This window comes from Pezoporus wallicus, unplaced genomic scaffold (assembly GCF_028554395.1).
Source record: "Pezoporus wallicus isolate ANWC-B61680 ecotype Strahan unplaced genomic scaffold, APGP_CSIRO_Pwel_v1 contig_3486, whole genome shotgun sequence".
NCBI classification, from domain to species: Eukaryota; Metazoa; Chordata; class Aves; order Psittaciformes; family Psittacidae; genus Pezoporus; species Pezoporus wallicus.
In genome coordinates this window covers 6,479,757-6,760,294 of record NW_026642292.1, presented here as the reverse complement: position 1 = coordinate 6,760,294, position 280,538 = coordinate 6,479,757, and the positions used below count along the sequence as shown (strand labels likewise).

General features: G+C 40.2%; 4 protein-coding genes and 2 long non-coding RNA genes across 9 annotated transcripts; 3 read left to right on the top strand and 3 right to left on the bottom strand.

Moving 5' to 3' along the window:
• Positions 1-23,296: 23,296 nt before the first annotated feature.
• Positions 23,297-26,925, bottom strand: NFKBIA (NFKB inhibitor alpha). Its single transcript, XM_057428423.1, has 6 exons — positions 26,554-26,925; positions 26,104-26,212; positions 25,380-25,590; positions 24,813-24,901; positions 24,435-24,695; positions 23,297-23,981 (listed from the first exon to the last, which is right to left on the bottom strand). Exons 1-6 carry the CDS (start codon positions 26,823-26,825, stop codon positions 23,934-23,936), a joined length of 990 nt encoding a protein of 329 aa, XP_057284406.1. The 5' UTR covers positions 26,826-26,925; the 3' UTR covers positions 23,297-23,933.
• A 39,948-nt stretch (positions 26,926-66,873) lies between these two features.
• On the top strand, positions 66,874-69,695 carry INSM2 (INSM transcriptional repressor 2). Its single transcript, XM_057428504.1, has one exon. The coding sequence runs from the start codon at positions 68,056-68,058 to the stop codon at positions 69,436-69,438; it is 1,383 nt and encodes a 460-aa protein (XP_057284487.1). The 5' UTR covers positions 66,874-68,055; the 3' UTR covers positions 69,439-69,695.
• A 2,452-nt stretch (positions 69,696-72,147) lies between these two features.
• RALGAPA1 (Ral GTPase activating protein catalytic subunit alpha 1) lies at positions 72,148-201,695 on the bottom strand. 3 transcript variants are annotated; one of them, XM_057428635.1, is made up of 41 exons: positions 201,491-201,695; positions 190,216-190,326; positions 189,661-189,710; positions 188,139-188,196; positions 187,544-187,587; positions 184,866-185,043; positions 183,115-183,230; positions 182,369-182,507; positions 176,860-177,068; positions 176,234-176,473; positions 173,819-174,010; positions 172,914-173,051; positions 169,504-169,652; positions 168,126-168,255; positions 167,122-167,359; positions 164,686-164,847; positions 160,133-160,273; positions 154,027-154,194; positions 150,587-150,711; positions 149,143-149,359; positions 147,778-147,954; positions 144,216-144,368; positions 142,294-142,487; positions 142,071-142,169; positions 141,803-141,958; positions 140,259-140,387; positions 139,173-139,298; positions 137,936-137,994; positions 134,229-134,337; positions 130,622-130,732; positions 129,588-129,656; positions 127,678-127,812; positions 126,735-126,918; positions 118,783-119,647; positions 117,213-117,284; positions 116,119-116,242; positions 113,691-113,846; positions 106,479-106,637; positions 104,453-104,580; positions 81,325-81,449; positions 72,148-72,840 (listed from the first exon to the last, which is right to left on the bottom strand). In XM_057428635.1, the coding sequence occupies exons 1-41, from the start codon at positions 201,594-201,596 to the stop codon at positions 72,686-72,688; spliced, it is 6,396 nt and encodes a 2,131-aa protein (XP_057284618.1). In that variant the 5' UTR covers positions 201,597-201,695; the 3' UTR covers positions 72,148-72,685. The 3 variants fall into 3 exon arrangements, with proteins under 3 accessions (XP_057284618.1, XP_057284617.1, XP_057284619.1); XM_057428634.1 differs by lacking the exon at positions 160,133-160,273 and adding an exon at positions 74,394-74,508 and having other exon boundaries at positions 152,632-154,194; XM_057428636.1 differs by lacking the exon at positions 160,133-160,273.
• LOC130609560 (uncharacterized) lies at positions 90,849-104,442 on the bottom strand. Its single transcript, XR_008974813.1, has 3 exons — positions 103,811-104,442; positions 92,078-92,160; positions 90,849-91,213 (listed from the first exon to the last, which is right to left on the bottom strand). It is a non-coding gene; the product is annotated as an uncharacterized LOC130609560 (long non-coding RNA).
• A 7,375-nt stretch (positions 201,696-209,070) lies between the features above and the next one.
• BRMS1L (BRMS1 like transcriptional repressor) lies at positions 209,071-233,578 on the top strand. 2 transcript variants are annotated; one of them, XM_057428537.1, is made up of 11 exons: positions 209,071-209,261; positions 215,194-215,284; positions 218,025-218,152; positions 224,028-224,107; positions 226,739-226,835; positions 227,236-227,319; positions 229,586-229,650; positions 230,480-230,519; positions 231,343-231,469; positions 232,611-232,683; positions 233,149-233,275. In XM_057428537.1, the coding sequence occupies exons 1-11, from the start codon at positions 209,126-209,128 to the stop codon at positions 233,167-233,169; spliced, it is 942 nt and encodes a 313-aa protein (XP_057284520.1). In that variant the 5' UTR covers positions 209,071-209,125; the 3' UTR covers positions 233,170-233,275. The 2 variants fall into 2 exon arrangements, with proteins under 2 accessions (XP_057284520.1, XP_057284519.1); XM_057428536.1 differs by lacking the exon at positions 232,611-232,683 and having other exon boundaries at positions 233,149-233,578.
• Positions 233,579-237,316: 3,738 nt separating this feature from the next.
• Positions 237,317-238,746, top strand: LOC130609492 (uncharacterized). Its single transcript, XR_008974792.1, has 2 exons — positions 237,317-237,656; positions 237,763-238,746. It is a non-coding gene; the product is annotated as an uncharacterized LOC130609492 (long non-coding RNA).
• The last annotated feature ends 41,792 nt before the right edge of the window (positions 238,747-280,538 follow it).

The window sequence follows — 280,538 nt, the reverse complement described above, 5'->3', positions numbered from 1 at the left end:
CAGGAATAGGAGTAAGCCTTGTGTATAGACCTAGTTCAGTGTTATCCGTGCTAAACTCGGACTGGCTCTGCACAGCTTTGCAACTGTGTCCACACTGTGTTCCCAGTGCTCTTTATTTGAGGTGTAGAGTGTAAGGATGCAAATGCCACATACGTGCTATCAGCTTAGGTAAATCAGATGGATTATGTGCAAAGCATCTGGATTTCTTCTGAGCAGCCTTGCTCACTCCCTAAGGGGGTCTCAGAAGCAGTAACAGCAGATATTATAGACAGAAATAGCTTAATAGGGAATCTTAACATAAATTGTCTGTGGGTCATCAGGAGCTGTCTGTGTATTCATCCTGGGAACAAAAGATGTTAAGGCAGGCAGTAACGAACTGCCCCAGGATTTCCAGTACTTCTCAAGTGCAACATGTGCTTTGAATCAACTTCATTTGAATTGACGTGTGATGCACAATGGTAGACCCTGTCTTTTTTCACTGTGAAGCCTCCAGTGGTGACAGTCTGAGCAGCACAGAGAGGTAGATGGGGAGTTCAGGTGGAGTATTTGTAGATATATTACAGCAATTTTAATCACATGGAATAATATGCTGCATCTTTCTCTTCCTTCTCTGTCTTATTTCTCATTGAGCCAATGTCCAGGTGTACCTAATAAGAAATATTTTTGTTCAGTGCACATTGTGGTAAGTAAGGTGAAAGAACTAGATTGTGAAAACAACCAACTTTACCATTTTGTCCCTGACACAGATGCAAAACCCGCTGTTTTGAGTTCTTCCTAGCAGCAGCATTGTTGGCTCATGAGATCAAGTTCTTTGAAGTGTTTCCATGACAGTATTCGTGTTTTGTTCTGGGATAATAATGGCGGGGGCATTGCTTTTCATTCTGTAATCAGCGATTTTTTTTTTATTTTTTATTTTTTTTCAGATGGGAAGTTCTTAAATTGTCATAGCTTGTTCCAGCCAGTTCTTGCTAGTAACAGTTTGTTCTGTCCTCTTGTTTTGCCATAACCCAAACTATTTGGAAACAATGCAAGACATCCTGTAGTTCAGGATTTGTTGAAACGGTGAACTTAAACCTCTCATGCCCAGACTTAACCAAGGAGCATCTTATGCTTATGCAAAGCTGATGAAAATAGTGTCTGGATTTTTTGTTTATCATGATTTTCACATTATAAAACAAAAACAAGCCCTCAAAAAAAAAAAAAAGAAAAAAAAAGAAACAACCACCAAAACACTTTACCTTGTCCGTTGTACTATGTCTTTACGGATAAACTTGCATTTCTTAAATGACTGATAAAACCCCCAACTATTAGCAGTATTTACTGCTGTTCACCAGGCTTTTTTTAGCACAATAACTTTTTCTCTAGGAGCAGCCTTACCTGTGTCACCATTCGCTGTGAAAATTCTGTGCTACAGTGTTAGATATGTAAACTGTAATATACTTGACAGTAAGCCTGGTAAATAAACAGACCCAGCAGATCACTGAGTCAATATCCAGCTAACTGCATCTGGTAGAATTGAGTTATATACAAAGAAGTGTGTTTTTCCATTTTGGGGGTTAGTATTTTTCTCCTGGTCCTTTTCTTAGAATCTGACAGCCCTAGCTAAGCTATCAAGTGCAGCAGATGCACTACATGGCTTTGCTGTGCAACTCATAGTGGCTTAGCTGATCCATACATTGAACCACAAGCCTGTGGAATAGTTTTCTGGCTAAGCTTTAGCTAAAGCATGGTGTACAGGACAGATCAGGGGACACAAAGCCAGGCTGTGATTTTTTTACTGGCAAATTTTATGTTTCTGTCCCAGAAACTGCCTCTTGTGACACCCACTGGCAAAGAGACTTGTGAACCTAAGCTGTTTAATCCTTTATGGGATTTCTTAGTCTGGAAAGCAACCCTCTCTCAAGTTAGAGAATAAAACTTTGTAGTTGTGGATAAAAGAACATGGCATGCATTATCAGGACTAAGGATGCCATTCAGTGACATCTGATGTTGCTGTGATGTTTGCAGGTACATCTGCTCTCCCTGTTTTGATACCAGCTATGTCCGCCCTCTTCCTGCAACCAGCACTGCTACTCATTTACATTTGTAATGAGCTGTTCTGTCTACTGAACTGATGGAAAACATTGTTTTGTTTGGTTCAGTTCTCTGTTGGATTAGTGACCTGACTTGGCTCACTGCAGGCTGAAAGTGGCTGTAGTGCTGGTGGAAAGGAGGTAAAAGGGAAATGGGATTGCACTGCCTGTGGCACAGGCTGCGGTGGAAACCGCAGCCAGCATCACCAAAAGAACGGGAGCATGTGTAGCTTGTTATCCCCTTGACTACTCTTTGACTTGAACCGATGTGATGACACCTGGTCCACCAAAGTGGCATTTGCCTGTGTCATCAGGCGGCACAAGCTTATGCTTGAGCAGCAGCAGGACTGCACTCTTCTAGTCTGAAGAAGGTTTCTCTGGGACAGTGCTGTTCCAGCAGCTCCTCCCTGACTCCTCTGCTCTTACACCTGTTGTGTAGCTCAGAAATTCCCAGGGGAACCCGATTTGGAAATAGCTATGTTTAAAGGAAAAAAAAAAAAAAATTAAAATTCCATCCAGAGAAGTATCATTTCCTCAGTTTGGATGCTCCAGTGCTTGTAGAAGGGAGAGGGTAAGATCTTGTGGGAGCAGGGAGGGCATGACCCAGTTCAGTGCAGGCTGATGTTTTACCATCCTGTTGGAGCGCAAAAAGCACACCTCTCTATTTGGCAGTGCCACATACTGCGGGTTGCCACGGTTATGTCATGTTGGTGTTTTAAACTGTTACCTAGCAGAATAAACAGTTGTTCTTGGCCAACTTCACTTGCGTTGCTAGCTCTCAGCACTCTCCCGCAGTAAAAGTACAATCCTTCAGATGGTACTTCAGCCCACACTGCAGGTACCTACTTATTCATAGCCATGCAAAGAGTGTGAAGTGTGAAGCTCTTCATGTGTGTGTGCGCACCTTTCAGCTCTGTGTAAAAGGGGTGCTTGAAAGGGCTGGATTTAAGAGCTGTGGTTACTGCCTGGAATAGTTCCTGTTGGTGAAAAGTTCCTGCTCCCTCCTTCTGGTCTTGACAAATACTGTGGAGCTGCTGCGGCTGTGCTGGCTAGTATGTTGTTTCCTGCTCTTCCATAATGTTCTGCCTCTGATTTTTCTTTGGAAGGTCAGTTGAAAGTAAATAAAGCAATAATCTTAAAGTGCGCCTGTGCTGAAAGAGACATGTTTAACATGACTTGAGTATTTGCAATAACTGTGAGCAAAATCTGGGCACTTGGTTTTGCACATCTGTTGACTTTTAGAGCTGGGAAAGAAATCAGTGTTGTCCTCATGTAGGGTTGTAGGGTCATGTGAGGATAACTGGCCTAGAAAGGAAGCCAGTCCAAACGCTGCTGTGTTCTCGTGATCCTTGTGCCGTGGGCTGCGGGAGCAGGTTCAGAACAGCCATTAAATATAATTGCAGCAGAACCTGCTTGGCTTGTTTCTGCTGGATCTGTTCTTTAACATTTTGATTAAAAATATCCTCGTGTAGTGCCATCTTGCCAACAGTAGCAACAGGGTGGACATGCCTCCACCAGTTCTTTAGCACTGCCTTGCTAACCCTGCAGGGCGCTGTGGTTAGCTCACTCAAGACTGCCACTGCGCTATGCCGCGGCTGGCTCTTGAGGAGCTCTCTGCCACTGTTAACAGATATACTGCCACCCTTCTTGCTTTCCCATTCTTCACCATAAATTATAGTTATTCCAGCCTTCTTTTAACATGTTTAGAGAATTGTCTCATGCAAGCTGACCAACTCTTACGAACTGCTCGTGTTTTCAGGTGTCTAAAACTCTTACACCCAGGTCACAGGCATACTCTGATCTGAGAGAAGGGATCAGGCTTCTCTTTTGGAGACAAAAAAGAGAAGTTCTGCTACAAGTAAGTTATAAAAGAGCAGGATAAGGGTAGTTTGATATTTGTCACATCGGTGTTTGTCCTAGTCCTGACCCCTCCAACTTCCATACACTTAGCAGTTAATTACTCCTCTACTAAACAGAAGCTTTCCAAGGCAAGTTTCCCCACCCCCAGCTGCTCCAAGGCCCACCCTGAAAGGAGCAGGGAGAACCTGGGCTTGTTTTTGTTGGTATCACATCTACAGCACAGGGCTCCACCCGGGAGGGAATTCCCACGCCGGTAGGTAATTGCACTGCAGCAGTACTGCCAAAGCTCAGCAAGCCCAGGGCCCAACCTGGCTGCAGAGCTTGTAAATAAAGCACAAGTCCATGTGAGCGTGCCCAGCCTTTTTAGAGTACTTCCTCCTCTGAAGATTATCTGTGCTAGTGCCTTTGAACATCCTGCAGCAGAGGCAAGCTGTATGTGGTCAGTGCAGAGAGACAGCAAGGTCTTTGCAGCTGGGGTAGTGTGGTTTTGTTTACTTTTTTGACAAACAATGAATAACAGGGTTTATGTGATAACGCTAGAGTGGTCTGGTCTGTGCTTTTCTCTTGTGGTCAGAGAAACAGTGCCATCTTTCCACCTAGGGGCTGTAGGTCAAACCTGTGTTTCAAATACTGCAATGCAGATAATGGCTTCACAGCAAAATCCCTGCTGAGTTAGCTGCTGCAGCCAAGGTGGGTGATTAAACCTGGGGTTTGGTCTCCTCAGCAAGTTTGTTGAAAAGGTCTGCTAGGACCAAATTAAAGGGCAAGTTAGAGTCAGAGGGTGTGAGCAAGGAGGTGTTGCAGGCTCTGTGGGGATGGTGCAACTTATCTGTGCCCAGGCACGTACGCATTTCACCTTGCACTCCTCTCCATGCCATGGAGAGTGACACGCTGCCACCATTCTGCGGGGATGTAGGACATGGGATGTGAGGGGAGGGTTTCCAGCGACCCTACAGCATGGTGGGACACAGGAGGAGCGGGGGAGAGCTGGTGGGTGCGATGCTGGCTGCTGCGGGTGGATGGAGCTCGTGGGTCAGTCCCACCTTCATGATCCAGCCCAGCCCTCCCAGCAGCGTTCTGTAGTGTCAGCAGGTCCACAAGCAAATGAGGCAGGAGGTCAGTTATGTGCTTTGTGTGCACCTTACAGAGCCTGCAAGGTGGTTCTCGTGGGGTGGGGAAACTGCCACAGCTTCAACCAGGATCTGAGAGATACTGGCTCAGCAAGGAGAAGTAAAGGTACCAAAACCCCCTCCTGTGGGGAAATTTGTGCTTCATTCAAAAGTGTCATGTATAAAGACAGTGTTGTAGTTTGGGAACCCCCTGTCTTGCACAGTTTCCTTCCTCTTTTCTTCTTCCTAAAACGCAGTGGCTTTGTCATTATACAACCACACAGTGTTCTCTTAGCAAGGGAAGGAGAGAGCATGCTAAATCCCAGTCAGAGTGAGCACTGTGTGGCTCCATTCATAACAGTCTCTGCAGACCCATCTCCCCAGGAGACCCTTTGGTAGGAGGAGGAGGGAGGGATGCTCCTTTCATCCTCAACCATTTTGACAGGAGAATAGACAGTGCCTCTAGGCACAGGCAGCTTCTAAAAACCACAAACATTCTAACTTTTTTTTTTGGCCAAAATGTGCCTGATTTTAAGCAGATACGAAGCAAGGAAAAACAGACCCAGTGTGCAAACAGAGAAGAGGTGCTTTACAATCAGCACTAACAGAGTATTTAACTTCAGTAGATCTATGTTTTTCTCAAAGAGGAAAATCCCTTCAATCCCTCAAACCTAATTAGTCAGCTACATGGTCTGGAGAATGAGGGGTTCTATGAACACTGCAAGCCTTGGGTTTCCTCCCCCTCCTATCAGCAGGATGGGGACCAGGCATTACCGCGGGCTGTGTGACATAGTTCACCCCAGTCCAGTGCATTTGCTCCTCTTCTGGAGGTTAGGGATTATTTTCTGGCTGCTGAAGGGAAGCTAGTTTAGCCACAATGCCGATTACCTTCCTCTAGAAATCCCCCTGAGGAGATGCTGAGTAAGCCGAACCACAGATGCTGAGGCCAGAGCAATGCTTTCCTCCTAAAGCAGATGTTGGCACATATGACCAAGCAGATGAAAAATAAGAAAAAAGGACAAGCAACCAAACAAAAACACATGGAAAAAAAAGGAAGAGAGGGAAAATGGGTGCAGGGAGATGTTCTGTCACCATGTAGATCTCTTTCTGTGTTCAGCTGCAAGGCAAAGCTGGCTGGAAGAATGGGAGGAATGTGCTTTTTTTTTTTTCACATCAGGACTGCAGTGTGTCCATCCCACAGTTCCTATAGGCTTGGTTTTCATACATCCTTTGGACATATGCGTTTCCACAATCTGCCTTTGGATGTGTGTGTTACCACCCTAGTCCTGCAAGCTTGCTGGAAACATCCTCAAGCGCTTCCTCATCCAGACAAATGATTATCAGAAATGGGGTGACCCCAAGTGACATCTGGATTAGGGCAAGGTGTCCCGGCTCATGGACCAAAACTTCTGCTTCTGCAGTGCTTCAGAGCATCAGAGTGCTACAGGGAGTTAAATGGGACTAGGATGGGGAATACGACTAATTGTCACTGACCTTCGGATCAGCATGTGGCCCTCTGAGTCTGAACACCCAGTGGAAATCAGGCCCTGACAGTGTTCTTCCCTTGAATTGCTATGAAAATGGTTTCTCCCCAACTTGTCTGGGGATACCTCGGTGCAGGGAGCCACAGGAGCATCCCCACCCTGGCCAGTGGCATGGTCCCAGCTTGTACCTGAGGACAGCACAGGACACTGCCCACCTGTGTTAGGGAAGTGAGAAACACTTTAGTAAGACCCATCAGGTGTGTGCCGTGTTTGCTTTGGTCTGGGTGATTCCCCGGAAAACCACAATGCAGGCCAAGCGGGTAGCTCAGCGCCGGTGCTGGCACAGCTCCCCCACCGCAGCCTTCTATGGGATTCACAACCACATCCTCTCCACCAGCTCCTGCAACAGCCAGGCACCCTAAAGGTAGAAAAGAGTGTGAGGACAGAAAGATGATCCTCCTGGCTGCTCCTAAGCACACCAGAAAGCCCTGCCTTCTCCCCAGCATGTCCCATCAGGGACTCTCCCTGGGGGGCATGAAAAAGCATCTTCCTTCCAAACCCAAGAACAGGATTTCATCTTTGCAAGTTACCACAGGACACACTCTGCTTTCTGAGCAAAAACACTGAGAAAAATAGCAACTGTGTGGCACACCCATTTGCACTGAAATCCAGGACGTGCAGCTAGAAATTGCATCAGCTTGATCCAGGGGTCATTTTGCTTACAGGATAGAGGTTTCAGGTACTGTCTTCATCTCTCTCTCTCTGCCTTGACCTGCTTTGGTTGCCTGACAATTGTTTTCCTCCATTGCTTAAAGTGTCTGCAAGTTTTTGTGTTTCTGCCCTCACCCCTGGCCCTCACTGAGTTTTCCTGGGTTCTCACAGATGTTGTGGGTAACATCATATAGTTACCATCCAAACCAGGGTTTGTCTGGCTGCCCCAAGGCAATTCCACACTGGCATCTGCTTATGCTCCTTCAAAGTGTGACCCTCTCTCACTTCACGGTCTGGATCTTTCCTTTCACAGCTCTTCTGCAGCACCCGTGCTCAGTGCAGCACATCATCAGTTACAGTAACTTCCAGGCAAATCCACCCTGCAGCTCTTTGCCTTCTAAGGAAATGGAAGAAGGAAGGACACCACCAGCTCAGCTATGACATAAAGGATCCATGAAGCAAAAAAGAAAGATCAATTCAAACGCATGCCTTGCTAGCTTAGCTTATTTGAGTGGAAGTGGCAAAACCCCCCTTGATGAGCAGCTGCAGGTCACAAGAGCTGAGTCACCAACACACTTCTCTGTCAGCAGGTGATTTGGGAAATATCAGCCATCCCCCAGAGGACCTACATATGTGATGGCATGTGCTGTTCACATTGCAGGTGTTTGAAGGGATCATTTTTAACTGAGCATGTTAACAAGGCAACAGAGGGTGGCTGTCACACCATGGTTAACACAAGAAGTGAAGGGAGTCCTGCATATTGATGCTTTGACTTTCAGCGCTGGTTTTGTTCATACAGCCTGGGTGTGGACAGGAACCCCACCAAAGCAAGTTTGCAAAAGGAACATTTCATTTATGGAAGGAACCTGGAATTTCCCGAGGTGAGAGGAGTGGGTTCAACTGATTGTATTTCCATTGAGCAGCTGGCACCCTTTCCAGTGCCCCACCTCAGCTGCCCCAGCCTCCTTGCAGGCTGAGAAGGGCTCTAGCTCCTTTGGCTGACAGCCAGCCCTGGAGCTCAGCAGCTGTCTACGTGGTGCCAGGCCTGTTTTCAAAGTGAGCCCTCGTATGTGAGCAAAGGCAACACCCACATACTGGGACAGCCTGCCACTCATCTCCTCTCCTCCCTCATGCACAGTGGCCCAGGGGGCTGTGGGAATGGAGGCTGATGCTGCCAGCCACCATGGGGAAGCACTGAGAGCCAGAAAACTCTTCTCCTATTTTTCTCTATTTTCTCTGTTTCAATAAGGTAGTCACTTGGTGGTGCAAGTTGTCATTTTGCCTGGCAATTTCTTACAACAGCCCTATCTCTCAGCACGTCTACCATCCATTTCCCTAGAGTCCTCCTGGCCTTGGCTGCTCCCTTGAGGGTAGTCCTTTCCTACCCCCAACCTGCTCTGTGCTCCCAAGCGTTTGCAGGCAGCCCTGCCAGGTTCTTCTGATCTTTTCCATAATAAGCCTTCAGGGTATTCTCTGTCTTCTTATGCAGAAAGTGCACAAACTTCACCTCTCTGCTCCTCTGGGCTCATCCAAAGCCTCTTTGCCTGCTGCTAGGAAGGGATGCTGCTACCCACCCACTCTGGTAATTTGATGGATTTCTCGGAGGGGTTTCCTGCATGCATTGGGCCACAAGCACTTTTCTTCCTCCAAACCCAACTCTGAAAGAGATTCTCAGTCTCCCTGCTCTCACCTACCCCTCCCTCTGGAGGCTGCTCTCCCTCAGGTGGTGGATGGAGTAATCAGAGTGCAGTTCCCTGTGCTTGCTTCGGGCAAAATTACAGAGGTTAATTTGAGCTCGTCTAAGCCACCCTGGCTGGTTCTGTCAGAACCAAACTAGGGAAAAGCTCATGCAGTCCTCTCTGACAGCTGCAGTCTGTGTACCGCAGTGACCACGCAGACCAGAGATATCGTCTCTTCCACCAGCGAAGCTGGGGCTTAAGCAAGCCTTGTCCTGGTGTTGTGCTTCTCCATGAGGGGCTAAAACCATCAAACCAGCCTCCTCTCCTTCCCTAATGCCAGGGATTCAGGGTGGTGGCATAGGGTAAGGAGCAGAGTGTGTAAGAGTGTGGGATTAGGTTGCTCAGCTGGGAGGGAGGGAAGATCTGGAGTCCTTCCTCCCAGGAGGTTGTATGCAATGTCGATCAAAGGGTCCTTGGGTGAGGCATATGCCCAGGCAGACCCATAGCTGCTCAAGGGACTTCCAGGCCAAGCAGAGAGAGGCCTCTAGTGAGTTGTACACATTGCAGGAGGTAGGGAGCTGCTGAGCACAGGCTTTCCAGATGGTGGGGTTGGATACAGACTTTCACAGCCTACCCACATCCTGATTTAGGGTCTTAGAGCTCTTCTGGGATCTGTGCCCAAGTGCTGATATCCACTATGCTACTGGAGAATAAGTATTTTTTCCTGAAGCTGGTATGTAATAGGTGGTGTGTAAACACTTCTGTAGGCCCTACAGCATCAGCTCCAGCTGGGATTGGATTATACTGTTCTTAATTCTCCTGCTGCTGGGTAGTTAAAATTGTCACCAACATGGGCAGAAGCATCTCCCTGCACAGATCTGCATTACCAGTTGCCTAGGAGCCCAAGAGATGATGAGGTTATACCCCAGCGTTTTCAGCATTAGTCATGGCTGAAGACAACACACAAGACTGGAAAGACCTCTGGGTTGGTGATTGTGGTGGCCTTATTAAGTGTTGAACTCTGCCTGTTGCTCAACGAGCTGTTTTCTTCATGTAACCCAGTGTCTCTGACCCAGCTTGAAATAGCCTGCCTAGCAAATAAACTGCAGTGTGGTGAGCAACGTGAGCAGCTTCCTCAGTGGCTCCAGCATGTGCACAAGGGTGATCATCCCTGGCATAAATTATGGGTTTGCTCAACTCCAAGGATGAGGCCTCTGTTTTGCAGTGTAAATATGAGAAAACATGAGCTCAGATTGCCCCAAGCACAGCTTTGATTCTCACACTGTGCTAGTGCTCAGCAAGTGCATGGAGCTACTGCAGCGCCTGCCAGAGAGATGTGCTGGGGCCAGCGAGGAAGAGTGACTATGTGTCACCATGTCCTGGATGCTGAGGGTGTTGCAAAATTGCCTGCCGGGGGCTTCCCTGTTCATGTATCTCCTGGCACCACCATCCTGCAGAGCTGGCTCTGGTGGCCAACAGAGGTTGCCAGCTTCTGTAGCAAAGCTTCTAGGAATTGACTTGTTTATCCCTTTCAAGCTGCTAAATCTAAGCAAACAAAATACAAGAGTGCAGGGAGCTGAGAAACCTACTTTGCATTGGAGCTTGTGTCAGAAGACAGGACTGGCCACTCCAGGCTGGCAGCTGCAGGGTGGTAATGGGCCCAGAGATAGTGGGAGAGCATTGGGATTGAAGCTGCAAAAGCAAATTCTGGAAGCCGTGTCTCCTTGTAGGTAGGTCTGCAGCCTGGTGGGAGCTTGGATCCAAGCACTGGCATTAAGATGTGGCTCTATGACTAAAGGCATCCTGCCCACAACTGAAACAGGATTGATAGCCAGTGGTTTACAGAGGTGCTTTTATTTGGGTCATAGAAAGGTTTGGGGTGGGGGGATTCCCAGGTTTACATGTCATTTGAGTTTGGATGGCTTCAAACTGGTGGCAACAGAAAAGCAAGCTGTAGCATGATTAATGACAAGCTACTCCATGCACAGCCCTAGCTGCTGAATTGGTGGCAAATTTCTGTCTAAACCAGGGCTCAGGCCAGCCAGGAACGCTTACAGCCTGCCATCACATTTGTGGTTCATATGGAAGAAGCCAACAGGGCAGTGCATAGCTCCATGCTTGAGGAGAGGTCTGCAGGGGAGGATTTCTCTGACATTCTCCCTGGAGGAGATGCCCTGAGCACAGCCCAGTATCTGCAGCCTCCCTGTGCTCTCCCTTGGAAGTGTTGGTGCTGAAGCTGAGGACTTTGGCAGCTGACACCGAGCAACCCCAGCAAAACAGCAGCTGTGACCGGTCACCTGAGTGTGCTTGGCAGTCCTGGACTCCAGACTGCACTAGTGCAGCTGAAGTGCCCTGGCTGTACTGCACAGACCGTTCCCTCTTCTGCTGGAGATCCCTCGCACGCAACCTGCCAAGCTTACCGCAGGCATGGGTAAGCTCAGCACAGGCGCCTTTATTTTAGGCCAGGAAACCCCAAACAGAAATAGGGCAACCCCTGCCTACCCAAGCAGCTTGCTGGGATTTCTCCTCGGCAGTGCACTGGGGTTTTTCGCAGCAAACCATCACCCAGCTTGCAGTGAGTAGCATGCTTTTTCCAGCCTGCTGCCAGGCCCGATCCCAGTCCCTGTGGGACAGCTTGCAGAGGCAGGCCCTGCAGCACGCCTGACTGGCCAGGCAGAGGCAAGGCCTGCAGCTCCCTTTGGCAGGCAGCCACGGCTGAGGCACTGCACTGCCTGCCCCAGAAGGTCATAGCATTTAGCTGCACAGGAGCAGGCTGAAGGGGTGGAGGGAGTGTTAGCGTGAAGTTCAGCTCCTGGCTCTTCAGCCTTGCTCAAAGCATGTCTACTCCTCTCCAGCCCATGGGGATTTGTGGTTACACATTTTCCAGTGGAAAAGAGACAAAATATTCCAGCTGTTTTCCCCCCGCCCTCTTGTTCTATGCAGAGAGGGTTTCTGCTCCAGTACTACAGTGCTTTGGAGCGAGCCTTACTGGGCTGTCCTGCTGCAGGAAAAGGACAGTCTGCAGACCCTAAGCTATCCTGGGGTGTGCTCCTTTCTGCATGCCTCAGATCAGGAGGACAAAAGGAGAGGCCACAGAGAGCTCTTTCCACAGCACAGCTCTGCCGTGACCTCTGATCCTGATTCACTTCCTTCTCCCTGCTGTGCTGGCCAGCCTGATGCTGGAGGTGTACCTCTGGCCTTGGCATTCGCCTTTGTTTGTGTAGGCAGCTCCTTGCCCCCTGTCCTGGGCACTGGATGTACTCTGTGGACTCCAGCGAGCCAGCAGGTGTGTACAAGTGATGTCTTATGCCTTTCCAAGGAGCTGGTCTTTTATCTCCCAGCATCAGATCCCATTGTCCTTCTGTACACACAGAAAAGACCTCTGGAAGGAGGAAAAGGCTTGGAAAATACCCTGCAATTCAGTGTGCCAGATGGTCCCAGAAAACAGCACTGTGTGGCTCTGCACTTGCTGAGGTGTGGTAACCAAATCTCCAAGGAGCACCTTGAAAGAGAGAAGGGCTTTTTCATTAGATACAGCTAAAGTGCAGAGAAGGAGCATGCAGCACCTGAGATAGGAAGGAAACAAGAAGACCTGTCACTGCTTCATGCATTTTACTCTCAGCAGTTGTCTTCTCTATGTCCCTTAAAGAAATAAAAGGCAAAGATGATTCATGTACCATTCCCCAGCTCAGCCTTGAAGCAGTGTCAGTGTGACTAAGGTCCTCGCTGCATCATTTCTTTCTCCATCTGATGCTGAGAAGGTGGTAGCAGGGCAGGCTGTGATTAAGTGGAATTTCTCAATGTTAAAAGACATTTGAGAATGGTCCCGGTGATTAATAAGATGACTTGAGGGGCCCTAGGAAAATCTGATCCTATAGATTTCCTTATGAAGAGCTTAAACCTCTTGAAAGTTACGTGTGTGAAAGCTCAGAGAACAGCATTTGCATAGAGTGCCTCTGCCAGCAGGGCTGAGCAAAGGTGAAACCTGCTGCGCAGCACGGCCCCCACCCAGCGAGAAATCCTCCTGAATTTCCAAGTAGCTCTGCTTACGGGAGTCCACAGCCTTTTACCTTGCCTAACTGCACATCACTGACAGAAGTCTGCTCATTTAGTAGAGTCTAAAGAACCTGAGGGAGGCCTGGTGCACAGGTGACAGCCCAAATCTTGGCTGACCTAACAAACATCGAAGTGAGTACATAAGCAGCTGGAAGCACCAAGTACTTTAACACTGCAGGTGCTGGTTTTACCAGTTCATATACCTTGTGGCTCCACAGAGGAGGGCACTGGAGGCAGCTCTGCAAACACCTATTTAGGAGTCCTTGCCCTAGGGAGCTTAGAACCCAGAGCTGGGGCAGGGATGCTGCTGGCCACAAGGCTGGCATGGGCTGTGACTCCATGTCCTACGGCAGCATTTTGTGTCTGCTGGTTTGCAGCACCCTAAGGTGCGTGTGAAGCCTGCCCAGGTGAGGAGCAGCAGAGCCACATGGGCTGTCTGGGCTTTGCCCCAGTCACACACATGGTGAGCAGCAGAGATGGAGCCGGCCCCAGCCTTTGCCAGGCCGTGCCTCTGCCGTTACCAGAAGGTGCTTTAAAGGAGAGGTGATGTTTAACTTTCTTATTGTACTAGGTGCTGTTAAGGAGCAGGCTGAGCCCTCCTGTGCTGCAGCATAAACCACTTACTATCTGTACCTCAATTTCCCCCATCAGGGACTTACAGCATTTGTACTACAAGTATTTTTGGCCAGGCTCACTGCTGTTATTGCAATTCCTAAATTAATTTGCTGGCTGTTTGCTAGCAAAAGCATTTCCTTCCCTCTCTCTCATTCCTTTGGTATTGATCAGCCTGGCTTCTTGCACAGAGGTTTTCTCCTGGGACATCTGCAGCTTCAGCTGGCAGATATGGAAGCACACATCTCTCACAGAGGCCCCTCCCGGGGAATCTCAGAACCTGCCAGCAGCATATCTGACGTTACAGATGAGATCTGTGTGGTGCTGTGCAGGGACAGATGGCCCAGCAGGTTAGCAGTTAGCAAAAGGGAGATGCTCTGCGTTTATGCAGTCGCAAGTTCACTAGGTATATCTTTACAGCTGCGCAAGAAATAATTTATCTGTCAGTAGGAGAGTGACACCAGTGCAGCTGCTGCAGTACATCAGGGAAGAATCATCCTATCTGCAGCTTAATGCAGCTCATGCTGCATGCACACAGTTCAAATAATTTCCTCTTTTTTCTACATTTCTCGTAATGCCAAAAGCAGCTGTGCATGTTGAGCTCTCACTGTTAAGAGCAGATCTTCAGTACATATTTCAATCAAATCTGAGTAGGAACCAAAAAAAACCCAACTGATGTTGATGGGATAAAGGGACTTATTTCCCAGCCAGGAAAGCAGTCAGTCATTGCAGCAAGATCCCTGTCAATCATAAGTTCAAACCACACAGCTCCCTTATCCTTGTGCTCAGGGACTGCAGAGTTGCTCAGGTTCCCTGCTGAGGCCTTGATGTCTTCCAGATATTTGCATTTACCATCAATGCCTCTTTTTCTCACCAGTGCTTCATAAAAAAGGTAAAATGAAATCCCATGCAAAGCAGCTCAGTCACTCTGCACCAGCTTGCTCTTTCCTTTCTGAAGAGCTCCTGGAGGCTCAGCTCAGAGATGGTAAGCAGATTGAAGGTACATGGTGCCTCTCTGCTTTAACCCTTTAAAGGGTGACATTTGCTGTGTTTAACCTCATTTTGAAGCTTGCTTTCTTCTCATTGTCATGACTGCTTACATCTGCTGTTGGTGATTTATGCCCTGAACTCTGGATTCCCATACACCGACAGATTGATGGGGTTAAGCAGGACCGTGCTCTGCATACTTCACTGTTCTCACACATCTTGGTTTTGACTTCCTCCTGTGGTTTGCTGAAGCAGGTCCCTGACAGCTAACTGGATAGGGCTTGGGGTGCCAGGCACCAGCGTGCTGCAGGGCCGGGGACACCTCCAGGCTCTGACACCAGGAGCACTTGCACGCGATGGCCACCTCTGGACAGGGTTGAGCTGCCACCAGGAGCACTTGCACGCGATGGCCACCTCTGGACAGGGTGGAGCTGCCACCAGGAGCAAACAGCAACCACTTCGTGTGTGTCACAGCACTGCTTTTCAGGCTAAGTGATGATGAAACGTGATAGAAAAGTCTGCCCTACCATGAGGGTACACTCTTTTTGGTTCACTCTTAAAATCCCCTTTTGAGATGGGGCCCAGCAGTGCTGCATCCTCCTCACCTCTGTGCTGGGCCAGGGTTACATCCAACCTGGGACAAAAGCTGTCTCTTTCCCTGCAGCACCAGCAGGCAGACCTGTGGGAAGGGGCACTGAAGGACAGGCCCACTTGTGTTGTGCCAGCCTTCTGCACAGCAGAGCATCTTCACCAATGCAGCATGGTGGGAGGCTTGCCACCACCTGACAGGAAGCTGCTCCCAGAGGATTTCTTTGCTATACATAGAGACAGGACTCAGATGCTCTGGTGACTGAAGATTAAGGTATTTCAGGTGCTATTAAGCAAAATTATTAATAAGGCTACACAGAGCTGTCCTTATCCTATGCTTATAACAAACATGCACTTTTATCGACATCATTCAAGGGCCCAGCTGTAAACTCCGTGAAGTGGAATGGCTGCAGAGATAACATTTTTCCTATGATGATGTTGAGAAGCCATGTGCAGTGGTGTTTCATGACGAATACACTTACAATGCAAGGGACTTGCCTCCAGGAAGAGGACACACCAAGCTGCGTTTGCTTTACTGCTGAATGAAAGCATCTACGTGGGAAACACCTAACACTCCCTGGGTCATGTGCATTGGCTTCATGCCTTGGGTTGAATCAGTCTCCAGACATGGTCTAGGTCATGGGCAAAATCTTCAGCAGCAGGACACTGGTTGGTGTCAGAATCACAGAATAGTTAGGGTTAGAAAGGACCTTAAGATCATCAAGTTTCAACCCCTCTGCCATGAGCAAGGACACCTCACACACCAAAATCATGTCACCCAAGGCTCCATCCAACCTGGCCTTGAACACTGCCAGGGATGAAGCATTCACAACTTCCTTGGGCAACCCATTCCAGTGCCTCAAGAGAAGCCATACATTTGCCATGGATTGATTTGCAGCCCCAAAATTTTCAGCACAAGAATGCTCTCAAGATCAATTTTGAAAATATCATCTCCTGCAAGCTGAATTTATGTGGTGTATTTAGAGCAGTCAAAAGATCAAGTCAATGAGTAGAGGGGACAGGATATATGCATATGAGGAGAGTAGATGCTGGGATGGCGAGAGGCAGCTAAGCAGACCTGATGGAAGACTTCTAGCAGTAAGGCTAAGTGAAGATGTGCCCCTACATAAGCATGAGGAGTTTAATAGCTATTATATAGATGGAAATTGCATGCAAATTTGGGGGTTGGCTTTTTAGAGATGACACGGTAAGCCCCAGGTTGAAGGTATGCGTAGTTCACATGACTCAGGAGAAGACTGGGAGAGGAAATTCTGCTATGTCGCAACTGCAAAAGCTTAGGACTAGAATTTTTTTCAGGTGAGTGAGGAAACAAACATCCAAAGTTTCCAGTGAGTAAGAAAAGACAAAATAAATTCTCTTTCAGCTGGGAAGTTCTCAGTGCGATTTCTGTCATACTATTCTTTTTAAACAATACATTGTTTCTGGCTGAAACAAAGGAAAGCAAAACATTTCCTTTGCAAAATGGAAGCAATTGGTTATTTTGAGTTATTCTATTTGTCCTCAAATTCGAAGCAGAAAATTTGGAGATACTGGCACTCATTCTAAGGATGCTGTGGTCACACCTTTTGCACACGCAAGTCTTTGTGAGAAAAGTCTGGTCCTACTTGCAGCATAGAGCTGCCACATGCTCTACTGAGATGCTCTTCTCTAATTTTGTGCACTGCACAGATGCAGCTCGGTCCTCATGTCTTCTGCCCCTCAGCATGGCTTTTTTTAGGAAGGGGCTTCCCAGAGCATGCCTAGGAAGGCTTTGTCATGCCACCGTGTGCCTGGAACTGCTGATGGAAGGAAGCTCACTGCCAAGTAACCTGCATGGTTTCCCTTTCTCACTTTGCCCAGATGTCTCTGAAACAGGAAATGAAGATTTATCAGTTCCTTACTCAACAAGTCCCTCAGATGCAAAAAGTGGCTTGCAGAGGGAAGTGAGTGACAGGATCACTCTGGGAGTCAGCTGTGTGGAAAACGGAAACTGGCAGAAGGCAGTCCTAGCCAGAAGTCCTGGCCTTTCCTGGACCTGCTCACATCCTTTTCCCTGGGACAGAGCCAGAGGGGAGGATGCTGTGAGGCATTAAGTTTAAGCATTTCTGCATGAAAAATGCTGCTGCTGGATGTGAAGGGGATGAGGCCACCCCAAAAGTTGAGCTGGGGGAGCTGCTGGGCCGTGTCTGCTGCCAGCGGTATCTCACCTAGCTTTCATACCCCGGTGGCACTGCTGATATTTTCCCCTCTGCCTTCTGGCCATTTCACACTTACTGGCCATGCTCTTGTGCTGTTTGATCACCTGTTTAAACTGACAGCAGGCAAAGCCTGCCACCCTCCCACACCACTGCCAGTTAACCCCATTTCCACCTAATCATTTCAGTTTCCACAGGTTTGAACTCTGTCCTGTGAGAGTGATTGGTAAGGCAGGAGACATGACAGTCTGTGAGCTTTCCTTCACCTCAGTGGGATAGTCTAGTTGTTTGGCATCACACATATCAGCCTGCGGCTGCTGGGGTTCAGGACTGCAAAGATGGGAGCATGGAGAGTCTGGGGTGGATGGACAGATGGACGATGTTAGATGTTTTACTACAGCTCAGGAAACTAAATAGGGTGTTTGAGAGGAGGTGGAGGTCAAGTGTGCTTGGGGTGAATGGATAGTATGAATCCCCCTCCTTGGGAGGGTTTTACCCAAGCAATGCTTGGCACAGCCTGAGATAAGGAGTCTCCATGCAGCCTGGGGGAGGGCTTGCTTGTTTGCTTGCTGGGGCAAAATGACTCGGAGAAGTTTCTTCCAGAATTCAGATCTGAGTTTTTAGATGAAATACAGAAATATCAGTCTTGATGCACTCTGGAATGGAAACCCATCCACTTAGGAAAATCTGAAAGAAGAGGGTGGTTTCATTTCTGTGTGCTGCATGGGTTGGGCAGCCACTCTTACTGGCTGACAGCCCTTAGCACACATACAGAGCTTTGACTGGGTCCTTTTCCCATGCGGAGAACCACCACACGGTTCTCCCACGCTGCATGAGGGAGCACCACAGGCTCTCCTTTACCACCGGTCAGTCCTCCTCCAAGGGGCTTCGTCTTGCTTGACCCCTGGGCCCTCCCCAGTGCAAACAAGGAGAGTTGCTGAAGCAGAGCAGCAATGCTTACAGAGATCTTCTGCAAGGCCTTAGGAAACTCCCTCCTCCAAGCTACTGAAATCCAGGGCTAATAATTAACTGGGTTAATTGTCACACTGTAATTGTAGCTGTGTGCCCTTCACTGTGTGTGTGTGTATGTTAAAAATACTTGTGTTTTAAGGCTCTTTCTTGCAACACTTTGCACACATTTGCTCTTGTTTTGCTTTCAGCTAGAGGGATGGAGAGCTTCCCTTGAAAGGTAGGCAGGAAAATGAATCTGAACTAGCTAAAACTGGGAATAAGAAAAGCATTGAAATTAAAAGGGTGCAGGCCTCTTCCTTCAGAGCAGGGAAGCCTTGGGGCTGGTGGTGGGCAGGAAAGAGGCTGCACTCCCACTGCTGGAGAGGCAATGGAGCCTAGTGCCATAGCTTGTGGCTGCTGTAAAGGGGTAAAGTTCCAGAAAGGAGTGAACAGGGAAAACCCCAGCTCTCTTCTGACAGGGACTGGAAAGTCCTGTTTGGAAAATTGGACAGGGAGACTATTCTGGGAAAATCTGAACACTGGAGCAAGCGGAGGGAGGAAGGGCAGGAAAACCTCCAGGGTGTTCAGGGAGGCTTCAACCCCTCCAGACTTTGGCTTCTTACATCGTGCCCTGATAAATGTGTCAGCGTTTAAAGGGAGCCTTTTGGCCCTGATGCTAGTATTTCAGAGAGCTGCCTGAAGGATCGTAGAGGTGTGAGGTGCCAGAGCTGTGACAGGCTGGAGACAGGGAGAGGCTGTGTAGTGGGGGTCACAGCAGTGTATGCCACCCTGGCTTGTGCAAGGGAACAGGACTTTCCTGCTTCCTCATCCCTTGAGATCCCACATAGCTCTCATTCTCCAGCAAAGCACAGGCACTGGGAGCACAGTAATGCTGGAAAAGCCCTTCCTCCACTCCCCTGAAGTGAGGCCAAGCTTTCTTCAAGGGAAAGGGTCCTCCCTGCTATCCCTGAACTCCATTCTGCAATATTTTTTTCTAGAAACACCAGATGCTTAATTATTTCCACAGCTAAACTCCTGCAGAAAAATGATCTGTGCTGAGCCCCTGCCCAGCCTAAAATCCACCAACATTGAAGATATTTCCATTAAAACAACTCACAAATTATACTTCTCCTTCTCCTCAGAGATCACAATCTTTCCCCAGGTTTTGTTGCTAGTTCCACCTCTTCCTTTCCTCACTCAACCATCTTGCTCATCCAAATATGAACTGAGGCTGTAGGGCAAAGGCAGCAGTAGTGGGCTGCCACTTTTGGGTATAGGTTAAGGGTCCTGATGACCTCGCTGCCTTCTGGTGCATCAAGCCCTGCTGGAGCAGGCAGGTGGATGTTGCCCAGCAGCTGGATGCCAGGCTCATGGTTGGTAAACACTGTCCATTGGCCCCTGTCTGGTCCTACATTTCTTCTTGGTGTGTAAAATATGAAGTAGTCAATAGGAAGCCCCTTTCTAATGTCAGAAGACTGAAGGAGGAGGAGGAGAGCAGGAGTTAAGGCACCCAAGTTAGAACTGTGGCCTCTCATGATCGCCAAGCCTATCAGCAGGCAGGCAGCTCCCCAGGGCCACCCATCCCATGTCTCTCTGCTGAGGGAGCTGAGACACCCACCTATGCATCAAGCGGCTCACACAGCCCAAGCTGCATGCGAGAAGCACACTGTACCATAACCCGAGAGCAGCGGAGTGAGAAGGTGGGCAGAGTGGTGAAAGGTCTTTGCTCATAACTGCAAAGGTCAGGCTGGTGCTGGAGCTAGTGGGAGGACACAGCCTCCCAGTGCAAGTCTCTAGGTGCAGGGCTGCCTTTTGCCCTTGCTTTTAACACTTTCCAAAGCTGCAGTGAATGGAAGAGAAGGGTTCCCAATTTACTGGGGGACAACCAGATCCTGGTCTCTGCTCTCTGCCATTGCTGACCTGACAGCCTGCATTTTATCTATCAATCACCACCATAAGGTTCTTGAGAAGTCCAGGGTTCATGCTGAGTGAGCTGAGGGGCAAGGACTGAAGGTGGCCCCTGGGTTGTGGCTGGGATGAGGGAGCTCTGCAGGGAGCTGTAGTGCAAGGAGGAAGAGGAATGTGTGGGAAGGAATGGGTAGTTCAGCTCTTTGTGTGCAATATAAGGAAGTATGGGAATATCCCTGTGGGATTATCAAAGAGATTTACAAGAATGGGCGGCAGAGAAAGGCTGAAAACAGAAATGTAGCCTCATGCTGTGCATTGTCATGATGGGTGAATGATTTCATGGTGAGCTGGTGTTGCAGGAGAAGAGGGAGGAAAGGTGCTCACCCTGGAAGGGAGAGAAGAGCAGGCAGAGGCGCACACAAGGGCAGTAAAAGCAGAGGACACATGCATGTCAGGAGCTGAGGAAAGGAAGGAGACTAATGGAGAGAAGGTCAAAGGCAGGAAACAAAAACTGAACTTCAGAGGACCTTGATCTGCAGCAGCATGACTACTCTTGGAGCTTGCTGAGCCAGCCAGGGCAGGTGACAAAGGTGCTGGGAGAGAATTTTGAACCCTGTGGGAGCACAGGGAAACACTGGTAGTAAGACAAGTGAGAGCAAGCTACTGTGCTCTGCTAATAGCAGCCATGGCAGCTGAATAAGGAAAAAGTGATGCTGGCAGAATAAACGCATAAGGAGTTCTTGCTCCAAGTCCTGCAAATGGGACCATGCAACATATCTGCCAAAGTGCCAAGAAGGCAGGTTATCACGAAAGCCTAAAGGCAGGCTATCCCCAAAACTACTCTCAGATCTTTCTGAAGACATAGGTGTGGAAAAGCCCAGAGACAGGGTGGACATGCAGCAGTTAAGGGCACGCATTTGAAACTGGGCATGCGGGGGGTGGCCAACAGTGGCTGAGCTCATTATGTCATCAAGTGAACAGGCAAAACTCCCCACTGCATATCCCCATGTTAGCAGTGCACAAATACATGACATGCCCCAACCTATTTTGCTAACAAACACATACTCTCACATTCATCTCTGTCCTACTTGCTTTACCTATGGTTCCTCCACATACCACACTGGGTTACTGTTGCATGAGTGGCGGAGGCAAACAGTGGCATAACCAGCATGTGGTACCTGAGCAATGATTTGTTTAGCTGCAAAACTTCCTTGTACAGTAGAGCGTTTGCTTTACTTATTAAGTCATTATAGCATCCTTGCAAGATTGTAACAGAACCTTCCTGAGATACTGTTTGTCTAAATGTTGCAATTGGCAGCAGGGAACCTTCTGCTGTCTCTGAAACTTGACCAACCTGGTACTAGTGATAGCTGCTCTTTCCTCACTCCCTCTGGCCTTTGAATAAAAAGAATTTGCTTTCAGATGGTATCTATTTAAATATTTGCATAGTATGGCCAGCCATGTACATGAGCACTTCCACAACACTGATACCAATAGCAGGTGAATGCCTCTGCAAAGCCTCGGCAGCATTTCCAGCTTCTGTTTTGCAAAGGGGAAACTAAAGCGTAGCTTGTTAGAGGAACATTGTATGTTTTATTTCCAGCAGTGGCAACACTGTGTTTAGTCAAGAAAGGTTGAAAATCACTCGGGATTCTTTGCAGCAGGTGGTAATCCCACCCCCCTACCCCCCCTCCATTCCCAATCCCAGCTGAGTTTTAATGGCCACTTGGAGGGCAGGGTGAATTCCCAAGAAGAAGAAGAGTTTGGCAGATTCTTACCCAGCCCCAAACCTGGAAAACTTTGCAGGTTTGCAAGGCAGGCATGGTCCTGTCTGTCAGGAGGAAGTTCCAGTGCATAAACCTGGGCTATGCTCATGCAATGAGAGTGGAAGGGAAATAAAAATGACTCAGGCTGACAATTTTATATAATCCTTTCCACAATGGCCTTTGGCTCCCATGCAAATTAGGAAGCACCCAGCCGGCTGCGGTGCTCTTCCTCATACCAGAGACCCTTCCTTAGAGCAGGTCATGTGTCAGGAACACCTCGGGAGAGCAGAGCAGAAAAGGGAATGGGTGTCCCTGTGTAATTTGGAACTCTGGCCTTCTCCAGTGGCCTGAGCTGGGCTGGGTGCCAGCAGCACACAAGTCCTCTGGCCAACACTCTTGGCAGAGCTCAGTCCTGCATCAGCAGCTCTGCCATGCTCCATCCCCATCCAGGGGGTTACAGCACAGAAGGAATGGAGTATGGTCACCCTTTATGCAACCCACCCTCTGCATAGTCACACAATGGGTTAAAATCTGTGGCTACAATTAGTCCTGTGTTGCCAACAGATAATTAGGTGCAGGTGAGGATTTGAGCAAAGTGATTCCATCAGCTAGAATGCTGGAGGGAAACAAGCAGGAGTAACTGAAGTGGGTTAAAACCGCATCCTCCACTGCTCTGCATTGGAGAAGGAAGAGCTGTAACTTCTGCAGCAGGAAGGGTAGGGAGGCCCCATGCCTGAATTTCAGGGGTGGAAGGCCCCAGCACGTGTTCTTGGGTGTGTGCTCCCTCTTCCTGCGGAAATCCCCTTTGGAAAATCCAAAGGTGTCCAAGTTCAAACCAGAGCTGGGCCAGGTGATAAACAAGAGGGCAAGCAATGTTGCAAACTCCAGCCTCCACCAGCAAGTCCCAGCAGGAGCTGCTGAGTACTGGAGGTGGAACAAAAGGTGCCATGAAGGCGGGTAGATGCTGCTACAGAGCCCCTCTGTAGAAGCAGCGACCTGGTGCTTGGGTGTCAGAGAGGGAACCCCAGCCCCACAACCCACCTGCCGACACAGGCACAGGAAACGCCACCCACATCTTCCAAAATTAGCTGCAGCAGAAGAGCTGGGAGCTGCACGCTCTTAGATGTGTTCCTGCTGCTGAAACCACCTCAAACCCCTGAGCCTGTGACCCCATCGGTCTACAAGGTGTTGAACGTTTCTTGAAAAGTAAAGCAGGTGGGTTCCCCGGTATCTCAGGACAATGAGGTGGGCAATGAACCATTTCACAAACCAGGTAATCTTTTTTTAATAAATACATATCTCACAGGTACCAAAATAATTATAAACAAAAATGTACACTATTTACACAATATACAATTGCTAAAAAGTGTAGCTATTATGACACACATTGTGTGAAACATACTGTTTCCAATGCCCACAGTTAACATTACTGCTGTTTTTCGTAACAGCCAGGAGGTCACCAGTCCCCTGGCTTGACTCCTCTGCCTGGGACACAACACTGGGAGCAGCTAAGGTTGGTCGGTAAGTCCAGGCAGTGCCACCAGCCCAACACAAGTTAACACAGTCTCTGAGAAGATGGGGTGCTGGTACATGCCTGCCTTGTCATGAGAGGATACTCATTCCTTGTGGTACTTGATGCCACAAGAGAGCTTGCTGATAGCAGGTTAGATGTGTAGTCAGCTACCTTCACAGGGTTGAGAAGACTGGCTGTGTGGCTCTTTATCAGATGGTGTGCATAATCACAGATCCCTACTGGTGCTACATATTCCACTCCTGTATTTAAACACAGGCCAGAATCTGGAACCGTCCTGTCACAATTATGTGCTCCTTGCTGGGCAGTGTAGTATCCCCCTCCTGATTCTTCCCTCTGCATTGTGACTTTCTTTTTAAATGAAAAGTCAGTTCTTTTTCTATACATATGTGCACAGTCACTTCTTTTCACAGAAGGCTCTGCCTTAAAATGTCAGCTGTCGTCCTCCAATAAGGCAGTCATCATACATAAGCTGCAAGAAAAAAACAAAAGGCTGTTAATGCAAAACTCTGACTGGGAGTATCGTATCCACTCTGGGCTAACTGCCAAATTCTGCATGCCCTGACTTCAGCAGTGTGGAAAATTTCTACACTGAAATGGTTACATTTGCCATTTAACAGCACTAAGAACGTTAGAAAAACAAATGCTAGGGAGGAGTAAACCGTCCATTAACTTGAATTTTATTTCACAGATTCTGTAGATATCAGCAAACAGAATGGTGTTGCATGAAGCAACATTCCCTCAGGTTATTTTTTACCTTTTATTCTTTTTCTATTTATATGCTTGATGGTTGATAGTGCAATCTTACTTTATGGGCAATTTATACCCATCTGTTACATAGATAAGAGATCATTGGAGCACCACAAGAAAACCTACAAAGGGCAGGATTTGCCCTTCTCCTGAAAAGGCGTAAATAGCTACTTACTTCATCCTCTGTTGATTCGGGCTCCGATTCACTGCTCTCCTCATCCTCACTTTCTGGCAACATCTGCAGGTCGGCCATGGTCAGCTGCTTCAGCTGTTCCTGTATGCTGGAATTCTCTCTTCCCCATGTGAGCTGATACGGGGAGTATCCTTGGTAGGTCACTTTGTTCACGTCTGCCCCATGTTTCACTAGAAGTGACACCAGGTCTGAATTCTGCAGGTCGACAGCCAAATGTAGTGCAGTTCTCCCATTGCATGGCTCCTGCATGAAAATAGCGCAAGGTTTGGCATGTTAGGAAAACCAGAGTCTGTGACAGACCTGTTGATTCTAACAATTACACAGCCCAGCTCAGTTAAATTCACTGTATACATTACATACCTGAGCATTTACATCTGCTCCCAAAGACAGCAAGTATTCAACAACAGCAAGGTATCCTTGAATAGATGCCAAATGGAGACAAGTATGTCCTGCAAAACACAAATTAAGGGAAAATTTGAGTAAGTTTAACCTCATGTCCTAGTATTCAGTTAAAATCAAGATAATAGGATGGGATGCGATTCATCCATGGCAAAAGGGTGTTTTCCATAAGAGCCTTCCAGCTTCCAGTAAGTATGAATAACAGGGTTGGATTTTGGAAAGATTTCTTAGAGGCTTCATTCCAGTGTTTGAGTGCAACTTATTGCAACCCAAGAAAAAAGGAGTTCTGCAGACCTACTTGCTAAAAATGCAAAATTCAAAGCCATCAGAGCCAATAATCAACAGTGAGGAGGCCTCTAAGTGACATTTTGAAGAACTCAAGGCACTTCTGTGCGCTTTGGGCTTCTCAACTCTCAGTCAAGCGTAATGATCCTCCTCCACCTCTCCAGAGGTCTTTGGGCTCTATGGAACACCAACCCTAACCTCAGCACAGCACCCCGACATCGATGTACAGCAGCGTGCCCATACCGTTGTAGTTGGTTGCCTGTAAGACAGCGAGGAGGTGGTGTGGCTGGCAGTACTGAGTGAGGACACTGACACTCCTGAGGGACCCCTGCTGGCAAGCGATGTGCAGAGGGGTGTTTCCTCGGAAGTCCCTGATTTCCAGGTTGCATCCAGCCTTCAGAAGATGCTCAGCAATTTCAGGCTGGTCAGTGATCACTGCCAGGTGAAGAGGAGTCTGCAGGCAAAAGAGAAAAAGCAGACCTGTAAGCTATGCCACAAACCTGGCAGCAACATCTGGCTGGACAGACCCCTCAACCGCTTGGTGGTTTGTGCCCCCAGTTAAAATCACACCCCATGAACTCAGCTCTTTATGCTTCCCAACATATTGTAGAGTTGACCTTTAGTCTGGAAGTGATGAACTTAGGGTTCTCCGGATACCCAACAGTCAATCTATATGAAAGGTATCATTAACATCCCAGTAAAGAGGGATGCAACCCATCGCATCACATTTGAAAAATGCGGGTGTTAAGTGCCACTCTGGGGGTAGAGGAAGTGTTGTAGTAACGCTGGCTGGAGCCAGCTGGCGACTTGCCTGAATGCAGGCTTTGATTCAAGCAGGCTATGATTTAATTGATTCCATTGATTAACAAATAAAAGAGAAGTTGGGGGTGGGGGGGACAGTTCCCCAGAGAGCCTTTGTGGGGTGGCAGGGGATGATGTGTATCTGGGGCTGCGGAGGTGCAAGTACCTGGCTGAGGTTGTTCTGGAAGTTCAGGAAAGCACGGTCCCCGGCCGTCTGCCGGATCACCTCCAGGCTCAGGGCTTTCTCCTCGTGAATAATCGCCAAGTGGAGAAAACTGCAGGGGAGGAAATAATAAAACCTGAACATCCCACGTCAAACCTCTCAAACCCCACGTTAAACCCCCCAGTGCGGAGGCGGGGCCGGCGAGGGGTCATGCGCGTGTGTCGCAAGCAGGGGCTTTCGGCGGCCGGGGCTTTCCGCGCCGCGGAGCCGCCTCTCCCTGGCGCCCCTCCAGGGACTTTCCGGCCTCCTCCTCCTCCTCCTCCCTTCCCTTCCCTCCCCACCGCCGCCAGGCCGGCGCCTCCCCGCCAGCAGCACATCCTGTCCCGTTCCCACCGTGCCATGTCCCCGCCACGTCCATGCTCATCGACCCCACCTTCCCAAACCCCCACTTACGTGTCCCCGTCCTCCGTCAGCTGCTGTGCCCAGGCGGGCGGTTCGCGGGGCTGCAAGCGTATGTCTTCCAGCTCCTTCACCAGCTGCCCGTAATCCTCCTCCTTCATGGAACCCAAGCCGCTGTCGTGGCGATCGTCGAGCGGGAGCCCGCCCTGACGGTCTTTCTTTGGCTGCTCGTAGCCCTCCATAACCGGCGGCTCGGCGAAACGGCTGGCACTGATCATGGCGGCGGCTTGCTGTGAGTGAGCGGCGGCGGCGGCGGCGCTTCGCATATACACCGCGGACAGGGGATTTCTGCAGGGGAGGAGCCACCGAGGACGGGAATTTCCAGCCACTCAAAGCCTGACCGACGGGTCTGGTCCTGCTTGGTGCCCCTGGGAGGGAGGGAGAGAGGGCGGGAGGGCGGATCGGCTCGGGCCAGCCCCTCCCGAGCCGACCCCTCCCCTCCCCTCCCCTCCGCCGCGGGAGGGGAGTTGGCGTTTATCCACGTCAGGGGGAAGTACTCGTCTGCCTGGCGTGCCCGTCGGTACTTCCCTGCAGCGCCCCAAGCAGCTGCCCCTTGCCGGCTTTCCCGGGGGGCTTTCCCTGCCCTGCCAGGTCGTGGTGCTCCCGGTGCACCCTCCTCACCGGGGCTGCTGGTGTGCGCACTGCTGCTGGGCCCCTTGCTCGCTGCAGGGGTCCTTGCTCCCTGGGCCCCACCATGCAGGGCACCCTGCATCCCCCCCGAATTTCCACCAGTTGCTGTTTGCTAGGAGGGGCTGTGGGATGTCTCAGGCCAGAAGGCCAGTGTGCAAGCATACAAAGCAGTGGTGATCGCACTCGTAGAAGCTCCACCACCCATGAGGTGCAGTGCAGTGCAACAGCTCTCCTCCACTGCCCTCATCTGCACGAGAGCAGATCCCTGACCCTTGGAGGATCGTTCTGAGGGCTGGTGAGAGGGACTCCCTTAGGAGTTTGATGAGCAAGAACAGGCTTTGTAGCTAGCCCAGGGTAGCTAGGTCATGCAAGAAGTTAGGGGAACCAAAACTACCCAGGTCAATGCCGAGGCTGCAACTGCATCAGCATGCTGCAAGTCTGCTCTGCTGTTGCTTGGGGGTGCATGGCTTTTTGGAGAGATTTAAGTAATACTGCACATTGCTGGTGTTACACTGTCACAAGACCTGCAAGTATGCAGGTGTTGCCTCAGCGTTCAGAGGATTTCTCGTCTCTGCTACGGAAGTGTTTTCTCTTTCAGTACAGTGGGATCTGGAATGAGCAGGAGAATTCTGAGCCAGTCCTGTACATCCAGGCCTGGCACAGGACTAAACAGGCCTCTTTCAAAAGCTGTATTTCTATAACAGAACAAACCTTTTTAAGAAAAAAATTACACCTTCTGCTGTTATTCTTACTTTCTCTGGCCGTTGTTAATGATTCTTTGCTGTTGTGCCATCTGTGGGTAATGAAAACTGGATAACTGCAGGCTCCCACATGGATAAAAGGCATTGTCTGTGGGGCTGAAAGCACTGTATTTTTCCCTGGTGAATTTCTGCTTCTACTTCTCAGATGTGGGGGATTCCCATGAAGAATTTTTCTTCTCTTGCAACTATTGCTGGCTTATCTGAGTAAGTGTCTGTGTTTTTTTCTTGTCATTTTCCCATGGGATGGCATCCCTTTGAACACGAACTTATGAGAAAATCCAAAGATGAAAGGGGGAGCCAGAGGAGACTGCGAACGCCTGACTTTCTGTGAGCAGATGTTCCTGATTTTCAGCCCAGCTGTGCCATTCCTGAACTTTTTTTTGCTGTTAGTCACTTGGGCTGGGACAACCCAATGGTGCTTTTGGGCAGGTTTAGAAAAAAGCCGTACAACTCTTTCTTTAATAGGTTAAGGGTTATGAAACTTTTGTGAGCTTCTTGCAACAATTTCTCCTTTGTAATGTAAATTGGCAGGGGAAATTTAATTAACAAATGAATCTCCTCCTACCTGCTTCCCTGCAAAAAAAAAAGAGGATGGGAGCTGGAAAGCAAGCTCCTGCTCTGACTAGCAGGGGAATCAAGCCCAACCATGCTGCCTCTAGTTGGGGTTTTGCTAGAACCACACAGAAATTAAACTTTAAAACTTCCCGTCCTCGCTGTGATGGCTGGAAACCGAGTTGAGCAAAGTGAGTTCTTTGCCTCTTCTATAAGTGACCTCCAGTTGCTCTCACAGGCAAGGACAGGGCTATTTTTAGGAAGCATTTGCCAGCAGAAACCTCTTTTTGGAGGCACGCGAGGTGCTTTTGTTTTGGGTGTGTTTTGGTGTTTTTGGTACTGCAGCCACTCGTAGGTGGTGGAAAGGAGATGGAAAATGTTTTCTGGATGGAAAGTCACACCAAGGCCAGCCCACTTCCTGCCCCACGGAGATGCTGCTGCCCCACAGCTGCTCTTCAGCCTGGTCCCATGCATCAAGGGGGCACCCCAGACATGGGCCAGCAGCCCTGGGTATCAGGCAGCCAAAAGCACGGACAGAGAAGGGGTTCAGCCCTACACCCTGATCTACATGTAAAGTATCAGCCAGCATGGATACAGTGGTGGATGGAACCTTTGTTGACATTAAAACAAAGCTGCTGTCTTATCTGTAACTCCTCACAGCTAACGAGTTTGTTGTAAAATGTTTGTCTAAAGGGATGCATATAGAAATTGGTATAAAGCAAAGGTTTTGCAGCAGCGATAAGGTCATTGAGCCTGCTTTTGTGCTACTGAGGTACTGTCTTTTTTTTTAAAAAAAAAAGTAACACATTCTAGCAGTTCTGTACAATTTTCTACATGGTCCACAAGAGAAAAAGAATAGGAAAAACCAAGCTCAACTTTTGGATAAATGGTTTTTGGCTGTAGAGTGGAGCCTGTCACAACTCTTGATTTCCCACATAGCCTCTCACCCGCTTGTTGCAGTTCCAGGAGGCTTAGATATGGCTCAGGGAATGGAGGATAGGGGGGACAGGGGTTAGCTCTGCCAAAACAGGATCACAGCTTTATGAATGCTGCACTCATCTATGCCAAACTTAACCTTTATTTTCTTCTGTGTATTCTGGTTTAATACCTCTGCTATGTCTCAGTAATTTCACAGGAGTGTTTTTTATGCGTATCAGTTTGAGAGAAGATTAAAGTTCTCTGCACTTTTTAATTGGGGATTATGTTAGCAGTCTCCACTGCCTGGTCCAGAAGGCTGTTCAAGACCAAGGGACTACCTAGTCACCATAACAGTGTAAAAGGCTGTAAACACAAGAGGTAGTTTTGCACCTGATACCTAAGGGATAGATTTTGCAAAAGCCTCCTCCACTCTGAGTGCTCCGGGCACTCAATTGTCAGGGCTGTGGGGCTGTAGCAGGAGGTGTTTGTTCTTGTTCTACCTGCAGAAAGCAGCTGGCCAGGTGCTGAGAAGCTGCCTTGCGTGCCTGAATGCTGAAAAGGGGCAGTAGGGTTTTAATCAGTCTTTAAAGTACATGAAGGATTCTCGTGCTGCTTCCTCCAGCAAACACATTAAACTGTAATTTTCTGATTGCCACACTAATCATGAGAGCCGTCTAGTGCTGTCGCTGTGGTGCTGTTGATTTACCAGAGTTGGTCCCTTAACTTCATCCTTTTGTGACTGCTGCTGCAGATACCTATTAACTGTTTCCTCTCATTTAATCTTGAGGACTACGCATGGCTCACAGCAAATGTACCAGGAAAGATAGCACAACATCCAGCAGGATCTTGGCCCAGGCTGTTAAAACCGAAAGCAAACCTGCTGTCTGCATGTGTATGTACATATGCAGATACCCCTTTGGAATAGGACTCCAGTTTGTTGCTCCAAGTCTACATACTTTGCTAGCGTGTTGGAAGCCAGGGAACACTTAACACTGTCATTCTGGTAACGTTTTGCAATTAAAATCCACATATCTCAGGCTCCCATTTGCAGCTGCTGTAGAGATAAGAAACAGGCAGCTCTGAACAATTAGTCCGGTGGTAAACAAGGAAAACGTGTTTCCCTCCTGCTCTCTAATAATAGCATGACTGCTACTAATTTGAAAGCTTTGAAAAAAAATGACCAAATGAGAAGTATCCCTACCTCCTCAGACTTTTTCATTGGAGACTATTATGGGATAGTCAGACACTCCAAATAGCAGTGTGGTAGATGCAGTAGGAAGCATTTCTCCACCTTATTTGAGCTAATATAATATCCAAGCAAACAGTGTGAGGAGTCATTTTGGCATGTAAAACCAAGGTCCAAATTAGGTCATTTAAGATCCTACCCATGTCCCACAGATACAGAAATGGAGTCTAATGGGCCTGCATTTCTGGCTGGCTACATTAGTCTCTGTTTTTACTTTTAGACTGAAGCTTATTTTTGGCATCTCTTAAACTGGTGTTCTGTGTCCCTGGAAGATCTACATTTCTCTGCTTGAAGGATGAGCTGTTTATATATCCTCGCATTTCTGGGGATCCTTAGGGATGAGATGTACTCTACCAGCTTAAACTGTTTTTATTGTTATGCCTTAAGAGTAAATACAGGTCAAGTAATTTGAAATCGGTTCCCACTTGGAAGGTTTTCTCTGGTGTCATTCCCATTCTCATGTGGAAGTTTTGTTAAAGCATGCTACTTGCAAAACTTAAAGCTGATGTTCACTGCCTGATGCAGCAAAGCTTGCTGCCACATGTGTTTCATGTAAGAAAGAAGAGACTTGGGCTGGGGGCAAAAAGAAGCAAAGGCACTTTTCCTAAGCTTGTACAACTTTCCCTTCAGCAATATGAGTAACACTGGTCCCCATCAGTACAGCCACCTCTGTGGCTGCAGGCAGAATGGAAGCATCTGATGTGGAAAACATGAACTGGGAACATGCAAGTAATTAATAAAGGGACTTTCCCACTGCGGGCAGCCGTGACATTTGGGAATGTTATAGCCTCCAGTTCTTCCCAGGAAGTAGGAATCTTGCAAAGGTGGAGAGAGTGGCATGGTGGGACAGTGCAGAAAACTGACCAGGTGAGACTGAAGGAGGGAGAGCTCTGCCTGGCAGAGGGTGAGTGTGGGCAGCCAGCAGAGCCATGCCAAAGAGGGGGAGCTTCTTTCCACTTGGATTATGTATCCAGAAGGTCAAAACTGGATCTGGATACAATTTTCCTGTGATGCTAGGTGATATTTTGAGCAAATGAAAGACCTGAACTGAGTTATGCTGGGCTGCTTGAGCAGGAGGTTGCATACAGGTAGAGCAAGCCATCTGTTTCAGCAGTTTGCTCCAAGCCCTCTTGTGCTCTGTGCAACCCTTGTGCCTAAAGCTGGTGGGTGCAAATCATCCTGGATAAACATAAAGAAGCCAGTATGCTGCTTCTGTGAGCAACGGAGCCTGCTGCAGCAGACAGCACACGGCAAGCCTTAATTAGAAGCTGAACTGCATGTGGGCCCAGGGATTTCCCTGGGGACGGATGTGGCAAATGCAGGGGTTAATGCACTGAGTGCTATAGCTGTGTGTCTGCACTAGCAGGGGAGCTGCCAGAGGAGGAAGCAGGAAATACTAGACAATACTGAGAGCATAACTCAGAGATAAAAAAAAAAAGCCAACAAGCAACAGAAGATGAACTTTGGGCTGGGTGCTTCCTGAAAAAGCCCTGGGACTGCCAGCCGAGGGACTGTCTCAAGGTAAGTTCCTCCTGTGCACACCCCCTTTGGAGGAGGGCTGGCTCTCTGCTCCATCTCCTAGTGAAAGTCCTTTGAAACCCTGAAGCCCAGCAGACCACATGGCTCTAGAGGGGGTAACCCCAATCTGCCACCCACAAATTGCCTGAGGCTGGCAGCAGGTGTCAGCAGCAGCTGCTGCTGAGGTAGTGCTAAGAGGCACTTCAAGTATGTCAGTGCAGAATGCCCATCTGGGTGCTCTGCGGCTTTGCTTGGGAAGTTCCTTGGGTTTTAACCTCCTTTTTTTCTCAGGCAGTTGTGAGCCATGCTCAGACCTGGAGCATTGGCTGTGCCAGCACATAGTGTGCACAGCCTTGCCAAGGACGGGATGTGTTTCTGGTGCCATGTCCTGCTGGTCCAGCCCGTCCTTCTTCTACCTATGCAAATGGCTGTTGCCGAGAGTGGGGCTGCAGCACCTGGGGTAGCCCAGTTATTCTCTACAGGAGAGCAAGCTGGAAGAAGAGCACCAAAGGACAGCATTTATAGGGGTGCTAGATGAGCTCTGATTTACAGACTGAGAGAGTCAGGCTCACGGGGGGTTAAATGCAGATTTTTCCGAACTTATAAAATCATAGAATGCTTCGGGTTGGAAGGGACCTTATAGATCATCTAGTTCAAATCTTTCCGTCGTGGGCAGGGACAGTAGATCAAGTTGCTAAAAGCCCCATCCAACTTTGAACACTTCCAGGCATGGGATATCCACAACTTCTCTAGGTAACCTGCTCCAGTGCCTCACCACCCTCACAGTGAAGAATTATTTCCTAATGTCTAATCCAAATCTACCCTCTTTTAGCTTAAAGCCATTACCCCTTGTCCTACCACTACATGCCCTTGTAAAAAGTCCCTCTCCAGATTTATTGTAGGCTCCCTTTAGGTCCTGGAAGGCTAAGCTCTCTCTGAGCATTCTTTTCTCTAGGCTGAACAACCCCAGCTCTCTCAGCCTGTTTTCACAGGAGAGGTGCTTCAGCCCTCTGACCATCTTCATGGCCCTTCTCTGGACTTACTCAAACAAGTCCACATCCTTCTTATGCTGGGGGCCCCAGAGCTGACCGCAGTACTCCAGGTGGGGTCTCATGAGAGCAGAGTAGAGGGTGAGAGTGGAACAAAGGGGGAAGAGTGGAGTAGAGGGAGAACTCCAAATATGCCATGCCCTGCACTTTCAGGTTCTCTAGATCAGGTTATAATAAAATCTTGATTTTCCTCATACAGCTCTTGCTCCATTATATTAGTTTGTTTTCATGCAGCCAACTACTTACTCGGACCATGACCTCTCCTGGGGCAAGTGATGGCTGGCAGTGGGTTCAGGGCCACCAGCACTTGTGGGAGCCAGGGGATGAGCAGTGCCACACTGTGGGGCTGTTTCACCTCTGCCACCCAGGCTGGTGGTTGGAGGCTGGCCATTCCTGAACTGCATGTAAGAAAGGGGAACTGGAAGCAGCAGTGTGTCTTTCAGAGTGTGCCAGTGGCAGTGATTCATTAGTGGAGCCACACTGGAGAGGAGCGGAGCAGATGGAGATGGCATGCAGATTTTCCAGCCTGGATGGAGTCTAAATTTATCTCTCTCCAAGGCTGCATCCGTTCCTGGGATGATTTCCCATTTAGCATATGCCTTGTAGGGCTCTGATTTCTTCCAATTTCATGGGCATTGTTTCCTAACTTACGTCTCTGGTGTTTCCCAGACAGAAATTTCCTGTCCAGGATAAGCTCCTGCCTTTCTAGGACAGACAGTTTGTACACAGTTCTGTGAACTCCCTGTGCTGTGTGTGTGCCGTGGTGACGCCTGGAGGGCCTACACACGGCATAGTCCCAAGGGCATACAGTGCTGGACTTCCTAGATGTCCAGGAATCCTGGACAAATGGGGCAAAGGTAATTTTCAAGTTCTTTGCAGACTGACTCTCTAAGCACGGGAAACATAACTTGCTTGGGAAAACCCTGACCTCTGTCGACACAGACTTAGCGCCACGGGTTTGGTTTTATGCTGGAGACAAAAAGATTCATGGAGGCTCTGAAACATGTTTGTAGGAAAGCCAGTGAGGGAAGTGAGATGGGAGGGGGTGATTATCCCCAGAGCACTGCAGAGAAGCCATGTTGGTCCCGCTTTGAAACAAGTGTTTGATGGTCATACTTTTTAATTCTTCTTCTGCCTTCATCCACAGACCCAGACCCTTTTACTGGCTGCATCCCCTGCCTCCCAAAGCAATGTCTCATCCTCTATGTGTATACAGGAACACCCTGTCATAGAATCATAGAATAGTTACAGTTGGAAAGGACCTTAAGATCATCTAGTTCCATCCCCCCTGCCACGGGCAGGGACACCTCACACTAAACCATCTTACCCAAGGCTCTGTCCAACCCAGACTTGAACGCCGCCAGGGATGGAGCATTCACAAGTTCCCTGGGCAACCTGTTCCAGTGCCTCACCACCCTAACAGGAAAGAATTTACTCCTTATATCCAATCTAAACTAGCGAGTAATGGACAGCAAAAGGTGTGCATGAGATACCCTCTCCCACCCTTCTTAGTGAGCAACATCAAGTCCCTGTCAGCTTGAGGTCACTCAGGTTGAATGACTATGGAGAATGCTGAGCCCTCCTGTGTGGGATGGAATAACTTTGCTCTCTGGGCTGGGGGTGCAGTCCCCCTGTTTCCCTTGGTTATGAACAACCTGCAGGTCTCTGTGGCCCTTCCATGCGTTTGGCTTAGCTGATTTCAAATTACAATATATTGTAGAATGAAAATCAAGCCAGATCACCCCATTTCAGGCACAGCATAACTGTGAGAGTTAGTTACAGTCCTGTATCCCTTAATACCCTCCCTCAGGTGCCTCATCTAGAGGTCTCTGGGGATCCTGGGGAGTAAAACAGTGTTCTAGGGAGACCTCGTACCTTGTGGAAGCTGTTGATCACAGGGAAGCAGGCATGGGTACACTCTTGCTGCTGTAGCAGGTGTCTGCTCTTTTGGGCTTTTCCAGACAGCTCCAGGTGGGAAAACTAACATCAGCTCTGAGCTCTCTACATTGGCATGATGCTGCACAGGCAGAACCTTACTTGTGTCCCTCTGCATGTGGTGAGGGACACCTGTGGAGAGATGCCCACAAGCCCTCCTATGTAGGCAGGCACTACTATGGGGCTGGTGCTCAGCCTGAATCTGGGAGAGTGGTGCAGTGAGGCTGAGTCCCTCTGTGAAGGAGGGGGCAGGAGGGCAGCACAAGGGTTGTCTTTGCTCATGGAGGTGAGTGTGGGGTGGAGGAGGAAATACCTCAGCTTATGCAGGCTGTTGCACTGGTGCCTGCTCAGGTGGTGCCCACTCAAGCAGTTCGGAAAACCCCCACTTCAGCCCAGTTTAGCTCACTTTTTCTTAACCCTGTTGGGGTAAGCTGCTGTGAGACATCATCCCACATGTGATCAGGCGTACATGGGAGGAGGCAGGAACAGTTCCCAAATGGTTCCATTCCTAAGGACCATCCAGAGCGACCTGAATGCACTGAAGGATGGAACTGCTGGGAGGTGGACTGGGCAGATAAAAGGCTGTCTTTGGGATCCCAGCTATGCACTGATTTCAGCTGCATCATCAAAGTGAATCATTCAATAAAAGCAATTAGGTGAAGAAATATCACTGAACAGTAATAATTATCCAAATATCCTAGCATTGACCATTTAGATGACTAAATCCACACAATCAATTGTGTTAGCAAATGCTAATTCAAATCTAATAACCTTCTGGTTTATTTGATTATATATAAAGAATTCACCTGCAGCATAGTGACAGGATGGGGCTAGAGAGCAGCAGGATGCTTGGGCACCTGCCTGCCCTGTGGTCTCTGTGCATGCGTTGTCCCTGGGCTGCCAACAGCACACATAGTGTCCACGAGTCAGGCTGGGGAGCAGAAGGAGAGCAGTGAGATGATGTCTAAGGGCCTTTCAGCTGGGCAGGAGCAGCTTTCATGGGCTTCAGAGGGACTTGTGCCCGTGCAGAAATGTAGAGTGGCCTCTGAGGAGAGGCTGTGTTCTCCTTGCCTGGAGGGTCTCATGCGGGTTTGAATCTCCCAACTGCACAACTGGGCAAAATCACACAAACGCCAGAAATCCAGATCATCTGCCTGAGAATAAAGGGGTGTGGAGGGAACTCATGCTTAAAAAAGAGGATTACCATTTCAGTCAAGAACTAATCACACTTTGTAACTCATGCTGGAAATGGAGCTTCTGGTGCAGGTTTTCACTCTTTCCTCATGTCCTTGCCACTGTGGTACCTGGGCTCTGGAGGCACACAGGTCTTCCATGAAGTGTTTCATGCTCTGGATGGGCTGTGATACATGGTCATTTTGTTATGAATGGACATAGTTTTTTTGTGTCTGGACATTGGCATCATGCTTGACACTGCAGTACGTGGATGTCTAGAATAGTGGACATTATACGTCAAGTGGGATTCATGTTGGTGCTGGAATTACCCTCAGTCTTCCTGCAAAGGTGCAGTGAGCTCCTCCATCCTCAGTGCCAACAGACCCTCTCTTCTTAGCCACTGTCTGTGGGTGTTCAGAAAAGGCAAGTTCAGGAAACCTTGTTCTTTATCAGTATTTCAAGAAAGGAATCAGCAAAGGTACCAAGAAAGCGGCCTGCCCTGAGAACTGATGTCTGCTGTGGTATTTGCACATGTCTGTAGAAATCATCATGTTTTGCTGTCCTCATGCTCTGCAGATGAAGGAAGGAGTGAGCATCTGGCATAGGGACTGGTGACACACTTCAGCAACACGGGGTGCCAGGGATGGCGAAAACCGACGCCTCTGAGGTCAGTGGCCATCAGTCTGTGTTCATATCTCGTGTCATGCCCTATCCATTGAACCGCATTGTTCCCTTCAGGTGGAAAACAGCGCAGGCATCAAGGTGATTTTATCCTGCTGTCTGTTCTCACTATGACATTGCAGGGTTTTCTAAATGGTGTTAATACACAGTGAATCCCCACAATGTGTTGCAGCAGGTCTGGCTTGGTCCCACTTGCACTAGGCATCCACGGCAGGACCAGCAGCTGGGAACATTTGTCATCAGCTGAGAGAGCCTGCCCATGCTGTTGGTTCACATGGGAGCAGCCCTTGTACTGCAAGGACAGGGCTCCTCTGCCTGTCTGCTAGTATTAACATTCATTTGCTCTCTGAGCCAGGCTGACTTTATTTGGTTTTTAGGTCATTCTGTGTAACATAATCATATTGGAGTAAAATTCTTCTACCTAATCAAATGAAACTTCATGTAGTTAGTTTGTCATTAGCATTTACTAATGAATGTGATTGTGAGGATTTAGTTTCTCACATGGTTAATAGGAAGGCATTTAGATAATTACAGCTGTCTAGTGTCTTTCCACTGCTAATCGCTTTTACTGCCTGGTTCATTTCCAGACCAGCAAGTGAAACTCTGGCACACAGTCGTGCAGGAAACTGTCCCTGTGGTTATGCATTGCTGTATTCCTGATATGATGCTTTGTAGGTGTGAAGTCAGTTCCTAGTTCTAACCTAAGTTCATATGAACTTCAGAAAATCACAGCCTTCCTGTGATCCAGCTTTCCCACTAGGCTATACCATGCCAGGTCACATTGTCCAGCACTCTCAGACACTGGCCAACTGAAGACATCTAGGGAAGAAAAACATATAAGCAGATAAATATGTAATTTTTCTGCTTGTGGACTGCACATCTGGCTTTCAGAGCTTTAGGAGCTTCCCATGCACCTGTGTTTAGCAGCTACCCATGGATTTAGCTGCAGTGAACTTCTTTAATCCTTTGGTGGGCTTCTCCAGATCTTTGGTCTCCACAATATCCTGCAACAATGAGATTTAATTATACATGTGCCGAAAAGAAAACTCTACCAAAACTTCCTGGTGTTTGTTTTAAAACTACTAGATGGTATTTAAAAAAACCTACTAGATGGTATTTTAATTTAGAATAAGGAATACTTCTGTTGTGTGAAACAGGGAGTGAGATCTGTTCTTCTCCTTTTTAGGCCACCTGTGACTGAGCTGTCACCACCCTCTGCTGTCTTGTTTCCAAGTTTCGCCTAGTCCTGCTAACCTGGTTAGTTTTTTCTCATATGGGAGCCTTTCCATACCTGGTCACTTTTTACTGAACCTATTTTTTTCTGGCTCTTTGATACAGAGCTCAAACTGTATTTAAGAAGGATTTACCTTAAGAAGGAAGGTGAAATAATGTTTTCTGCTTTTTTCTCTTTTTATTCCTGTTCATTCCTATTAATTTTGACCACCATGGAGCCCTGATCTCAAGATGGCTCAGAGATTTTTTTTCCTAGTAAAAACAGTTAATTTAATGACTGTGGCATATATAAATAGAGTTTTCCCCTCAGATGCTACACAGTGCATTTGTTGATGTGAAATTTAATGAAAATCTGACTTCTTACTGCTCTGCTACATCACATTATGAAATATTTCTCCACTTCTCAGCTGTAGTTTAATCTTTTCTGACTCATTCCATATCAGCTGCAGCCTTTGCTACTATGCTGTTCATTCCCTTTACTACATCATTTATGGATATGGTAAAGAACTGGAAATAGTTTTCTTTAAAGAGAAAATCTGGGGGAGGAAACCTGTATTCTACAAGCTAAGTGCAGCATGTTACAATGATGATGGTAATGATAATTCTAATAGTGTCATTGTTCTGCCCTTTGGTAGTTGTCTTCGTAGTAACAAACAATTCAGTAGTTTTTCAGAGCAGCGCTGTCTTTTTAGGAGCTAAATGGGTCAAGGGTTTCCTGCCAGCAGGGTTGATTTCCGTACTGCTAAGGTAAAGCGAACCAGGAGGAAGCTGTTTCTGGGTAACAGTTACATTAAAGTAAAGAGCTGTGCCCACTGGTCTGAGAGAGGCGAGCACCCACGCACCTTCAGAAACTTTAGCATCTCTCCCAGCTGCTCATCGGTTTATTAGGAATTTTAATTTTTTCTTCTTTGTCGTTGTCTCCTCTTTCTTCTGCTCCTTCTCCTTCCCCTTCCTTCCTCTTTCTGCTTCTCCGTCTATTTTATCATGACTCCCCCCTTGTCCATTCCCGTTTGCGCTCGGTGCGGCACCCCCTCTGCCGCTCCCCCGTGTTGGGGTGCGGATGCCTCGCGGGGCTGCCCGGCCCCGGCCGCTCGCCGGTTTCCTCCGCCCGCCCGCTCTCGGGCTCTCCGCGCCGCGTCGGGAAGGGCGGAGGTGGAGCGGTGTTTCCCTCTAGTGGTGCCTGAGCACTTGGCAGAAAAGCCGAGAGTCCCCGCCGGGGGGCGGGCGCTGTTTTGCGGGACCGGCTGGCTTCCAGAGCTCGCAAAACTCAAGGGCTCCTCCCGAAAGATGGGTCCCCCTCGGCTTGTAAAGCCACTGCTGGCCGCACGGAGACATGCTGCCGTCTCCACGGCGTTACAGCAAAAATATAGCCAGGCTTCCTTCATCAGGCTCCCAAGGTATGGCTTGTACACATGAAATTCAGTGTTCGTCGTTGCATCCTGGTTCAGTAGCAGCACTGTTCATTGCAGCCCCACTCCACCGGCATTTGGCACAGCACTTGTGGCACAGCTGAAAAGCCTGTTTCCAGAAATCCATATTTGGATAAGTTAGGATGCTGAAGTATCAAGGTTGTTCTTGGTCACCTGGTATGTATTTGGGGAAGTCCATGTCAGGGTGCATGACTCTTTCGCTAATTTGTTGTTACTCAGTATTACAGGCAACAGGCAGAAACTTGAAGAGTTCCTCTTTCAAGAGAAACAGGAGAATTGGTGAAAATGAGCATACCGGACTCTGTATCTCCAGGGGGAACAGCATTAAACATATCAGACTGAGGCCTTGTACGGGCAAAATAGCTTGTATGGAAAGGAAGCTCTTCACAAATAACAACCTGAGGCGTTCTCTAACCACAGCAGAAACCAGCTAGTAAGCTCCTTCTCTGCAGCTACTGGCAGGACCTTCAAACTTTCTAGAGATGTTCTAGGTCAGGAGATTTTCACACCCTTTGAAATAATCCCATGTCTCAAGGCACTTGGAAATGGGTAGCTAAGTTCTCCAGCTCCTCTTAGATCTGATGTAAATGCCATCAATGTGTGCTTTGCAGAGATCCTTAGTGACAAGGGCTTGGTGTGATATGGAGCACGCTGGCTTGAGCCCAAAAGTGGGGGAGTCCTGACTGCAGGGTGTCTTGCCTTAGAATGAGGTGCCCGGGCCCTTTGGAGTTACTCTGGGCAAGCACCATTAGGTGTCTGCTTCTTGCTGCCTATTGACTGTGAGTGCTAGGAAAGCCCGGTGCAGCTGTTTGTAACCTGTCCTGTGCATCATAAGCCAAATCAAAGACTTGGGAGGAGCAAGGTGCAGGACTTGCAGACCCTAGCCTCTGGGTCTGTTTGCATTCCATTGCCTTGTGCGATTGTGTCACTCCTTCAGAGGAAATGTCTTCCCTTCCTCAGTCTGACTGCATGGTCTCTCCTGAGACAAGCAAGACTGTGGGCAGAGTTTGAGGCAATGCCACTGCTGCTGATCCACATTTGATCATCTTGGGACCCTCATGCTGGCAATGTCACTTGAATTCTCCATCATTGACCTTGTCCTCGCTTCCTCTATGTACTTCCTTGCTAACCTGCCATCTCCCTCTCTTGGTACCTTTGTCAGCAGCTCCTAGCAGCCATTGAGTGGCTGCACTCTTCTCACCGGTATCTTGGTGCAGCTCCAGCTCCTTAGCCCACAGGCTGCACTGGCTGCTGAATTGCAAATCCTCTTTTTGATTTTCACGTGTATGTGCCATCATGAAAATGACATTTTGCAAGGATTGTTGAAACCTCTCCTGGTAAAACTACACAAGCATAGAGCGTCCTCCTTCGTATCCGGTTTTCTTCTTCCCCTTCAGAAAGACCTCAGACTTGGGGCAGTATACGGCATACTTCATTGATTTGGGCAGACAATACGAAAAAAGGAAATGTTTTGTTCCTTGACGTCTGGTAGGGGAGCAGGTGATTCTCCTGATTATTGCTCTTTAATTAAAAAACTATTATGGGTACTTTAAATTGTTGTTAGTGTGTTGAAGGAGTAATGTTAATAGTTAAATAATATTGATTAATTTGCGTTCATTAATATTATATATAGTAAATATTATTGTTATTATATTAAGCCTTGTAGGAGCAGCTTTAAAGGTTCTTAATTAGCAATTACTAAGGCAAAGCACCAGTATGAGGAGTGGCAGAGCAATGATTGGCAGATGATCCAGCTCCAGGAGGGATGTGATCACAGGACTTGGGCAGAACTTAGACGCTTCTGTTCAAAGCTGTGCTGTGGGTCTCCTGTGCCTTACCTCTGACACGGTGCTGCTTCCTGTAGACTCTTCAAAATTTTTTCTGTTGCAGAAAAAAAAAGAGCAACTGGGACAACATTTACACAGAAGAGGCTATGCCAGCTCCACCCCCTGCTCACAGCTACCCCATGGCTACTTCATGGGAAAGACAAGCTCTCGCTGGAGCATGGCCTGAAGCCCTGGACACCCCTGTCCCCAGGGGAGCACTCCCTTTCCTCATTGTCTTTCACAGTCTCCTGAGGATGCTGAATGTTTACAAGAGGTCAAAAGTGAATGGATGGAAAAGCCAATCTATTAAATCTATTAAATATAAAGACACCACTCAGGAATTGCCTGAGCCAAAGATTACTGGCTGTTGAGAAGATATTTGGAGGTAATTCCACTTTGTGCTTTCCTGTTGCTGTGCTTTCTCCCAAGCACTTGCTTTTGGCCACTGCAGGAGACAAAGTGCTAGGCTAGATGGGCTTTCAGCAATATATCTATAAAATATAAAATATATTTATAAAGCTACACAGGCTTTTTTGTGCTGCATTCTTGGTAGTGTGTCGCAAAATCCCAAGTTTTTTGTAAATGTCTTTGGCAGTGATTCTGATTGATTGTATCAGAAAGCTAAAGATAAACCAGATAATAAAGTAATGAAAATGAGAATAATAGCATTAAATTTGCAAAGTTAAGCACTCAGAGGGAAGAAAATGTCAAAATAAGGGAGCTTGTATTCTTAGGATTGTAACATGTTGGAAATTCCAAATCAGATGTCCTCCTGTGTGTGCTAGGAGATAGAATTGCATTACACAGTAATACTCTTATTTTTAATGTAGGCTTCCTCCCTTGTTCAGATCACAGAGTGGAAGGCGTCAAGGATCGAGTGAGGAGAACAGGGTGAAGGAGAGGGCTGCCTGCAGAGTCCTCCTCCTCCTGCCTGTGGGAGTTCATGGTCAGGAGAGAAGCTGCTGGTGAACTCTGAGGGTGGCTGCCTGGTGCTGTGAGCCCTGCCCCTGGAGTGTACTGCTGTGATGCTGGATGTCTTGAGTGAAACCACATTTTTCAGAAAGGGCATAGACAGTTCCTCATTTCCCAGTGCTCACTGAGGGCACCTGGTGCTTAGTTATAGAATGGTTTGTCCCCACCGCACCCGAAGTCAGCTAAAGCTGTACATGGATGACAGCTCCCTCATAATCTAGTGAAATTTCTACTTCAGATCCCAATTCTATATTTATTTTACACAGGAAACAGGATTAACTTGCAGAATTTGGAAGTACATGTTTTGAAGTATGTATCTTTGTTTATAGCTTTATCCATGCAGTCATTTATAGGTACCACAATATAAAAATAACATGAAAACAAGTATTTTGGTTGTGACGGTACTGATAGCTGGAATGTTGTCTAATGCTTTGCATACAAGTACATGTAAAAGTAGTTCTTGCAAAATTGAATGTTTTGGTATAATCAGATTCTGTTGTGGTCATTTATGTGTGTATAAATAGCTTGTCATGTTACCAGCCTGATAAATCTGAGCAAACAGTGACTAAAATGAAGATGGTCTGTCCTCTTGACAGATGAGCACTATTTGCAGTGTCTAATGCTGCAAAGTTAAGCAGCAATGAGTAGTCCGTCTGCCCAGGACCTCCCCAGCCTGCTGGGTAGATGTCCTGGCAGCCTTTGGCATCTGAAAGTGGATTCTGCTCTCTTGATCCCCACATCTTCATGAGCCAACAAAGGTTCTTTGTTTCTGCCATCTCACATTATAAATATCTTCAGTTCTTTCTTTGAGTTTGGTAATGCTTCCACTTACCTTAATAGTTGCCTTCTCACCTCAAATGTAATATTTATTTTTTGTTATCTTCCAGGGTCCCATTTGTCACCTTTCCCTTATCTCCATCTCTTCTGCTTGAAGTCTTTGCTCATGATGGCACTGCTGGTCTCTGAGTTGAGGTTAGGGTTCAGGTGTGGGTTACAAATGCCAAATGGTGCTTGTGCCTGTACAGGCTTCTCGATCTGCAGTGAAACTAAGGGGAGTTTCCTACGATGTGGAACAAAACATGCACATTAAAGGTGTCTAGGTGCCTAGACTGGGTTGCTTGTGGTCCCAATTGGGCCATGGAGAGATCAAAAAGGCTGTCCAAAAGGTCTGGTTTGGGCTATGGTGAGTTGCTGCTGAAGGTGTCTGTCTCTCCACTGAGCATGGAAGGCATTTAGCCAACTAATTTAGCTTAGACACCTGTTTTCTAAGTGGCTAACATTTCGTGACATGAGGAGGGACATCTTGACCTTATCTTCCTAGAGTCAGTTATAATCACATGAAAGGTGATAATAACTTCTTATTTAAAAAAAACTCCGGGCAACAAAACCATAGCCAGTTTCATTTGCTCTTAAAGGATGCCTGAGAGTTAAAGAAAAAGAGTGTATTTTTCTAATACACTGCTGTAGTTGTGCCTTGCCTGAAAAACACAGTCACCATGAAAAAACACACCTGCAACTAGACCTGAAAATTGCCTCCCAACAGTTAATGAAGATATTACTTCCCTCTGTGATGAAGTTAAAATATAATTAGGTTATGTTGCTTTGGAAAAGTTCATTGTTGATGTGCTGGAAATTAGCATGAGGTGTTATGCACTCACAGCATTCTTTTGCATGTCCTGGCTGTTTGTCATGAGAGTGTCTATTGAAAGAGGTGATGCTTTGACTGTGATAGGCAGTGGGAAAGCATGCGATAAACAGGGAGGCTGGTGCGATGGGGAATTTTCTAGAGTATTGGGTCTAAACTTAGTGTAAGCAGATTATTATAAGGGAGCAAGTGTGTGTAAATAACTATTGGCATCATTTATCTGTGTGGAAACATGAGAGAACTTCCGCTTGAAGTGAGAAGAGAAACTTCTAGAATAAAAACTTCTAAAAGATTACCTACTCAGATTTTGTTAGTTCCCAGCATTTCTAGTAGTTACAGTGGAGACTGCAGCAAAGACAGTGAAGTTTTTACTGTCCATTCTTACAATTAAAATATCTGGAAACTCATTTAGCAGCAAATTTAAAATAAAAAGAACAAAACTTGCACAAAGTCCTCAAACAAAACAAAAAAACCCAATAGGTGTTGACACATCCTATCATCAGACTTAGAAGGTAAGTACAAGAAAAACGATTGTTATCAGGTGTGAATTAACATATAGTGAGTTTGCTTGCAACTGAAGAAGGTGACAGATATAACATATGCATTAATAAAACTCCAAATGAAAGGTATGGCCATCATTATGCATGGTACTTGGACAAATGCTATTGATTCCAGAAATTTAATTTAATTTGATGGCTTTTACTGTAATTAACGCAATGGTTTGTACCAGCATAGATCTCTTAACATTATTAGCTAAGGTGACAAATTATGAAATTAAATGTTCATTTAAGATGTAATTCAAATATTCTAAAGGTTTTCTCGAGTCAATGGGTCTCAGTAAATTTCCTTAGAGCTAAGAGACTTGATTTATTTTTTATCCTGCCAGTTTTCTGCCAATGAAGATACTCCTGATATACATCAATACTGCAATGAAGGAAACATGCACAAAGGAAACATTCACAGGTTCTGATGAGTTCTTGACAGTCCCTATTACAATTATTTTGCAAGCTTGAAAGGTATTTTCTTTGTAGCATTAGATTTTAATGGTACTGAATGGAACGTGCACATATAATAACAATAATTCATTTTCCTTGTGTTTGCCCATTTCCCTTGTTATATATCTACTAGATGCAGGGTCTGGTTCTCTTCTCTTTTACACCTCTTTTACACGAGGGCTGTTTATTTTGATGGAGTTACTCCTGATTTAGACCTGTGTATATGAATCTGTTATCTGAGAGAGGTAAATTAATGCTTTTAATCAAGAACACTCTTCTGCCTACCCATCAACATCAAAGCCTAGACATGCTATTAGTTATTGAGAAAGGAAGCATAGTGCGAGTAAGCAGCCCTCAGCTATCTCTGGCTTCCCATTACCAGAATTTTAGCACCATTACCTCAAACCCGTGAATACTTTTATCCTCACAGTCACTTGGAAAGGCTATATATCCCCATTTTACAGACCAAAGCCACAAAAGGATACAGAAGTTAGGCAGAAAGGGGGACCTAAATCCAAATATAATCCTCAAGACTACTTTGCACAGCTGCTTCCCAAACTCTTTGAAGGTGCCTGTGTTGTGGACATTAAAGTCTCACATACCAGCAGATTTCTTTCTGGCCATGAAGGACCTCAGTCTTGTCAGGGGATAGCAGCTGCACACCTAAGCTTTCCCCTGTCAGAGCCTGTGGCCTTAGCAGGACTCTCGACTGGAGGATGAATCTGCCACCATGTACTCAGAATGTGCTGAAATCCTCAAACCAGATTTCACATTTAGCACTAGTGGAATCATTTTCTTTTTTTTTTTTTTTTTATTTTTTTATTCCCCTCTCCCTGATACAAAGAGCTCTGGCATCCTTATCACTGGTCTTGTATCTGGTAGCTGAATTAATAGATCAGTCATGCAGGATGTATGTGAGATGATAGCAGCAAACCCTCTGGAAGGATTCAGAACAGCCTGTGCATGCTTCCAGTTAACTGCCTAAGCCAAGGGCTAAAAAGTAGGACTTCCCAGTTTACTGAGATCCACTAATCTCACTGAAACCTGGTGTCTTTGCATGCAATCTCCTCAGGCAGAACCAGGACACTGTGCTGAACTTGTTTCCTCAGAGATGGGTAAAACATGGGATTTTGTGCTAGATTCCATGTGGACTGGGCAAAATATTCTTGTAGGCAGCCCTGTTATAAGGTACTATATAGAACAACTGTTGGATGAAGAAGGAGCCACTCTTGGAGCAGGGACAGATGACTAGATTTTCCTCTGGTTGTTCTAGCCACCAAGCAACAAAGTTGATCTCCTACTTCTCCCCTTCTTCATGAGTATTTAAATAATTCAAGAATAGTGACCTCATTTCTGCTGAAGGAGTGGAGAGAGCCCCAATGCAACTAACTGTCATCAGATGCTGGGGGACACTCTCTTATACAGGGGAAGGGTGGACTCTCCTTGACTAGACAAAAACATTGAGTCTGGTTTCTTGAGTCTTGGGTTAATGTGCTGAGGGTGTAAACCATGGTGTAATACATTACAGAAACCCATTATCCCTTCTTTGGTTTTCCAAACACACAGTTAACATGCCTACCTTAAGAAGAGGCTCCAGGTCTCTGAATCCCAAGTGAGCAGAAGCACTTATGTGCAACGCTGAGTACCTGTGTGGGCTGGGTGCTGCAGCAATGAGCTGGCACCGAGATAACAAGATCTTTTCCTGGGCGCGGTGGGATTAGGAAGCAGACGCAAAGGCCATTCAGGCACTTGGAAACAAGAGCAGAGACCGGCAGCCGAGCCGGGACCTCGCCGGCGGAGCTGTTCCGCCCCGTGGTGCTGAAACGCCGCGATGGTGCCTAATGCGGGACCGACGCCCGTCCGAACACCTGCGCGCTCCAGCAGAGACCTGTGAGTGCTCGGGACGTGGAGAGCAAGGGCCAGTTAATGTTGTAAAATACACGGCCCCACGTGTAGACGACAGTCCTTCTTTATTTGTCGACTGATTACAGCTGTAATTGCTTTGCTATTTATCCGTGGAGTAGCTTCCTCCATATTGAGGATAACAGCATTAGGAGGCCTGGTGAAGAATAATAATTACTTAAACCCAGAACTTTAAATTTTGGGTCTTAAAGGCAAAAGGAGGAATTAATTAAAAAGGAGATTCAAGCCAGGGTAGGTGGCTAAAAGCATTGAGACAATATATGTGCTAGGCTGCTGACCTGAACAATATTCCTCACCAACGGCAACAGCAGAAAAGAAAATGGGGGAACAAATCGATAAGCAGTTCAACTATAGAATTATTTTAAGGAGACAGTTAGAAAAGCGCATATTTATCAAAACAGACATTGTTTGTTCCAATACTGTTGCAATGTGAATTGATGAAAAATTAGTAACAATTACTCCCAGAAGAGAAAGAATTCTTTAAGCATAAAAACTAAAAGTTAAACTCTAGTTTTACTTCTGCACATGTAATTTGCCAGAGAGAAATAATGAATAAAATTATAATTAATAATAATAGTAAAGATAATACCAAGTTTCTATTCATGCCTATAAACGCATCTTTGTTAATCACATAATGACTGATAGAAACAATCAGAAAGTAGTTAAGAGAGATTTTTTAAAAAACAAATGGCTAAGAAATATAATCCTACTGTACCTCAGTAATTGTTAAGGAAGGGCCCATTATCTTAATTATGTTTCTGGAGCAAACATTATTTCAATGTGATAAAAGATGACATGACACTAAAGGTAAAGCTACAGCAGCTGTTACATGAGTAACAAGCCAATATGCCCACATTCTGGTAATTTCTGCCCCCCTAGACATGTTCTCATTAATCTGTGATTAATAGGATTTGAGTATAGTAAATGATGTTGATCTATTGTCTGTCTTTGTCCCACACCATAGAGAGAGCAATTTGTCAGCTCAGCTTTTGTGTGACTATTTAATAGCAAAGAGGGGGAGAGAAAAGACGCTAATCTTCTAATTGGCATCTACAGAGAAAGGTCTAAGAATACTGCCTGCCTGGAAATAGCTTGTGTGCAATTCCTATGCCTGGGAGGCTGAGGCATGCAGACAGCTGTACAACCCTGGGTGCTCACCAAAGAGGAACTGTATGTATCTATCACAGAATCGCACACTGTCCAAAGGGAGGCTGGAGAGCAAGGCACAATGTGGAACAAGGTGCAGTTGCTAACTCTTCAAAGTCTGTTATGTTTCAGCTTGTTAGATGTCACAGAAGTACTTCTTGACTGGTGTGACTTTATTAAAGACAGAAAGCTTTCTCCTTCTCAGAGCAGAAAGAAGAACAAGTTGGGAGAAGAACAGGGGGCAGTGATGGAGACCTCAACAGTCCTCTCACATGGAAATGGAGAGAACATGAAGTGCCCAAATGACTTTCCAGAGATGTCAGGTGAACAATGGCTTTGTGCTAAGATGGTGCCACTTGCAATGTAACTGTCCTCCTTAGGTGCTAAGGTTACCTAAAAAAATTATTGTCGTTCCCATAGGACGAAATGCAAATAATTTCAAAATTAAGTCACTAGTCTCAATTCAGCAAAGCATACAAACTGCTGCTTAACAATAGGCATGAGGGCAAGTGCTTTGCTTTTCCCCCATCCCTGTGTGTCTATTTGATGCCTTCTAAAAGGTCAGAATTGAGACATGGTGTTTGGGAGCAGTTAAGAAATAGATCCCGCTGGCACATCTACACCTCAAAAAAAAAAAAAGCAGGTTTGCTTCATGTAATGATTTCTTGAATGGTGGACGTAGCTGAAAAGTTCTTCATTCAGTTTAAACATGGGAGCCATTCTGACAATACAGCTATTTTAAGTCAGTGAAGTAACCTTCTAAAAAGACTTTATTGAGGACAGTTTTGAGGTAATCTTTTTACTGGGGCAATTTAGGGCACATTTTTTAAAGTAGCTTTACTAAACCAGTGGGTGGAACCAGGATATTGCATCAAAGAAGCGCGGAACTATCTTAAACCGGCTTTGCCATTTGGAAACTTTACTGTGGACCTAAGCATAAAGTTGTTTCTACCTATGTAACTCTTCAGTGAATATAACATAGAAAATCTCTATTGTTTCTGTTTAACGCTAATGCACGTGAACAGGATTTAATGGAAACTGATGAAGGATAAAGATTGAATAAAGAGATATTTCACTAGGGGAAGAATAAAACCACTGACAGGATTGAATCTGAATTAAAAAGGAGAAGAATGTAAGGAAAGAAGCTGGTAGTCCTGAGGTTAAAAAAAGGCACTCAATAGTGTGTATTTCAGTTTACAGTATTTACTGTCACATTTCAGAAACAATCACATCCCTGTTTGAAGCCACTAGAATCCACTGCTCAGGTGTATGAACCAGTGTTTCAGCATGTACAGCAGTTGTTGTGGTGTCTGGGCTCTGCAGTGAGAATGCTGTCAGGGTATGGAAAGCAGATGTGAGTCTGGGCAGGGACAAAGCAAGTGGGAAAGTGGGGCAAATTGTACTATCTTGTATATGAATTTACAAAAATAAAGTGTTTCCCTGCTGCTTTGTGATGTTGCTTGTGGGCATACTGAGCATAATTATCACTAACCACAGAGTGTAGCCCTTTTTCTGTTTTGGGGGGCAAGCACTGACCTTTGTCCCCATTTCATGGGGGCATGGCAGAGAGAACACATCCAAGCTTTCCCCGTGGAAAGAGCTCCCTAAGCAGAGATGCTGGAGTATTTGTGTCTCTATCATCCCCACACTGGGGAATGCAGTGCTAAAATCCCTGCCTGAGCTGGGGCCATGTGAATGAGCTGAAACGTCGTAGTACACCCATCCATGTTGGCATGTCTCTGTGCTCTAGTTAGCATGTCTTTCAGAGGGAGGAAAATGTCCATCTTGCTTCTGAACAGGAGCTCATGAAGCATAATGCCAGGCCATCAAGCAATGTAGATTTGTGGTCAGGAAGCCTGGAGCTTTCTGCTTTGTGATCTGGTGTGATGAACTCTAGTGGGACACTTGCTCTTCTGGACTGCTGTGATGAACTCTAGTGGGACACTTGCTCTTCTGGACTGCTGTGATGAGGCAAGGGAGGATTTCATCATCCAAACCCAGGACCAGGGTACATGTCAGCTTTTGAAAACTGCAGGGTATCCAGGACTATGTGGTTGCCTCCACCAGGCTCCTTAATTCGCTTTGTAGAGGCGAGATGAGTTCTGCAGCCTGGCTAGAGTGTACTTAACCAGCCTGTTTACACAGAAGTTATCATAGATCTTCCTGTAGTGGTCACTGGGAGAAGAGGGGCAGAACATACACCCTTAACTCCAGCATTATGCCACCATTTGAAGGTCTTCTTGGTGCCAGGATCTAGTGCCACAGAGATAAAACTCTCCAAGACAGCACCCATCTGTCTCTATGCAGGCGCTTTGTGAGGGAAGGGGAACCACAGGTTGCCACAACAATAGCCAGTAGTCATACATTCCCTTTTATAGGTTAGGGTGCTTTAACCTGTCCAAGATACAGTGAAAAATACTCCAGTTCACAGGGGGTTTCAGTCTAAATGCATACACTTCGGGTAAGCTCAAATCTGATGCAATACTTCCACCCAAATACACATTGTGGTCAGGTTCAGATATGCAAGTTCTAGCTGTTTTTTTAAAAATTAGGTTAGCTTTTATTTTTAAAATGCTCAGAGCTATGAGAATGGGGAGGTTTGTTAATCCTATAAGCAAGCAACTAAGCAAAATGCCCCAAATGTTTGCTCTGAATAGACCAGGAGGTGCTGTGAGCCTGTGGGTGGCTGGCTGTGACCTGAACTTCATCTGACAAAGTTCTCTGCATCAGGACATGAATTTATTGCATCTGTCCATCAACACAGCTCATTACATGGAACTTGAACTTAAGCTGTCACATATTTTCCGACAGATTAATCTGTATCTAGCATGCGAAGTTGTTGCGAACGCTATTTGTTATGTGATATTTCATGCTCTCAGCCTGTTCAAAAAGCTGCCAAGTGAAGGAAGATCAAAATGCAGAGTGACATTTCTCTTTAAAAAGGCATTATTACAGAAAGACTCCAGGACTGTTAAAACTTGAGAACACAGTGATGGCAGTGAGTGTTGTAAAACTTATTCTAAAACGTGACCTGTTTTCTGCCTGTCCCTTAATATCACTGAGCTTAGAGAGGAAAGGAGGCTGTTTTTGAAGCAGTTATCTCCCAGGCAGGCAATAGCATCTGGTGATATTAAAATGTCATCAGATGAAAATACATGCAACAGCATCAACCTCATTTGAATATGAAATGCAAAGACAATCCAACCAGACAAATGCTTGTTTAGAGTGATATCTGAATCCAAAGGCTGGATCATCAATAATAGATTAAGGTTTTTCTGCTTGCTGTAAATTAGAGATCGGATGGGTATTGTTGTTTTGGTTTTTAATTATTTATCACATTAGCAAGGCTGGCTGTTACAAAACACCAGCCAGAATAAAAACATGAAGTATGAAGTGGGAAGAATTAATTTTAAAATCTGACACTAGAATAAAGCTTCAAAACCCTGTATCAACTACACTGAAAATTAGATAGTAACATTCTGGTACTTCTGTCAAAGTCAAATACAGAAGCAATTGTTAAGTGTTGATAGGCAGTGGATAGAAGGTGTAATCCACTGGGAAGGTTTTGATCTAAAATGAAACAGTTTTCTACCCCTGCTAGTCAGGCAGAAATCTAATTACTCTCTTTTGATCTCTATGGAGAGGTAAACCGAAGAGTTATAGGTTATGGACAGTATTATTGATTTTTATCTCAGAAATCAACAAGTGCAGGCTTTACACTTTACACATACTTGCCTAGCTGGTGTTAGGATCAAATATTTCAAACTGGCTTTCCCTGCTACCAAGTCAATAAGCATTTTAGTTGTTTTGCTCAAGTTGTACTGTTGATGTTAATATTACAGAACTTTTTTGCACTTATAAGCTTTGGAGGAAAAGCATAGCCAGGTTTTTACTTGGGCGTTTTAAAGCAGAAGTCTAAACATTTGTTTTTCCATCCACTTGTTTTTCTCTTGCAAGACTTCATTGTTACATTATGGCTATAACTGGACAAGTGACTGCATTTTTACTCCAGCGTGTAAGAAAAAATATCTTCATTGTAAAGAGAGCAGAACCAAGAACCTGAACAGGAAGGGTCTGACAGTTTCTGGACATTTAGCATCCCTTCCACTGACATGATAGAGAAGGATAACTGTGGTTCAGCTGGTAACAACACCCAAAACCATGTCTGGAGTGCTTCCAAGGCATTTCTATGTTAGTCCTGGAGTGCAAGGGAGAAGAAAGGTTTCTGCTTCTTGAGTTTGCAGTGCACCTTTGAGACAAACCAGATGCAAACTTCTCTGGTCATATTCCAGCACTGAAATGCACCTTGTCCTTTGTCCCAACTCTGTGGGTACAGACATTTCCACAAATACCCACTCTCATCAGCTGCAGCTTATGGAAATATTTAATCTTAACACCCCCACAATCCATCTTCACCAAGCTACTTAACCATAAATCCTTTGTAATTTTGCAGGGTGAGCTCAGATGTAGGCCAAAATGATGAACAGAGAGTCCCAGCTTTTCATGGAGACCCTCTATATGCATTTTTTACGAAGTTTAAATATATGGGAAAGAATTCACTGCTAGTCTTAAAACCTTGGCACTTAGTCATGTCCACAGTTCAGCAAACAGGAGCTGTGCAGTCAAGCTAAAAGATGTCAAGATTTCATGCCAGCTTTTTAAAGGTATAATTACTTGGGGTCTGTTGTTCTACTAATTACACATTTTCATGCAATCTAATTGGTCTTCAAGAATGTGCATCAAGTCAGGGTCTGCTTGCTCATGCACACAAAAAAGCTGGTCATTCACATCTAACTATGCTGTCAGAGGCATAGGCACAGACACGGAGCCGGGATGAGTGTAGCTTCAAGATTATTTTGATAGCTTCTCTTCTCTGTGTCCTGGGAGATAAGGCTGTTTCTCCCACAGCTGCATTTTTTCCTGAATGACTGACAACCCCTTTAGAGGAGATCAACCCCTTTTTGTGCCCTTTCACTCACTCGGAGGTTATCAGCTAAAACTGCACTCAGCATTCAATCACATCTTTCCCCTGTGGCTGTAACTCCTGTTAACACAATTAACCTTCTGATGGGAACATAAAATGAATCTAGGGAGGGAAAAAGAACAGAAATGCATTCCCATGTTAAGGATTAAATGGCCATAGAGCTTATAGCAGTGTTTTTTCACCTCTTTCTCTTCCACTACATTGTATGTAAGGGGCTATTAGCAGGAAGTCACCTGTCACAGAATTCTTCCTAGCAATCCCAGCATCTCTTATTTTATTGGCAATTCTTTGAATTTAAGGCTGCTGGAAAGTATTACGGAACATAAAATCAGATCACCAAAAAAGAAAATTTGCATTTGTCTGTGTTTTGGTTTGCTGACCCTTCTCAAAAAAAAAACCCCACCCTAAATGTGAAAGATATTGATTGACAGCCAACATTTCCCTTTTGGTTATTTTTTGGGGGGGTGGTGGTGACGGGGACAAATAATATCTGTCTTTTGGGGGGTTTCTTTTTCTGTGACAGTATTTTGAAATTATAAACAGACCCATTGTATGTTCATCTTTGTTTTCATTTACTGTCCATGTTTGTGTCCTGAACTCTGCATGTCTGTGTGTGTCTCCCTGGCTGTGCCCTACTGTGTGTCTACTCTAAGAATGTCTTATTCATCGTACTTTTCAGGAGTCTGATTACACCCCAAATCTCCTGAAGCCAAGATACGAATATTCATTCAAATTTTTCCATGTACAAGTTGCAGGCTGTGATACCAAGGGTGCTGCGCAGGTCTGGTGCTGGCTCCCACACTGGTTATCTACCTTAAGCAAGTTAATGCTCTGCCCTGATTTCCTCTACAAAGATACACGTGGAGGATTTCCCCTCAATTTTAAGTGCACCAAAGTCCTTGAGCAAAGAACTAGGTGTGTATTTGAGCTGCAGAGGTAAAGCACTTGGAGGACACCCCTTGGTTGCATTGACTCCCAGCGGTGAGGCCAAAGGTGGAATGGGGGTGCAAGGCAATTGTTCTCTGACTGACTGAATCTATACCCCTGCTGTGGTCAGGAGAGGGGCCTGGGGATGCTGGGACTTTTGACCTTCTCTGATCTTGCCTATTCTGAAGTGTTGTACAGCAGCAGATACTTGGCCTGTGAATGGTTTCAGTACCCCAGGAGTTTGCAGAACTCCGTGGTGAAATTTATGACTGGACAAGGGATAGAAAGTAATTACCACTTCTGTAGCATAGGCACGTCTCCGAGTACAGAAGGTGGCACAACTGAGGCAGCAGTTAAGTGAGATGAGGACATTCTGTGTTTTCCTGTAAGATTACAATAATGCTGATTTTGATTCTACCCCATTTACCAGGTTTGCATAAAATCAGTAAGTGCCCAGGTCTAGCTGCTAAGGGTGCACCTGCACTCTTTTTCTGATGGTTGAACTGGCTTTCTCCAATGCCTCTGGTGACAGATTGAGGGAACTTTGATCATTTTAGCATCAGGTATTTAGCTCGCAAATGCCAAATTTGTGTTTTTAGCATCCTTCACAGAAGCAGACCTAACTGCTTAAACAGTAATTGAAGCAGGCAGCGGAAGAAAAGAAGTTGCTTTTTAGTATCTGTAAGTTTTTACAGGTTTTTGTATGGTGTGATGTAAAGAACAAGATTATAATGCACATTGTAAGAACAAATGGGCAAGGCAAAATAAATACATTTTTGGGACAGACTTTAATGATATCCAGCTCAATTTGTCTGTCATTACATTTCCAAGTTTCTTCCTCTCTTTCTTATTACAGCCCCGCTCTCCCAAGTAGGGGTTAAGGGGTGATCCGAACAGTGTGTGGATTTTCCAGTGTTGCTATTGTAGATTTAGAAAAGTGCTGCAAGGTTAAAACCTATGTTGAAAACCCCACAGTTAATAATGCTGGAATGTGTCCCTGCAAAATTAAAGAAAGTCTCTGCAGCTAGAGAAAAGTGCCTTGTGCTGCTGAAGAAGAGCCAAGAGAGCTCGCTGTATCTGCCAGTTTGTAGATGGAGCAGCTGTTGAGCATGCAAGAAAAGAATGAGGAAACGCAGTTGATGGAAACAGGAAGATGCAGGGATATCAACTGACAGCCAAAGGCTGGGCTACTTTTTTTCTCTATTTCATACCTCTTTTCTCTTTTCAGTTCAGATGTGTTAATTGTTTGCCTATCCTTGCCCTGAGAATTGATTGTTGCATCCAAGGAAGATTGCTGACATGAAGAAAACACTTACAAGTAATTAAAGTGAGGAAAGCTGATGTCAGGCTTGCTTGTCGCTCTCAAAGGAACTAAGAACTTCACCAGAAAGCAATTTTGTTTCAAAACAAACTTCATTTCGGTGGATGCAGTATCCATATTGAGCCAATTGAAATACAGCTTACTGTAGCTCTGCGGCAATGGAGCACAACTGTGGAGCTCTGCAGTGATCACCCTTAAGGTAATTATACAGCAGAAGAATTGCACGTAAAAAGGCCAGCTAGGCAAGGTTAAATAAGATTGTGCCCTTGGCTCACACCAGGATCCCTTGGCTGGCTTTTCACAAGAGGTACCAGTAGGCCATTGCCTTTTCCCACGCAACCGCCTCCAATTCAAGCATCCTCTTATATGTTCCCACTGCGGTATCTTTAGAGGACACAAAATCCATGTGCATTTGGTGGGGTCACAGGGAGGTGGCCATGAGCAGATGCAGTATGTGTCAGGCTAAGGGTCACACCCAGGACACAGGGTGCACAAGTGCTTTCTGCTGAGCTGAGCCTGCTGTGAAGCTTGTAACTCAGCATGCTGGTAGGCTGAGGGCAGCGTTGGTAACTCGGGCTTTCCCACTGGGGAGAGAGGCATGAATATAAACCAAATGGTTGTAAAAATGTGAATTCAGGACCTATTAAGCACTCTTATCCTCCTGAAAGACATGTGAGCTGGGGTGTTGTGTAAATCCTGAAAGGATACAGCTCCCAGCTCATCCCATTGTTGAAAGGGATTAAACTTCTGTGATCACTGGGTGCCCAGGGATTACGGCTCAGCATCCAGAGGGGGATGCACCAGAGGTGATTTATGGTGTTTAAGGACTTTATACCTTCACTCAACACCTACAGCTGTTAGGATCTCTTTTAATTGTTTTCTGCAGATGGCAGGATACAAACTCTTAGTTTTTCCAGGTGCTGTTGAAATGCAGAATATCATGGACTCTTTTCCTGGATCCACACACAGATGTGCTCCTGAAAGCAGTATTTGAGACATGGCATCAGGTATTTTCTACTAAACCAGGCCACTTTTACTCAGAGCAGCTACCACGTGTGTCCTCCTCCACTGCCCAAGACCCACAGCTGGTGGATCCGTCACCAATCGTCTCCCAGAAAAGCCTCCCTATATTTTACAGTCCATGGCACTTTGGATTACTTCTTCATGTAAAAGTTCAGTGTTACGGTCCAGCCCCTGGGAATTACAGCGTCTGAGCTGGCTCTGCAGTACTGGCGTGATGTGGTTATTAATCCTTCTGATAGGGCTGGAGCAGTCACTGTCTGGTGCAAGGGCTTGTGCATTACTACATAATACATCAAACCTCTGGTGCGGCAGCTTCTTCCGAAGAGCAGATAAATTTTCCACTGCCCTGTGTGCCTCTGTGCAGGGCTCTGCCATCCTGCGGACCAGGGGTTTGCTTACCCGCATCAAGGGACTCAACCAAGAGAGGGGCAGGTTAAGTCTGATTATGCTGAAAAACGTGACCTGCTTAAGATGCCACTTAAAGAACTGTGGGGTTTTGTACAGATCTTGGAGGAAAGCAAAAGAAGCTTAACTGGGAAATAAACAATTTGTAATACAAATTATTCACTATTGCTCATCTTTTTCTGGTGGAGGTGGTGAGACAATGTCCTGCACCAGCATCTGTGGGAAAGCCAGACCTTCACCCCATCTTTTTATTTCTTTTTCTTTCCTTGAGATGCACTCCTTTTGTTACAACTCAAGGCTGTATAGGTCTAGGCTGTCCACTGCTGGCTTGCCCTCTGCATTAACTAGTTTTGCTATCTGAAGCTGAAGCTCAGAAAACAAAAAAGAACACAAGATGCTAACAGGGTTGGATCTGCTGTTTCAAAACGTCTCCTATTTTCCGTTTTTCTGGGCTGTGCTTCCCACACCTTTCGTTCCAGCAAGCATCTCTTAACAAAAGAGAAGTAAAATCCATTGGTCTGCATTTCAGAAAGTGGTCTTTAAACTTTCAAACACAGCAGACATTTTCACCTGTATTTTCCATGCACAAAAACTGGATGTGGAACAATATCAGAGCAAAATTGGCAGTGTGTGCCTGAAGGTCCCTTTGACAGAATGGATCCATTCAAAACTGTGTTTCACCCTCAGTCCTAAATAACTGATTTATGTTCTAGGTGAATTTGTACAGCAATTTACAGTTCTTCTACTTTTTCAATTATCCATTTTTCCCCTATTGAGATCTTACTCATTTTCATTTGCTTCTGCAAAATCTTTTTTCCTGCTCACAGTACCATTATGCCTTCCCCACCTATTTCTCTGGCATTAAGTGCTTGGCTCTTTATCTTTTCATCATTAATTACCAATGTCTTTTTGACCTCTGCTTTGTAAGCTACCATGTCATATTTCTATTTCCTATCTTTTAGACTCAGCTTAGATTTTTTTTTTTCCTTTAACAACCTGCTCTGAATAGGTTTGTTCTTGTTTTTCAGTCAGTTCCTAGAATGGCCACAGAGCTGAACCTCTGCCCTCCTCTCTTGTTTTTCATCTTATCTCTATTATATCAATGGCCTAGTTAAAAATGCATTTTACAGCTCCCTGAGGCCAAGCTGCTCTCCTTTTTTATAATTATCCTGATTATAATCTATATAAGTATCTCAATAACCTTTTGCAGTAACTGAGGGCCAGTTAGGATGTCTCCTCTGAGGGCCACACGTAGTTGGCGCGAACAGAAGTGGGTGCCCCTGTAGGACTCAGGGTTTGGTTTTGGAGATAGGAATTACATGAACAGAAGCCACCCCGTGAATGTTGCATCAGTGAAATGCTAGTTGAAAGGGCCGAGTATTTTAACTGTGAAAAAGAGTGACCTTTTTTGGCAAGCTCATCAGTGAGATGGGTGGCACTTTGGTAGTTCAGAAAGTTTCAAACCTGTCCTTTTGTATCCAAATCATTTCCTGGGCTGGTTGCACATGTGTCATTTCACCATGCCTTACAGTGACATTTTCATTTGCTTCTTTCTTTGTAATCATTCCCAAAGTTTTTTATTTTGTAATTGAAAAAAATCAAAGAGTTCATAAATTATTTTCCTTTCTTCGCCAAATCTCCCATTAGAGCCAGCGGAGTCTCATTTAGCAAGCAAGGCTGGACTCTTACATTGCCTTTAAGTATTCGTTTCTTGGGGGTGATGGCAGGGAAGGAAGGCCAGCAGGTTTTTTCAGAACTCTGAGAATGGCTGGGCCTTCTATCTGAAATGTATTTTATAAATGTGTAAAGGAGACATGATAAATGCTGGCATTTGCTGTCATTTTGTTCTTTTAAATAAATAACTGACTATAATGAGTCTCAGCCACAGAATGAACATAATGAACCTCCAAAAAAGATGCTGTCTGAGAGCAATATTTACCACTGAGGAAGGGATTGTTACAGAAACAAAAACTGTTTAGACGTTAGTGGGTGAGGTAAGAATCTATTAAAGGAATTAAAAGCGAAGATGATTCATCACACATTTCTGCTTATTTGTAAGAGATACATGAAAGGCAGGGATTTCAAAACATTTGTATTAGAAAAACATCAATAACAAAGCCCCTGATTTAATTTTTCAGTCTCTCGGGCTTCAAAAGAAGATGTGACTTTTCCACATTTGCCGTGAAAAACACACAGCGCTGGAAGCAAGCAAAGGCTCTGCTTGCTTTGCTGCATTTTATTTTTAGGTAGGTCACCTATGCATGATATTTACACTGTTTTTTCCTATGTGAAAATCTAGGAACTGTTTCTGTTGCATTGCAAGTCAGGTTTCTGATATATTTCAAAGGGGAAAAGTGTTTCTCTTGATGCTGCTGCTGAGGCTGCTGCAGCACGCTGAGGAGAGCCTGTGTCACCTCCTGCTCACCCCTTGCTCCCACGTACCCTCCCCTACCCCAGTCACCCCACTGCTCTCCCTGCTAAGAAAATCCCTCTGTAATGCAGATCAAGGTAGTCAATCAACGAGACTGTTGCAATGGGTCAAGGTAAAGATTTAGGTATGATAGGGTCAGACTTCTATGAGGCTATATAGATGCTGGAACAAGGTCTCGTACCACAACTGTAGCAGAAAATTTGTCTTAAAGTGTTTTTCAAAGCAGAATACAGACAATATAGATTAATATTATAATAACAATTAATAATAATACTACAGGATTTTTGTGGGTATGTTTGCTATATGGGGATATATGGGGACAGTAGAGAACAAACACATCAACAAAAGTAACAGAGAAAGAAGTGAAACCAAAGGAGAACGTGTACATAAACAAGCAAGATGTTAGCCAGCACTGGGACTCTGTTGGAAGAAAACAGGAGTTACAGTTTAGCAAATCTCAATTCCTTTTGTTGAACAGCTCGAGTTTTGCTGAACAGTATTCTTTGACGTCTCCTGTGAGTCCAGCATCTATTAAACAGCCTTTGAAAAGGAACTGGCTTGTACCAGCTCCTGCTAATTTGGAATGGGGGCAGTCAGCAAAATCCTGATGTGGTGGAAAGCATCAATGATTTCCCCAGTGCGGGAGTGGTATGTCAAGGACCAAACACACTCTTAAGGCTGAGCACCAGCTGGGAAAGACAGGAGAGGAGAAGGAAGAGCATGCTTTGGCTGTTCCTGCGTGAGGAGTGCCCTGGGGAGCCAGAGCTGCCTGCCCGAGCATCTCTGGGAAGAGCTGCAATGCTGCTGCAGTGCTGCGGCTCTGCTCCTGTCTTCAGCCTCTGACTCAGCAGAGCCCAGTGTTGTAGATGTAGGCACATCTACATCAGGTACAGCCCTACAGCTCCCTGGCTTTGAGGAATTGTGCAGGGGTCAAGGCCATAGGGTCAGGGTCATTTGCCTGTCAGGATTCTCCAGCCTGCATCCATGGGCTCATTCCCAAGCAAGAGAAAGGCATTGGTGGGTACAGGGGATGAAAGGGACAAGGAGGCACTGAGATCTCACATGGTCCTTTGAAAGGCACTCTCACATCTAGGAAGGTGAGTGGAAAGTTAAGGGAGCTCCGCCTGTGTGTGGAGGCATCCTCCCCATTCCCTGAAACACCACCATCTCCTGCATGGTGGAGTACAGCAGGTGCTGAAACCCAAACTGGCTTCTGGGAGCTTTGCTTTTTAGGAAAAAAGTGATTCCTTCCTTAAGTGAAACTTTATGAAAAAAAAAAACAAACAGAAAAAAAATATAATTGTGGAATTAAAAACCCCTTTTTATAAGGATTGTTTGTTTTAATGGCAATTTTTCTCTTTCCCCCATACCATTTAAAAATGCTGAAGTGCATTTTTGCTCCCACTTAAAGGTGTGATGAGCCTTGTAAACATAAACCAGGCACAGGACATTTCAACCCAAGAGCTGACAGTTTTGCAGCCTTTATGCTAAGAAATACCATGCAGCCATAGGAATCTCTGCCTTGTTTGCTATACAATTCCCAATGCTTATTTTAAGTCCTAACTCTGCCATTCTTTATTGCTATTTTCATTTCTGATACAGTTCTGCTCGTGTATCTTCCAACTGAACATACTGTGCTTCTGTTTAACTGTCTATTTATAGTCATAAGAGAAATAAACATATAAAATAAATGCATCTTGATGCATAGCTGTGCAGGAGTACAGATGTTTTATTAATGAAAATGAATCCAGCTTTTTGTAAGTCATGGCAGCAATATAACATATCATTGTTTGCTTCTCCGCTAGATAGTCCCTGCTGTTTTTACATAGAAATTCCTGTAATACTTAATGGACATCTGGAAGAATTCAGCCAATTAATCGAATTCACGCAGGAGCTAGGCTAATGGCTGTCTGAAAGGCAGATTACATTAAATCAAACTTGCAATATGAATGAAAGTACTTAATCATACATGCAACATTCATTAGACGCGGCACAGCAAGTGTTTTGATTACTTTAATGAAAGATCAGGTAAAGTGCATCAACTGAACAGATTGAAGAGACAGCATGCTTACAAATGTTTGATTATGTTGACTATCAACAGAAACAGTGCCAATAATTTATAGCAAAACATATTTGGAGGAGGAGGATGGAGCCGGTGAACTTGGGAGGGGAAGTGAAATTTTGGCCTTGCCTCTAAGCACTTTAATTAATAGTCAGGATAGAGAGAGTTTAATCAAATGTCATGAAAGAAGCAAAACAGATGTATTTGGAGAATCCTGTATGGCAACGGCTAGGGATCACTTACGTTTGCAGAGTTTAAGAGCCTGATGCTGGTTTTGAGTCCCCTGTGTTTTGTCTGACTTCAGAGTAAACAGAGCTAAGAGTCCTAACCAGAAAAAGTGTTCCAAAACAATGAGATTTAGGCTTGATTTTCTTGGTCTGCAAAAGGTACCGACTTCAGCTTGGGGCTGCTCTGCCCCGTGGGCTCTGCTGGAGACCCCCTCCAGCCACCACTGCCCTGGCCCTCTGCGGCAAGCACTGATTCCAGGCAGGAGAGCGCAGATGAAGAGGAGATTCCAGTGCGGATCATCCTGAGGTCCTGCTGCATTTCCCCTTTTCTGGCCTCATCAGCCAGCAGAGTGCTTTGTCACTGCCCCCCGGGGTTGACCCACCGAAGATGGGCCAGTCTCCAGCCTGAGGCACCTGCCGAGAGCCAGCGCTGCATTCTCACCTTCCGAAGCTTTGCTCATAATGGGCACTTGCCAGGTCTCGTTTGAGGAGGAGCAGGGTGGCTGACCTGAGAGGCCAAGGGCGCACTTTCAGAAAAGAGCAGCAGGTTTCCAGCTCAGTACTGCCTTTCTTTTGCCTTTCTCCTTCCCATTCCCTGCATGGAGTCGAACTGCCTTTTCCTTTTTCCTTTTGGGAGCAGTCACCCTCCTTGTTGCTTTTGTGAGATGCAGGCACCCAGCTCAGATATGTTTTATTTCCTTGTAATGCAGTTCTCCTGCTTATTTCTTTAGGGTGCTACACTGCCCAGTTGTTCCTAGCCAGCTTTCTGTGTTGGTTTGCTCTCCTCCCATTCCCTGCCACTGTTTTTCCTTATCGCAGTCTCCCATGCTCCATCTGCCCCTTTTCAACTGTTGCTGGCAATGAGGGCTCCTACACTGCCATCTGCTTTGCAGTGTCCAGGATGTACCTGCACCTTGTTCCTCAGTAATTCCTGTATTTCCTTTGCATAGGCAAGCAAAGCTACAATAACATCCTTCTGAAAGGGGCTTGCAGCTCTGGCAGGGGAGGGAACCTGAAGAAAACAGAAGTAGACAGGGTACCATGGAGTGGGGATATGAGAAAACTCTAGGACAACAGCTCTGGGGAATTGTCTGTTGCCCCTCCAAGCCAGAGGAATTTTGTGGAGGAAGCTGGCCTTGTCACAGGGGCATGAAAAGATTCGGGTGGGGAAAGAAAAAGAAGGGAAGAAAAAGGTAAATATTTTCCTGAGGGCTCATCTCCCTGCACCAGCACAAGAGCAGAACAAAGTGTGGCCAAAATGAAGTACCTGTGGCTGTGATTCACCTGTTCCTGTTCTCCGCTCTCCAAAAGCCTCCCAGATTGAGCCTTTTGGGGAAATATAGAAAACCACAGGCTTGCTGAAGGCAGGCACAGAGCTTCCCAGCCCAGCACGCGGCACTGCCATCACTCAGGAGCTACATTTCTCCCATCCTACTGCTGTCTTGTCATGTCTTGTCAGTTGTTGCTGTCTGTGCGTGCAGAACTGTCCACCTATCTGCAAGCACATCTGGAAGCAGCGCAGCTGGGACTCTGCTTCGCTGAAAGCCACTACTGCTATTCATATAATTAATAACCATGACCTTTCTGTACAAGGAGTATCTTTTTCAGTGAATTACAATATATAATGATGCTTGCAGGAAACAGACTGCTGAGTATCTCATGCCCAAGGAAGCCAAAGCTTCCTATTTATGACACGGCAAGATCAATAAATAACTCCATTACAGGAAAATTTGTCATGGCAAATGGCTTCAGCCTGTGGGGTACAAGCTGAAACGCAGCTGGAATCCATAATGAAATAACAAAAGTTATAATGGTCCCATTGAAGCTCTCGGGTGACTTGTATGAGTTTGGGAATGTCCGGTTGCTCCCTGGAGAGGACCCGGTGCCCCCACAGTACGCTAATACAGATGGAGATGGGGAAGAACCAATATGTGGGAGCACTCTTGGGCATTATGTTGCTGCTCGCTCATAGAGCAAGGACGGGAGCCACAGCATCAGTGTCCTCAAAATATCGGCTTAGTGAAGGCTGTGTGGTGACATCAACAGCACCCCTTCATTTATGAAAAAATAAGGTTGAACGTTTTCATAGTGTCTTAACACCCCTTCAAATCCCTCTAGCCTGAGTACTTTCACAGAACAGTGTTTCCTACCTTATATTACAGACAGCTTTTTGTTAATATTTGAGCAATGAAGAAAGCACAGCAGCTGTTAGCATAATTTTTCCCTTGAGGCAGATTGTCCTCAGGTAAAACAAAACACAATTAAGGTACCAGCAAGGTCAGCTACATTAGACAATTCATATCCTCATAATGCAGATATTGCCTTCAATGTCTGTCACCAGCATCGAATCCCCAACCACAGCAAGATAATTGGCAGCCTCCTTCTAGGGGGAAGATGAAACTGGTTGTGCTGCCACCAAAACCAGCCTGGATTTTGTTTGTGTAAATGCTGGAGCCTGGGGGTGGTATCGTTCATCTAGCTATATTGCTGGAGAGTCATGTATCAAGGACAGGCTTCTGAGGCGGCTTCTGTCTCCCTCCCGTTTACTGCTCCTTTAATTACAAACCAGATGTTGGGGAAAGATTTAAAAGTCAACTTTATTTGAAATTCTGAAATATAAAAAACCTGACCACAACAATTTTTTGTGTGGTGGGGAGGGGAAACATGAAGGAGAGAAATGTTCTTTAATCCTTTGCTTATAGCTCTTTTCTACTTTATTTTTAACTCTTATTTTTTAAAGCTGTGGTTGCTTTTTTCTTTTATTAAGTGGCCAAAGGCATTCCTCTTCTTCTTTCTGCCCCCTCAAGCCCCCAGAAGAGTTTTTAGGATTTTCTCTGGGAACAAGACCTCACCCGAGACCTTCTCCCTCCCAGCCAGGACTGCTGTCATACATTCCTCTGCTGTTTATGCCCCAAGAGTGCTCAGAAACATCAAATGCAGCTGCCCACTTGCTTGACTATGTTTCATTTGGGGAATGTGTCGCACCTCCTCTCCAGCACCCGTGCAGGCTCCCAAGTGTCTGGAAAGGAGCCAGTGCTAACCTCAAGACCCGCATGGCTGGAGCAGTGGGATTCCTTCCTTGCAGCTGGAGATGCTGGTCCCTAGGTGGTGTGTGGGTACCGGGATGCAGAAGGACCTGGGTGTTGAGCTGCTGGTGCCATATTCCAGAACACTGCAGTCAATTAGATGGAGAATCCTCCAGAATCATAGAACTGTTTAGGTTGGAAAAGACCTTTAAGATCGAGTCTAAGCATTAACGAAGCACTGCCAAGTCCACCGCTAAGCCATGTCCCTAAAAGAAGGCATCAGAAGCTCTCTGATCCAACAGGGGAAAGTATCTAGAGGAACCTGAAGTCTACCATCGTCACTTTGGAAGGTCCTCAAGAGGTTGACCTAGCCATCACTGAACCTGACTGCTGAATCTCAGCAAGGATTAAATGGGTGTCATAGGCTTATTTTAGCAGCAAAGTTATGTACAAAGGTAAAAGTCCCTTCATACAAAATGGAAAGCTTCTGCTAAAAGAGAGGCAAAGCAATGCCGTACCACTCTTGTTTCTGTTCTAACACACCAGCACTCAGCCCCAACTAGAAAGGAGAGAATGGTCTGAGGAGGCAAAGGATGTAAGAGGAGGAACTGCTTCCTCTTGTTCTCACCTGCCAGCTCCCCTCAGCTACTACATTTTTCGCTCAAAGTTTCATTACCTATTTACTGTGGTATTAACCCTTTGGTTAATCTAAGGTCACCTAAGGGTGACTCTCATAGGGAAGCACCCAGTACATTTGATCAAGTCCAACCTGTTTTTATCAGACTGTAGAGAATGTAGTGTAAGGTCAGGAGCAGTTATATCGTTCAGTTCCTTGCTGAAGAAAGCCTTGACCTTAAATAAGGTTCCCCTTTTGTATGATGTTAAGGCAGGTGAAGTGCTCCGCTCACAGCTACATGATGGGACTAATAGAATGTAATGTCAGTGGAAAAAAACCCAGCAGATTTCCACAGAATTTGTGTGTGTGAGCACACAAATTGTTCAATATCCTTATAAATTATCTAAATTTTCTAATTACAAATATCTGGAAGGAGTGAAAGCTGAGGGCAAGAAGACAAACCCATGTAACAGTTTGGAAAGCTGTGAGAGCCAGGTGTAATGCCAGCCACAGGGTTAAACTCACTTATGGATGCGGGGAGGGAGGAGAAATAATCTGTAATCATGCAACAATGACTCTTTGAGGGGCTGGGAGCCAGCACTGGAGCAGGGGCAGCCAGGGGAAAATGGTGTGTTTATTGAGACAAGCAAGTCACAAGATGGCTGCAACAACTCGTATCTTAAAGCAATTTAGTTGGTGCTTTCGTTGAAGATGCGTGGGTGCAGGCATGTGCTGCAGCAAGACCAATGATGGGGTGAGGGGTTCTGTGGTTTGGGGTCCCACCTCAGAACTTGGTAATAAACTGGAGGCAGATGGAAGAGGCTGCAAGCAGGCTGCACTGTGAGGGCACTGAGGAGCATGGGGGGGTGGGTGGGGGTGGGTTCAGGCTCTCACTAAGTTACAGGGAAGAGCTGAGGCGTGCAGCAGCAGGGGCAGCGGAGCAGTGATTCCACCCCTGCAACTCCGGGAGGGGAGACCCTAAGCTACCCCCAGTCTCCCCATGACCTCTGGGCCATATCAGATCATGACCCTCGAGGCCTGAAGAAACTCCATGGCACAACTCCAGCCTACAGCTTCTACCAGAGAAAATGTCTGGGTCCCAGTAAATGCACTCAGTGCACCTGCTTTCCAACTGGCACTTCATCTCCCTCCTGTGTAGGAAAAGGCATCACCAGGCTCCTCACCCCCTGCAACAGAAGCTGAGCTGGACATTCCTAACACAAACTGTTCTTGCAATATGACAAAAGGAAGCAAAACATTAATGGCAACATTGCTTACAAGGGGAAACTGGAAGAACTATTTACATGTCACTTGAAGGAACAGTATAAAGCAGTGGATCTGTAACCAGAGACCCAATTATTCAGTGAGAAATGTAGATGGGAAGTCCCGATTACAAAGGTCAACCCAAATACTAGACAAAAATCGTGCAGTCAGTCAGTTAGTGGAGCAACCTAACTGCGCTGCAGCGTGGCTCATTGGTCCCAATTACAGCGGTTTGCACTAACAAAGGGTGATCTCTAGGCTGTAAAGCCTATAATCTAATCTAAAATTCAGTGCGACCATGAAAATGGAGGAAAATGGAGAGGAGAGTAATGTAAAATATGATTAAGTCTTTGCTAAGAGAATACAATCAGCGCACTTACAGACAAGTGGTTGAGCGTTGTGAGCAGGTGGGGCTAGTTCTGGTCTCGCATGGAGGCTTCAAATCTTTCTTGCCACTTGTGGAAAGCCCCTCGATGTAGAGATGCTGGTTCTCCCTATCTCTCCTGCCGCTTTCCAATTTCTCGGGTCAGGGGATGCTCCCAGCACGGCGAGTCCGACGGTCCCGCCGTGCCAAGCCCTGGAGAGGCTCTGGCGCGCTCCTTGCCAGTCACACGCCATCTTGTGTGTACCAGGAGCAGCAGGTCTCCGGGAAGGACGGTACCGTCCCGCCTCCGAAACCGGGCTCGGGTAAACGAGCGATCGGACAGGAGATGCTGGTAAGGGGCCCGGGGAGGCTGCGGACAGCCCGCTCCAAGTGCACTTCGCTCCCCAGTGAAACCCAGACTTTCTAAAAGGCGATTCGTGGTTTAGCAAACACAACCGCCTCCTTGCTCCAGGAACGCACAAGCTGCCACTGGGCTCAGGGCATCCACAGACGGGTCGAGCGGCATCGGGGCGGGGTGTGGGCTGAGGGTTGGGCACTTCGGCAGTTCGTTGCACCACTTTGTCGCTCAGTCTTGCCTCACCCGTGCTCGGAGGCTGCCCATGAGTGAAGCTGCCCGGGGACCACAACCGTTACCCAGGTCGGCGATTTAGCATTGCAAGCGGCAGTGGCAAGTCTGCTGTTGCATCGGGAGCTCTCCTTGACACTACATCTGTCTGGCTACTCGTGGGAAAATTCTGTCTGTGGCGGGCTCCCAGCTCCCGCTCCCCTCAGGACACTCGCGCAGGGCGGGCCGCCCCGGCGGCGGATGGAGGCTCTTGGCACATACACCCGCGACAGATGCTCCTGCCGGAACCGTGCCCGGCCCCTCGCAGTCTCTCCCGTCCCGGACCCAGGCTCCCGGCCCCGCACCTCCCTCAGCCCCGCAGAACGCCGCTTCCCTCGGCTCCGCGCTGCGGGCTGTGCTCCCCGGGACACTCCGCCCGGCCCCGCAACCCGAGCGCGCCCGCCCCGGCAGCGGGAAGCCCCGGCGCGGCCCGGTAGCCGCCGCCACCTCCCCCCGCTGCCAGCGCCGTCCCCAACTCCTCATTGGCCGCCGCCGCCGGAGGAAGGATGACGCCCGGTCGGGAGCGGGCGCCGGGGGTATAAATGCGGTGCGGGCAGCCGGCGCCGCGCTCCCGCCGCCCCGCCCAGCCATGCCGCGAGGGTTCCTCGTCAAGCGCAGCCGGCGCCCCGGCGGCTCCTACCGGGCGCGCCCGCGGGAGCGGGACCCAGACCGGGAGCCGCCACCTGCCCCGCCGCCCCCTCTGCCGCCCACCGCCGGGGGCAGCCCCGCCGCCAGGCCTGGGGCGGAGGAGCAGGAGGAGGGCGAGGAGGAGGAAGGCGCTACCGCCGCCGCGTACCCCGCTACGTGGCCCCCCGGCGGTGGCGGCAGCCCTGGTCTGGCCCCGCCAGAGGGACCGGCTGCCTGGGGCACGGCGGGGCCCTGCAGCGCCGCAGGGCCGCGGGCAGCTCTCTTCGAGCGGTGCCTCAGCTCCCCCGCCTCCGCCGAGTCCTTCCCCCTGGCCGCCTCCTTCCCGTCTGCCGAGAAGCTGCTGCTGCAGCCCCGCACGCCTCTGCCCGTCCCGCCGCCGCCGCCGGTGCCCGCGATGAAGCGGCCGTCTAGGGCCAAGGCGCCGGCCAAGAAGGCCAAGGCCACGCGAAAGCTGAGCTTCGCCGACGAGGTGACCACTTCGCCCGTGCTGGGGCTGCGCATCAAGGAGGAGGGTCCCGAGGGCAGGCCGGGGCCGCCGACGGGGCGCACGCCGCTGGGCGAGTTCATCTGCCAGCTGTGCAAGGAGCAGTACGCGGACCCGCTGGCGCTGGCCCAGCACCGCTGCTCCCGCATCGTGCGCGTCGAGTACCGCTGCCCCGAGTGCCACAAGATCTTCAGCTGTCCCGCCAACCTGGCCTCGCACCGCCGCTGGCACAAGCCGCGGCCCGGCCCCAGCTCCGACGGCCCCTCCGCCTCCGCCGCCCCGCCGGGCAAGGAGAACAGCCCCGAGCGACGGTCCCGCGGCCCCGCCGCGCCCTCGCCACAGCCGCCGCCGCCGCCGCCCCGTCAGCACCGCGGCGGCGCGGACAGCGCCAGCGGCGCCCAGGTTCCCCCCGGCCCCGCTTCCGGCCCCGTCGGGGAGGTGTTCGCCTGCCCCTGCTGCCAGAAGCGGTTCCGGCGCCAGGCCTACCTCCGCAAGCACCTGGGCACCCACGGGCCGTCGCGGCCCGCAGCCTACGGCCCGCCGGGGCGCGGCCAGGTCGCCTTCGCTTGCCACCTCTGCGGCGCCCGCTTCCCTTCGGCGGATATCAGGGACAAGCACCGGCTATGGCACGCCGTCCGGGAGGAGCTGCTGCTGCCGCCGCCGCCGGCAGGGCCCCCCGAGGGCGGCGCGGTGGGCGGTGAGCGACAGGGCTTCCCCTGCAAGCACTGCCCCGCCACCTTCTTCAGCGCGCCCGGGCTGGCGCGACACGCGAGCAAGTGCCACCCGCCGGAGAGCAGGCAGGTCCTGCTGCTCCAGGTGCCCGTCCGTCCGGGCTGCTAGGAATGGGGCTGCTCCGGGAGCCCGGGCGGGCCGAGCGAGTCCTGTCCACGCTGTAATTCCTATGGAAAGTCACGGCTACGCCGGCCGAGGGGCCACCCAAGGGCTCCTCTCTGCCCTCCCCGGTTGGCGGGTACCGGAGTTCGGCCCCGCGGCAGGAGGCTGATCCGACAGGCGGCACTGCCGGGGCGGGCGGCAGCGCCCGTGCCGAGCCGCACAGAGGTGGTGGGAGCGCAGCGGGGTCCGTGGGACGCCGGGCAGCCGCAGGGTGGGGGACTGGCGGTGTGGGCACGAACCAGGGCTGGCGGCAGCACGCAAGGGAGCCTGGCCCTGGGAGGCCGGCCATGCGGGGAGCCAGGTGTCAACTCACTGCGAGTACATCTTACGTAGCTACCCCTCTGATAGAAGTTCAGCTGTATATATGGTATTTAAAGAGAGGAATTATTTTTCGTGAGAAAAGGAGCCTAATCTAGTGACCTTGTTTTAATAGCCTTAGCCCCTGAGCTTCAGCATTTAAGTTACTGTGAGGTGTTCTGTTTGCTGTACTCTGTACTAAGATAGTTGAGAAGGTAAATGTTCATATTAAGTCAATGTCAATGTCAAGTCATACAATAGCTAGCAAAACGTATGGAAAATGAATTGTGCTGTCTGCTTAATTAAAGTACGAGGCGTCAATTTCTATAGCTAAGTGCACATCTCCCGCTTGCTCTGTGTTCCTGTGCTCTAGCTAGCGACCGTGTGGTAGGCAAATGCACATCGCCGGTAGCTGCCTATTTCAAAACCCGCTGTCGGTGGCTTGTCAGTGCGACACTGACAATGGCACAAGGCACAGTTGGGTCTCACCAGGCCCTGCGGCGTGGCAGGCAGAAGGGCCCTGTCTGCAGCTGGCCTTTTTGGGCAACCTCCGACCCCTCTTCCCCGTGAGCTGCTGAAGTGTGGGTGGTGGGCTGCTGTCCGTCTCTCTAACGAGACCTACCTTTAGCAAAGCAACCCGAGGCACGTATTCCCTGGCTTTGACAGTGCTCTGGCCACATGCTTTGAAATACTGTCAGATTTACCAGCTTTGACATTTCAGCCGGCATTTATTTATTTACTTATTATTTATTTTTCCACGCAGGAGTGCCTGTTTCTAAATGTGATAGCAAGTGAGGCCAAAAGGGCGGGCAAGCAAAATTCAACAAAGGATTTAAAACAAAGCTCACCTTTTTCTTGAATTCAGCAGGGCAAAGTGGGTCAGCTGGTGATTTCTGAAGAATCAAACTGATCCCAGCCATAGTCTTTGTTCTATCACTCTGAAATGAGCATGCAAAATATGTCAATCTCTTGATTAGCATCCTCTAAAGCAGCCATTGCTGTAGTTTTATATTTTGTTACACACGACAAAAGAATCGTGTATTTAAACCCAGATGCTGAAGCAAGTGCTAAGTGCTTCATTTGAAATGTGCTTCATGGACTTTCCTGGTTTAGTTCCAGGACCTGGACAAATGAATACAATATAACCTAAAGCAGTCAAATTTGCCTTCTGATGGAGGAGGCTGAACTAGCAGCTTGCTCTTCTCATATGCCAGAAATAAAGCATGTTATTTTAAGTTGTGCATTTACCCATCATTTGGTAGTTAACGGAGACTTAGCTAGAAATGCCTGTTTCTGCAGTTAGACGAGCTCTCCCCTGGAGAAGGTTGCTGTGTTGAGTCATAGCTCTCCTTTCTCCACTTGTGCAGTCAAAGATGAAGGGCTCTGGACCACAGAAACCTGATTACTAACTGCTCCTACAATCGGCACTGGAACAGCCAGCCCTGTTGTTGCAGGAGGGAAAGTCCTGTGCTTTCCATTACGTGTGGAGCCGTGTGCATTCTATTTACTAGATCCAGGGAGAAGCTTGTTGGCAGTACGGCGTACAGTATGTGGGTTGGGAAGGAGCCCCCAAGAACTTGTGTGTACTTTTTACTACAAGTGAAAACTAAACCATGTATCACACTTAACTGCTCCACATGTAATACTCTGTTCTTCAATCAGTTGTCAACTGGAGTAAGAATCTAATCACTGTGGTGAATGACCAGTTTCCAAAAAGGTGGTAAGAATAATTTTATTGTCTTATTAAATAGCATGTCTTCTCTTCAACCATTACAAATCTGTAGATACTACATGAATGACAATACATTAATTTATCTTTTTATTGTTGCCCATAAGATATATTTACACATGCAGTTAGTACCGATGTCATGCTACATTTTGTTAACAGCATTTTGTTGTTTGCCAGACTCAAAATGTGAGCATTTCATCTTCTGCAGGAAAGCACCTCTGGGAGGGTGGAACGTGTGTACTAATCTGCACTCACAGGGTTGGACTTGTCAGCATTTCAGCCAGGCTCCTGGAGGATGTTCCCTTTTCTCCCCTAGCACACATCATCAGAGCACGAATTTCTATCAGGAAAGTTGTTTTGTTTTGTTGTGTTTTTTTTTTAATATAAGAAACAAGAATTTACCTCTAGACCCAGCAGCCTGGTGATAAAAGGCTTTAAACCCCGTGGAACTCGATGGCATTTACTATTGATACCAGCTGGACCAGGCATAAGTAAAATTTCAGCACAGTGATTTTTTTGTTTTTTTCTGGCACAGATTGTGGCATCACCTGCAGAGTTATGAAATAATACGCTGCTTTGTGAAGAAAGATTTGGTGCTATGCTCAAGTTATTCCGCTTGGACTCTGCAATGCTTGAAAGGCCGTTGAACTATTTTATTCTTAACATAAATAACCTGTACACATCCTGTGCATTAACATTGTGACATCTGACAAAGACTTTACAAATGCAACTTCAATTTAAAATTGTACATTCATTTTCAAATTGTACATACTTCTTTGTTACAGAGAAAATTGCAGTGGGGCACAATAAATATAATGTATTCAAAATACAGTTTCCAATTTCATATATGACTCAGGATCAGCCAGAGTTAAAAGTAACTACTTTTAAGATATTGTAATCATCCAGGAAGGTAAAAGGTGCAGAGGACAAACTGCACTGCAAGGAAAAAAAAAAAGAAAAGAAAAAAAGGCAGCCTGAAGTTTGATAAAAACCCAAAAGCTGAAACTTTAAAGTAAAATTCCAGTGTCACTGTTGAAAATAAAACATACAGAAAAGGGGAATGCAGGAGACAGGCACACGCATTATTCTAATGGGAAGCAGTGAGTCACTGTGGGAAGGAAGGGTGGCCGATCGCTGTTCACTAGAAAGCTGCAGGCATCTCGCCACTCAGGACTTGTTGGCTGAGCCAGAGGAGCGGCGCAGTTTCATGGACATGCGGCTCTTGCTAGTCCGAGGAGACATTGGAGAGGCTAAGTCTGTTCCATCCACCTGTGCTGTTGCTGCTGCTGGAGTTTCTCCCGGCTGAGTCTCGGGGCAGAAGCCTGCAGAGGACAGCAAGAACCAGATAGGTCAGTGCTGCCTTCTGCACTCGCAGCTCAGGATCTATTCACAGGGGGCAAAGAGGAATTTCAGTGCTGCTGTCACTCCCACAGCATCTCCTAGCCCTTTACCAGCTGTGGGTGATGGTACTGCACGTACCTCAACAGCCACAAATCTACCTCTAGAGAAAAGAGGATGACAGACACCACTGAGCTATGGGACTGCAGAACCCCCTTGCTCTCAGGAATTGAGGCAGCACTGAAGTGGGTGGTGGTCTCTTGCTAACAGAGAGAACACCTCCAGTTCCCTCGCAGGGATAGGGAGTTGTTATTCAAACCACAACCCAGAAGAATCCAGTCTTTAATGAGAACATGAAGGTTAACAGCTTGTTGCGCATGAAGGGAGCTCTAGGAATGCAGCTGAAGAGGTGGAGTGAATCAGGGGCAAACTGGGAGAGCAAAACATCTCCCATCCCAACTTTAGTAAGTGCTTCAAAAGGCAAATTCCTACAGGGTCCACAAGGCAGAAGCTTGAACAGAACATATTAACTGGATGTACTAATTGTTAACGTTTCTTTGTAAAAGGAACAAGATGAATTTGAGACAACAAGAAATAGTTCATTAGCCCAGCACCTGGAGCTATGCTCCAATGGGCCCTGAGTCCTCACTGCCAAGAGGACAAGGCTCTTCCTCACAAACAGCCCATCTCCAAATCTTCTTCCATAAAGATACCAAAGGAAAGGAGAAAATACAAAACCAAAATTACATTCTCCTTTCCATGGTACAGAAAATGAAAACTGTGAACTCATATCCACAAAACAAAACTGGATTTCAATTAGGCTGACAGCCTGATTGAACTCATCTACCTGTCACCACTGTGGTCGCATCTGACCTATATAAATTATGGACAGAAGCTTAGTCCTGCAGAAGTCAATAGGGAAACCCCTACTGACTTCAGTAAGCCAGAGATCACTCGCTATTTCTTCCACATCATGCCATTACTGGTAAGTTTTTTTAAAACAATAATAATGCCATGCTCAGAACTGAAGATCTCCCTCCCTCAGTATACACTTCATGTATAAGGGGTGCAAAACCCATTCAAAAGTGAGCATGATTTATTTTGAAAGACTCCTCTAAAATCAAAGGTCATCAGGTAAGAAGAGTACATTTCAAACATACTGCATAAAGTCCTGTGATTTAGTGACCTGGCTGGCCTCCTCACCTGGTCCATCACCTCCCTGCTCCAGAGGGACAGCACCATACTTTCTATCTTTTTCAAGATGACCCATCAAAGTGACAGGGAGGAGAAAGGGCTGTTATTTGTCCCTAGCTGGTGACAGTAATTCTGTTCATGAACTAGGTACTTCATTGCCAAACAACCTGGAAAAGCATGATAATGCCTGACTCACTGTGCCTTATAGAAAAAGGCAGGCAGGGAAACATGCACTCTCATTTTCTGAAATTCTATCTTGTTCTAATTTTACAAGGAATTAAAGCATTTCAAGTGGTGCAAGTTAGAGAACAGAAAATAACCGTCGTTGTTTTGCACAGCATACCATTCACAGCTAGCGTGAAAGACCTTCCGTTTCAAGCCTTTGCCCTTTACCTTGATGTGGCCAATGCTTTCTAGTGGAGGTTTTGGAAGGAGAAGAAATATCACAGCATTTCTTTCTTTGTTGAGAATGAAGAAGTGATGAGGAAGGAGGAGTGGAAAGAAGTGAGGAAGGGGAAGGAGAAAAGATAAAAGATAACAGGCGTGAGACATGAGACACGAACAGCAGAGATTGAAGGGTATTAACAGATGAGCACAGAAAACGGAATTTCGAATTTCATTATGCAATTTCTGCTCATGCTACAGGTTAAAGAGAGTGATGAGTTAGTTATGTGCAATGAAGCAACAGCTCTGAAATCCGGCGTCATACTTACCAACTAAGCATTAAAAGAGAAAAAAAAAGGAAGAGAAAGAGAAAGAAAAGAATTCTATAACATTATCCAGATCCAGCAACCTTATTCATAGCAACTGAGATACATCCTAAACATTGTCTGAAATGCTTACTTAAAGTCTGAAAACAGTTACATACTCACACACATACACACAATCAAGAAGGAAAAACAAATGGCAACTTGATGTATGGCTTCTGCTCCCCAGCTATTCCATAATATTAAGTATGCTGTAATTTTAGCCAGTCTCAACATGAGACTCCTGAAATCACATAAAGAAGAAAACCCAGAGTATTTAAGCGAGTGAGTTTGTGTCAAAGGGTCAAACCCTAATATGAAATTTGATAATGGTTGGATAAAGAAAATATTAACCCCCCCCCGTTACTTTAATTTTTCTGGTCATAACTTAAAATTTTGTTTCTAATTCCTGCAGACTGAAGCATAGATTCAGATGTAATCCCATTTTTTAAGAATCTGACATACAGCTACTGAAGAACAGAAGTCATGTAAAGTGATTTTCACATCCAAACATACCACACCAGAAGAGTGAAGAATAACAGCACTTAAAACATATTTGAAGTCTGACAGCATTCAACAGACTTATTAGTAACTAAATGTCTTTGGATTTTAGACACGCATATATATCTCTATATACATACATACACACATAAACACATGTGGGTATTAAATGTGGTATATAGAAATTTTGCAGGTTTTGTTTCCCCTTCAGAGTTTTACAATTGTCAGTGTAAAATGTTATTATCTTTATCTCTCTATGCAACGAAATATTTAGTTATCCAAAATACTAAAATAAGGACTTGAGAACTGACCTAGAACCAGAATGTTCGATAAAATAAACAAAATAGACATGTTAGGATTTTTAAGAGGTTGAAAAATGTCAGGAAGTGATCCTTATTTTTCATCTCTTAGGTTTTACAAGTGACAAATATCATAGCCTGATGAGCTATAATATTTGGGGCTAAAGCCGTTTCAATTGCTTCTGAACAAGGCGATGGATCAACAAAGTTGAAATGCGACATTTTCCACACTCCACTTGAAAATTTTAGGATTTTCTAATACTAGTATGTTGGTTATCTGAATCGGAAATTAACTATTTAAATGTCAAATGGCATTCTAACTATGCTCAGACTGAGTTAGAAGTGAGGTGAGGTGGAGGAATCTGGAGGGATCATTAACATGCATACATTGCCATGACTCATGTCACTGATCAGTTCCGACTTTCAAAGAGGTGAAAAATTCACTGAGCAGAAGCCTGACAAGGTGCTGCCATGGCAAGGCTACTCTCGGTGCCTCTGGCTTTATCCTCACACTGTTGTCTGGATCAACAGTTTCCTAAGTACCATCTCTGAGAATGACCGCAGAGGAAAATACCACTTATGCATGTTGGTATATTTTGATGGTCTTTTAAGATCCTTGAGTGCCCCTCACCTGACCTCCAGGGAAGCGGGCAATCATTTTTGTACAGCTTGTGCCCTCTGCCACTCCTAGAAATTCCAGTCCAAATCCAGCCGAATTGTCTGTCATACTAAGCAGAGCCTTGCTAGAGTCAAGTCAATTAAGTCTCTCGCTAATTATGAGAAATGAGGAAAGGAAGCAAGAAGTGGATGCAGACAGAAAAACTGCAAAAGCTGCTGCAAAGCAAGATGCGAAGGTGAGGAAGAGATGGTCTAAAGATGTGGGACACTGGAACTGGATAGGAGAGAGAGAGCCAAGAGCACAGCAAAAACGATTAAGTTTATGGTGAAAGAGCAGCAGAGCCCATGTCCAGTGCTCTTCAGAACCTGGCTGGACGTATCAGTGTTGGGTAAACCGGTCTTCTCTGTCAACTAGTATCTGTGAAACACAGTGGCAAAACTCCCAGTCTTTCCACTAGAGGAGATTCAAGCAGCAGTAAGACAGCTTACCATTACCACCAGTTACTGCCCTATCTCAGTCTGCAGGAGGTGGTGGAAGATCCAGAGCTTGCACTTTTGCTTATGAATCATAAGGCTGTTAATTAGTGTCACAGAATTGCTTTTGCTGTATGTGTTAAAACAAAAGTGGAGGGAATTACACAAGGAAAACGTCATCCCAAGACAATAAATTCATAAAGTGAAACATTCAAAACCTAGGAAACATCAAGATTAAAATTTATTGTTCTCCCCTTGTGCGTATGCATGGGATGCTTTGTAATTGGACAATCATACTCTATTTTTTCCAGTGGACCCATTTAATTTAATGTAGAAAGTTGATCTGTTTGGGATTCCAGCAGTTCACACCAAATCTACTGCCTCAAAGTGCTGAGGATGCTCAGCTTACTATCACCCAGGTGGTTGACTTAAGGACAATAGTTCAGAAATGTGCAAGGTTTCAGCCTCAGTTATTCCAATATGAAACTTCAGTGAGTACTGAGGTTTCCTCTGATTTGGAACGAAAAAGATTTTTCCTAAGTTTGGACTGAAGAAGGGATAGTGAGAAACTCTTCCCTGCCCTGCCAGACATGCAGCCCTTGTTTCAATTTCACATCCAGTCCCCAAATTCAAGCACCAACATCAACAGGTGTTGCTTAGACCCTTCTACAGAGAAAAGCACCATTATTCTCACCTGTGTTGGGGTAATACAAGGCCAAAAAGATTCTCAGTTCAGAGTTACACAGCAAGTAAGCAGCAGGAGATATTAAGATGCAGGCTATTGAATTTGGATTTTTCTTGTGCAAGGCTGAAGTACCGTTATCTCTACACTCCCCTCCTTCGCTTCTTATACAATGACGTTCCCACTTACTTTGGGAGTGGGAAGCAGAATTGTTCTGAACAGACTTGAAAATATAGGAATGGTTGTTGGGATCAAAAAGTCTGATGCTTTTAACACAAGGAAAAACTATGACTAATGTAGAGAAGCCCCTTCTTTATGATATTTACTATACTGAGTTACTATTTTTATTAAGAAGAGAGGGAACAAAAGAGGATTGAGAAAAAACAAACCCAAGACGCTAGTACATTGTAAAGCTCAGAATCTTAGCATCATGGAGTCAATAAACCCTTCAATATCATTGAGCTTACCATTAACAATTCCCTTGACCTGTTCTGGTGTCAGAAATCTGGTTTACTCAATAGCTGCACAGGAGGAGTTACTCCAATTAAGAGTATTTGCAGCTACTCTGTTTAACAGAGTCAGCACAAAGTAAAAAATAGAGGCAAATGAATTATATTCTGTGCATAAGTGCAGGTATATCTCATTTTTTTTTAAATGTACACATCAACTGCACTAGTCAGGTTCCCAAACATGGGAAGGTGGACTTGTCAGATATTTTGATAGGCCAAACTCAGCACCTAGATAGAACAGCAGCAGCCACAATCACACTGTATTGAAGGGCAACCACTGTAAGGAAGGAAGCAGCTTTTGCTGAGGGCTGAGCATTTGATAAAATATGTCAGTCTGAGGAAACAGAGTTTGTTACCAAATAGCATGTTCTCTATTTGTGCTGATTACCACAGCTCAAGTGAAAAAAAATGGCATGCTGAACCTGGACAATGGGATCACAACAACAACAGAATTACAACACCTGGATGGGGTGTAGCACCTTCACAGTTTCTATAGCTCTTTCTTAGAAGAAATTGCATGTATTTTATAAAAATTAAACATATTCAGCAATTGTAATCTTGGAGGTCATGATCCAATTAAAGAATCAAGTCTATAGTATCTAAAATGTGGGAATTTTTTCTAGTCTCTCCTGGTCAATTATTTTTCATTCAGAAACCCAGACGTAAATGAAATATTTTGTATCTTGAAAAATAATTGTGATGTATTTTTAGAATCTGGTCACATTTTCAGATGACACGGTCAGGTCTAGCAGGGAGCCTGCATGGTTTTGTTTGAGTCATCCTGAGGGTGATGGATGTGCGTGGATTCCCAGACAGGACTCCAGTGCCCCTCTTATGTGCAGTCCTGGCACAATTCAGAGCTCTGTACCTATCTTTCAAGAATCTGCCTGTTGTAGGGACCCTGGAAACTTAGGGGTATCTGCTTTTTTAATAGCACATCTGGTGGACTCTTTCTTGGAATCACAGTCCATCACAGTTCTAGATCATCTGTAGCCACCTTGCTCACAAGTCTGCCTTCGCTAGAACTGGAAACCAGTGGTTTCCAGGCTAACCCCAACCCCTGGGGTAACCTTTTTGGCAGATGACTACAGTGTTCATTTATACCTGCCTCAGGCTTTAGACCTTATGCCCTCCAGAGTCAGCCTGAAGGTATATAGTCTGGTGATACTCCAGGCACTCTATTCTAGAAATGAGTATCAAGAGTTTCAGGAGTCCCAGATCAAATGGGAGTCAGCCTCCAGGCTGCAAGCAGGACTGCCCGAGTACCCCCAACTTCCCTGGGCTGAAATGAAAGCTCAGTTAGGTAGGTGTGGGGACAGGTTGTTTGACTTCGACATTTGGTCACACTATGCTGAATGTCTGTCCAAAGAAGCTTCTGGCTGCTCCCGACACGTGTTGGTCAGTTTCACTGTTCATCACAAGGTCCAGAAGAATGTGTCCCTCAGGACTGGACTGCATGTTTCATGGTATGTAAACACACACATGTACATGCAGATGTGAAATAATTGCAAGGTTCTATTAATGAGATTCCTGCAGATAACCTTTCTAGTAACTGTAATAATTAAGTCTAAAATCAAGTTTCGGAAAATCTTATTTTTCCAGATGTTTGAGAACACAAAGCATGACTAGGACAATTTTTAGAGGAATACAAGAATAGGCACTGTAGAGCAGTGTTCTCCAGTGCACCAAAATAATACAGAAAAACAGCTTTACTTCGTCCCAAAGAATGAACTAGAGGAAGATGGCGGAAGGATTTAGCCTGGAAGATTTCCAAAGGTGAATAGGCAGAACTGATACAAATGCACTAGAATACAGAATATATACTAGCCACACAAAAGTGTCTGGCGTTGAATACTTACTGAGGAAATGTGCAAGGACGGGGATCTCTGGTTATTGTTTGTAATGTTTCTGGTTACAGATTTTTTCTATTCAAATGTTTTTATACATTAAATTATGTTACTATTTTTTTATACTGATTTAGTTTTAAATTGCTTTTAATTTTGTTTCTCTTTGGTCTTGATTATTTGCTCTAGCATAACTATACCAGTTATTATACTTGAAAACCACATCTTATTTCTACTTAAGTTTTATACTTCCAAGTGAACAAGTTCCTTTATAATAAGTGAACAAGTCTCTTTATAATGCTTTTTTAATGTTTTAACATCTCTCAGTATTTCTGTAGTCCTATCACAACTCTTCTATAATTTAGAATTTATTTCTGCGTATTTTTGCAATTGAGAAACAAATTTTGAGATAACTTGCCAAATTATTCTTACAAAATTTATTTTATTCAGATTTACACCTTTTCCACAGAAGTATTTTGATTTATGCATCATTAAAGGTTTCTAACAATGAATTTCAAGTGTTACACACTCTTCTTCTCTCCTATGTTATCACTGCAGAATGTCTTACAACATCAATGAAAGACAGTACAGGGTACAGAACACACCACTGCCATCCAGTACTACTTTTTCATGCTGAGAAACAGAGGTCAACACAATAAAGTGTTACTCATTCAACAACTGTCTCTATCATTAGTTACCTTAATCCCAGAACCAGTGTTAGTGCTTCATGCAGACCTGAGGTTAGTAGAAGACTAGAACTTTTAAGAAGATGTAGTGGTCATTTCTCAATCAGTGTGAAATTCTTTTTAGTGTGAACAAGGGCAACAAGGAAAGTTTGCAAACAATTTGGTTACAAGCTTAGTGCTCTAGTAAAAGTAAGAGGAACAAAGGGATTTTTTGGACACTTTGTCTTACCTTCAGATAAACAGAACTGATATTTAATGATCTAAAAAGAGGGGAAATAAAATAATGAAACAATCATAAGGAGTTCAAGAAATGTCAGAACAGGAAGGCCTTGAGTTACTCATTTTCTTTTACAGATTTTCTCATTAGTAACTGAAAATGCAGTATCCTTTTATAAAACGGGTATTTTATGGCAAAGTAAAAATGACCTTAAAACCAACTTTGCAGCTAATAACCTGGACACAAAACTCATGATTGCAAGGCTCTCAGATTGCCAATTTAAAACTTTAAACTCTAAAAATGTAGTGAGCCTTAAAACTTTCCTACAATGAAGGTGTACTTGGATTAAAGAATATATCTACCACAACTAGTCTAGATGAAGGAGTACCAACGCTTCCATGCAGACTCTATACAGGGTGGGGAAAGTGATAAAATTCACTGTAAAATGCAGGGGCTGGGTGCTGTATTAAAGCTGGTTGCCAAATCTTAATGCCAGTCATTGGCTCATGAAGCTAGGAAACAGAATACTAAGATTTAGAGGCAACTTTCCCCGGGCTCTCAAATATGTACACATAGTCTCTCTGACTAACGGTAATTCTTAATGATGCACAAAAGGTCTGAATTTTTAGTCTTCATAGGTAAGGATACTGCATTTCAAGTAAGATTGTATAAAAGCAGTTCTTGACTCTACTTCTTACCTGTCTCTGAGGGCAAATGGTGGTAAGGTGCTGGACAGAAAACCTGAGCAGCAAAATCCTCAAATGTTGTAGGCTCTAGATGATGTTGAACAATTGTCTGCAGGTATCGTGCTCTCTCCTCATAACTGGTTTAGCCAAGAATTAAGGATGAATTTATATCATGTACTGTAACTGCTAAATAACAGTGCCTAGTAATTCAGAATTCTTTTTATTACACTTATATCATGTATTTCAGTGACTGTATGCACTTTTAATTCTTTACATATGATATAATCTGATTCACTGAATTAATATTGACTCTAAGATAAAATGATTAACAAAAATCTTATTGTTCAACCATCTTTTTTCATGTCTGATGCAAAGCTTTTTGAATTTTATTATTTTTTCAAAACAACAGCAACTTAAATACTCTCTTTTAAGTAACTGATTTGCCTGTTCTATGAGCACAATTAAATATAAAAACATTAACATTTTTAGCATGAAAAGTAATCTCAGCATTAACAAAATGAATGATTTTGCACTCCTCCATAACAAACTGCTTCCATAATCGCTAAACACAGATACACACAGCTAAGATAAATACAAAGTGAAAATTGAGTATTAGGAAAAACATCTCTTCAATTATGCCATTAAAACAAGCAAGAATATTTGTAAAGAATCTGCAGGACCCTTAAATACTGGCTAACAGGGTGTCGGCAGGGCACTGACAGCAAAACAGTGTACTACTTCCTTTTCTCTGTGTTCTCTCCTCTCTAATATTATTGACAAGAGACCAGTATCTTGAAGTGTTGCTTTTGAAGAACCCTCTCCAGGCTTCTTGTTCCAGCAGGCCTGATTGTGCTGTTAGCACAGAGCGAGCGAGAAAAAGAGAGAATATTTCTGCTGTTCATGAAAGCAACTATGGAAATGGCTGTCAAAATGTAAAGCAGCAGGCAGCAACATACAATTATCAAGAAAAACTACCATGCTGACTTCATGTCGTACAGTTCCCGAACTGAGAAATCAGTTAACCTTTTCTCTCACAACTTTCAAAGTCCTCCAGCTGGACTCAATACACTGACTGAGGGAGAACTTCTCCAGTTATCTCAGAGAACTGTAAAATGATCAGAAATTTTCCCTGGCATTTATGTTTGTGCACATTTGTTCTTCCTAATTTATATGTACATAGATCATTTTCTCCTCGCACAGCTCTATTTTCCTAGGAAAAAACCCCAACCAACCAACAAATAAATGAGGATGCTGTGGAGGAATGCACTCAGAATCAGTTTCTTGATTTTTTTCTTTGCTGCTCTTTTTTTGCAGAAGAGGGACAGTGAGGAAATGACCTTTCTGACTCAATTTCACCACCTGTGAAATGGGGATAATACTCATTTTGCACACATTTTTTCAGCAATCCCAACATAAAAAACGCATGACAAGTGAAAAGTGTTTTTAATAACAAGTGCTAACATTTAAAATAAATAAAAATACTATTTTCATTTATAAGCGATAATATTCTCAGGTCCAAATTAAAGCTGGAAACAATACCCTTAATCTTAGCTTATAAAACTATACTTCAACATGCACAAAACTTATCCTACAAAAAAACCTTTTTGTAGTTTTTTGTACCGTATCTATAGTAGGTTTTGCAGTATATCTGAATATGAAAAAACATACAGAGAATATATTATCTGAAAACAACTTCTAGTGAATAAAATGATCTTCATTTTCCTTAGACCACAGCTTGGTAACATAACTACAAAACTGGGAAACCACTTTTCCTCCAAAATCTCTGTTCCAAATTCTTCCTGGATCCTCAGACAGCCGAACCTCAGCAGAAGTCTCAGTCTGGAGAAGCTATAACAGAAGCACTGGGACAATAAAAAATATAAAAATCTCCCATTGTAATGGTTCTTAGGTGGGGGATAAACACAGTATTGAGCCTGAACAGAGGAGAGTAATATAGCACAGTTTTTAAGAGGCTGTGTGTAAGTGGTAGAGGATGAAACTGATGGTTCAAGTCTAAGTAACACTACGTATCGCACAACTTGTTGAAAAGCACTTTTTTCATTGGGGGAGATTCACAGCTGCTGAATTTTCTGCAGTTAATAGAGTCCTTTGATTCACAGCAGTGCCCCTTGCACAAAAAATACTGGCCTTTGTGTATTACCAGAAACTAATTTTCTATTTGGCTGAAAAGGGAAAAATGGGGTTATTGCTTCTCCCTCCTACAGAGCTTTTCATTATGCCTGATGCACTCAACTTCTAAGCTCTTCTGAGAAAAAAAATAACTGAAGAGGCAAGAGGTAGAAAAATGAGCTTGTTAGCACATTAGAAGTGAAGTATCTTGGTGGGCCCTAGAAATTCCCAGTGGTGTGTTAACTTATCACTCTATGCATGCTGGCACTGATAGTCTCCCAATTGATCACTCTCTTTTCGCACCAAAGGTGCTGCCAGGAAGCAAAGGCTGAAGGCCCACAGGAGAACAGGTTGCTATCAAAACAAGCTGTTTTTAAAAGTCTGCTTGAATGGGGAAAATGTTTCATGAAAAAGTAGGGTGGAGACACCTACTTGCTTTTAAAATGCACTACTCTCAGAGGTCTCTAAAGGAAACCTTTTAGTTTATCCTGTTGTATCCAAAGCTTATACACAAATAAGGCAAAAATTAAGGAAAGTTACTGTTTTGAACATGACAAGGACATTCCTGTTCTTCAGCCGAGGTACCTATCCCCTAACCAAGTAAGTCTTGACACAGATGCTGACTGAGGATAATGATATTTTCATTACACAGTGGAGAGGACATGCTTAGAAGTCTAATTCAAATGCGCACTGAGTATACCCAAACAAAAGTAATTCAGCTAGCCAGGTTGCCGCCTGTCCTAACACTCCACAAAACCATCTGCAGCTTGTTAAAAACAGAAGCTTGCTTAAAAACAAAACTCTGATGTGAATGCCAAGTCCAAAGCTTGCTGTATTCTGCACTAAGAAATGAAACACTCTCCACAGAACTCCTTTTGTGTATTAGACTGACTAGCTGAGATTGGGATACTTTTATCTTCCATTCGATTTGAGAACATTCCAGTATTTTAAAACTCCAAATCTGTATGCTTTTGTGGCCAAGATAATCTAGTTCCATGCTGTATTTGAATGCAACTATCTGCAACAGTGACCATAAACCCATGGTAGTTAATTTCCACATTACTTCTAATAGGCTAGACATTTATTTCTTTAAAACACCTCTCTCTAGGGAAGAGTTATGAGCACCTACAAATTGAGTGGCACATACAAACTCAATGGTTAGTAATAATAGGGCAATGCAAACTGTATTCTTACTGTGTGGATGTTGCCACTGGCATCTGCAATTAAGATGGAATGGGAAGGATGCAGGGACAAACCAATGGAGAGAGACTCTTGCACAAAGTGACTAAACACTTAAAACAACAGTGTCCTGAGCTTTCTGCTTCTGAAGAAGGTGTTAACTGGAACAAAATAGAATGGATAAAATGGTAATTAGGCACTCTCCCAAATCTCTCAGCTAAAAACTTGAAGATACATAATCTGCAAAAAAAGGGTAACAAAAAAAAAAAATCTAATGACTTCATTATACCTTTTCAGAAGATACTGTTCTGAAAAATACAATCAGTACAAGAAAAAAATCAGGAATCGTACCTTTATAGGTCACTTAGGTGGCAGTCACTGCAACTAAAACTTCATTTGCAGTAAAATCCATTTTACTTATTCTCTGAATCTTCAACTACTGCTATAAATACTGAAAATACTGTACTTCCCCCGTTATGCCTGTAAACAAGCAATTTTTTTGGACCTGTTGATTTGCACTTGGGAACAGGCACCAAAGTACTAGCTACTTACTTACGCTCAATCTGTCTGAAAAACACCTCATGTCTTCACCTAATAGCTCTATTCAGATTCCTGTGGCACAGTACAACTACATCCTGGAGAGTCTTTTTACATATTCTAAGATAAATTATCTAGGCTCACTCTTCCCATCTGAGTTACTGCCATTCATACATACCTGGTCTAGTGAAAAGAGGTGTCTGGGGGAGCTTGGAACTAGATCTTTAAGGTGCCTTCCAAACCAAACCACTATGTTTCTGTGATATCCTTTTCTCTGACCTCAACAAATGAATTTTTATCCTTCTTTTATCTGCTCAGAGCATTGCAGAGCCCACTTTCTGAACACACTGCTTAGGTGTAGCATATACTACACCCCTTAGCACAAATGCAGGCTACTTATTTTAACTCCGTAGTCCATACCAATTTGATCAATTTTATCTAAACTGCTCTTGCCTCCAGTCAGTTGAAGCAGTCACTCTCACTTGACATTTTTTTGACAGGCACTTTGGTACTTTTTTTCCACGTGGCTTATGCGTAGAATCAGGTCTCCATAAGCATCCAGAAAACAATCCCCCTGCAAATCCCCCATCCTCTTTGCTATGATGCTTCTAAAAAAAGAAACAAGAAAAAAACCTTGGAAGACAAAAATGTGAAACAATTCTCTTGCATTGCCTTTTTTTTTTTTTTAATTTTATTCATGGCTTTGTCATTCTTCAGTTTGGTGAGGAAATGTGTTTGCTACATATTTCCACATCTCTAGCTCTTTAGTCTTTATTTTTCCTTTCCCGTAATTTTAACCATGTAATATCCACAAAATCCTGTATTTCCCATTGTTCTGCCTCTTCTGCTGCCTCCATCTTTCAAGTCCTTCTGCTGAATTCATCTCTTCAGAGTAATTTCCAGAGACTTATTTTGTCATTCTGATTATGCTTTCTTTCCATTCTTCTTATTCGCACCTCTCAGTTTTTAGAACTGAATAAAATGCATTACAATAAATCTATTTAGTATTTTGCAGTTGGATACTAGATGCATAATTACTATGTTACAGTTATCCAGGAAATACCAGCACAAAATGTCACTAACCTGCGGCTGAAAAAAAAAATGAAGGCAGTTTCAACATGGAGTAAAATTTCCAAGACTTTAATTAAGGATATGACATTTCACAATGCTGTAGTCTAATATCAGAGTACCTAAGTGCTAGATTCACAAAAGGGCTGGAGAAGAAATTCTAGTGCCTGCTCCAAAAAACATTTGATAACAAATGCTTCTTAAGCAGGGACTGGAATCCAGAGACTCTCTTCTCCCAGGAAAGTACCATAACCATTAGGCTATAGAGATGAGCGTGTACTTTCCCTGTGATTCAGAGATCTTATTTTATGAAACGAAAAGCAATTTCAGCAGTGAACAGAGTGTGCCTAATTATAAAATGTCCTTGGTCCCAGTGGTTAGAACAGATTTGTAAGAGGCAGAAGATGTGGCCTCAAAATTGGAAACTGCTCTCTCATTTCCTGGCTGACTGATATAACTAGGGGGTTACCTCCTGTTGTGTTTGTGTGGGCTCTAATCCAGTGAGTGTACCTTCAAAACTCTTAGCTTTGCTGCCTTGCAGGTCAGATGGGCAAAGAAATACCTACCTACCATTGGATAAAGAGAGGCATGAACCAGGCATTTGGCTATTCAGGATACATCAAGGACTTAGCTACTAGTGTATTCTTAAGTGGGCAGATCTCCAGGGAAGGTTGGCAGTGAAAGCTTTAGATACCTGTGAACACCAGGGGCACTCAAGACTAGTGAGGAACTTGTGTCAGGTCAACAGAGTGGTTACATTCCTAAATGCTCTTAAGACTTTTGGAAAAAAATGCAGAAAATGTTTCAGCAAGACAGATTTCTTCAGCAGCTTCTGGAGGGAAGTACTATGCTGGGGAACCTACTCAATGACAGAAACTTAAAAAAGGGCTGACGAGATACACAGTTCATCACCACACTAAAACTGTGATGGAATTATTTGTAATGGCAGATTAATAATTCATTTGTTCAACAAAATTTAAAAGGAATGTGTTTGTGAAGTACCTAAAGTCATCAATGGCAGAAACTCTGTATTTTTCAAAAAGTCAAAAGAAAGTATTTGTCACTTCAGATACCCACAATAAAATGTTATGCCTTGGCTTCTGTTTCAGTAGATGACTTCAAGATGATGTCTGGATGATTTAAAATGCATCAAGATCACGACAGTTCAGGAAATATCCTGGAATTATAAAGTTTCGAGTTGTACGCTCAACAACGCTGCAGACGTTCCTACATGCCTAATGATAGGCAGGTCAAGTCCAGTAAACTGGTACTGTGCCTTTTTTTGTGTTGTTGATTTTTAGGAAAAAAACCCAAGCAGAGTTGTAACAAAAGAGTCACTTTCTGAAAGGGAGTAAAAATGTGGGCTCTTCGCTTGATGTTTTTCCATCACTGTGTCTCTCATTCAGAACAAAAACTGAGACACTTCCATAGAGTTTTTGTTCATAAATCTTCCCTCCTGAACCTTATGCATTTTTATATAGATATACATGTATATATGCATGCGTGTTTAGTATATCACAATATAACTGTATATTGGAATATGATCACAATAATGATAGGATGCAGCACCTGAGATTCTTGGATTCTGGTGCTAGGAAAAAAAAGGAGGTTTTGATGATTGCTTGGAAATACCTCTTAGAAAAAAGCCAGAGAAAGCACTTCTAAATAGCAAGATGGACTTCTTCAGGTTAAATTACAAGCTACTGTCAGAAATACATGTACAGCTGCATCCCTGGCAGTTCCAACTGTTAGCAAAATCATCTAAGAAGTCAATATATATTGATATGATTGTGGAGAGTGTGACTTTGTCAGCCAGGTATTTGGAAAATAATTTAGACAAGCAGAAACCAACGCACTGTTCCATCTTTAACTGGAAAATGAAAATCCTCCACCGAGAGATACCTGTTTGCAGGATCAATGGACACCTGCAAGAGTTTTTATAATTGCATGTATACACTATTTGTATAAAATAGATTAACAGTATTTTAAGGAAAAATGCATACAATGGCACCTTCTTGCTTACTACATTTGCCCCCTCAGCAAATTCAGAAGCCCACCTCTTCTTTTCTAGAAAAAAATAAATGTGTAGTACTGTCAACATACAGAAATGCTCTCAGGATACTGGAGACCAAAGGAAATGAAGAAACAGTAGGGCACAATGAACAGAATTTGCTGGCAGGAGATTTCTTGCTCTCTGGCTTGAAAAGGAGTTCAAGCCCTGCAGAATTAATTGCTACAGTTTGAGGTGCTTAAAATTATGAAAGCATCAATTTTATTTGGCCATTTTTTCCTAGTAAATTACAATTCCTGACATCAGAATGTGAAAGGAGGATTGCCTCTCGTAAAAAGATAAAGCACGCAGGTTAGGACCAAGGTTTTATAGAAGCTGAAAGGAAAAATTAGCCATTGCAGAATTTGACTTCTAAAAGAAGACAGGACAAAACCCACACATCACAGAAATGGAAGTTTTTTTTCTGGGAAATCTACTCTGAAAGAAGAGATTGTGCAGTGGTTGTCAAACCACCTGAACTCATACTGAGTCACAGCAATTTGTACTCTTTGTTGGCTCTTAGAGTTAAGGATGTAAGTCAGGCTGCTATTGATCCAGTGTTGGAAGCCCAGCAACTAGCTGCGTTTTGTATGTAGGTGGGTGATGAGTATCAACTGTCCACACTGACAGGAATAGTTAAAGTTCTCTAATATTCTGAAAAGTGACTTTGTAGAAGTGGCATCATGGTGTTCCCTATTTATTGCATTTCAGCGATTTCCACATCTAGTTTGCACAGTATACAAATAGAGATATTTTTTTTTCCAGCTGCAACTTCTGTTTACTGAAGTCAACTTGATATCTCAAAGTCAGCCTGGGTTCTTTTCTGGTTTTTAAATACTGCCAATACTGAAAATGCCATATAAATATTTTGCTCTGTGCATCTGTTTACACAGCTATGCTGTAAATGAAAGCAGCTTCTGCATATGCAATTGGAACTTAGCCACAACACTGATGATTCGTAAAGCAGAATTCAGATCATTCTATTCATATCTGATGCAAGCTCTTTAGATGAAAGAGAAGGAAAAAAAAATTACTATGTTTGACACTACTAATGAGGTGAAAGAATAAAAAATTTATATTTTTCTAAGGTGATTTTTTTCCTCTACCGAAACCATATTTTCAAGACTAGCAGCAGCACTTTTGGAATAAAATGCAACAGCATATTTTCGTATTCATATAACCAGAACATAAACTCAAAGGAATCAGTTATATTTGAAAACTAAACTTTATGTTGCATTTCATGAAAACATTTTAAAACTGCAGAAGGGACTCAGTGTTAATTACCCAAAATCACTAATTTTAGGAACTAATGTATATGACAATCTACTAATTAATGTAGTTATCTCATTAAAAATAAAAATAAGTATAAAAACAAGTAACAAACTCACTGTAGAATTTAAACAAACAAAATGTAATAGCTAACATCTTTAATAAATCTGTTTTTCAACACAAGTTGTAACTGCAAAAGGGCTTTCTGAGGTATATATATTTTTGAGGTATACTTCTTCATGAAGAAATTACACTGACAAATCCATATAAATTAATTCCATCATTCCAGATCTTGCAATTTGTTTCAAATGCACAAGTTGTATCATTCTTTACATTAATATAATTAAAATTACTTTTCATTTTTTACACTACAAAAAAGTTCAATAAATCTGTGATAAATTAAAAGTTATTGGGCAAATGATAACACATACTTTTGCCATTTAGAAGCTTTTTTTTCTTTAAGAGTACTAATCTTGCAGCTAAAGGAGACTACTTCCAGTATATCTAATCTATGGTTAAATGTCCTGCAAGGTAAGCATAGGCTAGATAAAGTTGCAGTCACTGGGTGTTTCCAAGTCAATGCTACTGCTTTCTGCTAGTTTACTAACACATTATATATTGAAAAGCACTCACTCCATCCAAGTTTGCATAAAAATCTTCATTTTTACAGTGGTAAGCACTTTCAAAATTGCTAAATTACAGCAAGAAACTCTAATTGCTGCTTACATTTTCAATGAAAAACCCAATGAACATTCTGCAACACTGTTGTTCTAGGAAAATTCTTGATATATTGTTTATTTTTATGTTATTTTTTCAGATCTTACAGCTAACCAAATTCTTCAGTGGTTTGTAACATCATCTCAGAAGGAAAAGCTGTGATTCATCAGCACAGACAAAGCTGGGCTTTAATCCATTCCTATAACCATATTGCCAAGTCTATATTGTTTACATTGCATCTCAATTAAGAGACAGGCAGGACACCTGGTACTTCTTTATCTAAGTCCCACGGGCTGCCAGATGACTCAAAATCCATAACAGGTGCTAAGGCAGTGTGAGTGTAGCACCATTAACACAAGCGGGAATTGGATAAAATTTGGCCTATGCTTAACCACTTAAAACACTCAATTATGAAATGAAAAATGTAACCACTCTGCATCAAGCTCCTTTACAAAAGGCACTTACAAAGATATGTAGAATTAAAGTGCAAGTGTAATGGACTTAACATAAATTTTACATTTTAGTATAAATATTACTAATAAGAATAGCCTATAAACTCCCCAGCTATATTAAAAAAATCGGGTTTTTTAAGATAACCATATAAATGTATGTATTTACTGAACTGAATAAATTCTAATTTCGATCATCTGTTTACGCAGCAAAAATGACAAAACTGATGCTCAGATTTCTAGTAATTTCAAAATTAAGGGGAAAAAAAAATCTGAATTAACAATCCTACTGAATTCTTAAACTCTGTAGAATGCAGATGTTATTTTAAGGACTTTGGCAAATGAAAGCATCTTACAGAAGTATTTAAAGACCAACAAGGTTCAGGTGAAAAACTGTATGATAGATACTCCCTTTGCACTGAAAAAGCCCACTGCAGATCTCTTTTCAGCACTTTTTCAGCTGACTGAACTGAGTATTAAGCTTAGGCACTGACAGAAAACACTGTATGGTAGAAAAAAATGAGTATCAGAAATTTTACAGTGGACAATTACTTAAGAACTATCTGTATCTAAATGTGCAGTAATCCAATTAAGTTTCTATTTAATATTGTAATTATCGAGAACAAAATATAGTGATTTTATTACCAGAGTAAGCAGTAACAAAGTACAGTAAACTGTCATTTAAGACAGTGTCATAGTATCTATGATAAGCAGCATATTGGCTTAAACTAATGCACTATATGCCTCTAGGGAATGACAGGCTCAGAGACTGGGTTTTAACATCAGAATCTACCCATTAATCTTGACTTAAATATAATCTTCTCTGCAGTAAGAGGAAGAATGGGCATTCAATGAATTATCTGTTTGAAATATAGCAGGAGCATATTAATACAAACATATAGTAGCAAATCTCTGTTTTGGTACCATTTATTGTGCATTGTTGATTTTGTGCATTGCTGGTACTGCATTGTGGCATCAAATTAAAAAGGTAAGTAAGGACAAATTACTAGCCTCATCCCAAGGACAAATACCTCAGCACAGTAACAGATTACTCATTAACTTTACTGACTGTGTGGTTAGAAGAAAATTACAGTATTTACAAATACCCCATTCATATTTTAGTAACAGGTTGTGGAGGTGAAAACAAAACAGTGAAGGAAACAGTGCTGAAGCCCTTACACAGGCAGGATTCCTACTCCAATGTCCAGGGAGGCTTTGTCTTACTAATGTATCCAAGACAATCGATGAACATATAAGGTATGTTGTGCTAATTGTTTTGAAGCCCATTACAGCTGCCAGTGCTTCAGGCACTCTTTGAAGCAATGCTCCTGCCAGCAGCCAGCCTCGCTGGCATGCAGCCGCTTACCTGGCTGCGCTGGCTTTGCAGGACGGAGCAGGGGAGGCACAGGCACAGCCAGCGGGCCACCGGACTGAAGTTTATTAAAGATGCTGCAAGGGTGCCAATGACAGATGTTAAGGTGCTGTAGTCATCACTTCTGCCCACAGATAACATGAAATAGTACAGGCTGGGGGAACTGCAGCCCCACATACTAATTCCTGATTTTGGGAAAGGATTTATCCCTACTGTCACTCAGCACTACATCAGTTTTAACTCGAGTAATTAAGGCTGATGAGTGTAAAAACAGAGAAGGAAAACTGGCTCATCACTCCCTGGTTACAGGGAATGAATGTTTAAGCCCACTATTTTCATACATTCAAATATTTGAATTTCTACTTTAAATACCTTCTCTGCATACACAGACATATTAATTGATGAGGAAACAGTAAAGGAAATGCCCTTTATGAAGACATCCCTACAGACTCTAAAACTACACAAGCTTGACAACTACTTTTCTTTTTTTTCTTCTCTCTTTGAAGAGAGTATTTTTGCTTTACCCTGGGTTGCTGCAATTCTGGTATGAGATAATCTACTTATAAGTCATGCCGGAGGGCAGCCAAGTTGATTTTAAAAATTATTTTTAAAACTCAAAGACAGGCTTCTTCTATTTAAATGAAGAAAACAAATATTAACCTTCAGTTACCTCCCTCTTTCTTTATTTTGAAGGGCAATTAGTAAAGCACCCCTTTCGCCCTCCTCCCTAGTGCTGCCAAGCTGTTGAGAGCAGTTTGCAGCACTACAATAGTACTATTGTGAACACAGCCTGGGCTTCCTTCCCACAGAGAGTTAAATGGGCAGTTCCTGCTGCCCATGATTGGTGTCCAGTGAAACAATACTTAAGAGCCAGGTTTTATCAGTTCTGCGCCAAAGAAGTGAAGCCCTGGAACCCAAGCCTTCGTATCATGCTGAACCATATGCCAACCCTGCTGGCCCCAAAGGTTTATCACTAAGAATCAGGATGCATCATGTCCCCTGTGAAATTTCACTTCACATACCTTCTGTGAAATGCATGGCTTTGCTGAAAACTGACCTTTTTCCACAATTGGCAAGAACAGATGGACGGTAACTAGGGTTTGGCAACCAGAAATTAAAAGATTTTCTAACAGCCTGCATTCTTCAGTGTTTGGGAGGAGAAGCATTCAGAAGGAGATAGATACGTTTGTGACCCACAGATCTATTCAGGTGCAGTTAATCAGCAATTAAACTATATTCTCAATGCCCAGAAACTATACTGAGATTAATTTGATTGGCCAGGCCATGATTAGGACTCATGTCCTTCCGACTACCATATGGTAATTCCAATTACTGTAATACTAACTTTTAATCCTTGCTTTATGTTATTTTTTTTCTATTAAGTATATACATACATCCTTTTTGTTAAAATTTCAACCTGTTTAATTAGTGAAGTACATTCCATTTCCTGCTAGATGTTTCCATATACTGAATGGTATTATATATAACTCCTTTTCTCAGTAACTGAAATACAGACCTATAAGAGAACAAAAGACAACCAGTATGCTAGTTTCTATTAATCTCCCCATTTTTTTTGGTACCTATCATCTTCTAATCCCACTGTTGGCACTGGAAAGCATGACCCAACTCTCTTGATTACCATATGCAGAATGATGCAGAAACTGTTTGCCAATATCTTATTCAACTCACTTGAAAACATCACTCTGTCTCACAGATATCACTGTTCGTTAGTTTTGCTTGTTACAAATAATCACCCACATTTCCGACCAATTTAAATACCAGAATCAACCCTACACAATGGTATATACTTGTTTTTTATATATACACATTTTTTAGCATTTTAACATACAAATCTTCCAAGTTGTTTGCAAGTCACTTCTGTTATTAGGGGTGAAATTATGACTAGGAAAGGATTAAACCAATAAACAACGCTGTCTTTTGCAACATAAACATTTAAATTTTTAAATAGTTTAAAAACATTTCTTTGTTTAAATCTTAGGAATGTCAGGAAAAACTGTTTAATCTTCCCTGATTTTATTCACAGACTTCTGACAGCTATCAAAGAAATCTGCATGAATTTTAACACCTTAAGGGGCAAGAGTCTTAACATTTTAACAAAGGGCTTTTGTTACCCAAAATGTTTAATTAATTAAAAAGGTTAAGTAGGTATTAACAACAACCCTGTCATTTTGTGTTATGTACAAGGCAATGAATCTGCAAAAGATTAAACTAGTTTATCTTTTTCATTCCAGTTTAAGGACTCCTAGCTTCTCCCTGCAAATTTTTAAAAAAGAGGGGTGTATCCACATTTAAAACAGATTTGATAATGAAAGAATGATTGCTCTACTAACTTCCAGCTTACAGCATACAAAAATTTCCTATCCTAAAAAGACGCAGTAACAAAGAACACCCCTCCTTCAAGCGATTGGTACTGACAGATTCAGAATTTCCTGAAGGCTGACAAAGTACTTCACTGCCTTTCACAAGTAGCCCACTGACGTCCTTTTATTCTAAACCAGAATGACAGTGGCATAAACCTACGCATATTTTATACAGAAATGAGTAGAACCAATATTCCCCTTCAGATGGGTAAACTCAATTCATGGAAGAATGTAGACGTAAAAGAACCTAGAATATATTAATAGTACAGAAAAATTTGAGCTCCCAGATTTGAGAGACTCAAATCTGTTGCTGAGTTCTCTGTTTACAACATCAACAGAGCACTCAGCCTTTTATAAATGCAATTATTAGCAGAAAATTTTATTGCTAGAGTCAATCAGTTTTGTCTCATTTGGTAATCTGCTTTTTTACCACTTTCAAGAGAGTTTCATTCATTTCATTAGGGAAGAGTAACTAATAAAAAAAGCCATACCTACTAGTTGTAAAATAAATCATCGCTATTTTGTGATGACAACAACATTAATACCTTTTAACCCATGCGCTTACACTATACCTCTTTAACAAGTGCTTCCAGCATCCTCGTTCATAGATAGCCTGTAAGAAGATGTAGACACAGGAGAGCTACATGGGGTAGAGATAGCAGGTTCTGTGGGATTAGAAGCAGAGCAATTACTGAAGAAAATACATTTACCTGAACATGTACAATCCAGAACTGCTGCTAAATCAAAGTATATATGTGTGTTTTGCTAAAAAGCTCAGACTATATATATGAAAATATACATTACAGCACAGCCTTCAAGTTTTGACACTTCAATTTACTCCTCATTAAAAATGCATGAAAACCAATTGAAATTATGTGTATGTATGTCAACATGAAAATGCAGTAAAACGAGTGGCTTGGTACACGTATCTGCAAGTATTTCTCCAGCAGTTACTTAAGTGTCTGTATGATAAGAACTAGGGCAAGAGTTTAAAAAACCATCACAAACGTTGGTTCAATCAATTGTCTCTAGTGGCTAGAATCAAAGGCATTTCAAGTGATGCTTTGGAATTATTTCGTGCAAAACAATCCTGTTCTTTCAACAGGTAACTAATAAATGATGGCTGAGAACAGGCTTGCATTACCTCTGAGGTCCAATTGTTACTCAGAACACTGCCTACTTTTGCTCCCTGGTGTTGCATTTTAACTCTAATTGCATGATCAAGCCAATAAATTTGACTCGAGAGACAAAAAAACCACTACAGAAGTACCTACCCTGACAAAACCACAGGCTGCAAGAAAATGCACTTCAAACAGAAGTGAGACAAGATGAGACAAGTGAAGGAGAGGTATCAAGACTTGAAAGACAGTCATTAATACTGACAGATTACTGTAATTCTGGCTGTCAAGGTGATCGATTTAAGCAGCATATGCCAATCAATACTCTCCTCATTTAGTGAGCAGCATTAAATACATAGTTAGGTAAGATGTTCCTAAGACAGGATTCAAACTATACTTAACAAACATAAACTGCACAATTTATGCTTTGGAATCTTAGTTGTTTTTTCATTTGGCAACTTTAACTGGGCAAACTTCAGTGCGATGTTATCCATACAGAAGTTACTTTAGATGACTCTATTCCACTGCATTGCCATCATGTATACAATTCCTTTATGTTTCAAACTGTAGCAATTTTCTGTATAGTGTATTAACACACAAATATCAAATATAAGCATTCTAAAATGCAGCAGTTATTTAAGCACTGCTCATTTGGGTTTTTTTTTTTTTTTTTGCATTAGTGGTTTGCCATTCTGATGTATGTTACCCATCCATGGTTAAAGAGAAACCAAATCTTTCTCGTAGTTCTCCTGGAATTTTCCTTACAATAGTCTCTTGCTCAAATATACTTGTGACATCAAAGGAAAATACATTAATTGGATATATTAGTTTAGGTGGAAAGTCCTATAAATATAATAGCTATTACTGTCATTGCATACCTACTAGTAGGCACACACTCTCATGCACAAATGCACACAACTCTAAATAAAATTTTTCCCTTATATTTAGGTCTTCTTATAATTGTCGTGGTTTAAACCCAGTCAGGTAAAACCATAGGGAGAGAAACTGTTACACAATTCCTTGAAATGGAAATACCTGAACAGCCCATTAAAATAATCAGATACTTATAACTGCCTTGGAAATCTTCAGTTTTTCATGTTATATCACTGTATGCAGACATTTAATTAATTACATTTTGAATTGTTAAAAGATCAAGAATGCTGAGGAAACTTCGAGGGAAAAAAGAGGCTTATAAAAGGCGGAAGCAAGGATGGGCGGCCTGGGAAGAAGACAGGGATGCTGTCCAGGGAGGTAGGGACCAGGTTAGGAAAGCTAAGGCCCAGTTAGAATTAAACTTGGCTAGGGATGTTAAGAATAATAGGAAGGGATTCTACAGCTACACTGCAAATAAAAGAGACTCGGGACAATGTGGGCTCTCTCTGGAAGCTAACAGGAGAACTGGCTACCCTGGATTTGGAGAAGGCTGAGGTTCTTAAAGACTTCTTTGCCTCAGTCTTCACTGGCAAAGGCTCTGACCACACCACCCAAGTCTTGGAAGGCAGGGACTGTGAGAATGAAGACCTTGGACCCACTGCAGGAGAGGATCTGGTTTGAGACCATCTTAAAAACCTGAATGTGCGCAAGACCATGGGACCTGATGAAATCCATCAGGTCCTGAAGGAGCTGGTGAATGAAGTTGCTAAGCCACTGTCCATCATATTTGAAAAATCATGGCAGTCAGGTGAAGTTCCTGATGACTGGAAAAAGGGAAATATAACCCCCATTTTCAAGAAGGAGAAAACAGATGACCCAGGGAATTACAGACCAGTCAGTCTCACCTCTGTGCCTGGAAAAATCTTGGAGCAGATTCTCCTGGAAGGCATGCTAAGGCACATAAAAAACAACAAGGCACATAGTGACAGACAGCAGGGCTTCACTAAGGGGAAATCCTGCCTGACCCATCTGGTGGCCTTCTATGAGGGGGCTATGGAACTGATGGACAGGGGCAGAGCAGTTGATGTCATCTACCTGGACTTGTGCAAAGAGTTCAACACTGTCCCACACAACATCCTTGTCTCTAAATTGGAGAGACATCAGTTTGATGGATGGACCACTCGGTGGATAAAGAACTGGCTGGATGCCGCACACAGAGAGTTGTGGTCAATGGCTCAATGTCTGGCTGGAGACCAGTAACGAGTGGTTTCCCTCAGGGATCGGTGTTGGGACCGGTCTTGTTTAACATCTTCATCACTGACATGGACAGTGGGATTGAGTGCACCCTCAGCAAGTTTGCCGATGACACCAAGCTGTGTGGTTTGATTGATAATGCTGGAGGGAAGGAATGCCATCCAGAGGGACCTTGACATGCTTGTGAGGTGGGCTGATGCCAACCTCATGAAGTTTAACTGTGCCAAATGTTAGGTCCTACACCAGGGTTGGAGAAATCCCAGGCAAGCTATAGGCTGGGCAGAGAAGAGATTCAGAGCAGCCTTGCAGAGAAGGACTTCAGGGTGTTGGTCAATGACAAAATGAACATGAGCTGGCTTCAGTGTGTGCTCACAGCCCAGAAAGCCAACTGTATCCTGGGCTGCATCAAAAGCAGCATGACCAGCAGGTTGAAGGAGGTGATCCTGCCCCTCTACTCTGCTCTCGTGAGACCTCACTTGCAGTACTGTGTGCAGTTCTGGTGTCCTCAGCATAAAAAGGACATGGAACTGTTGGAACAAGTCCAGAGAAGGGCCACGAGGATGATCAGGGGACTGGAGCACCTCCCAAATGAAGACAGGCTGAGAAAGTTGGGACTGTTCAGCCTGGAGAAGAGAAGGCTGTGTGAAGACCTCATAACAGCCTTCCAGTATCTGAAGGGGTCCTATAGGGATGCTGGGGAGGGACTCTTCACTAGGGACTGTAGCAAAAGGACCAGGGTAACGGGTTCAAACTTAAACAGGGGAAGTTTAGACTGGATATAAGGAAGAAGTTCTTTACTGCAAGGGTGGTGAGGCACTGGAATGGGTTGCCCAAAGATGCCGTGAATGCTCCATCCCTGGTGGTGTTCAAGGCCAGGTTGGACAGAGCCTTGGGTGACATGGTTTAGTGTGAGGTGTCCCTGCCCATGGCAGGGGGGTTGGAACTAGATGATCTTAAGGTCCTTTCCAACCCTAACTATTCTATGATTCTATTCTAAGCAAGTTGTCAGCAGAACTAGGACTTGGGAGAACAGCAAAACAGAGCAAATCAAAGTACATGAAAGACTGAACATCACATTCTCTACCTTATGATTCTTGCTTGAACTTGGAAAACAATTTCTGTTGTGAAACAGTAGATTTTAGAAATAACTCTTATTTTCTTCTGGAAAAAACAGTGGGGATCATATGATGAACTCATCCATGGCTCTCACTTGAACTCAGATAAGGCTACAGTGTTATAATTCAGAGATTGGAAAAATATTCACTGAAATTCTGAAATTTTCAATTATTTGTTGTAAAGCATATAGAATAGTATCTAAAAAGTGTGTAAATCACCATTTTAAATGCTCCTTCTCATTTGCTATGACAGACAAATCAGTAACAGGCAAGTTAAAATATTATTAAAGATCTTGTATCAAAATTGTATTGCCAGAAATATAGCAAAGTTTGCTGAGAATCTTTGCATACAGCAGTTAAAAAAAAAATCTAATCCAGAACATATTAGAAGAGCAACTATAATGCCCTGTATTATTCCTTTCAATATACCAAAATTAATTAGTGGCATGGTAAAAAATGAATTCATGATACACATTTAAGAGGGAGCACCCCCTAAGCCTTTTCCATTTGATAAAAAGTTATCACTAATGTTATCACACATACTGATCGCTTTATTCATTTTTTTCTCAATGCATCTATAAGATAGAAAACTTATTGGACTAAGAGGAAGGGAAATTGGCATTGCCAAAATCAGTGCTTTTCAACTTTTAACTTCTAACTTCCAGTCTTAGTAAGAATCTCCAAAATCTGCACAAATTACAGTTTAAAAATGTAAATCAAAACAAATACTTTTAATTAAATGAAGTAAATGTGGCCAGAGAACCCTAATACTCTTTGCTCACTACATATCATTATTTTTATATATCATTATTATATCAACACTTTATTTTTAAAGATGAGCTTTCCGATGTCTGCAATTCTATCTTGAGGCAGATGATGGGTGAACAGGCACTAACAACAGTGACACTACCAGTTACAACAAAACTCTTTCTTGGGGCAGTTGAGTATCACATCAAGGAAGAAAGGTTCTTCTGATCTATGACTTTTTAATACAGAGTAAACTTTTAACAAACCACTCAAAGAAATTTCATTGATGAAGAAGTTACTGTCTTGTCAGATACCATATGGGGTTAGTATCTTCCTTTTCTCTGGAAGACAACTGACGAAAAAGGTTAGCTACATGAAGTATCAAATGCTTAGACATAGTGCCAAAAATTTTTCAATTTTGATTAAAAAAATATTTTCCAATCATTTATATTTATTTTCTGCAATATAATATTCTTTGGATGGAATTATTAAAACAGCAAGATATTTTTTCTATCTAAGTTCATCTGTTTCATATGACAAAGAAAAAAAAAGCCAAAAAAAGCACCAATTCTTGGCATTAGGTCTTTCTAGAGACTTCATAGATGAATATAAATAAGTGAAAATCATGCTATGACGACTATGGATAAAATAGTCTTCTATATTCCATTAAAAAAAAATCAGATTTAAAAAATGCTAAATTGGATTTTTTACTGTGTGTCTAGCTATATACTATGTACTATCATTTGTGAGGGAAATACTACATGAGGCAGAAACCACGGTGTCTGAACTGCACTATCTGAAGAGCAGATAGCCTGAAATAATTGCCAGCACTCCAAAATTTGTGTACAATGTGCAAAAAGTAACACTAGTTGTTTCACAATTGGAATTTCATTCCCACAGATTTTATAGTATTTTTCCAGTTCTGTTGCAATAACTTTAACAATTTGGATCACTGGAGGTACTAAACCAAGTAAAGAACATTATTTTGGTGTACCTCTTGGCATCTGGCTAGCATCTGTTGTTTATTTAGGAAGTTCACATAAAATTTTATATGAAACCACTCTTTCTATTGTTCAAAATATTTAGTATTGATCCATTTCCCACACATGGTAGACTCTGAATTCAGAGTGTAACAAAGTGCTTGCTCTGAGATGCAAGCCATGAATAAAACTATTCATATCGGGAATCTCAATGCAATCTAGTAAATAAGAGTATTTAATAATTCCCTAAATATTGGCCTCCTGATTCTGCATCATAGTGAAAATGACTGTATTTCGCGTGTCGCTGCAGCATGCACATATGCTGCCTGTTGGTGAGGGAGTACTGGTACAAGAAAGCCAGGCCACCAAACGATAGTGAGGGAGTGCAGAATCCTCGAAGGGGGAACTAAAGCAAATTCCAAACATCAGTGCAGAAACTGTACTCAAAATGGCAATTATTCTGTTCACACAGCTGCAGCAACAAGTATGTCAAGCATCAAGTTAAAGCAGGATACCTGCCATGTTGGTTGATAATTTTAAGAATTTTTTTCGTCTTAAAATACTACAATACAGAAACAGATTATTATAGTATTCTGAACAAAGAATAAAACCACAAAACAGATGAAACCTTTAAATATCATTAACACAATCAAATCCTTGAAGTGTTTTGCTATCTAAGTTTGTCATCAGAGATGTCAATATCAGAAAGAGCATGGTGACTGACAGAATATGTCAATCTCAGAAAGCTGCTTCAGCCTGTACAATACATGCTCAAAGTTGGGGCAGACTAAAAGGGAGATGAGCAGTATTTCTTGTATCCACGCAACCATTATTATACTATTCACACATACTACCCATTGCCACATCATCATTAACAGACTACCGCAATAAGGAAAAAGTTGCAATCAGGTTACATGAAGAGGACTGAATATCCCTGCTGATTACAAATGACAGCTGATTTTTTTCAGTCAGGCCTGCACTTAGAAAATGCACTAACTCAGAAGACAAGTGAACACTCCTTGGAAGCAGGAGGGTCAAACTCAGTGCTATTTTCTTCACATCCCATATGCAAGCAAATCAACACAGTCTAATTAAGTGTTTCCCTTGATCTATCACCACATACCTTCACTATGCCATTGTAAATATTCCTCAAAAATAGATAAGCACATACCTACTGTATCATTAACTTGACACTGAGTTAAAAGGTGCCCACCAGGTATTACACAGCACAGTCAACTGAACCACACACCTGCAGGCACTGAGACATCCATATGCTGATGCTGGCTTTGAAACTAATTCTGTTGGTCTACTACAGGAAAACAAGATCTAACATAGAAGCATAGGGGTTTAAATGTGTTCTGTTTGACAGCAGTCTCAAGTATTCTTGTTTCCTCAAGAACCACATTCAGTTGAATTTCTACTAACCATCATCAAAGTTCCTAATAAAATAATACTGGTATATTAGATACTCATAAGTAAGTAAAAATTAATTTCAAGCAGATCACTTCATAATTCTCTTTCATTGACACCATTATGGTCTTGGACGTGTGGGAAGTCTTGGTTATCAGCTTCACTTACCAGTCTGGGTCTCTGCTTTTGGCATACCTTCCAAAAAAAATAGCTTTTCTGTTCCTTTTATCCTCCCCTCTTTGAACATACTGTTTTCACCATTGTGAGCCCTCTTTTAATTTGCTCCAGCAACACTCAACACAAGGAAAGACCACCTTGGACAATGAGTCCTGTCTTCTGCAAAAGACATTAAGTCTGGCAGGGTCTCAAGAAAAGCTATTTAACCACAGACCATCAAATACTCTTGGCCCCCATGCCTTTCAGTCCACAACAAACTTAAAAGCCAGTAGTGAACTGCTACAGCCATAGCTAAAATATGCCAGAGGAAAAAAGTGGGAGACACTAAAGACAATCCTTGACGTCTTCAATTCCCTGCTATTGCAGGATCATAATTAGATTCAATTTTCAAATATTCCTCGTTAACAGACCATGTCCATGTTACAGGAAACACCCATGAGTCTTCGCTATTCTTGTTTGAGGGAAATTCCTTCCTGACCTCAAATCTGGACATGGGATGAACACCAAGAGCATGTCCATGACGTTTTTAATCAAGACCTTTTTAAACCACTGAGAGTTAGACCAAGCTTTGAAGTATAACATTTTTTTGCTGTTCTCCACTGACAGCTGACTCCACCATAGCCTAATTCAAACCAGGAAAGTTTGTAAATTTTTTTCTAATTTCATGCCAAGCAAACAGCTTTTAAAGTACTGCCCACACCCCCATTCTAGTTTTTAAAGTATTAAACAAAGCACTCCAAGCCAGGTGGAAAAAGAATTCTACACACTACTTAAAGTCATCCTTTAACATCAGTGCCCAATCAACTGGTGCTTCATAAGCTTACTAAGTGATGGTGCAAAACGTACCAACCAAATACTATCTCATCTTAAACACAGGTAACGCTTTCCAGTTATCATGCTAGCCATATTAGGAGACAAATTATCAGTATGCTAACAGAGGCCATTAATTATATAATGAATTACATGCAGTGCTGTGATGCATATAAAACCCCCACAATTTGGAGAACTGAATTAAAAGGGCAATATACAGCTTTTAGGAACCAGCAAATTCCTAGACATTGACTTGGGAAGCTATGTCCAGGGTAGTTATTATAACTTCCATATTCTGTAAAGAAGCTTAAACATACACGTTTGTGGTTTTTTTTGATACTAGAAGTTTGCTATTTCAAAGTAAATTGTTTTCCAACTGCTCACCACTATACATCAATATAATGTTATAAGCCATCACTTTTCATGGTATAATGATGATAATACATCTGAAATTCTTTGATTAAACCACTTGAGTAATGGCAAAAAGATCGGACCTTTCTAAACATAAAAATACAATGAATCAACATGTCATCTAAAGAAATGGCACAAACGTCATTTAATGTGATCACATCAAACACTATCCATCATTCATCTGTAAATCCACTTCATTATATCTAATACAACCTCCAAGTACTAACAATCAACCTTAGAAAAAAAACAGTCTTTTAGCAGCAATCTATCACATGACAAATAAAAGTATCTACAGCTTGGGTGGAAAGTAAGAATTGAATTTCTTTTGGATCAAAATTTAAACTTATTTTCAGTTTGGGAAATTTAAAAACAGTATGTTCTTGATTTAACTAACAGATATATAACAGAACTCATTCTGAAGAAGGGGAGAGGTAGAGGTGACTTGACTTACCTTATGTTTTTTAATTTCTGGTTGGTAAATCTATTCTTCCAAGAGCAGCCCTTTCAGAAAATTACAATTTCAGTTCCCCTCCTCCTAAAAAGTGAGATAACTTCTGACATCTTTACAGACACTGTCACTTATTTTGACAACAATTCTGTATTCTGAGCTGAATAAAAAAACCCTGTATGACGAAAATGTAACAAATATCACATCCTGATGGAAAGCAGCATTCACATCCTTCTTGGAACTAGACAACGAAACTAAGTCATATTAATACTGGATAAATATTTAATACCGTTAAGTAAAGAAAGATTAGTAACACTATGACATTGCTATTTTCGAAAAAACTACTCACAAAATGGTCACTAAAATAATTTTGCTAAGAAAAAGTGATATGTACATGTTATAAAACATTACAAACAGGCAACTTTTCAGCACTGAATCTATTTTTCACTGAATTAAAAAACCTGGCCGTAATCTGAATACTCTTCTATAGGTTTATGTTCCCTAAAGGCACCATCACCAGGAAAAAAATTATAAAATTACCCTATATTAATCCAACAAATACATATGACAGAAAACAAGAAAATCATATCTTTAGAACTGCAGGGAAATGTATATGCCTTGGAAACCATTTGGGTGAAAGGATACAAGTTTTGGTATAATGGTATTAACGATTTCAATGCACGGCTTGCATTTATAGCTGTTGCACGAACCATAATAGGAAGAACTTTTCCATTCACAATAGCACCATCAAAGAGTGGACCAAAAAATGGAACCTGAACAAAAAATTAAGAAATTCAATATAAAGCAAGATCTTAGCTATAACAATTAGCAATCAACATTAACAATAGAGCACTCAAATATATCTTTTTTTCCCCTTCTCATTGCTAGATAATCAGACCAGTTATTGTGCTCCATGACAGACCTTTTCTCTTGTGGAAATATACAGCCATATAACTGGTTGATAACCTTGGTAACAGATAACACAGCATTTGAAGAAAATTAAGCAACCATTTGAATGCTATGTCTCATCAAAGCTAATTTCCAACATTTGCTGCCAAAATCCTAGGAACAGTCATACATACGATGTTTATGAGGTTGAAAGGCTAAATGACAATATTGTAGGTGGTAGTAAGCAAAAGGAATAATTACTCACATTTTTAAGTAATGGCTTTAGATAGAACATGTGCGTAAGGACCAACTCAGTGTGCAACTGCCATACAATTACGGGTGGACATAACCTCACCTTCCATTTTCTTTTATTCTTCTATCTGTTCTTCTTCCTTTCTATGGTATCCATAGAAATGGATTGTAAGCCCTTTACAGGAGAAATCTGTGGTGAAAGTTCAGCCTCTTTGAACCCTAAGTGGAAGGCCTTATTTGTGAGATCAGCAGAAAACCTTGATGTTTATTATAGGTAGCACCCAAACAGTTCACAGAACAGATGGATCTTATGTTTTGGCAATAATTTCTCTCTGATCAAGCATAACTGTCTAGTTAAAAAAAACACAAAAGAAACCAAAACAAACCCCTCTATTAAATATCTTAATTTCCCGTATGTGTGAATAAAGTTCTGCAGTTGCTAGCATAAGGCATGTGAAGAAGAGCAACGTTTGTGTATCAGGTCAGCAAAGGGAGCAGAGTGTACACTAAATATTCTTCCTGATCAGATGAAACCAATGCTGCAAAGGGATTTTAGATCCCGGTATTATTTTCTCCATCAGTCATTTAACATAGTTTTGAGAACACTAAAATCTGATAGAAGTTACATCTTCTTTCATATACAAGGACCTCTTCTTGGACTAACAACAATACCTGCTCTTAGTTTTCTTTTCCTTTTTAACCTGCACATTTCCAATAATAACAACTCTTTATATTTAAAATAGTAAAAGCAATATTAAAACTATACATAACCAGCAATAACAAGACGATGTACTGTGTATCATTTCATGCCTATTGTCAGATAAAGGCCGTCATCCTATAGGGGAACCCTATTTCTGTCATACCTCATTTATTACTATTACTGCTTCTAGAAAGAATATTTGAAGTATAGACATTTATGGCAAGTGGCTTCACACACAGAATGTATGCAGGTCAAACCCTCCTGACTACTTTTACTCAATCAGTATTTGCTACCCTAAACCACTGTTTTAAGAACATGGTCAGTACAGACATTTGAGGAACAGTCATTAGAAAAAGTGCTCATATGCCTAAGAGCTGAATGGCCTTGCTTTGCCTAATTAAACTCCAAATTTTTGTGTGGAGTCAAGGAGAAAGAGAAAACTAGCTTTCAGAAGAAAATATGACAGGGAGATGGATAAACTGGAGCAAACTATTATTTAACCACCACAGTCAGGTATCAAATTTGATAAAAAAGTTTGCCAAGTTTATCTTAATATTTAAATGATTATGCAGAATATTCTAGCTTTGTTTCCAGTTTATGATGTTAGCAGATACGCTTGACAGGATCAGGCCTTTACAATTTCAAGTTACTGGTTTTACTATGAATTGTGCGCTTCCTCTTCCTTCTACCATCACTGCAACTGTCAATGTTAAAGACACATCACCCTGTTGGATCTATGTATTACAGCAAAAACTCAGATTATGAACAAAATTCAGTTGATATTAAATATACAAATGAAATGTGAAAGAAAAAGAACCAAAACCACCTTACCTCAGGCTTTTTCATGATCTGGATACTGAACATATGGTTTTTCATGGGATAGATAACTATAAGAACATCACCAAATTCTGTTGGAATTATTCCTCTTCTGTAATCCCGAGTATGCTCTGACCAGACGATGTGTACTTCATCATTTCCTAAATGTCTTAGCTGGAATAGTAGGGATAAAACCCCATCAGTTTGAATATATTCTATAGCTAAACAGCTATACTAAATGCTTGCACTTCAAAAGAACAAACCCACTAAAAAGAAATGAAGAAAAATGAATAAAATAACCAATTTACACTATAGTTCTCTTACAATTTCCATGACAGTATTAGTTCACAGTATTGGTTTGTGTTACAGATTTTTATACATTGGTGCCAGTGTCTATTTAAATTAACAGGTATGTCAATTATCTGTTTTTCTACTGAATGTTAAAATTTTGTTGATATTATTCTCAAAAATGCAGAGTGATTAATCTTATTTATTAGAATGCTTTCTAGATTGCCATCAGAAACAGGCAGTAAATTACTGAATTATATATGAACTTTTAAAGTATATGAATGAATTTGTTTAAAAGCTGCATATCCAAGCAGTCTTTAACGTCATCATTTTAATTCCAAACTGCCTACTACTACAAAAAAAAAAAAAAAAAGAAAAAAAACCCAACCAACCAACAAAAAACACCCCACTCCTGAAAAATCCCAAATAGTTCTTGACTTGGCTCATAATGGCCAAATGGATTTCTCAAAATGCATGCTGTACCCTCAGTTGTGATCATATAACCAGATTAAGGAGTATCTTGAACTCCTTGGAATTATCTGCACTAAAGCTCCAAAATGCTCCTTCTGCTAAACATTACCATCTGATAAACAAATGTTAACATCATGGAGAGAGGCTTTCCATATACTGATCAAATATATTCAGATTATTAAATGTGAGTTTCTTTCCAGTAAATGCTATTTCTGACAATTCAAGTTGGAATCACATTTTTTTTCCTCCTTGTGCATCACCAGTTATAGCTGACAGTTGTCTTTACCCACAGTTATCACTTTGTTTGCCCAGCTTTAGATAGGTAGAATTTGTTGAACAATTGCCTTGATAGTATTCAAAGGACAGCACTGTGAACAGGTAACATGCAGACACTAACCTGAGCGCTTACAAGAAGTTATTGTATATAAAAAGGCAACAATTTTCTGAACTCATTTACAGAATGTAACTGCACTTTAAATAACAGCAAAACAAACATGCAGTCATGAGAAAAATGTCATTGCAAGTATTCACTTGTTTAGATTATAAAACCTCCTGGAATGCTATCTCTGCCTTATCTGAAAGCTTACACAGGTCGTCCAGCAGCAGACTTAAACAAACAAACAAAAAAACCCAAAAAAGAAACAGGAAAAAAAGAAGCTACCTCTTCTCTGCTAGCTTGAAATTGTATGAGACAGAAAAACAAGGTGTTGGACTGGGCAAAGGATAGATAGCATCAATACCCTAAATCTTGTCTGATGCTTAACAAGTCATTTGTTTTGCCTGGACCAGATAATAGATACATCTAATCTACAATGACTGCAGCTCTTTCAAAGTGAGCTGTTCTTGCCTCTTTTGTAGATGGCTGAATTACTTTGAACAACACTTAGTTAGGGATGATCTTGTGCCAACTGTAAATGCAGCCCACAAAAGAACTGGTTAGAACAACTTTCACTACGCAGAGTTTTATTTGACTGGACTAGAACAAAACCAGGCAGCAACCTGAATGACTGATGTGCAATACACAAACACCAGCTGCAGAAACCTTGGATGACACCCAACAATGACAAACATCATAAAAGACAACCAACTGTGGAATTGTTCTGAGGGCCTGAACCTTTCACACTTTCAGTGGTGAAGTGACAGTCAAACTATCTGTTGAAATGTGACCATGTTGCTGTCTCTCCTTTAGGTTTCAATGAGCAGAGGTGGATGAAGGTAGGACAGCTCTCCTGCAAGCAAAGCAAACATTTGGAGAATCCATTATTTACTGTACTTGTTACACCACAGGAGAGCCAGAGCCTGACCTCTTTTAGCTGGATTCTTCATGTCTTTGTACTGAATTGGAAGCATCCTAGAATTCATGTCCTGAACACAAGTGGGACAAAAATACTGAGCTACAATCACCTCTGCTTAGTAAAACCTAAAAGAGGGACAGCAACGTGGTTTCCCAAGAAGTTGTGTCCTCAATGTTCTCTAGAAGAATCAGATTTAGTGCACACAGAATGAACAAATGCTGAGACTGAAATCTGTATCACTGGCTACTCAAAACTCACCACCAGCTGTGTAAAACTACATCTTCACACTGATTTCCTGACCTTGTCTTCTTAAATTTACAACTTCCTATGTGCCTACAGTAAGCAAAACACAGTGCAAATCCTTATTAGAGGTGTAAAGCACATCAATAATATAAATAATAAAAAGCTCTAAAATAATGTTATACTTTAAGTAACCTGTAATACGCTATAGCTGAAACACCTGGAACTATAGGTTACACACCAGTATTCTAAAATGCTAAATACTGCATAAAATGCAGGTCAAACTGCTCTAGAGAGTTTATTATCTAAGTATAAGGCAAAACACAAAATTGAGAGGGACAAATGCAAAGGAACTGTAAAAAGGCATTAAAGCTTAGAAGAATATCTTTTATGGCAGCACTCTTCAAGAATGAAAGTGTCAAGGCCAGAGAAAGGAAGGTTCAGCAATCAAAACAACAGTTTAGTATATAATGGGTTAATTTTAACTGTGTGTATGGAAAGCCTATGTTGCAAGAAATACTGGGTAGAAAAAAAGAACAGTCTTAAGAACAATGTAAGAATCCTGAAAGTGGGCCAAATTAAAGATGATTTTAGGTTATGGGTACAAGTGACAGGCACAATGGTTGTATTATCCGTGGTGATCCATAAAGGTGGCAATGAGAGAGATTAAGAGCTCTGCTTTAGCCATTTTAAACCTGAGCTGTCGGGAAGACAGCCCTGAGGAGATGTCAGAGACAAACAGATTTTTTTTAGGCTTGCTTTGAAACTCTACTCTGTTAAAACAAATATATAAAAATGACCGACTGTTAGGTTACCTGAAATTTCAAATTTAACTCAAAATACTTTAAAATATTCTTACTGTATAGCCATCACCATGTGTCAGCTCTCCTAATACGTTTATGTTAACTGAATACAAAAGAAATGTGAAATAAATATAACCAGGAGGGATGATCAAATCTAATTTTGATACATTAGTGTCATATGCTGTACATGTTACAATAGCAGCCAGACTTAATACTAAGCTGCAGGCTATACTGAAATTTCCAAATGGCAGATTGTTCTAAGTGATACCAAGTATAATTGAAGTAATAAACGATAGTAAAAGCAAAGCATGCTGTCAGGAAGAATTTAAGTATTTACTTTTTAAAATTAAATGAGTTAGGTTTGGAAAGGCAAGACAAGTGAAATAATGCAGGGCTCAATTTACAGAAAATTCCTTTTATTTATCTGTTACATTAACCCTTGAACTCTTGCCAAAATTACTGTAATTTCTAATACCTACTTACCTAAAGGAGGGAGAAAAAAGGCTATTACGTTTTCTTATGATACAACAGCTAGCCCCAACTTTTTTCTTCAAAATGAAAGTGTTTCTTATAAAAAGAATGGAAGGAGCAGAAACATCTGAAGTAATGGCTTAATGCAGCTACTTTCGCCCATTAAATGTAAGCAGCGCTGCTGTCTACAGCATACATACCCTCTAGTTGAATTTACCACACAACTTTGCGTCTATAACTATGGTGTGTTTGTTCTGGGCTTTTTTTGGGTTGTTTTTTTTTGTTTGTTGGTTATTTTTTTTGGGTGTGGTTGTTTTTTTTTTTTTTTGGTTTGGTTTGTGTGTGTGTGTGTTGTGTTCTGTTTCTGCTTTTGTTTTTTTTAAAGCAATACATTTATGTAATTGTAACTCCAAATAAAGTTGTACTACTAATCTACATCTATAAACCTTCCAGTACCAAATACCTGTTAATACCACAATAAAAAAACAAAAAAGCTATAAATACTGGGAGCTATAAAACTTTCATATGGTTAGGAAAATTATCACACATAACCTAGGATCATGAATTAGTATTCCAATCATTAACCACATTACTACTTTTTATTTACATATCTTGTGTGTAACATTCTCACCTACAACTCTTCCACTGCTTCATCAGGCTAAGGAAGGAAGCGCTAGACAGGTGATAAGCTGTAGAGGCACATACATGAGCTTTCTCACTCTGTGAACTGGGTCTTCACAGTCTCATTTAATCCTGATTATATTCTTTGCAAGTTTATTCTTGTAAGGGTAGTGTAACTACTTCTTACTCTGACATTCAATTCTGAGAAAAACAAAATGGACTGCATTATCAGCATTAAATTTGAATTTACTATTTGCAAATTAAATACCTATTTCATATATGTATTTCAATGCTATGTTCCTTTACACATTCAGAAATTTTTTATCTGTTCTCTGTGAATTCATGGCTTCTCTTGCTCTTGTTCATATCTTCAGAAACAAATGCGTATGAGGTATCCAAGATGCTTAAAAGTTTTATTGACTACTCTGTAAGACTGATGGAAAATAAGTTTAAAATTCGCTTAGCCTCCGAAACAGCAGAGTCTTGATTTTGCAGTGGCTCGACTGGCAGGAAGAAGTTTTGTTTTAATTTAATTTAATTTCCATTTATAAGATGAACCTATCATGCACCTCTAGGCACATTTAAAATATAAAAAGCAGCAGCAGTTCTAAGCCAACTACTGCAATTTTGCTTGGTTTTCTCCTATTGAATGAAACAGACAAAGAAAGCACATGAAAGACCTGTAGAGATGCTCAAAACTCAACTTTCTCTGGAGGTCACAAACAGTGAATGCACTCAGAACAATTCACCTGTAACACACACAGCTCTCAAATGATTTTCAGGTCCCCTATAATGTGTGAGAGCTGGAAAGGATCTCAACACATTCCTTTTGCTCATGTGTTCGATCTAAGCAGCACCAGTAGTTGTACCACTAGTAAAAGAATTAAGCCTGTTTTCCTATTCCTGTCTCCCTGATACCACTTGCTGGTTTCTCCTAAAATGAAAACTTGAGTTCATGCTTTTCTCACATTTGGGATGATTTGCATAGCCTCTCTCTCTGGTGCTGGTTCCTTAATGTCTAATGCTTCTTCTCATGCAGTTTTTACCTGTGGAGTAGGAACACTAAGAATCTCTATGTCCTTTACTTAGCCTATCCTCATAAAACATACATGAAATGAACACCTTGAAACACGTCTCTTACTAAATTTGATTGAAATGGGGCAAAAGGTGTGAGGGAAGGGAGGACAGACATAAAAGCAGACTCTCAAGCCTCCATTCATGGAGAAACCAGGCTTAAAAAGAACAAAAACTAATCACAGAAGAAGAGAAGTAAGGAAAGAAAGTCACACAGAAATAAAGTGGCTTCATTATACAGTCCATCAGGAGCTGAGCTACAGATATAATCCCAATCTTTTGATACACTATGCATCCATATAGTAGATGGACGCAGACCTCAAATATTCCAAATTACTGACAAAGAAGGAGAGAAGCAGGCCTGGGGCAAGCTGGAACAGTTAAAAAGTCCAGCTGATACCATTTTCACAAGCTAAATCAGAGGATGCCTGGACAGCACTGAACCTTGCCTGTCAGGAACAGATATAGATGATGTTCATGGCAGGGGTGTCAGAACTAGATGATCTTAAGGTCCTTTCCAACCCTAACGATTCTATGATTCTATGTAGATCCAAGGTGCTCCCAGAATCAGACATCAGATCTTGCCTGTGTTCTGCTGAAGTGCACAGCATTTTCAAATTATTTATCATTAATTAATTTTCACTGTGACCTATCTTCCCCCTTAACAACACTTCTTAATGCTCGCATTCAAACAGATTATAAACAAATATCGTAAGGATAATTACAAGCCGTGTTTTATAAAAAAAGTTCCTTTTAAAAAATGCAGAAGCCAAAAAACTTAGAAAAAATATATACACACTGTTCTTCTATACTAGAGCAATAGCAACAGTATTGTTTTAAAGTTAGTTATTTTTGCTGTAGAACCAATTTTATAAATCATTCTACAACCTAAGTATTATCCTGACTCTATTTCAGGAAATAAAAAACAGAAAGGGCCCGGTACTACAGACATAGAAAACCACCCGTTTTTTAGAAAACACTCCCCCTCAAATAAACAAACCACTAAACCAAACAACCTAAGATGCAACAGTGAGAAGTCAGAATTCGTAGGCAGTCTATAGTAATAATGATAACTATAATATTTTTTCTTCAAGTTGAAGACAAAGAACAAAAAAGTCATTAATAATTAAAGCTTGCCAGAGGCATGGCTATTTCTCTTTTTACTAACTGTCTATTGTCTAATTTAATTACCAGTATTAAGCTCCATGCTAAGGTCAACCAGCTTCAGTTCCTCCAATATTACACTTCAACCAGTGCTCATTAACGTGTCTACTGAACGGATTAGCACATCTGAAGATGTATGTATGCAGGACAGGGGACAGTCTAATGATAGCCAATTGTTCATTTATAATAGGACACATGTTCGAGACTGTAACTTACTATCACTAATGTGGAATTTATTAAATTCTAAAAAAAAAAAAAAAAATGCCAATACAGCAAACCATTTTTTCTTAATGTGCCTATGAGAGATCATATCACTTCTGAGCATCTGTGCCTGCTCTGAGACAAAACACCCTATCTACAATTAACATTGCTGAATTCTTTATATTTTAAACTTTTTTTAAAAGGTAAAATTATGTTAATAGCCATCATGTGGCTCCTGCCTGAATAAAAAGTCACGTTAGAAAGTACTCACCACATATTTACTAATCGGCATTTAAAGTCTGGAAGTACTAAAAGCATCACTCAGATGTAATGCTTTTTCTTCTGCACAGACCATTACCTCCCTGTAGTTTTCATCACTATACATGTGATCCTGACAATAGTGATCCTGACAACAGTTGCAATGATGGCAAAGATCACCAGTATCGCAAAATTAGAGATTAGCAGGTAAAAGTGTTTTATAACAGTAAATAAATTATAAAATTATATTTTATGATTTTTCAGAAAAAGTTAGTTTTCTTTGACTCTTATTTTCTCTAGGATTATTATAAAAAGAAAACCTGTTATTCAGAATCACCTACCTTTTTTGTTAAAGAGTCATCTGAATCAGAAGGCATTCTTGTTGACACATGGAACATTACTTCTACTGTTGAGGTAGCAAAATATGGAGTGGTCAATCCAGTGCTTTTGTTTTTTTGCAGTCCTCCCATGAAGCCACAATGGTTTGTGAGATTTACCTAGAAATAAAACACAGAAAGCATTAGGGGAAGGGGAAAAGAAAAAAAAAAAAAAAAAATCAGGTGATAAATGCATTCTCTATACTTTAAAATGTGCTTTCAACCATATTTTTTAAAGTGAAGTTACTTTTCACAACAGTACAGTTAGGTTTTTCCAGAAGAGCTCAGACTTGCCAACTAGACCGGACATCTACTGGAGTGCAGTGGCATTCTATATTCCACCGTCACCACAGATGCTGCTGGGAAGATGAGGGTAAAGAAAAGAAAAGGCTGTGTAAATGAGTATTTACTGCATTATTCCCTGACCAGTTGCTTACATGTGCTTTTTTAAATTTTTAAAATTCTCCGTTACTACATCAGCCTTGATCTAAACTCTGAAAAAAATCCTGAGAGGCAAAAATTTTACATCATCTTGTTACCTTCCATATGTTTTTTCTTGAGAAATATTCCTTCTTTGAATATGAAAAAAATTACAGGAAACTAAGTGATAATTCATAACTAAGTTTATAAGTCTTAGTTCTATGGGAAATATTTTGACCCTCAAATAAATAAGCACACTTAATGTGCTATTTCACATTTAAAACTGCCTAAGGAACGTTGAATCTCAGATGTGAATACATTTAATCTCTGCCCATATGGGATATATATCTGCTTTTCTGTTAGTGAAAGATTCAGAATTTAATGCTAAGAGGTTAAAACACTAGATGTTTGTCCTGGTTCCAGCTGAGAGAGAGTTAATTTTCTTCCTAGTAGCTGGTGCAGTGCTGTGTTTTGGCTTCAGTCTGAGAATACTACTGGTAACACACCAGTGTTTCAGTTGTTGCTTAACAGCACTTACCCTGATCAAGGAATTTTCAGTGTCTCATGCTCTGCTCGTAAGGAGGGGAACAGTAGGAAGGACGGACAGGACACCTGACCCAAACTAACTAAAGCGGTATTCCATATCACAGCACGTCATGCCTAGTATATAAACTGGGGGGAGCTGGCCGGGAAAGGGCTGATCGCTGCTCAGGGATGGGCTGGGTATCAGTCAGCAGGTATTGAGCAATTGCATTGTGTATCACTTGTGTTTCTTAGGTTTTATTCCTCTCTCTCTTTTCCCTATTCTTATTATTTATTAACATTATAATTGTTATCTTTATTTCAATTAAACTGTTCTTATCTTGAGCCACAGGTTTTAACCTTTTTCTGATTCTCTTCCCCATTCCATGGCGGGTGAGGGGATGAAGGGAAGAGAGAAGTGAGCAAGTGGCTGTGTGGTATTTAGTTGCCGGCTGGGGTTAGTCCATGGCAATGTCTTATCATGGAATATTAATTCACATTAGTAACACTTTATATTAACACTTTATTAGTAACTATACCTAATAAAGGCTAAGGGAATTAACCCATGAAAGAAGGATATTCAAAGACACTAATACGTTGGGTTTTATTTCTCCTGAAGAATCAGGAATGTGGAAGATAAACATCTATGTTCATGACAGCAGACGTCTAGCACTTTTTCTGTTCCTATGGAAAATTCAGAACCATTATCCACACAGCTAATCTAGTAGTGCTCTTGTACACCTAATGATTAACAAAAAGAAAGAAATAAAAGAATGAGTAAGATGGACACTCATGTGGACACTCCTGATGAACGCCAAGTCACAAGAGGAACAAAAACCCTGCTGTTTCTTATGCAGCCAGCCAGGAGCAGAAGCGATTCCTAAACTTCTGTGGGACTGTGCGAAGCTGAACTTTATAATGGAAGTTAATTCTGTGCAGTCAGAAAGAAAGGATGCTAAAAAAGGAAATCCTCGTAGGTGTATCAAACTAGTGACTAAAGAGCTGCAGGCCCATACAGATGATAGGGTACATAACTGTGTGAACAATTACATGTCTGCAGTAGAAGGCAGGAAAAAGGGAGCATGACAGAAGCTGACTGTCTGTACTTTCTGGATTCCCAAATTTGAGCAAAGCTCAAACTTCACTGGATGTAACACTTAACCAGCTTACAAGGAAATCAAGATGTCTCCTACTCAGTCCATGAAAGCCTAGTACAGGACTGTAGATTAAAGAATCATCTCTGCCTACACAAACTTTCTTAAATTCAAAGAGCTTAAAATTAAATAGCTAGTTTTGCTAATGCAATTAAAACCAGAATTCTTCTCTACATCTTACTTGCAAACCAGTGTATTTCAGTACTTGTGAGTAATGCTAAAGAACCAAAGACTCATCCCTAAAGCGATCTGTAACTTTCTCTGTAAACAAACTTAGGATAAAAATATTTTAATACCTCCCAGCCAAGACCAGCTACAAAATCCTCATAGGCTTGACTTCCCCCAGTATTCGTAAGAATGGAGTGTTTATCTTCTTGTCCCTCAGCAACATAAAACACTGCAATCTTGTGCGTCTCTCGGCTGTAAAACAGAGAACGATTACTGCATGACAGTGCCTTTACTAATATGAAACCAAAATATGCAAACAGTACAAACAGTACACAAAGAGCATGGCTTTTAAAACACCAAAAAATATAGTGGAAGTAAAGTACAACTATATGGCTTCTTTTTTAATACCAAAAAATATAGTGGAAGTAAAGCACAACTATATGGCTTCTTTTTTAATACCTTCTACATTTCCACATTCCCAGCCCAGCCTTTTCTAGAGTCTAAAGTTTCGCTATACATGAACAGCATTTACCTCTTTTATCAGTTCTAAGATGTAGGAAGGTACTGGCAATGCCAATTACCAATGGAATACCTGGGCTTCCGAAATGAGCAAAACCTGTAAAACAGGTAGTATTGACAGTGCACTGTCCATTAACAGTGCCTTGTGTATGCTGGAGCAAATGCATCTTATGCAACTGAACAAAGGATCTATTGGTACTATAGCAATGTCTTTCGTCAAGCTTGCTCTTGGACACTGCAGCAACCAAACGTGGTTTCTCACTTCTAAAACCTCCACTGGATTTTATTTCAACTTTTACAAAAACAATTCAAAGGTTTTAATTCTGTGCTACAATGCCAACTAGAATTCCGTGTCTTCAAACACTAAAAGCATTGGAAAACAGCTAAAGAATTAGCCAAAGCTTAACATGCAGAGACTTCAATTTATCCAAGTTTTAAAACTATTCCAACTTATGCATACAAGTGTTCATAATTTTAAGTTCTTTGAAGTTTGTTCTGTCTCATGATATTTTACTTGTATAGTTTTACTCTACAAATAATACCAATGTAACTTCAATACAATAGCAGTAACTACTACAGTGCAAAATACATGAATAATTTATGAAACTATTTTAAAAATCAGTTCAACTCTTACACCTGTGCAATTAGAGCCATTTAAGTACAAGCAAACTTAAATAAGTAGGCAGCCATTGAAAGAATTTACCATTGTCTTGAGTCCAAATTTCTGAGTTCTCGAAGTAACTTTTCATTTTTCTTCAGGAGATGAAAGCTCCTTCTAAATAGAGAAATTTATAACTATTATATCACCTGTTCACCAATGGATACAGAACAGCACAAGAATGATAAAAGAACATCTCCAGGTCCATTCAAGAACAATTGGCAAATGCTTTTGCCTTTTCAATAGTACTTCCTTATATAAAATATTAAGACATCTTTTAAAAATATATACAAGCAATTTTTTTTTTTTTTTACTCCAGGAAATCTCCATTACAGTCCCAAGTACAACCTTTACTTCTTTCTACTTTCCTCTGTTAACCTATTGGATCTATCTGCAATCAATCCCTTCTCTCAGAACTCCCTCTGACACATATAAGCTGCATGCTTTACTAGGCCATAATATAGATGCTTACTGACAAAAGACACTCCCATAACCTACTGTCCTAGGGAGTTAGTGCATTAAACACAGAGCTTTTGCTATTCTGAATTTCAGAAGAGAACAGAACATAAACTCCCTAGTCACCCATCCAGCTGTAACAATTTAAAGAAAAAAAAAACCAATATGTTAGAGCAAGAAAGGCACTTTTCATTTCTTTTAAACTGTGCTTACGCTGTTTCCCAGAAAACACAGTGGAATGAGTTTAAAAACAGTACTGTTCAAAACCAGACTGCCTTGAGCAATTAAAGACACAAATAAGGGTTATAATACCAGAATTTTGTCCCATTCCAGTGGTATGTCCAGTGACATACATTATTTTTGGTTTACTTCCCTTCATAGTATGAAAATACAAAATTTGACAGCTATGGCCAAAAAAAAAAAAATTTTCAGAAAGACCCTTGAATTCTAGGATGCTAATATTTGTACATACCCTCATGTATATGCAGACATACACCTACCTACACCCCCCCAAAAATAATGTAAGCAGAGACTTTACTTTTGTAACTGAACATGGCTTGTCTCTTGTTGTTCTAAACAATACCTAAACACTGCCAATGTTGAAATAAATAGTAAAAGATGCATCTTTTTCATTAGCTAACACAGATGCAATGCTTTGAGGGGGCACACAAGCATGCTTTTAGCAGGCAAAGCAGCAAGACACTGTCCAGCAACACAACAGCTGAGAATATCACGCTTTTCAGAGTCTCACTCTGGCACAGAAGGGTAATGATTTTTACAGAAACATACATGGGTAGCAAAGAAAGCAAAAAGATGCCTTCTTCACCCATCATAGTAACTCTTAGTACAGTTGGTGAAAGGATAATTAGAAAAGATATTACTCTTTAATTCATCTTCCAACACTGTTCTAAGGAAAGAATGTAAATGGCAATAAAGGCAACAGGTTCCTCCTTTCTGCCTCTCTAAATGACAGGCTGAAATACGGAAGAAAACTGCCATTTTCCCCGATTTCCCTTAGTTGCATATCCCCTCTTCTCTTCTGTTGGCTGGCCTGAAGTATTTTTGGCTTAACCTACTCCATGATCAACTATTACTACACGCTAAGAATAGCGCAATTCCTTAAGAGAATTTTCTTGAATTGAGAGTCTTTTCTTTTTACCTTTTATCCCAAGAATTCATTCCCAGTATACTGAGAAGTAACCTGCAGTAGTAAAATGCTGACTGGGGCTTTTGTGAGGTTGGCTCATCTTGCTCCATAGCCCTCATATTTAAATCATTGAAATGCTTTTCAACAAACTCCCTCTCTTCTGTGTGCTGTTTCAGAATTGCATTAATGACATCATTCTCCTGCTTCTCTGAGATGCAGACTGGTTGAGGAGCAGGAATGTTGAGTGAGACACCAGTTCTCTGTAAGCATTCAGGGCTTGTAACACCTAAATACTGTAGGAGTTCATCAAGGGCATCTTCTTCATCCCTAATTGTATCCCATGTTGGCACAGTGTCTCTAAATTTCCTTTTCACTTGGAGTGTAATTCCATCCCTTGCAGATACATCCTCCACATGCTCAAAAGATGAAAGAGCATCTTCTACTTTATCTTGTTGAGATAATGAAAGTGCAAAAGACGTTGGTTGTGAAGATCCACATAAAGATGATGGTCCATACAGAATGGCTGAATCCCATGAGTATTTGCCAGATAGATCACGTACTATAATTCTAACATTTGAATTAGCAGATGCAAGTCCAGCAGACAGTCCTCCCCCAGGCATGTCATCTTCTGCTTGGATTTGTATGCAGGACACCAGGGATGTATTGTTTAACACAAAGAATTGAAGATTTGGGTTCTCAAAAAGTTCAGGAGAAAGTTCAGGACTTTCACTGTAGGGATTGTCGTTGTTTTCACACACTTGACTAGTTAGCATAGCAGGACCTCCACTCATAGGATAGTGGCCTAAGTGGTTGACTAGATGTGTTATCACAGTACGAGCAGCAACAGAAATTAATCCTTGTTGCATGTGAGTTTTCACTGTGAGAGAAAGAACATAGGTTTTAAAAGGAGAGTTCAGAAAACAACACTGAGATTCACATATTTCTTTTGATTTCCTCTTCTTCGTGAGTTTTAAACAAATGATAAGCACTGCAAGGTTAGTCCAGCTCAGTAACAGAAAATACATATTTTGATCAACACTGGTCTCATATAAATAGCATGAAAAGCCATCAGATAGTTAAAGAAGCATCCTCATTATTTTACAGCCCAGAATACCTCTTCTACCACAGCTTTTTAATCAGCATAGTTCTTCTGAAATATGTGATTTCATAATCTAGTGAAAATAAATCTTAAATTGCTGATGAAGTAGAGAACGTAATTGTGTTGCAAGAAGTCCATTTTCAACTGCAATGGATTTTTATATTTATACACATCATTACATTGAGAAAGACAAAGGAACAAAGATGTACAAAGCCTCTAATCCATCTTAATTTCCCTGGGGAGCCCATAGCTGTAGGTTAGGTTGAGAATAATACTGGATGATTTTGAAGTACCAAATCAAAGAGCAGGCTACCTATACTGAACACAATCTAACAGCAGCTGAATATTCACAAAGCAAATCTCATGCCCCAACTCCATTTTAAGAAGTTTCAGGCTGGAAAACCTTGGAGGGAGAAAGAGAAGTTAATCGTGCCTATCTTACGTGACATTCATCTTGTGAGATGCACTGGTATTTCAATATAGTGTTGCCACCTCCTTCTTTGTTGCGTACTTTCCATGTGCATGCAACATTATCTAAATTCACAGAAGTAATTTCTTAATGTTTATACCACACTCTTGCTAACTCGGTAATTCATTGGTTTTGGATTCTTCTATGAAATCCACTCTACATTACCGATGAAGTAGAGAGGTGGTCAGAGCGACTGTCGGTCAGGCTGCCCTCAACTAGATCAGGATACCCACTGAAGAACTCATACACAAAAGTATTACACTGCAGAATATCACAGGCAGGAAACAAAAGAGGATTAACATGGCAAAGCACACATTTCTGCAGCCTTTCTCTTGTAACAGGACCTGGATGCCCCAAATTTGGGATTAATAAGGGAAAGATAAATCAAGATTGTATTCCTCAGGATTATATCATATATTTTAAATGATATTAAATGTTGCAAACTGCTGCACACACTTCCCACTTTTTTTCTCACTGAAAATCCATCAAACTAGAATGTTCTGAACCATGTTACTTTTTCATTCATTTACTGAGAAAATGTAACCTTTTGGACATGTAAGCATGGTATAACTATCTCATCTCCCTTTATATTGTGTATTTATACACAATAAAAAACCATGCTTCTTCTTTTTGCCACGCAAGGCATCTGAACTGTTTTATCTGGAAAAATAGAGGCAAATTTGTAACACATACTGACTGTCATAATATATCTTTAGTTTTTGAAGCACAGGATGCATTCTGCATCTGCAAACACCAAACCATTTATATTTGCCTTTTTTTTTTCCCCAGACAAGGTTCGGGTAAAGCATGTAGGAGACATTTGGGATTCTGGCTCTTCTCTACCTTTAGGGAGCACTAGATCTGAACTACAAAAAGAGAATAATTTCATCCAGTTAACATTTGGCTAAATCAACTAACTGGCAAAATCAAGTTCATTTTTATACTATTCCAAACTCAGATAAATGCAAATATTTTAATGAAATAAGGTCTTGAAAACTAATAAAAACAAATTCTATATTACATTTTTTATTTATAACCTTCCTGAGATTTAAAATTTACAAACACAAAAACATTCAGTGAAGCTGAATTAAATGTCCAGATGTTGACAGCATACAGGAAATTAAGCTATAGTGCCATCTGCTGAAACGTAAGAAGGAACTGTAAGCAAGTTTATACAAGACAATGACAAACTAAGCTGGATGCCTGAAGAATAATTTATCAGTGCAGTACTAACCACCACCTGCACAACGCAGAGACTGGCTCATCTTTGTCAGGGTATTTATGTTAAGTGTTTAGTGCTTGGCACTGCAACAGGTAAGCAAGGTAATACTCTTCTCAAGCTCCTAGGAGCAAAACCATGTGAGCTTTCCAGCTACCTGAATTCTCACACTGCATAGATTAAATGCCTTCCATTACTTTTCACTGAAAAACCTGAAGAAATGAAAGGGACCTGCTACCATATAAATTATTATTAGTACTGTTTCATAGAATCATAGAATTGTTAGGGTTGGAAAGGACCTTAAGATCATCTAGTTCCAAACCCCCTGTGGACACCTTACGCTAAACCATATCACCCAAGGCCTTGTCCAACCTGGCCTTGAACACTGCCAGGGATGGAGCATTCACAACCTCCCTGGGCAACCTATTCCAGTGCCTCACCACTGGACTTTCGTCGCAAACCCTAAACATCTCAAACCCGACCATGGTTGTATTGTGACTGTGTGCATGACTTTACTCCCTTAGGAGCCTAAGGGACATACAGACGAGAAAGGTAACACAGTGATTCAAAGAGCAGAACATAAAATTTAAATTTCAAAGGTCCACCCCCAGTCCTACCACAGTCTTTCTCTGAAAATTTTGCTCTTGAATTAAAATAGAATGTAAAAGAATCAGGATATAAATCTGTTATTGCCTCTTTTATAAGATGAAAAGAGAGAACTTCTCACTGAGTTTTCTCTCAGAATACAGTATTATGGATCTAAAATTGATACAGTAAACTGTAAAGTATTAAAAGAAGGAGACCGAAAAGTAAACTCTGATGTAAACTGTTATGTTGCAACAAAATTAAGCAATCTTGGGTAATTTTTGCCACACAGCAGGTCAGATTTTGATGGTGTTTTCCTTTAGCAAAAGCCAAAACCAAACTCAACTCAAAAAAGCAAACCCAGTAATGCTTTTAGAAAATACGAGAAATTTAAATTCTCAACTTAAAGGACACATATTAATAATGTGTTCCCAGAAGCACATCTCAATCAGGAACAACTGAACATTCAACATATTAGAACTCTTAAAATGAGTATCGAAACCCTGCTTTTTGTTTCTGAAGGGCAGATCAAAATATGCAATAATGCAAGTCATCACAGCCTTACCACAAACTCTACAAATGAAGTCATAGCATTACACACTGAAGCAGTCCAGCTGGCTGCTTTGCCAACCTCTCTTCCTGAATGAACACATTTCTGCTCTCTTTACAGTGCCACAGTGGTTTGCTTGGCCGATGTATTTTATATGTGTACATGATTACTTAGTAATTTACCAGAAGCCTGTTATATTAGCTATTTTTCTTAGTCCCTGAAATTACCCCTTTTGTGGAAAGGCTGAAGGTCTATCACCACTCATTCGTATCAGTTGCATGAATGGAGGATTCCTGAATTTCCTGAAGATCTGTTGTTAACTCTCTAATTCAACTTTGGCTGAACAGTTTCTGAACTAGTTATGTAGTGGAAGGAAAAAGTAATGACTGAGGGTGGAATTTAACTCTCCTCACCCTTTTAGCTGTCTAAAGAATGATGCACATGTACAGACTGATTCACCTCAGAAGCCCTGGAGAAATGGAATGAATCACTCTGGAAACTCTTTATCTATTACATTTAGAGGGAGCCTAAGAGAGGTCAGTTTAGCTTAGCTACCTGTATTTTACATTAGCTAAAGGAAGTCTCACTCCTTTCTAAGCTTCAGGTAAAGAGAGATGCCGTTTCAGAGAACCCACCTCTACAATGTCCCTCATGAAACACAAACTGTGCTAATCTGGATTCACTGCGTATAAAGCATTTTTTTTTTAAGGATACTTTTTGTCTTCTTTCAGTAAAAACCCTAGTACTTTGCATTTTTACTTTTTTAAATAAAAGCAAAGACTAAACATCAGATGGGAAATACTTTTTCTTCAGAAATGGAAATATGTTAGGAAAATTATCAATCTATACAAAAGAGTTTAATTTATATTTGAGGCAATACGACAAATGGGTGAAAACACATTAAATCAATAACTGATAGACCACTGTATCTATGCAATGTAACTGCTAGCTTTCAATCACAACTATCCCTAATAAATCTGTGATCTATGAAGAACAGGTTTGAAAGCATTTTTGTAATTGCAAAAAAAAAAAAATAACATAAATCCATACAATATTATTTCCTTATGGCTAGACTCTATTCAATAGTTTGATTTTGCTATGTATTAACATTAGAAGATGTATACCACTTTTTGTTTAGTGTTATGTATTTTCATGTAACCAGCTTCTCTGTCAATACAACAGTCACAAAACCCCCTCAAATTTTACTTTTTCCTGAATGTTTGCATTATTCAGTATAAACAACAAAAAAGCTTTGAAGAGAGGTTTCATTGTAATTCTCCCTCATTTATGTTTATGGTCCTGTAATGACAAATGAAAGACCAGAAGCAGGTAAGCAGATCATGGCATAATGCAGTCTAAGTTAGTGTTTGCATATCTAAACTGCACAGCAGTATAATGCTGTACTATCTTTGGAGAAAGTGTATCTGCCACTGTGACACTGAATCCAGGCTAGTTAGGTCTGTGGTTAATTAGCACAGACAGCACTTATATGCCTGTACTGTAGGTAGAGAAGGCTGTTGTCAATACTAGCTAGAAGAAGAGCTCATCACCCTTCATGTAGACATGCCCTGTGATTCTTTAGATGTATAAAAGCACCACAGACTTGTCTTCAAGTTCTGATGATGCAAGAAAAGCTTCCTACTTGTGTCTTTATTATCATCTGCTAAAAGTTCATTCTGGTTTAAACAAAACGCTTTAATATATGTAGCACAATTTCAAAATTAATTTTTGTGTATCTTAGACTGCAACCTACCACTTTACCTTAAACCTACAGAAAGGAGGACAAACACAATTTCACAGGCAATCCTAGCACTTGGAAAGTTACTGAAACAGAGAGGTGAACAGAATTCTCTCCATATCGCCTGTTTCCAGGGGATTTAAGAAATCTTTGCCCTGCTGTTTATTGCAGGGCTTGCTCCAGCCTCTCAATAGATCCTTTCCCCACTACACAGCTGTATCACTGAAAGTCCCATATTTTTGTGGTCTCATACCACATCATACTGTGGGCTAAGTGTCCATAAAACTTGTGATGGATCTGACCTTGAACAATGGAAAGCATAATCGGATATGTCAATCACATATATTAAACTGATCAAAAGCAGCCTGTTTTAAGGATTCTGGCTTCTCAGTACTTTTGGCTTTGCCTGTGACCTGAAGAAAGAATCTAGCAAACCCCAACCTGCCTTTGTAGAACTTCCCTGTTTTCCCTACAACTGCCATCCTGCCCATTTCCATTCCCTAAAAAAAAAAAAAAAAAAAAAAAAGAAAAAAGAAAAAAGTAATGATAAAGAGACTGACCCACTGGCATACTGTTCTGCTGCTAGCTTGTACTAATTGACCCTGTCTTGATTGAGTCCCAGAGTGGTTGTTATCCACTAGCTTTACTCCTCTCACTCCGCAACAACGCCAGGAAGAACAGATGCTCTGCGATCAGTCAAGCACTGCCAGTTTTATTCTCTGCCTGGCAATGTGGACTAGAAGCGCCAAGGTTGCAAGACCATGGTTGCATTATAATGCTTTAGTTTGCCAATTAAATTTCACAATCTGACTTACAATTCCAAAGCCCTGAAACTTTAAAAACATATGGGGTTTCCTTAATTCATCTGGAGAGATAAAAGAACAGCTGAAATTACTTGTATTTAGAAATTTAACAAGAAATCATAAAAGAACAGATCATGTACGGAAATGCAAAATGAAGATATCGATGCTAAGGTTTTTTGCAACTATACTCATTTAAAGAGAAATCTATTCAGGGTTGTCTTTTCAGATTGTCAGATTAAAAAAGCCACACAGCATTTGCTGCTAACCCATAATTACAGATTATTATAGAATACAAAAGATGCCAGGCATAAAAAGCTACTACAATTCACTACACTGTAATAGAACATGCAGTGAAAGTTAATTTTGGCAAATGCTTTAAATATTAGCTTTACATAATATGTATAGGTGAGACTGTAATTAGGACAGAATGAATCCTTCGAAGCCTCTTTCATTCTGACCCAGCAGATGATTACTTTTTACTAATAAGACCACAGCCATTTGACAAAAAGCCAACTATAGTACCTTGCTTCATTCTTCAGTAAATTTAATAATTACAGCTCCTCCTGCCAATAGTTCTCAAATCAGACTTGTTCAATCCAATACTGAGCTTATTAGGGGACAGCTCTATGTTTAGAATTCTTTGGCCAAAAAAGTACTTGAGGATGATGAAGCATGCCTTAGACAAGGGCACAATGATTAGCCATTTTCTCTACATAAAAAACAGCACGTAGTCACTACAGACCACAAAATCACCTGCTGTTAGCACACAGCTGCTACAAAGAGCTGCTGCATTTATCTGGTCCTTAATACCTTTAAGGAAGCCTAAATGGAACAACTTAATATGGAGGGAGAATAGCACTACACAGAGTTTCTGGTATCAGTATTAACCTCATCTTTTTCAATTTTCTTCCCAAAGTAGCCATTTGATATTGACTAGACACATATGCTACTCCTCTGCAGCTTAGAGTCTTTATTTTTATTTTTAAGTTGTGAAGCAAATGTTAATTTCTGTGGCTTTTAAGTTTCTAAGCAGATGAAAGAAATTTATTATTTTTTTTTTTTAGATAACTGTAGTTTTAGTGTAAATAGATCGACAACACATTACGATGGGCTATGACAATGAACAGAAAGCTTTCAATATTACAAGCTCACAAAGGAAAAAGTCCAAAATATTCTTAGAGAAAATTAAGAAAAAATAAATTTATTTACTGAAATTAAAATGACAAGCAACATTTATCCACACTGCAGTACTTAACACTTTTCAGTGACAGACAGAGCACAGAAGAATCCATACCAAATCGATCTTTATGTTGTTCAGAAGAGACTTATTTCAGTTAATCGAACAATAATTGCTCAAAATTATATTAGCTCATTCCATACTAATGGTTCTTACCTACTGTCTAGGTACAATTTAAAACTTATGCTTTATACCAACACTTCAATACTAGAAACCAAGACAAAATTTTTTTGAAAGAAAATGTACTTAGATAATTTGACAAACCTTCAGTGACTGGCTGAAGTTTAGAAGACCTCTCTGAGTCTGGAGAATGCAGTGGTTCTGGCTCCTTCAAGCTTTCTAAATGCATAAAAGGATCGTAATCCACACATGCCAAATCAGAAAGACTTAAAGGAAAATATTTAGGGTTGCTAAAACACTGAGACCCATAGACACATCCGTGCAGAACCTACAACAAAACCAGAATTTCATTACATTAACTACTGAAATTTCTACTTGATAGTTTTATAAGAAATGAATTTTATTTTTATTTAAATTTTTAATTTTTTTTTTAAAAACAGCTAGGCAGGACAATATGGAAAATTTTTGTTGTTTATTGTTTACAAAAACAAACCCTGGTCTGTAAAGAAAATTGTCAAGACAGCATCAACACTGAAATGGAATTTAATAATAAAGAAACAAGAAACAAAAAATACAACAAATCACTAAGCTACCCTTATTTATAGATCTCCTATCTTATTTAATTATATATGCTAGGTCTAAGCTGCTGGAGGTTTTAATCCCCTTCCCTTGTGAAAAAACAAAAAACAAAAACTACAACCTATCTTTGTTCTGTGTCCCTAAAGACAGTAATTATAACTTAGTGCTTTTTATTTTGCTTATTGCTAAATAAAATTCCTTGGTATATAGAAGGTACATCCTCCTGTCTTAAAATGTATAGCTGGTCTACAACACAAGCATCTGCTATTGATGTGTCATGCAAAAATGAACTTGGTTACACATCACAAAATGTAAACCAAAATCAGCAATTCCAAATATACCAAAGATCAAACAGTTACAGTAAAATGTAGAAGAACTAAGACAGCACTCCACATTTCAGTAGTAGAATCGAGGTCAGCTTACAAAAAACTTAGGTCTTCATTTTCATGAAAACAGACACTAAATCCATACACAGAAATCCTCATTTAGCAAGTAAAGAAACATGTACCTTATATATACAGTTAAGAACGGATCTTTCAGTCTTATCATTTTCTGCTCCTGTAGCATGAAGAGGCTGCAGCAAGGTCTTTAATGGCAAGGCCATTATCCAGTCCAATAAGCACAGAAGTAAAGAAACCACCAACTGGAACAAACACTTTCAATTAAAAATCAATTAAACCAGCACCTGCTACTTCACATTTATCACTGCATTTTACTTCTCTATTTTACTTTGTTTTTTTCAATTTGGTAGAGTCACCATTATTCAGTAATGGCAGGTCACACTAGTTTAAAAGCCATTGTATCTTCAAAACCTACAGCACCAGTGAAAATTTAGGCTACTGAGGTTACGTAGCAACAAACATCCAGACAGTTTCTCATCGTGGTGAGTCTGTGAGCAGATACTGTGCTGAGGAGAATATCCATGCTTTAAAAACTGATTTGCAGGGTGCTGTTTTCAGAGCACACAGGTACAAAAAGGCTGATCTACCATTCTGCATGCAAACCTCACTGTAAAGTGAATCAAGGATTATGCAAAATTGAACTATTTCAGCTGCATTTAGTGCTGTATAAAAACTCAGAGTTTTCTTCACAACATGTCAATAATGCTATGCAGCACCAAGTATCATCTGAAAGAAATCAAACTGCTGTCTTGGAGGCTACTCAGTCAGCAAAAGAACCAACTCCCTCTAGGGGACATTTTTGAAGACTGTAGAATAGAATTAGATTGAGAGACATATACACACCAGATTATTAATAACTTACTGGTTTCAAATAATTATTTTTAATTTTTAAAACTTAACTGTGGAAGAAACAATTCAGTGAATAGCTGCAAGATTCTCTAAAGTATTTCCCAAGTTAAATAAAAGTCTTTCAGAAAAAATCCACTTTATTTACTAATAAAAGACATATAAACATCATACTCATTTCCCATAATACAAGTTTGTCTCTCAGAAACACCACATAATAAGCCTAATGATGAAGAGTTCTGAGTATTTTTTACATTAAACCAATTTTTAAGAAACCCATTAGAACTACTTTGTCAAACTAGGTAAGCAAATTTTTTAATGATATTTGACATACAACAATCAGCATTAGCTGATTGGAAATTTCTCCCATTATAGGAAGCATCCTCAAGTGGAAAGCTGACTAGCTTGGCACAGCACAGTAGCCTGCAACAGCCCGTAACTTCTTGCAAACGGATACAAGAGGCAAACCGGAGCTCTGGAGGCCAAAATGAGTAACAGATCAGTGCAAGCTGCTGTGGGAATGTGTAGTCCAGAGCTCTGCCAGCGACAAACTGGACCAAAGTGCTCAAGTTTAAATGATCACTAAGTCCCTCAGTCCTAGAGCAAAGCCAAATAATTCAAGAGACACAGCTCTCAGGAGGCAGAAAGTACTACTGAGAGTATGAGGTAAAGAAAGAGCCCATCTTAGCTAGGGGAGTCAGACCCATTGAAAATACAAAAAGATAGCAATCATTTTGAAGGACTGCAACAATCAAATTCACCTGAACTTTATAGGCTATCTTTCTCAAGAATGTACTTACAATGGAAAGAGCAAAAAATCATGACCTTGTATGTGTTTTGCAATGTACTTGGAGTAGAAAATATATTTTTACTGTAAGACAAGTTTGAAAAGGCTAGATTACTTTGCTTTAAGTTTACAGAGGGTAAGGAAAAAGAAGACTCATTATTAAAAACAATGAATCTCAAGTAATTTTAAATGCGTATTTTCCCACAAATACTCCAGAAATTCACTAGCATAAACAATATAGCTGTAATTCTGGAAAGACTATATTGTATTATACTTAAAAAGCTGAATCCTTGCTTTAAAACACAACTTAGAACTCATAATAAAGTTATGTCATACACCTTTGTAATTAAACTGACACACTAAAAAGAAATAAAAAATATTTACCCTCTTGTCCTGTTCATAAGAGGAAGCTTCCGTACTGGGCAGCAGATGTGTAATAGTTGCTATCAGAATCTGGGGAAAATACAGTGTGGTTTCTTTAAAAATATAATCTAAATATTAAAGTTTAAAATAGATTTTTAAGCAGGTAAATGTGACATAAAACTAGATTCATGGTTAAATTCTGTAAAAATTATTTTGAGGCAAATAACCATATTCCTTGCTGTGTTTTTTTTTTCTCTTTTAATACAACCCTTTTAATTGTGTTTCACAGAAGAAGGAATTCACTGAAGGAATACGTTCTGCTTGTCTGATGTAGGTGCATTAAGAGCAATGAAATTATACAGCTATGACAAATATTCAGGCAGGAAGAAAACTCAATTCAACATATCTATAGCGTGCAGGATGTGGGTTTGTGTATGGGGCTGAGCTCCAATAGTTCTTAGAACTACTAGAATTTGGAAACACCCTGCCTCTTGAGCAACGTGTCTTCAGAGGAGCAGGGAAAGGCTTGCTACACTTCTTAAGAAGCTTCCACACAATTAACTTTCCAGTTACCTGGAAGACCTCTGTAATTTATCTCTGATTCAGACTCACAGAGGCTATACTCTGCTTCCTTGTTATTTAAAGTGTATTCAAAATAACGATTTTTGATTTATACTGAAACTCTTTAATGCACATAAAATACAACTGCAGATCCATATTTTAAGTAATTGCTTTCTCACTAAACTTAAATAAACATATTTGAAGATATTTAATATTGAAAAAAATCTGAACTTTATTGACAACATTCTCACGTAAATAATGACAGTTATACCTGAGAAAAAGTAAGGATGATATATGCATTTTACATTTTAATACTGAAGTCATCAAGTAATGTGATGTGAATCCCTACTGCTAATATTAGGTAAGATTATGTTTATACTAATTTAACATTCTGTGAAACAGACTTGCCAATATTCTCATATTTTAATTTCAGGGAACTACATTCTACTAGAGCATTAAAAATATTAAAAATCTGAAATTTTTGATTTACTTACTTGAATAATTCTTACAGGTGAATCAGCTTGATACACTTGAAGTCTATGTACATAATGTATCAGCATGTTCAGCATACTGCAGGCAACTTGAGCTACTGTTTTATTTGGAAACTAGAAAAGAGAACACAGTAACAATGACTACGTGATTTTGCATAAAAGCACATTAGGTGGTAAGGAATTTCAGTGGCAGTTTTGTACCTATAGCTCCTTATGTTCCAGGAACATAAGGAACACAATAAAAGAGGAAGAGAACTAAAATTTTATAAAATTTGAAAGGAATTATTTTAGACACAAACAATGTCAGCAGCTAGCATCAACAGTTTGGGACAGACCAGCAGTGAGTGGCCCACAATGAGATAAAGGGGAAAGGAGTTTCCTGATTTCAGACCTGTTAGTGCAGTATCATGAAGCCCGGAAATAAAAAATTGAGTTCTCATTACTTTCATAACTATTAACACGTGACTGCAAAAAACCCACAAAACCCCAAGGAACCAATTCTGAAATCAAGAGATCTTTGTTGAGGACCAAGGGAGGTGAACAGCCATGTATCCAAGTATACAGTACTAACAGGGAGACTAACTGTTTTATGCTAGCGACTGGCGTGTACAGCATTTCTCTGAATGGAAATGAATGCACCTTGGCTTCTGTGCTTAATTGCTGTTCTCTGTTATTTTTAAAATGCAGGGGAAAGTTACTGCACTGGAGCCTGCCTTCAACAGCTAGTAAAATGCGTAAGTTACTGCGCTGGTCAAATCAGAAGTGAATGCATTTGTACAACTAGACCCCAGACTTGGAAGTGGACTTACACACTGCCCTACAATTCTAAGTGAGAAGGCAAAGAAAGGAAGAGACAGAAATACACTTTCCTCAATTGTTAATGCACAGGATGTGTAATTGAGGCTTTCCCCTTCATTGCACTTGCTTTGAAACATTAAGCTGTGCACCAAACAGCAAGCACAAAGTGAATTTTACATGTGAATTTTACTCATCTAGGACATGAAAACCTTGCACATCTGAGCTAACTAACAACAAATTTGAGCTTGAGTGAGAACCCAAGAAAAATTAAACTGAAAGCGTAACAACTTCATTGCAGAACATGAGCTCAAATCCAGATTGCTGGAAATATCCTTACAACCTTGCAGGAAAACCCCAGGGTCATTGGAGAGGACAAAAAGTGTGGACAAACCAGAGCAGCTCAACATGGAGTATCCAGATCACTAAATTTAAGACAAAATTACCTGAGAAAAAAAGCCTGGAGACTTTTCAGAGACTTTGAATAATCAGCAGTTCATCACTTAAAAACAGAGAGCATTTTATCCCCCCTCCTTTTTTTTTTTTTTAAAGATAATTGGGCTCCAAAATGAAGAGGAGTGAATGATTTTTAGGGGTGGCTTATGCAAACTAGTTAACCCCTTTCTGTTCTCTGGTTATTTTTTTTTAAGAGAGGGAAAATTCAGTAGAGACACAAATTTCACAGAAAGGCTGAAGAGTATAAAGCAATAAATATAAATCTTGTGCACTCAAGGTTTCTTATTCATGGGAAGAGCACCAGGAAGGAAGTTTTGATCAAGAATACGGGGACTGGCCCAAACAGATCAAACCCTTCATGTGCTTCAGAAACCCAGTATAGTGAATGTATCGCATTTCAAAAGAATGCATGGACACTTTAGAACAGTCATAGAACTGTGTGTCCTGGACATACATTTTCTTGAACTCAAGCAGAACACTGAGTTTATGCTGGATAGCAAAACATTCACCCCTTCCTAGTCTGCTGATTTGTTCTGACTTCTTTTCCAAGAGCCTTCAGAGTCATCACAAAGGTGACTGTGTGATGCTACAAACATTTCACCTGCTGTCCTCTGTCTCTGGAAAATGCTGTATGTATAAAGCATAAGAATTCACTACTTTGATATTTTATATTTAGCAGTGTAACTGTAGACATAATTTTTTAAAAGTTACTTGATGGGAGGTGGGGGAAAAGCAGCTTTCAATGAACTGGCACTCTGCCTTGTACCTAACGCTCAGGGTTCTTCTCAGAAGCGTAGTCTTTCAACACTTCAGCTTTGCAAGGATCCATTGCTTTCTGGATGTTACACTGGTAGTATAACTTTGTTAATACCTGCAGACAACCTATGTTTAGCACTTATTCAACTAAGCCTGAACAAAATTTTGTGATGTATCTGAAGCATTTCTGAGTGGAGCAGTTGTGAGATGCAAGGGTCTGGGTGGCTGGTTAGGATCCCTTGTGCTTAGACTTCAGCAGAGGTTAACACAAATACAGCAGTATTGCCAAACTGCTGGCAGAAGCACCAGTGGCATTCAGAGCAAGCTGGTGGACTACAGTTCTGAATATGCTTCTGTATGTCAGAAATAGGCATATAGCTGCTGCTAACATTTCTATTCAATGTTATTTGCTCAATTGTACTTATGAGTAAGTTGGACTAGGTCTATAGCGCCTTATCCATTCGTTTCTCCTGAAAATAATAATCCACTCTGGGAGTTCAAATCTCCATCTAGTTGGAAGCCAGGAGATTGCTTAGGTAACAAATTAGAGCTAATCTGTTCCTCTCATGATATATTTATGAACTCTTCTTTTCATGATTAAACTTGATTGCGAAAGGATACCACTGCTCCAAATAGCAGAAAAGCCGACATGCTCTGAATGCTCTTGCCAACACAAAGCAAAGCAGAAATACGAAGATCTTTGTCTTCCATTCAAGAAGTAATTTATGTTTAATATAAATGAGACACAAGTAATTGGCTTAATAAATACATCAAAGAAAAACAGGAAAAATCACAATGAATGTCAGGATTAAAAATAGTTCAAACTCTGATAAATTGCAGAAGATAAAACCACCATTTGCCTAATACCAAACTTGCACAGGAACTTGATAAAACACACTAGTTAAGGGATATTAAAGAGCAAGAGAAAAACGCTGGAAGAGAGTGTTAGAGAAGTTGCAAAGGATGAATGTGATTTTGCAAAACAGGAAATTGCAATTTAGAGTCTAATACTAAAAGCCCTGCAGCTACCCATTTTAGACATAGACTCAAATCCTGCTTCACAGGATGTGATCAGCTGATTTGCTAAGATATTTTTCAGATTCCTGTTGCTGAAAAGAAAGAATAGTTAATCCCCAGCATCTGACACAAGCCAATGTACAACAGGTGTACATCCTGATTTTTATCAATGTGTATATACAGAAAGACTTGATTATTCATTTAATTTTGATGTAAACAAAGAGCATGTGGAAAGGTTCTGAAAACAAACTGGAAAATATTTAAAAGTTGAAGATACTGTTCATGAACATGCAAGCTTGAAAAATGCTAGAAAATAAGTATTTTTAATAATATTCTAATTATTACATAAAATATGAATAAATATGACAAAGATTTGCAAAAAAGTAGGAAAACAAAAAAATTAAAGAAGGGTAAAGATCTCCTTAGACACAGTTCAGAAGTCCACCACTTAAACTGAATTCAGTCTTTTGTAAGGATTGAATATGAGACTATGAAGTAAAGATGATAAAATGTGATCATGACTTGGAAAAGGCAAAGCATCTTTACATGTGAAGGCAATATATATTATAAAAGTGTTAAGTCTCACCTTTAAAGAAACACAAATCACATTCAATGCTTCCTTGATCTGAGGATGATGTGATTCATGAACTAGCTCCTCACAGATCCAAATACCAAGGCTGCAAAGAGCAACACACCTGTAAAACAATGAAACAATGTTGGAGAATAAATTATTACGAAACATGCTACAAGAATATGCAATTATTATGATTCCTGATATGTCTTGCTGAAATCTAACAAATATATTTTCAATATTTTAAAAAGAACTCCACAAAAACCTTTATAATGCTGTAACCTATTTAAAAGTTAGCAAGTACCCTGCTGAAGGCATGGAAAAGACAGAGGAAGCACCCTTCTGAGCAACTGAAAAATCCAAGAGAACTCCTGCATCCCTATATGCTTTTTGGATTAAAAATACTACCCGAAATCAATGTATGGGAAATCTGTATATATTTTTCTTAAGACAAGGTAAAAAAATATGGTGGGATGTTCCTCCTCCCCAGCATGAGATTTTGCTTGTATTTGTTTAGAGCTTCTGACAAGAGGGAGGAATGTTATTTGTTAATATATATTTACATTTTTTTAGACTGACAATAAACAAAGATGTATAGAGGAGGGGTAAATGAATGCTAGAGACATTAGACATATTGTGATTATATACTTTACCTTCCACTATTGTGTCTTCATTTAAAATCAGGAAATAGGAGAAAAGTATAAAGGTAAATGGATGAAATTTGTTCAGAAACATTAAGGAGCTAGCTTAAGCAATCTCCAAATGTTCGTAATTATCTTCGAGAACACAGACTGCAAAATATTTCATAAACAACTTCAAAATTCAAAATGCTCTGGATAAAATTGGACAGCAATCCAAAATTAACAAGGTGAAAGCTGGTCATGGGAACTGCAAAGCATTACAGCTGGGAAGGAAAAATCATACACAGAATCAAAACAGAAGTGGCTACAAAGTTTGTGATGTAAAAAAATATTTTAAGGCTACTCAGAATCATGAAACTACTAACAGGTAGCAAAAATACATATTGGAATTAGTGCTACGTGGTAGCGTAAATAAGATTGTCAAGCCATCCTGTTTTGTACATTGTTACTGAAAACTCAATTGCAAAACTGCCTCCGTTACATTTTGATTAATGCAATTTAAGAATAAAGACAAATATAAGTGACTCTAGGAAAAGAGTGACGAAAACAATAAACAACTTTGGTAAATACTGCATGTGGATGAAAAGTTGAAGGGTGCACTAAGTCTAGATCACAATCACGGAAGGACATGATAAGAAATCTTCTGACATGCAGTAAGTCACTGAATAATTTGATTTCCAGTAGAAAAGATTTTTCCTGTATAGTGGTCATAAACTGAACCTGACTGTAAAAATTATGTAAGTATTGGAACAGTCCATCTAAAATTTTTGTAACTCTTCTTTAAGAAAATTTTCAGGACTGTTTAGGCAAGCTGCCTTACTGCCAGGAACATTTTAAACACACTCCAGCCTCAGGGGAGGAGAAACAATCTACACTTCCGTTACTTCCATTATATGCGTTTCAATCTATTTTGAACAAAATAAGAACATAGCATGGATTTCACAATAAATGTAGACAGGTTGTGTAAGCCGTCTCAGAAAATAAACCTTTATGATACAGAAGAATAGACAAATCTAAGTTTGTGTTACTATTTAAATTTTCATCATCTAGTGAGAACCATTCCACATCCGATGACACACTGAGATGCAAAATATCCAGTAGTCTGTAAGGTTTCAACTAAGAACATCAGTTTTGTTATTATTCAGAGTAGTCTCTGAAAAGACAGTGTAATATGGCTACAATGTTGTTATTAAAGAATCACAGACTAACAGCACAAGCAGAAGAGACGAATACCAAGTTAGGCAACCTATCACTTCTTTTTCAGACTGTTAGCAGCAGGAGAGGTATTTGATTAATACAGTTAATTTTTCCAAACAGAGATCCAAGTAGATCATATTTCAGATAACTGATTTCCCTGAAGCCCAGCTGGGTCAAGTATGTAATGAAACGCAAAACATTGAGCCTCTGTGGAAGAGATAAGGAATAAAGATTTATAGCTTGGGTTAACAGTTAACACCACTCAGACTTGCTAGAGATATACAAAGCTATGTACCTCAATTTCAAGAAATCTAAATTCTCTCCCAGGAAACTGCAAAGAGAAATTAAGCCTCTACTAGTGGCTGAGCCAACATGGCAAAAACATGATGCAGATACTAAATATGACCTCTGACAGTAACTGAGGTGAACTCCGTATTGCTGTGAAGCAGATAGTATGACAGAAGTTATTACCAAAAAAGACTGCGGATAAACTGCCAGTGAGCAGTGAGGCAACCAAGCTTCAGGAGCTGTGGGATCATCATTATCTCCACAATGAAGACATAAACCTTCTGTCTCCCAGATGAAGGAGAAGAGCACAGGTAACCCAAAGAGACACTGGGAACCTATTCCTTTTTTTAGTCTTCATTTAATATTATTATTACACACTGCAGTCCAACTTTGCATTTTGGGGCCAGCATATCTCAGAAAGACTGGGCAGGCACATGTGCCTCTGCTCCTGTAAACACACCCCTCACAGCCATACAGGATATGGGGACATGCAGCATGCTCCCTTCCAGCTCACAGCCACACTGCCAGAACTGAAGATGCTAATGCTGTGTGCTTCAGTGCCACAGGATCAGTATATTCTGAACCAACACATTTCAACCACCTTTTTCAAAAGCAAAATGGAGAGTGTAATGCTTTTTAGAATTCAGTTTTGCAAAAGAAAATGAAAAATGAAATTAAAATTATCTCAGAACATTCCTTCTGTCCCCTGTGTTGAGAGATACTACCACCTAAAGCAAGGAACAGATAAGTGAGCCAATGGAAACTGCTCTTGGTTTTTCAGCAAAACATTGTAAGGTTAAGTGAGCTGATCTTTCCAGTAACATTTTTCAGGCATACAGATCTAGTATTTTGCATTTGTCAAGTGACAATAAATTAGTTGAGCATATATAAACACTCTACCCAAATATATAAGGCACACAGGAATGCTTTTCCTTGGTAGGCATTACAGATTCCCGTTTCAATCCTATATGCAGGACTCTGTAACCGAAAGCCTCTGGGCATGGGTAAAGAGGAACAAAATCCTAAACAAATTAAGAAATGCAAAAGAACACTGGTTCTATCCAGTAACTATCCTTTCTAAAGTTCTGTATTAGATGGAGACCCTTAGGTTTAAGCATCAGAGAACTCACTCCCAGTTTAATGCTTAGCTCAGTATTTTCTGCTTCTTTTTCCATACCTTGGATTATTTCTTATGTTCAGATTAAATTGCAGGGTGCATTAAAAAATAACCATACCTCTTTAATAAATAATCTTGTCTTTCATCAAAGTAAAAAATGACTCTCTAGTATGCAAAATCAGGGTAGGCTGAGAAAGCATACAGCTTACACCCTTACCCATATTTACATCCTTTCCCATCAGTCACTATCAGAGAAAGAATACTGGGCTCAACCAGAATTTGTTCTGACACGTGTATGTTCTTTTAATATCTCTATTTACAAAAGAATTTGAATTCACGTGGTAGACCATACTTTTGATAGTGGTGAAGAAAACAATGAATAAAAGACATAAACTTTAAGTTCTCTAATATATCCACTTCAAAATGGTATAATAAAGAAAAGAAGCTACTGATTTAGAAGCTCTGTTTGCATGACATACCGTGCAGGACCAGATGGTTCTTCTCTTGCTGAACTTAACATAGTTTTAATTATAAGTTCCTAAAACAAAGAGGAAAATATGTATTGCTTTACTAAGAACTCCATTACATGAAGCATCTGAAAATTAGAACTTTATGATAGTACACACAGGCATGTTGCTTAGCTGAGTCTCTAGGTTTGTGGTCAGATTGTTTATTTACCGCTACTCCAAGCTTCTAGTCTACCTCAGATGCTCATTATTGTGCTACCCCCAAGAATACCTCACAGGTTATTGTTCTAATTTCTGCTGATGAACCATTTATCCAACTCTTGTCAACGTATTTCCATAAAATATCAAGGGTAAACAAAACCAACAACTCCCTAAGGCTAACTTTGCTAAATAGTGCTGAAGAACAGAATGAATTTATTAGTCTAAGTATTTTTTCAAAATTATGTTGGATTAAAATGTCTTTGGAAGTGGCTGCAGAACAAGTGACTACAGTACCTTAAGAATGATGTCAAGAAGAATTTTGTCTCAACTGTAGTGAAATGTCCCTAAAGCTTAGGTTGCTCTCAATAAAGCTCAAGAAAAAGCCATTATACAATAGAAATGAGAAAGAAGGAATTCAAAATTAGTCTCCAAAAGGGAGCAAAGCATACAGCAGCTTCCAAGCTATCATTTGCCTCTAATCTGATATAGTTTGGAAACTTATGGGGAGAGCCTTTCTTAGACATAGCAATCATACCTGACACACATACAGCAATTAAACACAAAAACTGAGCTCTGCCCAGTTGCAGTACACTGACACACTACTCAGCTCTGTGTTAAGATAGAGAAGATAATGTCTCCATTAATCTTTGTTTTTTGCCTAAGAGAACATCCTGATGTATAGAGGTTTTCTAAACCTGACAAATTTTGCCAATTGTGAATTATCAATGGATTAAATATTTGGACCTCTCCATCTCCTCATCTGAGTTGATCAAATCTGTGAGACCTGCACATCAGTGAGGTAACTCATCCTTTCCTTTTACAATCACACAGAAACACTTTATTATTAAGTTAATAGCAATTACAAAGTATGTTTACTACTATGAAGTTTGACAAGATTTCATGTGATCTTAAGCCTTATAATCTACTTGAAATTATTTCTGGAAAAAAATAGAATCTTAAAATTTTAGTTATTATTTCCTGTAAAAACATCATTATTAAACATATACTCGATAGCTGAATACTAGTCAAATATTCTTAATATTCCTACCTTAACATCTGTAAACTGTGACACAGCAATGTCAGGAATGTTAGGGTGAAGAGCTGGCAGTTCATGATATAAATTGGGAAAACAGACTAGAGATCCCAAAAGAACTTGTGCTTCAACTCTTGGTGCCTAAAAGAAAAAAAAATGGGGAGAAATACATATTCTTACTGCAATCAGGAAGCTGACATATCTAGCTGCCTTAAACAAGAATAATGGCTGAAACTCTACACAGCTATTTCCTTTCTCTTTCTGTAAATTCTTACAGCTGAGGAAACCTAGACCACAGTCCCATGAGACTGCTACTCATGCACACGCCCTGGTCCCATTTGCCAAGATGGACAGAAGGAAACAGAGAAATTGTTAGGACTACAGATAAATGACTGAGCTGCTAACTAGGCTTAGGTCTTACATTCTGCTAATTCATCAGGATGTAGAAAACAGGACATGACACGAGTCTTTGCTGGACATGACGGGTAACAGCCCAAGATGTTGACAAAGGCTTCCAACAGTACTTTGAGGGAGGGTGGATTTTATTTGGTTAAAGTGGGAATTATGTGAGAAACAGTCAAAACTCATAGACAATTAAAGGGGAGTATTAGGGAGCTTTGAGGGTGTATAGTCATGCAAGGCAAACAGCACCCAGGTACTGTATGAGGCTGAAGTTGCCTGGATAGCAATATCAGAAAACTGTTCAAATAGTGCTAACACTAGCAGATTTGAGTTCTCAAACGTGACCAGTCATTGCATAGCAGAGATATGGATTAATAAATACATTTTAAAAATAAAGGTAGAGTCAGATGGACACTAATTTTAAAACATTTTAAAGCACAGATAAATGGCAGTCAATTCTGAAAACTCTGAAGTAAAGACTCTGCTTCAGCAGTAATTTTTGCATTCCTCACATATTTTCTGGAGAGGACTTGCCCATGTAGTGTTCTAGAATAAACCTCTGACAGCATGGGTATTTGCTAACCATTAAATTGAATTCTGGGGTCAAGTTAACATCCTGGTCAAGGAAATATACTGCTAAGTTTTCTCTCAAATCCTTTCCATTCATACACAAATTAGAATTAACTGATAGCTACTTACATTGAGAAAAGAAGAAGCTGCCACTCTTCCTGCTGCTACAATGAAATCCATAATGAGCATGGTGGCACCAGGCAAACCAAGTGAAAAGAACTGAGGAGAGCAGTGCTTGATGATTGTATTGACAATATCCTTGCAGAAGGAAAAGGAAGAAAAGAAAAACAAGAGTATGAACAAGATGAACAATGAATAAAAAAAAGGCAGCTAATTACTAAAGGTAGAAAGTAAAAATGGAAGAAAACAAATGCATTGTGGCAATTAAGACACTCATTACAGAGCAGAGTAGCATAAAAAGATAAATTCCTTAAGTACACTCATATTAATGTAAACAAACTGATATATTAAATAGATCCATCTAAGCTTGGACAGTATTGTACAAGGTCAGTACCAGGACACATTTTATATTCATTTATACTTAGCTTTTAAAGTTCTACGGATGATTAACCATTCATTTAAATATGTACAAAAGAAATGCAGATAGCCAGCTATTAGACCTCCATGTTTAATCCTCTCCAAGTATCATCTGACTGTAACTTTAAAAACTGTATTACACTCTTCCATATATCGCTATGTAACCAAAATACAAAGAAAAAATTACAATTGTTATGTAACACCTCTGCTATATAGTTATACAACGCAGATTATGTTCTTGTAGACTTAGTGAGGAAGCTTTTAAAATTAATATAAAAAATGCAATTTCTTAAGAACTATTAGAAAAAAGTATAAAATGTTTTAATCCTGAAAAAACATCCCAAGTTCAGAGAAAGGCAAAAAAATAACCCTTTTTCTCCTTCAAATAGCAGTGATATTCAATAAAATGGCAGTATGCCATAAGATTTGCAATACAAGAAAAGCAGTGTAAACTGGTTGTTAAGAGGAGAGAAACTGGAGGTCTGTCCTATCCATAGACATCTGTGGAATAATTTTGGACTAGGACTAGTTCTATTTTGCCCAGTTAATGAAAACTTTGATGAATGAATCTTTGATCTCCCTATGCTTCTAACTGCTCCTCAAAGAAAATCACAAAACCAACTGTTTCACACTTCTGATGCAAGCCTTTAAGAGTGTTTAAGCCATACAGTATTTTCAGACTTGGTCATATTAAAACCTATGAAAAAGATCTACTCCCACTGATTAGATACACTCAGTATGCCTCACTTTGCTGGTTCCTGTACTTGCTGTATGAACTACGCCAATGCAGTTAGAACAATTTACTTTCCCACTAGCTAAACTGTTAAATCAAGGAGCAAGTAAGAACTATAGACCTTAAGAATCTGCTTCCTCCTCTTTCTTGCATGCTTCAATCTGTAACATACAATCGGTAAAAAATGAAAGAGCACCTTCTCTGCTCTCATGTTTGTTTAAAATGGACTCAAAAAAAAAATCCCATTTCCGATTACAACCAAAGGCAATTTATCAAAGTTTAGAAAAAGTATCAAGCACATAACTGTTTTCAAATCACTCAGTTGAAAATCCATTCAGCATTTCTGATAAAACCATTTTATTATTAAAGTTTGTATTAACCTGAATTTTGTAATTGAACTTACTTGATCAACATGAAGAAGTCCACAGTGCATTATATTGTAGAAATGAGTTAAAAAATCCCTGTTTGGAGAAACATCTTGTCTTCGTTTCATTGTCTTACAAATGAGTTTATAAGCGTGTAGCTTCCCTTGTTTGTATTTATCGGTCAGCATTGTTGCCTACAGTATTAGAATGATATTTATTATTAATAACTCAAAAAATTAAATAAAAAAACCCTCTCTGCCTACATGAACTTTTATTTCTGTTTCACTATTCAGTGCTCAAATTTACCTTGAACAGCCATGGTGTTAGAATTCTAAGTGGTGGAATTAAAACTGGTGGAGATGGTGAAGTTAGGTTATCAGTTGATATACCAAGATTGTCTCTTATCTGCAATTATTAAAAACACACAAAGACAAATATTTAAGGAACATATATAAAGTGTTGGGTTTTTTTTCTTCTGAAAAATCCTGCCCTATAAGGTCAGGTTGGAGAAGAGGTTCAGTTCTTTTACCTTGGCCAGATTCTGCCATAGTTCACACAGGTAATCAAAAACCTGAGCATGAATCTCTGGATCCATGATGCTGTTGACATCTCCCAAAATTCCTAGCATTCGCCTCCACATCACAGTAGCAACATCTGCATGCCACCCTGTAAGTGTTCCCCCAGCCATCACACTGCAACATTCTGAGGGGAATTCACTAGTTTCTGTAATGGAAGAAAAAAGTATAGTGAGACCTACTTCTCCAGCAAATGTAACAGCTATATCACAACTTTTCTTGCATAGCTTTCTTAAAACCAAAAGAGAGATCCAGCTTTCAGAGTAAGGTATTTCTTACCCATTCAGCCATCTCAACACCAGATTTAACTATACGTCAATTATCAAACTCTGTAGAGGAAGAATTCTCCTGTGTCATATATTCTTTCCATAAATAGCATCTAAGGTCACTGCTGGAGCCCTAATATGGATCTGATGGACCTAATAAGTCCACTCCATTTCTAACTGCTGCCTTACATTCTTTGGAGTCAATGAACATCCAGAACTCCACTTGCCTGCTTCCATGTAAATTTACATTTCAAGTTTACATTTTTCCTAATAAAACAGAAACACAACTTTCCTTAGAATCTATTATAAATGTATTTTATTGCAAATTAAAGAGAAAGGCAAGAATAAACTTGCCTCTGGCTGCTGTTCTTTAAGCAGTAAATTTGGATGATTGGAGAGGCAACATTCAGTAAGATAGCACCACAATCTAACCCTCACCTAGCTCTCTACACATCAGTGTTATACGACTAAATGTTCTTTTTTGTGTGGAAGATGAATAAGTTCATAGAATCATAGAATAGTTAGGGTTGGAAAGGACCTTAAGATCACCTAGTTCCAATCCCCCTGCCATGGGCAGGGACACCTCCCACTAAACCATGTCACCCAAGGCTCTGTCCAACCTGGCCTTGAACACCACCAGGCATGGAGCATTCAGAACTTCCACAGGCAACCCATTCCAGTGCCTCACCACCCTCATAGCAAATCTAGTTGTCCAAATCTAGTTTGTCCATACAAAGAAAACTCTGACAGATAACCATGACTAAAGTCTACTCCACTCACACTTAATTAGCTAAACAGCGACACAAAACTACCTAACAAGCCACAGTTTCAAAGCAGCAAGCATCCCACATCTCCTTTCTGCCCCTCTCAGATTTTCAAAACACCTCAGCATCAGAATTTGCTGAGATTTTCAGAAAATCTCACAGCTCCCACAGGCATACAAAGTCAAAATTAAATCTGCACTCAGCCTAATCACATAGCCTCTTCTTGTGAAGTTCTGGACCACTGTGGTAGAGACACTAATGGTTTCTAGGCTGTAGATATCAAAGTGCAAAGCAAACTGATGATATTTCTGCCCATCAGTAGGCTGCCTCAAGCAAAATAGTCTGAAATATAGATCAGATATTCTTCTTTTTCCATGAGACCAAATATGGGAGAAATGGGAACTTTGCATTTACAAAGTGAACACAGTCTAGAATTCAATAGCTGACATAGTTGAAGTAATTATAAATTTGTTTAAATATGAAAGGGAAATGAACAAAACTTCCAAGAAAAAATCATAACATTACTTTAAAATTATGTCTTATCATTTGTAAATCAATAACAAAACAGGCCATGGCAGGGCCACATACTAAATTAAGCTGCCATGACTCTAAGCATCAAAAAGAACAATTATAAACGTGTGGACTATTAATCCATTGCTAATAATTCCAATGAAATGAAAGATAAAATGCAAAAAGTTTTTGTTTGCTTTTAAAGGAAATTTAAAGAGTGCAGACAAAACAGCCTTGTACAGGATTGTTTACAACTAATGCGATACTAGCTACTTCACTGTATTGCATTCAAAAAGAAAAAAAGAACAGGTTTCTGTTTTCTGTTCCAGATATTGCCTAGGTCATCTGGCGTCTGTAAAACAGAGTGGTGGAGCTTCTCATCCAGCTGCAGATCCTTCTGCTCAATATGATCTGCATGAAGAGTGGCAGGAGAGGGTGTCTGTGATCTGGATCCAAGAGCAGATTGGATTGGAGAAGCGCTTTCAGAGCCTGCAAATGCAATTTTTAACAGTTACCTTAAAAGCCGTTTCTATTTTCTTGAGCTACTGAAATGTTGTCTAAACGTAGCATTAAAACTGAGCTACTTTTATGTATCAAATTGGGCCAAGAAAAGATAGAAAAACTATAAGCAGATCTCCCTGTGAATGGTGCTCTGAAAACAAATTACATGCAGGACAGCTGAGAGATTAACATCAAAATCAGATACGTAAATGGATTAACAGAGCTCTATTTTAGGTGCATATAATTTTAAATGTGTTTGTTCTGCAGCACTTTCAGTGCTCTGTAAAGTCAAAATTCTCTTCACATTCCCTCACCTAAATTACTCTCCAGCAATTTAAGCAGAAATTTTCCTGGAACAACTGTTTTTCCAGATTTATGGATGCATTCAAGTTAATTTATAAATAAAAGCTCAAACCAGTAACTAACAATCTTTGATGCTTATGTACCAATTGGCCTGAGAAAATCCATACAGACTGGAAGTTCTGTATAGTTAGAGGAACGTTATTTCCTCTAAGACAGGAAAATATAGGTGTTTGAATGGCGGTGCTGCAAAGGCATTTTTCCATGACCACCACTGAGCAACCTCTCTAGGCAACTATTTGGTCTCCTTTACTGAGAGACATGCAGAGAGGGAGCAGGTATTTGTATTTTATTTCTGCACTACATTGTTTTCACTTCCTGGATTTGCCTAAAGAGGCATATAAAAAGCTGACTCTGGCCAGAACTGTCACATCACAGAAAAGAAGAGAACAGATATTTAACACATACTTCCCTACACATCAGTGCATGTTAAAATAGAAGAATTCAAACCTATTTATTTTTAGCTTTAGATAATGTAACTGGGACCCAAAAGCATTATATATGAAGCTCAGCATTGGAGAGAAACTGAACTTTAGGAACAGAATGAAAAAATGAGTCTCCTAAAATAGTAATTTTCCCAATCACTGGCTGTGAAGTGCTCTTTCTTGTAAAGAGAACTAATTGTTTAAAGAACTTGACAGAAAATGTCAGTGTTATCAGAACAGAAATTGTAGTAAATAACCTTAATCGCTAAACTGCAAAGGTCTCTATCTGCTTTAAATGGCACAGGCAATGAAACTTTTGCCATCAATTTAAATCAACCCCTCTATGCAGGAGAGATTGCCACTACTGCTTCACACACAAACTACTGTTTCATGCTAGAGGTAATGATACTCTCCTCTTGCTACCGACCACGTGTTTTTCACATGCTTACAAAGATACTGTAAACTACACTTAAAAGATGTCCAAAGAAATTCTTTCCTACTTCTCTTCCATTCTGCTCATTAAGTGGGGATGGATGAAAGTCGATCAAGAGAAAGAGTGAGAAAGACTGATGCAGAGGAGAAAAAGTGAGGAAGACTGGAATACAGAGGGAAAGAAACGGAATGACATGGAAAGAAAGAGTGGGGAGACCTTCATATGATGGAAAAGAATGGACAGAAATACAGAAAATTTGCTGAACTTCTGGAGTCTTGTCAGAAGCACCAAGAGATACTCCAGCATATGTGGATCCAAATTTGACTGAGATTATGTGGGTGCAACTTGTTCTAGGACTAGTAAAAAACAATCAGTAGTAAACTCAATTGTGTGCTAAGAGTATGAATAATGGCTATATACCAAGAAGAAATTTTCCTTCCAAAAACCTTCAAAGCAAAACTATTCAGAAACACATAGATTTCTGAGCAGCCAAACCACTGAAAACTCACTTTTATGAGCATGTTTTGAGGTTGAGTTTCTGCATGGATTTGCTGATGTCTAATACAGTGAATTTAAGTTGCAAGCCTCCCTGCCATGGGGCTCTGCATACATGCAATTTTCACTAGATAGCTGCCTAACTTTTATAAAACTTTGAAGAAAATAATGTCCTTCTGTTTTCTTATACAGGGTTTGTGTGCCTATATCTATATATAGATACATATATAGATATCAGAAATTAGGCAATGGACTCCAACACTGTTGGGAGCATGGAACAGTCAGACAGAGACAGTGTAATTGCACAATTCTTGCTTCTTCAGGAAACCCACCTAAATGCATGTGACACACCAAAGCTGCCTCTCTAAAACAGTAGTCCAAGCAACAAGAACAGATAGCCATAGAATCTCTCAATGGATAATTCAATCATTAACTGCAATCTTATTAATGCAATTATAGTGCAAACTTAGACAAAAACACCAAATAGTAATGAAATTATTAACATATAAAAACAAAAAAAAGAACATATTTTCTGCAAGGACTTTCAACAAGCACAGAACAAAGAGAAAATGAAGAGAACAAAAGTCAAGCTGAACACTGCTGAACAAGCTGAACAGCAATGTACAAGAAAGCTAATACCATGCTGCTTTCAGCAGAAAGGCAATTTTAGAAAGTGAAATTGTGGCCAGGGAAGTAAAGATGTCTTTCAGTATCTCTGAAAATGCAGAATTTCTCACAGAGAAGATGACACTGTATGTAAGTATAAGCTTTCACAGGTAAATAGGTACTTGTTCCCAGGGTTGCAACAGGAATGGTAGCACATACCAGTTATGGAACAAGGAGTATGAAAATGACTATGGACATCTCATTTACAAATTCTGGCAAGAGACCATTCTTCCAAATACTTCTCAGAGAGGAAGATTCGCTCTTTCAGAAAGAAAGGTCATTCAATTGGGGTAAACTGCATCTCCTGGTGGATGTTAACCTAATTGTTATTCCCTCTTTCTTAAGAAACAGTTGGAAAGTAAACTGGTGGGCCCAAGCTCATCAACTGAGACTGTAAAACACTGCTTCCAAACAGGCTTACTTTTTCATGAAATCAACAGGGAAAGTAATTTAAAAAAAAAAAATAAAGAAAGAATTCTTAAGTTACATGAATGGAAACTGATCTTGCATGGCACAATAACTAACATTTTGCATATTAAAAGTTCCTCTCAGTTACACAACAGACAACATATAGACAGGTTAAGACATACATATACAGAAGAATTTCATGACACTTCAGCATGATACACTGATTTAAAAGAGTACTTTCAAAGCCTTCCAAGGAACAAACTCTTGCCAAAATTAGCCATTTGACTACCAGGAATAGGACACTTGTAAGAGACCTGGTAAAAGTTATGTGTTAAGAGTTTTCTCCCTGGTAACTGTATAGATTTGCTCATGAAAAATTTAAAATACATTTAACATCAAGCCAGGGATCATATGGGTAAGTCAGACAAAGGTTTTCCACTTATGTTACTTAATACATTACTTTTCAATAGCAATCAAAAAATAATTTGAATCGAAGAATCATCTTATATAGAATACAGATTCATTGCAGAAGCTGGACTTGCATTCTTCAGGGTAGGTGGAAAATATCTGAAATACATGCTCTTTTAAAAGTTTTTTTTAACTACTTTACCAGTAATAGTTGCAGCTTCAGCAGACAATGGTTGCTGATTGAGACTACTTGTTTCTGAATCTATGTGGAGCGTAGTTAGACTGGCCACTTCTTGCTCCTCAGCACTTTGATGCTGTCCTGAAATTGCATTGACGTCAATGGAAGCTGGTGTCCCTGCCTCAGCACCAAAGCTAAAATCTGTAGGAGGAAAGCACTATATTAACTGACAAGTTAAAAATACCATTAATATAAAACACAAAAGCTCAGGACCTCCAAATTCCTCCATGGAAAACACGTATGCGCATCTCCTATGTTGCTAACACGCTGTTGCAAATTTACATAAAATGTAACCATAGAAAGTAATTTTACTATTATGAATATTCTTGCTTCTGCCACAAAACTGTGACTACTTCTGGAGAAGACATTCCTATTGCATGTTCTGTATTCTGCTTAGTTGCTGTAAGTGCACCTACATCGAATCATAGAATAATTAGGGTTGGAAACATGAGAATAAAGTAAGAATAATGGAAACATACATTAAGGAATTTACTTCCAAAAACTATAAGCTGGAAGAAATATCCAAATTGGTTCGTAAAATGCTAACTTCAAACTAAAAATATAATGGCAAATGATATTCTAACAAATGTTTTTTTCAACACTAAAGAAAAAACGTCATGCTGAAACATCGGTTTAAATCTGATCATCAAGTTGCGTAACATCTACATACCTAAAACTGTAATTTCTTCAATAAATTCTACAACATAAATATTCTTTCTTTCTTACACAACAGAGAAAGTCATAATCCCTGGCAACCATAACGATCCCTTCTGTTGAACAAGGATGTGAATGAATAAATGAAACAAATAAAAAGCATTATGTTATTACGCAAATCATGCTAATTTTACCCTGATATTATCACTTAGTATCTTGATTAATCTATAGTACAGAAAGACTGCTGTAAAAATATTAGAAAACGTTCAAGTTTTACTTAAAATATTTTCAGAAGAATTAAAATAACTTCCAAAATAAGTAACTTTTCATTTTTATATTTTGTGCAGAACAGATGGATACGCCCCAGGAAGAAGACAATATTGCTTTGTAACTTCTGTTCACTGTTGTTCTGCTTTTTGTACAGTAGTATTCCAGTAGTGATTCATATAGTATACTAAAACCACAAAAGCCTCTCTCAAGGACTCTGCTTGCTCCCTTAACTTGTTAATGATTTCAATGGGAAATCAAAATAAGCTCTCTTTACAGAAAACCGCTGCCATACAACTTGACCACAAAAAGAGCAGAAATAAAAAAAAATTAAAAAAATTAATTAATAAAAGGGAAAGCAAACAAGCAATAAGAAATGCTATATTCATTTTGGAAAAATATACTTGCTTTCAAATTTGCGTCCATCATACTGAAAGGCGCTGAAGGAGTCAGAGTGGCTGTCTGAACTGATGAGGTCACTGCTGCCCGCGCTGGCAGGTGATGTCCATTCAGAAGGCACGCCTGGATCGTCTATAGGACGCATTTGGTTCTGTTTGTTCAGTGTATCAGGAAGGTCTTTAGGAACTTCCAGGCTGCCAGGACTGCTTCCTCTTCTTGTCATGTTCTAAACAATAAAATGACATGTTACCTTACGATCTTGAATTTTTTTTTTTTTAATAAAATGGAAAAAGCAATCCCACATTTGCAAAGGTCAGAACATAACACATAGTTTAAAAGTACCTAAACCAGAAATTGTCATCATACTCCATACATAGCCAAGACTTTCCAAAATCCCAGACAGGCAGCAGTAAGTGAAGAACATGTGCAGTCCCAGAATTTCATAAATACAGATTTTATTTGCAGAATGAATTTTTGGACACATACCTTAAAAGGCTAGGGTTCAGACTAGCAAGTGCCATACATGTATTAGGGAAGACTTGAGAGAAAAAAATAGTAAAAAGTATATTACCTCCAGATTATGCCTAAATCACTGAAGAAAATTTGTTAGCTTTGGTTCCAGACACAGGCAGAAAAAAATTGTAAAGGAATTTTGTGATTTCTGGCCTACAGACTACCATGCTATGAGCAAAAACTTTATGTACACCGCAAGCAAATGAATTTACTAATTCATGCATTAATTTTCTTATCTTAAGCCAAAACCTTGGTATTGACTTGGACACCAAAGACATGCATATAGCAGAAATAAGGCACTTAGATTTGTTCCTGTAAAAGTCAGGTGGTGTTTTATTTGGTGTCTCTTTAAGGTATTTTATTTTTTTTTACAGATAGGTTTGGTTCAGACAGAAGAGAGATAAAAGTAGAAAAGACATTTTACGAAAAATAATAATGTCCTTTTACACTGTGCCCAGTTGCTTCTGTATTCTTTTACCACCCTACTACTAATTAGAGATCTACTCAGACTGACAAGCTTTTCATGATACGTTTTAGCATTTAATAGATATACCAACCTAAAATTAATCTTACTAAGTTGGTACTCCGTTTTAAGAAAACATATCTATTTGTGTGCTAGGTTACAAAATCAGTGGCAGTTTAGAAGTATTTATTCAAACTTATCTTGGCTGTTTTTTGTTAAGTTGAATGAGACTATCCACCTGACAGTAAGTTTTGCACTGCTTCCACAATGGAGATTTAACAGATACGAAATTACAAACAGCATAAATTGGCATGAATCCAGGTCAAAGGCAAAGAAAAGCTAAGTGATAGTCTTAATTCCTTCCAATTCATAAAATCCAGAGAAATACATTTTAGTGAACTTATTTATAACATCACCGATGAGTTCACACATATATGTAGGCTTACATACTGAAATGTAGGAAGTTTAGAGGCTTACCAGTGCACTACCACTGCGGAGTCTCTCAGCTATAAATTCATCCATGAGATCAGGAACATTTGTATTGTTACTGCCAATGTCACTATCAACAGGGTGCAGCTTTTGACTCATGTCCTCTCTATTAGCTAAAAGCAAATGAACAACTGTATATAATAAAGAACACATGGAAGCATTTCCAAAACAAAAGGTAACAAATGAAAAAACTGCTAATTAACAGAAATTAAAAAAAAAAAAAAATGGCCAAACATGCATTTTAAGAATTTCCCTATTTTAAAGCAGATTCTACTTTAAGAATTAGTACAGCTTCTTCTTCCCACTAAGCAGGGGTTAGTCAATTTCCAGGACCACCTTTAAGAGCAAGAAGCTTACAGGTAAGCACTACTCAAAGTTGTTAATGCTTGCTTTAAGGATACAGCATATATTCTTCCTCCATATCATAAGTAACAAATCCTAAAAATTTTATTAGATTCCTACAGGCTCCTTCATTGCAGTCCTAATGAAAAAACAACGTGGCCAAAAATGTAAAGTAGGCTGTAGTATGTACTAATGACAAATGTCAATATGGCACTGTATACAGTTAGTATAAATAGTGCAAAGAAAATGTTATATAATTATATAATAAAATCACATGCTAGTTCATGGAATGAAACTTCAAATTCTGGATGGTCAATGGTTATGAACAAGTCATGAAGTTCACTCATTTACCAGTGTTACATTTTCAATATAACTATACAGTTCATATATAACTGTGTCTGTTACACCTGACTTCATGATCTTCACCTTTAAATTCTTGAAGTTATTTCAGCTTATATTTTCTCCGTAAGAATTTTTTCCTCAGTGTCATCTCTCATGAGACCACAGTATAACTTATTCTAATAATGAGGCTCTGTTTAATGTTACAGATTTCAAATAAAAGGTAGTTCTAAAATTAGTGCTTTCTAGATACCTCTTTTTCAGAAGTCTATATTCTGCAGAGAAGCAAATTACTTTTTTGAGACTCATGACAGTCACGTTCTTCTGGAGCTATGCTTATAAAGACTGCCCTCAGGTGGCATTAACATCTTGATGCAGGATGCATTACAGAATCCTTTGTTAATCATGCCAGCATAACAATGGGGAAAAAAAAAAGAAAACCTACATTACTGCTGAAAGTTATTTTATTGTTCATTTAAGGTTTTGTGAACTAAACCAATGGATATTAGAGTGCCAGCCTTCTTTTTTGATCAGTCCACAGAGGTCTCATAGTTAGCAGGAGAAAGACTATTATCATGAGACCTTCATGAACACCCATGATTCCAAGAAAAAAGAAAGCAATGGAAGATGTTGACAAGATGTAACTGCATCAAATTTGAAGAATTAATACAGAAAAGTCTAGAGCATGTTTTGAAAAAGACCCGAACAAAAACCTTATGATTGGACCCAGAGAACTGTCACAATCCAATCATTCCAGTAACAGGAGATTTTTGTTTCAGACTATTTTTGAAAGTTATCTAAACTGACCTCCAAATATAAATTTGAGGGGCTTTTTTGGTTTGGAAGAGGAAAAGGAGGAAGAGGAGGAGGAAGAAGAAAACACACTAAATGATCCAGAAATACAATTAGTTCAACCTAACTGGTTGAGCCAGGTCCTTCTGACAAACTACACTCAGAGTGGAAAAGCACATTTGAATAAAATATGCATTTGCCAATCATTCAGTAGGCTGAATTTTAAGGCTCTGCATGGCAGATGAAAATTAAAAACTCTCACAGCTTAATCCTTTATTAGGTCATTTACTGTCTCTTCCTCTTCCCTAACCTGACAGTATTCAGCAGCAAAGAGGTTCAACTAAATATCTTGAAAAGGAAAATTAGTAATTTAAAGTATGTAAAAGTAACTTTATGCTGGGAGAAAAATCAGCTGGCTGTAGGCGCATGCATAACCAAACAGGGAAAGCAGTGATCATCCCAAAGCCTTTTGATTGCTTATCAGAGCTTGCTTCAGTTGCATTAAGCCAAACTGGTGCTGCCTTTCTCCTTTTGCGCTCTGCACACTTGTTAGTGCTCACCTGCAGCTTTCCTTCCAAAATAGCCCATTACATGACTGTACAGATCCCTCAGTGGAGCCTCTGCTGGCATTCTGTTCTGCCTCTGTGGGGAAACATTTGCCTTCGGCTTCGAAAGAGCATGTACAACAGTTTTATAAACACCACCTAGGGAGCCCTGCTGTTGTGCTGACTCCTGACCTGATGCTCTAAAGGTGCTACGATTATGGAACTGGTTAACTGCAAAACCTTCTTTTTGCAACATGGCTGCTTGAGCTTCTGTAGATTCCTTAATTTGCTTGCTGCCAGCTGAAGCAGCATTGATCACATCTAGAGGTCTGTATATTCCAGGTCTAACCAGCTCCGTGACAGATGATGAGCTAGTGCTTGCACTGGTACTGCTGTTGCTGCTGCTACTACTGCCACTACTGAAGCCACCAAGCTTACGAAGTCTTGCTTTCCAAGCAGCCTCTTTGCTCTCAAGAGGATTGTAAAACTGAATTGATTCTGTAGATGGCCTAAAAGTAACATGAACACTATTTCTTTTTTTAGTTGTTATTTTCATGATTTTGGCCCTATGAGTCACAGTTTCAGATATACTCCTTTTAGTTGGTGATAGTTTGCTTGTGCCTGTGATGTGAGGCATTTGAGGGTTAACTTGTGTTTTAGGAAGAATTTTCTTTGCATGCATGGCACGTGAGTTGGTTACTTTTTCATTAAATTGGGCATTTTTATGCTTTTCAGCTACTGCTGCTTCCACAACTAAATCTACATCAGCTTCAGTGGCTGCTTGCCTGTACAGGTATCTCTTCCCTTCTTTATTGCTAGGACTACTTGGCCCACGATCAAACATGCTTTCACATTGTTTATCAAGATTTAATTGTCTGGCTTTATCGAGCACTTGGTTTCTTGTAAAAATGTCTACTTGAGTAGGTGTGATAGTATTTATAAAACCACTTTGTTTTTGCTCTAAGTGCAGCTCTGTGTTACTGGCTCTTTCTGTAACAGTGACGCTATTCGTGCATTGACCAGTCTGATCTCTATGTTCTAATCCATCCAGTGGTAATCTATCATTCCTATTTATTGATGTATCAACTTCATGAGCAGAAGCCTCACATTTATCTATCTCAAAGTTACCACAAAGTTCTTCTTTAAGATATTCTCTCAGAGAGGAAAGGAGGTCATCTTCACATTCAAGGTCAACATATTGGCTTTGTTCAAAGGCTGTGTTTGCAAATTCTACCGGCCCTATTAAATGACAAAGATGGTCATAAATGCTATCCCCAACTTCCAAGGAGGACTCTCTGCTATTTGTATCAGTGGTATGGCTTTCAGTGGATCTATGCATTGAAGAGGTCTCAGTGGAACTCTGTAAGCTTGGAGCATGATGGGATGAATTGTCAATGACAGGAACTGCACCTTTGGCTCGTTCAACTGTGAACGGTTCCAGGATGTCAGAGGTGCTGCTGCTTCGTGGCAGTGGCTGTTCCTCATTTAAAGCACCAAAAACTTCACTTGGAGCATCCTCACTCTGTGAAAAATGCCTGACTCGAGGTGGACGTGGAAGAATTTGAGCATCATCAATGTCTGTAGGAAAAAAGTATATGTAACATGCACTAAAATTACAGAGACAGTATTTATTTACCACTACATCCTAATTAAGTGACTTTAAAAGCCAGTAAAATCCAGAGCCTTGTTTTCTTAAGTACAACAAAAATACTTTTTCCAGTACTAGAGTGTTAAAACCACACGCACATAATATCCAGAACAGAATGTAATATAAATGAGTTAGACCATCAGAACACGTTTTTAAATGTTAACATGCATGAGAACAAACAGTGAGACCATGGAGCATTTGGAAATACAGTTAAAGCTAGGGCTGTGCCAATAAGTTCAATAATTCAACCAATATTTTTCCAGATAGTTTGTTCAGAAAATGGTTACCTGGAATACAAATTAGCTTAACAGTAGTACCCTGCATGGAATTTACATCTTTAGAAAAATACGCAACTCCAAAGAGAAGTAAGTTTTCTGGAAAATCATTGTCTATTGAAGTAACAAACTATTACTTTTTTAGAATTTGTATGAATATATAAATTACTGAAATATCACAAAGAATATTATCATATTATTATGAATATTATGGCGTATGTAATACAGAATACACCTGAAGTTTGTAAATGACAGTGAAGGGCAGGCCCTGTACAGAACAGATGACTATACATACTGGATAATTTAAATATACACCCTTCTTCCCTAGAAGGATGCTTTGTCTTTCATCTTCAAAATGCAAAACTAAATATTTAATGAAGGCTTACCTACCCCTCTTCTTCCAGTTTTACTCAAGCAAATGTGACATTTACGAGAACTACCAAATTAAGGACTCTGCTACTGAAAAACATCCTGCAGCCTCACAACAGTTAACATTAGAGTAAAACCACTTTTGTTTAGGAAGAGACCAGAACATTTGTTATGACCCTTTAAATTAGTTACTTTGTCTTTGTTGAGACTGCTAATGTACAAACCAGTACAAATAGTTAACTGCAATGAAAACTGCAGTTCCAACATGGACCCCTAGGAATTGTAAAGAGGTATTTTCAGAACTCTTCACATCATCCAGCAAACTAAAGAACCTACCCGCTCTTTTTCAGATCTCCTGGTATGTTCTAGGAACACTACATACTATCAGATCCTCAGTGTAGGCAAGACTAAGTATCTCTCATAGACAATTCAACTAATTGAAAGAACTCATTCTATGCCTTGCAGTCTTTTTATGGGATAGGCACTTGAAGAGTAAGGTAAAAACAGCTTTCTCAATTTTTTGCTGGTTTCTTTTTGATAGAATCCTTTATTGCCCAGATTTGGTTTTTACTACCTACCAGTTAAAAAGTTGTAGATGTGCTTTTAAGGTTGGGAGTAACAATAAAGAGCTTAAGTGACCGCCAACAAGAGTTACTTCTCATAATAACCAGACTTACCTTGTTTTTCTATGGAGAAGGTTTATCTTCAGGACTGCAATTGTGAATTTACTTAAAATAAAATTTAAGCCCCATTCCCTCCCCTAGATCTGTTACTGCCAGAAAAAAAGAAACTATGTTGAATTAATTTAAAACTATTTCACATCATTACTTCACAGATCCCTATATCTATTTCAGTAGTATTTAATAATGATAATCTGAAGTCACCTTAAAAATCTGTTTTAAAGTGCTCAGACTTTTCTGAGAATGTTACAGCTAGAGATGAGTTTCTTAATATTCCTTCTGAGCAAAGAATATAAACTGAAGGCATGAGATATATCTGTACTTGAGTAAATGGATGTGTTGGAAGAAAATAAAAACTGGTATTTCCATGCTCAGTATGTCAGAGAAGTTAAAATTTGAAAATTAAAAGTTTGACCTGATTCTAAGTTTACTGAGCTGTAAAAAGAAGCTGTTAGACAGGAAACAGAGAGGTCCACATTGGAAAAAGAGAGTAGGCATCCAAGCTATTTCAGAAAATAACCATGAACTGAAGCATCACAATATACGGCAATTTATTATCCTCTGCCTCTCCAGCTTTGACAAACAACAAATTTGTCATCATTGTTCTTGTTCAACTTGTAGCTAATTACATGAATTAACATCCCCTGAAATTAAAGGTCTCTCTCTGTAGTTAGAGCTTGAGAACTCTCTATTGACTTAGGCAGAGATTTACACAGGTTATATTTATATAGTCTCAAAGCTATTTCTTACAGCCACAAAGGAAAAGCCACAGGATTCAGCCAAAAATATGCATGATGACGTTACATATGAGATTAATATGTGTAACGATTACTCTGATCTCATTTTGACCCCTCAATATGCATCATTCACACCTTTTATAAATGCAACTTTTCTAAAGCAGCATCCTGAGGATTGCAAACTGTGCACATATGCAGTGATTATGATTTTCTAGGATGTTAAAAATTCCTGGATGCAGAACTTCAAATGCACGCCAAGCAGCTCCACATATTGAAATAAATTCAGCTAGATTTATTTCAATGTTGATCCAGTATTAATTTTAGGTGCTCATGTATGCATGACTAGCACATACAGGTACACAAACATTTTCAAACAAATGTGCAGTGCTTGTGCCAACAGAGATTTTTTTTTGCAGAATGGTGGAAGAAATTAAGGAAATTAAAAATAAACAGCTATTGCAATATTAGCACTGAAAATACAGACAATATTTAAAAACCCAAACAAACAGCTCCTTCATAAGCTCACCCTTGCGCCACGTATACAGCCAAATTGGGACATCATCTGTTCCTCAGGAGTTTTCACTAACTACACTGCAATTGTGCACCAGAAGGCTGTCTATCTGACACACTCTACATGCTCAGGAGAAATGCTGACCTGGTTCATAATATGTTAAGAGTGGGGAAGATACTGAAATTGGTAGTTGTAGCCAGTATCACCCAATCACAACTTTCCCTAAAGCAACTTCACTTTCTCTTTTTCTGCTAGAAGGCAGAAAGAAAAGGCAGCTTTTCAGCATCAATTGGAAGACAAATATGCTAAATCAGAAACTCATGGAAAGACATACTCTGGCAAGACAGCATGAGTACAAGTAGAAGATTCCATATAACATTGGGACTGGATTTTATTCCACCATGGAAAGTAAATTCAGAAAGTGGAGAAAAAAATAACATTGTTTGCTTCCCAGCTTTCATTTTGATTCTTTTGTAAGATGACACTCATTCTATGAGTTTTGGGGATTAAAAGAATAATTACAGCCATACTGATATTGCAATTATGATTTCTTTTATATTTAATCTTAGCGATTACCTAGTGATTAGAAAGCAAGGTTTTAAATGCATAATATACGTACCTTTTTCATGTTAATACTTCTTTTGATACTTTTAGTTCCACTGGATAAGGAAAAAACTCCCACCTGCAATTCACTAGTCTGTCACTGTGGCCCACTGCTTCCAGGAAATTTGCCTGTATCTCACCAGCACTTTTCTTCCACAAGTGGTCTTGTACCTGACATTCCTCAGCAGTTCCAGGAATGAATGTTTACTTTGCTAGTTACCCCACAAATGTGTAAGATTGTACTTCCTATGATTTTAACATGGAAATGCAGCATAATTTGAAAATATGAAGTAATAACAACCTTAGGAAAAGCATCCTCTCTATGGTAAGAGATTACCAGATATCAATATTGAGCTTCTGCAATAACTTTTGTTAACTTACTGACTGATCTTCAAGCAGAAACATTCTGTCTCAATAAATAACAGTGGGGTGCTCTTCCTTACTCTTGAAAATTAATATACTGTACTGAACATAAGGTAAAGGTTTTGGCATAAATGCTTTCGTTTGGACTACCTGTCGATTCCTCAGTGAGTTAATCTTTCAATGAGGAGTTTCATAGCTAAAAGTAGCTAAATACTACAATTTAAGATTAGGGTTTTCTATTCTTTTGAAATATTTGACATATCCTCGCTTTCAAGCTGTGTTGGATCTGAAAGTCAGTTTGGATATCAGGATATTCATATCATCGTGAAATAAAAGTAAGGGCTCTCACAGCTAGCTAAACATTATTCGTTAACCTAAATAGGCTTATAGTAGAGCTTGTTATTTGGGAAGTAAATTGTTTCTACATCTGGACAAAGAAGGCTTTCACAAAAGAATCTATTTATCATAAGAAGAAAAGGCAAGCAAAACAATAAAGCTCCATGTTTTAAAGAGAAAAGAGAGTGCACACAATAAAAACAGCAGAAAATTAGAAGAGCAAAGTGTACCCTGATCGGGCAGATAGATTTTCCTTTACTCTGCTAGTTCCCCATTAACAGCTTCCTTTGCTTCACTAGAGCTGTTTAAGATTATTAGGCACAACATTAGGTGCTGTTTCAACACCAATCTGTTTGAGAAGACACTAAAACCAGGAAGCACCTAGGACTTTTTTTTTTAATGTTGTAAGTGCAAAGGTCTGTAAAATTATTTCACTTTCAAGAATTACAGTGGTTGAGCAGTTTCTTCATTGGATGAGTACCAACAGAAAGGATAACAGCAAGAGAGCCAGCAGGTCTGGGACACATTAGAAGAAAGATGCAAGCCAGGACTTTTCAGAAACATGAATGATAAAATTGACTGCAAAAGCACTTTTGCCTTCTTTAAGACAGGATAAAAAGTATCAGTGCCAATATAACAAAACAATAGGTCACGGTGAAAGCTCATTATCTTCTGCAGGTGCCCCAGAGATTTTCATTCCTATCAAAAACCCCATCTTCTAAACTAATTTATATCTCAGAAGATATACCCTTTGCATTCATATATTTATGAATTCATAATAGAATAATATTTTTAGAATAATATTTCATTATTCTTCATTTCTAGTGTAAAAATTTGCATCCAAATACTTTAAAATTTTTCGCTGTGAAAATCTGGTCTCCCTAGAGTGGGTTCTTCAAACTCTCCTAATTCTCCATTTATGCTTTTGATTGAATATTAAGGCACCAAGTTTCTGTTTCACAACAAGACTTAATTTTGGCACATAACAAAATACATTTATAAAAATACAGTTCTTAGTACTTTTTGTAACAAAGGCAGAAAAATACACCGACCAAAACCACAAAACTATCTTCCATTAAAAAAATCACTGCCATTATGTCCTTACATTTGTACACAGTTTTGACTATATATATATAGTCCTTCCACTATGGTTTTGTTTTTACTCATTGAGACAAAGACATAGTATGATTGTCAGCCTCACATAATACTCATTTACACCTATGTAATAGCTGAAGCACAGGAAAATAATAACTCCAACTGCGAACTTTCATGCATACATTTTTAAAATCTGTGCTAATTCTGACTGTTGAACCTATTTATTTAAAGAAAACTATCCAAAGAAAGCTTTTGGCCCACCATGCTGCTGGACCAAACAATGTTGAGAAAAACAACAACCCTGTGAAAAATGGATCTGTTGAAAAACACCACCAAAACACAGCATTTGAGAATTCCAAACTGTATAGCTTATTAAATGTTTTTATAAATAAAAAGGCATATGGTATCATATAATACACTTTACAGTATACTTCAGACACCCTTTTTTCACGGGTGCTAAAGTACTATCACTATCATGGTTGTCGACACACCTATGACACTGAATGCAAAAATTTTCATAGGAAGATGTAAAAGGCAAGTCAAAGTAAAATTATGTTCTTCCTTTCCCTCCCTCACCACAAATAAAAATTAGTTGTACCTTCTGGTAGAGAGATGCTATATTACTGCTTACCAATTAATTGAAAAAGCAAGAGACTTCTTCAGTTTTCACTTTCATGATAGTAAACATTGGCACAGCACTAACTTCTAACAGTTCCAGAATGAATTGCAAAACAGCATGGTATTTTACATATCAAAATATTCATTCTTAATCTCTTCCCCTCTCCCCCCATCCCCCAAGTATTCTTACTCTGAAAAATTTAATGATTTAGCAGAATTTGAAAGCAGAAGGTTTAAAAAAGTGATAAAGGGGGTGCAGAAATTAGCAGAGGTGGCACTACCTGAAAGCTCATCAGAAAGGGGAGTGAGAACAATATCAGGCAAGAAGGGTTTGGAAGTATGGATCAGAACAGGAGCACTTTTAGCACTGCGTATATAGGCCGATGGCAGAGCACATTCACCAATGGATCGGCTTCTCATGGCTTTAAAAAGGAAAAGAAAGAAGTGGGGAAGGAAAAAAGAAGAGTGACTATAATGAAAGGCCTGTGTCACAGAAAAAGCAGCAACAGAGAAAACAAAGATAAAAAGGAAGAAAATTCAAAAATTAAAACATTTCAGCACGGCAGATATTGGCAGAGCTGTAAGAAAGAAAAAAAAAATCAGTGGACACATAAGACATTTTGAGTTTTTAACTTTTATGTAAAGCAGCAATAATGCCTTTATTATGACAATTACAGAGATTTTGCATTCAAAAATCAAGAAACTAATTAACAAGTTTTTTCCCATTGCATCAGGGGTTGAAAAATCAAGGTGAAAGTCACTCCACACACACTCAGAACTTGGAATTTTTTTTAACAGAAAAAGCAACTTACACTACATCTGCATTTTTTCTAATTTCCTTTTGTTTACTCCTGAAAAGTCATCTCTGAATTTTATACATATCCATATTCTTGAATTCATGATTCTCCAAAAGAGATTCAAAATCATAAGGAGAAAATGACCAGTTCTGTATGGAGAAATTTGCAATACAACTTGTTATAGTTCCAAATTAAAAATGAAGTGACTCAAGTGAAATGGTTTGACAACAAAAAGCATTGTTTCTTATCCAACAGGTCTGGCTTTTAGTTGATATTTTACAAATCTTGCTAAACTGATAATTCACATTTTCATATCTCACATCCTGCTGACAGCCCTACAGAATGGAAAACTTATGTAAGAATCATGGCATCAGGATCAGGGTTATATCTGCAGCTTTTCTAATAAATTTTAAATGAATCTTTATAATATTTATTTTACTTTGTTATAGGAAGACATAGCAAGAACTGATACTGCGCTCAATCTCAAAGTACACTTGAAGTTCTTCGAAAAGCAATATTCATTGCTTCAATCAGCTTTCTTTTCAAACTGTTGCAAATTTGATACCTTGCTTTGAAATAGTAACTGATAAAGTTCTTTTAAGGAAATTTCAGTGCATCTTACCTAAATAATGTCAGTGCAATATTTAATCAGTCTCTTAACTTTTCTATACATACTTTCAAAACAACATGAAATATAGACTTAAAATCTCAGTGCTCCTGGTCTGTATGAGAATCAGAAGAACATGAATGGAGGGCAGTGAAAGTTGAGCACATCACACTTCTAAATCAGGTTAAAAAATTGTCCCTAAGAGCAACATGCAGATAACTTGTGTAGGTCAACGTATACAAGGTAGAAAATACACTTGACAAATGCAGCACAATTTAAATGTAGTCTTAATGTCAGTTTGAAAAAACAATTCAGAAGGACAGATGCTTTTAGACTGAAGCAATTTTTGATTAAACTTAGTTTATAAGACAGAAAACAATTTTTTTTTAAGGCAATTATGTGTATCGCTTTAACATCTCTGTTTAAGAGATACAATAATATAATTCAGGATACAGTGACAGATGCATTACATTCATCATTGTGCCATTGTAAAATGAATTTAGGCAAGAGAAAAAACTAACATGATACACAGTAAATCTTAAGGGTCTTTCACAATCTAAATGATTCTATGATTCTAAATAAAGCAAGTTTCTGAGATTCGATACTGTGCGGATTACAGACCTTAACCTAAAGTGTCCCTTGTAATTTAACTGGATCTTTTCCTACATATTACATTAACAGTAGCAAGGGTGGTAGGGGCAGAGCAACCAATTTACAAATTAGAAGGTGGAAATTTGACAGAAACTTTTGAAGGAAAAATTGCAGTGTATTATTATTATTGAAAGATGATGTAAAAGGAAAGTGTTATCTCAATAACTTATTATTTTAAGTAAGATGCAACACATTCAGTTAAGTAGTTAAGTAGAGGCACACAATACCAGAAGGTGGACTAAATATTTGACAGTTTATAATCTTCCACTGTTGTCTATAGACAAAGGCAGAACAATAGATTAGTAAATTCTTTCTGATCCAGTATTTTTATAGCACCAGAATCTGTTGCCTAAGACACAAGTTCTGTATCTAGCCCTGCAGAAGATTTTTCAACCCATATGCATATCATTTTTAAAGGCCCTTTTCCAAAAATTACTTTACATAAGTTCAGGCTAAAAATGTACACACTGCATATCAGAAAAGCTGTGATTTTTATTTGAGTAACACACACATACACACATATTTGGTGCAGCAATAAATGTGTGCTGGCATGAGGATGGCTCAAAAAATAGAGGTGCACAGATGTACACAGTATGTGTACAATAAAATAGATGAAAAAGAAACCCCAGCTTCTTCTTACCATAAAACATTCAACATGCATATCCCCCCTATTCAGATATAAAAGAATGTATTACTCTTGATCAAAGGAAGTATACTACATATCAGATACCATGCAACGTATCTGAGGTCTAACACCAGAATTAGCTGTGGAGCTAAGGTTAAACTAAAGGAGAAGGTCTGCCTAGCAAAATGTTCTACAGAAAATTTTACTTATTGTGACTATAAACTACTATTTTTATTATGTTACCCTTTGATAACTGGCACAGATCAAGAAGCATCCAAACAGCTTTTAGCATACCTGAGAGACAATAACAAGCGACTATTTGGAGACAGTGAAGAGATATGTTTTTGTAACATATACTTCAGAAACATTTGTAAAAAACGGAGGAGTTTGGGATTCTGATTCTGGCAACTCTTTTCGGGCTTTTCATCTTTTAAAAGTGTCCTACTAATACTGTGATGCTTGTCCACAGATGGTATTCTAAAAATATGAATAGAGCTGAAATTTTAACTAGTTACAGTACTACAAACTTGGCTTATTAATATCAAATATGTAAGATAATTGGAGGAAAGGAACAAAACCATAGAAGCTGAAATACAATGAAACTAAAATCAGGTTAGTTTGCTGCTAGCGAGGTCAATATACAGCTTGATTAGGATAAATTTTAGTCATTTTAGGGCTAACATCATATAAATAGCCATTTTTCAAATAGCAGCAAAACAAAACCACTAATAAATTGACCAAACTACATAACCTTCTGACAGAACGTCTGAAATATTAACAATTTGGGAAGAAGAAATTTTAACATGAGCTTTACCTTGTTAAGGCAATTGAGATTTAAAACAAAAACATCACAACAGTTAATCACAAGACTATCTACAGAGAAACAGAAATTACATTTAAAGTATCTGTGATCCATAAAGAAAACTAGTCAAACAAAGTGGTTTCAGCATGAGATGCAGCAAAAGCTGTGTAGCATCTGAATGCATGAAAAAGACAGGAAATATTTTAGTAGTAACTTTAATTTTCTCACATCTATACTGCTTATAGGATAATTAACTCTCCCACACCAACAAAAGCCTCATGAAAAAACAAATTTTTTAAATGGAGAATGTTGAAGAATATTCAAGTAAAAAACTCTGACATGAAAAAATTAACTGTAAATAAGTTTTGGGAAAAAAAAACCAAACCCAATGTTCATTTCTGAAAAGTTAACATAATTATATATTTAACTGCCAATACGCATCTCCAGTTTTTAAAACTGTGTCAGAATACACCTGCTTCCAAGAAGCATCAGTGAAGCAACAACACACAATGACCGAAGCCACTACAATTACAGAAATAGTAAAAAAACAAGACATATTCCTTAAAAGGTTTTTCTTTTAAATAAAAATAGAAAAATCAGCTTAACTTTCCTTCACATAAGGAACAGCACTGGGATTAGCAAGATGAGACAACAGACTAAAGAAATTTGTAGTCCAGTTCCTGTTAAGATATTCTAAGCAAATCATACGAACATAAACTGAGTCTTGAGCAATTCACCTAAAGCACTGTTTAGCATCACTCATTTCTAATACACCAAAGAGTATCCACAAGTAATGAAGTTGAGAAATAGATGACTTCAGAAATGGACAACTGCATGCATTTCTGTCAATCTTTCATTAATGCTTTTATAAAGATTCAGGTTATAGTAAAAGACAACACATTTAATAAACTACACAGACACATACACATTTCTCACACTTTTCTTTGCACAGCTGAAAAATACGCACCCTATTTTGGTCACAGTTCATGAAAACATGCTCTTAAAAAGCCTTCTATTACCCACCTATCCATATCACTGATCAAACCATTCCAGCTGTTTCTTTTCCATATACATAAAACAGTATTTTTTGTCCAGTCCAGCTTAAGTATTTGATCAAACTCATTAAAAATGAATATATCAACTGTGTTACTTTCATTTGCAGTTACTATAATTCTAGTAACCACAGCTATTCAGCTACCCTAAAAGCAAGTAAGTCTGCCTAAGTTACACATTTAACTCTTAGAGATAATATACTTTTGTGGAAAGAAGTTACCCACTTTGCTACCAAGGTCAGTCATCAATTCCTCACCCTTTCTCAAATGCCACTTATATCAGGTTTTACAGATACATACCAACTGTCTTCTGACGAACTATGCTCCTTGCCTTTTCTGTTCCTGGAGAGCCAGTGGTTGTAGCACTGCGCTGCCTCATTGGTGCTTGTCCAGGTTGATCACGGCTCCAGCCTCTGGAAAAGGACTTATCAACAGAAGATTTTGGGAATTCATGCCCAACTCCTGCCAAAAAAAGATTTGCAAATCTATTCACTTCTATTCTGGCATCATCAGATTTTGTAGTTAAATTCTGAAAAGTTTTAAAGCTGGACAGAATAAATTATATTATCAAAGCAAGTATGATTTCAAATCTATACATCTCATTACTGGTTTTTAAATATATAAACCCACTAGCCAGTATTAACACTGAGAGATAGCCAAACATTTTCGTAAGTGTTGGTGCTATTAAACTATTGTGATTTTCTTTTCTGACCAGTCAAGTGCAAAACCACAAGAAAACTGGGTTTATAAAGGTTGTAGCCTGATAAGACATGTAGCTACAGAAATTTTCCTTTGCTGTACTTGTTAGAAATGACACAGAAAATCATACGTTATAGACCGTCAATATTGTGGTTTTCTTCTAAATGATTTTGTGACATTTGAGGAATATGAAATAAAGATGATAAAATGAAATGCAAAAGCAAAAAAAATGGGATGATGGGCTCAGAGAACAATGTTCTTTGGAAATTCACAAAAAATGCTATACTAAGATCAAGAAAAGATGGAACAAATTCACATTTGACATTTATACTGAAGTAAATAAAGGAAGTATCAAAGAAAAATGTGTGTAAAAAAGAAAGTGAACTAAAGAATATGTGCATTGCATTTCCTTATCCACACAGAACTCATATAATCCAAAATTATTTTTGATAAACAATTACAGTAATTGAAAATGCATATTCTTGGAAAGTTAGCCTGAGTACAACCTGTTCATTATTATTAGCAAACTAACAGGGCCAAAGGAATTTGGCATAATTTGTATTATATTTTTTACTTCCAAAGCTGGATTTAACTCTGCCACTCACATTTAACAACAGAGGCTTTCTCTAGAACTCTGATTACCAAAGACTAACACAAACTTATGTCATGTGGCCCTGTATGAGTGATATGGCAGATTCAAAGTGTTTTTTTAAGCATATATTCAAGTAACTATACACATTCTTATCCAACATCAGACTTTAAAAAAAAAAACAAACAGACAAACCCCCAAAAAAAACAACAAAGAACCTAACAAAAAAAACCCCACCCAAACAAAAAAACACAACCTGTTACTTTTGCAAGAAAAATAATCAAGCTGTATAGTAGGAAAACAAAGATGAATGGTCTGGAACAACCTCTCAGGGTCAACTACAGACAAATGTATTTTTGTCCGGTTGTCACACACCAGAACAACAAAAGTGTGAATAATGCCTCTGCCCAAGATGAACAAAAATAGGAACACCCTCTTTAAGAGAGGGAATCCACATTGATTACTGCTCACTGACAAACCAAATGATACCAATAGGAAGTCTTTTCCCTGTGGTTTAACTGGAGAACTACATCAATCAGAACACAGAAGGATAAACAGTAAACTAAAACTTTTTTCCCCATCTTACTCAGCTTAAATCTAATCCTGCCTCTCACCATTACATCTCAAAGCACTTTTTAAAGGAGACCAGTGTCATTACCCATTATTTACAGAAGTGGAAAAAAAGTAAGAGGTGATTGTCAATGGTCCCTTGCAGAGAGTCAGTCTCTGATCTGGGAAGAGAATCCAGGTTTTGCAACTCTCAATCCAGCCCTCCAGGACCTCCTGTCCTTTACCAATTCCAGAACTGTATCATTATAAGCAAGAAGCCACCTCCTCTCCCCATATCATGTCCTGCAGAGCATTTTCTGCATAGCTTAGGAATCAATTTAAAAACTGGTAGCATTCACATGGATTTTTTTAAGAGTATCCTTTCTCTTAAATAATCCAACAAGGTCACTTAAGCAAAACCCATCTTCACCATGGCTTAGTGATGAACTGGTATCCAAACAAAACTATGCTCACTTTAACACTTCATCTTGGATTTCAGGATCAATATTCCAGTGGTGATTGCAACAGCCACTTGCTAGCTAACTTTTACCAGATGTGTAACCTTTGTTACTTTCAAGAAGCTATGATTGGGACTCAACTATTTAATTGCTCTGATAAAATAAGAAAGGCATAACCTACTACAGTGTAACATTTTAAGTTAAACTCAACAGGTTTTTTTTCTTTTAAAAAACTACATTCCATATGTGGCTACTTGCAGGACTGACTCAACATGAGAATTTTGTGGTGGTTCTAAGAAGCAGCCTTATTATAAGGTAACTGGGTTATTTCAGGTAATGCCTATTTAGGTATACTAAAAACACTAGACCAAAATTATGCTGTAGCCAACATCTTATCACCCCAGCTGAAATTGAACTGATGTGTATACAGTGTTGTCTTACCTTTGCCTTTGTGTTTTTTCTGCTTCTGCTCACTTAATTTATCCAACGGCAGGTCACTGAGGTCCAGGCTGTACAAGTTTCTAGCTAATACTTTAGTTAGTGTCTCCATTGTCAGGGACCACTCAGTGGCCAGCTCTTCCCAATATGTCAGTGATGACATTACAGACAGCAAGTCATCCCAAAGCTCTCGAGAGATGTACACATTTAGATTTGCTTTGATCCAAGCTACTATAAGAGTCTAAAAGAATAAAGTGAGAAAAGTTGGGTTCTGAACATAAGATGCCATCAGTCAACTGTTACTGCTTAAAGCTTCCAACTGCCGTCGAGATTTCTAGGTAAACCTGACATTCGTCTCATCACCAGAACACTCAAACTTTTCATGAATTATCAAATGTTATGTTACAATGGGTTTTTGACTTAGATACAGAAACAATGGACTCATAAAAGATCTTTCAGTGTCTTACAAGTTTTGCCTGAGAGTTTTGAAATACTGTCCTCAATTAGTTCTCATAACATTCATATCTTGTGTATCCTTTTTTTTTTTTGTCCACTGAAGAATATGGATACTTCACAGATTCTGTTTACAGAGAAGCCACCACAACAGCACACTGCACCTATAAACTCTGAAAGTATTTGCTCCAGCACACTGTAAGGAATAACGAAATCAGTTTATCAGGCATGGATGGCACAGAAGATTTTGTGTTGACTTGAGCTAACTTTGCAATGGAAGCATGCTAAAACTACACACATCGACAGTTATCCGAACTCAACTAAAGGACATCAATTTTTTAGTTTCACAGTACCCCAAAAGCTATTGTTGTAGTATCATTACATATAGAACAGAAAGCAATAAATGTGGCTAGCTCTTTAACCCACACCATTCACATTATCTGGGTAACATAATCAATGACTTAAGATCACAAACCAGCCAGCAGTGGTTGTTGCATCTAATCTCTTAGTCAAAATTAAGCTGAATTAATTAGAGTGAATTTATGTCTAATTGCCTGGAAAAGAGGTCCTGCAAGTCTTCCAGCTAAAGTGGAGTTTTTTCTTCCTTGGTACTGCAAGAAAGTTTGGGGTGGTATTTTCAGCACAGATTCAGTAACCCTGAGCAGCACAAGAAGCATCTGTTCCCTACAAAACATTTAAATAAAAAAAATAGAGTTAGCGTTTTGTTACACTTCTGTTTATACCAGTATACTTTTGAAGATAACAACCAAGCTTGATTTGCTCAAATACATTCCAAACAGGACACAGTGATTATAAACAGCCTAACTTGGTTCTTGAAGAAGAAATTACGCCAATCTCTTCACACTTGAGAGAGAGAAATCCCTGTCACCCTCTGACACCTTCTACCAGGTCACTCAAGCGCTATCACCTTCAACAGCCGGAAGTTACACACAAAGTTTTAACTATATTTCCAGTCTGATTTTTTTTTTTTTCCCCTCCCTCCCCCGGTATGAATGACATCTTTTGCCAATATTACATCATCATTAATATGCTTCATCTATTATTTTGTGTGGCACTATCTTTGCCATCATAGTCTAGAGTCACTTCTTTACAGTGATGTGAAACTGGGGAATACTAATCTAGTGGAATCTGTTTTCTATTATTACTCCCAATTTCCTAGTGGTTAGCCTTATTTCTTCACAAGAGGAGACAAGTTCATGTCAAATGTAATTCCAGCTCTATTTACCCAGAGTTCAGGAAACACTAGTTACAGACTGAAAGCAAGTCAAATTAAAATGGAATAAATCAGCCAGTTGAAATCCTCTTGCTACTGCTTCCTTGCAATGGAGAATGGTGGCAATATACTACCTCATTAGAAACAACTATTTAAAGGAGTCAGGAAAATAACAAACAGGAACTTGAAAGTGGTGTCTCTTGTACTTGCTAGGTACCCTAAGCACTGGAAAGGAACAAAACAGTATGCTGACTTCTTTATGCAATTACAGATCAAGAGCAAGTCACATCTGATTATAATACTTATCCATGCTTACCTGACAATTTTTTGTTTACTTTTAACTAAGGCTGTGAAGCTTCACCTGTTTGCATATTTTTAGCACTTTGACACATAAGCAAAATGCCCTGGAAAAAAAGTAATCAGTAGCTCCTTAATAGTAGCTGCATATCCTAGTTTACTTCCTTTTTTCACTGAGTGCTAAGCTGCCTCAAACTAACTAGGTGCTTACTACTGGCTTTGACAGAGCAGATAACCTCTTCCCCTGTATTATGTTCTCTGTGATGTTAAAGTCCATGTATTTAATGATTTAGAGAAACCAGTTCACATAATCAATACCACTCTACTGTGTTTAATACCAAGTAAATTTTCACATTTATCTTGTGACCTAATAATCGAAGATAAAAGCATTAGCATTTTACCATGTCTTCTTGTCCATCGTCACTTGGACTACCATGTGACGGTAGATATTAAGAATGCGTTTACACATATCAGTGTGTTCATCCAGCAGAGCTTTTATTTCATTTGCAGGTTCAAGAAAGAATATATTTGAAGAATTTATTATAAAAACCTGTAAGCAGAAAAGAGCGGATGTTGTGAGCTTGAAATACATTTGTGTTTTCAGCAATTCCATTGCTATTAACTAGGAAGAGAAAATCTATGATTTACAGAAAAGACTGCATATGCAATCAGAAGTAAATATGTAAATCTGTTAGCTTGATATGGTGATAAAGCAACAGTATGATGGATTTTTTCCCCATTTTCTTCTACAAACCATATTCGCGTATTTTTGCTTTCACAGGCAGATGGTACAAACTACTCAATACAATTATTTTAATACGATGGACAAAAATGGCCGAGTAAAGAAGTCCACTGCACAAAAGTTCCACCTGGAAGCCAGAAACTGACTAAAATAACATATACTAAAATACCTGAAATAGTCCTGGCACAAAGCATGTGCTTTAGCATGACAAGGCCTGTATTTTTCTGGGAAACTAAAGCATTCATCCCACTGTGATCAGTAAGGCTTACCAAAAGTAGGAAACAGGATACCTCCCCAAAGTGGCTGACTTCAGTGGACAGTGAATTAAGGCTTTCAGAAAGAAAATGATAAAAACAAAGTAGGCAAGGACACTGCAGGAGTTACAGGAGCTACTACTGAAGTGTTGTTATATTTTTATGTAAGTTTAGGAAGCATTTGAATCACAGTGAGCCCTAGATCTTAAATTATCATATTCGTCTTTCTTAATGCACATCAACAGGATGTGCATGGGTTCAACACTGGTTCTGCAGCTGTAATTTCCCTCTACTGAGAGCTTTGAATTTTAGTAATTAAAACTCAATAGTACACAGTTTCACATTCACTAGCCTCAGCTAATGAACCTACTCTAAGTACCTAAATATGTTGTCTATACAAGAATTAAAAGGGAAGAAAATTCAAGACAAAAGTCTTGGATTTTTGATCACAGAAAAAGTCTAATGTGGTTCCCAGCCAGGAAACCTCTCAAAATCAGATACGGTACTGTCTTAGAATGATGCCTTGACCCCATTTCAGGCTAAAGAAGGTACCTAGTGGTCAAATGAACCTTTGCCTAAAAAAGTTCAACATGGAAAAATCTCTCAGACATTCTCAGATGTGTAAACACTAGTGATACACTGCAAACAGATTAAGATGCTTCTCACTGTTTCTTTTCTCATAAAAACGTCATATTCTTAAATAGTCAATGTATGCAAAGATTATGAAGCTTAAATTATTGTAATATATTTGAACTTATAGGTAATTTCAGTTACAAAGTTTATTTCTATATATAACAATGTACAGCACCATAGGAAACCCTATTCAAGAAATCATTCAAGCTGTGGTAGAAATGAGTTCTAATTAGCATTATCACCCATAGTAAAAGTGCACATGGTAGAGTGGCAAATGCACATGTCTATTTCATTTTGTTTAGAATCAGTTTTCTTCTGGATAAAAGAATATTACAGAGGCTAGTCATATACGCACCTGTATTTATGCGTATACGTGCACATACATAAAATGGCCACATTTTATATCACCTTAAAAGCATTTCAAAGACCCTCAAATTATACACACTTGATTTACTACATCAACTTCAGTGAATTGTTTTGATGAACATTTTAAATTAACACAACTTCTGCCCTGCCAAATTTCCTAGAAACAATTAGAAAACTTCTGTTAAGGAGCTTCTGCAACTCTCCCATCCCTTAAGCGTATCAGCGGAGAGTTGTGGTGTCTGCTCAAATTATTTAAGCACCTGCGCACTCATCCAATCTGTAATTCAGAAAAGATGAGAAAATATCTCTGATCACCTTATCATTCGGATTAGGAGGTTCAGATATTTTGTGTGCAGTGAGTAATAGCTTAAAAGAAAAACATCTTCCTAGCACTCTCATTAAATACTTAATTAGAATAATTGGAAGATGTGGACTGGATGATCAGGTAGTGAGGTGGACTGCGAACTGGCTGAAGGAGAGAAGCCAGAGAGTTGTAGTCTATGGGGCTGAGTCTAGTTGGAGGCCTGTAACTAGTGGAGTGCCTCAAGGGTCAGTACTGGGACTGGTATTATTTAATATATTCATCAATGATTTAGATGAGGGAATTGAGTGTACTATCAGCAAGTTTGCTGATGACACTAAGCTGGGAGGAGTGGCTGACACGCCAGAAGGCTGTGCTGCCATCCAGAGAGACCTGGACAGGCTGGAGAGTTGGGCAGGGAATAACTTGATGAAATATAACAAGGGAAAGTGTAGAGTCCTGCATCTGGGCAGGAACAACCCCAGGTTCCAGTATAGGTTGGGAAACGACCTGTTAGAGAGCAGTGTAGGGGAGAGGGACCTGGGGGTCCTAGTGGACGACAGGATGACCATGAGCCAACACTGTGCCCTTGTGGCCAAGAAGGCCAATGGCATCCTGGGGTGTATTAGAAGGGCGGTGGTTAGTAGGTCGAGAGAGGTCCTCCTTCCCCTCTACTCTGCCCTGGTGAGACCGCATCTGGAATATTGTGTCCAGTTCTGGGCCCCTCAGTTCAAGAAGGACAGGGAGCTGCTGGAGAGCAACAAAGATGATTAAGGGAGTGGAGCATCTCCCTTATGAGGAAAGACTGAGGGAGCTGGGTCTCTATAGTTCGGAGAAGAGGAGACTGAGGGGTGACCTTATAAGGGTCTATAAATATATAAAGGGGGAGTGTCACGAGGATGGAGCCAGGCTCTACTCAGTGGCAAACAATGATAGGACAAGGGGTAATGGGTACAAACTGGAACACAAGAGGTTCCACTTAAACTTGAGAAGAAACTTCTTCTCAGTGAGGGTGACAGAACACTGGAACAGGCTGCCCAGGGAGGTTGTGGAGTCTCCTTCCCTGGAGACATTCAAAACCCGCCTGGACACATTCCTGTGTAACATTATCTAGGTGTTCCTGCTCCGGCAGGGGGATTGGACTAGATGATCTTTCAAGGTCCCTTCCAATCTCTAACATACTGTGATACTGTGATGTGGCACGAGAACTGTTTTTTCTATGATATGATAGGGAGCAGAATGCATGTCCTGATGTAAAATTAAAAGATTTTTTTACTGTGTTATCCAACACTTGTGTATACACTGTCCTACTTAAGGTCAATAAAGATAGAGTGAACAACAGTAATTATTCCAACATTATTTATCATGATTCTTTTATATTTAAGAGGTATTTTTTGAATTCAGAGATGCATTGAAGGAGTATGGGATTGAACTGCATTATATTCTACCCTTTATATGCTGATAACAAGAGCTTTATTATTATTAGGAAAATGAGATATCAAGTCTATTTCATACCTGCAATACAGACTGCACTCCAGCTCGTACATTTTGCTCTTCCATATCAATTTCAGACATTTTATGCAAAGTGTCTTCATAACAGCCATTTCTTGGCCAGTTTGAGTTTCTACCATGATTGGAGTTCATGCCTTTTTCCTGAAAAATATTTTTTTAAAAATCACATAGATTTGTAGAGAGGTATTTTGTTTTTACATGGAAGGAAAAAGGATATAATAGATAAGAAATAATAAACAATGGTAGACAGATGTTTAAGATGCATCTTAAAGACACAACTATATTTTAAGAAGTTTGCGGCAATTATTTTAAAGTATTCAGATGAAATAATTATTTCCCTCATCCTCTTATTTCACTATAACTTACACATAGCTGATGGTTGGCATATCGTATAACCCACATCTTGAGAACAGTTTATAAAACTATATGAAATTTTAAACTGAACTAGCCACACTTTAAATCTACAGACAATGGATCAAAGTGGTATCCCATTCACTGTTTAATTACTATTGATTTTCCCCAATAGATGGTCTGACATCAAATGAAACCACAAAAAGGAAATCTGAAGAGCGACTTTTTACAAAGGCATTTAGTGACAGGACAAGGGGGAATGGCTTTAAACTGAAAGAGGGAAGATTCAGATTATAAAAAAATTCTTCACTAGAGGATGGTGAGACACTGGCACAGATTGCCCAGAGAAACTGAGGATGCCCCATCCCTGGAAGTGTTCAAGGCCAGGTTGGATGGGGCTTTGAGCAACTTGGTCTAGTAGAAGGTGTCCCTGCCCATGGCAAGGGATTAGAATGAGATGATCTTTAAGAACCCTTCCAACCCAAACCATTTTATGATTCTACTCTGTCTACCTGCGTATCAGAAAGATGTACATATATTAACCAACAATATTTTACCTCTTCTCTTTCTTTTGCTTTCTCTGATGAACTGTGGTCAACAACATTTTCATCACAACCTACAGTTGTGCACTGCATTATTTCTTCAGGTTCTTTCATAAATAAAGGCTTATCTTCTTGTTGAATCCATTCCTGATACACTTTTACCACTTTTCTCATTGCAGCTGCTTCACATATTGGCAACAGAAATGCCTGCAAGTACAAAAAGAAACAAATGAAAACCCAATTGCAATACTTGAAATCAAGTTGTGCTCTATAACATACAGTTTCTAAGGGATGGGGAAGGGGGGAAAATACAGCCACTGCAGGATCTTTACAAATAAATGACTCCTAAACCTAAATGTTCGCTCACTTTTTTTTTATCTGTAAGCTGAAAACATGAAATAAAGTTCTACAAAGAAAAGTCAAGAAAGTACTTAAAAAACTTCACTGCCAGAGAAAGAGATATAAGAATCCATATAGGCATATCTAGTCCAACACCTAGACTGCTGAAATTATGATCAAACATTCATCAGAAGTATGCAAAATGAATGAGCAGAAGTTTCTATTGCAACATCTTCTATTCAGACAATTTGGAAGATTGGAGTTAATTTTAAATTAGTAAAAAATTCAAGTGACACACACTATTGGTAGACATCGATCTTATTTTTAGTTAAATGAGGTTTTGCAAAACACTATCCTTAAAACAAATGCCTCCCTGAAAAGACTTCAGAACTCCCGTTTCAAACAATCGTGCATTTGAGTCAGTGTGATGGCTGCTCACTGCCCTCTTCAGGACGCTTTCTGTATCTGCTGTGCTGGTAACAACTAGTCACAGATCAGAAACTTTTGATATTAGTCAGGTTTTAACTAACTTAAAATACATTTACCAAAGACTGAGACGCCCTAATTGTATTTAGAAAAGAACAGATTAAGCTCCACCAACACATAGTTTTATGGAGTCCATGACGTGAATGTCGAAAACTCACTGCCCACGTCTTTTAGGAGTGCTCATTTGACACAAGCAGGGTGCTCTCTCTCTGGAAATACGCATTTCATACCAGTATTGCACTAAAAATTATTGTGTATTACAGAATTCAACTGACAAATTCATCAGTTACACACTATAGCTCATCAAGTCCAACAGTCTTCTGTGAGCTCATATATATTTTTGTACCCTGGAGTCTAAAATGCATAAAACTTTTTTTTTTTTTATGGACAATCTTCTCACCATGCAGTTCAACTTAAACCTTTTCCTAACTGGAATAACTTAGCCTAATGTTTTAGAAAAATTAAAAATATCTGGCACATAAGAAGTGAACTTACACTGAAAACTTCAGGCTAAACAATGACTTAAATGAGACTGCATAACCTCACATGAAATCCAGATAACCTGCATAACTCACAGACTGCCTTGTGAAAAGAATGAAGAATGCTGTCCCTTTCACTGAGGGAATGGGGCTCGGGGACGAAAGTTTCTAAACAGCCCATCAAAAATTTAGATTCTATATTCAATGTCTCAGACTCTGTATACCCTTGAGTGGTAGCTGAACTCGGGTAACTTACCTCCCTCAGTAATGTGTCCAAACTCTTCTATACATTGAATGGATAAGCTACTGAAATTCATTTCCTCATTCAAAAAAATCCCTTTCATCCAGATATACCGGAATTTTAAAATACTTAGGTTTTTGCTGTTTAAAGCAATTAGTGCAATGCATTTCAACCGAAACGTAATACTTTTCTTCTTTACTATTGTTTGGAAAAAATTCTTCATCTTTTGATCTATAGAATGGGCCATAAAGAGAGTCTATCTGTTCTCACACATTTAACTCAAAGTTACGTATTTTCACATCATAAATAAAGGCTACGTATTCTAGCATATGTTCTCAGTTTAAATTTGATTAATAGTTTCCAGTTGAGAAACACTATTTTGAGTACGCCCAGCTAACATTTCTGGTTACAGTAAAGTCAGAAGCAGAAGCTGTTACCTTCTAAAGCTATGTGTCCCACTCTTCTGATGAAAACTATCAAGGAAAGGATATTCAGCTGCTCCCAAAACAACTCTTTAACAGCTGCAGACTCCCACAGAAGGTTTATTTTAATATGCTTGGTTGAGAGTTCTAATAGCTATGGGGCTGATGTATGAAAAGATAGAAAACTCCTGTCTATGGGGAACTATAAAGTCCAAGTTAAATGTTGTCAAACTGCTTATTAAAGAAATAAAAGTAGAAAAATCAGAAACTGTAGATATTCTACACAGAAAACATTTCAGAATTTTAAGTTTTCCATACTTAAAACCTTCAAGGCAAGATGACAGAAAAAACTTGTACATTTTTGTAGCGTTCTGCTTAGCAAATGCTCTTGAAAAAAAAACAATGACATAACGATCATTTATAATATAATAAAGATTACTGCATTTTAAAAATGGTTCTTTACCTGTCGAAAAATCTCAGTTAGAAAATTAACATTGCTTCTTTTAGCAGAAAAGACTTTTCGGACAATTTCAATATCGGTTAAATGCTCTTCATCAATACTGCAGAGGCTGGAAGAACTTGGTTCTCTCTCTGTTAAAGTACTTGTATTAGAATGAGATTGTTCTGGCTCTGCATTTCTATCCTGCTTATCAGTACTGTCATTTTTGCTGTCTTCCCGTGAAGCCATGCTAGCAGCTGCTCTCTGGAAAAAAAAGAATAATATTCTATAGCTCATGTTTAGTGCAACCATTAACTTGTACAAAGTGCACTGTACAAGTTATACAACAGTATAATTTAAAACAGTACAAAGGATTCAGAAAAAAATTAAAAAAAAAAACACAAAACCAAAAGAGGATTCAATGTATTTCAAAGCTTCTTACAGCTATGTGATTAAAATAGCAGAACTTGAAAAACAACAAAAAACAAAAAACTACTAAAAAAACCCATAGTGAGTCTCACTAAAGTGAATTCACAAGCAGAAAATTTGCTTAGAAATTCCTTTGTTTTAATTTTTCAGGACTGCATGCTGCTGACATCATAATTAAGGCAAAAAAACAAACCCAAACTTTTTTATATATTTGGTTTTACCTGAATATTCTTTGGCACATTTTCACCTTCCATTCCAGGAATATGAGGTCCTGTATGAGGTTTTGGCTCAAGCCAGAAAGACACCAACCATCGAATGACAATAACACGAGCCTTAATAAAAGGTTCTTTTGTGCAGTACACTGCCTCATTGGTTTCAGCATCCTTCTTAACCATTACGTAATGTGGCTTTGGTCTCATTTGTGGTATATCTGTAAGGAAACACATCATCTTAAAAACAGCTGCAGAAAGAAAGCTCTACACAAGAAAGAAATCCTAAAATCATAACCAATACACGTGAACATTCAGAGGCACTATTTTTTCTATTCACTGTTGCACAACTCATTCTAAGGTGTGCCAGAACGGACACAGAGAAAATTTCAAGACTAGACTATAAGACTTCATGAGGCTGTAACTGTCTCCTGGAGGGAAACAATACTGTTGGTCCAAGAGACAGAAACTTGTTGTTGCTATGCAAAACCTTTAATTTTTTATCAGAAAGTGATTTCTATAGCCTTACATCTTTGCTTGCACTTTTTTCTTTAAAACAAGTGAACACATTTCTTTTGTTTCCAGCTTATTTTAAGCTACATGCTATACCAAAAATTTAAAGATAAAACTAACAAAGCAAACTCACTACTCCACACGTGCACCTAAAAAACTACAAAGGGGTTCTAAGTACCAAAATAATTGTTAATTGGACTGGAATATGGCCTACAGGAGAAAACTGCCTTCATACAGAATTAAGATAGTCAAATGTCTTCATTTTTAAGATGTGTTTATAGTTGTTTAAGTTACTAAGTAACAATGTACATGAGTGATACCATTTTACAGCCTTTTAAGAGTCCTGTATGTCATATCCCCTACTATCAAACCTACTGGGAAAAGCAGATACAGTTCAGAGGCAAGTGATCACTGCATTTAATAATGCATCCCTAGAAAGATCTCTATGGTGGTCTGCAGCAATTCACAATAAAGCAATATAATTAGCAATAAGGGTCATCAGTTATTAATGATACAGATCCCAACATCTAATTATGGCTATAATGGGAAAGCTTTAATTCCAAACTGTATTTTAACAGTAAATGCAATAAGCACAGTCTCTTCTGGCCCTTCAACAGGTGAAAGATGCAGAAAAAGATGAAAGAACAGCAAAGATGAATAGAAAGATGAAACAGATGAACAGAGATGAATAGATGATTAGAAAGATGAATAGAACAGAAGACGTTCTGCTCCAAAGCCACCACATGAGTCTGGCAGCTTCATCTAGTCCCACATCTGCACTAGCTAATTTTCCTGGAGTTTACTGCCAAAGCAAGGGCACATTGATCTTCCTATGACTTAGCTGAAAGATGATTCTGTGGTCATAACTTCTGTATACGGGCTTGCAGCGAATATCATGAACAATGCCCAGTGGTGTGCCAACTGGCAGGCACTGTGGTTATTTGGGGTCTATAGCCTACAATTCTATCTTCTCATCAGGCATTCTACATGATGGCTCAGGACTGTTTAGTTCTAGTTCTCTACTGTGCTAGTGACAAAGATGCCAACAGTGTCATCAGTATTCCTGAATCTGCTTCAGAAAAAGTAACAGTAATAACTCAACAAGGTTGGAATTTACATGCAAAGTAAACCCATAACAAAGATGGAGCAGAGAGGGCAGGGGGACAGGGCATTTCATATGTGCTGGTTTTTTTAAACATATGGACTGTTTTTTTAAATTGTGCATAATGGACATCGCTGCATAGACAAATATCAACAGCCCAGTTCAATCCAGCCATGTATCAGCCAACTCGACACCGCAAAATGTCATTTCTGCAATACTAATCATCAGTCTGAAGTACTTTCAGATGCGGATGACATTTCTCTGCGAGTAGCATGCCATGTCTATTCCTAGTTCTAGAAGGGCAAGTATGAGATCTGCTCTGATAGAAGAAGTAGATGAAAATCTGTCTGAGAACCAATTTTAACACATGCTGTCAGAACACACCCTGCTGGTGGTGTTTCAGTACCATTACTTTCATCTGGTGACAACAACTTTCTCTCCCCCCCCAAAAACAAGCAAACAAACAAAACAAAAAACAAACAAACAAACAAAACAACCAAAAACCAACCAACCAGCCAAACCAAACCAACCAAACAGAAAATAGAAATAAGGAGGCATGGAAAACGATGATCCTATCCAGATCTGAGTAAGAGATACATTCCATGGTTTTACAGGCCAGAAGGTAGTTAAAAGATACTAATGGTAGGAGTCAAAGAAGATGCAAAGTAGTCATGTTGAAAAATATAAAGTTGTTCCTTGACTATATTTTACTAATGCAAGGTTGAGAGTTGCTTAGTTGTTTTAGGAAATCCAGCATAACTTCTGCCACATTATGGTCTCATACTTCAGGAGAAACACATCTAGATAGCAGCAAAGAAATATTCAGCTACTATCTAGGCAACTGACTTACGATAGCCTTTTTTAGGCATTTGAAGTGAACACTGCCTACCTGCCAAACTGCTGGAAAGGTTTCCTTGTTAACATTACAAATAAACAATACAAAATCCACCACTAGCATTGAGGATATCCAAGCTGGTGTATCTCATTGTCATTTCAACAGCCACATACAAAAGTAGTGAAAAACTCATCATGGTGTTGCTAAACTGAGGAATGTTTCCAGACCAGACTTTAAAGTTATATCCACTATTTTTAATGGAAGCATTATTTTAAGAGGAAAAAACTACATGACTCTTGCATACCATCTACCTAAGTAATAAATCCACAGAATACTTAAAAAAACTCACAAAGACTTTATTTACTACAAATAAAAACCAGTACATTGTTTGCATTCTGTGGAAAGCAGCAAGTTAGTAAGAAAATTAATATATCTTAAACAGAAGCATATAAAACAGCACAATCAGTATAAAAAAGGAAGCAAATGTCTGGTAATGCAGTATTTAAAGATGCAAAAATCAGTTTCCTCTGGTATCTATTAGCATTCATCAGGGCATGAAACCTGCAATACTGGCACTATTTTCAAAAGGACAAGACATCCAGTCGACATGCAGTTAATACATCTTTGCAGCACACTGTCTCCTTCTGTAGTTTCATGATACTCTCGCAGAACATCGTCTTGCTCTAGTTCCTCTCAACTACATTATTTGGTGCAGCTGATTCTCAAATGTATCCTCCTTCAGTCATTTCTTGTATTTTCACATTCCTGTCCATCTTGGAAGTAGCTGTCAAGGCTCCAAATGAGGATGCTGACACAAAACAAAAGCAAATAAGCTCATTAGATTAACTCAAGTAGCACAGGAGGAAATACTCCCTTCCCCTTAACTTTCAATTTTTCCTTTTTTTTTGTTGTTTTGGGTCTTTCCTCATCCCCCACCCCTCCCCTCTAGGAATTTGATGTAAGCTGGTGCCAAAAAAGACAGGAAGCTGTAAGGTGGAAGACATAAGCAGGGTAGAAAATGAAAAGGCTAGCAAGAAGTTACAAAGGTAGATACTTGTAGTTTTGACCATGCTTACTTTGTAAAGTAATAAAGGGTTCAGAAGGAATGAAGTGCTGCAGAGAACTGTGGCACTGCTCACTTTGTTTCTCAGTAAAAGAAGCAGCCCATCTAAATATCTTGGAAATGGCACAAAGGCACATCATTATGATGAAAGAAACAATGCCCTTGCAATCTTATGGTCAGATCTGCAGTTCTTACTAAACAGTTTCTAAAGACTGTCTTACAGATGTTAAAAGACATTCAAAACAAACAAACAAAGCCCCAAACTAATCTCATGGGTTCTTCTAAGCCTGTAATACTCAAGCCAAAATTTGGAGGAAGCACAATACAAGTGTCTTATAATTGGAAAAACTAGCGCTTGTTACTGTAACTAATATACTTATCTAAAAATCTGGCTTCACAGAAAGAAAAGAAAATCTCAATCCAAGAGACTATCTGCAGTAAAGCCCTGTATCAATGCTTGCTTACTAAAACTACTGTTTTGCTTTGTACCTCATGACAACCCCTAACACTACACCAGTAGCACAAGAAGCTGGTTTTAGTAGCAGGCTCAGTGCCCAAATTTGCTCTGTTTTCTGCATAAATGCTGTCAATTTTGTTCAGAACAGGCACAGAATTGTTCACAAGTAGGGTGGGAAGATGCATGCCAGAGAAGAATTTCTTAGAGGAGAAAAGGCTGTTCTACTTACCAGTGTCTTTGTTGTTTTCATTACTGTATTTTTCCCAAAATTTTTGTTGCTGACCTTGCACAGTTATTGATAATAGTTTTGGAGATCTGTACCCATTTCTTCTTTTTGCTTCCCATTGTCCTGTTCTTTACTAAGGCCTTGAAAGCTTCTTGTTTACAGTTCACAGAAAAGAGAGATGACTCCATGAACTATGGAAGACTCAATCAAGATCTTCATAGGAAGAGAAAATATCATTTCCACATTTCTTGTTCAAAGATGTCAAGCAGCAGTAGGTTTGCTCTCTCAGCATCTCAGCATCACTTATCATCCCTCTTGTACTTATTTTATCACTGAACATCTTCAGCAACTTCACACAACTCTTGTTCTCCTGTTGCTTATGGCTAGATTTATATCGTTTCTTCTCCCTAGATGAGACAGTCCACTGCTTGTCTTTCCCAGGAGAACGGGGTTTTTTAAACATCCATCTCTGATGAAAGCCACATCCAAATACATGTACAGCCTGCCAGAATCTAAGACCTTTTCAATAAACTTCCATGACAGCTTGGTTTTAGAATATGAAATTGTGTCTGGACATCACTACTAACCCTTGAGATAACACAAACAGGTAAGAGGTGCAGTGAGGTGTCTATTATTCAAGTAATGAAATGGCAGCTTAAAGCCTATGTATGTGGTACTACTTTGCAAACAAGGGTCTTGAACCCTATTATCTTCCAACCAACATGTGCATGGGTACTTGCAAACCTAAGTTACTAAAAATCAAGATTTGCAGTGTTCTAGTTGAGAATGGGCTAAAAGCTAGGTTCTCTTAGAAAACACCTAAAATTCTGCTCTCTATATGGAAAGGTATATTCTAGCACCATCAGCTTTAAAGATTCTGTTAAACCCTAACTTCCTCTTTCTACTCACTACTTCCTTTCCTCTTCACAAAATACAGTTGACACAAAAAACATAACTAACTTTGCCCTGGCCAAACTATGAGCAAGCACCATATGATCCAAACACTATGACTCTACACAGATAAAACCAACAGCTCCCAAAGAATGGCACACTAACACCTTTTATCTCAGCAGCGGTAGTTTCTCCTCAGAGTACAACTTAAATTGACAATGGAGGTCACGTTAAAGAACTGTTTTACAAGGACATGACTCTGAACAAAGGGTCAGGTGCCTCCACAGAGGACTGAAAACCATGAAGAGGAACCATATTTTCTTTCATTAGAAATACTTTTGGAGAATGTTCTTTATGGGCAAAGCAAAAAAATGCTTTGCTATACAACCTAATAGGGAAAATGTAATGACTTTATCAGCTGTGTTAACACTTACCAAGTATAGGGTTGTACAAGCTGGTCTCCTTACAGATGTTTGGGAAAATAGAAGGTAAGTAGTATTTCTTAAAATTTGAGAATAAAAATGAAAATCCCTTTTCCTGGTTTTCCTTGTTCTTCCATTCTAAACTCTTAACCTTATAAAAAAAAAAACAAACAAAAACAACACTTTAAGAAAGATGAAATAGAAACTAGCTATGAAATTTCAATGAAACAACGATAGTTCTTTTCTAAAATGTTACTTCAAAATGAACTTGAACACATCAAATACCAAAACCAATAGAAATACATCTGCTTTTATGGCCATCTTGCCAAGCCATCTTGCTTTCAGGCAGAAATTACCCCTTAGTTTGAAAAGCAAAATCCCTGACCACCACAAAACCCACAACTGAGCACAGTTTATACTTTCACTGTTGAAGGCAACAAGGGCAGGGACAGGGAGATGAAAAAGGGAAGGGAGCTGAAATTAGCACTGCTGGAAGTGACTGACAATTCTTTTCTCTACATGCTGCAATTTCATGCGAGAATGTGTGGTAAACAAACCTATGAGCCTTCACACAGAAGATAAAGAAAGATATTCTAGGATTTACTTTTTACAAAGGACACTTAAAGGACAGGCAAGGGATAGGAATGTTTATAACATTTTTATACAGATTTGCAGTGCTACTAGTAAACGTTGCCTTGTAATAGACAAACAGGCACTGGTTATTTCATATTTCTTTGCTTAAAAGCTATAGAACATACCTGAATTACTATGTATTTCAAAAGTGCTTCTAAGAAATAGCTTGTTAAATCTTCTTGTCCTTTATCTCCTGATTGTGGAGGAACAAGTGGAGTGATTTCCTCTATAGTCACTTGAGCTATTTAATAATAATAAAAAAAAGAATAAATCTAACATTTAGACCATTTGTTCTCATGCATAAGAATCTACCAAGTTATGAAAGTAGAAATGCACTGGGGTAAGTAGAGACAATTACAGGAAAAACAATCCACCCACAGATTAATGAAAATTATGAAAATTTAGCTAATAAACCACCACAGAAGTGATTTTTACTTATCTAAAACCACAGCCCTATATACCCTTGGAATCTACCTGCCAAGGCATTTTTTCCAGAAGGCATAATCCACTTCTTTTGGAATTATGCAAACAATAGCCTAACATTTGTGTTACACAAATGCCAATTTTTTATTTGCATCTCTCATGATTTTTCTTCATTCAGCAGCTGATCACTTACATTTGTGTTAAGTTTTACTAGCTCTCTCCTTCCTTCACCTCTACAGTGAAGCTACTTCAAAGTTTACTCTTCTCTCACTCCTTTCCCTCAGTAGAGATATATGCAAGATAACTCCAGAACAGGGCTTAAATTATGTAGCAAACTTATCTGCAGAGCTATCCTGACATGGAATTCATCTGCTAGGTTTCAATAAACTGAATTATCAGTCAAGGAGACACTGCTTGCTTCTAAAAGCAATGCTTGTACCATCTCTAAAACACTGGGTGGAGATGGAAAAAAAGTAACAACACTTAATGTTCAGAGGAAAAAGTGGTTAGCTTCTTATTCACATTTATGTGAATGCACAGTTTGCACTTCGGACCCCACACATAACTCATTAATAAATGAGTTTGAAATCCTACTAGCAGGACTAAATGGATTTAGGAGGCAAGAAACTCCCCGAAGTAACCAGTGTCTGATACTTACTGCCAGAATGAATGGTCAAAAGAAAAACTGTCCTAAGAACCATCTTAACAGAAAAATCATCCTCACTCTATTGAATGACCTTCACAATAAAAAAAACCTTAAGATCTAGAAAGTATAAAAAGCTTATTTCAGAATGCTCAAGCCTTTCCACTAATGCAGACTTTTATGACCTCAGGTTTTGCAATTTACAAGGTCTAATTCTTTTGGAAGATTCCAAGCAACCACAAGAATATCACAGCTTTAATTGCCTGGTCATACACAGACACAGCCAGAAGACCAACCATTTGGCTTTACTTACAGCCCTAACAACTTCTTGAAGGTCATACCAGGTAAACTGCTTTGCATAGCTTGCTCCCTAGAGCATGGTCAAAGGCAGTGCGCCATAGCTCAATACAAGCGAAATCTGCCTGTGCAAGTTTGCAGTAGATCTAGCATCTGCTTGTAGCCCTCAAGAAAATTACATAAAATTGCTCATTAACCAATTCAAACACATGCTATGTGTTAAGCTACTATACCATAACTTAAACAAAAAAAAATAAACAAAAACCCAATACAAAAAAAAAAACACAAAGAAAAAAAACCAAACCAACAACCCACCTTCAAAAAGAACCCAACAATAACAACAAAAGACAAAGTTACCCTTGGAAGAAGACCTGATAAACTGACAAGAAACTCATTAAAAACTCCACATAACCTTGCTAAGTACATACATACATCAGTTCTCTGTTACTGCAACTTGACTTTTCTGTGCTAAGAATTACATACAGAACCGAGAAATACAACCAAATTACTTACTTTCTTGAACATTAAGTGGGGGGTTAATGAGATTGTCTAGTGTTCGGGGGCCATATTCAGACTGTGGTGATGAAAATCCAGGAATCAAGCAAGAAAACATCCACAACTGTTCTCTACTACAGTTATTCTGAAGTGCTTGCAGCCACAAAAGAAAGAGACGCACACCCTCTCGACGTATCTTAAAAGAAAAAAAAAAAGGAGTAAATTAACTTGCCCCAGAAAACACAAAAGCATTTCCAGGAAGAGGAAAGAGAAAAAAAACAAACACAAGTCTATAGTCACTTGCTTGACTACAGGACTGCAAGATGCCATGTGAATTTTCCAGAAAATACAAGGACTGTCACAAATTTTCTAAATGCGTTTGTGAATTAGTAAGAGAGTGAAGTTTTTTGCAGCAGAAGTACCCATTCCACCCTCTTCCATTCCTTCTTCAAGGTGATGAAGTCCTAGAGCAGTGCCCTCCTTGCTCTCACACTAGAGAATTTCAGCACCAGCCAAGCCTGCATGCTTACAGGGGAGTGGCATGGTTGTTTGCTGCAGGACCAAAACTGTTTCTGAATGCCTTCTGCTGAGGTTCTTAATGACTTTTTAGCCTCAGTCTTCACTGGCAAAGGCTCTGACCACACCACCCAAGTCTTGGAAGGCAGACGCAGGGACTGTGAGAATGAAGACCGTAGGCACACTGCAGGAGAGGATCTGCTTCGAGACCATCTTAAGAACCTGAACGTACACAAGTCCATGGGACCTGACGAAATCCATCCACGGGTCCTGAAGGAGCTGGTGAATGAAGTTGCTAAGCCACTGGCTATCATATTTCAAAAATCATGGCTGTCAGGTGAAGTTCCCGATGACTGGAAAACGGGAAATATAACCCCCATTTTCAAGAAGGGGAAAATGGATGACCCAGGGAATTACAGACCAGTCAGTCTCACCTCTGTGCTTGGCAAGATCTTGGAGCAGATTCTCCTGGAAGGCATGCTAAGGCACATGAAAAACAACAAGGTGCTTGGTGACATCCAGCATGGCTTCACTAAAGGGAAATCCTGCCTGACCAGTTTGGTGGCCTTCTATGAGGGGGCTACAGAACTGATGGACAGGGATAGAGTATCTGATGTCATCTACCTGGACTTGTGCAAAGCATTCAACACTGTCCCACACAAAATCCTTGTCTCTAAATTGGAGAGACATCAATTTGATGGATGGACCATTCCGTGGATAAAGAACTGGCTGGATGGCCGCACACAAAGAGTTGAGGTCAATGGCTCAATGTCTGGCTGGAGACCAGTAACGAGTGGTGTCCCTCAGGGATTGGTGTTGGGACCAGTCTTGTTCAACATCTTTGTCGCTGACATGGGCAGTGGGATTGAGTGTGCCCTCAGCAAGTTTGCCGATGACACCAAGCTGTGTGGTTCAGTTGATACGCTGGAGGGAAGGAATGCCATCCAGAGGGACCTTGACATGCTTGTGAGGTGGGCAAAGGCCAACCTCATGAAGTCCAACCAAGCCAGGTGCAAGGTCCTACACCTGGGTCAGAGCAATCCCAGGCAAGCTATAGGCTGGGCAGAGAAGAGATTCAGAGCAGCCCTGTGGAGAAGGACTTGGGGGTGTTGGTCAATGACAAAATGCACATGAGCTGGCTTCAGTGTGTGCTCGCAGCCCAGAAAGACAACTGTATCCTGGGCTGCATCAAAAGGAGCGTGACCAGCAGGTCAAAGGAGGTGATCCTGCCCCTCTACTCTGCTCTCGTGAGACCTCACTTGGAGTACTGTGTGCAGTTCTGGTGTCCTCAACATAAAAAGGACATGGAACTGCTGGAACAAGTCCAGAGGAGGGCCACGAGGATGATCAGGGGGGTGGAGCACCTCCTGTATGAAGACAGGCTGAGAAAGTTGGGGCTGTTCAGCCTGGAGAAGGGAAGGCTGCGTGGAGACCTCATAGCAGCCTTCCAGTATCTAAAAGGGAGCTATAGGGATGCTGGAGAGTCCCTGAAGAGGAGGCCCCTCTTCATTAGGGACTGTAGTGATAGGACAAGGGGTAATGGGTTCAAACTTAAACAGGGGAAGTTTAGACTGGATATAAGGAAGAAGTTCTTTACTGTAAAGGTGGTGAGGCACTGGAATGGGCTGCCCAGGGAAGTTGTGAATGCTCCATCCCTGGCAGTGTTCAGGTCTGGGTTGGACAGAGCCTTGTGTGACATGGTTTAGTGTGAGGTGTCCCTGCCCATGGCAGTGGGGTTGCAACTGGATGATCTTAAGGTCCTTTTCAACCCTAAGTATTCTATGATTCTTTATGTTACACTTGGGTGGCTTTTGTATCATGGTCAACCGTTATTACACTACCCACCAAGAGGTCTCTCTGGTGTAGATAATCCTCCACTGCCAAGACAGCCTGAGCCCCAATACCAGTTTCCCTGCCCCAACAATGAATGGCTAAGGCTTACTTCTGTTTTAACACAATATCCTTCAAACCATTTGCACACATTCCTAACTTAGCTACTCTATGTAAAACACATTACTACTGTGAGTAGTCCTACCAATAATCTGAAGTCATTCTTTCATGACACACAAGTCATTATCTGGTTCTCATTCCTTTGCTTTTACCATAAATGTTCACCCTTATGTTCTTATTTTTATTTGCAGGTATCTTTCACAAAGATAGTACAAAACATTTTCCAATACCTTTAATGAATTTCCAGTGTGAAGAAGCTTCTTTAAAATCAACCCTAAAAAGAAGGGGAAGAAAAATAATACATGTATTTGTTTGTTTGGTATTTTTTGTTTATTACCATGTCAGAGTTCTCGGTCAGACTTGATAGCAACTTTTAAACAAGTCCTTGGCAATCTCCAATTTAATCTTGGTGAACTTGATATCCTCAGGCAACTCTCTCAATGCCAGAAGGAAGAAAAAAGATCACCTTTCATAGCCTCCTCGTAACCCATAGCATCTTTCTTTAAGAATTTTTGGGGATGTGTACATTATAAGTAAACGATCCTCAAGTCATTAATATGCATATCATCAGCACTTCCCATTTACAAATACAAACCACATGCCAATTTTGCAATTTATTAGTAGGAGAAGAAAAAAAAAAAATGGTTTTGTTCTCCCCCCCCCCGTTCTCCTAGCTTGCAAGAGTTAAGACCATAATCCTTGTTCTATCACTTAAAAAGTAAAGGACATGAGTAGCACTAACTACTAATGAAAAAATAAGATTTTTTTTTAAAGAGAGGAGGAAAAAGAAGGGGGGGGGGGGGGGGCTGGAAGAAATAAACTTACCAATACTATGGAATTGCCATCTCTGATGAATCCTTTCTGGAAGAAGTTGCAAAATTTTCTACAAAAAACAGAACCCAAGGATCTATGTTGCAGATGTCACTCTTGGAAGACCAAAGAGCACTCTCACAAAGGCCACAGATCAGAAGCTGTGGTTAACTTGGAAGATTTCCATGCTTCTTTCCTAGGAAGCATTACTGCCCTTTCAAGATAACTCATTCCTAAAGCTAAGAAGTCCAAAGCACTGTCTGACAAGTCTTGCATTGAAGACTTCTGATGTTACTGCAGTTTTATCTGGCCCCACTACCTTTCTGATGGATACTGCTGTTTGTAGTAAAGGGAATGGAATGACTATCTGCCTCAGCTGCTCTGGTTCACAACAGGTTGCATTAGGTTGTCCTGTCTTTATAGAGGCTTAAGCTAGCATGCTCAGCTGTCAACTTGCCTCTAGCACACACAGACATTTGCTTCAGCCTTTTCAACAGAGGGGTAATGAGCTACAGCAGAAGAACGAAGAACCAGCACGGGGCTATAAAGATCTAACACCTCTCCAGTTAGACTGGATGATGATCATCTTCAGAGGGTAAGAAACAGAGCTCTGTCAGTGACAGAATCAGTTAAAAATCTATTAGGTAGCACTTCAGTGTTTATGCTACAGGAATTAACAATTTGCAAATAATCTGACTTCCCAAATGAATTTCTGACTGTGGTCCTCCAACAACCTGTGGAACTGCTTCCAAAGCACAGGTCACCTAATTTCCCTTTAGGCAGGAACTAGTGAATAAATAAACTAGCTCTCTTCAGATTCAGCTGAATCTCATCAGATTCAGCTGATGAATGCTTAGCACATGGTTGAATACAAATTCATTTTTGAATTTGTATTCAACCATGTGCTAAGCATTCATCAGCTTTCAATTCTACATATTCTTTAAAAATCACAATCCCTGTTCTATAACTAGAAGCTTCCATCAAAAGAAAAGAAAAATTTTACATTCTAAGCTATTTCTAAATTATGGACTTTGTTCAGAAATGTTTCAATATCATTAGTTTCTAATTAATCTTAATATATGCTTTTGGTAAGGTTATTGTGAAACGTTATTTTCAAATAATCAATCTTTTTAAAATAAAAGGGATCTATAAAACTAATTCTGCAGTAGTAAAATGAGAAAAATCAGTGCTAATATGCATTCAAAAGGTCAAAAAGATCACAACTAATCAGGGATCGCCTTTGTGAGAATTTCAAAGCATATAATACATGGGAAACACCACCAACAAAAAGGAATGCACTATGTGCAGATGCAGAAAACATTTTTTTCCAGTTAAGACATCTTCCTGCAAAACTGAAAGTCAAATTCTTTTTCTTCTCACACAAAGCATATACATTCAATTCAAAGCAAAAGGAAAAGGAATGCAGTTAAATGTAAAGTGTATTTCAAGCAACTGTAGGATAGGTGTATTGTTACTATTTAATAGGACTTCATTCAAAGCAAAAAAACCTCATACGGGAAGAATCAAGTCATCTTACCTCAAAAATAAAAAGAATAGAATCTAATTCTTCTCTTTGAGACTTGTGACCTAGATGCAATAAAAAAAAAATAATCAATAACGATACAATTTAATTACCAAAACATAAAAAGATCTTTAGATATGTAAAACAAAAACATGCATTTCTACAACCACCATTTTGCATTCCTTGCACTCCTTCTGCAAATAAAAAAAATTCATAGTTATGGTTTATAACACTTACAGTTTTGTACCATTTTCCACTATAGCATCAACGGCTGTTAGAGATTGTAACACAACATCTTATGAAACAAAACTTCTGCAGAACTTAAGTGTAACACCTTAAGAATCTTTACTTTGTAAAAAGGAAAAACCAGTCATCAGAAAATCAACACACTCTGCTCACCTCCACGGTACCCACCTTTATTTGCAGAGTTGGTGCTAACACGTATTTCTGCACGGCTAATGTTGCCATTTGTGACCATGGACACACACAGCTTTATTTATAACGCCCTGTTTTGCTTCATAACAAAAACACAAGTATCAAGACAAAAAATGTTCTACTTGAAATACTTACCTTTTTGTTTAAGACCAACTTCAATAGTCACAAAGTTTTCAAAGAACACATAATATATATGTGAGAAATGTAGGTCGAAAAACTGTTTGAGATCAATTGATTCTGCATTCTCTGAAAAACAGAACATACAGTTCATACAGTTGTTTTTATTTCTTTCAAGTATTCAGTCAGCCACTGCATAGCATTATCTTGCAGGAAGATTTGAAGATATTTTAAAAAAATATTATTGGTAAAGAAGTTCTTAAAGTTTTCGTTTTTTTAAACTGAAGCTAATGAAATTCAAGATGATATACCGTAAGTGTCTAGTGAATTTTAAAACAGGAAGCAGCATCTTCTTGCACAGTCACTGTTTGCAAAACCCAGTCATGAACCAAGATTCCATCAGGACTAGCACTGTACAGATGGATGATAACTGCTAATTTAATAGAAATAAAGCTAATGATGCTAGCCAAACTCTCCAACAGAAAGACCATCACTACCCTCAATTGTAATTACTAGGAAGGCAATACACTATTCTTAGGTTCTTCAGGTGACAAACTAAAGGCTTGTCTACATAACCAGCTGAACAGTGATTTGGATTTTACCACATAATTACTGTGTGACTCTTGCATACATACAACTAACTGGCTGTGCGGCAAAGCGTCCTGCCTTTGTCACCTCAGGAAAAACTCAAAGGAGCATTGCTAGGCCTGTACTATTACCCTCAATACCCAATTAACACAAAAAGCATACTTTAACTTCAGAAAACAGCTACAGCTTGGAGAAGAATGACAGTAAAAATTCCTTGACCTTGCAACTTTTCTATCAAATGCATTTCACCCCGATTTCTTTTTAAGATCACACCTGGCAGCATAATCAGAAACAAGTTTTTGGAATTCAAACCAAACAGTTAAGGAAAACTGAATTTGTGCAATAAATTCTATCTCTTCAGATGAAAGAAAATAAAAACATTTTAATGGGAATTTTGTCCTGTCATTACCTGAAAATAACACTTAAAAACTCCAAGAAACAAAAACCAACCAACCAAAAAAAAAAAACAAACAAGAAATCCCACACAAACTATTTCTACTAATACTGAAAAACAGCTTTTCCTCTGAAGGAGGAAAAACACACTTTGGTAGGTTTGCCACATACAGCAAAAAGTAGCATCTGCTCATGACTGAAGGACACCTACAGTGATTCAGGTCCAGAAATTTGGAACCCTGTGTTGGTCAAGAAATTCGGAACCCATTAGGTATACCCTGGACCAAGAATTACGGCAAGAAGGTGGGAAAAAAAAAGCAGACATAGCACAGAAATAACAATGTAGACGTTAGAATAGTTTGATCTGGCAATAAGCTACTCTGGCCACCTGCATACATCATTCCATTTCACAGCTACTGCTATGCTGAATACAAACCACAGGACTAACACATGCATGGAGAGTCTACTGCTCCCATTGATTGATGTCAAAACTTCCAGCTATATGCTGCTGTAACAGCTTTCTTCATTAATGAAAGATCCAATTTTTTTTCCCCAATGAAAACAGTCTCTTAAAACACTCAGTTCACCTTTGTCCTCACAATCAGCTAAAGATACAGCCCTTAAATTCTCATCTTAAACCATTTTCTTTAACATTAAGTCATTGCCTCTTCTCTGTGCTCTCCCAAAGTATCGTGAACATTGCACACAGAGGTAAAAATCATTTCCTGTGCAAGGAGCATATGCATGTCCGTTTCAAACAGCCTTGAACTGGGAATTTGCAGGAGTTGCTCGTCTGTTTTAGCTACGTAATCTTTACTGCCTGTTTAAGAACAGAGAGACATATCCTTGCTTTTACATGAAGTGGGATTACACAGAAACAGGCTTTCCCCCATAACTCAGGGTGCTTTTTTCTTTTTTTAAATTTTAAACAAAAGAACTTTGTATTCTCCTACCACAGATTCATGTAACTAACACAAACTAATGTATCCCTCCTGTTCTTCGTACTTATGCCCAGAATGGGAGGAAGAAAGGATTTCAAAACAGATCAGGCATCATATAAAATAGTTAGAAAGGTTTCTCAGAATGGGTGAGAGAAAAATGGGACATCACTGTACTCCAACAATGAAAAAATAAGGCTTCTACTGTATAAAGCACAGTTCCAGCACATTAAAATTCGTATTTTTTATGTCCTCTGTCAAGGCCAGGTTGGACAGAGCCTTTGCCAACATGGTCTAGTTCGAGGTGTTCCTGTCCATGGCAAGGGGGTGGAACTAGACGGTACTAAGGTCCTTTCCAACCCAAACCATTCTATGATTCTACTATTTCCAGCATCATTTATGGAACCTGTTTGCCAAGAAAAGGCAGTTCTCTTTATGCTTCACAAAAGCAAGAAACATGGATTTTGCTGATTTTTCCTTAATAACTTTTGTACCAGTGTTTGTGTTAAAAATCTGATCTCTGCATTAACTCTGTGTGTTCAGTGGTGTCTTTTGACTTTTTTTCCAAGGAGAAAGTTACATTTAAGCACACAAAAACACTGTATAGCTTCTCTGTCCTTTTCTTGCTACCATACAACTTACCTAAAAGTAGCTTCAGGCTTTTTCCTATGTTCAGGTAAGTTACCTTTTCTGGTAACATTCATCTTATGGATTTCTGTTCTATTCTGATGCACAAAACACACAACCAAACTAAAAATGGAAGACTACTTATTTAAGCTATTTGTATGACCTTCATTTCAAAAGCATTCAAGCACCAAATAACTGGAATTCATATTTCCATTAAACCACTGAAATTTGTAAGTTCCACTATTCCCCACCTTACAGACTGGAACTGCAGCAAAGAAGGACTAAATTAAAAATAAACCCAGCAATCAAATAAAAAAAGCCCTCTACCTCTTTGCCAACTTCTGTGCTTTCACATGACTGCACTTTTGGGAACTTGCTTTCCCACATTTTCAAGTGGCCAACTCTTCTTAGGAACTCTTTGAAGGTTAATTGTTCAAAACGTTCTAAAAGGTTCCATTCTTCTCAAGTGTCTCAGAAAGCAATTAAAAACTTAAGTGCCCACAATAATCATTTTAGGAAGGGAAGATTCTAGGCCAAATTTTTTTTACAGAAAATTTTTTCTGCCACAAAACTCTGGTGACAGTCAACCCAAGCTCTAATGCTTTTACTGTGGTTCAATTAGCAGCACATCACTTTTTAAGCAGGAATAATAAGCATTGACAATAGTATTTCCATAAGCATGTAACCATAGTACGCATTAGAAGGATACTATTTACATACCACATCATAGTTAGAATTACCATGAAAAAGCACCACCTCTGAGAGCTTAAAAAATTGTCAGATGTAAAACATGTACCAGAAAAAGCCACATAGATCATTACCCATAAGGGATCACCTGCGTCAGATTCTGTAAAGCTCACAAGTTTACACATTCAACACCCCAAACCTCTGTAGGAAGAGGATCTCAACTTGTAAGTTACTTACATACAGTTAGTCTTCCCTGTTTTTTTTCTACATATTACCATACAAATTATTATAAACTAATCCACAACACCTGTTACATATTTATAATGAGTTGATTTAGAAAGGGAAATGCATCTATGCTATTTATACGATTACCTGCTGTATGAAATGAAAATATTATAAAGCAGGTATTTGTACTTTCTGCAGAGGACAAAACTTTAAAGGCAAGCAATCAGAATTCTGACATAAAAAAAAAATCCACCCCCCCCCAGCATTAACTTTTCTGGAGAACATTAGCATTCACCAGTTCATGCAAAGCATCACAGAAATTTACCACAGCATTCAACAGAACAGTCAACATCATTACAAATAAAGTTGTAGTTAATTTTACAAATCATTTTAAGCATTTCAGAATTTAATAGCATGTTTATACATAAAATTTTAACAGCACATAGTATAAAAAAAAAGGAAAAAAACCACCAACAAAAAAACATTATCCTGTCTCATTGGAGACTTGCTGGCTTTTATGTCACTTTCCCTCATCCTTTCCCAAAAATAAAACACCAGTGACAACTGCAGCAAACAATGGCCTGGAAGATGGCCAGACTTCTAGGTCTATTTCTGTAAAGCAGGGGCCCACTACGGACTGAAGTGTTCAACATCATTTCCCATAACAAACTGGTGCCATTAGAAAGCAAGAAATTTCTAAGTGTACTCAATTTCAGCTAACACAATCAAAATGGTCAACCGAACTTACTAATCCTTAACTCTCCAAGCTGAAACAAACAAAAAAAACCCCAAAAAACAACAATCAAACCCAACAACAACAAAAAAATATGTCTGCTTTGTAACAAAACAGCACAGAGAAGTTCAGTTACATGCAGACAGCATGCCATTTAGAAAGGTTATGTGGAAAAACTCTGTAACTAACTGGTGGCTTTACCATAGTTAACAGACTGTCAAAATGAGAAAAATCCAATGATAACAAAGCACAACACTTTAATGGTAAGCTACAAATGCAAATCTATTAAACAAGGGCTTCACATTAGCTCTTACTGTTCCAGATCACTAACAGCTATTTAGTAAAAACAATTTTTCTTTTTTAAAAAGGTAATTTTGTCAAAGAAAATATTCTTGAGGGGCTTGGTACTGAAAAGGAAACACACTTCAAGACATCTTTAATGGACTTCTATTTTGCATCAGACAAGTCTGAACTCCCAATCACCACCATCTTTTAGATACAAACATGCAAAGGGGAGAAGGGAAATTCTGAACGAATAAGCAAGTTTACAGCACCAATGAGCATCATCTACACACAATCTGTTACAGATTACCAGCACTCTATAGGAATGAGCAGAAGCAACTAACATCTCTCCAAACTAATTCTTTTAGGTTGCTTGCAGACTCCAGTCTACGCTAGTAAACTTGTAAGAAACACTTCCATAACAGCTCACCCATGCTCCAGAACTTAAGCTTTTTTTCTAAGCAAGTTCAAACAGTCCTGTAGTAACCTACTTATTTTCATCTGGACTGCCATCAGCTAAACGCCTTTCCTTCACATCCAAGCCCTCAAGAGCCTGGGACTTTGATCCAACTCCAGCCCTTACCCTGGCAAGCCAGCAGCACTGGCCGCTGCTGCTCTCTGCAAGTTGAGTGTAACTTCAGCAAAAAATCCAAAAGCAAAGAAATTCTTCCCCTGTGCTCCTGGCTAAAATGGAACAAAATGTGTTCGGGGTTAAGTTAAAACAGAACATCAAGTATAATTTTTTAAACTGCATACAACCCATGGCCAAATCCATGAATTACAGCAGTGACATGTTCTCTGCCATTAGAATTACCAGGAAAAGAAACGAAAAAAATAAAAAACAATGTACAAGTCTTGCCAAAAATAATACAGCTTTACACATCCACAGAAACTTCTGGAATGGTTATCTCCAAAGAAAATTCCAGGCAACTAGCTTTGCTATAGGTTCTCACTCACCTCTCACTTTCATGACCCTAACACATTTTTCATTTATTATAGTATATAAGCAGTACTATAATGAATGATTACTATGGTTTAAGCCCAGCTGGTAACTCAGAACCATGCAGACACTTGCTCACTCCCTCCCCCCACTCCAAGGTGGGATGGGGAAGAGAACTGAAAGAATGTAAACCCCACAGGTTAAGAACAGTCCAGTAATCAAAGTATAATATAAAACTACTAATAATAATGATAAGGGAAATAACAAGGGGAGAGCATATGAAACTAAAAAAGGAACAGGAAAGAAACAATGAACAGAAGTGATGCACACTACAATTGCTCACCACCTGCCAATACCTAGCCCAACCTAAGCAGCAATCAGTCCCTCCCAGCCAACTCCCCCCAGTTTATATACTGGTATGACATGCTGTAGTATGGAATACCCCTTTGGCTAGTTTGGGTCAGGGGTCCTGTCTCTGCTTCCTCCTGGCTTCTTATTCCTCTCCTCATGGCAGAGCATGAGAGAGTAAAAGGTCCCTGATCAGAGTAAGTGCTGCTCAACAACAACTACCAGTCTACCAGCACTGTTCTCAGACTGAAGCCAAACACTGCACCAGCTACTAGGAAGGAGAAAAAATAACTTACAGCTGAAACCAAGACAGTGATGTTGATGATGTGAAACACCAATGAATGCCATCCAGCTGAAGCATTAGGGCTGACTGCCAGTGAAATAGATTTCTTAAATTAAAACCCCTTTATACAAATGCAATCTCCGTTTAAGTACCTTGTTTAATACTAGACAACATATAAGAATGGATGTCCAATGCAGCCTGTTTCATTACGTCCAGAATAGCTCAATTTTCCCTTTCAGAGACTGCTCACACGATCCGTCAAACACTAACCACCCACCAAGATCAACAAAACGAAACAATAATCAAAATAAATCCCACACTTCAAACACTGTCCTCTTAGCATTACATTTTACAAGCATTCTCTCCATGGTTCCAGAGATAAATGTGGTGTATTTTTAAGATAAATAATAAAAGTTTATGAAAAACAATATATTCTTTTTTCCTTTACTCTGCATTAACAGATTACAAGCCTGTAACTCCTACTTTGAAACAAAATGAAGGAAAGAAAAAAAATTCTTAAGAATTCAGCCCTTAAAGTAAATCTTAAGCCAAGTATACTCATTTGAATTGCTTGCACACAGCAAGATCACACAAAGTTATTAAATATTTAAGGAGTTCAGCTTTTTTAATATATATATTTACAAATTCTGACTGAAACTACAGATTCAACAGGTAGCAGCAACATATTTGATATCAAACCTAGAACAAAACAAGAAGTCAATATTATTAATGTACAACATTATAAAAGGGTCACATATCTAGCTGCCTTATTTACAGAGTTCTCAAAGCAACTGCTTTAACACAAGGACAAATCCAGCATGATTTGATACCTGAAGGATTACTAGAACAAACTTTTATAAACTACTATTTTAAAACCATAGAATTTTAGTTTGATGTTGAAGTCTGATTAAACAATGCAACACTGATTATAAGAACAATGGAATATAATTTCCATTTATTTACTCTTAAGAATCCCAAAAAACTGCAATTAGCTGCTAATTCACTGGGAATTGCTAAAACATTCTTCTGGAAAATGACAGGCTTCGTTCAATAGGCAATACCTGATTCCATAAAGTACACTGTGTGCCTCCACTTCCATCTGCTGGAAAAGTCCCACTGACCACACCTGCACTAACTGCAGCCAGCTGCCTTCCTTATAGCACAAGGGCCTTACTTCTGACAACACTGCGCCACTGCCATACAGACTGCAAGGGAATCCCATTCAGGGTTGCTGCTCAAGGTTAACATGCTGTAACCACTGCAGCAGCTCACAGTAAACAAAAACGTTACAGCCTTTCCAGCATGTAGAAAAAAAAGACAGAAGAACATTCCGATTTAAAAACAAACAAACAAACAAACAATCACATACTGACGAAGATAGCATTAGGGAACTGTATGAGACTTCCCAGATCTAAGGGGGGGGGGGGGGGAAGGAGAAAGGTCGATGGGGGGATAGTGAGGGAGGGGAGAATAGAGGGGTGATGCTGTCTGCGGGTGTAAACTCTTCCCTATGGGAAGAAACTAATCCTTCCCTATGGGAAGGATCACAGAATGGTTTGGGTTAGAAGAGACCTTAAAGACCATTTCGTTTGGAGATTACTTTCACCCACAGAGTGCTATGTCCCAGGATATGAGATATCAATCTCTTTCCCATTTTTCTTACAATTTCTTAGCAATAATAATATTTATTACTATTTTGAGGTTTCTTAAAAACAAACTTATGCCTGTGACATGCAGGTCATGTATTATATTTATATTAACAGATAATTTAGTCAATTCATGAATTAGTCACCTGAATTTCACTGAATTTTCCTTCATTCCTGAATTATGAAAAAAGGCTGAATAAAACCATACTGAAGCAGAGAAACAGCCACAGATAGGACACAAATGAAGTGGCAAAGAACAGTTATCTACAAGAGTTTCACCAAAAAAGAGAAAAAAAAAACAAACAAAAAACAAACAAGCAAACAAAACCAAATCCAATAAACAAACAAAACCATAACAAATACATTTCCCCCACTATGTCTACAACTCATTGTCTAGCACTCAGGAGCTTCCCAAGCTAAGAATCTTTTACTGTAACTTCAAATTTGGTGGGCCTTAGCAAATTTTTTCCTAGTTTTTTTTTTTTCATATATGCTTACATATTTTTCCCTATCTGCCCTACAGAAAGGGATTCCAAAGCTCCCAATGTCTTTTCACATTAAAGTTTTTCTTTCACTCAAGTCATTCTCATCTCCAAATCCTCCATACACTGACTACAACAATAAGGTTACTAAAACGGCAGTGGTGTTTGGTGTAATGGTACAGCACTGTTTTATGAAGACCACAAAATTTTCTATATTTCTTATGCAGATTAATTTGCATTTTTTACTAAATTTAAACTGAGTTGTCACCACCACCAAGATACTTTTTCCTGAAGTGATACAACTCACCCCATTCTAAGTTATTTTGCAAAATGCATTTAAATAATTCTATCTAATGTACACTAATTTCTCAAAAATACATGTAACTTACCTTTGTGCTGTCCTTTCACTTACCTCCATACTAGATTCTCTGGAATTGTTAAGTATTTTCTGGTCTTTACTAAAAACCACATTACACTATCTTAAATATTTTTAGATGATGCCTGACCTGCACCATTACCTTTCAGTATCTAACTGTCAGTATTTTACCGTAATGTTTTTTTTTATTTCTCCTGTTTGGTTAATAGGCAATCAGCAGTCTATAATTCACAAGCACTCACCTGTTTTCGTAACTATTTATTATTTTAGCTTACTGGAGAACTGCTGCTTTGGACGCAACTAGAAAATGAACTAGTACTCCCTTTCCTCCCCTAAAGTGTTAATCATGAATCCAAGGCCACACTTCAGTTTATCATTGCTGAGCCAGAGACTAAAAAGTACAGAAAAAAAAAAAAAAGAAAAATCAACTCTGTTCTAATACACCTTGCAAGCCTATTGAAAGGATTTTAAGTTAGAAACAAAAGAAAATTCTTTCCTTCTCTTGCATGTGAAACAGCAGAGAATTCTCTTCTGGATAGTCCTTTAGTCTCCAATATGCAGGGTCTAAGAGCAATAAACAAGACAAACTGGTTTTCATCCAAAAATATGATGAACAGAGCTAAACTGAAATTTCCTCCCTTCTCCCCTCAGTCTGCTGGCAACAGCTATCATGGCTCCCCTGAGCATATGGAAACATGACAATTACTATGCTGGCGGAGTTGTCACTGAAGAAACAAAGATATGCAGCACTATGCTGCTCAAGTTGTAGGATAGTGCCTACATGTGAAGTCACCTGATCACAGAAGACAGATTTCAAGTAATCTGCTATATAAGTTCCTTGAACTACTGTAGGAATACTTAAGAGAAATATCACAGTCCCCCTCTCAAAGACCTTGGTTTTGTACCTCGTGCATTTAAGAATATCTGCACAATGCCAAAGTCTTGTAGATGCATTCAAGACAGACAAGCCGAATCGTACTGTTGCACCCTTCCCTACTTACGGTGTCACACACTGTATTCTCCCAACCTTGGAGAAAGGGTATGTGGGAGCTGTGTTACAACAGGCAAGATGTACGCATGTGCAGGGCGGAAGAGGGAATGACTATCACATGAAAACATGCCCCAGCAGATTTATTCTGTCCTACAGCCAGTCAGCAGAAACCTTAGATTAGGTAAGAACGTCTGCTTGACACAGTGCTCACAGCTTGCATCTTAAAGAATGCACCTAAGTATTAATAAAGATGAAGGAAAATCTTGTAAATAGAAGACCAGCAAGAGGACTATCAAACTTAGAAAAGATTAGATTAAAATCACAGACTGGCTTGCAGACTAAAGCAAAACTAGGAATATTGAACATGCTTTAGCTTGGAAACCTAAATTCAGACAGGTATTTAGTTTCTTTCTAATGCTCTTTCCTCTTAAGTTTCAGCTGTTGATATAGCTAAAAAGAAATGTAAATCCACACAAAGCAAGCCACAACTGGCTCAGTACAGCTAGTTAAGATGACTGGTAACATTCTGAGTGAGGTAAGAAGTTACATCGCACTACTGAAGTGCCTTGAATTGCAAGCTACCCAACTATTCTCCATTTCAAAAGTCTAAGTAATTACTATGTTGCAGAAAATAAGACATGCATCAGCAGATGCTGCCATGCAGAAACACCTGTTCCTTCAAACACGAATACAAAAGTAAAAAAGGGAGCAACAACAGTTTTCCTTTGAAAAGAAAGAATTCAGCTTTGGAAGACAAGGTACTTAAATACCTCCAGACTGCAGGCAGAACCAAAAAGAATCCATTCGGTACTCTGTACTAAATACAGAATGCCTTTGCCTTTGACCAAGCCCTGCTCGTATGTTGATAAAGTTTTAGAAGCAACACATGCACTGACAAAAATGAAGGGCCCAAAAGACACTCCAGAGCAAACTTTTTTCAACACCTTTATGACAATAACTTAGATTTTTACAAGCATTTGCAACTAACAGCTACTGGGGAATTGTTAACTTTGAGGGTTTTGTTTCACACTGCTTTTCCATTAGGCAGTTATTCCATATAATTTCTAATTCACTGGTCAGGTTAAACAGCTGTTCACATGGAACTGCAGCAGTACTTAAGTGTGTATGTTCCCTCCCTGACCAACTGGCAAAACAAAACCGGTCTTAGACTAACTGTATGAAAGCTGTCTACAGCTACTCTAGTGAGCACCTGTTATAGCTCTTACCTTGAAAACATAGACAAACGTAAGCTGTTACTGTAAGCATTTAGAGGAAATTGATTAGGGAGTCACAAACACTATTAACGCTCACCAGCCACTTCTGCTCAAGCATACCGACTTAGCAGTATTTATGTAGGCGAAAAGAATAATTCGCGGGGAAAGCACGCCAGCTTTTCAACTCCATCCACAGCTAGCAGATGAACTCCACCTTCAAATTCAGTGCCAATGTGCGTGTCTCAATGCAACAGCGGGGAGCATCAGAGGCCACCCCCTCTCAGCCCGTCTGCTCCTGCGGCCCCCGGCACACAACTGAAGCCGCGCAAGTGCCACCGCCCCACGATGCCCGGCCGCCGGGCGTGGTCCCTCGCTGGAGCAAAGCCGTGAGCCACCCTCCCTCCCCCCCCCGGCGCCGAGCCGGTCCCTCCAAGTTCCCGGTCTTTCCTGCGGCAGAACTCGGGTCCGGCAGCCGCACGGCCCCAAGGCCGCGGCCCCCTCTGACCCGCTCGATCTGTCCCTCCCTCCCGGCCGTCTCACCGATGAGGACGCGCAGGTGTTTGAGGCGGGTGAGGGGGTCCTTGCGGGTGTCCAGCACCTTCTGCGTGGATTTCCGCACGTCCCCGTGTGGCTTCTTGGAGAACATCCCGCCGGGCCCGGGTCTAGCCCCGGCGCCGCGCTCCAGAGGCAGGCAGTGAGCCTCCGGATCCGCCCGCTCCGGGGCAGCGCCACCTCCTTCTGCCTCCGACTGAAATGCGGCGGGGCGCGGCGCGGAGCCAATTCCCCGCGGGCCCGGGGCGGGGGGAGGCCGGGCCGGGCCGGGCCTGGGCTCCCCCTTCCTCTTTCCCGGCTCTCTTCTCGCTGCTTCACGACAGCCGTCAGGTGCGACCATAGGCGTCCCTATGGCAACCGCACAGTGACGTCACGGCCGCCGCTCCCCTCCGCACCTCCGAGGCGCGGCGGGCGGGGCTCCGCCACTGCCTCCCGCCCGCCCCTGGGGCCCGGCGCCGCTGGAGGCCGCGGTGCCCCTGCCAGGGGCGGGAGCGGGTTGAGAGGCAGGGCGCGCAGGGGGTGGCCGCGGTACTGTCTGCGCAGCTCGGCAACAGCGACTGATGCAGGAACTGCACCTCAGCTGTTACAAGTAAAATGTCAAGTTTTCCCATTATATAGCTACTCCGGGCTATAAAAAGGCACTGAAGTGTGGCGAAGTAAGGGGCGAATCCGTGGGAAATAAGGAAATAAAATCCAGGTGGGACTGTGTCCACCAAGGCAGTGACTCCAAACCTTTACTCAATCCTCAGTTGTGCAACCAGCAATGACGTCTCATAGTCCCTCTTTACACACTGGTCCTCAGAGTGCTGCAACATCTTGCCCTCAGCTCCTGCCCACAGTTGCTTCTTCCCGGCTTTGCTGCCTGTGCTTTTGGATGCAGTGCTGGCATTGAGGCTGAGCCATCAAGTAAGGCTGGGTCTAGCACAACAGTCTGGAGCATCCTCGTTCCTTGTGCATGCCATGGGATGGTCATGTCCATGTTGCTCCTGCAGCAAAGAGAAAAACAGGCTCAAAAGCCCTCATTTGTACAGGTCCCAGACATGACCTTGTCAGCAAGGCCCACAGCAACAGCCAGGGAAATGCACAGGGTCACACATAACCTCTGCAGCTGAGGGGCTGAATTAGTGATATTGAAAAAACCCAAAGTTTATCCTAAAAGCCTGGCATTGGTGTACAATCACTGACTTTATGAACTAGACAATTCTTGGACTTTTCAACAGACATCTGTTGTATCATTTAAGATATATGAATTCCTGTGTCTCTTTGCCTGGATGTTTTCAAACAGTCCCTGGTGCTTGGTTTTGCACTGAGGAAACCCAAATTCCCTAAGCTAAGAGTGTCGTTACAACCGCTGGAGTTTTTAATATTAGCAATATTTAACTATTTGAGATGTTCTAAAATTGTAAGAGTGGTCAACATTTACATGCCTGTTACATAAATAACATAGCCTGAGTATTTAAAGGCATGACCAATAACAGTTAATGTTATAAGCATAAGGGCAGTAGGATTTAGTCAGCAGGGAATGAGTGAGGGAGCCAGCATCATCTGCCTGCCTTTAATTGAAGACAAAGCTTAAAAATAATAGGTTAAGACAGCACCAAAACATTAAATGATAGGAGGTGGTAGTGTTAACCAAGGTAATAATGGCTTCTACAGAGAACCATTTCGTGCAGAGCACACCAGGCAGGAAGGGCACGTTCTGTGCACAGTGAAAGCCGTGATCTTGCAAAGGCTTGACTTCAAAGCATGTGACTCTGATGCCTTTGCTTATGCATGAAGGACAGGGCTAGAAAATAGCAGGATTAGTTAGGGAGGGGTTGGGTTCTGCTGCATTCCAGGTGGCGAGTACTGTACCCAGTTCTTTGCGTTTCCACTTTACAGAAAGAACTTTTCAAACATTTTTGTCCAGCTGTGAGGGGACCGCCACAGGAAAATTTAACTGAACTTTTAAAGGAGTAGTGTAGACAATTAAGCACTGCAGAACTTCTTTCCCCTTCTTTTAAACTCTCTCTACAGGGCCCCATCAGACACTCAAAGTAGCAGGGACAACTGCATCATGTTCGTACTATCAATTAACTTATCACAATTCATCTAGGATTTAAAATTTCTAAAGAATTCAGCTGTTGCCAAGTACTTGAAAAATCATGAGGGGTTTTGGTTTGGTTTGGTTTGGTTTTATTTTTTTGGTCTCTTGAAGAGAGTACAAACTCTTCAGTTCTAGCCTGGTTCAATAGTTCACATTTCAAATGGGCGGATTATGTTTTGGATTTTTGCACCCACTCCCAGAAATACAAGTTTCTGGAGTTTCTGGAACTCCAGGTTTACTAGTATTTACACCACATTATGTACATGAATTAAAAAGAGTTAAAATTACTCAGAATTTCACCGAGTATTTCCCTTCTTTCAGGTAGCTAGCATGCATCTTAAAACTGATCCCTTAGAGGTGCATTGTTATATTCCACAAAGAACTATTTGCATGTAAGTTCCTCCAAGAGAAAATAATACATTTTAAAGAATTTTAAAAAAGCATTCCACTGCTTCTCATCTCTTCCTGTTTAGCTCAACAGCTGATCCCTGTCAGGCTTTTCTCTAAGTACTCCTGTTCCTACTTTTCTATACTAGCCTCCACAGTTTCCTTCCTATGTTGGTTGTCTTGCTTTTGAGAAAGCAGCCTCTCTAAATTGCACCCTGGGCATTAGAATGGTGTGTTGTAATCCTCTGGGTATATGGCTTTTCCTGTTTGGGAATTATTCTGAATAATAAACTTTTAGTTAACTTAATTGGCAAGTATTTAGTTTGAGAGAAAGACCCCCCAAACCTAGATACTTAAGGTTTGAATAGTCAAACCCAGGGTTCTGTACAGTTTAGCACTCTAGTGTAATGTATTGATACTGGAGATGTTTGCTACTTTGACCTAAGCAGTCAAATATCAGCATCCTGTAAGATATTTCTAATATGAGAATAATGGAACAGCTAGCTGTTCTTTGACGAAATCCTGTTCCTGTGCAAAAAAAAGCACAAAATCCCACTTCATTTACACAACCCCATATCTCACAGATGAGATCTGGAATCTATAAGCTTCTGTAATTAAGGGAAAGAACTGTTCATGAGTTTATATTCTCATGAACAATCAATTCTTGGTTTATTGCTTTTTTTTTGTTAAGCAGTGTATCACCATTAATACCTTTGTGTGAACATCTGGTACAAAGTTAGAACACTGCAGTTTTTCCAACCACTAGAGATCCCAAGCTTGAATATTTTTTTCTATGAATTGCAGAATTAATGAAGCCATATTTCCTCTGGATTTGTACTCTAGCCACTGAATGCCATGAGTCACCTCCTTCTACAACCATAAACCTTCTTTGGCTTAGTTCTTCCCTACCTATTTGAGATGAGCAAGACACTGGACTGTAGTTAAGTCTTAACTGTGTCTACAGGTTGGTGAGCTGACTTCTGTCCCTTGGAAAGATAAAAGATAAGTTATACGTTTCGCTCTGTGGGACATTAATAGTGGTTCTTTGTTCCAGATACCATGCAGAAACTCGGTATATTTAACACTTGTGTTGTCATGTAAAATCAGATCTGAATTAGACAATGGATTCAAAAGTAGCAGTGAGAGTGCAAGTGAAAAAAAAAAAAAAAACAACAACCCCCAAACAACAAACCACAAATCCAAACCAGCCCCACAACCACTACCTAAACTTGTTTTCTTAACACACTAGGACTATGTCAGCCATGCTCAAAGAAAAGAAGGGATATATGGCATATCATGATGAGGAACTCTCATACATGAGAAAGTTATTTTCAAATGATGCAACCAATACCAATTCCTATCCAGTGGTGCCAGAGAATTTAGACTTTTGCTGTGCAAAGTCACCTCCAGCTCACAATGTTTGAATTCTAATGTAAGCACTAGCACTCATATCTGATATGAAAGATGCATTGAAATGTGAGTAAATAGCAGCAGTTACAACTTTTTCTTTTTTTCCCCCCCTGAAAGTACTCAGACTCAAGCACTGAGAGGTTTTCTATTTCTTTCCTAACTTATGAAATAGTTTTGTAATATTGACAAACCCATAAAAGAACTCTTAGAAAATCCCAGCAGAAATTCTAAATGTCTGCCAGCCTCTTGGGGAGAGCCAATTTTGCACAGATTATTTCCTTTTCCTATTTCCCTTATCTCTCCCCTTATCTCACCTTCAGGAGTAAGCAGTCTTTTAGAAATAAGTCATAGCACTTTGAGTTGATTTAGATTAGTAGTTTTAAGCTTACTTTACAGCATTTGCACATACCAGATTATCTTGCCTAAATAATACACAAGCTAAGGTAGGAACATGATCCAGTTGCCTTCAAACACAGCTAGTATCTTGCACAACATGACTGCTACTTTAACTTGCTGCTGTCCTTGTTCTGCAGGGAAAATGGTCTTTCTGCCTTCCTGTGACCCACCTCCCAGTGTTTCACTTTGAAGAATACCAAGTAGGTTATTTCTTTTGTGATACTGGATAAAAAATATTTCAAGTGACATAATTTGGTTTGCCAGAATTCACAAACACCCCAGTACTACCACTTCTTTCTTAACCTGTACTACAGGTGAGGCACAAGAACTAACTAAAACCTCTCATGTTGTATCTTCCAGATAATTTTTTCTCATGATTCTTCTTTCATCATTAATAACCCATACTGATAGACCTGGCTAATATGTTGATGTCCTCTTTGAAGGACCTCACCCCCCATAATCAAACTTGTGATGATGAGTCCAAGACAAACTACATCTTCAAACTGAGAAAACCTGGTAATGACAAGATATTTCAAGCTCATTAAGATGTAGAGCATTAAATTGGGTCAAACACAGTAAAAGCTCATTCATCCATGCTTCTCCTTCAAGGTTTCATCTATCCCTGTATCCTATTGATTCACATGAGGTATCTTTGGCCTTTTTAAAATCTTCTTGGCAGAAATATACAGTTACTGTGCAGTTACTCACTGCAACAAAACCTGGCAATCAAGTTGATAATCAGAAAGCTAGTAACTGCTTTTTGGATTCTGGAATGATACGGTTTTCCATTCAGTGTCTCCATTCAACAAAGTAGGTGTCAACAAAGTAGGTGTATAATTACAGCTCTACTTAGCTTTTCCTGAAGATTTCTGGTCTAACAGCCACCATGCCTGTACTAGGTTCCACTTTTCTGTGTGCTTCACACATGTGATTCAATTGTTTTGAGTGCCCAGATTAAGTCCTAGGAAGCTGATGCCTGCATTTCCAAGATGCATTCCTCCCCCTGCCCCCCCCCCCCCCCCCCCCCCAGCTACAAACAGAAGAGAAGCATGTGAAATTGTGTATTACTAAAAAAAAAATCTGGCTCAATTCCCTACCCTGGTTCCTGCTTTCCACCGTGGCATGGGAATTTTTATTTCCTTCTGGGGTTTATTTTTAGCTCCCTTAGAACTATTTCTAACTGTTTGGACAGGAAATTACAATCAGGCCAAGGGTTTCCTGGTTTTCTGCCATTCCTTCCCCTGCAACTGTTTTCCAGTAGTTTTTTTATAATCTTTTTTATCCAGCTTCTCCAAAATGCAACACTTGAATTCAGGATTGTTTTGATATTTTTTAATTTCCATTTCCTAGTCATTAAATCCCTATGAATGTCTTAAGAGGAATTTCAGATCCAGTTTGTGAAATCCATTGGTTTTCTTTGGGGACGTGTCCAGCTTTTGGTTCAGGCCTTCTCCTAACCCCTCTCAGCTGTCTGAGTATCAGTCATCACTACTAACTCTTTTGCCACAGTAGCTCAAATGAATACCGGCTTAAAAATCAGTTCCTTGGTAACCGCCTCGGTGAGTGTTTGAAACGGTATAGAACCAGCACTCAGCCAGATTCCGGGTTCCTGCAAGTTGTTTCTAAGCAGAGAAGAACCTGGGGCCCAGGTCCATTGCCGTTGCTCTGTTAAATAACCGGAGACTAAACAAGCCCGAGCCCGGCTCCCTCGGCAGCGGCACGGAAGGTCCAGGCCCTGCCTGCTCCCGGAGCACCCGCTGCCCCCTGACGGCGGCGGCGCACACGGCCCCACGGCCCTCCCGCCGCTAGCGCGGCCACCTTCCTTGTCTTCCCCCGGCACTGCCGTGCTCCACTGGCAGTGGGAGACCCCGAGCGTAGAGGAGGCGGGAGAAGAGAATGCGTCTTCGGAAACCGCAGCTACCCGCTAGTGCCGGGGTCGCAAAGGAGGCGTTCCTGTGTGCGCTGTGGGTCTCGGAAATTACAGGTGTTACTTAATCATAGGCTTAAAATTATAACAGTTGTGGTGGGTGTGGAGAAAGCATGCCAGGTTCTGCTAGTCCTCAGTTCACTACAAAGCTAGAGACATGAGCAACAGGGATGGAGTTTACCCTGTGAAGGATGGGAGGTTGTTAATTTTGTCTTATATTTCTGTGCTTGGAGAAGAGGTGGGACACCTGTGCACACTCCTTTTGGTGGAGATACAGGGAGATTAGTTGCATTGGGTATACAGAGATGTGGGAGAAAAGAAGTGACTAACATAACAGCGATGATTGTGATGGGTGAGGTGGGCAGCAATTGCCATGGAGGTGGAAGTCTGTGCGGAAGCTCAGAATCATTAACTGCTTCACAACATAACCTGCATAACAAACATCCTTCCAGGTTGTGGAGGATGACTAGATCTGGATCTCTCAATATGAAGGAGAACTGCTACTGCCAGGTAAATACTGCCTTCACTTCACTGGGGCAGCACATCACATCCCACAGTGGGACACAGAGTTTGTCTCTGCAGCTCCTCCACCTGGCCTGGGCTTCAGAAGAGAGCCCATGCTGTACCATCAAGTTCTCTTCAGCCCGAGAAAAACTGCCCACGCTCATCTGCGGGCCACAACTAACCGTGTGTTTCATGAGTCTTGAGGATCCCTGCCAGACATCTCTGTGCCCACAAGCACCTTGAAAGTAAGCATCAGTCCCTTGTAGCAAGGGGGCAGGTGGGACAGCCTTCATGTCCGTTTAGTCTCTCCTTATGTCTACTGTGAGTGGCTGCTGTTAGCTTTAGGAGACCAGGTCTGATTTAATTTAAAGCATATCACCGAAACCGGGAAAAAGCAGGTTCTGGCGGGGAGCTCGCTACCCGCAGGGCCCTCTGGAGCCCAGGGGAAGGCGGATGGGCGGTGGCGGGCAGAAACAGACACCTTGCCAGGATGCAAACCCCCTTGGCAGCAGCATCGGTGCCGGGCTGCAAGGTGGGTCCTACAAGCCCCCTGGGGCCGCCTGTGCGAGACGTGGGCAGGGCTTCTAGCTCTGTCTGATCGTGATGCAGCCACTCAGTGCCGGGCAGCCTCACGAGCGGTAGGGAAGGGGAATTCACAAAGCCTCCACTCCCCGCCCGGCCCCTCACGGGAGCAGCTTTCCTCTGCCCCACCCCGTGTGCCAGTCGACGGACGACAACTCCCAGGATGCCCCGCGCGCCGGCCAACGTAGCCTGTTGGTGGGGCTCTGCCAATGGGAAGGCTCGTAGGCCACGCAGGCGGGGAGAGGCGGGGCAGCAGGGGTTGGCGGCGGCGGCGGCGGCGGAGCGACGGCGGCGGGAAGGGCTGTCCTAGGGATCGGCGGCGGTAGGAACGATGCCGGTCCATTCCCGGGAGAAGAAAGAAAACAACCACGATGAGATGGAGGTGGACTACGGGGAGAACGAGGGCAGCAGCTCGGAAGAGGAGGAGACCGAGAGCTCGTCCGTGTCCGAGGAGGGGGACAGCTCAGGTGCTGCGGCCGCCCTCAGGGGAGAGGGGGGAGCCGCGGCGGTTCCCTCAGCATTCAGTGTGCTGTCCCGGGAGAGATACTTGTCCCGCCCGCACGGGTCCAGTGGCGGCTGGTGCCCACCCCTGCCGTGACCCCGCCCCCTTGCCTCTCTGGCCCGGCCCGGCCCAGCCTCCCCCAGGCTCCGCCGGGTGGAGGGCGGGGAAGTGGAGGGGCGCAAGGCATGGCAGCCCCTCTTTGCCCTAAGCTACCGGCTCTGGAGTCGGCTGGCACCCGGCCTTGGCGGGCCGGGCCGTGGTACTCCGTGTAGGTGCTGTGGGTTGTGCCTTGCTGGGCTTGGGAAGATGGCCTGGGGAGGGCGGGGGGGGCTCGCTAAGGTCTGCGCTAACAGGCTTGGCATATATGCACACATCTGTGTGCGTGCATGTAACAAAATACAGGTGTGTGTATGCATATATGTGTATTTCATCATATGTAAAACTGTGAATTTCGATTAGACGTTTTGAGGCCTGTCTTTGAGGGGGCATTGGAAACCCTGTCAGTACCATTGGCCTCTTCTGCTAAGCATTTCAACCTCTGCTCTGTTAAAGGCCCCTTTCTTCTTCCATAGCTTCTTTGGGACCACAGATTGTGAATTAGTAGGTGAAATCCAGCTTTAAAAGGATTACTTTTTCTATGGGCAGTGTCCACTGTGTTAGAAGGTGGTTATTATCTATTCAAACTTCCCTTGTATTTACAAGGGGTAAATTATAAAGTGGGAAACATGCTGATCATTAGATGAGTACACTGCTGTTCTGGCATCGCTGTGGCTTCATAAGTATGTAAGCTCCATAAGCAGGATAGCAGTCACTGGAAGGGCTAGCTGAGGAACAGTAGCTGTGTTCAGTGCTAGCTGTGGTCCTGGTGTGTTTCTGGCAGCTGAAGTGGTATAGAGTGGTCTTCTCGGATCCCGTCCCATGCCTGTACTAGCACATTGACCTGTGGCATGAGTGTCAGCTTGGCACAGTGAAAGAAAGCGACACCAAGAACTAGACAAATTAGGCAGCTGTGAAATTATATTTTTACATATGTAGGCTTGTGATTGATTTATCTGTTATGTTAGTCTTCGATATACAGTTAAATCTTTTTGTTGTTAAATCCTGTGGCTTTTAGATTCACGCTGATGCAGTTCAGGGAAAGCCCTGGTATAGTTGTTCCATGTGGTCTCATGGAGCTTGCCCTTGTCTGGGCTGTGGATGGACTAACAAGGTGCTGGAGCCCTATAGGTGTGGTAGAAAGAGCCAAGCTGACACTGCAGAAGTAGAGTGAAAACTTTAGTAGTGATGGGAAAGTGAGACTGCTGTGCTGGGAGAGAGTGTAGTCACTCCCTTTGACCTTGATTTAATACTCATTCCTCACGAGTTGATCCCCAGTAGAGGCCTTTGTTAATCTGTAAATCCAAGTGGTCTGCCTATGTTTTGTACAGAGCTTCCCCTGCTCCTCTGCCATCCCCCCATGGCTTGAGCTGGCCAGTATGACTGAGTGAGCCCCATTTTATAAGTTAGGCTGCTGGTCAGTGTCTGTCTCTGCATCAAATTGCCACTGCCACTGTCCTGCCTCTCATCCTTACCCAGCAGTTCTGGTACACTGTGCTTTCCTGTCCCCTTTTTTGCATGGTCTTCAGTGTTTGTTGGGCCTTTGCATGTAAACTGTCTGAACAATAACCCATGAAAAAGGTAGCTAACTTACAAAAGCATGCTTCAGTTCTTTTATTATCAGAATTGTACATGGACTAAAAAGGGAATATTATATTTTGGATAAGAAATTAAGTGACAGCTTTCAAGAAGGTCTGATATACAAAGTTTGTTACATCTTTTGAGGGAAAGCAGAGAGTGTAAATATATGTTTATTTGGCAGTAGGTGGGTGATACACAGGATTATGTGTATGACTCCTTGATGAGGTCCAGGAGCAGCACTGCAGCTATAACCATTACTTATGGAGCCCATTTTAGCCTTCCAGTTTGTACTGTAGGTAGATGCTGTCTGGGAATGCCTTTTCTTAATCTCTTATTCTAGCTAATCTATGTCTAAAAAAAAGAAGTAATTTTCTCCATGAGAAAGGGAGAAAAGGATGTGAACTTTTCTCTAGCTCCCTGGCTCTGGTGGAGAGAATTGTTTCTGCTAGTTCCAGCTTTGAAGTTTGCTCTTTTTTTTCAAAACTTGCCTTTGCTTCTGTTTGCAGTTGTGTTAATTGATATTTTTAATGAAAACTTTGAAGTCTGCATGTCCTCAAAGACGCTTTGGTTGATTTTTATTTTAATTTTTTTTTTTTTTAATTGAAGGCAAATAATTCTGTTGTCTTGCCCTTGTTTTGTTTTCTTCTGGGATTAGGGTCCTGGAAGGAGGAATTGCATTTTAAGTGAGTGTAGTCTGTGAATGTTTCTTTAAAACAATACAAGAAACTCTCCAGATAATTTCTATTGCATTCCACAGATAAATGCTTTTAAGGAGCACTTAAAACACAATGATTACAGGAAATGAGGTGCTTGTCTCAGTGTCTTGACAAATATGAACATGCTCCATGGAAGCAGGTTGCTCCTAAGAATATAAAATGATTAGCATTGCAAGAAATAAGTCCTTGCTAAAATTATAATAACAAAAAAAGATTTTGAAGTATTTTTGTTGTTAAATTTGTCACTTGCTTTGCTTGCATTCAGCTTTTTTTTTTTTTTTTTGCTATTTTGTTTTTCTTCCAGTAGATGTCTGAGAATACAGAAGGTACAGGTTAGAAGAAGCATAACTTGCCCTTGAGAGCTGGCACTATTTCTGTCCTGCTTTTTTATGCTATGTATTTAGTATAAGGTCTTTTTATTGACCAGGATATACAATAGCATATTGGGGATGAATAAAACCCCACAAGTTATGCCCACTATCCCAGATGAGAATTTGACCTTTTTTTCATATAGACCATAACTTATTAAAAAAAATCTGGTTTAAGCACTGTTATATTTTTAAGTACTGTGGGTTGTTTTTTTTTTCCTTTAAACCAGGCTGCCTAGTTACTGAGTTGGACTGCTTGAACATAGTAGGAAAAGAATTACTGTGATTTTTAAGGTTTTTAAAAACACCCTAAATACTTTCAGGATGGGCCTATGAACAAGTGTTTTAGTATATAACGATGTACATTTTTCAACTGGAAAGCCATGATACTCGATCGTAAAACCCTTTACTTGTTCAGTGTTGCATATTACCCAATCTGTATGTCATTTAAAGCCATGAGGAAAGAGTTTCATAAGTGGGAATTAAAGGTATTTTAGGACTCTGAAAATCTCCGTCATTTTATGAATCTTACTGAAGGCAGAATAAGGGTGAAACAGTTGAAGAGTTACTTAGCCTGTGAATCGCCATGCAGTATGAATAATAGGCAGAATGTAGACTTCTAGGCAGAAGACTTTTGAGTATGTATGCAGTTGAGGGGAGGTTGGACAGAGCTACGAGTTACTTTCACTGTCTACAAGAGTCAGCTGTGTCCTTGGATACCAATGCATTATAGTTTCTTTGCAATGCAAGTTTAGAATATAAGATGCAGTCCCCTTCCTTTCCAAAAGTGGGTGTTGTACAGATCCTCAGCCACGGTTACAGTTCTTAGCTGTTTTCTTTGTTTTGTAGTCCCTAAATATCCACAAAAGATAAAATATCTGTTAATTTAAGGAAAAACTTTCAAGTGGATTCTTTACTAAAGCATACTTAGAACCAAAAGCATAGCTGAACTTACCTGAAATGCCTATTTGAGCAGTAGAACTCTTGGTATCCCAGTGCTGCTGCTTCTTTAGCTTTACAGGGAGGTGCCTTCAAATTTTAAAGAAGCTTTATTTTTATAGCACATAAATGCTTTATGCATCTCTTTGAGTAATATGACTACTGCCACATTCCTTAAATCTGTGTGAGTTGAAAGTTGCCCAGTTTTGGCTTCAGTATTGCATCAGATGGCCAAATAAAACTGCTCTTTAATCTGATTTTCAGCCTTATTCTGGGATTCAGGATCTGCCTGACTTTTGAGAACAGAATTTTAAAATAGAATAGTGTCTCTCAACAGCCTGATACTCCCCCCCTGCACCAGTGTGCTAAGCATTCAGCTTTTGAAGGTCTGCCCATAAATTTTCTCTCTCTGCTTTCAAGTAATTCAAGATACTTCATGTTTTAAAACTTTGTACGCATTCCTTTTTTTTTTTGCTTGTACTATCTATAACATGACAAACTGCAGTAGGTCTTTGATTTGGACTTGTAAGTAACATTGTAGTACAGATGAATACTGCTGCACTGCCTGCTAGTTTTCATATTCAGGCAGAGAGGGCTGGTGTAGTTTTTTAGTCTTAAAAGCTTGTGATGATTTCGGGAAGAAGCTGCGTGCAGAAAACTTCATACATTGAGAGGTCTGAATGGAAGATCTGACTTAATCAGATCCTCTGAAGTAGCTATGCTGGCCCTGAAGCTACTCCTTTCACCTTTGCAAATTGCCGTACTCTTTTGCAGAACAGTGAAGATGAAGACTTGCATGCTGCTGTCTGTAGCTGGTGTGAGAGACAAAGGAGTTAAATATGTGCTGTAAAAATGTGGGTGCAGAAGAAGCAAAAGGTTCAGAGTTTTTTATGGTCTAGAAGAGTGAGTCCAGGCTGTGCTTGTTTCAAGGTCCTACTTTGCCGTTCTGTGAGGAATTAGGACTTCATGACAGAATAACTGCTTAGATGGATCCAGGCTCCTTAGGGCAACGCCTTGTCTCAAACAACTAGCCTGTTAGCCCTAGTTCAGCTCCAGTTCCTGGCTGCATCCTGCCTATCCTTTCTTCTGCATGTCTTCTGCTACTGCTTGATAATTGGTCAGTTGTACCATAACTGTTGAGAGCTAATTCCTGGAGATAAGGCTGCTATAAAGCAGTTTCAGGACATATCTAACTTCTGAATGTGGCTTAACAAGGCCTTTTTTTTGTTGTTTGTTTTGTTTTGGTTTTTTTTTTTTGTTATTGTTATTGTTCTGGGAAGGGTGGGAAAGAGTCAGGAATTTTGTAGCTTTTTCTGTTTTCTGGTCTAAGAAAAGGCTGGGAAGGTAATAACTCGTGTTTAATAACATCAAATGACTGGCAAAATTTCTGGCCAAAAAGTGGAGATTTATTATACTTTACAGTTATGTTCACTAGGTAAATTAAGAAAGAAATCAGGAATATAAATTAAAACCTGTGGGAAGAGTTTAATGTCAGTTACTCTTGTTTCATAAAAGCATGTAGAATAAAATTTCTGCAAAATTCTGGGCTTTGCAGGTTAAGAAGTGTTTCATTAGAAATGCAGTAATTTTAAATGGTCATTAAGATGAACTATAGATATTTCTACATTAATATTTTGGCTGAATTGAACAGGATGAAACGTGTTTTCAAAACAAAGTGTTACTTTTTTATTTAATGCATAGTGGTAAAACAAATCCTTGAATTTTATATGACAAATGTAACATTGAACCGTGTGGGCTTTCCAGGGATTGCTTTTGCTCACACTAACTCAGAATACACTTGAATTTTCAGTGACGGCTAATAGCTGTCCGTGCTTAATGGCACCTTTCCTCTGGTGTGACATACAATGTTTAGTTTTTCTGTTTCACGCATTCTTAGGTGCACTTTATATTATCAGTTATGAAATTTACCCTCTTGAAGCCTTACCATGATATTGTTTCCTGTTTTGAGGAAGAAAAATTGCTGCTTATGGAGTTTCTTCTAGAATTAGATACAGATTTCTTCCTTTGTAGTTTATATGGCAAGTGATTTCTCATATTGTGCTATAAGATAATATAATGGATAATCCGTTCATAGCTGAAATTCAGGCTTGCTTCAGATTAACTAGAAACAAAATACTCACTTTATTTGGTTATACATTACATTGTTCAAAACAAATTATCTTTCTTTTATTTGTAGAAATGGATGATGAGGACTGTGAAAGGAGGAGGATGGAGTGTTTAGATGAAATGTCCAATCTTGAAAAGCAATTTACAGACCTTAAAGATCAGTAAGTATTTTAATGTTTTAAGTGCCTCATTTGAGGATCCATTCCTTAAAAATATCGTGTGCAGCTGGTGTTTCTTGTCTTTCATATATGTGGATGCTACTTCTGGAGAAGAACAAGGATTGGGAATTCTGAAATTATTTGCAGGCAGTTGCTCTAGAGTGCTTTTACGTATTGCTGTAAGAGTGGTTTCAGAGTGGTTTTGCTGTGAAGGGCTGGTGTGGGTATATTACATCAAAGTCCTTAGCAGAACCAATGAATTGTAATTTTAAGGAAACTTGTGGTGTTTTTCAATTTATGTATTTATTTACTCAAGATCTCATCCTTTTATATGTGTGGGACAGATGTAAATACTGTCTTTGCTGAATAAGAAATGAAGCTGTTATTTTTTCAGAGTATTGCACCAGTTTTTATAGTTGATAACAATGAAAGTTTCTTGTGTCTACTGGTACCCAGATACCAATAATAAAAAAAAAGAAGAAAATACTGTTAACTTTCTGTCTGTAGTCTGTCTGCCATAATACCTACATCAGCAGTAACGACTTAGTAAGTATTAATAGTAATAATTAATAGTTATTCAAAAGTGAATCTCATTTGTATTAGAGCCAGTGTTTTGTGTGTATTTTAAGTTGTTTGTTGTTTTTTTTTTCCCACATGCCCAGACAAGCTAGATACATCTGTTCTGATTTAAATTGGTGGTAACTTGGCAACTAGCTTAATCGAATACCTGACAAAGTGACACTTTGAGGAGACCTTGTCTGTTCTTTGGCATATATTGAAAATCAAGTCAGTTGTCACTGTTTCAGATGTGTGTTTGTATTGTGAGATCTTTCTGCTGCAGAACTGAGACATACAACTCGCTTTGCCTAACAGGACACTGTGAGGCCCACCTTACTAGGACTGGAAAGAATTGCCCAGCAAGCAGTTTCTTGCTGCAGTGTTTAGGGAATACTGTCTTGCTGTTCTTTCTTGGGCTGAGCAAGAAGCAAGCTGCAAATGGAGCCAGCTGATGAGTTGATACCTACTGGTTTGACATTTGGATATCCTCCAGCTTTTGAGTTCAGCTCTACTCTTCCATCTTTTGGACAGCTTGGATGACTGAAAACAGATTGTGGAAACAAACCTTTAAGGAGTGAATATGAAGAAAGGTGATCTTAGGAGGAAGGAAAAAAGTATTTCAGGGGGGTTAGGGATTGTGAATGGTGTTTGGGAGTTGGTAAGGCTGTGGTATATGAGGAGGAAGGTCTTGTGGAAACACTGGTTAGTGAGATTGGTGTGGTTTTAGGGGCTGGAAAAAGTGTGATGGTGGGATTACTAGGAAAGGAGCATTAGAATGATGGAACAAAGATTATAGGAAGGAGCAGATGTGAGTAGGGGAGTGATAAATTTGGGAAAGAAGAAAAAGATGCATGAACAGTGGGATGTTTAGCCACAACCAGTAGCAGAGATGAAGTGATTGCATGTACCTCCTCTTCCTTTTCAGAGAAACTGAATTTAGATGCTATGAGATAAGTAGGATTTGCAGTGGCTGATAGCAGTTAAGCAAATCAGTGTTTGAAAGTACTGGATAAACAGTTTTAGTCCATCAGCTGCTGCATGGTACCAAAGACTTCTCACTCTGATGTAGCTTGAACTTGGTGATGTGTAATCAAATGTCAGTGACCCACCCAGTCATGTGCTCTGCAGCCACGCTTATGCACTAGCTAAATAATTCTGCTGTAGCTCTCTATGTGTTAGCAGTTGTGTGCTCATCAAGGGTTGAGCCCATCAGGCTGGATTTTGATCAGCTGCAGGCTTTGTCAGTTGACTGCAGGACAGATTGCATGTGTAATACTTGGTTTGCAGGTAAGGAGGGGAGTGATCACTGACAATTGCTAGGTTAGGTACACAGGCTTGAACTATGGAGTTGTCATCAGAGTAAAGTGATGAGCAGTAAGGCAGCATCCCTGTCCCAAAGACATCTGTTTTATCTATGTAAACAGATACAACAAAGATATGTTTATCTGTGTAAACGAGCAACATCTGATGTGCTCTTTAACCTGTGCAACAGAGTTTGTACATGTTTGCCTTAATTTTACAGGTTTTGATTGTTGAGTGCAAGGTTAAAAATGAGAACAGGGGAAGCTGGTTATATTGATGACTCTGCTGTTCAACACTATATTGTTATTACACTGTTTGCAACTGATAACTTACCAGTTACAAAGGTCAGAGTTTTATCGTGATTGAAATACTTGTAATTGATAGTACATTAAATTCTTTAAAATGCAATCAGATTCTTCATTGTTTACCAGTAAATATTTTAAACACACTTCCTTTGGCAGGAATGGAAGATATAAGCTACAAATTATCCTGTGATATTTGTGATAATATGCAATATGTGGATTTTAACACGAGGTGGAATGAGGGTTGCTTCAGTAAGAGCCTACCTCTCTTTTCTCTTGGTTTATGATAGGGTGGGAGCAGATATGTGAACATGAAAGCAAATGGGTGTTTCTGTCCACCAAATGTCTATCTTTCTCTTCCATGATGTAAGCCATATTGTTCTCATGTATTGTAGCACCCTTTCTTGTCCTCTTCCATGTTGATTCACCTCCTACTCCATCTTAATCCTATTAACAGTTGTGTGTTGTTTTTTTTTCCCCTTCTTCCTTAGAGATGGAATATTTCTTCTAGCCTGTGTTTGCTTTTAAATGAAATAAATACTTTTGTTTTGTTTTTTTTTGTTTCTTTGTACTATTTTAAGGCTTTACAAAGAAAGATTAAGCCAAGTGGATGCAAAGCTACAAGAAGTCATAGCTGGAAAAGCACCTGAATATTTAGAACCATTGGCAGCTTTACAAGAAAATATGCAAATCCGAACTAAGGTGGCAGGTAAGGCATGTAAAATGAGTATTGCTGTTTCTACAAGTATAAACTTGCTATGTATTTTGAGGTCAATCTTTTTTCTTTAGAATTGTTAAAGGAGTGTGTTTTAAAATTAGAAATACTGTAGCATAGTTTAAAATGTATCCTGTGTAAAATATTTTTTGATTCAAAATGAATAGATTGCTTACCTCTTTGCACAAGTTGCCTGATAACATCACACTAAAAATGTCTTTTCTTTTTTTTAATGTTTCACTTAATGGCTGTGTTTGTGTAGTAAGCACAAAATTACTGAATTAAAACCACTAATTTTTTGTTAGTCAGAAGATTTGGAATCAAGTCTGCACACTGGCCACTGTTGAAATGAAGAGATACGTAGCTGCTATTTCGTGAAGTTCTTGCCAGATCATCTTGGCTGATAATGTGTTTTCTGCTTTTCTAATCTGTCTCTTCTCTTGTTCCATCTAGGGAGGGAGCAGGACTCTTATCCTTAGCAGCTTTTATCTGAGCTGCATTTTAATTATTAAAACTAATACTTAGGCTTTTATGCTTACAGAAGAAGCAGGCAGGAACTTTCATGTTTTTCTGGGATACAGCCATATTACCATGTGGAATGGTGGTATTGTAGGAAGACTAAGTTCTGTTCTTCCCTACTGTAAATTCTTTTAATGTTACAGCTCAACTTCTTTATGAGTAATTCAGTGGTCTGAGGGTTACCTAACACAGGCTGTCAGAAAGCCAAAAAGCAGATGTTTTGATCTCTTTAGCCAGAGAAACTATGCCAGTGTCTTTTCTAAGAAATTCAGCAAAAATGTGGTGCAGGCAAACTGGAAAATGGCAAGCTTGCTTTCGTTTTTAATAATACTAGTGCTGCTTCAGTGCTATTCAGTTTGTCTTCATTGGTACTTTTGACATCAGGCTATGAAGAGAATTTGAAATCTTTTGACCAATTGCATTTTTCTCCGTCCTGGTGGTCGTCACTTTTCCATACCTGGTGACCCACAATGTCTTGGGCTTTAAGGTCTTAACCCAAATTTACTTGACTCATCCTAAGTAGCCATTTGGGCTTTGTAGAAAGTTTGCAGGTGAACTTGCAGAAGATTTGATGTAAAAGCAACCTTAATCCATGCTTTTGATTTTCAGTTTTAAATGTGGCTGCCTTTCAGTAGGTGGGGATGGATAGGCAGCATATTACAGGTTCTCCTGATTCGTCTTCAGCAGCACTGAAGATCAATGTTCCATTGTAAAAAGAGTCCAGCATAAAAACTACAAACTTGCCTTGAAGTTGAGACTGGAAATCAGGATTTGGCTGGCTTGGTTTTTTTTTTGTTTGTTTGTTTTTTTCTCCCTTCTTTTTTTCCTCAACTGGATGAGATTGATAAAATTATTCCAGGGAAAGCAAGAAAATGCAGAACAGGCTTATTTGCTCTTGCTTGGCAGAAGTGGGTAGGACTTGAGCTTGTGCCGGTAATCCCTGAGTATCTGAGAAAGGGATGGGGGAAAAAAAATGCTGAAGTATGATTAGCTGAACTAGAGATATAGAATCATAGAATCGTTAGGGTTGGAAAGGACCTTAGAGCATTCACAACCTCCCTGGGCAACCTATTCCAGTGCCTCACCACCCTAACAGGAAAGAATTTCCTTCTTATATCCAACCTAAACTTGCCCTGTTTAAGTTTGAACCCATTACCCCTTGTCCTGTCACGACAGTCTCTAATGAAGAGTCCCTCTCCAGCATCCTTATAGGCCCCCTTCAGATACTGGAAGGCTGCTATGAGGTCTCCATGCAGCCTTCTCTTCCCCAGGCTGAACAGTCCCAACTTTCTCAGCCTGTCTTCATACAGGAGGTGCTCCAGTCCCCTGATCATCCTCGTGGCCCTCCTCTGGACTTGTTCCAACAGTTCCATGTCCTTTTTATGTTGAGGACACCAGAACTGCACACAATACTCCAAGCGAGTTCTCACGAGAGCAGAGTAGAGGGGCAGGATCACCTCCTTTGACCTGCTGGTCACCCTCCTTTTGATGCAGCCCAGGATACGGTTGGCTTTCTGGGCTGCGAGCGCACACTGAAGCCGGCTCATGTTCATTTTCTCATCGCCCAGCACCCCCAAGGCCTTCTCTGCAGGGCTGCTCTGAAGCACTTCTCTGCCCAGCCTGTAGCTGTGCCTGGGATTGCTGTGACCCAGGTGTAGGACCTTGCACCTGGCATGGTTAAACCTCATGAGGTTGGCATCAGCCCACCTCACAAGTATGTCAAGGTCCCTCTGGATGGCATTCCTTCCCTCCAGCGTATCAACCGAACCACACAGCTTGGTGTCATCGGCAAACTTGCTGAGGGCACACTCAATCCCACTGTCCATGTCAGTGATGAAGATGTTGAACAAGACCGGTCCCAACACCGACACCTGAGGGACACCACTCGTTACTGGTCTCCAGCCGGACATTGCGCCATTGATCACAACTCTTTGTGTGTGGCCATCCAGCCAGTTCTTTATCCACTGAGTGGTCCATCCATCAAATTGATGTCTCTCCAATTTAGAGACAAGGATGTTGTGTGGGACAGTGTCGAATGCTTTGCACAAGTCTGCGTAGATGACATCAACTGCTCTGCCCCTGTCCATCAGTTCTGTAGCCCAATCATAGCAGGCCACCAAATTGGTCAGGCAGGATTTCCCCTTGGTGAAGCCATTCTGGCTGTCACCAAGCACCTTGTTGTTTTTCATGCGCCTTAGCATGCCTTCCAGGAGAATCTGCTCCAAGATTTTGCCAGGCACAGAGGTGAGACTGACTGGTCTGTAATTCCCTGGCTCATCCATTTTCCCCTTCTTGAAAATGGGGGTTATATTTCCCGTTTTCCAGTCATCGGGAACGTCACCTGACTGGCATGATTTCTCAAATATGATGGCCAGCGGCTTCGCAACGTCATTTGCCAGCTCTTTCAGGACCCACGGATGGATCTCATCAGGACCTATGGACCTGTGCACGTTCAGGTTTTTAAGATGGTCTTGAACCAGTTCCTCTCCTACAGTGGGCCCAAGGTCTTCATTCTGACAGTCCCTGCGTCTGCCTTCCAAGACTTGGGTGGTTTGGTCAGAGCCTTTGGCAGTGAAGACCGAGGCAAAGAAGTCATTCAGAACCTCAGCCTTCTCCAAATCCTGTGTAGCCAGTTCTCCCAAGAGCTTCCTGAGAGGGCCTACATTCTCCCTAGTCTGTTTTTTATTTGCTATGTACTTGTAGAATCCCTTCCTGTTATCTTTAATACCTCTAGCTAAGTTTAATTCTAACTGAGCCTTAGCTTTCCTAACCTGGTCCCTAGCTTCTCGGACAACATCCCTGTACTCTTCCCATGCCACCTGTCCTTGCTTCCACTTATTATAAGCCTCTTTTTTCAACTGACTTTTCCTCAGGAGCTCCTTATCCATCCAAGGAGGTTTCCTGGCCCTCCTGCTGCACTTCCTTCTGGTTGGGATGCAACACTCCTGAGCTTGCAGCAGGTGATACTTGAATATCAACCAACAGTCTTGGGCCCCTCTGCCCTCTAGGGCTGTATCCTATGGAACCTTCCGAAGCAGGTTCCTGAAGAGGCCAAAGTCCGCTCTTTTGAAGTCCAGGGCAGTGAGCTTGCTGCACGCTCTTCTCACTGTCCTGAGGATCTCAAATTCGAGCATCTCATGATCGCTGCATCCAAGGCTGCCCTGGAGCGTCACATTTCCAACAAGCCCTTCCCTGTTGGTGAGCACGAGGTCAAGCATGGCATCTCTCCTTGTTGGCTCCTCTGTTACTTGCAGAAGGAAGTTGTCTTCCACACAATCGAGGAACCTCCTGGATTGCTTGTGCCGGGCTGTACTGTCCTTCCAACAGATGTCAGGGTGGTTGAAGTCACCCATGAGAACAAGGGCCTGCGAGTGTGAGGCTTTTCCTGCCTGTCTATAGGGTGCTTCATCCGCAGGTTCTCCTTGATCAGGCGGTCTGTAACAGATCCCCACAGTAATGTCTCCCATAGCTATATTCCCTTTAACCCTGATCCACAAACTCTCTGTGGACTGCTCACCTGTCCCCAGACAGAGTTCCGTACTCTCCAGCCTATCCCTAACATAAAGGGCAACTCCCCCTCCCTGCCTGCCAGGCCTGTCCTTCCTAAAGAGCCTGTAACCTTCCATTCCAACACTCCAGTCATGGGAGCCATCCCACCATGTTTCTGTGATGCCTATTATATCATACCCCCGTAGACGTGCACACATCTCTAATTCCTCTTGTTTGTTCCCCATGCTATGGGCATTTGTATAGAGGCATCTGAGCCAAGCTCCACCTGAAGCCGGCTCATTGGCTGGATTGGCTGGGATATCTCTACATTGCTCCAAGCATTTATTATAGGTTCTGGCAACTGACTGGGTGTGTTGGGATGGAATGATGCCCCCCTCCCCCAACACATCTAGTTTGAAGCCTTCTTGACCAGTCTGGCAAGCCTCCTACCAAAACTGCTCTTTCCCTTCTTTATCACAGCAGCTCCACCAGCCCCCACTAGACCTGGCCTACAAGCTTGGGTCCCATGTTCAAGACACCCAAACCCCTGACTATGACACCACCCTTTTAACCAGTTATTAACCTGGCTAATCCTCCTAGCTTTTTTTAGGTCCTAAAATAAAAGAATATAATTGCATCTGCGCTGGAAAGGGTACTTGTGTTTGTCTGCTGTCTAAGGCACTGAGCACTATTCACACAAAATGTGGATCCTGACTGTTCCAGGAAGTTGGGAATAGAACTGTTTCTTCTGGAAGTGTTCATATTTATACTGCTTAATTTCTGGGAAATAAGCTGTGATTATAAATGGGTAGACCTAGATACGGCAGTCAGCCATAAATATTAACCCCTTCCCCCAAACAAACAAACCCTAAACAAACCCCCAAAACCCAACCAACCAAACAGCATAACAAAAGAACACTTTGAATTCTAGATCAAAAGTGACTTCACAGCAGAAAAGTGATTGACATAATACTTTGAGGTTTATTTTTCAGACCTGTTGCTGGTAACAGAATTATTCCTCTTGTACTATATTAAATTATAGTCAAATAAATTCTAAGCAAAGTTTTTCTTTGGAGTTCTTCATTTGCTAGACAGCATTAATGTGTGTGCAAACTTAACTCCTCAAGATGGTAATCTGGAACAATTTAAGTATTTTGTGTGAATGCGTTGACTGTATTAAATCAAGTTCTATCTGTACTTGCCAGATACTACATTTCAGATATCTTTCAGATTTTTTTTCAGCTGTCTTTTTAGTAGACACATTTTCAGAAATGTGTAAGAAATGCTCCCAATACTCAGAAGCAGTATCCTTTGTATTGCAAGGTGGCTACTTCAAAGAATAGGACAGTGTCTTGTTAATTGATGTAGTTTATTAAGGTCATGCATTATGAAGTAAGCTTTATTATATTAATTTATAAAAGCTTGTTTTTTTCATTCAGTTTTCTAGCTATTTAAAAACCTCAAAACATTATTTAAAACTCTAATTAGAAATTAGAAGAGGCCATTTGGTACTTTGATTTGAAAATTTGATTTGGTAATGAATTTGAAAACGGAGGATATCCAGGATAATTTGAGCATAAATATGACATTGACCAATTTTGTAAAGTTAGCATGACTGCTGGTGTAATTTGTTGACAAATGGGAAAAGTTAAAATAGCATTTATTTTTCCTCAGATCTTTGGAATTAAAGGATTACTTGTTCTTATGTTTACTCTGTAAAGCAGCCAGCCACTGCAAGTGGCTAATAGATCTGTATTTTCTAGTATGTTCATGTTTTGGGACTTGCAGGCAGTCTTAAAAGAGATTTCTAAAATCATACTAGCTAAAGAAAGTAATATTGCTGTAATTTGTCTGATTACAGGTATCTATAGAGAGCTTTGTCTGGAATCTGTGAAGAACAAGTATGAATGTGAAATTCAAGCCTCTCGACAGCACTGTGAGGTTGTGCCAGCTATTTGACATTGATAGCTAATCTTATCTAACTTTATGGTGTCATGCTTTCCCAGTTCAGTGCATGCTTTGATTATTGCTGTTATTTGCTATTTGAATGCAATTGCCTTGTGAAATTTAAGCCTATGTAAGAGGTTATTCAAAGCATATAAAAATTTGCTTTATATTACTTTGACTTTACATGTAAGTGTAACTAAGTTTTATTTTTCATTAACAAGTTCTTATTAATAGATTACCACATTATTTCTTTTACCTTTGTTGTAAGAAGATTACTAAGAACAGTAACTAAAATATCTGACCTAGTTTTAGCCAAAAGAACCTTACATTTTAATAACAACAATGACAACTAAAATAATAATGATACTATTAATGTCTTTTTTAGATGCCTTAGAGAGCTGGTGGTGAAGTTATCATTTCAAAAGCAGTTACAGGAAAAATATATCTCTCCTTGAATATAAACATTCCTGTTTAAGTATCTAAATATACTGGATACCGTAGTAAAAATACTCATGTCCAATGCTGTAATATAGCTGCTTAGGTAGTGAGGTTTGTGCCATAGCACTCCTCAGCCCTATTGCAGTTGCTTAAAGGTGTTTTCTTTGGCGTGGTTCCTGAAGTCTGTGGCTCCTTCTATACAAATAAGGCACATACTTTAAAAAAATTTAAAAAATCTATATTCCTGGTGCCATGAGAAAGAGCAAGGTATAATAAGAACTACTCATTACTGACTGTCTTTGCTCCTGGGAATACTCAGGAGGTTGGGCAGAATCCTGTAAGACTTACAGGGTTTCTCATCTGTGATTGATTTGCTTTGGCTATATATTATTCCTCTCTAAGGTGGTCTTTCTACCTTGTTTTGCTGTTATGTTTCTACTGAGAAACCTTCAGAATTCAAATACTCATCATGCAGTAAGGTCTTTACAGTCAGCAGTGCTGCTTATTCCGCTGGAAAATGACCATTCAGCAGGAATGCCCCTGATGTCTGTAACAGCTTTTCACACCTTACTTGTCTCCAAGACCTTGAAGCAAAACAGATGTCTAAACACAAACACTATTTCATTTTAAAATGGAATTTTAACATATTCTTGGAACAGATAACACTTGTTTGGCATTTCAGGCATATGTAAGAGGCTTTTGCCTTTTCAGTTCTACTGGGAATTTTTTTTTTTTTTTTTCTTTTTTAATAAGGGATTGAAAAATATTTGAAGGGAGGTCTTTGGAATTTAATATGTTGTAACTTGCAGGGAATAGTAAATGTGACAGCCATTTAGTAGAACAGGGTTCTTTGTCTATTCCTCAGCTACTTTGCTTCACTCCAGCATACTAGCTTGAACATCAGTAAAGGTTAAGTTTCTGTTAGTATGCTATGCTATGGGCAGGAGCAGTTGAGGTGCAGAAATCTGCTGACTTGGCTTTAGGGGCTGCAGCTTCTGGCAGAGACATGGTAGCAAATAGCTAGATGCAGCGACTTGTGCTGTTTAAACTGTTTTGGTTTTTTTGTTGTTTTTTTTTTCAGTGAGCATATCCAAGCCCTCTGTTTTCCAGAGTTGTTAAATACGTTGCTTAGTGATAATGAACTTTAAAATGTAGCAATTAGCTGTATTTCCTAATCATGCTTTAAGAGATGTGCAAGCTGATGAAAGAACAGTAAATTTAGAGGCCTGGAACTCTGCTTAATTCCAAGTTACTGGCTTGGAGAGTGTAGTGTTTCTTGATGCTGCCTTTAAAGGGGGTAAGTGGTCTAAATAGATACTGTGTAATTTTGGTATCCTATTCAATGGACTGTAGAGCAGTTTACTACAAAGTTGATTTTTCTAGTTCAGAAATACTTAAGAGATGGAAGATAGCGTAGACAGCATGAAATGCTGTAGAAGGTTCACATCAGTCTGTGGTTTTGTTTGTGTATAAGAAGTGCTAATGGTACAGCTAACACTGAAGGCATTATGTTAATCTATTTGGATCAGAAATTGCTTTTTAAAAGGATGAACCAGCTAATTTTTCTAAAGCAGTGCTTCAGAAGTGTTTCTCACAGCTTTAGGGTAGATGGTTTTCCTTTCACAACTATAAATATTTTATGTGCTCAAGAAATTCTTCTGTGGGAAAGTATTTTTCAGATCTATGAAAATAGTTAAAAATACATGGTAATAGGTGATAATTCTGTATAAATTACTGCAGGTTTATTAATATTGGGGGCAGCTGAATATAAAGCTTTCCATGAAAAACATTAGCTTTTCTGATTTTATAATGAAGGATGGCATAGAGGTCACTACAGTTATTCATTGTGAATAAATCTTTGCTATCCAAAAGGAAAATGCTGTATTTGTGTCAAAATACAAACAGTTATTCTGACGATCTAGCTGCATGCTTTTATCCACTTAGTTATTCTTGGTATTGATATTTGATAACTATATTTACGCTTATGCTAAGTGAATGCGCCGTCTTTAATGTGGTAGAGTCTCATGCTAAGAAAGTGGATAGGGGGAGATGTCATGCTTTGTGGCTTCTGAAAAATTTTCACCTAAAGCTACTCTTGCCTTCCTTCTGCTGAGGCTTTAAATTGTTGTCATAGCTTTAGATGATAGAACTTAGTAATGTAAAATGTGTAACTTATTTCTCTTTTAGAGTGAAAAGCTTCTGTTGTATGATACCGTACAAAGTGAACTAGAAGAAAAGATTAGAAGACTTGAAGAAGACAGGCATAGCATTGACATTACCTCAGGTGGATAGAAATTCAAAGTTGTTGGGGTGGTTTTTTGTTTGCTTGTTTGGTGTTGCTATTTTTTTTTCTTAATCTTCTGGTGGCTACTGATTAACAGACTGTTCACATAGAATGTCTGGTGAGTTTCCGGTTATCCAGCAGGATGCTATTCGACTGTAAACTTTGGACAGAGGTTGAATTTAAGCTTAAAACAAACTTTGATCTAGTAATTGTCAGTTTTCCATGTGTGTTTTGAGAGTATTAATGTATGAGTATGTAATTACGTAACACTTTCATTTTGTTCAGAAACAGCATTTCCCCAGAAAAAAGTTATTTGTCATTTTTTGACAATTTCTCTGCTGTTAAAAGAGTTAAAATTATAAATGTTTCTGATTTGTAGCATGTTCTTATGTCTTTTCAGAATTATGGAATGATGAACTACAGTCCAGGAAGAAAAGGAAGGATCCATTTAGTCCAGATAAGAAGAAACCTGTTGTTGTATCAGATATCCTTTTACTGAAATCGTTGTTCTTTCTAGTAGTATTTACTGGTTTATAGCTAGTCTTACTATATGTGTCATAAACAAGAAGTTGAAGTGATAATGCATTCTCAAAATTTATTTTTGCACGGCAGCTGTTATTCAGGTTAGGGAAGTCATGTTGACACATCCTATTACAAAAATTGAAATTAAAATTATCTAACTACTAGTTTCACATAGAGAACATTTCTAAAAGGTGATTTTTCTAATTCTTCAAAAAAAAAGATCTGCAAGGCAAACTCATTAAAAAATTAGGCATTATGTTTGCAAAGTATAACTTGACTTGTGTAACTTCTCCTGACTTGTGTAACTTTGCTTCTTATTCTGGTATACCTTTGTCTCAATTTATTACTTCTTAACAATTCCATAGACTACAGAAACTCTTTAATCAAAAGTTTAAAATTCAAAGAATTGAGCTGATTAGAGGGATTGTTTGTGGGCTTGGGGTTCCTGTAGAGAGAGTATAGTATTTAAAAATTGTGCATTGATTACTTCATAGCTGTTGACAAGCAAACTTTTTAAGGTATAACAACTAAGAGACAGTATCATCTTTCTCCACAGAAAGAAGGAGATGCCTTTGCAAACTTGAGTATTCTTTCTTCTCCTACCCCCAGCCCAACATTTTTATAGGGTAGAAATATGGTGGCTTGGAAGTTGCCAGAATTGTGGAGACTTCCTAGAAAAGACAAGGCTGGATGGGGCTTTGAGCAAACCAGTCTCGTGGAAGGTGTCCCTGCTGGCCCATGGCAGGGGGGTTGGAACTAGACGATCTTAAGGTCCTTTCCAAACCATTCTGTGATTCTAAGTAGTGACATTATATAGTATAAAGGCCATTTTTTATTGCTAACCTGCTGCAAAAAATCATGCTACTTTCACAAGCTTTCATGGTATCAGGAGAAGGTGGGAAGGAAGAAGTTTCTGAAAAAAAGCCCCAAAACCCTCCTTGGAGGATGTTCAGTTTACTGGAACATATACGAGATAGATGATTTGTCCTAGTGGTGGCAGTTCTTCCACTAGGATGCATTAGAAATTCAGTTCAGTAGAGGTGATTTTTAGCTAATGCTTAAAAGCCAGCTGGTATTAATCAATGTACCTACAAGTGGCTTCTTTAGTTTCTTAAGTCCTTTTTAGCAATTTGAATGCCATGTTGTGTGAAAGTATATTTTCTTTAGCCCTTAGCCATCCTTGTCTTTGGGTTGTCCATACAAATAACATTCAGATTCTGTGAATTATGAGCTACCTTGCTGTTTTACAATGCATTCCAATCAGAAAATGCTAACATAGTATTAGGTCTAAAACCCCAGCAATTTCAGGCAGTTAATAAAGTTGAAAATCCTTTCAGTTGTGAAGTAAATTAATTTTCTTTTTGCTTATGATTTTAAAATAGTTGTGAACTTGTCACTTTCTACAGATCTGTCTATAATCCTAGGAATTTAACATTTTTTAATTTATACTACTTTAGAGGGAAACAAATTTGAAAATGGCTAAAGATTTGTAAAATTTCAAATGGAACGTGAGTTGAAGCTTCTTTATCCCATTTTAGAATATTTAGTTTTTAAACATTCCTAACACTTTTTCTAAACTTATTTTTGAGAGATGAAATGGGGAGAAATGAAATAAAAACTGAAGACCGTTGTAATGGAATAGCAGTGCTATGTGGAATTTTGTTTTGAAGTTCATGTATCATAATAATACACAGTTTTTACAGTTGATAGTTCAAGGGAGGGGCTTTTCCTTTCTACTTGTGTTCTTTTTCTTTTTTTTTTTTGGTATTGATATTCAGAGATGTGGTGCTGTCTGTGCTTTTCTCTCAAAGCAATACGATGCAGAGTACTGTAAAAATAATTTTATTAAAGCTGATACTAGTGTAGATGCTGATTTTCAGTGGTCTGTTGGAATTGCAGGAAATTTTGACTGTAACTTGTAGAGTTGCAAATGGAATGATTTTTTGAACTGTTGGGGATGAAATGGTTTTATCACAATTGTTATTTTATCCTCTTCTTGAACTCCAGTAGTCTGAATATCTACATACTATTAATTATGTACTGTAACTAAAAATTACAGTTTTTAAAGTGTACTTCTAGCTTGCATAATTCAAAGATGCATTTATTTTTGCTTCACATAGGTATTCTTTGCTTGAAAGATTGGCATAACAGAGCAATTACTATCTTTCTACCAACATTACAGTATTTTTATTATTGCTTTTTAAAAGAGTTTTCCCTAACTTCTCCACGCCCCTATATAGTTTATATGTTACAAGACCTTGATATTCTTGAAGACTGGACAACCATAAGGAAGGTGAGATTAAAGGATGAATACCAAAGGTTTTGTTTGGGTTTTTGTCCAGTTCTTTTGCCTCTTAGAAGTATGTAAAGGTATTTCTTACATGATCAAAATTCTAAATAGATTTTTATTTCTTCAATAGTCAGCTAATCATTCCACTCGTTTTATACTTGTGCATATTTTGTTAACAAGAAGTAAAATGTGATGCCTATGTGAAAAATTGTCTGGCTTTTCATAACATATCAGAAGAATAGACACAAACCAGCTTTTCCTCAGTTTGTTTCCTATAGTGTAGCGTGATTTTTAAATAGGAGTGAATCCTAGAATTTACTGGGGATTTTGCCTTTTCTGGAAATAATTAAAAACAAACGAAAGCAAACAACCCCAGAAAACTTTGAGTGTTTTTTTTAAAACCTACTTTAATACTATGTGATCTACCGTTCGCATGAGAGAACAGAAAATGAGCTTGTATACAGTGTAAATCAGAAGAATAGATTGATCATATAGCATTTTGTTTTTTAGAATGAGTAAATGTCATTTTGTATTTTCTTGACAAAATTACAAAACAGAAATGGAGGTTTTAATTTATAAAACGTCTTGAGTGATTTGAACTCAAAACTTACATAAGAAGGTGATTCTTTTTCTTCCTCAAAATTCTGTTTTATTTAGTTATGGAGTCAGCGCTGAACACATACCTATTTTAGGTTTGTTCCAGTTGTGGTTTTTTGCACGTAAAAGCAAGTATCCTGAGCTACACCACTCATAACTTCAGAGTCAAAGCTGGTGATTTAGCAAAAAAAAGAGTATTCTTGCTAACTAACTTAATTTTCATTTTTGTTTCAAGGCAATGGCTACACTGGGGCCACACAGAGTAAAGCCAGAACGTAAGTAAACATTGATTTCACAAGACAGAATTTGCTGTGTGTAATGCTGTAAACTGCATCTAGGCAGATCATACTTATTTTAGCCCTGGTGTAGTGATGGAGGATGGGGGGTGAAGAAGCTGAAAGATCTGGCTTTTGTCTTTCCCCTCTCTTGGGTGCTGATGCTTGTAGCTTGATTGCTGATGATTGTGTTGATGCCTGAATTCTAGAAAATTAGCAACAAAAATATAGACTTCAAGTGGGTTGTACCAGTTAACGTCAACAGGCTACACCAGTGTTTATGCGTAAGATGAGGCAGGAAACTGAGAGCACCTGGACCTTAGGAATGCATTGTGAAGGATGTTCACATTTGCTGCAAACTACAACCCTGAAAAAGTACAGCTGTGTTGAAGGAGTTGAGAAGCACATGAATGCTAGGTAAAATCAAGTTCTTGGACGTGGTGAGTAAGGAGGAAAAGGGAGAGGAAGCAAATAGATGATGTTTTTCTTTATTGGTGCATTACTACTTGCATTCTGTGGTAATGTGCTGATAAAGAGGTTTCAGGTTCTGCCATTTGAAGTAATCTTTATATTGCATTATTCGATTTGTGAAAATTCGTAGATCTGAAGGTTGTAGGGAAGATAGCTTCTATTTGAAAACGGAAATATAACTTATCTGACTGGAAATAGAAAAGTATCTTGCTTCCAATTTTTGTGCATTCTTGCAGTTACTTTTGATCATGGAAAGCGTGTATTCTGTGTAAATAACTTGATGAAAATATATTTAAATAACTAACTGACTTCTGCCAAGTCAATATTAAATTACTTTTATTGATCATTTTAGCACCTGTCAAATTAGAAAAGCACCTACACAGTGCTAGATCTGAAGAAGGAAGACTGTATTATGATGGAGAGTGGTATGGACGTGGACAGACAATATGCATTGATAAGAAAGATGAATGCCCTACAAGGTAAAGATTACTCAGATTGTGCAGCTCTGTACAATTCATATTAAGCAGTAGATAGGATGATGGCATTGAAGAATAAGGCTAATTAGGAAGTGCTGTCACCTCAGTAACATTTATTCACCTTGAAAGACAAGTATTACCAAAGAAGGTTGTGTGCTGGACTTCTGAGAGGCTAGTAAGGGTTGGAGTTAACTAAAGGTCATGAGATGTTTGTTAAAGTTAGGACCTCGCTAACAATGTAAGCTCCTTCTGGTTTATGAATACCCTTTGAGTAAGTTTTTTGAGTATCTTGGGATTTTGTTGCTTTGAAAATTTGATCTGCTGGCACACCAAAAATATTTGATTATAGAAAATCACTTTATACTATTAAAAATTTTTTTTTTTCAGTTGGTCAATGGTCTGAAAGAAAAAAGTTGGAACTTTGTAAAGAGAAGGAATTCCCATTTAAAAAGATTCTACGAGGGAGCAGTCTAAATATTACAGTGCAAATTTGGCTGAATGTTTTAGATACCTAAATGTATTTTCTCTGCATGGATAATATTTGCAAATTCTAAAATGTGGGTCTATTTAAAACAATATTTAAAATTAAATTTATATCTTACCTTTTACTGAATGAGACAAGTGGAATCTAAGCACAGTGTTGATTAAATATGTACAGCTACCCAGGAACTTAATATAGCAGTAAACTATATATATATATTATATATAGTAAACTACTGTAAAGCTGGCTGTTTCCTTTCTTCCCCCTGTATGGTAAAGGGGAGTGCATTTTGGTGCTTTTGGTGTTTGTTCAGGGTTGAAACATGAAGGTATTTTAATAAACTATGTATTGTTTCTGGAATAAAAAAAAAAAATCTGAATTGGTTTAGCAGAACATAGCAGTTACACTGGGACAAAGAAAGATCTCGGTATCCAGTGTCTGACAAAAGCCAAAACCTGACACGTAACAGGGCAAGCACACAGTGGACCTTTCCCAGACTTTTCAAGATGTCAGCAACTTTTAAGGATTAATTGTTTTCTGGAGGGAGTTTTGTCACACTCATTATTTAATTGATCTTTCTTCCATTAACTGTTTTAATCTCCGGTTTTGAGCCTTTTTTTGTCATCAATTGTAGTTGATTTTTTTTCTTTTTTTTTTCCTTAGGGGTTATGGGGAGGGGGTTGTGTACACTGTTTGTGTGAAGGTTTACCACAAGGGGCATAAAAGCATAGTTCATGTAAGAATGATTCAGTAAATCAGGTTTTGACTTTCTCTTGGTATAATGACTAACAGTTGAATACTTTATCTGCTTTAAATCTTAGGCTTCTATCTGTTTGACTTTTTTTCTGAATACTTTGTATTCAGTGTAAAAACAGATCTCTTTTTTACCATGGGTTATCTATTGTGTTTTCTATCGGTGACTACTGTTCTTTTAAAATATTTGTACATGTTAAGGGTTTAAATAGATGGCTGAAAAATTAACTGCCTTCACTAAAGACACATGCAGTTACCAAAGAATTCTGTTAGAACTATCCTTACAATGGAGACAATATATTTTTGGTCTAGCATTTATAAGTAATGCATATTTTCCTTTTACTGTGTGGAAACACAGCTGCAGTTTTGAGGTTATTTATCAGCTTAGAAGTTTTCTAAATTCTTCTTGTTTTTCTTCCCCTGACCCTTCTTCCTTCATTTTCTGTAGTGCCATAATTACAACAATTAACCATGATGAAGTTTGGTTTAAAAGACCAGATGGAAGCAAGTCCAAGCTGTATATTTCTCAACTACAGAAAGGAAAATACTCAATAAAGCATAACCACAACTGACCATTGGTAATCTATGAAACAAGTGGTATTGCCATGCTTGATGTGCCATGGGGTGAAAGTTGTATTTAACAGTGTTTTGTATTTCTTATAAATTTACAGCAGTATCTGATGTGTATTTGTAGTGCTGTATGTAGACTTCATATGGACAGGCTTCAGAAACCTGAGGATGGTAAATCATGTCAACAAACATTTTACCTCTAAATTGGGTCCAGTGCCTAAGATATGAAGTATGCTCTTCAAGCATAATAGCTCAGAACTTCTCATCTTTGTAAAATAAAAAAATAAAATGCAGATTTAAAAAAAAAAGACTTCCCCCCCCCCCCCGTTGGTGTCCAGTTGGTGTGATTAAAAATAACTGTTATTACCAGCAACTCACTTTTTTTTCAGTGAACATGTCATGCTTCTTTTGTGGATGTAAATTTAGCCTGTTCAGCTGTTGCTTTTGAATAGATTGTAACATGAATAAGCATTCTTTTATCCAAAGCAGACTGATTTATTAAAATTATTGCACTCCACATCTCTGCTAGTACTGTCTGTGTTACATTTTGTAAGGTTTACTGTATTGCTTGTAATGGAACAAAGCCAATATTTGGAGCTACGTTTTTTGAGGAGCACTTTTCTGATTTATGACCCTATTCTATAGTAAATAAATTGTTGGTAATTTTTTTTTTTCTTTCCCAGATTTCCAGCAAAATTTATGTGTGAAGTAGACAGTGTTGCTCCAAACCTGTATTGTATGTAGCCCACAAAGAATGACGTGTAAATACTGTTGCATGCTCTGCTTGTTTGGTCCACAGTTGTATGAAATACTATGAGTCTTTTTTTCAAAAGGAAAGTATTTCCCCAGAAATCATATATGTGGGATAATTTATACTGACTTCGCCACCAACCACCATTTTCCAAATTTCTGTACCCAACTTCATCTTACTGTACACCAGAATTATTTTATGCAGCTTAGAAAGCTGAATTTCTCTTAAATCTTAGTTTTAAGTCACAGTGAAAAGTCCTGAATCCTTGATATTAATGTGATGTGTTTGGAGCATCTAGATTGACAGAGGGATTGCTGAAGAATTATTAATGCTTTGGTTATGTGCACTTTAGTCTCCACTTTTGATGATATTACTTGGAGAAAGAAAGCATCCATTTGCTTTAAATGATCACAGCAAATAAGTATTTTTATTGTAACATATAAATGTTCTATCCCTATATTAATTATCTCTTCTAGTGCAGGGTGGTAACTGCTTTCCAAATGCCAAATCAATTTCTGCTGAGTGATGCTTTTCTACAGTTGTATGACATTATTAATCAAATGTACATAAAGTATTAATTGACATGTTGGCTTTTAACAATATAAACTGTATGTGTACAGTGGTTTGATAAACTTTTTGTAATAAAATATTCTTATTTTTTAACTTGGTATGTAAATAAATAATCTGTGGTAGTGGATATCTCTTACGTTGTTTTGCTTTTTGGTTTTCTAGTTGGAACTGCTGATACACAAAGTACTAAATTTACACTTTCAGAAGGCCTAAATCTTTTTAAAAATCTTTGACTTGCACTTCTTTTGACATTTGAGAGTTTGAATGTATAGATTGTGTGTTTTTACAATTTTTTTCTTCAGTATTTTATGTAAGCACTATTCTGTACTTTTATAAATGTAAGCACTGTTAAAAACCTCATGGCTATTGATGTGCTTGACATCATATGTTTCCATGGTTAACCCCTTTCTTCATTCCTGTATTCTGCACCTCTCTACCTGCAATTGATTGTTTCTAATGCTGTTTCTAATCTGATTTCCTTTGGTGCAGAACTTTGTACAGCCCTGTAGTTTGGTCTGATGCTTGGTGTATGTGTCTTCTTTATTCAGAAAAATATAATTTGTATCAACATGACAGGTAATAAGTGTAGCAGTATGGTTAAGGGAGGAAACAACTGGGATCTACCTGTTCCATTACCAGAAGTCCGAGAAATTGAGCTATGGCTTTCTTTTTTACACTTAATCACTTCTGTGTGTGCGACTGGAAAAGTGAGTTTGGTCTTTCTATTTTGTTTTTGGTTTTGTTTTGTAATGGGTTAATTGTTTCTTGCCTAGAAAAGTTGGTTTTGGTACTTGCTCTGTATCTTTTCAATATTTGAACAGTTAATGGTTTGCTTCCTACATCATAAAATGTAAGAAGTGTCTTTAACACATTTTAGTCCTTTGAAGTACAGATGTTGTTAGCCTGTTGTCTATTGTTTTATCTTTTACATTGCTACCTTAAAGCTTTCCTAGCCTTGGGATTGTCATTTCAACCTATAAGTAGGAATAAGATCTAAAGGGAAAAAGATATTGGGCATACCGTTTATTCCTTGAGATATAATAAGTGAAAAGGGAAGTAAATGAAGAGTGACTGGTACCAAGTGACAAAAAATAACTTTCAGTACATGTATAGAAAAGGCTTCTGTATCAATAGTTATGTTTCAGAGAAGATGCAGTTTGGGGTTTTTTGCAAATCACACAAAGCAAGCTGATCTGTTCATCCTTCCCATAAGGAAGTATCTGGTATATTTAGTTGAAATGCAGTTAATTTAACCTCCAGTACTTGATACATAAATACCATGTGGAATTTAGCATAAGTATCTTGTAGCAAGTAGCTCTTTAAAGTTTCCAAATACACTTTGATTTTAGCATTCTGTCACACTGTGTTTTTATTAAAACCATAAAAGTTGGCTATTTATAGTCCATGGAACATCTTGGTTTATATTTGTAAGCCAAGGCCTGTGTAGCTAGCTCACCACCCCCATCAAGTGGCAAGTGATGATGAAGTGCTAAAATTCTCACTTGTTTTGAAAACCTACCCTGTCTTCCGCAAACAGGTTCAGTTTGTTCTGGGGGGTGTTTTTTGTTTGGTAGTTTGTTGTTTCGTTTTTTTTTTTCGTTGGAGTGGAAATTAAAAAAGTAGATTTTGTCTTTTTAGCCAAGAAAGGGGTGTCCTAGTGCTGCTCCCGGTCTCTTGGAGAAATTCTTTAATTATTACTGTGGAAAAGCTGCTTTTTTTTGCCTGTTTTGAGGACAAGGGTGAGATGTAGGAAGAAAACAAAGCATTGTAGTTATCACATTTAAATATCTAAATATTGAGAGCTTTTATGCATATCAGGTTTGTTGGAGCCTTTTCCTTGTGGTAGCTAAATGGGACATGCTTTCTTGTGTTGCTGCACAACCACAGCAGTAAAAGGGTGTTTGCTGTCCAAGCAAGTGTTCAAGTAAGCTCTGTTTTCAGGCACATGATTGTTCCTAAAGAAGTTCTTTACAAGGCTTTCCTTGGGCAGGGGCATGGTTATGTTGGAATTAAGACTAAGTAGCCTTGGTATTTCACTTGTGGTATCTAAGGTACCGCAGAGGTCTGACAGCTAGGATGCTCTGGATGATGTGTACTTCCAGGTAGCACAGTAGTAGCCCTTCCAGGTAGCGCTTCAGTGTTTCTGCAGGGTATGTGTAGGTCAGCTGCGCAGTACATCTGCAGTAAATCAGCATGGGATTTGCAGTCTACTATTTAATCAAAAGCACAGCATGTGTTTAGTAAGCCTAATATTTCCTGGAAATGCCAGCCTACCTGTAGTTGCATGGCATTGTGTATGCTTTAATTTCTCTGTATGGAAAATCTGGTCTTGATGGAACAGATGTGACTTCTGACATTTTAAGACTCATTTCTGGTTTTTTCTGGAACTGCCAGGCTTCAAAAGTGAAAAGTGATGTGCTGAGTTAATTCCTGTCTCTGTGTGCTGGCTCCCGTAGACCTCATTTCTAGAAATCTAACTTTCCCAGACTTTGTAAAATGAGTTTGAATGATGAAACTGAGCTGAGAGATTCACTAGCAGGCAGAGGAGCTGAGGTTAGGTGTTGAATGCAATGTTAAAAGGGAGAAATTCCTATTCCAGAATGATGAAATGTGCGTCAAACACCAGTTTGTTGGTCATTTGTTTTTTTAAATGGTAAGATGAGTAACATACCCTGGTTACCCCTTGGCACTGACAGGGGCAGTTTCTCATAGGAAAAAATATTATTTTGTAAATAAGGATTGTTTTGCATGGCAGTGGGTTCAAATAAAGGTGGTGTAGGTAAGCTTGGCATTTCCAAGCGTTGAAATTATCAATATTATTCTTTTGGTATGATTTGTGTATGAAAGAATATAAATGTATAGGACTCACACCATTTAGTAAGGTGCTAATCTCCGAATTCTCCTAAAACAGTGTTTTCCGATGCTGTAACTACATACATGGTTTTTACTGAAAGATCTGAGTTGCTAGATTTTTTTGAAGATCTGGGTTATGTTTTTGAAGCTAGTAATTTCTTTGAACCATAATAAAATACAGAAAGCAGCCAGAGTTTAAGAGATGGTTGATGGTTAGCAGGTCTTATCCTTTTTTTTTTTTTTTTTTTTAGTGTATCAGTTCAGCAGAAAGATGCTCGGACATCACCACTCTCTGTGAATAGGAGCAAGCTGGAACAGGCAGCAAATGAAAATAAGCTTCATTGTTTCTTTGAACAGGGCAACATAGTGGATTCTCCTTTTCCTATAAGCAAAATCAATTTGAATCCATTGGCTGGAATAGAATATTAAATCTGCCTTCTCTCCATGCACGTGGGCTGTGAGTGAGGGTACCCTCGCTCCCGTGCCCTGAAGACCCATGTTGCTTAAAGCCTGCAGATGGCACTCAGTTTATGCTTGAAGTTACTTGATTGTAGTTTTAGAATTTTGTCTAGATCCTGTTAGGTTGTTGGGTTTTTTTTCTTGGTTTGTTTTAGTTGTAGGGCAACTACAACTGGTTTTAATCCTAATGCATACTAATTAAAGGATATTTGGAAAGAACAGATAGTACCCGGAGTTCTAAAGAAGGATTATCTTTTGCTACTGTATAGTGAAAGAAAATTGCTAGGTGAAGGCTTAGGAAGAAACAGAAATGGATTAGATGCTTTCTAGTTGCTATAGAAACAAAATACGTAATTAATCAAAATGAAATATGTTACAACTGTTACACTGATGAAAGTACTTAGTAAAGGTTGGACAATGAGTGAGTGTTTTATATTGCAACACCAAAATGAGAAATAAACAGAGGGTTCAGGTTTTATTTTTCTAATGCAATTTTCCCCTACTGCATTTTTTTTGTGCTTGGTTAACCAAAAGCAAAAGTATTTATTTCCTAATATGGAAAAAAAAGGGGTGTTGATAATAATTAGTAATATGGTGAGGATTTGCATTAATACCACCAGAAATTAATAACTATTATGTGATACTAATGATATGATGAAATGAATAAAAACCTTAAGTACATGTTTTTGGGGGAAATAAACACCCACCTGATTTTATTAATATGAACTGTTTAATTACGCTTTAACTTTTAACAGACCACATCAGTGTTTCTTATTCTATAAAAGTATATTAACAGTTTCATACCTTTGCTTCATAGCTAATAAATACAATTTCATTACAAAATATGTGTGTCGAGAAGTTTGTTTAATTGGAGTGTTAAGTGCTGCAGATTTAGGATGCCTTTCAAATGAGCTAGCAGTTAGTGCCAGCTGCCAGGAGAGGGCACTTTGAGATTTCTCAGGAAATGCTATTTATTTCCAAAGTTTAACTCGAGTTCTCAGAATTTTCTTTCTTTCTTGTATCGTAAATTTTCACTGTTTAAAGTTCAGAAATGTAGCAGTGATTGTTACTTCTCTTTGTTAGCTGAACTCTGAAGGTGACCGTATTCTGCTATTTGTGAATTGAGGAGGTGCATTTCCATGGAAGGCTCTCTTATTTAAAGCATATCTCAACGTGTGGCCATGGGAGATTGGATGGAAATTGGTTAGCTTTTGTACTTTACACCACTGCCACCCCCAAAAAATACTTATAACTTTCCAGGCAATTTATAAATATATAAGTTGTAAGATTTCATCAAAAGAGTAAAAGATATGTCAGGGAGTATAACAGTTTGATCTTTTAAAAGGAGCTGTACAGTACTTTTATGTATTCTGAAATACCAAGGAAGACCATAGATTATTACGACATATCCCGTTTCTTTGACTGAAATAAGCTTGGGATGCTCACACTGGCTAATGCTCACGCTGACATCATGAGGCATGGAGAGGTTTGTACCAGTAAATGCAGTGCTAATTATTAATCAAAATGAGACTGTGGCTAGATGTGAGAGACACCAAAGTACATGACCACATGCCCAAAACCTTGGGGGACCAGAGCTGAAGGTCCTGTGCTGTCCCAGGTTATTTCAAGCCTCTTGTGGGCAGGACCCAGAGCAGCAGTTATGCCGCTGGATCTGTTCTTAAGCACATGGGATAATTACAGTGCAGCTGCTGCCTCGCAAAGTTATCTGAATAGTGATGGTGCTCTAGAAACAAGAAATCAAGTGCAAGTCCAATCCTGGAAATGGTGTGGGTTTTGTTTGGGTTTGTTTGTTTATTTGTTTGATTGGTTTTTTTTTGTTCCCTAACCCCAATACTCTTTGTTCCTTACCTCTATTGCCAGCATTTCTGGTAGCTGGAGGCAGCCTGCAGAAAGCATAGGCTGCTGTCTAGCGGAAAATGCATTTGTTTGGTATGCAAAAGGTGTACATGGTAACTGTACTAACGTGTGCCCAATAACTGTTAATGATAACATAAGCAACAACTTCAGTAAGCTGTGAAAGCACCAGTTTCTGAGATACGGTGCTGATGACACTCCCGGCATGTCTGGGATATGCAACTTCACCTCTTCAGTTCCTGTCCAGACACGGATGCCTGTTTGAATCGGGGACTTTGTAGCCACCTGCAGGTGATGACTTTGTGTGCTTGCTCTTGAATCAAAATCTGTCAAGGCATTGCTGCTTGAGCCCTAAATGCCATGAAGAGTTTGGCTTTCCTCTCTGCATATGTCTGTCCCCACATGTAAAATAGCACTTCGCTGGTGGGAAGCTGTGAGGTTAAACGTGTTCGGGACTGATTTGTCAGATCATTTAGTTGTGGGAACCCAAAAACTAACAAAAATACCTAGTTAGGTTACATAGAGGTATTTGGAGCCCAACACAATAGACAACTTATTGTGCATTCAAGACTATGAAGTGGGATCCAGTTTTTAGTCAGACAAGGAATATTATGTTGGAATGATTATTGGATTGAAGTATGTGAGTAACTTGAGTGAGACAAAGTCTGTGCATGCTATATAACCAATAGCTAACCATTATTTTTTATTTTCTTTTATTTTTTACAATTTTAACAGCAGGAATCAAATAACAAATCAGCTTTAGGAGTGTTTCACTTCTGTTTCAAAAACTCGTAACTGAGTTCTTGACTTAAAACTAAAATTCGACCCCCGTGGAAAAAGTTGTAAGATGCTGTGATAAAAGGTACCATTAATTGCAAAACATGATTACTAAATTCTTGTATTTGTCCAGGTTCTTGCATTTTCCAGTTGTGTTGCCTTGCTGCTTGCGTGACCGGACTATTCATTATATCTCTAAATAGAAAGCGAATGAAGGCTTTTTGGGATGAAATGCAGTTTTGATATTTTTTTAATTCTTTGTTCCAGTGTTTCCCTTTAAATAGTTTGAAATGCATATAAATATTCCTAATAACTAGGCAGTAGCCAGCCAATTCCAACTTGCCTACAAATGAACCATTTTTAATCAGGATTCATCTGAATTGGGCTCCTATAAAAATTTCACGCGCAATTTGGAAAAAGTTGTTTCTCATTTTAAGTAATGCTCTTTCTTTGTGGCTTTTTGTTGGTTCGGTTTTGCATGTTTGGTGGGTTTTTTTTGTGCTTTTTCTTGTTTTTTTTTCTTTCCCTTTTTAGGGTATAAATAGTCTGGTATTGTTCAGAATAATACAGAATAAAAATGTTTCCCTGGTCACATAGGATTCAGGATGTGGGTTGCTTTATTATTGTGCTTTATAATACAAGAAAGATTTTTTTGCTACAGAAGCCTAATCATATTCTAATCATATTTTATTTTATTTTATGAAGGAGGCGATCACAGCAAGGGTTATCTCCTGATAACCAGCATCAGGCTAATCTCATTATCTCCTGTTTCAACTTTGGAAACATACCCAACCAGACTGTTGTTACCCATTACATTTGGTGGTGGTAATAATTTGGAAAAAACTTTTCAGCATCATCAGCTTTTGGGATTTGTCATCCCTCCCTTGGAAGGAGCAATTCCAGCATGGGTGGACAGCCGCTTTCCTGGTCCAGTGGTTACAACCCTTTAGCTAGGACGAGGCAACAGGGGCACTTCTGATGCTTTAAAGACAAGAGGTGGAGATTGTGTAGCTGGTGGAAGAGGAGCAAGAATGACCTTAAGCCTCAACCTTCAGGTTTCCCCCTGCCATAGGGAGCAGCAATGTAAACCATTTTCTCCCATCCACAAGATCTCACGCACTGTGTAATAAAGTGCTTTCCCTGAAATCACTTGCTGCCTTGTCAGATGTAATTAAAGCTGATGAAGTCCAGAAGTTGTTAGAGTGAAAGAACTGATAGACAAACAAGTGGTGTAGTTGAATAAGTCTCCTCAGAATTGTGTATTTAATATCAAAAATACTGAGCAGGCAAACTAAAGCTGGTGATAGGGTTTTGTTTCTTCTGCATCTTTGTTCATAACATTTATGATGTTTTATGAGTTAATAGTAAATTTAATCCCATATATTAATACTGCTGCCTGCTGTCCATGTTCGTTTTCTTGGTGTCCTGTGGCCAGAAAGTCCCTTTTCTAAACTGGTAGGAAGTATTTTAGTCTAATTGCACAAAGACTATTATGAACATATTGTAGAGCGTTCTATGCACACCAACGCGTTTAGGAATTTAGTTTTAATGATTGGTGTAGTAAGTTTAAATATGCATAGTAGACATTGGTTTTTTTTTGGTTTTGTTTTTTTTTTACTTTTCAGTGCTCTGAGGAATCCTTCATTAAAGCAGAAAAATAAACAGGATTTAGGATTTTGCAGCTTAGCCAAGTGACAGAGGTCTGCTCTGTACATCAGGAATGCTCTGGTGATCCCAGCCAGGAGTCAGCTGTGCACCCAGGAGTTGGAGAGCCACATCACAGTTAACCTGAGAAGCTGTAGGCCTGTGCTCTACTTACTTAGCAGCTTATATGTTTAGAGCTTTGCTTTTAGGCCTGTGCTGAGCTGCATGTAGGCCTTGTCCACAGGGTAAGTGTTGCCAGAGAACTGTAATAGTGGAGCCTGCAGGCAGCTCCAATTTGGTACCAGTGATTACACCACCCACGTGTCCTTGCCTTCACCTGAAAATGTGGCAATAAATTCTTCTGTGAACATCCATTTTCTTAGACAGTAGAAATGAATAGACTTGTTTTAAGAAAATCCCATAAAGACTTAAAAGGCCAAAACAGGGCAGGGATCCACGCAGCATACTGTGCATCGATTGGAGACTCATCTGGTGCCATGCAGTTCAGGATTCCCAGCATCTGAAGAGATGTAAAATTGTCTGTACTATCCTCTGCTTGTTGATAGTATTAGCTACACTAAATGACATTTTAAGTGATACTTCAGAGAGTCTGAGTGCCTTTCTTATTGGGATCCTAACAAACCAGAACCTCTTGGTGCAGAGCAATGGCATGCTAATTTTGAGGGAGAAATGTAAAACTGAATGATACCAGGCTGCATTGCTGGTACAAACGTGCGGAGGGTAAATGTATGGAGAAGAGTGCTACTCTAGTTGCTCTGAATGCCTGCTATTGCATTCCAGATATTTATCTTAGATTTTTTTTTTTTTTTTTTAATACTGTCATGAATCCACTTGTGTTGCTTTAGCTCTGTAGACATTGGCTGCTCTCAAGATAGGAGGCCTGGTCCTGTATCTGAGAAACCTGCGGATGAACTTCTGCATTCCTGGAAGGCCTTACTAACACGGAATTAGTACTCTAGAGATACAGAATCTGCTTGTGTGGGTGTCCAAGTGCTGGAGGATCAGGCTTCTGGTGTTTAGAGAACAGGACGAATTACCTGCAATCTGTCCAATCTTGTATTTAGAACTTCTGTACCGCTGTAGTGTTAAAGCTACTCTGAATCTGTTAGTGATAATATTCTTTCTGTGCTGGTAGGTACAGGTGTGAGCTATAGTATGAGTCGAAACTGCTGTTCACTTTGCGTAACATATAGCTTGTCTTCTAATGTTTTTCATAAGATACATTTAGGAAAGCTATGGGATTTTTTTTTCTTAGTGGTCTGTAATTTAAAACAAAACTACTTACCAGTTTTACACACGTGAACAGAAAATGGGGAGTGATGTGACCAGCTGTAAAATGTTGCAAGGTTCGCTTTTCTGTGAATTCAGGGCTGGGTATTGGCACCTAGAGTGCAGAGTACTTCTGGCATCACCTTCTCTGTTAAATCAAATCCTCTTCGCAGTTTGGCACTGGGTTGTGGATGCTGGGGTTGGTACATTGAGAGAAATGCAAGTGAGCTCTTCAGTTCTCAGTGCCTGCTTAAATGCTCCTCAGAGGACAGCCTGAGGCATCAGATCTAAGGATTTCAAAGGAAGCCATGAGTGTGCACTTTTAGGAACTGCATAGTAAGTTGGGTTGAATTCCATTGCAAGATCCTTGATTTTCTGGAATGATGGAAGTTTCACAGCAGCTTCTCTTGAATAAACAAAATTGTATTGAAAGTGAAAACACAAATGCAATTGGTACATTAGCATTTGTGTATTTTTCTCTTAAAACAATTTGTCAATCTTAATTTGTGTGCAGTGAATACTTACTTTTAGTAGCTTTTGTTGGCCATTAATTTGTTAATATTCATGTCCTGCAGTCCAAAACCACAAATTTTGTGATTTTGGAATAAATGTGTGTGTGGGCTTCTGGTATTTTGAGTGTAAATGGATGTTTGGTTATTTGGTTAATACAAGATCATCTGGTGCTCTCATTGCAATTTCCTTGCAGCTGCAGACAATACCAAAAAATACTTGACCAGTGAAAGTGTGTGCAATCTTTTTACTGTACTGTTGTTATACATAAGCAATAAATGCTTACTAGCATTTATTAGTAAATCCTTGGATGCTCAGCACAGCATAACAGCCTTATTTTAAAGGCAGCTTCAAGTATAGTGCACTTTGAGTAGGAGGGAATGCTAATAAAGGCATCTGAGTGTAAGATTCACTCCAATACTGTCACCAGATTTTCCTAAAAGAAACTGTGAATTTGTCCTTTGCATATTCATCACAAATATAAAAACCACAAAATATAAAAAACACATTCTGTTTTCAGAACCAAAGCTGGTGGGAAGACCGCCAAAGGGAAGTTTCCTTTGGGTTTTGGTAAAAGTTGGAGATGAGTTCTGATGTGTAATGGACTATGCATATTGTTTTATGGTATAGTTGGCTTTTCTGTTTCCTAACAGCAGAAATTTTTTTGAGTACTAAATTGAAACTAAAACAAAACCAAACAAGCAAAACCAAACACCCCTTTCTCTTCTCCCCTCTGGAAACCAAAACAACACCACCAACACCAGCTTTTTGTAGTGATGTTCCAACATCTTCATCTTTTGGTCTTGGCTCTTCACAGTTGACAGTTTCAGCCTGGCTACCTGGGATATTTACAGAGTGGCTGTAGGTGTCACTTCAAGTACATGTAAGTGTACTTAGAATCATAGAATCATAGAATAGTTAGGGTTGGAAAGGACCTTAAGATCATCTAGTTCCAACGCCCCTGCCATGGGCAGGGATACCTCACACTAAACCATGTCACCCAAGGCTTTGTCCAACCTGGCCTTGAACACCACCAGGGATGGAGCATTCACAACCTCCCTGGGCAACCTATTCCAGTGCCTCACCACCCTTACAGCAAAGAACTTCCTCTTTATATAGAGTCTAAACTTCCCATTTAAGTTTTAACCCGTTACCCCTTGTCCTGTCACTACAGTCTCTAATGAAGAGTCCCTCTCCAGCATCTCTATAGGACCCCTTCAGATACTGGAAGGCTGCTATGAGGTTTCCACGCAGCCTTCTCTTCTCCAGGCTGAACAGCCCCAACTTTCTCAGCCTGTCTTCATACGGGAGGTGCTCCAGTCCCCTGATCATCCTCGTGGCCCTCCTCTGGACTTGTTCCAATAGTTCCATGTCCTTTTTATGTTGAGGACACCAGAACTGCACACAATACTCCAGGTGAGGTCTCACAAGAGCAGAGTAGAGGGGCAGGATCACCTCCTTTGACCTGCTGGTCACGCTCCTTTTGATGCAGCCCAGGATACAGTTGGCTTTCTGGGCTGCGAGCACACACTGAAGCCGGCTCATGTTCATTTTGTCATTGACCAACACCCCCAAGTCCTTCTCTGCAGGGCTGCTCTGAATCTCTTCCCTGCCCAACCTGTAGCTGTGCCTGGGATTGCTCCGACCCAGGTGTAGGACCTTGCACCTGTCATGGTTAAACTTCATAAGGTTGGCATCAGCCCACCTCACAAGCGTGTCGAGGTCCCTCTGGATGGCATTCCTTCCCTCCAGCGTATCAACCGAACCACACAGCTTGGTGTCATTGGCAAACTTGCTGAGGGCACACTCAATCCCACTGTCCATGTCAGCGACGAAGATGTTGAACAAAAATGTACTTGTAGTACACAAAGGTAAAGCATGGAAATAAATTATTGTGGTGTTCCTTCATGTGTATCTCCCTTTCCTTATGCTACTCTTCTTTCTTGAAGAGCATGGAAATAAATTATTGTGGTGCTCCTTCATGTATATCTTCCTTCATGTATATCTCCCTTTCCCTATGCTACTCTTCTTCCTTGAATTGTGTGTCCTAAAACCAGCTGTTGATGTTGCCAGTTAAAGCCAGTTTAAGTGGCACTTTAGCTTATCCATGTGCGTTTGGTTTTGATGGTTGGTTTTGCTTGGGTTTTGTGCACTTTGGTACTCATTTCATGAGACACTGGCACATTGCTTTAGCTGAAATTTTGATAAGTAAACATGTGTAAACAGATGGAATGATGACAATTTTAATGAGCTAATAGGTAGCAGCAGTGTTTCCTTTTTGTTAGATAAGAATTATTCTTACTGAAAATAAAAGGAGTCAGATGTTGCAAATGTGCTTATCATATCCTTTTAAAGTAAACTTGGGCTGTTAGACTGAGCAAAAAACTGTCATGTCTATCTGATCCTCCCCTTGAGCATCAGATTTTGAAGTAATCTGTTTTCTTTGCAGGAAAGTGGACCTTGAAGATGACAGTGTCTGGAAATTCTACTTATTTTCCAGCAATCGAGAAATTGACTGTAGGCTTTACCCTTGCCCAGGGACCAAGTGCTGAGGAGCCCAAGTGCCCAATTGCCTCTTGGAGCCAAAGTATAAAAGCGTAAAAGCTTCCAGGGCTGGAAATGAGACTTCTTCATGAAGGGATGTTTTTTTTTTTTTCTCTGCCATTTGTGTCATGGAAACGTTTTCTATTTGATTTCTGTTTACAAAAAGATACTTCATTGTTAGAGCTGTATCCTCTACAGGTTTGAGCAGAATTATTTACTTGCAGAAAAATCATCCTTGATTGTTACACGAGCTGATGCACTTATTTACAGTTAACATGTCTCTCATCTTGAACTGCTATTAGCTTATGAAAATCAATTAAAACCAATACCATTCTTACATAATAGAGTTCTTGCAATATACTGCACTTAGTATGGTAAGATTTAAGAACCATATTTGAATCAATTAATCCTAGAACTTTGGTAATATTTCAAAGAAACATATGCATCATAAAGCTCTGTATGCGTTGATCTCTTACTCTTGGACACAAGCTTTTCCTTTTTATGCCTGTTTTATTTTAACAGCCAGTGCATGTGCTGTTGCTCAGCTACAAAACACTTGAAAAAGTTGTGTGACACAGGTATTCTGCCAGATGACTTTTGCTGTGATTTGTTTCTTGGATGCTGTGTTTCCATTTAAGTTTTTTCTACAGGTTTTTAATACAGTAGTTGCATTTTTCTATGAAGGGCAACTAATGCACTAATCAGCCAAACCCAGAGCAGTAATTAGTCTGGGAGTGATCAAAGGGTGCTCTTTTAAATCCCAGCAACTTGAGGGGGTGAGCAAAACCAATGGTCTTTCTTTTGCCTTGGTCTCCTATTAATTTTCACTCGTTTGATGCAGAGCAGCTGCTTTCCTGCCAATCCAGTGCCCTGCTTGAAAAAAATCCATTTGGAGGTCACAAATGCAATTTCAGTGGGTTTAACAGAACAACTACTCTTTAACTTAACCTTTCTCTTCTACAAGGGACTCATGGGAAGAAGAAATTCCTTGAGCAATAGTGTCATTAAAACCCGTAAGAACATACCACAGGGGGAAAGGTTATCTGAAGCCAGAGATGAGATTTAGTCTTTCCCAAGTGACAGACACAGAGGTATCATTTGAAAGGGGGTGGGGGAAAAAGAGTGAATGACAGCCAGAAACTGACGAGAAGTTGCAGAGCTGGAGTGGTAGTATTAACAACCCACCATTAGTATTGTCAGCAGATAGACTCCTTCCTTAATGCACCCTGCTGACCTAGATGATCTCTTGAAGTCTATTTCAGACCTGGTGTTTTTATGATTTCATGACAATACCTTAGTATTCTGCTAGTACTCAAAGTCCTGTTCCCTCTTCTTTCTCTGCCCTATATTGTCAAATGGCCAGGGCAAAGAAAAAAAAGAAAGAGATGGCTCATTCAAGTCCCTTGCTCTTAAAAGCTGAGCCTACCACTGCACTCTGCAAGAAAAGAGAAGATAGGAGCATGTTTGTGTTCCTGTCCAGAGTAGATGGAGAGTGAGGTGTCATTAAAGGAGATCCCTATTGAGCAAGAGGGAAAAGGAAACACCACCAACCAGCCACACCTTGCCAAGCACTAGACAAGGAAATGTTGGAGGAAATTTTACACACTGGAGGGGAAGACGGCATAGAAATTGCAGAATGCCTTAAGATGAAGGGGAATAAAAGAAAAACAGCATCATACTGCAAAAAGCATGCCATGGCCATAGAGTTTCCTTCCCTTGACTAGTCACTTGTCTCTTTGCCTGCCTGGTGAATGCTGTTTATATAGTCCCTTGAATGGGAGTAGGAAAAAGGAGGGTGGGAAGGGCTTCCCTAAGGGTTTAGTCAGGGACCTGAGCTACTACATACAGAAGTCTGAATTTTGATCCCTGTGGCTTTCTCTTTGGTTTTATGTGAACAGTTGGTAGATTATAGCAGCAGTGAAAGGCTCTCCCCTTGCCTGGCTGTAAACCAGGATGATGATTTGCCAACTAAGTCAAACTGGCTGTGTTTGCTTTCTTCTAGCACTGGTGGAAGACCTGATACTCACTCTGAGATTTAATTCTTGTGGGACAGAGTAGCTGGAGTCAAATAGTTCTGTCCGCAATAGTTTGCACTGGAACTATATCCCAAATACACTAACAGTTCTCAGTTACCTAAATACATGGAAACCCATGACATCTTTCCCAGAGATTTGCCACCATTTATAAGTGTGTACATTTTCTAATGTATTTTTTGTGAATGCTAGAAATCCGGATACATTTTTTCCTACAAGTTAACCATAGGCATTCATTTGCAAGAGGTTCTTTGTTGTTATTCATGCCTTTGCATTACAGAATGGTCAAAAACGTGCTCGGCCCTGATTTGACTAGAGAGCTGCCCTGGTCTGTGCTGATGGGAGAACAGCATCTTCCTCCAAGTATACAACAAACCTGTATCTCCTGCAGTGCCAGAAACTTCTGCTCTCCAGACACTGTAAAGATGGAGATAACTGATTTATAGTTGGTGTTTTTTTAGTTTTTCTGGTTTTTTTTTCTATTCTTTTTTTCTCTCTCCTCCTCACCCTTCCACTCCTTGAATGCACATGTAGTAAAAACAGATTATTCCATTGTCAATGCCTTTAACAAGTGGGCTAACCGTGAATCCTTATGGCATGCCAGCTGCCTGCAAATAGAACCAAATGGAAATGATCTCTATTACCTCAAATACTCTAACGTAGGTTGTTTTAGTGGGGATAGTAGTTACCATTTTCAACACATGAGCAATCTCTTTGAGTTTAATTTTGAAATTGTCAGACAATTATAAAGATGTTTGAATCAGGTAGCCGTAATTCAACTTTCCTAACATGATATGAAGGCTTTTAAAAACATGTCTCTAAATAAAAAGAAGCCCATTTGCATTAAAGAAAGGGAACATTTTATCTTACTGCTTTTGTTCTGATCTCTTTTGAAGTGACAATGTCTGAGATCTATGTAAAGCTCAAGTGCTGTGTATGATTATAGGAGTGACATGATATTAAGTGGTTGACCTGCCTATTATACAATTTGTAAGGCACAGAACTTTTTATTACACAGTGATAAATATTACACTATGGAGGACTGAAGCTGCTACTTTCTAGTTGAAATGGAGCCATTTTTAAGCTAGCTGTGATATGTTAAACACAGATATTCTGTTTTTTCATTAGAGAGAAATAAATCCTGATCTTTTTTTTTTCCCCATCTGTTTGTGGTACCAACCAGTATTTCAGAAAAGGATCCTGTTCTACATTTGGATATATTAAAAATATATGAAAAAGTATCAGAAAAAATTGTTTTAGCCAAAGACTGCTTTAGTTAAATGCTTTATTCCTCCGAGTGTAAACAGGCATGTCTGTTAAGAATGTTTGTAGGGGTGAGGCCTTACACTGTGACCTTTCAGCTCTTGCTACACATTCTGTTACCAGACAACATCGTCAGAGACCTGGATGAAATAGAAGCAATCAACATTGTAAATCCTAGTGTTTGGAAAGGCAAGTAAAAGCCACTGGTTGTGATTTTTAGGAAGATTTTTTTTTAATAATAATAATTCTAAGTATAAATGTTCTCCTGTAGAATACTTTGGCATATACTTTAAGAGCAAAAGAGCCACTGTGCCAGCTGGGCACTGAAGCCTGCTGCTCGTTCCTCTGGGAGAGGCAGCAGGTTCCTCATTTGCTGGCCAAGTAGGGCAGCAACATGAAAGAGCAACTTTCAGATGTGGAGAATTTGAGACATGGGAAGGAGAGGCCAGCTGTGAAATTACTGCAGTTTGTGTTTTAGTGAACATTTATAAACGCATCGAAGACTAAGTCATACAAAGCAGCAGGAGTTTCTTTCCCCCTTCATGATTTTAAAGTTCCATGGAGATCTGCTGAGCCTTCACAGTCACAGGCATACGGAGTAAAAGAAAGAGGAAATAATGAAAAGCAGGTGATTCTGTGCTAGCTAAAAGCAGTTTTCTTGGGGCAAATTAGTTTGAAAAAGTTTCTCCTGGTGTTATTCTGGTAGAATCTCTTAGGATATGCTTTTGGAATTGTAGAGCAGCATTTGAGGTCAAAGCATGGAAAAAAAAAAGTCTCATTGTTTTTTCTGAATAACAAATCTCTGACAAGTTCTAACTATAGTGAAAGTTATTCCAAAATGTGTAATGAAGATGAACACAACTTAGGGGGTTCCTGAAGTCTGTGGGTTGCACCTTTTAGACGAGATTTCTGTTAAAATTTCTGTAACTTTTGTATTCTGGATGTGAAGTGGAAACAAGTAGTAATGATTAATAAACAATTGGGTACTAGGGAACATACTTATTTTATCAGGATATCCTTTGTGTTTTCTTCCATCTTTGAAAAGTTCAGAGAAAGAAAACAGACATGCATAAAGTTTCATGGAAAGGGTCATGGAAAACCTGATGTAAATGTCTATAAAGGGCTCATTTATTTCTCATAATAATATTTCTGCATTTTTATACAATTTAAAACAAGACCTCTCTTTTCAATGGAGCTGCCCTATTGCTTTTATTAAATAACCTTATATCCCACAGTGAGGTTGATTTAATGATTATTTGAAAATGTTACTACTCTGTATCATAACTTTTTATGTTATCAGCCTGAATTTGGAATATGTTAATTATGTATGAGTGAAGAACCCATTGATAAATAAGGCAAATCATATTCCAACCATTAAACATATAAGTAAACTAAACTGTTCAGTGTCTGTGTTGATGTCACGAATTCTGTATGTAATGGATTTGGACAAAAAGTTACAGCAGCTTGGGAAAAAGATCCACCTTCTGGCACTAAATCTGTGTACCAGTCCACATGATGGCAATGGGTAAAAGAAAACACCCGTATATCATTAATCTTAGCTGTCTTTATCAATTCTTCTATTATAGTGGCTTCCGTTTGCATTGAAGTGGAGGAATGTGAAATCTGTTGCTTTTGCGGGTCTGATTATTGCCTAGTTCATGTTTCTGGCCCCCAGTTTCTCACCTGTCTGTATAAAGTGGAAGGTGTCCCCTGCTGGTAAGCAGGGGATTCAAACAAGAGCCAAAGTCCAAGTAAGAGGGTTTATTTTTCTTCAAGGTTGGACTGATAATGAATTTTCCCTCTTGCCTTTGTAGTGCTGTGCTCAGTTCTCTTCCTAAAATCATCTGGGAATTATATTTAACCCATTCCCTGCAGCATAAAGACCTAAAATATTGGTGTGGTTTATTCTGCTTCTTTGTGCGAATTGGCAGTCATGAGGTTTGATTTCAGGTTAGTTACAGAGTTGGGGAAAGCTTTCTGGTGACCGGTCTGCATCCATGACCTGTAGCCTATAGTTGTGGGAACACTTTTGGAAGGATTCCTATCTCAGCCTCCTTAAATGCTGGAATTTCCCTCTGCAGGGCAATTTTCTTTAGTGGTTTTTGTTTTCTCCCCTTCTATCTCATATGAACAATTTGAAAATGAATACAAGTCTTCAGGCCTAACAGAGAAAGGTGTCTGCCTTGTTCAGATGTAACATATTTTGTGGAGACAGTTACTTCCTTTCCTGCACATTAGCCACCTACTATGAGCACGGCAATGGGAATCCATTGCTAATCCAAGTTATGAGCTGTTAATTAGAGTAGAAACTGTGGCGGTTCTTTGCCTCTGATGTGCTTTGCAAGTTCACTTTGTATAGATGTTGCATCCAGAATTGTTAGGAGCCCTGTTTTTATTGTGCCCTGAGTTTTTTTCCCAAAACATCAGAAGTGAGCATTGTAGTCCAGTGAGAAGAAAAGATGCTAATGTTAATAGTGGATGTGAGTTCAACCATATTTTCATTTAGTTTCCTTTTTGAAATAAATCAAAATAAATTACTGTGACCTCTAAGAATTAATGAAATGGTGTAATAATGTGTCCTGTATTGCTGTGAATGCTGAAAGAGCTTCTTTTCTTGCTCACAAGGTCCATTCATGCAGCTCAGAGAAAGTAAAAGAAATTATTTATGTGTACCTTAAAAACTGAGTTTTCTTCTTCCCACAAAATGAGACTTTAACATTGGCTACAGTTGATGTGAATAGTAAAAGAATAGAGAAACAAAAAAGTCCTTTGGAGCTCGGTTCAAGGGGGTCTGACATACTACAAGAGATCCACATGACATCTGCACATTCTTCTGTAGGTTGGTGCTGGAGAGAGCATAGAATTACCAGGAAATGTTGCCCTGTGATTTCTGTATTGAAGTGGCTGCATCTGTGCCACCTGTTGATGACATGATTGGAGCATTAGTTCTTGTTCTGCCTTAGCACTATTGATAACTCTGCTTAACATCGCCACAGGGGAGGCTTTGTTGGAGGCTGCAGTCACTTTGCCTGAGCAATGGTGTACATTGGCTCTGCCATTCAACCTTTTTTTCTGACATTAGTGCATTTGAATGGGCCACCAGTGAAGCCATTCAGGGAGCCCGTGCAGCGGGGCTCCTGGGTGGGCCAGCTGAGCTGTGGCCTGGTAATGGACCCTGCCCACCGCCCAGGGAGCTCCATCAACTCTGTGACCAAAGGCAAGGGAGATAAGGATGTCCCCTGTGAAACGTGCAGTGCCGGACAAAAGCGGACAGGGACCAAACAAGCCTGTTCAAGGGGCCTGCTGCTCCTCTGCCCCACACTCATCACCTGGGCATGGGGATGCAGACCCCATTACCACTCCAACGTCTTAGCTGAGCTCCAGCTCTATTCACAGCAGGGTTTGCATTCCCTTACAATTGGTACACTTCTACTGCTGCAGACTGCTTACAAGCATGCATGTAACCCTCCTGTATACTATTCACCTATAAACACATCGGTATGTATGTGAAATGTCAGTGGCAGCTGTGTGAATTAAGTACAGAATTGAAGCTCTCTCATCTGACTACTTGTGCCTATTATTTTGATAAAGGTAGCAATCTTTTTCGAATTTTGACCAAAGATTGGTGAATTCACAATAGAAAGTGGCAGATATTGTGTTGTGTCACTCTCCCGAACAGCTAGTATGTTCAACAATAAAATCCCCTTCTGTTGAAAGAGGATTTCATTGCATCTTGCCAGTGATTACAAAATATTTGTTTCGGGTTTTTTCTTTTGCTTCTGACTTACACCTGCTGGAACTAACAGCTGCTGTTTGCCATCATTAAAACTGCTGCTTTAAGTCAGTTGGACTCCAGGTAATGAGAGCTTTTCTCCTTACAGTTAAGCAAGAAAGGCCAGAGGGAGTTGTCAGCTTTGAACTCTTTACTAGGCTACCGTTACGATGCGCTGATTTGGATTGGTGGCTTGAAAGCCATTGGCTGGCTTGGAATATGGATAGTATTCAAGACTACCCCTGTCCTTGATTCTCTCTCTGCTTTCCCTGAAGACCTTTGGGCAAGGTATTATGGTTTTCCATGAAGGTTAGCAGAAGAGCTGCGAGAAACATCCTGAACTCCAAGCAAATGTGAGCTCAGTTATTAAATTTGTTCATTTAATGAACTGAAGGGGAAACACCTTTATTATTTCTTTGTGTGGATCTTTGCTTTCAACCTTGTGAAAATATCCCTCCAAAATTTGTATGGGTGATAAATGTCCCTGCAGCAAGGGGGAACAATGTATGTGTGACTTTGTATTTCCTGCACCTCATTCCTCACTTCAGGAAAATCCCTTGGGACCGAGCTATCTGGTTCCCAGAAAATGTGGGCTTGCTTTGTCATCCATCTCTCACAGAGCTAACCCTGCCTTTTCTAGATCATGTCTCCTGTCTTCAAGACGCATGTGGGTTTTCTGCAGCAAAAGGTAATATGCCAAGCTCTCAGCTTCTTGTAAATAGCAAGTTTCCAGTTTGATCAAAGGTGAAGGGCAGAAAGGAAATGACTAATTTTCTTTCCTTTACATTCTAATACCTCACAGCAAATATCCTGTACCAGGGTTTTTGCTTAGTTTTGTGTTCTTACCAAAATTAAGACAAACTGGACTTAACCTCAGAGACCTCAAAGAGAAAACAAGAGATACGTGGATGTAGAGGTGGGGAGAGGATGCTAAAGCAGTAAGAATTAGCTGAAAAATACTGTGGGCATCTCAGCACTGCACTTTATTAATTTTGAAAGGACCGTGGCTTCAGGATTGTGAAACATACAGTTGAAATCAACAATATGAGCAGAAAATTACATGTAAAGATGTGAAACACAAAGATGTCCTTTGGCAGCGCTCAGTTTGGTTAAAAAGATGAAGGGGAAAAGGAGACCAAAATAAAGAATGAGTGGGAGTGAGGTAAGACAGAGGACCGGACTTGAGACTGATTTGCTTGGAGAAGATTAGAGAGATCTAGAGAAAACCCAAATACATGTAGAGTGGCCTGTTTCTATAATGATAAAACTTTTTCCTACATTACACAACCATTCATGACTTTGGATACATTTAATTGTCGTTAAAGTTGTGATATTTTACTGCTTTTTCAGTAACCAAACTCAGCATCTAGAGAGGCTTGGGAAGAATATGTGGGAAGCCTTCCTCACTTTGGTATATTCTGATGGCTGCTAAGCGGATAAAGTAAAATGCAGTCAAATCTCTCATGCTATTTTCTTAAATGCAAACGTAGAGAAGCTGTACGTGGGGACATGATTCTGTATGAGCAAACAGTATATACCCAGGTTCTTTTTATGACTGCAGATAAACTGGAAACTTCAGATGCAGAATAACCAAAAAGTGTAAAACAGAGCACCTACCTATTGCCTTTAGAATCAGATTTCAGCTGCAGCAGTAAATAAAATCATTAGTTTCCCTCACATGGCTACTAAAGCCTACAACAGCTCAGGCGTAACTCGATCAGAGCTCTCTGGGCTTTGGGCAAAGCAAGAACATGAGTTTTCTTCTAATGCTAAAAAAAAGAGTGTTGAGAGAAGCAACCAACGCAGTCTCTAGGGGGCAGCACATTACCACCTTCTGTGCCTGGCTGTAGCAAACACTTCACACATCACCTTAGAAGAAAAAATGCTTCTACTGTTAAATCTTCAGAAAACTTGGGCTAGATTTCATAAGGCTTCCTACACTACCTACCTTGCATTTATTTCTATACACTGATTATAGCACTATGTTACTTAAAATCTTGTGACTTTGCAAATATTATCAGTTTTGTGCATGCTCAGCAATATCAGTTTAATTCTCCTGTTATGCACTTGTGTTCTGTGGTTACACTCTGGTATAAAATTTCATAATATTACCTTGATAAAAAATGGTTCTCATCATTTTTCCCTCACTTCATGCCAGATTGTTTCCATTACTGTAAAGGGTCCTAGGATGTGGGAAAGCAGTCCTTTAGAAAGGATGCTGTTTTCTTGCTTCTAACCAAGTGGTTTCTGTATTTAATGTTATGGGATCTCTTTTGCACACCTTTCTAGAATCCCAGTGGAGCAGCTTATCTGCTTGACACTCCATACACCTAGTTAGAATCAAATGGGTCTATGGCATTCCCAGTATATATTTGTTCCCATGGTGTTACAAGTAACATAGAACTGTGTGATGAATAAGGAAGAATCCAGGGGTTATTTTCTTTTTTTTGTTATTGACTGCCTTCAAACATGTGCTATAACTAAAAACGACCAGGAGGGTAGAGAAAAGAATTTCTCTTCATCCTTCAATATGTTCTATGGTAAAACATCCTGCTATAAAGTAGTAAACAGCACTCTCTTTATAGCTAGCAGATGGTTCTTCAGTTAACAGTTGTGGTTCTCAAAGCTGAAAATGAACACATGTGAGTGCCCTCTTTGATTAATAATTCATGTGCTCAATAGGGTAGTTTGTTTTTTTCAGAAGAAGGTTTCAACAGAAATGAAAAACTTTGCAAATCCCAGCAGAATTTGATGAACTGGTTTTAGCTGAATATAAATTTTAAGGTGTTAGGGAACATTCACAGGAAGAGCAAGGAGAAAACTCGTGAATCTACCTGTAATTGGTAACAAAGACTCCTATAAAAAATGTATAAACCTACCTTCAGATCTCTTTGTTTGATTTAGGAAAGAGGTTGCAACCCATGTCTCCTGCATCCCAGTAGAATACTTTAACAAGCAAGTCAAAAAATGTATGCTTTGGAGTAGAAATCTGTGCCCTGCTTGAGTTTTTGTGTGTGTTTTACTAAATATTTTAAATACCTACTGGGCATAGAAGAGACATTGACAGTTCAGTCACAGTTTTGCAAGACCTGTGTTTCAGTTCTTGGATATTGAATTATTTGGATTTTTTAATATGAAGAAAGGTGCCTCCCGTTGGAATGACTGGAGCATCAGATGGGTTCTTTGGGGGCTTCTTTAGGGGACTGCTTTTGTGAAACAAGTAAGTCTTAATTCTGAAGTTCTGCTCTGAATCGCATAGGAAGAGGCTGAATCCTGAGTGTGACATGCTGTGGTATGGAATACCTCTTTGACTAGTTTGGGTCAGGCGTCCTGTCTCTGCTTCCTCCCAGCTTCCCCTCCTCCCTGGCAGAGCATGAGGCTCACAAAGTCCTTGGCCAAACCAAAACATCATTGTTATCAGCTCTGTTCCCAAGCCGAAAGTCAAAATGCAGCATTGCACCAGCTACCAAGAAGGAGAAAAATGACTGCTACTGCTGAACCCAGGACAATAACTATAAACTATAACAGCATAGCTAAACTATATAACAAAAATAGCCCAAGAAAAATGGAAGAGAAAATGCTGAAACTTGATTCATTTCTAGACTGAGAGGGATGCTGTGAACTTCCTTGGTATGTTGGAAAGCTTTGATGGCTTTTGTAAGCTTTCGAAGGGCACACCGTTTATTAATTGATGTTGTCAGAGAGTAAGAAAGATGAAAGAGAAATGTAAGACACCGTCACTGTGAACAAATGGAAGATAATAAATCTTTGCATAGCATTTTGTTAAACCTCTGGAGGTCAGGAGAACAGCATCTAATTTAGGTGAACAGTGTGACATGGCAGAGTAAGGCCTTAATATTTATGTCCATCCTTTCTACAAGCTCAAACAACACTCAAGAAGTTTTTACAACGGATAATCTGGAAAACAGACAATAGCTCATGTTAACTAACAGTTAAGATGAGATTTGTGTCACCAGCTAAGACAGCTTCTGCATAATACTTAGCCATTCTGCTAGCCAGTACTGCATATCTCAGGAGTGCCCAGGTCCCCATACTTATTTGTCAAATCTGTTATTTTCAACAGAGAAATATTTATCTTTAAACTTCTGAGCATCTTTCTCCCTGGCTTTCTGACCACATTATTGTGTCCCTCTTGTCCATAATAAGTTCTTCTGAGTCATCTTCCACATCAACCGTAAAATTGTTTCCCAGGTTAACACTTGGATGCTGGAAATTGCCCAATACAATTTTATTAAAGTATTGGTATGTACAGCTCAGCTGTTGAATATTGCTGCCTAGAGCTATGCTTACCCTACCATTTTTATATGAAACACAGAAGAAAATGTCTAGAATATGTATCTTCAGCATAACCATTTAATATGCTGTACTAAACTGAACATGGATTTCTGTTTTGTACAAGAGGAAAAGTCCTTTTTTTGTATATGAAAGCTGCAGAGATTTTCGTCAGAAGACATGATGGACTCCATTATTCTTTTCTTTAAAAACTGCATTTCCATATGAAAATTAATTTGAAAAGAATTAAAAATTGGGTCATAGAAAAAGTTTCTGCATTTTTTTGTTTTGCTGTGAATCACTGTAAGAATATTCCTTCTGTTGTGAGGTCAAAAAAACAAAAAATGAAGTGTGGTTTTTAAAGTAGATTTTGTCGGGGAGTACAAGTGCTAAAATCCCCCAACATTTAAGAACCCTTTTCCAGTTGTGGAAAATTTCTGTTTCTCCTGGTCTGCTATAGCATCTATTATTGTGCTTTTAAGAACAAATTCTCTAAAGGCTATGCTAAAACTATAAGTTTTAATACAGCTCTACAGAACAGCTGCAGGTCTCTTAACTTGGCCTCAACAACCATATTTGCCTAATCAGAATCTCATGATTATTAGCTGGTGTTATTCCAGGCCAGTATGTGAGGCCCTTGAATATGAAAGGAAAAAAAAATAAAAGGCACATAACGATACCCCAGATATCCTCATATATTTGGAATTATTTCAAGTGTGACTTACCCTAGTTTTCCAAGGGTTTATAAAGCCTGGTTTTTAGAATGGTTACAATTCAGCCTTGTAATGGTTTTACCCCAAGTCATTGCTAAATGCATCTTAACTTCAGCTCCGTCTTCCTGTAGTTTTTGTCTGACAATAATCACTGATCTCTTTCAGAGGAAGGTTCAATACATGTAGATTTACTTAGAATTTGCAACATAAAATCCTCTGTTTAAACACAACAATGAAGTGGGGACTAACATGATACAAATAAGCCTTTTATAAATCTAGGCCGTGACATCTCTGTTGCTACGAACAAATCTTGAGTGCAGAACTGGTTTTATCTAGGGGTAATTCTTACACATATGGTCTATGGTTATAAATGAAGACTCCATCTTTAAGAGCATACTGAAAGGGAACTTAGCATTTTGGGAGCAGACATACAGTAAAGAGGATGTTTGTAGAACACATCAGAGAAAAGAAGGATGTATAAAGGGTGAAAAGCTAGACTAACAGTGTAAGGGAAGCATGAAAATAGGGCTAGGGAGGGTTTGGCAAGAGGGACAGGCAGCAATCGGTATTGCAGGTAATTTGGGTAAGTAGGTATCTCCCAGGGAAAAAGTTTATGATGCCTAGTTCAGTCACAGTGGAAATCAGAGCAAGCAGGGTAAACCAAATGTAGTAATCTTGGTTAAAGTAGGAAGGCAACAAATAGATTTGTTACTGAATTAGCAGCTTTTCAAACACTAAATACCGCTACACATGAAACAAAAATCCTTCTGAATGCTAATCAGCCATTAACGGCAAATATTTTTGCAAAGAAACCCACAAACTGCTGCTTTTTGTAACCCAGAAATGCTGGTTTTAATAAGCAGCCTGCCAGTAGGGAGAGCCCCAGAAAATGAACATAAATGGTTCAGACATGTAAGCATCGTAGTTGCAAGGTTTTTCCAATGTGAGACTTTGCTAACCTGGCTAGTTTGGGTTCCAGCTTGGCTCTGGCTCACAGCAGCACCATGGCCCAGATCTGAGATGTGCAAGTCATTGAAAGTCTCGTATTTGGTATTGCCTGCTTTGTATCAGACAAAGAGCTTTATTTTAAGTAGGGTGCTGGTTGCCTTCCCTGCCATGCTGACACATCTCCTTCTGAGAAGCCGTAACAATGGCTGCTGCTGAAAGCCCTGGTACACAACAGTACTCCTGCGAGAGGCATCTGATAGAAGAAACCATCAGCAAAAGGTAAGCCTAGTGTGCCCACAGCTTTGAGGTCTGGGAAGGGTGTGCTAAAACAGTTAGGGTGGGTTTAGAAGGAACTGGTGCTTCATGTTTCAGTAGGTAAGAGTGTCTTTGCTTCAGGTGTAAACCCATGCCTGAATTCAGAATTGCCAGTCGGTCATAACCAACATAAAGCCAAAACCTAGGCTCCACTGCAGGCTTCAGATGAGCTTCCAATAGGAGCCATAAGAAGAATTTTGCTTCGGGTGTCCTTGGCCCTAGCTCAACAGCACACCAACATGCAGCAAGGCTGAGTCAGCACTCCTGGCCCATCAGTATCACACGTGTCATTTGCCCCTCAGCAAGATGGGATCCCTCAGAGAAAGGCCATGACATCAAATGCCATAAAGACAAACAGGATTTGCAGACAGCTTGGCTTCTGGCTTCTACCATGCCCATACTGGCAGTTCCTGCCACACTCACAGGCATGAGGACAGCTACATGGACCTGACTGGGGGAGAGCAGCAGGTCCTCCTGTCACTCCTGCTATCTTATAGGCAATGAAGTCATAGCCTAAAGACTCCTTCAGCAGACCATTTTTTAGGCTGGGGGACTGGCTTACACAGTATCCTTGCAGGTGTGCAGCAAGGAACTTCTAGCAAGCTTTGTGGCACTGTCATCATGTAAGAAAAGGAAGTTAATATATTTTATTCATAAAATGTCCTGTGGTGGTTTGGAGGGTGTTGGCATTTGAAGTTGATGTTGTGGCATGCTTTATCTTCACTCTAGACTTTTGTTTGTGGTAATATTTCCTTATATGACTGTGGGTGTAAGGAAGGACAAATACTACTGCTTCTCCAGGAACCTCAAATTCAGAGCTGTCCTGTCCCACTCTTCTGGGAAGTGATGGCTGACACGGGCTAGTGGGTTATGGAAATACCATCTGTCCCACTCAGCTGCTTCTAAAGATTCCAAAGAACTATTCTGAGCTGTAAAATAAAGCCGTAAAACCGTGAGAACAGAACTTTTGTAATTAAGTCAGGAGAAGTTCAAGCAGGCTGGCTGGTTCCAGGGAGGAGGGAGCTGCTGTAACCAAATTCTGCAGTTCAGGGTTTGGGGAGGAAAAAAAGTGAGGTGCCAAAGCTCCTTTGAGACAAAGACCCTGGGTGAATTTGGCATGCCACTGCCTCACTGTGCTGCACAGGACTGCCGTGAACGGTGGGGTGGCAGAGCAGCACCAGCAGACCACATCCTCGGGAGCAGCATGAGGTCAGGAGCACCTGGATGAAGACAGGGTTAGGAACACTGCTAGGAAAACTACCAGGGCCTGTTGTGAGTGGTTGGTATATGGTTTTTCTTTTCCTTCTTTTCCACTTAAAGAGAGTCTGTTTAACCCTGCATGTCCCACTGCTTGATTGAGTGTGGAGATGGATTGTCCAGAACCCAAATGGTCCAAGTCAGGATGATAGCTGATGGATGGTTCCTGTTTCCTCAGTTGTACTCTCTCCCTGCAGTAATTTCAGCAGCTGTTCATGGGTTTGTAAATTTAGTGAGATTTGGAACTAAAGAAGACTTCTTGAGTGGAATGACAGGGCACCTCCTGCCTGGCCCCGGCAGGCTTGTACCAGTGAAGCTGAGGCAGGAGTGGGCTGAGGTGAGCCTGCAATGCGCAAGAGGGGCTGCATCCGGCACCACTGCTATGTGTCCAGCAGTGGTCTTTGGTGGCCTTCGTGTGTCAAGTTTCTGTGGAAAGGAGAGCAAGGTGGGCTTTTTTTTAAAGTGTTTTATTGATTTATTGATTTAGGATTTGAACCTGGCCCCTGTGGCTGCCAGGCAGCGGTGCCAGAAGGATTACACAGGAAACTGTGTCACTCCATTGAAAAACCTCCTGAAATAGCTTTGGTCCTCCTGTCAGCACACTAAATATCTGCTGTAAACCCAGCACAGGAGGGATTTGTTCCACCTGCATTACACTTACAGGGTGAAAAAGTCTGGATTTCCTCTCTGATTTACTGCTCTGCAGTAGTGACAGGAGATGTTTTGCTCATGCTACCCTCTTTGATCTGTTCTGATTAATTTGGTGCTGCCTGCTGAATCACCAGCATAAAATTCTTTTTTATGAGTAGAACCCTAAATTTTTCCATCTAACTCTTTATTTGATTTAACTTGTTGAACTGTTATTGAATTTGCACTATGTAAACATCTGTCTGTGGGACTCAAATCTGACAGAAGAGAAATCAATTAGGGTAGGTAAAAAAACCATACTTGAGAATTCTTGAAGGACACTCAACTATATTTAATATCCATTGTGGGCAGGGAAGCTTCTATAAGGTGACTGTTCCCTGACATTGGGAGTGTATTTACCATTAAATCATAATTGGAATAAGAGATTGCATTTTATTATCCAGAACTGTTAAAATGTAGAAAGGTTTTATTTCTGCCACAGGACAGAAAGGTGTAAGAGTAGGTTATACATATTTGAACATTAATATCTTGAAAACAGCAGATAATGAGTATATTTTAAATACTTTTTCCTGAATAATAGATTGAAGCCAAACACTATTATACTAGGTTCATCTGTATTCACAAAAGGGCTGTATGTTTACTCGTAGCTTTGAATTTGCATAACATATATCCTATGCAGTCATATAGAAGAAATATTTCCATTTTAGAATTCAACTTTTGTAACCTTTGGCAACACGTAGTATCAATGGCTCTTTGTTGTTTAAAAAAAGTAAAACTGTAAGCTATCCACAAGGATATGCAGGGCATTGCTATAGCAACACAGCCTCCCTTCCAGCACCAAGAGAGAAGTCATGAATAAAAGATAGGGTTCTAAAGACAACAAAATAGAAAAGGTTGTTTCAACCCTTCTAATACCTGACATTTGCAGTTATTTTGTTAAATGCAAACCAAAAAAAAAAAAAAAGTAGGGAAAGGGCATGCCTTTGCTGAAAGTATGCCTTTATTTATTGGGAATGTTTCCAAGCAGATACACACTATTTACATTTATCAGTTTAGAGAAGCAGAATAGAAATCAATAGCATAAGATGATAGCATGCAATTTCTTAAAATGTAAGAATCTTAAGCATCTATCTGAAAAAAAAACCAAACTGAAAACACCACCACCACCAAAAAAGAAACAACCAGTGGATGCTTGCTGCCAGAATTAACATAATGAAAATTAATGCTGGAAAAACACCACCCATTTTCTGGTTTATACATGAAGTAAAAAAAAAAAAAAAAAAAGAAATTGTCCAGAAAAGGGAAGATTCTCAACCTCAACAAATAAGTGTTTTCCTTCAGCTGTATAGAAATTATAACGAAAGTAAAGCTCAATCTTATTTTCCTCTGTGCCCTACTCCACTTTCTAGTCCTTAGTAGTTTTGGTGGAAAGGTTTTAATTAATGAATTAACTGTGAGGCATAAGAACAGCAGTATGGTTTGAAAGGTTCTTTTTAAAAATGCATGTTGTTAGTGCATTTGAATTCTGATTACATCCAGGGAGGACTGCAAGACCATTTCCTGGCTACAGTCTTGCTTACTAAAAGATTGTTTTAAAAAACACTATTGCTTTAGAAACAAATGTATTACTCATAAAGCACTGTATTTGAAAAGCAAAGGAACATGTGTTTCATTATTTATTTCATTTACTCGTTGAAATAATTTGCTGTGAGAATCTGCACTTGAATTTATTCTATTTGAAATTATAACATCATGATAGCTGGCTGTAGGTTATGCTGTCAAATTTTCATTCAGTGACTGTAAATGTGATGTAAGAAGCTTTGTAAATCAGTAGTAGTGTTAAAGCCCCCTTTGTCTGTCAGTCCTATAATTTGGCTTCAAAGCAGGGAAATCCACTTCCTTCAGGTCATAAGTTTTTTTTATTTGGAGGTACACTTTGCTTATAATTAGATACTTGCCTCCAAGTACAAGTGCACTTGGAGCTGAACAAGTACGGAGAAAGGTCGTCGAACAACATTGCTCCTCACTGTTAGCTAAAAAATTGGTAATAATGATCTTTTTCTTCTTTGTTTTTTCCCCTCATTCCAGTCCAGTCACTTTCCTGCACTTTGAGGTACAGCAAGCAGATGAGACCTTATCCTGCAGAATCCTGAGAAATGTTTTTTAGCAATTTTACAGCATTTAAATGTGGTGTGAATTGTCTTTGGGCTTGCCAAAAAAACCCCAAAAATACTGTTTTCAGGGAGCTTGTTACTTTGGCAAGACAAACCTCCTTTTGTGTCTGTGCTGCTGCAGAGCTGCTGGTCATTGCCATTTCTCAAAATCACGTTTATTCTGCCTGGTAGTTCTGCAGTGTGTCACCCAGGTTGGCACTGAAAGCCTTCTCTTGGGAAAACTCATGGCAATTTCACAGCCTTGGACACAAGAGGGCTGAAGTTATTCTTGAAGACTTGTATCTTAGTAGTGATGAGCAATGGTGTTGAGTTTTTCAGGTGGGGTTTGGATTGGCAGGGTTCTCGTTAGTGTCTTCAGTTGTTATGTTAGCAATACAGTAATCAGAGTGATGAATGGTGCTGCTTGGATCATGCATTAGACAACTGCCAATAAACACCCTTCTCTAGAATAGACACCTTATCTGAAATCTCACTGACTTTTATTTCCTACAGTTTTGACTGTAAGTATCTCACCATCTTCTATCACAGAGGACCTTCACCTACACTGTTGAAATTTTTCTAAAGGAAGACAGGTACGTCCCATCCAAATCTGTTCAGCAATACTGTTCAGCAATACAGTATTTCCCTGGAAGATGACAGAAAGAGGAAAGGCAAAATATCACTGGTGGTGGTGGGGGGGAGGAATTAAAATCTACAGTTGTTAGCATATTATTCAGATCAGCAAAATTGTACTGTACCACTGTCACAAATAGTAACATGACCCTACGCCAGTTCTTAAGGGTATTTTAATAACCTTTCTAATGTAATTTTATAATGATTCCTTTTTCTGGTCCTTCAGGTGATGGGCATGTTCAGACAAAGAGCAATCATTTCACCTTCTGTTTACCACTTTGAGCAATGGCTATATAAAAGGAAGAAATCTATTCAAGGAGGGTACCCACATTTATCCTCCAAGGCTCTAGCAACCAGTCTTGTGGCATTTACTGTTTAGGATTTAGTTATGACTTTGTTTATGAAGGCTACAATTCTATTAACAAAATAATGGTCCTATTATTATATTTTTGTGGATGCATTAGATGGCTCAGTATAATAGTAAATGACAACAATGAAGTGATTCCCAGAATTCATTTTGGAAAAGAGAAACATTTTTGTCTAAATGTAGGCAAATCCAGTTTCTCAAGCTTTTGCATTTCTGGAAAACAGGAATTCTTACAGACTAAGGCAGAGCTCTTTTTGCAAGTTCCTCTTGGTAGAACAGTTGGCAGAGTATGTTTGAGAAGGCTTCATTAATGCCTTGCTAGCACTCTTTTAAAAGAACCTCCTCTCCTCATCAATACTTTTTTATATAATTGGAGATTAAACATATTTAAGCTGTACAAAATGCAGCAAACACCAGTTAGCTTCTCTGAGTAGATGTATATTCAGCAACAAAACCTTTCATTCTAATGTTTATAGCTAGACATCTTTTCAGAGCTCCTCAGGTACACATCCCACTGATTACACTGTGAGATAATTACACACAAGAGTAATACGGCAGAGTGTTGTCCTTGAAAACCTCACGATGTTGGCAAGGAAAAGAGTTCAGTTGATCAATAGTTACCTGGAGAACTTATCTGGCTTCTGTCAGGATGAAAACTAATTCAAAACAGAATGAAAACTAATTCAAAATCAGTGTTTTATCAAGATGTGTTTCAATTTAGCGTGGGGTTATTTTAAAGTGAAATAGGATCAAAAACTGTAAAATCTCAATTTTATATAAATATTGATTCTCAATTTTTGACATTTTAAATTACTAAGCATTTCTTCAACAGTAGTGAATGTCAGTAAATCACTGAGCTTGGCATAAACAGTCTTGGGATCACAATTAATTTGGTTCAGGGATACAGATGGTGCTTTATAATTTTTTCTCTAGCTTTTTTGTTACACAAAACCTCTTTTTCCCCAGCTCAGTGAGCTCCCCCAAAATAATAACAGAGATAAATTCACTAAGGCCATCCCAGCACAGTGAGAAATAGTTAGTGGGCGAGAAAAGTATACATAAGTAAGCGTGTATTGAGTGGTCTAAAAAAACCTGTGCTGTGAAGCTTATTTTGAACAGCATTTAAGGATAAATAAAGATGACTGAAGACTATGTTCAGGGCTTTTACTTTCTTAAGTCAGTATGAAACCAGCAACAATTTCCAGGACTGCCTGAAATGTAAATGATAGGAACTGAATAATGGCAGTACCACTGCCAAGAGGAACTCTCCATCCTGTAATTACATGGATTGCAACCGAAGACCCTTTTCTCTGGAAAAGCAATATTTTTCTTTCAAATACAACTAAAATATAATAAAATACTGCACCTTGTGCAAGAACTATAGAGAAATCAAATTTAGACAATTAAGGCATAGGTAGTCTTTCACAAATCTATGCACAGACAATATTGAAAAGAATTTCAACTACATGTAAATATATTTTTGCAACAAACTAAATACAACAAAATATTTCATTTTTCATATGCCCTTTCAAAAATTAATACTTTTTTCTCTTTCCCTCTGCACCTTGCCCTATTGATTTTTTCCTTTAATTTCTAGATTCCAATTCCTCTTCCTTCATTTCCATGTACATTCTTCTATGCATCTACCTGACTTCCCTCCTCTTTCCTTCCCCTCTTGATTTATTGCACTGCATTCAAATAGCAGTGCTGTCTGGGACATAGCCTCTGTCTAAAACAGCCTCAGCTAATTTACACGTATTGCTCTCATAAAAGTGTACTCAGGGTATAAATGCTTTTTTTCTCCTCGTACCTCAGTGCCCAAGCACAGTGCTACCACGGCATGGTCTAAAAATAGGAATAGAAAGCCTACTGGCTTAGAGATCTCTATGACTACTGGCAGTTCAGAGAAAAGAGTAGATATCTTACTGTATTGGTTTATCTGGTTTTGCATTTGTTCTGTTCAATAACACGTTGTCAAAAAATGAAACAAAAGTGGGTGTCTTTTTTCTTCTCCCATCTCTGCCATGCTGGACCACTCATCTATAACAGAGGCAGTTGTCATGCACAGCAACCAGGGAAACATGGGGCCATGAGGGAAGAGAGGAAACCCTGCTTATCTTGCAAACCCTATTTTACAATTTCACCACTGAACTTTGTTTGTGGTTTCATGGAATTCTTGGAGAAATTTATAAAAATATGTCCTCTGATGAATATTAAGCCACCTTAAGATCAGTGAAATGCTTGAAAACACAATGCTCAAAGTGCTTTTACAAATACAGACCCAGGTTTGAACTGTTGGAACAAGTCCAGAGAAGGGCCACGAGGATGATCAGGGGACTGGAGCACCTCCTGGATGAAGACAGGCTGAGGAAGTTGGGGCTGTTCAGCCTGGAGAAGAGAAGGCTGCATGGAGACCTCATAGCAGCCTTCCAGTATCTGAAGGGGGGCCATAGGGATGCTGGGGAGGGACTCTTCATTAGGGACTGTAGTGATAGGACAAGGGGTGATGGGTTAAAAGTTAAACAGGGGAAGTTTAAATTGGATCTAAGGAGGAAATTCTTTCCTGTTAGGGGGGTGAGGCACTGGAATGGGTTGCTCAGGGAGGTTGTGAATGCTCCATCCCTGGCGGTGTTCAAGGCCAGGTTGGACGAGGCCTTGGGTGACATGGTTTAGTGTGAGGTGTCCCTGCCCATGGCAGGGGGATTGGAACTAGGTGATCTTAAGGTCTTTTCCAACCTTAACTATTCTATGATTCTATGATTCTATGATTCTATCCTGTAGCTTTTGTTTTGCTCCAAATCTACCAAAAGTGATTTTTGTTGTGCACAGGCATGGGGCAGTTTTTTCAAATAGCTTGATGTCTGCCACAGTCATTGGTTAAACATGGACAGAGACGACTGATATTATTTAGCATTTCATATAAATAAAAATTTGGTACGGTCAGCCAATAATAAGCTTGCATTGAACATCATAATGTCAGAGCAATGTGGCAATTACTGTCACAAAAAAGAAACATTACTTCAGTAATGATTTTTTTTGTTATTTTGCTCTTTGATATGCTTAAAGTTGAGAATGAAAAGGTATTATGAAAAAAAGTACTAATTTTTCACATTATGCTCAAATAATGAGAAAAAATTGTTGACAGATTGATGTAATTTCAGTGAGGTCACACACACTGACAGCAACATGCAGAAATTTATGCTGGTTTAGTAAGATTTATTTTTTAGCTCATTCTAATCTAGAAAACTTTTTTTTTGCCTTTTCACTTTTAATGGTGCAAATAATAATGAACTCTTTGATCTTTTTTTTCATTTCAATAATTTGGAAAACAGAGATTGCTAAAATGATACTAAATTTCTCTTTTCCTTGCAAGATTTTGTATATTCATGTTGAATGATAAAGTGCAATATCTGATCTTTAGCTCAGGTGAAAGGTTTCATTCTTTTCATTAAAAATACAGGCTTAGCCATTTCCTAAAACAGCAGCTGCAAAAAGCCCAGCGTAATAGATTAAAATGATCACAATATATTTAAAAAATAATTCAAGACAGCATAGGTTTTATTCCACTTTGTTCTTTAATGGCAGTGATTTAAACTGGATATTAATGCTGACTATGTGCTATACAGTGCATGTATCCATCAGTGGTTACAGTTCTTAAGGATGTTATTTTAATTCAGCAACAGGTTGTTAGAAATTCATATTGAAAAATAAAATTATTTTATCCTTGCAATTATTTTCTAAAATCATCATGATGATCTTCCCTGCAATACTGGCCACCGCCTTCTCAAATTCGGTATCACTGAAGGCAGACGAAGCACAACTTCTTGTCCATCTCCCCACCATAATATAATTTACAACAAGAAAGTACATACAAATGAAGAACTTTTCTCAAAAGAAATTAAGAGAGGAAGCCGGAAGGGTAAAATCCTTGCAGGAGAGTGCTTTAAAGTGCTGGAGACATTTTCCATTGTAGAACTTCTATCCAAATGAGGAAATAGAAAACCTTTGCAAGATAACGTAAAACTGTTATGAAACAGGCCAAAAATGCTGTTGAGCCTTGACTTGCTAAGATCTTTTTTTAAAAGTAAAAAGCCTGACTCTGTCCTTCTGACAAAGTGTTAAAGAAACATTTAAGAAAGATAAGATTTTAGCAAAAAAATCCATCAAAGCCAACCCAAAACAGCTAAATGTTGTTTTTCTGTTGTTATTGTTGTTTACTAAGAAAGAGCAAAAAGAATTTGTTTGGATATTTTTTTCAACCTGGAGCCTTTCTGTGTGGAAAATGAACTAAGGACCTTTGACTTAGCTGTCATGAAAAAAGTTTAGAAGGAATTGGCGTATACATATAGTAACAAACCAGCTGAAATAAATTGTATTCATCTAAGAACTAACAGAAATCAAAACTAAAGTGCTGAACTACTCCTTATGATGGATAACTATGACTCACATCAACCCTCATACCTGAGGAACAGAAAGTGCTAGTCATAAAGCTAAGCTTTTTAAGTACCTGTAGGTTGTGAGCCTGAAGTTCATTAGTGTGTCTGGACTCTATAGTGAGCAGTTTGGCTGAAATCATAATAAAGACTAGAATTAATGTGCCACAGTGTTTTAGCATATTGCAATGGTGAAGAATTGGCACAACTTACGTGTCACCAAATGTTAACAAAATTAACTAATATGGGATATAAAATAAGTTTCTTCCTGAATTAGCAAAGAGTTAAAGAAAAGGGGAAGTAAAAAAAAAAAAAAAGGTAGGTAATATTTTCCCAAGAGATTTGTTAGGGAAATGAATGGCGTTGTCTCCTCTTCAACATATTCTTAGGTGGCCTAGAAAATGGAGTGAATAAAGAGAATTTTTGGCTGATATGAAATGACCCAAGGTAGCCAAAGCTTGCTGCAAAGAGTTGTGGAAGGATTTTACTGTGGGAGTGATTGGATGAGAAAAGACCAAATTAAAACAAAGTAATCCTCCTGAGGAAAAAACAGTTTTAACGATGAAGCTCACAGTGGTGGACTCTAAATTAGCAAATATCTGGAAGCTCTTCTGATTAATTCCTTCACGATATCAGCCCAATTCTCAGCAGCCATCAAACAGCAAACAGAATATTAGGAAGTATTGGGGAAAAAATAAGAAAAAGGCTGAAACAGAAAGCTAGAAAGCTTGATTATGCCTATATTGATGAGATGGGCATATAGTGAATGCTTTGTGGAAGTGTGGAAGGATATAGACCTACAAAGGGTGGGAAGAAGAGTAGAGGGGAAGGTTAGAGGTATGGGGCAGCTTCTGTGTGAGAGATACAACTGTACCAGTACTCTTTAGCTTGGCAAAGAGACAACAAAAGGCAGGTGTGATAGAGGAATATAAAAATATGAATGACATGAAGCAACTGAATAGGGAATGATTACTCACTGCAGGGTACCCAAGGAAACTATTAGGCCACAGGTTTAAAACAAACAAAAGAAAGCCCTTTCCTGCATAACAATATTACATTTTGAGATTAATTTTCATGGGATGCCAAAATTTCTAATAGGTTCAAAAAGTGACTAAATAATTTTATAAAGGAAAGACTGTGAAGAGCTATTAAACGTGAGATGGATGATTTTAAAAAGGAGTATCTGCCAACTATTGCTCTCCTTTCCCTCTTTCATATGTTCTTTTTTCTAAACATCAGCTGCTGGCCACTAGCTGAGAAAAATCTTTTAGTTTGATCTAGCATGTCTGTTTTTATGGAAAACAGCATAGAAAATATGGTTTATTCAATACTAAATATGTAAGCTCTGATTCTGCTATCCTTTATCCTGGCCTATTCTCAGTATAAAAGCTAGCCAGGTTTCACTGGAGTCGCATGATTAAATGTCATATAACTGAGCACTTCAGAATTGCTAATCTTTCGAGAATAATCCAATCAAAATTTACCATTAGATGATTATTTTTGGACATTTATTGTATATTTAATCATATATGAATGTTTTCAATGTTGCTAAGAATAAAGAGAAAATAGAACATACAGCTTGAGACTCAAAACAATAAGTATAGTGGGGGTTAAGGACAAATGAGAGAGATATTTCTCCACTATCTAGCAAGGGATGCTAATTCAGCTTCTCTTTCGTTGCTTTAGTGAAGCAAAAATAGGGAAGGAAGGAAGGAAGGATTCAGTATTTTCATTATGTTTGTGTTTATAAAATAGTACTAGAAGAGTGGTAAGCCAGGTAGTTGTTAATCCTTTATTACTGTATGAATGCAGAGACTTTCATTCATTTCAAGGGCTGCCCCCACTAAATATGGGGTTTCTGTGGGGACAGAAAACAGCCTGGTCGGAGAACATGGGTGTCTTCATGGGGCTGCAAAGCTAACATGATAATGATCCTTCCTCTGTCAAGGCCCAACGTGAACAAAACCACAACTCTGGGATCAGCAAGTGTAAGGTCTCAAAATGCTAGCACGGTTTTCCTCCCCCTCCCCTTTTCTGAGGTGAGAAAATGAGATTCTCCTGACTGCAAAGCTGAGCCAAGTTATAGTTTAATTTGCTTTGTTAGTTAAGAGTATTGCCCAAAGCAAGCCTTAACTATCTGAAGCACAATCAAACCCTTAGAGCTTGTGAGATGGGAGTAATGACAGAAAATGGAAAGGCTGGCTGTTAATGTTGCCATCAGCAACTTGAATGTTGAGATGACCTGTCAAGAATCAAGTGTTCTCCTATTTATTTGAAATTCTTAGACAGGTACTATTGTATTACCTGGAATACTCACTTCTGAAAGGTGAAGAATGAAAGAGCCTGTTTGAACAGGTGCCCTGCTACACAGGCAGCTTCCTGATGGAAGTGGGGCTTGTGCTGCCATTTGTTTCCAGCACAAGAGATCCAACAATGTTAAAGCAGACACTGGCTTAACGTGATGTGTGGCCTGCTCATCTGAGAGGTATAAAGACAGCTTGCCTGATGTGTCTTACTGGGCTGGTTGCAAATGCCATATAGAGGTAGATATATGCTGTATTGGATATATTGCACAATGGCAATGGGCTGAAAAGTCCTGCTGGGTCATAAGCCTGTGGTGTAAGTGAAGCACTGTCTTGAGCACTGTATCAACTTTCCAACTTTTGGGACTAAGAACCCTTAAGAGCCCTTTCTCTTTGTCCCTGAGCAGGGCTCAGGTGCTGTTGCACGTGTTTCAGTGTCCATGTTTAGGTGCTTTGAGGAATCTGTGCCAAAAATTGAGATGATGGTATCAGTGAGGATTAGGTATCCAAACTGTTGTCTTGAAGTTTCACATTTAAGTTCTCATCTGCTCAGGCATGCTTTGTCAAGCATGCTTTGTCACTGACAATTGCTTTCTGAGTACAATTGATGTATGTTAGCAGCAAATTAAGCAGTTATTTGCAGAAACATTCTGAACTCACTTCTTGAACTCCTGAAATGACAGTTTAATGAAACCAGAATTGAAATGGGATTGATGTTTGTGCAAACCAGGAATACTCAGTATGGAAAATTCCTACCGTGTGGTATGGATGACCAAGTATCAGTGTGTGTTAGATTTCTATGAGCTAGATTTCTATGTGGAGAGAAAGTGTTGGGTGAAAAGAACAGAAATTGTGGATGCCCTATCCCTGGAAGTATCCAAAGCCAGTTTAGGTGGTGATTTAAGCAACCAGGTCTAGTGGAAGGTGTCCCTGCCCATGGAAGGGGTGTTGGAACTAGATGATCTTTAAGGTCCCTACCAACCTGAACCATTCTATGATTCTATGACTATTCTGCAATTTTGGATAAAACTTCCAAGACCCATAAGCTTTGTTTTCTTTATGCTTTTAAAATTCAGGTAGTAAACTTTGGTCATGTTTATAAATGATTTTGTATTTTAAGTTTGCTAACACAATTTGGAAATTATTTTACAAAGATAATTAATATGACATTGTGGAGAAAAAGTTTCCTAAAAAAATTTGAGAATGGTATAAAAGAAACCTATCTTCCTAGTGATTGCTGCCTCCACAGGTTGGCCTCGGACTCCAGATCTGAAGCTGGCTTTTGGGTTGTACACAGTCACACAAATGCTGGCCCTCTGAGATGAGTCTGATATAAGTAAGGTACAAATAATGGTTCCTCTCCTCCTGAGATATAGTAATAAAATTGTCAATTCTTCCAACAATATGCAGACTGTAATCCCTGACAATACTTACTCACTTCCTCTTAGCAATACAGTTTCTGCTGTCAGAATAAAGATTGACAAATAAGCAGAGTTGATAAACTTTTCTTTGAAAGCATCCATCCAAAATTAATCCTCCAAATAACATATTTTTTTCCTTGTGTTTAGCTGTAAACCTTAGCTCAGTAATTTAGTGTAAATATGGGACCTAGTGCTCTTGTACTGGTTGCATGCAATTATGCTGCGAAACATAATTAGTAACTGGAGTAACACAAACATAACTAGTAACTGGAGGGAGGTTGGGGACAGCAGGCACATTTCCTTTCATTTGTTAGAATAAAAAAATGGAGATATGGTGCAAAATATTCTTCATGTTAATATTAATTATGTTTTCCCAAACTTTTTCATATATGGACCACATTTGAACATGCATTACCCTCCATTAATTGTATGTTATTTCTATGTGAAGGTAGAGCAATAAGGGCTCTGGAGAATGTGACAGGGAATTATGCATTTTTTTTATATCCCAGTACTGGCTGGCAAGGTCACCGTCTGAATGTGTTGTCTGCTTAAAACCTTTGTGTTGTACAAATAAGAGCTATCCAGATACAGTTCTTAGAGATTATTGAAAGTTCAGTTGAATATTTTGCATCTGAACACAGGTTTTGTGGCTTCTGCATTAGCAGTTCTGATAGTTTTGAGACATTTCTTGCTTTGAAAAAGTGCTTTCTAATATATCTCCTGTCTGTTCACATGTGCTATGTTTTCCTGAAGCTGTTATTTGTGATGAATAGGAACTATTGGAATAATCTGTAGTGATGCTAATTCACATTCACTTGTAGTGCTGCTGCCTAGATACATAGTAATTGTTCCAGGAGTCTCCAATTCTGATAAGGACAAATATTCATGATGAAGACATCACTGATTTTTAACTCCTTCGTTCTTTAAGCTCAGAATAACTCTGGTGTGTTCCTAATGAAGAGAATCGAAAGGAAAGGTATACATAAAGAGGTTTTGCAGATGTAGATATGACTTTGGTAATCTTAAAGCATAACACATTGGTTGAATGTGCATGATGTATATTGTTTAAAAACCAAATCTTGTATGTCACAATGCATTTAAAGTATGAATGTCTTGGATGCTGCAATGCCAACATATATCCCATATTTTACAGCTCCCTCCATCCATCCCCAGTATGAAGGCAACTGTTTTATAAGAAGGAATTTTCCTTGAAGATAAAATCAAGAGCATTCCTCAGTCAAGACTTGGCTCCATATGGTAGTGCACCAAGTTAGGATGTACAGAACTGCACAAACCTGAGCATTTGTAGAAAGTCATTAACTTTAATATTAGTGAGTTGCAATCCACCCTGCTGCATTTTCAGCTGTTAAAAACCTGAAGAAAACTTTTTTTATTCCAAAGTGGTTTAGCTGATGGGATTACCAAATTAGTTTTAATTGAAATAAAATAAAAATAAATTAATTTAAAAAAGAAAGAATAAACTCCAGTTTAGGCTTTTTTGTTTGCTTGCATATATGTGCATGCATAACCATGCAGTTGTCAATTGCACATGCAGTTGTCTGTTACCAAGTGTTTTTGAATAGTTTTCGAGATCAGGTTAAGAAACATTGTTTTAGAGTGTTCACTTGGAGTTGGAATGTCTGATAGGAGAGAGTGGTAGAAAGAGGTATAGGTAGAAGAGAGCCTGTAGAAAAAGCTATTAAATCACTGTCAGCAACTCTGAAGTGACTGTTTCTAACAGTGAAGCTTAAGTGGTGGAATCTATATTACCTAGCATTTTAAAATCAAAATAGGTTATCTTAAAGTCTTTGAAAGGATAAAGTAATTGACCCAATTTGTGCTGTATTTTCGGCTGGGCTCTGAGTTAATACAGTTTTCTTCAGCTGTGGAGATATGGGCTTTGTTTTGAGAGCACTCACCTCTGAGCTTTATTTCCAGCATTGCTGTAAGCTTTGAGTGGCCATGGTGTTCATGATATCAGCAAGTCTTAGAAAGCAAGAGGACTTCTTTAGTGTATTAATAGTACATTTTTTTTATTTAACTGTATTAGAATTCGATAAGCTGGTTATTTGATTGGCTTGTGCTCTTAATGGGCAATTTGTCATGAGTTTCATATTGTTTAATTTCTCAGCTTCATTATTCTTGGTTTAGTTTGCAACTATTAACTTGAACCAAACTGAGAAAGTGCTGGAGAGCTGCTTTTGCAATGGTACTTTGCTAATGTGACCTCTTTGTCCACAGAGAAGTCAGGGAATTGGCTTTCAGAATATTTTCTCTTTGTTCTATCTATGGTATCCTTAAAGGCTTTTAAAATGGTGATTGTGAATTACCATATATCAATTACAGAAAATCTATATGGGAGAAAGGAATGTAAGAGAAAATAAAATTGCATTCCAGAAAAAGTGTGCTATAGAACAGAATAGGAAACCAAGAAAAAAAAAACGTTTACTTTTCATCTTCTAAGACAGAATTTTATACTCTTTTTCACGGCTTTGCTCCTTGTTGTTATCCAGGGAAAGAATACTTAAAGTCTGGATGAAGATAAGTTAAATTCAAACTAAATATATATTTATTTACAGAGTAAATGTATTTTAGAGGGCTTATTAATACCTGTTTCAATATATTTATTTATGGATTAGTGGAGTATGCTTCAGGTTTGCTGACCATTTCTCCATTTTAGTATTTAAACTATGTAATAAGAGGGGAACTTTGTAAACAACACACAAGCAGCTTGCCTATTCTTACACCAGCAATTGTGGACTGATTGCTTGCTTTTCTACCCTATATGGACTGTTACTGTTCACTGACATTCTGCTATTAAAAACCAGTTTTATAAAATATACTTCTCTACAGTTTAGGACTTAACAGTGGTATCTCTTGGTAAAGTTCTGTGAGTTGTATATCTAAGAAATCAAGCATACTCTTTTCAGTTTAAAAGCTAGCCATTTATTTCCAACTTACCCATTTCTACTCCATTGCTCTCAGTAACTAGCACTGACAAGTTATGCCCTTTAAAGTGCTGATGCTTCATTGCAGTATCCTTTATTTGTGTATGCTAACAAAATGTTGAGAAGCAATTGCTGTTGGATTTTCCAAAAACTCCAGAACCAGTGACATAAACGTTCATTTGGGGAGCACAGTTGATGGAGGAATTGACTTGCACAAAAGATCGTTGATGGAGTAGCTGCAGAATCTTTGCAACTGGATAGATTGTTCTTCCCCAAAATATTCTCAGATTTGGTTTGGTTCTTGGACTTTACTCAACCTTTTCTGGAGACTGGTATTAACAAGACTAAACAAATTTCAAAGCATCTCTATGAAATCAGAGACTTTTCAGGTAAGCATCTTAGGGCCCATAACATTTTCCACTTTCAAAGTAGGTCTGAATATCCAAACTGTGCATGAGAACTAGGCAGCAATCCACTTCAGGAGGTCAATACCTTATAGGCAATATTCACAGCAAGATAATTACCAGAGAATATCCTGTTAAAAGTTTCAAGCATAAAGAATATAAAAATAGAAGAACGTAAGAGGCCATACTTATATTAAGGGAAAATGTGTTCAAAACAAGTCATCCCTGATATATACCAGAAGGAGCTGAAGGACATACACTGTCTCAGCATGTGGTGCAGCTGTGGCTGTGCAGTTCTGCAGTCCCTCACCGCTTCCCAACATTGCCCATAACTTCACACTATTGCCTTATAATAAAAGCATATTTTAGATTCCTGTTCTAAAATGATGAGATTTTTCTTCCCTCCTTTTATCTCACAGGCCTCTGATCTCATAGATGCTCTGTTACCAAACTCTCAGTTTTTGTTACCATATTCTACACTTGATCCCCTTCATCTGGTTTTAGGATCTACATTTCACTGATATTTCTTTTTGTCACTACAGTTGAGTTTTTTAGACAAATTTGGTGAACAAATATTCCATCCTTACCCCTTGTTGGTCAGGTGTGACTGTGACATTGTTATTCCCTCCCAGACTGTCATACGCTTAGATCCTGTCCTCTTCTGACTCTTTCCTGCTTCTGACTGCTCTGGGAAGGATTTCCTTAGAGAAGTTAGATTGACCTTTCTCACAATTTTCATAGTGGCTCTTTATGGGCTGTGTCTGTTCTCCTTAACTGTATGCTGCGTATCTGCCTGAGAAAACACAAATCTGACAATTCAGTGGCAAACAATGATAGGACAAGGGGTAATGGGTACAAACTGGAACACAAGAGGTTCCACTTAAACTTGAGAAGAAACTTCTTCTCAGTGAGGGTGACGGAACACTGGAACAGGCTGCCCAGGGAGGTTGTGGAGTCTCCTTCCCTGGAGACATTCAAAACCCGCCTGGACGCATTCCTGTGTAACATTATCTAGGTGTTCCTGCTCTGGCAGGGGGATTGGACTAGATGATCTTTCAAGGTCCCTTCCAATCTCTAACATACTGTGATACTGTGATACTGTGTAATCTTTTATAGTCTGCTGTCTCACAAACCTGTCTCTCTACTCCACTCTTGGCTTATTTTGTTCAAATTCAAATCTTTGACTTGTACATTCTCAAAGAGGCCTGTGAACCCCAGTTCAGAGAGTGCTACTGAACTCTGACTGCAGCCACAGTTTCATATTTTCTGAATATAACGGGTTGCCCAGTGAAGTTGTGAATGCTCCATCCCTGGCGGTGTTCAAAGCCAGGCTGGACGGAGTCTTGGGTGACATGGTTTAGTGTGAGGTGTCCCTGCCCGTGGCAGAGGGTTTGGAACTTCATTATCTTAAGGTCCCTTCCAACCCCTAACTATTCTATGATTCTATGACCCCTGCTAGGCTTGTCAGTGAGTCATGTAGCATGGGTTTGCTCTGTAGGTAATTTCTCACATTCAGGCTGTCTTGATGATTCTCACTTGAATAGTTCAAATCTTTCCTGTCTTTCTTCCCATGTAGCATAAGTTTGCATTATTGTGTGACTCAGTTACTATAACATACTTTCTGTTTTTTGTTGTAATTTTTTCCTCTTAGAATCCTTCATATTGATGCAAAGATCTTCCTTCCCAGGTTTCCTTTACCTTACATCATTTTCTTTACAAAATCATCTCCCCTTCTTTTGTCTCACTAAACTGAAGAAGTTGATTAATTCTCAAGGCCTTTCATGACCTCTTGCACTATACTTACCACCTTATTTTCAAGATTGAGGGTGGACACCAACCTCCAGTTAGCCCGCAAGCTTTCTCCATCTATTTGTTGAAGTTCCAGGCAGACACATTTTGCTTCTTTCCCCATAGTATTCTTATACTTCCCCCTAAGCTGGGAAAGAGGAATGTCCCTATAAGCAGTCCCAAGCTATTTAATTATCCTCCAAATTCCTCATTAATATTCTTTTAAACTATGACTAATACATGAGACAGTGTGAGCAGTCTTCTGAGATCAAGCTGAGCAATGCTGGTTGCTTTATTTCCCCCACTGATCTGTCTGCATTAATTTCCTCTGTACTTGCAGCATAAGTCATCTGGAGCAGAGACAAGTGGCACAAACAACTTCAAAGTGCTACAGCAATACAGAGGCTAAGTAATGATTTTGGAAGGCTGGCACCTTTAGGAGACTTTGAAGTAGTGGCCTACAGTGCGTCAATGTTACAGACCATGTGCCTTCGTCTGAAGACAGAGGTGATGTTATGGGATTTACTTTCCATTTCCTTACTTTATGAAAAGTTTATTTTATTTTATAGACTCCTTCACTGTTTCTCAGTGAAGATATTTGTATATTAATGGTATCTATAAATAGCACAGGATGATAAATACTGAAATAGGAAGTGATTTGTATTTCATGACCTCTGGCCGTGACCTTCTTACAATTACCAGAACAAATTACATTAATTACACCAAGTTACATGACAGGTGGAGGAAGTCGTCATTAGTATCCATTACACATAGCAATACAGAAATAAACTCCCTGGTTTTCTGTGGTAATTGACTGTAAACATGACCAGTCTTACACAATATCATGTGTAGTGCATATTCAGAAGGTGATGTTAGTTTTATTTGTGCAGTTTTCATGCGAAAAGAGCTTACTTTTTTCAGAATAACTGTTAGTCTTCAGGAAACCTGTAGGAGTGCAATCATCTATAAGACTTCTATAACCCTTTCAAATTTGGGTTAATAATTATTGTGTATGTGTGAAGTTAGATGAGAGAGAATGTGGTAACATAAACATTGTTTCTCTAGACAAAAGAACAGGTGAGAACATCCAAAAATGTGAACCTGAGAGTTACCTAGCAGGGCGAGACACTATGACCTTATAAGAGGCTGCCAGTGTGACATTATGCTCTACCAGGAGCCCTACCAGCCCCTACCACAATGTAGACATCACACTTGCTTTTCCTTTCAAGTTACAGTCCAGTATTTCTGAGGAGAAGGACTGTCGAAAAAAGGGGCAAATTCTGATACGTACAAGTTTTCTTAATGCCTGCCACAATTGAATTCTTTTCTAAGCATATTGGAAATCCACATTTTACTGAAAATTATTTTTTCTTCATTGTTTTCAGTGGGAGAAAGTAAGCTGAAGGCATACATAAGATCTTGTTTCTCCACTTTGTTCTCTGAGTCTTTCACTTTGCTCTTCCCTGTAGAGTTTGTGCTGCATGGTTTCCTTTTGGTTTTTCCTTATTCTGTTGTTGATCCTCAAACAAAGTTGTATCCCTGATGTTGGTTTCTGTTAAGAAATATAATTTTCATTTAGATCTTTCAGGGTACTATTAAAAAAATATAAAAAGAACTGAACAACTCTTTTTTTAATAATTTTAAAATAAGTCTCTGATTGTGAATTATTTAGAGGACATAACTTTAATAACATATTCTAGAGACTGCTTTATTCCATTATCCATATTATTGCCTACATTTTGCATTTTTTTTTAATCAGCAAAATGTTTCAAGTAGCTTAGAAAAAAATGAGCCGAGCAGCCTTTATATCATTTATATGTTAACTTCTAAAATATTGGCACAGCTTTTCTTTAAAATGCATAGCTGAATTTTTCACCTAGCTTATGGGCACTAGATTCCTAAATACCTCCAAGGACTGGGGCCTGAGACCCTGTTAAAGTAACTGATCCTTTGTAGACTGTTGTGTTGATATCCAGTCCTATGGAGCAGCTTCTTGAAGGACCATGTGCAAAATTAGCATTCATAGGTATTTGCTTCTACATATGTACTTTTTTTCATGTGGTAGGCAAGATAAGAACAAATCAAACTACTTCCATAAGCTCCAATCTGTTCCCCAGGTAGGTGAATATAGAACCTGATGTATGTAAACCCTGAGTTATTAATAAGAAATGGGACTTTCCTTCAAAAATGCATTGAATCCCCTATATGAGTGATGAAGCAATCACCATTTTCATGTAAGTTATGTGGTTTCAAAAATGTAGTAAAACCTCAAAAACTAAGTTAGAAACATAATCAAGGAATCA

What these genes read in the sequence shown, in the direction of transcription:
- NFKBIA (XM_057428423.1), bottom strand. Translation starts at nt 26,825, where the DNA reads ATGCGAAGCGCCGCCGCCGCCGCCGCTCACTCACAGCAAGCCGCCGCC. An exon ending in CTGACGGAGGACGGGGACAC is followed by an intron (nt 26,213 to 26,553) that starts GTAAGTGGGGGT and finishes CCTCCCCTGCAG; the next exon opens with TTTTCTCCACTTGGCGATTA. An exon ending in CCGAATCAACAGAGGATGAA is followed by an intron (nt 23,982 to 24,434) that starts GTAAGTAGCTAT and finishes TTTTTCTTGCAG; the next exon opens with CTTATGTATGATGACTGCCT.
- INSM2 (XM_057428504.1), top strand. Translation starts at nt 68,056, where the DNA reads ATGCCGCGAGGGTTCCTCGTCAAGCGCAGCCGGCGCCCCGGCGGCTCC.
- RALGAPA1 (XM_057428634.1), bottom strand. Translation starts at nt 201,596, where the DNA reads ATGTTCTCCAAGAAGCCACACGGGGACGTGCGGAAATCCACGCAGAAG. An exon ending in ACACCTGCGCGTCCTCATCG is followed by an intron (nt 190,327 to 201,490) that starts GTGAGACGGCCG and finishes TCTGTTTTTCAG; the next exon opens with AGAATGCAGAATCAATTGAT. An exon ending in CACCTGTAAGAATTATTCAA is followed by an intron (nt 129,657 to 130,621) that starts GTAAGTAAATCA and finishes TATTTTCCCCAG; the next exon opens with ATTCTGATAGCAACTATTAC.
- BRMS1L (XM_057428536.1), top strand. Translation starts at nt 209,126, where the DNA reads ATGCCGGTCCATTCCCGGGAGAAGAAAGAAAACAACCACGATGAGATG. An exon ending in AATCCGAACTAAGGTGGCAG is followed by an intron (nt 218,153 to 224,027) that starts GTAAGGCATGTA and finishes GTCTGATTACAG; the next exon opens with GTATCTATAGAGAGCTTTGT. An exon ending in TAGCATTGACATTACCTCAG is followed by an intron (nt 226,836 to 227,235) that starts GTGGATAGAAAT and finishes ATGTCTTTTCAG; the next exon opens with AATTATGGAATGATGAACTA.